This window comes from Lineus longissimus, chromosome 5, assembly GCF_910592395.1.
Source record: "Lineus longissimus chromosome 5, tnLinLong1.2, whole genome shotgun sequence".
Taxonomy (NCBI): Eukaryota; Metazoa; Nemertea; class Pilidiophora; order Heteronemertea; family Lineidae; genus Lineus; species Lineus longissimus.
This window is the reverse complement of record NC_088312.1, coordinates 5,258,445-5,490,653: the sequence shown is the minus strand read 5'-3', so window position 1 is coordinate 5,490,653 and position 232,209 is coordinate 5,258,445. Positions and strand designations below refer to the sequence as shown.

Sequence of the window (232,209 nt, the reverse complement as noted above, 5' to 3'; positions counted from 1 at the left end):
AGTTGAGAAAGACAAGGGGACCAAGTTGTGAAAGACATGGGACTATTCCTCCTGCGCTAGCCACAAATTATTAGAGACAGGGGACTATTTCTCCAGTTACACCAGCCACATGTTCTAAAAGACAATGGACTGTATCCCTCGCTCTACCAGCGACAAGTTGGGAAAGTCAGGGGCCTATTCCTCCAAATTCACCACCCACAGGTTCTAAAATACAATGGACTGTTTCTCCCGCTACACCAGCGAAAGGTTGTGAGACAGACAGGGGATCAAGATATTAAAGACAGGGGCTAATTCCTCCTGCTACACCAGTCACAAGCATGAGAGACAGGGGACAAAGTTGAGAAAGACAGATGCGCATTCTCCAGCTCAAACAGTTACAGGTTGTGAGAGAGTCAGGGGATGAAGATTTTAAAGACAGGAGGCTAATTCCTCCTGCTACATGAGAGACATGGGACAAAGTCTTGAAAGACAGAGGCGTATTCCTCCAATTCCAATAGCTACAGGTTGTGAGAGAGACGGGGAATCAAGATATTAAAGACAGGGGGCTAATTCCTCCTGATACACCAGTCACAAGCATGAGAGACAGGGGACAAGGTTGAGAAAGACAGATGCGTATTCTCCAGCTCAAACAGTTACAGGTTGTGAGAGAGTCAGGGGATGAAGATTTTAAAGACAGGAGGCTAATTCCTCCTGCTACATGAGAGACATGGGACAAAGTCGAGAAAGACAGAGATGTATCTCCAACTCCAACAGCTACAGGTTGTGAGAGAGACAGGGGATCAAGACGTTAAAGACAGGAGGCCAATTCCTCCTGCTACACCAGTCACAAGCATGAGAGACAGGGGACAAAGTTGAGAAAGACAGATGCGCATTCTCCAGCTCAAACAGTTACAGGTTGTGAGAGAGTCAGGGGATGAAGATGTTGAAGACAGGAGGCTAATTCCTCCTGCTACACCAGTCACAAGCATGAGAGACATGGGACCAAGTTGAGAAAGACAGAGGCGTATTCTCCAAATCCAATAGCTACAGGTTGTGAGAGACGGGACTACTCTTCCAGCTTATACACCAGTCACGGAAGTGAGGGACAGGGCACCAATTTGTGAAAGACATCAGACTCTTCCTTCTGCTGCACCAGCCACAAGCTATTCAAAGACAGGTGACCATGATATCTCCTGCTTCACCAGGGGCAGGACCTGAGAGACTGGGGACCAAGTTGTGATAAAACAAAGGGCTCATCTTGCAACAGGGGCAAATTGAGATAACAGGGGACTATTTCTCCTGCTACACCAGCCACCTGGAACTATTCCTCATGCTAGCCTACACCAGCCACAAGCAAGGCACTATTCCAGTGCTATACACCAGCCGCAGATTGTGAAAGTTAGGGCTCCCAGAGAGCAAGAATGGCCCACTGGCGGAAAATAAGGGGCAGACTCGGTGGACCACTGCCGGCACCCACCTGACCAGCAGACCAACGGTGGTCATGGTCCCCGTTAGCAGTTCGCTGCCGCTGGCTTCGATCATTTGCCACCAGATGGCCCACCAAGTACAGATCGCAGGCAACTGATGTGACTGGCGGTTATAGCGCCCCGGTCAATCGGGATGGTGGGCTGGTGGGACTTAATGTGAGAAATACAATGTATATAAAACCACAAAACAGATGAACCAGTGTTTCATTGTACATAAAAACCAGTTTAATCGGAGAAGCTGATCCAAAAGTTCTAGGACATCAATGTTTGGAGTTGATGAGAGCATGCAGCCATGGCATTAAAACGCAATTAGAAGTCAATTCCTGCAACTATATATTGTGGTTGTTCTTATCTTAGAGTTGATAAACTCGTGTTTAAAAGATGTTCTCACGGGCTCTTTCAAATACAACTGCTAGTTACATCTATGAAAAGGTTTAGGTAAGTATCCGTCCGGAAAGGAAGTCGAAGATAGTTCTTCAAAAATGAATTGTCGGCCGTGTGTCTGCTCTGGATGTGACTTAATTAATACCCACTGTCCTTAACAGCCTTGACGGCTTGTCCTTCCCCAAGCTCCCTCAGGAAACATTCCCACATCATTAATATTCATCATCTTCTTCTTCTTCTTCGTCAGCACAGTCCATGCCTACTTCCTCGTAGTCTTTCTCTAGGGCTGCCATATCCTCGCGAGCCTCGGAGAACTCGCCCTCCTCCATACCTTCACCGACATACCAGTGGACAAAGGCGCGCTTGGCGTACATAAGATCGAACTTGTGATCAAGGCGAGCCCAAGCCTCTGCGATGGCGGTGGTGTTGCTCAACATGCAGACAGCACGCTGCACCTTGGCCAAGTCACCTCCCGGTACGGCCGTTGCAGGCTGGTAGTTTATTCCGACCTTGAAGCCTGTCGGACACCAATCGACGAACTGGATAGTCCTCTTGCTTTTGATGGCGGCTATCGCTGCGTTCACGTCTTTGGGGACGATGTCACCTCGGTAGAGCAAGCAACACGCCATGTATTTGCCATGACGCGGGTCACATTTGACCAATTGGTTTTGTGGTTCGAAGCAAGAGTTGGTGATGTCTGCCGTAGTGATCTGCTCATGGTAAGCCTTTTCAGTTGAGATGATTGGCGCATAGGTTGCCATTGGGAAGTGGATACGAGGATAGGGTACCAAGTTCGTCTGGAACTCGGTCAAGTCAACGTTAAGAGAACCATCAAATCGCAGAGAAGCAGTAATGGAACTGACGACCTGGCTTATTATCCTGTTCAGGTTCGTGTAGGTTGGTCTATCAATATCAAGATTACGGCGGCAGATATCGTAGATGGCTTCATTGTCGACCATGAAGGCGCAGTCCGAGTGCTCTAGGGTGGTGTGGGTCGTCAAAATGGAGTTGTACGGCTCAACGACAGCGGTGGAGACCTGGGGCGCCGGATAAATGGCGAATTCTAACTTGGACTTCTTTCCGTAGTCCCTTGAGAGATATTCCAAGAGAAGAGAAGTGAAGCCGGACCCGGTACCACCACCGAATGAGTGGAATACAAGAAAACCTTGAAGACCAGTGCACTGGTCAGCAAGCTTACGGATCCTGTCCAGGCATTGGTCAATGTACTCCTTCCCAACCGTGTAGTGACCACGGGCGTAGTTGTTGGCGGCATCTTCCTTACCACTGATGAGCTGCTCAGGGTGGAAGAGCTGGCGATAGGTTCCACTTCGGACCTCATCTAAAAACGAAACAGGTAATTTTGAAGATGTTGCAAATTCACGTGGTGTTTCTTGAACTTCTCTGAGCGGAGCATGCATGTGACAGAGCGGGAACGTAAATATGTGACGTGCCAAAAATAACTACCTGTGACACTACATTTTGTAAAAGAACAAAAATAAATCAGGGTAAAAAATAATGGTCGCTCCCTCATTTCACTTAGTCACTTACTAATTTTTACTACTATACCACCCCTCTAAAATTTGTTTGAGAAAAAGGGGAGGGAGGAGAGGCGGAAGGCGGAGGGGTAAGCATTGCCTGTAGCTTTCACAATGCATTCTAACCGGAGGCTTACCGATCACTGATGGTTCCAAATCGATCATGATAGCTCTTGGGACGTGTTTGCCAGCACCAGTCTCACTAAAGAAGGTGTTGAAGGAGTCGTCGCCACCTCCGATAGTCAAGTCACTGGGCATCTGGCCATCAGGCTGGATACCGTGCTCCAAGCAATACAACTCCCAGCAGGCATTGCCGATCTGACAACCAGCTTGGCCGACATGGATGGATATAACTTCGCGCTGAAAAAGAGGCAACGACGGTAGGCTCATTATATACTATACTTAAAAAATGAGGAAATGATGTCAGTCTGAGGAAGAGAAAGATTTTAAGGAGTTTTTACCAAAAGTGGAAACGACGGTAAGGACTGATGGGTAGCCTATTGGCCTACTTGAAGGTCAAAAAGGAAACTATGTCTGAGGAAGCGAAAGGTTTGTTTTAGGTGTTGTTATTGACCAGGGATTTCCAACTTCTTCACAACTCGAACCGTTTCCTGAATAAACCGTCAGCCATATCCATAACCCCCGACTTCCCCAGGATGCATGCTCATCCGACTTCGCAGCCGAGATCAGTCTTTACAAAGTAACGCAATATTCTCCAAACCCTCCAAAAATACCCCTAAGGCAATAAATGACTTACCATTTTGAAGATTTGAGTCGAAGCAGGCGAATTCAGGTATTAATAGTGAAGTTCGTGTGATGTCGGTCCACCTTCAACTCTGATGAACGCCTACAGTGGAAATGAAGCACATAAGGGATGGCATCATATAATTATGACACTGCGAGTGCTCACCGCAGGTGGCGGTTATGTCCCTGCTGGCAGGCCTAGGCCTAATGGAGGTTTAAATCTTAGTTATGCCCGATAGAACAAAGCCAATAGATTCCATAGATCATCATGGACCATCAACCCAGTTAAGTGTAATGACACCTAATTGTCTTAGGCTTTGGTTGAAGAGTGATCATCATGAGTGACCTCCCATTCCCAAGTGCATGGTGTCACCCATCATTAAACAATAGGCATGCTTTGCAAACCTTACGAATGAACGACGATGAACGAAGTTGTGTTTTATCGAGAATAAAACGTCTCCGATTCCTTATCCCACTATATGAAAATGATTGAAATGCGAGAGTCACGTAAATGATCTGACTGACACCGCAGACTATGCCTGTAATAATACACTGTATGTATATAATGTATATTTTATATACTTGTATGTATAATTTCGTAATTGACCATCAAATGACACTGGTTTCGCTCTGTGATGAACCAGATAATTACGTGCGATTGCTTAAATGTAGGCCTACACAATGTGTGTACAATTGGAGTGAAAAAGCCTGAATCTAAGGATGATGATCCGGATGATGTTTCGGATGACTATCGGACAGCCTGTGGACATTTACCAGCAGAAGTTAATTCTTGGACCAGCTGTTTCATCATGTTCATGGTTGATTAGGTGGACATTATGTTCGGCTTGATCTCATGACAAAATTTGCATGACCCTTCCAGTGCCCACATGGTGTTATTATCGGATTACCTAATTCATGTAAAAAACGTATTTTTGTATGACAGTCAAACCGTGGGTATTAATTTCCCTGGGATCGTTCGGAAGAGTTGGACACCCATTGCAGTTGAAGGTGGAAACGACCGAAGCCCAAACCCACATCAGACTTCGGTCCTCGGATGACCCTTGGCTCCTTGCCATCCCACGTTCAAATGGGGTCTTCGGGGATCGATCTCTGTGTGTCCGGGCCGCGGGGCTGTGGAACGCCCTTCCAAGCTGGTTACGTGATGTCACTGTGCTAAACACTTTTAAGAGTAAACTCAAAACTCATCTTTTTATCCTAACATATTCAGAGTAGGCCATACATGTTTTAAATATTGATATTTTCCGGATGTTTTTAAACTGTTTTTTATCCTCATGAAATCACCACTTTTAATGTACTCATTTAATATTATGTACAGTGCTTAGAAAATGTATGCACTATTATTTTAGCACTTTAAATCAAATAAATTATTATTATTATTATTATTATTATCAATCAAATCTTAAAATACTACAGAGACCAGCTTCATATCATAATAATGGTCAGTATATCCGTGGTGTATACTGTGAAGACGCCATCACTCCCCTATGTATCTCGTTAGCGTAATCTCTTGAACTGGCTTGAACTACCTTTTCATGATATCGTTCTTTACCCAATATTTCATCTTTAAGGCGAGGTGATCAACATATTCCTTGGCCAAGCCGGTTGCCAGCTTGGATCAAATGTTTGGGAGTTGTACTGTGCGGAGCACGGTATTCAACCCGATGGTCAAGTCGACCCGAATCATGAGCAGGAACCCGGTGATCAATGGGGATCTTTCTTCCAAGAAATGGAATAGGGGAAAAGAGTCCCAAGGGCCATATTTGCGGACTTGGAACCCACAGTAATAGGTACAGTTGAGGTCAGAAGTTTACATACACCTGGGTCGAAAACATTCAACTCAAATTTTCAAAAGGTTTCATTGTACTTACAAAAACGATTTTGATGTGATAATATACCTCATAGGTCTACTTTATTTTCTTACTGCATTCGTTTATTTCTGTTTCTTTATTTCAGAATTATTTGACATAGTTTGATATCTCTATTAAAGCCAGTGGGTCAAAAGTTTACATACACCAAGTGAAACTCTAAAAACACAACCTTGAATCATCAAGAAATTGACATCTAGGGCCTCACAGATGATTTCACAGGCCATTGGCCACTACAGAAATTATGTAATAACCCAAGCATTCTTTAGGGGCTATATAAAAAGGCGTTTCTATAGTGTATAGCCCATTCCAGTGTTCACAAGCATTAAGACAAGATGGGTAAATCCAAAGAGCACAGCCAAGACCTTAGAAGACGTGTGGTTGATCTTCACAAGGCAGGGTCCTCACTAGGCCACATTGCTAGGCAGTTGAATCTACCCAGGTCTTCCGTTCAGACCATCGTCAAGAAGTACAGGGACCTCGGGACCACATTAACCAAGCCAAGGAGCGGAAGAAAACGGAAACTGACCCCCAAAGATGAACAGACCGTGGTGCGCAAGGTGAAGATCAACCCCAGGTCAACAAAAAAGCAAATTTGCAAACATCTGCAGGATGCAGGAGTGAGTGTCTCAGGATCCACAGTGAAGCGCATTCTTCATCGAGCTGGACTGAAGGGATATCGCCCCAGGAAGAAGCCACTGCTTAAAGATCGGCACCGAAAAGCAAGACAGGAGTTTGCAAAGAAACATCAATACAAACCGACAGCATTTTGGAGGAATGTTATGTGGTCTGATGAGACGAAAATGGAGCTGTTTGGTCATAATGACCAGCGGTACATATGGCGTGAACAGGGTGAAGCCTTCAACCCTAAAAACACCGTCCCAACCGTAAAGCATGGTGGTGGCAGCATCATGCTTTGGGGTTGCTTTGCTGCATCAGGAATGGGAAGACTCCAGAAAATAGATGGTATCATGAAAAAAGAACACTACATCCAGATTCTTGATGACAATGTCAAGGCCTCTGCCCAAATGTTGAAGCTTGGTCGGGGTTGGAGTTTTCAGCAAGACAATGATCCCAAGCATACGGCGAAAGTAGTCACCAAATGGTTTAAGGACAACAAGGTGAAGGTTTTAGAGTGGCCTTCACAAAGCCCAGATTTAAATCCAATCGAAAATCTTTGGACTGAACTTAAGAAGCGGGTCAGAGCAAGGAAGCCAACAAATGTGACTGAATTACATAACTTCTGCCAGGAGGAATGGCCCAAAATTCCCCAAGAGTATTGTAAGAAACTTGTAGATGGCTATCCCAAACGTCTGAGTCAGGTGATTGCTGTAAAAGGCAATGCTACCAAGTATTGAAGTATTACTGTATGTAAACTTTTGACCCACTGGCTTTAATAGAGATATCAAACTATGTCAAATAATTCTGAAATAAAGAAACAGAAATAAACGAATGCAGTAAGAAAATAAAGTAGACCTTTGAGGTATATTATCACATCAAAATCGTTTTTGTAAGTACAATGAAACCTTTTGAAAATTTGAGTTGAATGTTTTCGACCCAGGTGTATGTAAACTTCTGACCTCAACTGTACGTGCACAGCACCCTAGCGAAAAATGTAATGTGATGGCTGATTGTCTATGAGCAGAGATGCGTTCTCCTTGTAACTGCGTTCTCACCTGTGTCAGGCTGCCATCTTTGCATAAGGCCCGGTTATTTCTTTTTTTTATTCCTCGAAAAAACGTTGGGGTTGGATCTTTGTGCAGCAGAAAAACTTAGAAGCTCAAAAACCTCCGGTTTGATTTTTAAGAATGCACACCATAGAAAGATTAGATTTCTTCTTGATAAAACAAATAATTTTAACCAAATCCGTCTCTTCAGTTAAATGAATTATGTCCGAGGCCGAGCGTGCATTTGTTTCGTCTGGGCATCCAAACTTTACTGAGTCCAGCCTCAGAGCCATGATTACATTCTCACTTTCACAGATGCTATTTGCACGGGCCCGTTCAAGGTTCCACGCCGAGCAGTCCATCAGCGGTAGGGGCGAGGACAGCGCAAACAATTTCGCTCGCGGCTACTATACACTCGGGAGAGCCATGACGGACGACACAACACCCTCTTGACGCAGTATTTCAGCACAGGCCATATACAGCTTGTGCAATCTTGTTTGATAACGAAGCATTGTATGACATCTGCCGAACGAGCTTGGATATTGAGCTGCCTGGTTACCCCCACATCAACCGGCTCGTGAGCCAGGTCATAAGCTCCATCACATCCTCCATCTGTCCATAAGCTTCGATTCGAAGGAGATGTGAACGCCGACTTGAACGAGTTCCTGACAAACCTGGTTCCTCACCCAAGAATCAACTACCCTTTGGCATCCTTTTCCCCGATTGTCTCCGCCGACATGGCGCGTCTTTCAGACACCCAAGAGATTACGAATGAGTGCTTCGAGCCGTGCAGTCAGATGGTGAAGTGTGATATTGCAAGTGGCAAGTATCTATCTTCCTCCCTGCAGTACCGCGGAGACGTCAAGCCAAGAGACGTCAGCGCTGCAATCGCGAAGATTAAAAGTCAGCATAACATGGCAGTTCGTAGATTGGTGTCCCGCCGGTTTTAAAGCCGGCATCAGCAACCATCGATGCCACCTCCTGCCTGGAAGTGACCTTGGCGAGATGAAACGCAGCCTGTTACATCTTGCCAATAACACTGCCATGGGGTCAGTATGGGCTCGTCTTGGCCACAAGTTTGACCTGATGTACCGGAAACATGCCTTCGTACACTGATACACAAGGGAGGGTATGGAAGAAGGTGAATTCAATGAAGCCCGTGAGGGTCTGGCTGGTTTGCAGAGGGAATAAGAACAGGCGACTGGAGGAGAAAGAAGTGGGATCGGTGATGAGGACGGGGATGAGTATTAAAGGGGGACTATAGGCAGGAGGAGAGGGGCTAATTTAAAAAACAATACCCGGCCAAATTTTGTTGATGATGGTTATGAAAATTTACTTGCATCTATGTAGTACCGTAGTTATAGCAGTGTTTAAAACGCGGCGGGTGGTTAATGTTTTATACATGTTTGTACCAGCGCCATGAGCGTTATCAAGATGAAAATGTGTATATTGTACCGGTATTATTGTATGGTATACGTATGCAAATGTATATACCTTCCTACAACTTTGGTTGCAGAATGACCCAATGTTAAATGTTACTAAGAATTACCATACGTCAAAATATCATCTGCAACTTGGCATTAATATCAGACTGCTTCTTATTTTCTGTTGTAAAACGCCTCCGGACCGGCCTTTACTTGGCTCGGTATCAAGGGTCGAAATTACTGTGGAGGACAATGATGCCAACAGAATCATTGCAGGTCAATGATTTTATAAGAATCCTGCTTGGATGAGTCACAGTTCTTCTGGAAGCCATTTCTGTTTATGAAAAACAACATATCCAATGCCCAAGTTGTCCTTTTAACAAAGGTCGCATTTCTGGCCAAAACGTAAGTTTATAGATTACCGAGGAAGACAATAATGCCCACAGGCCGGCAGAGCAGTCATCTCCCACATCACAGGCAGGAAGACAATGGTGCACCATGTCCATATGTCGTATATATCCTTGTCACAGCTGACATATCGCTTAAGAATCATGATATCCGTTTGGCCACAGCTACAGTAGAGATCACTGGGAGGAAACAATGCTGCCCACTGTGTCCGAGCTGATATCTGCCCCTTCACATGCAGTCAGTGTGACTTCACAGTCGGTGTGAAATGATATCAGTATGACCACAAATTAGTAGCGACACGTATATAGAGATCATTCAGGAATAACATTATGTCCCCATTCTTGTCGGAGCTGCTCATGTTGTCACATCCCCATGTGGCGAATATCCGTCGACAGCTCGTGTTTGCCGACTTTGCGGTGCTATTCCTTACCGGCTATCGTAGCCGCTGTCCAGGCCACCGTAGTTAAACCATTACCTAACTTATTGTATAACCACTGACCCATTTCTATTCAATATGGTGATCCATATCGACGTGAAACATGTTTTTAAATATCCGATCGAATCTGTGGCGCACGCCCATCTTAATAAGGTAGGTGACAATATCGAACCTTGAACACAGGGCCCACGTTTTGATCAGAGGAAACACAAGCCCGGTAACAGGCCGCTTTGAAAAGCTCTGATAAGTCTGTGTGCTGACCTGCCTGTACATAAAAGTGTAGCTGGCGGTAAAACAGGTAGGTCTACACATGGAGGTATAAATATCATTTATTTATACTGTACCTCCATGGTCTACACGAACAAAACCGCTGAGAAAACAAAACCGTTCCTGGCCCCCTTGGAATACATGCCCGTGAAAATATGCATGCAGACATTGATACAAAGCGGGCCGAAAACCGCAAACAAAGGCCGTCCGGCGTGGTGAATTTTTCATGCTGGTATTCCTGTAGTCCGGCGCTGCTTACACTCCGGACGCGTGGTGGACAGGCCTCGCCCTGTCGCCGATGACGCAATGGACTGCCCCGGGTGTCCAGCGCTGGCCCGCCCTACTCACACAAGTACAGCGTAGCGGATCGAAGCCTATTCTAATGGACCTATCTTAATGGGCTAGTAGCTTGCTCGATCAACAGACATTTTAAATGTTTGGTTTTTTAAACGCAATTTGATTAGATCATAACATTTTTATTTGCAGTACATCATCGCAAAAGATAATTTCGTTGAAAGAATCGACACTCATGAGAAGAAAGTTGGTAAGATTATATCAGTTATACATATACGGGGTCACAAGGTGATTAAAAAGAGACTGCACAACCCTACAAATGTACATGATGCAGCACGTATTAGAATTACAACTCACAAACACAAATTCAGCACCTCTGGAATTTAACGCCCATCTGACGCACATTGGGACGTCCTGTTCACAGTGGATTCGAGTATTTATAGACATCGACATTAAAGCGTTTATTCAATAAGAGCTCTATTTCAAAATAGATTGGTCTTTTATTCATTGCTACAGATGGACTGGCGGGACTGGTGTATAGACGGCGGATAGCAACCTGCACGAATGTTGTGCCTTATCTGCTAAGGAAGGTGAGGCCCCTTAACCCCACGTTAGCCACATTGTCAAAAATTGCCAATCTCTGTTAGTCTCAATTTCCAACTTATCTATACATTTACATGTACCAAAATTCTTATCAAAGAATGTACATATTATGTAAAATATATATACAAAGCATTTCTGGCACCCGGTCCCTTATCAGTAATGGGGCGAGGATAGAACAATGCATTGACCCTTGTAGGCGAGGATGCCGAATGAAAAATCTTCGTCAAAATACTAATATAACATTGAGATATACGTCATAGTTAAAAACCCCCAGAGAGGAACGTTAAGAGTAACCAAAACGATCAATGTACATGTATTATGACGTTGATATTTCAGCTCAATCTTTTAAATGAACCAAACATCCATCTAGAGGAAGAATCCTGGTTCTATCACAGGCGGCGGAGGCTGGAGCTGAAGAGCAGGAGCCTCACCTGGTCTCACTATGCACTTCTGTCAGAGGAATCGACGTTTGAACCGTGTGAGACTAATACTAAATGGTAAGGCTTTCTGCTTAGTTGACTAATTGCTAACATTCCCGTTGAAGCTAATGTAGTGATCATCAGTGAGATATGCTCGTCATATCAGTTAGTACATGAGTCCTCTTTTAAACACTTGACCCGACCAATTTAGTTGATACATGACTCTTCCTTGGAACACTTGACCAGATCATTTCAGTTGGTACATTAATCCTCCTTGAAATACTTAACCCGACCGCACAATTCAGTTGGTGCATGAATCCTTCTTGAAATACTTCACCCGACCGCAATTCAGTCCGTACATGACTCCTCCTTTGAAATACTTCACCATACTTCAATTCAGTTGGTACATGACTCCTCCTTTGAAATACTTCACCATACCGCAATTCAGTTGGTACATGAATCCTCATTGAAATGCAATGTACATATTCAACCCGACCGCCGCTCTGTTGGTTCATGAATCCTCGTCGCCCATCTTAATGTCACATTTTTTCGTCTTTCAGGACAGTCCTCAGACAGCACGGTATGATCAACATCCATGGTATCGGACCACTAGGCCGACTGATCGAGATGTTTGCTGAGGGGTTTCTCCACCAGGGGGTGAAGCGGGTATGTAGGTGCATTTTCAGTTATCGAAAGGGCAGAAAAATAACCTTTTCAAGCCACGATTTAGGATCATTTATGAGGGCCACTAAGATTCGCAAGTACGTATGCGTATACTTGAAACGTATATGTACATGTACATGTATATATTCTGATCGATTACTTGTGCACCTGAATCTCAATCATTGGCGAAGTATTCAACATCCCTAAGATATCAACCATAGTTTTGAAAAGTCTGTGAATTACAAGACTAAACGAAAAGTTGATGGGAACAATACGTCATTTCCCACCCTGTTTCGAATGACATAACGCGGGGACACACTGTATCAGTGACAACCTTACCGTTAAAATGGTGGCACAGATGTGGCTAGGATATTGGCTCGGATTTCCTACCAGCTGATGTTTCTTTCCTTTGCCGTTTCAGGGTCTGAACAACATGGAACAGTTACTTCATGATCATCATGGTGTCCCTGACTCCAATGTTCCTTCAGTGAATAAAGAAGACGGTGAAACTCATACAACGACAAATTTTCATTCTTCTGGAACTTGATGTATTTACTCGAAGGGATCCTTCGTAGTTTTTCATCCGCAATTTCGCTAGCGTACAAACTTTTCGAGGAGGGTCGGGTGGTGGTGATGGGGGCAGGGGTCAAGGACCGGCGTACGTTGTTTTGAATAATAACAGATAATGAAGACTGGCCAATTGCATTTTTTAATGCATTTCTATTCGATTCAGTTGAAAGTACAATAAATCATAGCAAATTGAGGTAAATAAGTATTGCTCACTGATTGAAACGACATGTCCATCGACAGGTATACCTGAACGGTTCCTGATTGGTGCGCGAACTGCTATCCGATAAAAGTTTTGAATAGCGTCAATTTCATAGGCGGCCGCAACTTTTTTGTGTAAAGTTGCGTTTTTAATGGATATGAAGTACATGTATACACGGTGATTTATACTGCGTTAAAGGATGTATATATGAACTGGAACCCACTTCCGACTTCATTATGTACCTGTCGTACGCTACCAGTCTACGCGCATTTAAACGATGGTAACTAGTGTTTGTATTTTCTACAGGATGCCATGTTTATCAAAATAAATAAATAAAAAAAAAATTAATTTGCATTAATTGGTTTCATCGCACTGGGTCCGAAGACAGCCAAACCCACCATATGCATATGGACCCATCATCTACATGTATAAGCATAGATTAGGGGCAAGGGCGTGATCGGACTGCCGCTATCTTCTGTAAAGTAAATGGAAGGGGTGACGGGTGATTACACAACAAGCTGCCATTCCTTCTATTTCCATGAACAACTGCAAAAGTGCAACCCGATACTCTGTTAAAACTCGACATTAGTCGCAAATATTTATTTTTGGCTCATATTTGCCTTTCACCACAGGCAATTTGTCCGAAGAGTACTGTGTCAACTGCATTGCAAGCTAATGCCCAAAAGTAAATTGATACAAATGAAAGCCTATATAAATAAAGTACTAAAGTATGCATTACACGTTAGAGCATTTTTCACTCGGTGACAGAAATATTGAGATTTAAAGCCTTTTCAAACCAGATCGAAGGATTTAAGAAATTATCAAGGCCCAGCCTACAATTCAGTCTTAGCATCACGAGTCTCAAGTACTTCTGGTTCTGCATCTGAAGTAAAATGTGGCTTCTCAAAGGGACACGCCTGTATCGCAGGGATGACGTCATGCCAAAAGCTCATGTGTCTATTCCTGAAGAAGGAACTGATTCTGAGATCGAGTTGTTTGTTCTGGATGTCGAACTCAATGAACTCTTCCTCACCCATCTTGTACTGTGGCCACTGGCGGGGGACTGGTGCAGGCTCATTGGGATTCCTGGAAGGAAGAAACAAGTCCAGTGAGTTGAATCAAATACTTGAAATTATTTCGCCAGTTTTTTCATCCACTGCCGACCAATCAAAAATTGAACTGGATCAGTGATGCTTGGGACGGAACGGCATTTGTAATGCCCCTCTGGAACGGCAAACACCTCCTCACGTAACTGATAGCATACTGGTCATATTTCTGACTGACTGCTGATTGTGTGTCGTGGCCAGTCATCACGATCATTTGGTGGCGGTGGCGGCTTCTGCCTCTCGAACGGTTATGAAAACTAACAGTGTACATGTACTTAGGATGAAACAACATACCCAGTCTTGGCGAAGTTTGTCCAATAGGTGATCAATGCGGCGGACAGCTCGACTTCACCTCCTTCCATCTTCTCCTCATTCTCTATGATGGTACCTTTGCCAAAAAGGAAGCCCAATTCGTCCCCGTGGATGGCGCCATCAATCCATGGTTCTGTCTCAAAGAGATCGCGAAGACCCCCAACGGCCTTGCTCGGCATCGGAAGGAAGCTGTAGAGGAAAGTCGTACCTGTAGTTTCTGTAGTTTCCGCAGCGTGACGCTTAACAAACTTGATAGTGCCGTCATAAAACGCAGAGTCCCCCATGAACTCCAGAAGATCCCGTGCTTGCATCATGTCCGATTGTTTACCATTTACTGATGACCCGTATAGGTACCAGAGAGCCTGTGCCACGTCCTCGTCTGCTCTTTCATTCGCAACACCCCACATCTCAACATTCTCATGGAAGGCTTTCCTTGGTACTCCATCGTAAAGACTCTCATTTGTCGTGGCTTGATACATGGGTTCCATGAAGATAGCTATAAAAGGTGACCCTTCATATTTGTTAACACCGATGAGGAAGTCCACAGATCGGAAGACGGGAAGGTCCTCCATTCTTTCTGTTGGTTTTCTAGATAAGGGCGAGTAAGGGATAAAGTCTCCATCGACACGTGGTCCAACTGGGGTCTTGAACTTTAAGGCTTCTGCATGTGGATAACCGGAGGCGGTACTCGCAAAGGCATCCGTTGGGAGACCTCGCAAACATGTCATGACCTGACTCGAATCTGCCTTTGCACATCCGAGTTTTTCGATTAATATGTCCTTGTATAGCATAGCAATCTCTGGCTTTGGCATCGCCCAATCGGCAAGAGCAGTCCCACTTTCACCAATGACCCGATTGAAAAGTCCTTTGTTACTAGGTGCAAGCATAAGCCATGTGACCGAGGCAGATCCTGCAGATTCGCCAAAGATTGTTACACCATCCTTGTCGCCACCAAAAGCCCCAATGTTCTGCTGCACCCACTTCAGAGCCAACTGCTGATCAAGGAGACCATAATTACCTGCCGCAATTTCATCCCCCGTCGAAAAGAAACCGAGCAGGCCCAGACGATAGTTAATAGTCACGACAATGACGTCACCGAGGGCGGCCATCTTGGAGCCATCATACTGCATCCCTGCGCCACCACTGAATCCTCCGCCGTGGATCCACACCATTACAGGTTTTTTCTCCTCACCTCCAACGGGAACGTATATGTTCAAGCTTAGACAGTCCTCACTCATTTCAAAATTCTGGCTCTCAGGGCTGAATACCAATTTCTCTAACCATTCTGACTGCTGGGGGCAAGGGGAGCCAAATTTGTTCGCTGGAAATGGCTCCAGAAATGGCGCCCTGGGAACCGGTGGGCTGAATCTGAGATCTCCAATAGGCGCTTGCGCGAAAGGTATTCCATGGAACTTCTGCAGGGTCTTGTCTCCCCAAATGGCATCGAAACCGATGATGTCTCCAACACTGGTTGTGACGGTAACACTGTGCACTCCAGTGAGCGCACATGATATTAGAAGCAAAAGGCACGACAGCCGTGCAAACCCCATGATGACTTGATTTGAAATGGCGTGACTAAGAGCGCAACTCTTTGATTGCCAAACACTAATATAGCTCCGTCTTAAACTGATATACCCATGTGTCGACGGGCTAATATTTGTCTTGGATTTGGTAAAGTCAGCCTAGATAACGACCCCTGATTGCATATACATGTATATCAGAACAGGGCATCGGCCTTACCACTGTGAAAATGTGTCAAGCTATGGTTGGAATTATAATAATAAATTATAAACATAGCCGTGATTAGATATAACTCAGCCGTAATTATCACCAGATTGAACAGCTGAGGCGAAGAGTTAGTGTCGCTAACACGGTGTTAAGGATGAAGCAGTCACAACTTTGGCTTGGTAGCTTGACCACGGACACAGAGATGAGATCGCCACAACCCGGCCATATCGGGCCTGGCTACTCCACATGCAGTGTCACCATAATTGCATGAGAGACGAGACAGCCACAATCCGACCACATTTTCATGTTCAATCCACAGCGTCGCTAAAACTGGGTGAGAGATGAGACAGTCACAACTAGACAGAATCGAACCATGCAGCTTCACAGTAGCACCATTACGGTGACAGAGATGAGATAGCCACAACCCGACAGAAGGGAGACTGGCAGCTCAACAATGTCACCAACACGGTATAAGGGGTGAGGCAGTCACAACGTGGCCAAATTTGGTCTGTTAGCTCCACTACGGTGAGAGGGATAAGATAGCCACAACCAGGCCGAATTGGGTCTGATCGCTCTGCAGTGTCGCCAATAAGGTGAGAAAGATGAGACAGTCACAACCCGACCAAGTCGGTGCTTGCGAAACACGTTCGACAGTCCTGACCTGAACAACCAATCACAACGACACCAAATTGGACTTGAGAGCTTGACCACGATGACGGAAATGGAACTGCCACAACCGGGCAGATATCGACACTGGTAGCTCCATAGTGTCGCCAACACGGTGTGAGGGACGAGACAGTCACAGCTAGGCCGAATCTGACCTGTCAGCTCCACAATAGCGCAATCACAGTGACAGCAATGAGACAGCCACAACCCGACAGAATCCAGCCTGGCAGCTCCATAGTGTTGCCAACACGGTGTGAGGGACGAGACAGTCACAACTAGGCCGAATCTGACCTGTCAGCTCCACAATAGCGCCAGTACAGTGACAGCAATGAGACAACCACAACCCGACAGAATCCAGTCTGGCAGCTCTAGAGTGTCGCTAACACGGTGTGAGGGATGAGGCAGTCACAACTTTGGCTTCGTAGCTTGACCACGGACGACACAGAGATGAGACCTGGCTACTCCACATGCAGTGTCACCATAATTGCATGAGAGACGAGACAGCCACAATCCGACCACATTTTCATGTCCAATCCACAGCGTCGCTAAAACTGGGTGAGAGATGAGACAGTCACAACTAGACAGAATCGAACCATGCAGCTCCACAGTAGCGCCATTACGGTGACAGAGATGAGATAGCCACAACCCGACAGAAGTGAGAATGGCAGCTCAACAATGTCACCAACACGGTATAAGGGGTGAGGCAGTCACAACGCGGCCAAATTTGGTATGTTAGCTCCACTACGGTGAGAGGGATAAGACAGCCACAACCAGGCCGAATTCGGTCTGGTCGCTCTGCAGTGTCGCCAATACGGTGAGAAAGATGAGACAGTCACAACCAGACCAAGTCGGGTCTGGCGAAACACGTTTGACAGTCCTGACCTGACCAACCAATCACAACGACACCAAATTGGACTTGATAGCTTGACCAAGGTGACGGAGATGGAACTGCCACAACCTGGCGGATATCGACACTGGTAGCTCCATAGTGTCGCCAACACGGTGTGAGGGACGAGACAGTCACAACTAGGCAGAATCTGACCTGTCAGCTCCACAATAGTGCCATCACAGTGACAGCAATGAGACAACCACAACCCGACAGAATCCAGTCTGGCAGCTCTAGAGTGTCGCTAACACGGTGTGAGGGATGAGGCAGTCACAACTTTGGCTTCGTAGCTTGACCACGGACACAGATGAGACCTGGCTACTCCACATGCAGTGTCACCATAATTGCATGAGAGACGAGACAGCCACAATCCGACCACATTTTCATGTTCAATCCACAGCGTCGCTAAAACTGGGTGAGAGATGAGACAGTCACAACTAGACAGAATCGAACCATGCAGCTTCACAGTAGCACCATTACGGTGACAGAGATGAGATAGCCACAACCCGACAGAAGGGAGACTGGCAGCTCAACAATGTCACCAACACGGTATAAGGGGTGAGGCAGTCACAACGTGGCCAAATTTGGTCTGATAGCTCCACTACGGTGAGAGCCACAACCAGGCCGAATTGAGTCTGGTCGCTCTGCACTGTCGCCAATAAGGTGAGAAAGATGAGACAGTCACAACCAGACCAAGTCGGTGCTGGCGAAACACGTTCGACAGTCCTGACCTGACCAACCAATCACAACGACACCAAATTGGACTTGATAGCTTGACCAAGGTGACGGAGATGGAACTGCCACAACCTGGCGGATATCGACACTGGTAGCTCCATAGTGTCGCCAACACGGTGTGAGGGATGAGGCAGTCACATCCCGACCAAACTTTATGTGGCAGCTCCACCGCGGTGTGTGTGATGAAACAGCCCAACCAGACAGAATCAGGCCTTGTCGCTATTACGGTGTGCGAGATGAGACAGTCACAACTAGACCGAGTCAGATCTTGCGAAAGACGTAAGACAGCTCTAACCTGACCAACCTGTCACGGCATGTCACAACGAGACCGAATCGGGCTATGCGGATGAGATGAGACTGCCACAACTAGACTGAATCGGTACTGGCAGCTCGATCAGCAGTGGCGCAAGATGAGACTGTCGACGACCTGATATAATTCGGCCTGGCAGCTCCGTATTGATACCAAAACGCTGTCAGTTGGTCCAAATCAGGCCTTGCTGCTCCACAGCTGCACGGTGAAAGAAATGAGTCAGCCACAACCCCGACCGCATCGGATTTGACAGCTCCACCGAATCGGCACGCGGCGTGAGAGATGAGACAGTTACAAACAAACCAAATTGAGCATGATAGCTCCATCACTTTGAGAGAGATGGGACATTTACAACCGAATCAGTTACCTTGAACTTGGTGTCGGGTGCTGCTGCTCCCAATCAGTTACCTTAGATTTACTTGGTGTTTCGGGTGCTCTGCAAAATGGTGTGTCGAGTGCCGCGGCTGGTTGTCACGTTCCGACTGCAATCTGGTCCCCACTATTGTCGGGATGGAGTCGGAAGAACCGAGTGACAATTTCTTGGGAACATGTCCGTATCATTTTCATCGCCGAAGCTGCCGTAATATTGTTCAGTTGTACCCCATACCCGCTACCCGCCCTTGTCCGCAAAGTCGCCAGCACGAGACAGTCACAACCAGGCCGAAGCGGGTCTCGCAGCTCCACGTTGTCGCCAGTATGGTGTGTGAGATGAGACTGTCATCACCTGCCGGATTTGATGACACTCCGGAGTTGCCAGGTCGAATTTGGTCAGGCCGTGTGGTTGTCTCGTATCTTCTGCCTGACACGATTCGTTCCAGTGGTAACAGTCTCATATTTCAAACCGTGTTGGTAACATTGTGGATCGACCACACCCGATTTGATCTGGTTGTGGCTATCTCATTGGTTGTAGCTATCTCATTTCTTCCGCAAAGCCCGATTCGGTCTCGTAACATGCCGTGACAGGTTGGTCAGGTTAGAGCTGTCTTACGTCTTTCGCAAGACCTTACTCGGTCTGGTTGTGACTGTCTCATCACGCACACCGGAATAGCGACAAGGCCTGATTCTGTCTGGTCGGGCAGTCTCATCACACTCACCACGTGTTGGCGGATACGCTTGTCCACAATGTCGCCAATATGGTGTGCAAGATGAGATGGTCATATCGAGGCCGAATAGGGTCTCGCAGCTCCATATTGTCGCCAGTGCGATGTTTGAGATACTGTCACCACCATATCGATGTGGTGACACTGCGAATTTGAATTTGGTCAGGCTGTGTGCCTGTCTCATATCTTCTGCCAGACACGATTCGGTCTAGTTGTAACTGTCTCATACCTCAAACCGTGTTGGCAACACTGTGGCGCGGCCGGACCCGATTCGGTCTGGTTGTGGCTGTCTCATATCCCTCACCGTGGTTGAGCTACCAGAGCAAATTTGATCGGGTTGTGACTGTCACATCCCTCACACCGTTTTGGCCACCACTGTAGAGCTGCCTGGTCGTATTCGGTCTAGTTATAACAGTCTAATCTGATATCTTATCTTTCACACCGTGACGGCGAAATTGCGAAGTTTCCCGTCCTGATTCGGTCTGGTTGTGGCAGTCTCATCTCTCTCACCGTGGTGGATCTGCTAGGCCAGCTTTGTTAGGTTGTGACTGTCTCATCTATACCGCCACACACGATTCGGTCTTTCTGTGACTGTCTCATCTCGTACGCCGTTTTGGTCGTTTCATGCAGTTATTGTGACAATGTGGTGCTGCCAGGCCGGATTCCGTTAGGCCGTAATGTTGATGTTTCATCTCTCTCAACGTGTTGTCGACATTGCGGAGCTACCAGTCTCTATTTGTCTAGGTGTGGCGTCTTGTCACTCTCACCGTGGTGGAGCTGCCATGCCAGTGCAGTTTCGCGGTGAACGAGACAAGCAGCCACAACACGACCGAATTATCGGGCCTGGTAACCCCACACTGTCGCCAACGCGGTTTGATGGATATTTCGAAAGGCTGCCAGGATGGATATGGATAGCTCTCTTTGGGTTAGCCCGACGTATGAGGCTAAATTACCCTCTCTTTCACTTGTCGTTTGTTTTCTCTACACTTCATTTGTTTTATCGTGTGTCAGCGTCGATCGTGAGCGAATGGAGAGAGCGGCCATTGCCAAGTGGCTGATCAGGAGCATACTTATTGGATAGCAAGATATAAACAATTAAAACAACAAGACATATTTTGGAATCATAATTCCTTGGTGTATTTAACTTGGATTCAGTTTCTTTGAACACATGAAATGCTATTAAATGCAGTTCCAGTTGATTACGCGAGACGACATCCACATACTTTGAATGGACAATTTCAGAACGTATTGCTGCACCATGGGTTATTCAAATACACATATCCCTGAGCAAAAGCACCTGATCGATTTGTCTATGACCAACGCTCCAGCAATGATGTACTGAAAACCCAATTAGTTCGTCAAAACGAATAGCTTCAGTTGGTCGATCTATCACCAAGTTGAGCGACGTCTTCATCAATTTGACAAATCCAAGTTTGTTACTATGGCATTTTGACGAACCCGGTTTGTCACGCGTACAGTGGCACTTTTGACAAATTTTTACTTGTGAAAGTGAAAAATCGTCACTTACATAGCGTGACAAACCAGGAATCGTACAATTTGTCGAAGTAAGTGATAAGGTCCGTCGATGACTTTCACAAAATGACTGTATTTGTGGCACAACTCTAGTTTTTATAGCGATGAGGGATATCGGATGTGACGAAATTATTATAATCAATTTGGTGATACAATGCCAAATCTATGCAAATGTTCGTCGTTTTGACGAAATAAATGTTTTCAGTGTGTGGTACACAATGAACTAAGTCGGGCTATGATGTAAGTGGACAGTGCTTTTGTTAACTCTCGCGAGATTGTGTGGTATTTGCGATGTCATCACGACCACCAAGTGGTTGCGCCTAGCGTCTTAACATGGAACGAATTCCATATATATCCTTCACAGCGACATGTGCAGTATACTACCCCGTGTATTATTCGACCTCCTTTAGCTTCAGCTTCAGACTCACGATGTGGATTTTTTAAATATTGATACTCCTAAGTAAGACAGTACGGGACACCTTTAAGTTCTCATAAACATTTGAAAACTTCTACAGCACATTAAGTAAATATGAACAACAATGTTAATACTTTCACCTTGCACTAAATATTCCTAAAATAGGATCAACAATGATTAAGACAAATTGAAATAGAGACTTGAAAATCAGTTTTGGATTTTAGACTCGATAGACTTTGGTAGTAATTTTAGAAGGAAATATTTGATTACTAGTAAACCCAGAACAAAAAGAGATTATTATCATGATGTACAAGTACACGCTCCGAGTGTTTTATTCGCCTGCAGGCGTTTGTGTACAGTTACTACTCCTTCAGTACAATGAGTAATACTGGGTTCAGTTTTGCTCACTGCAGCCGCCAGGCGACAGCACACGCATCGGAAGCGCCGCCTGTAGGTCGACAGTGAATTCTGACTCGTTGAGTATTATGGTGGCGCCAAAAATTGAACATTGCTACATTGCTAAACACCTACAAACACAAGTCCTACCAAAAGGGCTACAAGTTTATCAAAAATATAAAATTTCACTGCGGTTACAAAATGCGCGTACCCTGTAATTAGGTAGCCTATTATAGGATATGAACTCAAAACAATTACACCACGTGACGTTGCAGTGACGTCACGCGCTCCTAAACAACAATTGACATTCATACTACTAGAATGACGCAACACAACTGAGCGAAAGAACCACACGTAACATATCATACAATTTACAGAAATTTACAAACGAAGAGAAAACGACATAATCAGAAAGTTCCGAATAAATATAAACTTTCTTGTACATTTGGTAGTTTTGATTTGAGAACAAGGATTTATCGTATATGAATTGGATGCAAACAGAGACCTTACTAAGTCATCTTTCTGCAAACTGAACAATGTTCATTGGGAACTAAACATCTCTCTGCAGATTACAAAAGTGTCAATGCTTGCGCCACTTGGGCGTAGTCAACTGCAATAACCCCCCCCCCCCCTCTTCCCCAGTTGGCTAATGTTCCTTTGACCCACAATTTTAGTATTGAGAGTGGCGTCGCCACACACATCTATTGGCACTGGGTTATGAACAATGTTGCAGCGCGAGGGTGCATGGGTAGGGTAACTGAATACCAGATCACCTGAGCCCAGTCTGCCGGCAGGGATATTCTCTTGCCCAACAGATGAAAAAAATCCCTTCAGCTGCCAAAATGTTCAGGTTATATATGAGGTAGGTAAAATGCTATGAAACCTGGATGTAGCAAAAACATCTGATAATCCCGTTATCAATAAGAGCCCCCCCCCGAAAAAGCACATTTTCCTAATTTTACTGCCAACGGCCAAAACACACTTCTTTCAATTTCAGTATGTAAATGAAACAAGTAATTTACAGTTATAAGAACATACAATGTTTTACAATAACAATATTTTAAACACCGAAGCGAACAAAGAGAATACGTTTAGTCTAATATGTTTCCGATACAGCCATTTTAACATACAGGGCAAAAACAGAAGTAAGGCGAAAAGCAATGCATGTTTAGAGGGGATTCGGTTAAGGCTTCATGATGTATTTAGAATGGCATAATACTTGCCAAAGATATCGGTTCCAATCCCGGGTTCCGATTTACCTAACACATATCAAACAAAACAAGTGAAGCCTGAATTACATAAGGAGGCAAGCCCTTTGTACATCAAATTACAACCATATATATAAAGTAACAGCTAGTAGCCGCCGAAAGGGAAGTACCCAAGAATTACCCTGATGAGGAGTAGGGCCTACTGCCACTGGTCGTTTTTTGCTGAACAATATTGCAGAGCTGAGCACTAAAAGGCTCCATTGATGGGAGTGGTTTACCTGCAACCGGTCTGCCGCAGTGGCACGTGTGGCCCTGAACACCTTGAAGTTCGACAGCCGATTTGGCAATACGTTGCTTTTGTCTATTTTCACACAATTGCAAATCACAGAAAAGATCTGAAAGCTATAAGCTTAATTCTATAGCGAGCAGAAAAAAACCCATGACGTATTTTAGGTGCAAAGTTTGACAAATACGGTACTCTAAATGTGCACGCACACGTCCGTGTCAACCAATGCAACCCGTCCGGACTGGCTGCGATTATGTGTAGATTGTCTCATAGAGCGCAGTCAACAGCAACAATGCAGTATACTGCAATGTACAACAGATTTCAGCCAAATGGAGTTGAGAACGAAGACCGAGGTGATTGCACACACATATATCACGTGTCTGACATTTCCATTCTTTCCCATGATGCTTTTGCTACTTCCCGTTTTGGTGTCGTTTATATGCATGCTGGAACGTTAAACCTTAATTAATGCACAGAGAATTACGCGGGTATGTCAAGCCGTTCGAATGTCATGAACATTCCACATACATGTACGCGCAGTGCATGCCAATCACTCTGTCGGTCATGTGCATGTGCTTTGACAGGCACTGCAACAGTGCGCGTTTATGTATCGAACCACTGTTCATCCTCCTGTACATTCGATCAGCTTTATATACTCCTGTGCACAGAAGTGATATTTTTACCATCCTAAACTATCAACAGTTTAGTGGTAGTGGTATAATGAGCTCGACGATTGGTCAAGATGAGGGCCTATGAACATGAATCTAGTTGCATACAGTTACATTAGATTCATGGTTTAACCGTGGATTAAAAATATAACTATTCTTATCATTACAATACAAAATAGTCGAGTAAATACAATACACTGTTTAATTTAGTAGGCGAACACCAGTAAATAAGTTTGGGTATGGTATGTTACAACACCATTTGAATTAATTGTTCTTGTTAGTTGTTAATTGTTCAGAAAAGGACAGCTGTGCGTAGAGGGTTCATGCTCTAAGTCTCCGAGTCCGACAGTTTTATCATTGGTGAAATATAGATATGGTAGACTACCCATGTCTGTCTTCACAGAACCCTTTCAAAAATCTTTGGAATCATCCATTTTCAAGATACCGTAAATTACTATTTAAAATTATACTTAACGATCGACATGCCGCCGTATATGTACATTATGGTGTGCATACGGGAACACCATTACATGTACATTACATGGTGTACATTACGGATTGTAAACTAATTAGCCTAAAGCTGACTTCCTACATACTCATTCCTTTACGTCTGGGTACCAATCACTGACCATTTAGTTCTTTTTTGCAACACATTCAAAGGCCCTCTCTCATGATTTTAAAACATTTTATGTTCATAAGGCAAACTTGAACATTAAACAAAAGAACATTTATTGATATGCTTCATAAGCATATTGTGCTTTTCAAGCATGAATATAAAAATGATGTTGTATGGAGGGGCGTCACTTCCGGTACGATTATCTTGTTGGTTCTCAAAGCTAAGGAGAACATCGACATTGGCCCCCATTCTGAATCTGGCAGCGGCTGCTTTACTAACATTTGTTTTCCTAGTCCGTCAAAATGGCGGCCAATAACAACGCTCTCCTTTGCGATAGCTTCCTGAACTATAGTATCTGACAAGATGTTTCATGGAGTTGATGTATGGCCATGAATGCTGCATTTACACCAGGAGTAGTAAAAAGAGGCAGGTTCTAAATCCTCTTGTAGAAGTAATGAAACTACGATTGGAATTCAGGAGGGTCTTTAAGATATCAAAGCAATGGATGTCACACCTTAAAGTATCAAACCTTAAGACAAAACTAGAGAAGGCTCCATTTATAATGGTGGCTAATTATGTTTTATTGTAGAGACACCAGACTCGAGCAAGTTCATCTTAAGATTGATATGTCATGGTAGGAGACTATGGTGTTGTTTGAAGGATTACGAAACATACCTTCTTTATGATGTTTAGTGTAAATTGCACACCCTCTTTGCATCAGACTGTCGCATTCTTTCTGTATAACAAGCTCGATAAGATTATATACCTTTCAGGTGAAATGATTATCAAAACATTATCTAGACTATGATTATATGTATAGATTTCAATTAACAAACAAAGTAAAACATGTACCATATTAATGTCAGTGGAATATAAAACTGTATCAAAACCTAATTCACCAAACATGGGAGATAGTGTTTGTTAAACAGAGAAAGAGCTTTGTGCGACTTGTGAAGAGCTTACCCCAGCTAAATCGTAAAAATATCAAAGATTACTTGACAGCATGTCCAAAAAATGCTTCACCCATTTATGGAAGACTGGAATCCCTTTTCAATTCTGCCACTTGCTTTGTACTGGATCGGCATTATGAATACATGTCATCTATAATGCAATCCATAACAAAGGCATCGAGTGATAACGATTTATTTTCGTTGATCAGTCTTGACGAATGGATGACACATGACATGCTGTACTTGTATATTTTTTTTGCTCAGAATAAAATCCTATTTTTTCTAATTTTTTTTCAAACCAGTGGATATTGTGGTGCACTTTCAACAAGGAGCCTCTCCGAGCTCGAATTGTTATTTAATATTGAGATCATTTGCTAACATGTGATGACTCCTTTTCACTGTTTCTCCAGACTAATCCATGTGTGAACTCCAATTTGTACAATACATATGTTGAATTATCAGACGCTTGTTTACTTTACTAAGCGATTTGATATAAACTAGGATAAAACTACAATAAGTTTCACTTCCGAAAGGGAATTGACACAAGTTTGGACGCTAGTGATGTCATTGCGATTCTAAAAGCTTTGCCTCAGTCAATGATTTTATAGAAATTTCAAAATGCCCTATTCTGGTTTTAGCGGTTATGATATTGCAACCAATGGTCACCTGGGTTGACCGAGAAGTAGACCCCAAAGTCGAAAACAAATTTGGCAAGCTTAACCTTTGAGGGATCGAGAGTATAACATTCAGTAATTTTATGTTAAAAGTGAAAATCCAATCAACGTAAGAGGAATGGCATTATGGAATAATGCTTCCGGTATTATGACAACAGAATGGTGTTATCAAAATTTATATACTCAGTAATATGAGATGTAATCAATCATGCAATTTAGCTTCAAGAACCCATGGATAGAAACTTGTCTGAACAGAGCAGCACACATGAAAAGTTGGAGAAACTTAGTTTTCGCCATACCATGCCAGGCGTGTGCAGACCTTCCGATGTATCACGCCAGTCGCCACCAAATATTGGCAACAACTTTTGTCAAGCACCAGAAAACCTGCAGAGAATAATACCGCCACTGCCATGGATGTTATGTACATTTTGAGACAGCAAATTCAAAAGCACCAAATTTGCCCGCGTTATTTTTGAAAAGACGCAAAAAGCTAAGATGATAAGGCTGAGGTGAACTCTCCTCAATTTCTATTTACATACTAGTAACATTCTTTGGAAGAGTCGTTTGGAATTTTTCCTCCCAAATGACTAGCTCCAGGAAGGATCAAGATCCGACAGAGTTGATATTTTCTTTGTAAAGATGCCAAAATATTCAAATTATTGATTCAAGGTGTATATTAAAAACACTCAACATGCAGATCGTGTCAAATAGGGAGCCGTGCTATTTCCCTCAATGGTCATATGACACCATACCACATCCACATAAGAAGCTTCCTTTGGGGTGGACAACACTTGACCTTCAGTCCATGCTTTCAGGCAGAACAACCAAAGTTCAATGGAGAAGATTCAATTTGCCGTTGAGATTCAATTTTCCATTTCCACACGCCTAGCAGGAATGAGGAATGATTACGATGATGGAAACATAAGATGTTGTAAGAAAATTTGTTGTAAGGTTTAACTCTAGATTTTTTCCCATCGGAGAAATTGGCTAAACAAAGGTCAATCAACACCCTGACGAAATCACGACAGTTCCTGGGTGACATATTTGCACCAAGACCACAATAGAAACGCCTAAATAATGAACTATTCCAGTTGAATGAAATATTTGCCCCTAATTACAAGCATAAAGCTACTCCAAACGTAGGCTGCCGACTCCAAAAGGTTTACTTTAAGATAATGCAGCTGACGAGATGAAGGTGACGTCAGATTAACGAAACGGAGCATGACCATAGTGCCGCCTTTCAATCATGCACTTCCTGGTTTTCACTGCAGCGAATGCAACATTTAACCACCCCGAAGTGGAGTTAGGAAGTCACGGATGAATGACCCATCCAGTGATGACACTTTCGGATTTGCAGTGGAAACCAGACAAAAAATTCTTGCCATCAAGTTTCGTGACGGAGTAGGTTACCAATTTTACACCTTAGAGTATCCAACGTAAAGGGTTACTCTTAGTTTACACAAAGGCAGATCAGCATTGCACCATAACATGCAAGTATGGCGAGAGACGCAGCGGACAACATCAAATCTTATAGCTTGGTTCCTTCACCTACAGATGGCGCGATGAAATAGCAGGTCAAACGAGCCACCGCCATTTTTTCAAAAGGAAAATTGTTGAATATGAATCTGAAATAATAAATTCTTCCCAGGAAGTGTTAAACCTGATGAGGCATTCTCGCATTGCTGCATGGGCTCCCATTACGGAACCTTACCACGGTGCACAGGCGCATCATAAGCAGCTACAATCCATACCGACAGAGAGAACATTCCAATGGCCAAATCTTTTGTTGTATAGGGCGGACAGGTGCACCTTTTAATGCCAGTGGTGTATAGCCGATTGCATAACGTGCCCGAATTTCTTAAGACTACCCTGCATAACAAAAGTGTATGGCAAATGGACTCTGCTTCCAGGAGGTATACATATTGCACTGGTCGTTTGTACACAAGTGGTTTCCAGGACGAAATCCCGGGGTCCCAAATTAAAAATGGCGACGGATGACTGAACAACTATTCAAAACCGCAAAATGTCGGCCAGAGAAACAACCTACACATTTTTACTTTTTGAGGTAGATCGTGTACAGTTGGTGGCAGATCTAGAGGAAGATATACAACATACATGTGCACATCACATGCAATGCACTCATCTCTGTGGGTGGAGTGGTATCTTACAGAGAAGCTGAAGGGTTGCTGTCATCCTTCTACTTTACACCGTGACTCCAACAATATCCAAATACATGCAGGAGACGAAAACGTAAACCTAATTTTCCCCCCAACCAATAGATAAATTTGCAATCGACTGACCCCCACAATCTCCAAAATGTGTTCTAAACCGCCAACTCCCGGTTTTACATTAAGCACCCCTCAATTAAAGCTCTACTACTATCTAAGCAACTACTAAACGCATTTAACTTAACCATTTTCTTGAGTCAGCAACCCTCCCACCTCTCTTCTCCGTGACTTGCTGTCCTAAGTCACATTGAGGCATGAGCAATCCGTCCATAAATCCGGCATAAATCTATCGTTACTCTACTGTGACTGAGCAAATGTCTTGTGCTATTTTCCTTCATCTTCGTATGAATATCATGTAGTATAAGGTCAATGTCACAACCAAAACTCGAACTGTATAATCAAGGGGGCCACCATACCCTGTTGGAGACCACGAGACCTTTATTGGCAATTAATGCCGAGTAGTCCGTAGGGCGAAAAACGGTCGTCATGCTCCACAACAAAGTGTTTGGCCAAATAAAACGTGACACAAATACGTGTGACGAAACGTCAACAAAACACATGATAGCGGGCCGCCATAAATAACAAGACTATGATTTGAAATACTTGTAACCCAAGGAAAAGGTTCTGTTAGTGATATTTGCACCAAGAACATGACGTACAGTCCCAAAACGTTCCTGAAGGCAGCAAGGGGTGCTTGATTGTTCCAACGCCAGACGTCCCGCACCAACATGCACCAAAGGAATACTAGTAACTCCAGGGCACAGTTGCGGGAGGCCAAACATGCTTTCAAGATTGTGGACCCTTTGTCTTGAGATCTATCATTAGGAGTCGGTCAGTTGACAATCATGTGAGCGCTCACATGAACGAGTCGTGTCCGAAACACTTGAGAGGCCCACGTGTTGTCCCGCACGTGATTAAGTAACTATGTCGTTAAATCCAGCCATGATGTTGTTGTCATTGCGCGAATCTCGTGCCTTTGGTTGCTATGTTCCCTGTTCCCCGTTGCTTCTTCCGGCGTTCCCTGAGCTCGACGAGTGCGGGTCAGAACCATCACCGTTACCTTTGTCTTTACCCGTAATTTTTTGCTCTCGTTTAGGACAGTCTTTTATGAGATGGTCAGACCCATGGCATTGGTAGCAGCTCTTTGGCAACGGGCCCTTGGGACATTTGGCTGCTAAATGATTACTGTACTCCCCGCAGTTGTAACACCTGAAAGATAGATGGTAAGAATCGTAAAGAATGATGTCAAATGTTTAACGAAGGAAGCCTGCTTGATTGAGAGGGGTACACATGGAAACCTCACTTGGGAAGGCTGGATGTTGGCTGTATAGTGTTCCCACACCAAGTGATCTACACCAGTCCTGTAAAAAAATCCACAGAGAATGGGAGGAGGGGATACTTTTGGTTCGGATACTGACTGAGTACTGGAGGTTCAGTTCAAACAGGCTGGCAGAGGTGACGAGCTAGCCATTTATGGCGTCCTGAAGAAATTAAAGTTTGGAAGGATCGACAGGCATTTGTTGCCTTTCGGGCATCTCAAAAACTGGGCAGCATGGTTAGTGGAAGAAAGTATAAACGGGCAATAATAATGACACAATCACTTAGGCAATGCAAAGAACCTGAACCTGGCTTCGTATACCCACAAAACATTACGATGCAGCATACTCTTCAAGTTGCATGATTCGTTAAGAACCTGAACAACAAGCATGTATAAAGAACTGTTGAGACGTGCATTTCAAGCACATCGTACTTAATGAGGGTCGTTGATGAAGCATGCAAGGACAGCCGAGAAATCAAGCCGCTTGCCATACAATCAGGGTCATAACGACCACATTTATTGCAGGATTTATAGAAATGGTGAAGTACATGTACGATCTTTACAGGATATATAGAGAAACCATGGTTACAGACGGGTACTTTTCCCATCAAGGCACATGCGCAATACAGTATCTAAAGTACTATGACTTCCGGGTCGCAATATTTCAAAATGATTATCTCTTCTAGCGTCGGTAATGGGTGATTCTTGCACTTATATCGTACCATTGCACCGGGAATGATTAACTGTGATCCGGGTGCATCTGCGGGGGAGGATGAGCATTAGTCAAGGTCACACAGTTCGCTGTACTGATATCAGCTGGTATAGAGCAGTAGCCCGGACAAGATTTTTCGGATAGTAACTATTTTGTGGCCTACTCTAGAGCATGCAAGTGTCTTGGCCAGAAGGGGGAGGGCAACAAAAGTATTTTCCCTTTTACAAAATTCCTCCTCATATTCTGCTCAAACTCATTATTACTGATGTCGAGGAGAGAACAAGCTCCCAGGGGAGGACAAGACAGCAATAATCTGATAACCTTGTGTGCATTAGTCACAACCTTGGCTTGGTGCCTCAGGGGAAACCACGGAAACCATCCCTGTTTACATTTCATTTTTCTATACTCGTCTCCAACCCTACAAGAGGGCTTTTATTGTCGACTGTTGCTAGGGAACGCTGGAAGACATAATATCTCCAAGAGGCAACCAGTATTGTCTGTAAGGGTAAGCAATGCCTATAGATTACACGTGGCAAGTCAAGAGATGCCTTCTTGAAGGGAGCATCGAAAAAGAGAAGTACATGTATATGAATCAAGAGTGCAGAATCTTAGTAATTGCCGGCCTTGGCCAAGTGTGATAGTCTGGACTTCTCAAGGGTGACTGCTTAAGTGCAATAGCTTGGTCTCAGTTTCCCTTGAAAAGACCAAACAGGTTCCCTTAAAAAGATCAAGCCATCGCACTTATCCAGTTTCCCCTTAAACGACCACGGAGACCAAGAGATTACCTAGGTTTTCAAAAGACACTGCATGGCCAATTGCGAAATTTAGGTCTTTTCAAGGGAGACTGAGACCAATTAAAAAGTCTCCTTTGAAAAGACCAAACTTTCAAGCTATCTCACCTCACCATGCCGTTTCCCTGAAAAAAGACCAAGCGTTCGCACTTAACCAGTTTCCGTTGAAAAGCCCGCACGAGCAAAGGAAGAAGGGCAACGCTATCGCAGGGTTAACGGGGAGTGTTGATCACATTCTGTTATTAAACCTGAGATCGTATTAAATGAGTCATTAGGGCGCATGTTGGCATGGAATGAGTTAAAAGGGAGTGGTGCCCGATGTGATTGGTGATGACACAGCATGCCTCTCCCTTGTCCTCATGCAGTTTCTGAGGACACGAGGAGATCGATATTAACCTTGTGTTAACCACAAACAAGGTCAACAATGGCAACAGTTGCTTTTCAGGGGAAATGAAGGAAAATTTGGATATGTTTTACCTGTTAGGGTATCAGCAAATGAATCTTAAAGAGAGTGGTGTCCAGAGTGATTGGTGATGACATGTAACATGCCTCATCCTCGTCTTCATGCAGCTCATGAGGACACGGAAAGATCAATATTAACATTGTCTTAACAAAATACAATATCATCAGTTGCTTTTCAGGAGGACAGAAGAAACATCTGGATGTGTTGTGCTATTTATATTAGGCACAGAATCATTCGTTGTGCTATACGCGAAGGTGTGGCCGTGCTCCTAACTTCAGCAGCCTCACTTGTAACCTGTTTGTCAGAGGGTTTATGCCAGCAGTTTGCAAGAGGGTTCTGCAGCCTTACTTGGTACTTTGGACAAGCAGTTTGCTAGAGGGTACCTTGAAGATCCACTGCATACAATCCAAGCGCAATAGCATGGTCAATTTCAGATATGTTTGAAACAAATCGTATCGTTCTTCCTTTTGGGACCTAAGGTGATATGACAAAGTAAACTGAAAAAATACCAACATGCTCGCGATTTGTAATAGATAAGAACAGAATTCCGAGTATTGAATATCTTCAGAAGTATTTTTTAAGAGACAATAGATTTCATTCCTTAGATTACATATATTTATTGTGCCGATACTAACCGAACGTCATCATCACTGTGACTTGATGACGGAAGACTCTCGTAAGCGCTTCCAAGAATACTGTTCCTATCACTGGTAGAGGTGGAATTGATATCAATTGCATACATTTATTACATACTTTAGCCTCCAAGTGGACTCGACCTTTATAGGCAGATATAAAGACAGCAATGAACACTGCATGGAGGGTGTCAAAAGGGTGGGGAAGACTGCTGAAGCCGAGCAATTAACTTCCTTTCCTGCAGGGCCGCACAAATTTGATGTCATTTAGAGGATGATAGATACATCTTAGTACATTCACCAAGGGTGCAAAGCACTCAATCATGTGTCCAAGGCCACATATCCGCAGGGGCATCGTTAATTCCCAGACAAACAGATGTTTATATCAATGTGGTATCGGTGAATGATGTCAGTAATGGCACTACGTTAATTTCAAGAAACATGTGGCTGATTTCTGTAATTACCTCAACTCGAGGCCATAATGTATCCGTAAAAACAATAGGAGATATACATGTACTAACTTACCAGGCACGTCGTGATTCTCGCAGGTACAATGGCAGCAAGGAGATATACTCAGTGTGAAAGATTTTGCAGGATTTAATATTGAACCTCAAAGGTGTGGATATCAATGTGATATCGGTTGAATATGTCAGTGATAAAATTATAAATTGATGTCAATTTCATGCAGGAAATGGCTTTGTCTTGTAATTTTCCTATTTCTGTATTTTCAACTAGAGCTCATGGTGGATCCACATGGAGATTTTCTTATGGTATTGAAACTACTATGTTACAATGTGATACGATGAAATACCAGGAGTGGAACAATTCCAAGACTATTGATCAAACGTGTCTATAATCAAAGGGAAAATTTGGTGGAGATTTGAATTATCTTGATCACATTTTGATATCCTTGTATAATTCTCTTCAGAGCACTTTCGGTAACGCTGAATGTATGGGTATTGTGATAATCGATTTTTTCCCCGCGAGGCAGAACCGACCAAGGCGCCAGAAGGGCTGTGATCACGGTATATACGACTATCAGAACTCCATCAGTATGAGCAACATGTACCGCTGAGGACTCGCACTCGATGACCTGGACGGTAAACCGTCGCGGTGGTTGTATTGTCAACAACAATTTCACATATAAACACGACGGTGACGGAAGAGATATGTATGATTGGGTTGTTGGTTTGATTGGTTTGACCTTGGCAAAGGGATGAACGAACACCTGACACGAAAATGCTGTACATGTACCTGCAAAGCTCATAGCGCATGATGATAGATGAGGACGTCACACATAGCCATTGAAGACGATCCACTTTCAATACAAAGGCGTTAGAGTCATACTAAGGTAAAGTACATGGAGATGAAGGACGTTAAACATAAAGGCGTTAGAGTCATGCTGAAGTACAGGTAGATTATGGTCTTTCAACGCAAAGGCGATGGGATCATACTGACGTAGATGATGGACTTTCAACACAAAGGCGTAGTAATCATGCTGAAGTACACGTAGATTATGGACTTTCAACACAAAGGCGATGGAATCATACTTAAAGTAGATGATGGACTTTCAACACCAAGGCGTTGGAGTCGTGAATAGGCTTTGTGTGTGGATTGGGTAGACCATGGCGAACACTAGCCAATATGTGTAATAGGGTCGTGGTACGCACATGCACTCTAAAACTATTTGGTATCCTATTACATATACCTCAATGGGAAGATTTAATTTGGTGACCGATAGGATGGAGACTCATCAACATGAGTATACCTGACATCGTCATGAGGTGTGCGACAGTGACCAAATTCGTGCTCTTCAAATTGTGACTCACCGTTGTAATGCAAACAATGGCTCATTGAATCAGCTAAAAAGTAATTTTGGTTCAAGGGAGCAGAGAAGAGCGACTTTCTTAGTCACAAACTGACCCTGTCATCCCCATTTTGACTCATAGACAATACGTTAATTACGCATTCGCCGAAATTTTGTAAGCTTGTCTGCACCGGAAGTGTTGAAACCGAGGTGCATTGTGGTATAGCTCGGACAGAGAGGCCTGGATGATAATGACGTATACTGTTGTTTGAGATTAAAAAAAATACTCACAATATGTGCGTTTCGAATTCAATTTCAATCAGTCAGAGGTACCAGCACAACAGATAATGAAATATTGCTATATCAGGATATCCCCAATTTAACCAGTGGCTTTGTGGTGAATGTGTCCAGTTAGTCGGAACTACATTGTGATATGCGCTGATTACATCGGAAGATACATTGTCTGATGGTTCACTAACTGTAAACTACCGCAGATGTATACGTGTGAAAAAAAATCACCGAAAGGATCCTAGCTCGCCCATCCATGTTCAGAATGGAATATTGCATTTTGCCTGAAAGGGACAACTGCACATACGTTTCCTGTCGAACCAAGGTGAGAAGCCCGAATAATCAAGTTTGTTCTCATTCGTATTGGATATACCATCACAATCATGTCTGTGGCCTTCAAACCCAATTTTTAGTAGCCTATCTACAAATACTACACATATCAAGGATAGCTTAGACATGCCAACGCCTGAAAATAGCCTCCAATTGCCGACGACGATGAAGGTTGCCGAGGAGTAATTGCGCTTAGCGGCTGGACACTCCGAAAGGATCAATGAAAGGCTGCTTCGCCATTCCGATGTTATCATAATGTTGAGTGGGGATGTCTGCATGGTCTCGTTTCTACGCTTGAAAGGAAAACTGTCTTTGGCAAGGTTGGACCCAACGCCCGCTTGCAAAAAAGGACGCTTTCAAATAGTCGCGTCATTGTTACGCCAAGCCTGTTAAATCAAACAGAAATGCCTGAGCCAACTTGCTCTGAACAGGCCGAAAGGTAGTAGATTTCTACTCAAATTGTCATCAATTGGCTTAGGTTCGATGCACTTTCACATTATTAGGGGCGAGGCAAAATAAAATAATGAGCAGGTATGAACCAATTCAAAGACAATTCTGAATGGAATGTTCCAGAAAAGCTGGGATCACCCATCTCCATCAATGGTTTCTAAAATCCCAAGTCTATAACCAAGCATGTACATCAGTTTAATAAAACTGACAGAAAAGCGGAGAGAAAAATATGGTTTCAGCGGGGTTTCGTGGTTATCAACAATATATGGTCGGTTTGAAAGCGTCAAGAACCGGTATATATGAAAATGTTAAGTTTGACATCGGTCGAGATACTGGTAGGCAAGCGATTTCCCCCGTTTACATTCTCAATTTCACTTGAAATCCTTGCTTACACTATTAATCCCTATGCAAAGAGAGGTTTTTATTGCTACATACCCGGTGGGTTGACCTTCACTGTCCTGGTAGAAATTTAAAGCAGTTTCAAAGGGCGCAAATCATCAAACTCGTCGAAGTGTGACCATGTCACTTTCACAAATTCACTATCAGGAGAACAGTGCTACATCGGGTAAGTACCATTTAAGATATCCGTCTTGAAGATGTTTTTATCCGAAATATTAAGAAAAATCACGAGTCAGTGTCCAGAAAAGATGAAATTTCGACCAAATTCAGTAAATTTACAGAAATCTTCAGACCAGACAACAAGATGGCGCATAGACAGACAGACGAGGAATCGTTACGAAGGGTATTATGTAAATTTGCTCCGTATGTCCAAATATGGTCATGGAGGATGTGAAAGCAACCAATGGGGAAATTCAGGTCAGAATTAGAAATGTTCGAACAAGATGTTTTTAGTCATATATTAGGACATCAATACCATTTTTGATTCAATGGGATCTTCGGTTTGATTTAGCATAATTTAGTCAGTGAATTGCAACGAGTACAGTGGAGCCAAGGATTGACTAAAACCTTTTGAGATTCAGCAAATTTAATCCAACAACAAGAATAAATTACTTATTATTCATTACTTGTCAAATCAAAAAAACAATTTAACACATTTTGGTCTAATATTAAGAAACCCACTAAAAAGTATGCATGTTGTCAGTTTGTCGCTAAGGAATGAACGCTACACCCGAACAGAAAATGCAGTAGCCAACATTTAACGGACATCCTTAAAAGAGATGCTATTGATAATGAATGTGTTTATACCATGACCATAAACAAGGGACTCGTCAGTACGCTGGTGATCCTTTCGACTAATGAAGAAATAAATCGCCAAGGCTGGACAGTATCAGGATCGTTAAGCCAACAGAACCTTCCTGGTTTGCCAACATTGGATATTAGATTGTATTACTTACGGTGGATATCAAGTTCTAAAACTTTAAAAGATCGAAAGAGTCCTTATTGACTAGAACAGAAATTCCACGCTCTAATATTTTTCACATTTCTTGTCACCGGCAATGCCATTGCCCCATTGGCAGATATATCGCCTTATGACCGTTGTTCAGTACGTACAGTGTACTTTACATGTGTACACCGTAACGAAGTTCTATGCAAAAGAGATAACACCAGTGTTGGCTCGCCGCCGTCAGAAATGGCATACGCTGAACCAATCCTCAATATCAAAATAGAAATTATTGAAATTTATAATTCTTGGTAAAACGATCCTGCTTCATCTGTTTCACGGAATTGTTGAAATATGGCCAACTGTCTGTTCAGCTATTACCAAGAAAGTGCTTTGGGCTATCAACGCACAGTAATCCGGGACTGCAATCGCCTTTGTTCAATTTTGAGTGACAGCGATACAAATTAATATACCTAAACAACATAGAATGTTGATGTTTGATGTCCAGGTGGATGCATGTCAGTTATCTGATAGATAAGGGTCAAATGCTCTCAAAATAAAAATTGACCTATCCTTACTCTCTGGACAGAAGTACTGCGGCAAAAGGCACTTATTTCTTTTCATATCGTAAAATTATAAAACCCAAGGGACAAGTTGTAAGACCGACTTGTGTAGTATTGAGAAGATATCTTTAATTTAGTAGAATGAAATCAGTACAGAATGAAAGTAGTACAGAAAAATAAAGTTGCCTTGACTGGGATTCGAACCACAGATCTTTGGATTACCGGTCCACTGCTCTACCGGCAATCCGGCAAAGATCTGTGGTTCGAATCCCAGTCAAGGCATTTTCTTTTTTCTGTACTAATTTCATTCTTTCCATACATAAACCAAGATTAGCAAGCTGTATCATTTTCATTAAATACTACACGTTTGAAAGCGGTGTTTCGATACTGACAGTGTTAGGTCAAGATGCATGACGAAGCTTTCCAATCATGGGGATAAAGTTCCAATTGCACAGTCATTGCTTGAGGTTAAAGAGTTTTGTAATACAATATGTCTTGATATTTATGAATTTACTACAAGATACGTTTTCGTGGTCTCCATTATGACACACGGGGGTCGCTAGATTGGTGGATAAGGAGAAAATAATCACACAAAATTGCCACTTAAACATTTTTGTCGGACCTATGGGACCAAATATACTTTATGGGGCCGGCTACCGGACAGAGCCAAGGACGAAGCCATTTGTCTTCGGCGCAGATCGTGCGAGCGGCAGTATAGATGGAAATCGGCAAGTTTCCGAGACTTTAAAATGTTCCAAACATTAAAAGCAAACAGACTGCTTTCTAAAAGTACTATTCTGGAAATTGCTGGGTTATCTAGAATGGGTAACTTTTCCTCACTTTTAACAGCTACGGTTTATGAAAAGTATGATTAAAACTCCCCCAGTAAAAATCACTTGAAAGCAATTGCATTGGTGGTATATAACTCAGGTTCAAGGCTCCATCAACGTTCATTGCGTGGCATTCTCAATCACGGCAAAAGACCTAAAAGCTTCTCTGTCACCAATTAATTTGTCCGATAAAATAAAAGCTGGAGAGCGAAATTGTTTATATTGCTTTAGACAAATTAAAATTCATTTTTAGTACCACTTTTGTGGCGTCATCCAACAGAACTTTCGCGATGGATGAAACAGGAAAAGCAACCATTCAAAATTTTGGCCATGTCTGATATTTTGCTGCTTTTCATCGCTCTTGCCAACTAAAGAATGTCGAGAATGCTCAATTTCAACTGGGCGACAAAATCCAAGTTTTAAGAGTTTGATACTTACTAGAATCTGGATTCTTCCGACTAGAATTTTTTTATAGTGCATGCAGCGCAACTGGGCATGATTTAATGGTTCTCGTGATGAACACAGTACGAACGTACGAAAAGAAAACATACGAAGTACGGCAACAATTCCTGAGCTGAAATCTACGCCCCTTCATAGTTCCTTACGACAGCGTAAAGGGTGTTGGCCCTGTCGCCTGATACCTCTCCCTAATCACAGCCTTGATGTCCGCGAACATCGTATCCACCAGCGGAATGGATTGAGGTACATGTATCCTGATGAAATTTGTTATATGAGAGGTTCATTCCTAAACTAGACTGAACAGAACCATCTTAACGAATGGTTTAAGAGTCTGGCAATTTGGGCAGCTGAATCCGCGCATGCGCAGCAGGTCAGACATAATCGACGGACGGATCTGAATCTGAATTAATGAATCATGTATATACATGAGCCATCCAGAGGGACCTCATCTAAATCTATTACCTTCTCTCATGGCCAAAGCAAGGTTTCAGGAGCCAATTAGCCGTGCGAGGCCCGACTCCCCATCAATCTGTCAGAATCAGACCAAACAAAGTGCTAGCACGTTTCTCGTCAGCGCTGGCTTTCACTAGTATTAGCGTAAACCTGTCCAGGTTCATATTTTTGTACAGTTGATCGTCAGATTCCTTTTAATTCAGAATGACATAACACCATGTAATGCCAGTAACCTAAACAGCGGACTTTGACAATGAGGAACACTACCGACTGGGAATGAAGTTGGGGACATTCTCGCCAGTCTTCATGATCATTGTAGAGCAGCGTTTTACCCCAACATGTTTTCCACTTAAAAAACATATCAACCCCTCAGTTTCAAGTTTGCCCCAGTAAGGTACATCAGTATGAAAAGGTTCATTTTCCGAATCCGTCGCCGCATTCCAACCACAATATTGTTATGTTGTGACTTTGTCATGACTGCGTCGCAGTTCGCACCGAAAAATACCCTACGATCTTGCTTGCTGTTAACAGAGTCTTTCAATATTTTATAGAAAGACTCGTCTGTTAGCTTCTATAGATAAGTTTATGGCAGCTTCAGAGGCTGATACTGAAGACACAACAGGTATTGCACAACAAGCGACAAGAAACTGATGATATTTGGCCTTGCTGGCTTCATCGTATGGTCTTGTTTGCTGTTAGCCTCTAGATATGACACTGATGGGCCCTTTATGGCAGCTTTGGAAGGACTCATGATGAATATTAATGATGCTGATGACAGGAGTGATTTATATACCCAGACTGATATATAGCAACGTGTCACGATGGCGAGAATATGAATTTCAACGAATGACACTGTGGCTTTAAAATGGCAACAAACGGACTAAAGTGGAAAGTTCGTTCGAGAGTGCAGGTACGCCGTCTTTACCCTGCACCGAGCTCAATCAAGGTCACAGTGACGCCTAATTCGTGAGAGAAGCCCTGCTCGGTTTGCGTTCTTTATTGGTTGCTGTAACAGGTACATTAAAATCCGTCTAGACTAAAATATTGATCGGGAAATACTACTCATACAGCTCATTCGAGGTCACAGTGACGCCTAATACGTGAGAGAGTTGCTGAAGTCTGTCCGCTAGGTAAAGGAGCATCGACTAACTTGAGAGCGGCGAACCAGGCCTTCTCTGAACTCGGTGCTAGTTCCTCCCCTCCGAGAAGAGCACCCCTTCAGCTAATTCGAATCCAGCATATCCAACCAGGATATAATAAATGCAGCATCCCCCCATTTCATCTCATGACTGACACAATTTTTTCGATTACTTGAGCAAATAGAGCTAATCACAGCTCAGGCGGGCGTCAGTGAATGCTTTATGAAAAACCAAGTGGTAAAAAATACTTAAATGAACCAATCGCGCGCAGCCATTGAAGAGTCAGCCCCGTGCCGCCCATACACTAGAGGTAAAAAACTATATCTGTGCCGTGTAAAAGAACAGAATGGGGATGGACGTGAACTGATTCAATGGAGCAGATAGTGATGTCGTCACGGAGATAGACAGGTCATGCCATTTCAATGATGAAGTGATTGTGAATGGATCAGAAGTGTGTGAGAAGATTCTTTAAACAGAGCTACTGCGAGGCTTGTTAGAAGGAGCGTTGAGGATCATGACGTGGAGTGTAGATTTCGAGGTTAAAGTAGACGATTAACTGCCATATGGAAAGATCCGCAGTTTAATCGACCATTCAAATTCAATTCAACATATATAAATTTATTACTGGAGTCGATACCGTTTCCATGGCAACTGAGCATCTTAAGCTACCATGCGGTGTATATGAATAGACGAAAAGATACTAGTATGAGTCTCTGAGAAGACCACGATGTATATCTAGGCCGTTCGCAAGTGGGAGCCATCGCGTACTCAGCCGTTTGCACCTCTATTCGACAATTAAGCAAATCTTAGCGACCTTACAAGTGGCAGTATCTCTTGCTTGACAAAAGCGAAGAGCTTATTGTATGAATGATAAAGGGATGCGTAGGTGGCGATATCAGTATAGCGAAAGCTGAGATTGATGATAATCACGATAGTATATAAACTCGGCATGTCCAACGGGTAAACAGTCGATACTTTGCAGTATTATTTTGAGACAATATACCCGATTGTAAAAGAAATATCTCATTGTACGTGTGACAAAACTTACATCACCGATGGAAATAATGACTAGTAAATGTTTTCACAAAAAACTTCAAGTACATTTACACAATCTTTCTGTACATTACTGAAGTTAAAGTATTTACTAGGCTAGTCTTAGCTAATAACACCAAATGGCGTGATATCATGTCCATTCTCATGTGAAATGCACATACACTGAATACGACTCTTCAGTTCTTCGATTTATTAGAAGATGGCGTGGCGATCGAATTCCTTTCAGCTTGCGTTCTTACGTAATAGCTAGCGCATGAAAGCAACACAAATGAAGCATTGTCCTTGTCATAATGCACTCGTCGATAGAAGATAAGTAAGATATCCTTCCCTAAGCAATGATGTGATGGAGTATATTGGAGGGCAACAGAATAGTATTCTGACCTAATACTTCACCAACACATGACTTACTGTTTGCATAGACAACGGAGTCCAATGCGATGAGTTAAATTTCATCACAAATGGCATGGCATCCATCGAGATGTCTAGATTACGTAAGGCTACAAAGGGTCAAAGGGTTTGTATTCGGAATATTGAGAGGACATCTGTATATTGGTGCACTTTCTGTTTGGATAGCGAGGCGTGTGAGGACTCGGACAACGACAGATGCCACAGCACTCAATAAATCTTCAACTATTCGTTCGAAAGATTTAAAAATTAACTTCAACAGCGCTGTTTTGTAGACTGACATACAGTGCTTCTGAATTGGTATCCTCACAATCAACGGAAGTGAGAAGTTCTGAAGTATAGTTTGCGTTTTGGGAACAAATTCTTCTTCATCTCCTCACATTCAACAGAAGTGAGAAGTTCTGAAGTATACATTGTAGTTTGCTTTTTGGGAACATTTCTTTCTTCATCTCCTCACATTCAACAGAAGTGAGAAGTTCTGAAGTATAGTTTGCGTTTTGGGAACAATTCTTTCTTCATCTCCTCACATTCAACAGAAGTGAGAAGTTCTCAAGTATACATGTAGTTTGCTTTTTGGGAATATTTTCTCTCTCATCACACTACGATCAAATTACGAGTAGAATTAAGAGTACAATGTAGTAAAACAGTTTTCAGATTTTTTTGGACCTGGGAGTGTAGGCGTAACGCGGGGCTTGGACAGGATGATCCCTGTATTTCGGTAGAACCGAAAGACAGATGGCACACCAATGCCAGATGGTTGATGATACAGCCAAACAGTCAACAGATAAACATCATCATATTTGAGATTGCATGCCAACACAATCACTCAAATTAGTGAAACACAACTCGGGACAGGTTTCAGCGCGGCGGTTTAGGACCACTTCACGGAGAGATGGCTTAAATTATTACGTGGATTGCCAAAGTTTGGTACTTAAATCCTGCACTGAACCAGTTATCTTCCCTTTTTCTTATCCTTATGTTTAGTGTCTTTTCATTGGCAGAAATGCAAGGTTCCGTGACCGTCAGTTCATGTCGGGGACACGGAGCATGAGGTGAGGATTTTGCGATCCTATCTATTTGAGACATCTGCTCCGGTACAGGAAAGGCTCACTTCTGTCGTGAGGGTTGCAAAGCATATTTCAAAGCACCTCCCAATCGTGTACTAGGAATTTATTTAATGTTCAACACGACCCAATCCCCTAACTATTCGTAGTGACCTGAAGATGAGAGATTAGATACCCTAGCTTCAGCTATAATTTCCTTTTAAAAACTTCTGGCAATGCACCAACAAATCAAGAGAGCCGAAAGCCTACCTTCCCTCGAGCTATCCTTGTAAACATTGGTGATCAATCAGAAACCACATTGACGTGACGCAAATATCAATAAATCTGGCAGATCCATCAGGGGTGTCAAGCCCTTGTCTCTCAGCCAGCGTAATTGTACAGCCACCGATTCGAAGAAATATTTACAAAGAATCTGTGCACCCTTTCCCAAATATGGTAATGTCGTCGGTTCACCGACAAGGCAATGTTTACGCGACTGAAAAGCCGTGCTTGCAACTTGTTGGTTCCAAGACACTGATTACTGGAGATGGCGATTGCCAATCGGGATGAGATGGATAATCACATTGGGGAAAGAAGTGGCGGCAATGCAATATTAGTGAGACAGCTTGAGGGATCTTGGGAAGCAATCTCATTGGTCCAAGCTGTATCCAGGGTCCTGCATTTGCGTCACATATTGACGTAATTTCCGGTTAGATGGGCGGTGCGCTTCCGTGCATAATTTTTCGAGATCTTGCCCATTTTCTTTTATTTTTCGATAAATTATGATTCATTACTCTATAGCTGACAGTTGCAGCGGCAAACGTGCCAGCAATGACGAGGCAGTTGAATTGCAGCGAATTAAAGGAAAATAGGGAAAATGAATTTGTATCCAGAAGTAAGTTTTCCATCTGATTGCAGGTGAGCATGCACGAATTGTGGAACCCGGAACCCATGTGTTTTAAATAAAAGAAAGTGAACAAAACAGACATGTTCCTTGGGGTACCACTTCAGAATCTTCGAGCAGAAAGTTTGATTTTTCTATTGAAGTTAAATGCAGTACATCATGTTTCAAACGGTCTACTGAATCATTACAACTTCACCAGTTTGAAAGATGTCGATAGCCCCAACTTTCTGACCATATCAAACAGATGGTAAGGTCAGTATGACGGCCAGTTTTATCATACCCATTAATGCACGACTGATTACAATTGATTTACTAAAGGCCTTTGTCGTCCTTTAAAGCTTCTGATTTTTAAGGTCGCCAACTATGAATCATTACGACTTGACCATCTAATCTGAGAAGTGTGAAAATTGACCAATGTTCTCAGCACTAGACAGATGGTATAAGGGGTCACACCGTCGGTCATCTTGACCATCACCAGCCTGTCAGAGGAGTAATTGTACAGCTCATCACTGTCATTGTCTCCGACACCAGTGACATTAAGATGACGAAAATCGCTTCGCTAATTACAACTGCGAGCAAGTTTTCGGGTGAAGTAACACTGGATCAATGAGGAGACGTCAGGAGTTACGTAACAAGGAATGCACTTTTCAACCCGGGTAATGAAATGGACGGGGGTCTACGTATGAAAATTGGTAAGGTAGATTTGATTCCTTAGATTTGATTAAATCAGAGTCCTTCAAATAAATGTTATATTTCTCGCCTTATATCGAATCAAGAGGAAAGGGCTTGAACATTTTAATTTGCTTCTTAACTTTCCAATTTTTAATTCTCTTTCAAATCATCCCCTTACTGGCCCGCAGGAGCTCATCATGCCTTGAGAAAATGGTGCTTGAAGGAATAGAAAACACAGCTTCACTTACTTGAATTTTCTCTGCCTGGGCGGCCGTCCCTTGCAGTCTAGTCCGCCGGGACCGCTGACATGGGTAGCTTCGATACCTTTATCCGAAATGCGGCACTCGAACTCCACCTCTTCGCCGTCTGCTAGGCTGCGGAACCCGGCACGCTGAATCACAGACTGAAACGAGAAGGAAAGAAAGGTATTAACCTAGGTAGGTTTCATCATTCTAGTCTAAGCATAACTCAGAGGACATATCCAGTTAACCATTTTGTGGGACTTACAGACGACTAATATCCACTAGAACCAAAACCGTATGTCTTTCTCAAAGGGCAGATGTGAAGGGGAAGATGACCAAAATAAGCTGATTACTTGCACAAACCCTCTGCATCTGGAGTATTAAGAAGTCCACAGACATAAAAGGGCCAGAAAAGGGTCCACAGCTGACCAAACCCTCTCCAGGGGTTAAAATTATCAACTTAATTATAAGGTCGCATGTCTGTGTACAGTGAATTAAGATCTCGTTTCAAGAAAAAACTGGTTATTGTTCACGAGTGACCATTCCTTCACGCTCGGCATGACTAGATAACAAGTTGATTAAACTTTGAACGCCCAATGACCTCTCTCGCTAACCAAAGGTTAAACACTAGGGGAAGGACACTACGATGCGGATTTTGACAAAAGGAGGGCTGAAAAGACCCCGAGAAACAACAGACCGGGCTTGAATGTTTTGTAGCCCGATCCAATGCCCATGCAGCCGCTGCCAACAATCACAGATTTGAAGAGGCTGACCGATTAGAAGAATCCCTGACTATATTGACAGAACAGAGGACAGCACAATAACCGGACTTAATTTGACGGTTTGAACTTCTTTCCAACCAATCCCATTGACCCAAATGGTTGAGAAGCATTGAAAAAAAACATGTTGAACGACAAACTGCATAATGATGATAATTCAAATTACACATACATGCTTTACTGCAATCACGGCAAGGCTATCATGAGAAAAGAGACGTCAATCACTGAGTCACCATTCATACCATTGCTGTGCTCGCGTCAAGAACACGTGCTGGTCTCGCGAGAATAAAGCCCGGGCACGTGCGGCTACCAGCATGCACCAGTGATATCGGTCATGGATCCATTGTGACAGACTGTTTTGATTTTGTGTTTGAATCAAGGGCGTCGACTTAGAATATCATCGGGAAGATGGCTTCAACTTCTCGAGATATTTTTTCAGTCCCAATAAACCTTTCCAAAATCGGAAGCGCGTTTCTCAGTCTCATAGTTAGTTCACTTTCATGGTTTGTTCGATCACGTTTGACAGCACCGAGAAAATCTACTTTAAAAGATGTGTCCTTGTTTCCCCCAGTCCAACCTGAGGATTGTCGTCAGCTCCTTGACATGTTGACTAAATCTATGCCCTTGACAATACACGCAATTGAAAACATTCGGCTCACGCACCCAATTCAATACATGTACATTGCACTGATATTTTTTTATTGATTATATCATTCAAATCTATTTTAGACATACGATACAAAGACAGACACTCATAAAAACAAAAATCATTCAAATTAAATCAGTGATAAAGCTGACATGACACGACATGATCATTTCCACCGATACCACACCCCGATATTTTTCATCATTATCAAAATCCTAATCCATGATCCTTCACGGTGAGCTCTTCGCACCCTTTTAGGCTTTTAAGTTCATTGACGGGTCATCACCGATGGCAGGCTTCCGCCAGCATCCACAAGGCGGAAATGGAATGCTTCCCTCCCATGAAATCGATTATAAAATGATGCCAACCTACTCCACCGGGATTGAAAGTAGTAATATCCAACCACTCAACAGACAAAAATAGACTGGCATATTAAAATTGATCAAATTCACTTAAAGGGGTATGTTATTGACATGCTCGCTGTCCCCAGGTTCTATATTTAATTAGTGGAAGTTGGAAAGCCCAGGCAGCGGAGACTGGACATGGCCTGCAGCTAGAGCAAACTCAAGGTGATGTTTTCAATCTGTCTAGTCAAAATATGTATGTTTTCGTCCTGACGTTTTCTTCTCAAGGTTGATAGTACCAACAAGATATCGACAAGCTTATTCATTCAGTTGGTAGTTAACAGAGTGTACTTATCTGATTTTATCACTTATTTACTTATTCACAAACCCTGATCAGAAAGTTACAGTGAAACAGGACTTCGTCAGTTTTACCACGGACCGAAGTAAGGTCCATAGTATCAGTATTACCACGGACAACTATCATAAGTAACTCATTGTTATCAAGCAACGAGGTGTTTACTGACCAAGGCGTTTTTTCAACATTTTCTCGTTAATCATCATCGTCCGTATTCGCAGCACAGCGGCCATGATTCTCAATAACCTATACATTAAGGTAAAATGCAGAGATATTTAGCATCGGAAACGCTACCCGAACGATCGACCAAAGGATATCATGATGATAACATGAAAATTCCCTGCCCCTTCCTTAATAAGCAGTTAGCGGTTTGGTTGGACACTGATGTGACAACGTGTCATATACGGGCCGTGGGACATAGAGCAAGATCTCACGACCTGACCATGGGAACTGGCTCCCCGTACACGTGACCCTCCGTCAAGGTGGCTTCGGGAATAGCGGCAATACGTCCGGAGGCCCTAGCGCATCGAGTGCTATCACCTTTCTCTTTGCAGTATCATGAAAAATTACGACCACCGTAGTGTTAGTTCGACGTCGTAATTACTCACGTCCTATGAAGATACTTGTAACTGGACATTGTGAGTGGTTCAAAAGGTTTTTCAGAAGTCCAGAAATCAAAATTAAAGAAACGTTTTCGAAATGTAGGCAGTGGCAAAAGTGACTGTTCCACAAACTGTTTTGGGAACAACATCTTAAATTCAATTGCGAGGTTGAAAGGTTGAGGCCCCTTTCCGTGGACCAAGGAAACACAACGGTAATTTAAAAAGGAGGTACATGTAGATGAAGCTTTTGACCTTTAAACCACGTCAACACAATCAACTCTCCGGGAGGCAACTTTCTTCACACGAACCGAGCTCTTTTCTTTGAAGGTAGTGCTGAGACAATGGGCATCCCTGAAGACCCACTGTACGCCTGCAAGGTGACCGAGCTTCCGACATGGATAAATAGGGAACCTGGCCATTCCTTCCGGTGTCAAATAAACCCCTCCCGACTGAGCATATCTAATCAGAAAGGCTTTACTTTTCCCAGGAGAGAGCCAATTGTCCGTCAACAGCGACATCGCTAAACTTTGACAGATCTCGGAGATATTTTTTTCCACGTCCGACACGCGGCACGCTTGGGATGGTCATTCAACAATACCATGGCCGCGTCTACTCATTGTTCCCAGTCAGTTCTTTCTCAGGAGATTAATATCACAACCATCTTCCATTTCACATAAATCAGCATCAGGCCCCAGCTTCATAATAATAATCATTATCAATCAGATGCAGGGATATCCAATCCTCCTTGAAAGGGAAATGCAAATTTCGTCCTTTGACTTGTGGTTAGAAGTGGGCTGTAATTACTTTCACTGGCACTAAACGAAATGACAACTCGTAGAAAATGGCCATTATTCGAAAGGGTTGATTTATTTAAATTAAGATTTGCCGTTTCTCAGTTTCAGAAGGAGGTATCACCATAGTGCGACTACTACGACGTACATGGGAGACAAGGACCTTTACCATTTTTTTTCTCGTCGATTTCCCTTGTTCGTCGATTCTTTCCATCAGAAGTGGTTTCATCATTTTGACTGATTTAGAACCATGAACCAGGTGAACCATGTAGCTAACATAAAAGGACTTGAAGTTCGTTAAGGAGTTCGGCACTTTCTGTAAGCCAGCTCATCATTTTTGGAATGTGTCTTTGAGACGAATCTGCGTATACATGTAGATAAATCAATCGGAAACGGTTCGAACAAGATAATCCAGACAGCACTCCTCGTGTGTTCGTCTTGTCCTCCTTTCATGACCATGCATGCATGATGACGGCTGCATGTCGATGTAAGTCTAATGACAGTGCTAACGATGTATGTATGATTAATACTTAACGGTTCATCAACAATTCCATGCGTATTAATACGATAATTACCATGAACGTGATACAAACGCTCGATGATAGCCTAGTATATATATTTATATATAACAAAATGACCAACAATGGCCTGGAGTTGATCCTAATGACCTATCACCACCTCATGCCAGGCATGCCCGATAAAAATGATAAATGATATAGGAGTCCATCCTTTGTGACAGCTTGGTTTATTTCCTACTAATATAAATCATTTCAAAACATATATGGGCGTTGTTTACTACCACCAGACAAAAGATACAAATAAATTGACAAAACCATGAAAACGACTGATACAGCATTGACATTTTATTGTTTAGATTCCAAATGGCTATTTAGATTTGGTCAATGGATTGATTCGTTAACTTCAAACAATGGTCTTAACTGTTTTCTTTATGGTCACGAAAATGTCAGACAACATCCGAGTCATATACGTTTCATGAAAAAGCCAAATGTTTATTATTTGCTAGCGACATGCCCAAGAATGAGACTGATTAATTCTATCCGGTAATATGGACGTGAGAGAAAATAACGAACGAGGTTATACACCATCGACAATGATGTACCGGTGATGTTGATGGCCACACCGCGTTAATCAAATATTTGAATTGTCTCAGGTGAAAATATGAATTTTCAGTGTTGAATGGCTACCCTGAACCATGAAGGTCTGGAATCGAGCTTTTGTTTAGGATGATGTTCTAAGATATCAAAATTACCAGCAGATCAAACTAAAGATATTCCTTGCCTCTCATAAAATCATGTATAGAATAATCCTGTCTTTTTCATAAATAGAAACTGGTACTTCCGGAGAACGGCTATATCTGTGTCATTCCCACGGAAGCTGACCGCAACCACCGTGTGAACAACCTTTCGTCCAAAATGTCCAACACCGATTACGAAACAGCTAACAATGCAATACAATGTATCCCATGTTATAGACAAGAATACTAGCAAAGTGTCCCCTGACCACAAATAACCAGAGATATTTGACCGTTTCTTTTCAAGCTGGTTTTAGCCAGGACATCCGGTAGCACATACAAAACTATTTCATTCGGACAAGGTGGCTATATTTAGCCGGAAGTCATGGTGAGGACAGCATCCAACTGCACATGCGTGAAAAGCCTTCTCAAGGAATTTTGCTCCTGGCGTAAGATAAGGTGTAACATTTCAATATTTTCTCAATGAATTAACATTCCTTGGTTAACGACATTGTGGTCAAACGCGCATTTAGTGAGTGCAATACATTTATCTGAGCCAGCAGGTCGTAGAAACTACTCTGTATCAAAGCAAATATTTCAACGAGAAGAGAAATCTGAATAATATTTTGATTAACTTTGTACGTACAACTACTACATCACGAGGGTGGATGAGCTCGTACATGTTGACATACTCTTTCACCGATTTGAGACCGCGCTTCTGGATTTCAATTTGATCCAGGTATCTGCACAATTCTTTCGAAGCCGTTCAATATGTTCAGTTTCGAAAGACCTATGCTATGGCGATACCAAGTTGTCCGATATTGCATCCCCGTCCCTTTGGTTCGATTTCCTTGTAATATATCAACCCAAAAGCGATCAAAGTCATGTATTTTGCAATCATTCCATGTATAATGTTATAATTTCGTAAGGAAGAACGACCATGACCATAAAAGTCAATACAGGGCTGCCAAGAAAAGAGATTCTCGTATTTTTTTAATGAATCCAGTGAACTTTGCTTGACACGAAAAAGGGAAGATGAAAATATTTTGATCGCGAATGAAAATAGAACATTTTGCCACTTAAGAAAGCAAGGGATGGGTCAAGCGGCCATTACGTGTGTGGCATGGGTGGTTGGTATGTCCTTACGAGATAGATGGGTCCATCCGTCACTCCTGACTGCCAGTGTTCGGCTGGAGTTCAGGCCGGTGCAATGGTCACTATCAAAACGACTTAAGTGTCAATTAATGACAATAAACGACCGCGTCAGGAGAGCGAAGATGCACATTTATCACGCTAATATCAAAACATACGGTAACAGAAGTAGCTTGGCCCATTGAACTAACGACATTCCGTACTTTTTCGAATGTTGGATATCACCAAACGAATGCAATAATGGAATGCCGACCTTTGCTCAACATTGCCTCATAAAACTAGAGACGAATTGAATGAGAATACTACAGAAAATGCCCTTGTCCGTTGCAAGAAATATTTCAGACCCCAATAAGGAATATCATCTCAGAATCGGACCACAGTCCAACTCGTCAGTGAACAATCATCTATTAAGGCAAATAGACATATTACAAATATTAATCAATGAAGGTATTGCTCTTTTGCCGCCAAATGGAACAGGACGCCGGAGATCGATTTTGAGAAGAAAGGCAAAGGTGAATTGAAACCTGAATCCTGTGTGGCTACTCTGAACGCGAACATGGCAAGGGTTACTCAAAATCTTTCGAAAGGCTGAGAAAAAGTAAAGTCCTCATTAGACAATTGATGAATCCCCCAGAACGTAAAATCGTCTCCACCCAAAGAGACTGAAACATCTATGCAATGCGGAGTGCTCAGTGTTCAGATGTACAAGGGTTCGAAATAAAGGGCGAGGCAGAGTATTTCTTTAGGTTGCTCATTATCAGCACATTGAGCTCCCTTTCCCTGCTGAGCGTTGATAATGACCAGGGAGCCACGGTCATCGTGTCTAGCAGCCGAGTGGACATCAATGGTCATTCAGCCGTCAAGTGAAGGCTTGGTCAATGGTGTTTCACCTACGTTTAGCCATCTGCTCATCAACCATGAAGGCCATTAGCAGATCGAATGTTGCATTTGTAGTATCAAAGGGTTGATTTGGACATTCCTAACATATATTTTATATGCACATATAAAAAAAAGCATGGAGAACGGAGGACGTGCAGTAACGGATCAGGCCGTGGTTTTCGACATCCAACGGAGCCTGGGAGCAACGTTTCAGTGCGGATTGTTTAAATTATCTGAGAAGTTCTGATGTACATGCATTGTATGGTAAATCAAGTTTCATGTTACCCTAATTCATTTGCTGATTGGCAGTCAAATCAGTCACCCTATCATATATCATCCACCAGAGAACCCCATGGTTATCGTAAAGAGCTACGGACACACTAACCGAATGACCTGATAACTCGGATACTAGCTGTTGAATAATTATGAGACTCAACCGCCCAGACCCAATCTAAAGTACTGGTAGCCTTAAGAGGGGTACCCCGTTCTGCAATGTACATATATGCATCACCCTGACCCTCAGATTATGGACAATTCTGCAAGCATATGTAGGCAGTCACAGCGTTTCCATGGAAACCTTACTATTTGGCTTGTAGAAATATAGCTGGCAATTTCACATGCCTTCAGGGGAGTGAAACCCCTCTCTCTATGATGCAACGTAAGTAGAGGTAACAAATATGTATGACTTGGGAGAAGCAATCGAAATGACGGCAAAGTTTGATGTGAGCGTTGCCAGGCTGAGCATAATATTGGTAATCATAACCACGGACGTCTCTACAATAGGTTCCATAGTTCCATGTTATAACTGTGGCTTGCTTCTCGGTTTTGGCTCCGTGGCCATTCGAAGTTTGAATTTGAGGCATTAGATTATGTCTCATGCTCTATTTGTTTGGTCAAGAAGGGTAAAGGGCTTCAGGTCATACCAAAGCAAAACATCCAGCAGTGGAAATTTACACCAAAGATAACGCTTCCCTAGGCTCTGAAGATCTAGTCGTTGACCAGTATTCTAAGAACACCTAGATCTAATTTGACTTCACTCCGGTATAAGGTTACCTTCAACGTTAATGGATTTATTGATCAGAAACATTTTGAAAACCAGGCCTCTTTAGCTCATTAGGAATTAGCACATTCAAAATCCATTATACATCAGCCATATAGGTTCTCTCAGATTTTACTAAGTATTTATCTTAAGAAGAGCAAATCAGGATAAATTCGTTGAGCTTGCCGAAGGAAATTTACTACGTGTAGCCAATCAGAGAGCGGTTAGCAATAGCTTAGCGAATTTGATCAGTTTAGGAAGGCAATGATGTTGAGTTAGACTTAGTCCAATGCTAGAATGCTCAAGGCTCAGTTCTGAATTAACCGCGACACAGGATTTACCCACAGTGGTGTCATTCGCAGAGAGATACCAAGTGTTCGTTACCGGAAGGAGTGTAACTTCATGACAATATCCTTCTGAACTATTTGTGAACAAACGTCTGCGCGAGACTCCACCCATCACCATGCTCACCTGAAGTCCCCTAATTAAAATATCGCGAGAGACGCATAATCACGTCTGATATCACGTGGCATTTGGCACAGCCCCCTCTGCGCCTGACACTCATCCCAGTTATCTTTTTTGTTACTCAAGGCGCAAGGCGCGCATAATGGCTTTGTCCATGTTGAACATGGCTGTCACTAGTTGGGTCGATATAAGTCATATCTGAAGTAGTGTAAGGAATTAAGAGGCTTCTAACCTTAAGGCAGGACTGCAATAAGACATAACTAATGAGGCGGCTGGAACCGTTTCTCGCCATCGGCAAAATTAAAATATTGGCTCAGTTACTTTGATATTAAGCTAAACTGAATAAGCTGTCGTGCGTCACCCAATAAATAAAAATATATCCACGAAACATTGGCCAATAAGGCGAAGAAGTTGGTTATCCATAGCTGAAAAAACGACCCATAAAAAGAAGCAAGACTTAACAACTGATTTTGGAATCTTATAAACAATTGTCTATTTCTTTGGATGTCCAACCTAGTAACGAGATCATTCATCAGCTTTAAACATCACGGGCCAAACCTCTGCTCTTTTCAGAACCAAGTCTTTATGTTGTAGAGTAATTTATATCCCTACCCTCTGCAAGACGGGTCTGCAAATCATCGTAGTCCTGATCAAAGGACTTCGAAATGACCAGTGACCTCACGCTGCTGTTTCAAACACAGAACTGATTGACCACTATCAATCGACTATCATGACTGATTGAATAGCCCGGCATATCTGACGCATTCAAGGCCCAGAAGTGTTGCTCACTGGTAAATGAAGATCAAATATCACGAATGAAAAATCATCTGTCTAGTTATATTGCATGTGATGTATCGACAGCATAGACAATCAAGACTTGGCCGGGGTCCATTGGCGGCAATCCACTTGAGTTGGATCAGATCACTGGCCAAGCTACTATGTGATCGGTCAGCTTGGACCATGGCCAAGTGTCCGTCAACACAACCAACGTTCTTCCATAATTGGTTGCCAAAAGGTTTGCATGGAACATAGCATAGGTCGGCAACTGGAAAACCTCCATAGCTACATAATTGTGTTACCGAAAATGTTTTTTTGAAGGCTTCCCAAAAGCTAAAAAAGTTTATTTCTATTACAGTAAAGCTGCAAAATGTCCTGATATCATGAAACGGAAATCCTGAATATTCAAAAGAGTGCTCTGTCACCCGTAAAATGAATTTGAGCCTCGAAGAAGACCCTAGCTCCTCAACACCACACAGGAGATCACGTCCGAAGCGGACCAAGCGAATACTTTTAGTAAATGAACGCACCCATAGTGGACAATAGGAAACAATCAGTTTGACTATGGAAGAGTTAGCAATCTCGCTGCCTCCTGCTTACTCCCATCACCGTCACAGCGTGCTTGATCCTCATCAGGGGTTTAGGGAAGACCCTGCGACGCTGATGGACCGTAATCCACATGGAAATCACCATTAGGGGATGACAGAGCATCATGCCTATTGGAGAGATGATAATTACAATGGAGAGGGGAGGCTGGATTGGACAATGGGGATTTATGACGATTGTCATCGGCGAAGGACGTAGTGGATGCATGCTATATCAACGGTTAACTTCAAAACAAAACTCTCTGATGAAACGGTGGTTGGGAAATGGTTTCTTAGTTATTTTCCCAATCGCTTTCGTTGGAAATCAGTTCTCCGAAATGGTCGACCCTAATTTTCTGAAAGGGGAAATCGATCCGGCCAATATTTCCAGTTCGGTATCAATTCCTTGCGCAAAACTGAGATACAGTACTGAGAATTCGCCTTTCCGATCCCCACCACAAACATTGACGTCATCGCTACCACAGCATTAATCAATTTTCTTTTCATACCAAGAATTGATAGCAGAACCAATGGGAATCGGCAGAGAAGGTCCTTGTCAGGAACAGCAGTGTGAAGGCGACATCGTGAGGGTTTCTGGCCCCAATCTCAACCTTTCTGGCCCAATCTCACCAAGCACCTCGACCAGTCCAAGAGAGGGAAGATGATAAAATGGAAATGAAGGTATATCATTCAAATGAAATTGGTAGTGACTTCACCACATACTAGAAGGTTCGCCTTCAACTTAACGGAAATAGTCTTCGCGCATGCAACGACCCCCTCCAATTCTCTGAGATGGATCAAAACTTTGACGGATATGAAATGCACATCACTGACGACTTGTCACACTAATTGGATAAATGCTGATCACACGTAGTCTTGTAGGTCACGCTTGGTCTGAAAAGATGCGGCATGAGAGGTTATTTTGAGCATGTAGAGAATGTAATCAACCCAGAAAAGGCGGAACTGAAGAAGGAAATGATGGTGTATATCAGGTACTGGCACGTTTTGCTACAAGATATAATTCTGAAATCGTATTCGACGTAATAGTAACGCTAGATCTTAGTTACTCCAAATAGATCAACTTGCAAACTTAACCAATAATTAAGTAATAATATAGTACCTCATGGCTGGATATTGAAATTTCACGGATTGGTATATGCCAGAAACCAAAAGGTGTACGCGTTCAACATAGATGCGAACCCGTATGTTACATGTACCTGCATTAGACACCGCTCCCATGGTAACCCATCGTTTAAAGATAAGACAGTATTTAAATGTTGATTTCAAAACGTAGACAAAATAGATCCGCTTAAATCCACTAACTTAAAATTGCAGCTTTTCAAAATGATTGCGATTTTAACTCTAAATGACTTCGGGAAAGACAGCTGCGGATGAAATTGACAGAAAGTGTAACGAACAACAGAAAATTTGTTTCCGGCTAAAGGGCATCATTCTGATCGCATTTCGATAATTTTGGATTTATTTTACGGATGAAATATAATTAGAATATGTACCAAAATGAGTCACTACAAACTTTCTTTTTTTCCGCCAATGCCAATTTCAATTTCGAGTCATATCATATTATCATATTATCATATTATTTTTACTTTCATTTTAATTTACTACTTTTATCTGGTGTTGCCTGTCAAAAATAACAGTTGAGGTTTGGTGCGTAGTCCAGGATAATTTTCTCCACGCCACTTGGCGAGTACAGCAGGTTGCTGTATTGAAATATTCGAACCCTGAAGTATCTGTTTCCAATTTTACACCACCCCGGAGTTGAAATCGTGGTTGCTGAAGAGAGACATTCTAATGCTCTTCACCGAAGGCTATCAAAACACTACGGCAGTTTGGTGAATAGGCGAACACGCGACTTTGTTTGATTCCGTCATAATACGATTCAATAAGGCATCAGTTTCAAAAGAATAAGCTTTTGCAACATAATAGCAACTTATTCATGGAGGCTGGCGGAGCATAAAAGTTCACTTAAAAAGAGATCAAGTTGACTCTAAAAGCATTAAAAATCATATGCCATGGCAGTTATTTGGAGAGATTCGGAGCATACTTCAATGGACTGGGGCAAGAATTCCGGGATAAAATCGCAAAATACGTTCTCACCACCAGAAGTATCAAAACTATAATTGCTTTAAAAAAATCATATATATTCTAACGAAACAATGCTACTCGCTGACACACATAATAGCGATACAATAGCTCTATTACAACACTAAATGGACAGGGGTAGGGAAACCTCAAAGTTCATCATAAAGCACGAAGCAGTCAAAAGACATTCAAAAGATCAGCAACCATCTCTAATAATAGGCACATGGTAATGGCAGAGTACTGATGGACAATAGCTACACGCTTCTGATAGGCTTTGTACAATGTAATAGAAAGAAAGTATGAATAGTATCGCTCTTCAAATACTTACCACGAACTACATCAGAAAGATGACTTTCATGACTATTGTTGTTGGTTACAATGCTGTGATAGCTTTCTTAAGATACCATGTCATCCTTTAGGGCTCAAGCAAAACTATCCTAAGATCAGATTTGCCATATAATGGCGGTTACAATACCGTCTCGTAAACAGGAAAGACTGTAGCAGTAGTTTGAAGCGTAACAGAAAATCAGTTACTTGTTGTAACTTTTAGTGAACAATCCTGAAAACCCACTTTTTAATTAATTAAAAAAAATAAATTTTCTTTAAATTTTACTCCTGTGTGACCAAGTATAGGATATACTTGTATATCTTAGATAATACACGTTTAGCTTCGAAAAAAGACACCCTTATCGGGAACATCTTATGCCAACGTTCCATTAATCTGGTTGTGGCCTGGTAGCTCGTTCCATTTGACAACAACTTCTGCCAACTAATATTCATCAGAAATGCAGTGTAAACGTGGAGTTCTTTCATTAAAGGAAGCTTATTTGACCAAAGCTGAGAGAAGCTTGTTTCTTTCAAAAATGATTCTCAAGTTGTTTTGAGGGCCATTGAAAAAACTGGTAATAAAAGAACTGGTCTTAAGAGAAACAGCAGGACTGACCACCCCCTTTCGGATCCCCATCGTAAGAAAAATCGGAAAAGACAACTGATAGGATAGATTTTGCCCGTGTTAACGACCCGAAATATTTGACTAATTTCATTGTTTCACAGTTGCTGGAAAAACGAAAGTTAATAAAGTGGTGTTTAAGTTGATTGCTCTGACAGTTATCAATAAATATTATGGAGCAGTGTTCGAAAAGACATCACAATTACTCATCTTTGGCATATCAGTATCCTATGATTAAGATCAATGCCCATAAATATGATAAATTGGACACTCAACACATTTATAATACTCTTGTGCATTAATAACAGAGTCACAGCGGAGACTGTGTACATATCAATTGAAAACTGTACATACAACATTATCAACAAAAACTATCAGCATGGCTATTTATTTAAATTTACTCCTTTTTTCTGATGGTGGAGGTCGTTAACACATTTTACCGTTTCTGATAATCAAATAAATGAAAACTTATTCAAATGAAAGTACTGACCAATCGTTACAGAATATGTTCACGTACCAACTGAATTTGGGGGAAAAACCATTAACGGCAGTATACAATGTACATGTAGTACACCAACCGCTATCTCTGCATTCTTGCTCATTCAGTGTAAATGCACTATGGAGGCGTAGCATATGCTGCTGGGCCGACAGTCATATTGAGTGATTTTGCACTTTGGCAAAATAGATAAACGTTATAACAAGGCGTGTAAAGAAATTCACAAACCGTTTCACTCGTGCGTGAAATTTCAAAACGCAAGCTGAAAGATACCTTCAAACCGGTTTTATCGTCGGTGAAGAAAGGTTTACTGAGATAATAATGGTGGCGTTTAAGTGGACGACAATACAGATGACTTCCTGTTTGTTCTTGTGATACTTTCTGGTATAGCACTACAATACTACCGCAGAAGCATTGATAACTACCTCGCCGGTAAAAAAAGGAAGAGCTTGACTAAAATCTGAAATCCGAAAAAAACCACCACGGCCAACTTGTAATAACGAACTTAAACATGACACAGTTGCAACAACAGAGGATTGTGAAAAATCTGTTACCTGATGTACAAACACATCTTGGCCGTTGTCTTCGGGGGTGATAAAGCCGTATTTCTTTACCACGTTAAACCACTTGCACTTTCCTCTTCTCCGGCCTCCAGGACCCCCTAAAACGATAGCAGAAAACAGGGTAAGACGAGGAAGGAAGAAAGCAGTAACTGACTTAGGAACTGAGGTAAGAGGTCTAGTAATTTTGTGGTGTTCTTGTCTGAATTAAAATAATAGGCGTCAAAGATTGCGTCACAGCCGTCCTTGAATGAAAAAAATACTTCCAGCTAAAATACCCTCTACTTTTCCGAATATCTGGAACAGGAAAAGAACTGCCAGTTAAAGTATTTTTTCGAAAATTGTGTTTTTTATGGTACTTACGGTCAAACATTAATCCTGAAGAGGGAATTTTAAAGACTGACGTAATATCAAATCGATACACGAAGTCCTTTCTGAACGGAAAAATCAATGGATTTCCAATAAAAGACGGAATAACTTTTACATATACACATGCACCCTAATATTCCTATAAAAAAATTGCTTGGCACCGAAAGTGTCGCGCGCGACAAAAAATTGAAGGAGGAAAAACCGCAGAGCAACGATAAAGCAACGATTAGAACTGAAATTAAAAATACGCCAATGCAATATACGGTCAAATCGGCACAGAAATTAACAGATTGAAACTACCTTGAGCTAAGCTTGGATCCTGAACCATGTTGTACCTCTTCCAACAAAAAATACACTAATTACAAAGAAAGACACTATTGAATTTGACGAGAATGGCTGCCTGATGATACACCGGGATGACGGAGCAACTCATCATTTCCAACTGTCAATCACGCCCGTGTTCCTGCATAGAAAGCACCACATTATTCAAATGGCAAGGCGACGTATTATTTTTGATAAGTTGCAGGGTCCTTGCGCAATCACTCTGTACACGGAGAATTTATAATATCAGAAACTGCAAACTCAGTTTTAAAGGAATGAGGGGTTGATTTCAAATATTGTCAAGGAAAAAAAACTTAGGGTGTTGTAATTAGAATGATACCCGGAATGACGATCAGAATTTTTTTCGGGATGCAGCAAAAAGTCAAAATAACCACAAAAGCTGTTTGGAGAGAGCACATCAACCAACAGATAGAATCAAATATCACCATTCAATGTCGACTCCTATTAGAAAAGGAAGTATGTGTAATTGTCAAAATAATTTTCCCAAAAAATGATACGCCATGCTTTTGATGTAGGGCATTCTAACTGTCACTGATTGGGAAACAGAGGGAGAAGGCCCACGCTGGCCCTACATTCTTGACAAGACAACATTCTAAAGTTTCTAAATTACCTATGATTCTGTGTAATGCGTTCTCAGAGGGGGAAAACTCGGTATTTTGGTGCCGCATCCTTCGCCCGTCAAAATGATTAATGTCACCGATATAGTACAAGGAGGAGGGGCGTGCGGATACTCACAGCATAGAAATAGTAGGCGCGATAATGCAAAAAACCGGAAAAAAACCGTAAAACTTAAACCGAAAGTGGAAAAATCGTATGATCAAAACAGGGAAATTGACAAACCTGAATCCATTGTTTGAGTGCACCACTTGTTTGGAAAGAAACACAAGAAAATATCTCCAGGCTCCCCTTCGGGAGAGTCCGGAATCATTCGGGATATTTCGCAATCCAGGTACCGAATTGCGTGTTGATGTTTGATGATTGATTCAAAAGGTTGTATTTGGTGGTCAACTTAATACATGTGTAACTATTTGATGTTTTTCTGTCGTACATGTATATCACGAAATATTGGCTTTAAAATTAGTTTATCTTACATCGCGAGCCAACAAGGTAAGCGACTGTTTGCATCAATTTACAGGCTTTTTATTTGCGATTGTTGCATATTAATGATATCAATAGGTCGAAGTGGTCGTGATACGGAAGCTGGAATTGTGAACAGTTGCATCGATTTGGTAATGTGGTAGTTGGGGTTGATTACAACAGGTCTCTTGTTGAAGGAGAGTCAGTGACTAAAAGTCAATGAATGCAAATGCCAAGGCAACCTATAAAACGATGCTGTCAGGTATTTTGCTGCTCACTTCAAAAGAAGTAATATACACAGAGTGAAATTACCCCACCAACATCGTTACCAAAGTAAGTGGAAGTGTTTCCATCAGATTGATTAAAGGAACCAGTCCCCTCCCTCCAGAAAACAACACCCAACAACCATGGTCGTCGTTAGCACAGGGGTTCATGCCGATGAGATTTTCCACTGGTATGATAACTGACCACTGTCTTTCCAAAAAAAGTCTAGTGCTTGCACGCTCTGCAAAATAACAAACTTTAGAAGTTCCATAACCGAGTCTTAACGTTAGACGGAATCGAAAATAATCCAAATTAGCACTAATAAGTATGAAGTCGATGCCGAACTCCCAACTCAGCAAACTTTTTTTCAGAAAACCTATATTTCGACCATCCTGGTGATTCTTACCGTCGTTGTGCATATTGTTATTCCATATATCCATCTTCATCTTAAAGCTAGTTTGTCCTCGTCCTGCTCAATGTTCTCCCAACTCAGATTATGAACCAGCAGTCTCCACCGCCCAATGTCACAACCAATAGTCCGTACTCCGCCAAACCTACAACGCCTCTGGACATTCACAGGGTTCTGCAGCTCGTAGTAAGAGCCACTCGTGCATGGTCTAGCTATTCATGCCCACAACATATCACCGGTCGAGCTACTGATGTGCCATTGTCAATGGTCATTGTCTTCTTCAATTCTCATTCATGCAAGTCTGATTTCTCGGTCCACAGTCGTGACAATCAAAGTCTAACGTAAGGAGGTGCCGACGACCAAATTAGCCATTACTGGTCGATTTCTTATAAAGATCTGAATATCATCAGGGCATAAACTGGACATAAAACTCATATGAAATGGGTGTAAAGTTTGTAAGAGGAATCAAAGTCTCTTATTTGGGTTATAAAGGCGTCGTAAAAGAGGTTACATGCATACCGTCAGTGTCAAGAGTGATCACAGAGATAGTCATGAAGCGCTTTGATATTTCCAATACATCGTCTGATGTAATATGCAGGACCTCGCTATCGTGGACCATTTTTTCACCCAAAAATGCATCATGACAAAATTACACCAAGGCAAATCTTGCTTCTGATTAGATTTGTCATGGGTAAGCAACTGTACATCGGGTTTTGTTGCAAATCATCGTTACAGGTAACTTATTCGACCAGACTCACTGTTCTTTAATTAAAATATCTCTGTTGACCGTTTACTAGAAACCTCAAAGAACGATTCCAGCAGTTTTTACAAAGATTATGTAAGGCAGATCAGATATTTTTTTTGGACAAGATTTGCAGCGTTGACCCCGACCACTGGTCATCTCAACAAAGCAGTGAAAATAACTCTGATCCTCCTCCACGATTGTGTAATGTTAAATGAGACGTTTTTAGATATCCGCTCCTCGGAATAGAACTGGTCAAGATAACCATAAATAATCTGCAGGAGGAGAGAGTTCAACTATTTTTGTTGGTAAAAAGAGAATTGGACATTGGTTAAGAAAGGTAGGAATGTTTCCCTTGGGTTAACCATTTAGAAGTATGGAAATGAAGGAATGACGGATGTGAAGTCAGGTGTGTGGTTTACTGCAGATTCGGAGACTGGTAAGGAAATATACTGATTAGAAATAAACTGGACTGATGCATGGTTGCTGCTGCAGGCGTCAGTCAGATAACACGAAAAATGCAATTTCCGAATCACTGTTTTGAATCAGATGCATTGCCAACTACTTTTTGAAAAACGTAACGCCAAAGAAGCAAAGGTGCAGATAAATTGATCTTGAAGTTCGATTCTTAAACACTTCAGTAAAACTGATCGCTAAGTCCGTAAAAAATGTTTCAACCGAAATAAAATTTTACTAAAATTTCTCCAGGCAGATGGTCATGTTGTCTTAACATGTATCTTCTGTAGGATAATCCTTTCCTCATTGCATCACAGGGGCTGCCCTGACATTGACATCCCATCCAGCCAGAGGGCACAGACAGATAGAAAGAAGTAATTAGACCAAGACATTTAGGGACAAAGAACCAAGGAAAGAAAAACCATTCTTAAATCGAATCACCAGTTTTCTAAACAGAATCACTATCTTGTCTTGAATCTTAGAATATCCCTAGGGTCCAAAAAGGGCACGACCCTTTCTGTCAAAAGGGGCTGAAACAAAAGGAACGAAACACTTTTCAAATTCATTGTTAGTTAGACGCTTTTGCACCAGTTTTTGACTGTTTGTGCAGACGTGAATCGACAATAGAAAGTAATGACCAATACTGCAGACAACTTGGTAACTGGACAGTATAGGGGTGCCGTAGAGGTTCTCAAGAAAGCAGGTGCAAACAACAAATGAACATCTTCATATAAACTAGGAACAACTGTTTGTTGTCCATTCTCTGGTTTTTGCAAATGAAAATGGCAACTTGTATACTACATGGTACATGCATATGCCAATACCTTTCGTTCTCTCTGTTATCTGAATTCCTTCAATTTGATGTAGACTGTATGATAAGATGCCATTTGGTCCACGTTACACCCTTAGAAATAAAAGAGAGCTTTTGAAAAACCTTTATTTTGTAAGAATGTACCGATACATTAGGTTTCATTACTATCATCAATAACTTGAGACTTTAAAAGAAAATGACCATGAAATACCAGCCGTCCTTTCTCACGCGAAGAAAATTCAAACATATGAAATTCTATACTCCGTAACACATCAATCAGGTCTGATCTGCCAAAATTTGAATTTAAATAACCAACGGTCAATTAAAAAGAAGTAAATGATTAAACGGTTCAATTGTGATGAAAATTATTGTGGAATCTTAATCAACAAAATCTGTTGAAATATAAGAATAGGCTGATGGGAGTGATGGGGTACAGACGTGAGGCCGATTCAGACCTGCTGGAAGCCCTCTGGACAATATCAGGGCATCACCTGACCCACGTGTCGAGAAAAAGGGTCTTAAGGGTTCACAAAATGATATTTGCTAACAATGTTAGGTTTGTCAGATATTATAATACAACAACTCAGACACAGGGCTGAAGATGGACAAAGAGGGTTTTGGCCACGTGCTGATGAAAGGGCCCAAATCGTAATCTGTGGACCCTTGTGACGAGATCACACCCACTGCTTGCATGGTGGGAAACCAAGCAGACATAAAAGGGATTAATTATCTTCGGGGTGGATTTCGGTGATTTGGGATTGGGAGCAAGGCCGATTTTCTCGTGGGAGAGGTCTGGCGTCGTGAAAAATACTTTTAAATGCCACTCTCGAAGGTTTTTTAAAGAAGGAACAAAGATCACAAGTTACACGCTTGCCAATCACCAACTGAAAAAACCTGTACATAATATGTTTCCAAGATACCATCATCGCATATGATATTCTGAACATTTCGCAGTCCAATTCAAAGAGAAAATTCTTCTCGTAATGGGATTCCTAATGCGTCTCGCAGTTCGTTGATATTTCCTAACCTTTATTCCTGTATGAATGCTAGCCGGGTATGCGAAGCCCCCATCCCCCATCCCTATACTAAATCTGTTGACCAGAAACATTAGGTTACTCAAGTTGAAGAAGCTTTATATATATCAGGTCAACTTCATATTTGGGATGAATGATATTTTTCTCGCTCAATATCTCTGCCAGTAAAAAAATGTTCCTTTTTCATACCACGAAATAATCAGTTATGAGAACCAAAATTCGAATGACACCGAATACCACATATACGATCCCTAAAAGGGTAATAATTATACTACGAAGAGCCCAAGGAGAAAATCATATCCACTGGACAAAAATAGGGGTCCAGCTGTCCAGATCAGAGACGAGTTGGTCGAGAGGGCCACAAAGCAAGGGGTAAAAATATCTCTTCAAACGATAGAAGGAGGTGTATTAAGCCCACAAATACCCTCCTGGCTTCTAAATTTGAGACTATTTAGTTTTCGAGTTGATCAGTCGCGACAGGGGTTGGTCAACAAAGGGGGGCAAAGCAGGGTCGATTGATAAAGGGAGCATTCTGTGGTATCGTTCTTAGAGGAGTTTAACCCCTCTGAAGTCTTAGAGGTTGGTCTCGTTTTGCTTAGAAGAGTTTCTTACTCCTTTAAACCATAAAAGGCGTGGTTCGGTGAACATTAATCATGTCTGTCTCACAGGTAGAAATGAACTTGGCGAGAGCCGGGTTACAGTAACCAGATATGCCAAAGTATGACAATTGACAGATAGGACAGTAGGTACTGTACATCCGTGTACTCTATACCAATCAGATGCACTATGTCAATTCCTCTCCAAAAATATAACACAACAGCAATGATTTCTTTTTTTTTACTATTTTACGTTTTTGTTTCCACGTTTATACTCGATGCTTATTATTATAATATCGAAAAATCTCGAATTCAATATCAAATTAATTTGTTTGAATGATCCTGGTTTTAAAGGACGCCTAAAATAATCCCATGCTGAGGAATATAGGCCACACGGAATCAGGCCCGTGCAGATAATTTGGATTCTCAGAAACTCTGTCATTGTCCCGAGTCCATAATAAAAATGTTAAAAAATTCAAGACACGCAATGAGTGTTATGAACAATATTGAAAGGTAATGCATTGGATTCACAAGTGGAACTGGCAAGGACTCAACAGACACGTCCACACCATTTAATTTGTTGATGTTATTCCTTCAGCTCTAAGAGAATTCAAAGCTCCTGTAACTTCAATTATTCTGATATAGCATTTTAAGAACACTCTTACAGATGTCAAAGACACGATTCTTCCAATACATAGAATATAAGAGGCTGCAGTGCGCAGAAGGCATCCTGAGGAGAATGCCGCCATCGAATACGCGCCGCGCAGCGAACAATGGACAGCTGACTCACAATGATGTTTTTTGTTCAGTATGTTAATGCCGTCGACGACTAGCATCGTAAAATACAACATCATACCTCAATAAATCTGATAACTGCAAACAAGACGATTCATATTATTTAATTGTTCGTTAGAGATATATGATGACGTGATAATTATTCTATTTCATTTTTGATATTTAGTTTGATTTGGGAGATATTTGCGAAATATTGAAAAATTTCCCAACTTGTTCTTTGTCCAATCGTGACAAAGGAGGAGTGACGTAATGTGAAAAATACGAAGATGCAGCATATTTAATGCGCTGCTGAGAGCAGTGGAGGGAATAATGGATTGTGGTAGTTTTATACAGAAGTTAGTGCTCACCTTTGAAGTGGCAATATACACGAGGAAATTGTCTACTCCAAATATACGATGTACGTGTGTGCATGCTCTCCAAACAGATTCTTTGCCAAGAAAACTACATTATTAATTTTAAGTGACCCTTATAAAAAGATGGGAAGGAGCGATAGGATTTTTATTTTGAATGTTATACGTTATTATAATGAATATTGCAGGTCAACCCATAGAATAGTCAAAATTATATGTTGGGTAAAAATATTAGTTCACGAGGCTTCTTTCCCACTACGCGTGACCGAGCATCTCGGCTACTGTCGGCGTGATGCTCTGCCCTGATGTTATTCCTTAAGTCAAAGGTTTGGTACCGGTCAAAAATAATCAGGATGTAGCACCAATTGATCAACTAAAATCTCGGGTTCTACTACACATGTACAAGTGTAGGTTTCACGATTGATGTGTGCAGTTCGAAGTGACCTACTTAGGCCGATAAAAGACACGAAGTGCCGGTTGTTGACGTGTTCCGATATGATGCCAACGGGTACTATTAAAGGTTTTTTAGCTTTTGTCAAGATTTTAGTTTTTTCAGCCGAAACAAATATGAACCCCAGGAGGTTTTCAGGGATGAAAAACCCTTTGAGGTTTTTCAAAAGCTCAAAATCCATAGGTTTTTAAAAATTTTCACTGAAAAACCTTTGGGGATGCCTAATACAACTTAACTATTTTGGCTAATTTCTGTCGGAACAAAGTCTTTTACGATAACAAGATATGAGTAACAAATAGGAAGACTAACGACAGAACAAGACTGCTTGTGATGCAGGCGCCCCCTTTAAAAAAAAGAATTCTGGGTAAACTTAAGCAGCGATACTCTGGAGTGATGGAATGAAATAACATTTAGTACGTAGTTCAGCAAAATATCGACAGACGTCGTCGTCAAATAAAGTTGGGCGGAGTCTGGACTGTAGCCTATTGAATAAGGTAATCTCCCAGAGGCTGACATGTGCGAGTTGACTCATTCAGATTGGCTGTCAGCAAGTGAAGGACGTGGTAACGCCACTCGGCGCTGAGAGGATAGTGTTTTTTTTAGCATTATTCACTTTTGACGAATCGGACACTGACGATGCGGAAATTGTCATAAATTATTCGTTCGCGACTGGAATTCTGTCGAGAGGCCAATAACGAGGAGGGAAGACACTGATTTAATGCTATTTAAGACCAAACTTCCCCCAAAATATATTGAGACCGAACTTTGGTGAACTAGAAGGTTCCCAGCTTTTTCGAGTTGTCAGAGATTCTGTTCGACTGAAAAATGCAACCAAATGCGGTAGGACGTTTTTGTTATTCTAAAAGCAACCAATTTACAAGTCACTGGAATGCATCTTCATTTTGCTGACCAAAAATACTCGCATCATGACCAACGAACTCACTTAAAAAATCTTATGCCTGAATGATTTTTTTTTTTCAATCTTGAATAAATGAATGTGTCCAGTGTACCAGACGATATTAAAATGACCGAAGAGAACCATATCCTGAGCGGAGTATATCGTAACACACGTACAGGACTCTAAATTTGCAAGCTAATGGTTTAAATATAAATGGCTCTCTCCAATTTAGTATTGCACTGGCAGCCAAAGCTACACATTTTAAAAAAACCACACCAAAATGTGTCGATAAGTCAAACTTCCATTTAAGGGCAAAGATCACCTTTAATTCCAAAGTAGAATATGAAAAATTAAGTCTTGTTAGACACTGAATAAGATTTCTTTGGGGAATACAATTTTGAAAATACATCAGTGCCTAGTCATAAATGGATCTGAAGGATGTAAATTAGATTAAGCAAATTCTTCGGAGACTTGGCGAATAAGGCCCAACTCCTGCGTCAAGCCTCCTTAAGTTTCTTGATTGGGAAAGAGGTGAGAAAGTGATTTTTCATCAGTTGTAGCGTCTTAGGGGAAACCAATTACTCTGTGTACATAATTAGTTAAATTTGCAACAACGTGAAGAAAATCGTCCTTTGAAGAAAAGTGTGGATAGAAGAGAAGAATCAGAGATCGGAATACTCTGATTCAAGCCTTTTGTTGTTGAAGATTTGGAAAGTCGTGAAATCAGAAAAAGATAACATTTTTATAAGCGAATCTACACAATCGCGCATATATTGATAGACTAAGTTCAGTTGTTAAAAAGTCATTATTTATTTACATCCTGCTACAGACAATGGCACGGACTAATCCATTTTCAGATTTCGACAATTTCCGAGAATAAAAAACTTCTCATGCCAACAAGAGAATAGCCAGGCGATCAATTGTTCAACCCGAAGGTTCAAAATTTCCTGAGGACATCCCCCAGGTGTATACCAACTGTTCTAACGGTGATAATGATTATATATTATGGGCGTGTACATGAAGATGATTCAAGGAGAAGATAAGACGCATGACGTTCCTTAGATACCAGAGACACCATGCTTCTGGCTTGTACAGCATTTTCATCTTGGATCACGGCGTTGTATCATGTTGGTGACACACACCAGCGGCTAGTGATAGGGGACGGAGATACTGAGAGATACACAAGGCAAATACATAGGAAAATCAGACACAACCCTGAGAAAAAAATTAGGAAACGAAAGGAAAAAGAAATGCGATTGGGTGGCTCAATGATATGTATTTTTCTGCCTCAGCTTGTCATCAAGATTTTTTCTTACGATTCGACAGAATATTCTCATGACTGATGGTAATTAGGTTTGGCCAGATTACTAAGACATGTCACATAAACATGATGTCCCCCTCGGCCACTGGTGGACTTTTTCCACTCTTTCTTCTTAACATATTTTTTCCCCTCTTTTCTCGGATTCAGGTGGTATATTCCACTTGCTCAGATATTTCCCAATGGCCTGTCGTTGATGGTAAACTTATGATCGATTTATACTTTACGTAAAAATAAATGGAGAGGATAATGTGAAATTTACGTAGAAATAAATGGAGAGGATGCAGTGAAATTTCAGTCCAGAAAACCTCTTCATGTGCTCCTTGAGTTCCCAGCCATATTGATGGTATCTGAATAAGATATACCGGACGACACGTTCGAGGGTGGTACCAGCTAGCAAACAATCACCCTTTACAGCACCAAAATCACTTACACTGATAGAAGCCCCACTTAGCGTCCTATAACATCGTAGTTGGTGACGCATAATGTTTGAGAAAGCGATGAAAATCAATAGAAAGTCAATGGAATTTACTTAACACGGACGCTGGCGATTGGTTACTCTTCAGAAAACGTGCCAGATCAGCTTTCAGCGTATTCTTCCTTAATTTATTGAAATCGATAGCGAAATGGCAATCAAGCACGAAGGCGTCATGCGAAGTGATGTATGAATCTATAAATAGTGGAATTTGCTGGTATGCTCGGATTCAATTTTAATAATTTCGCCGGTGATATTTTTCAATAATCAATTCTAGAAATTGTTCGATTAGTTACGCTGCGTTATTCAATATCCAAATTTAAGGCTGTTGGTTTTGTGGCCGCGTGATTTGCCAACCAGTCACGTTATTTCAATAAAACGTAGCCGATAAATTGAATAGGAAACGTCCATTTGTTAGAGACGTTGAGGCGTAAGAAATAATTTCCCTGATTTTGATACACATGACCAAAAGAGACCGGTGTAATTTTTTTATTGTTCTCATATTTCATGGTTTCAATAAAATAGTGAGCCAGAGACCTTTCCATACTCCTTGAGGACTTTGAAGAATAGTATACCTTGCTTACGGCTTGGTTATCATAGTTTCTTTAGGTTATCATGTTATAACTCAAAGTGTATGCCATTCACTCCTATTTTCAAATAATCTGAAATGTTATCGAAACCACTGATCCACCGAACATGGTGTCATAAATGGAATCATGCGGTATTACAGATGTTTCAATCTTATAGAATATCAGGTAACCCAGATTAAATTCTCGTCTGTATCTCTAGAGCCAAAGGGTTTTAATTGGAGAAATCGGATTCTTGGCAAATTGTAATACTTAGATGCTACGTGCAGTTGAAGGACTTCAAAATAAAGCGCAACTGTCTGGAGCATAACGGCGAAGCTCATCGAATTCTTTTGTCGACACGTATCACATACATGTACAAACCTGCTACGATAGCTTACCGACAGGGAATACATAACGATTGGGCCCTTTCCCTAATCACCTAAGCACGCTACATCACTCAGGGGCTGACCTCCCCGCATTTGAGACCCTCGATCGCCTCTACTGGCAGATAAACACTATCTCATTCCGTCCTCTCGTCACGTTCCCGGCCTGCTCCCTATCAGCAATGAACCCTTCCGAGCTCCCTGCGAAGGTGTGCAGCAATACACCGTGATGCACGGTGAAGACATAGAGGAAGAGGAAGCAAATCAACCTGAACATTGTAAATATCGATTTAAAGGGAAAGAGGTGCGATGTTCTCCGTGTATCCACATTTTTTTACTCTCTTCTTTTACTGTTTTTATTCATTCATGTACATATACAGTATTTGTGTTCATATAAAACAATTGATTTGCAAGTGAATGTAGTGTTTACTCTAGCTACAGCGGTTTGACCAGATTATCCAGAAAAAAATGCCACTTGCAATACGACCATCCTCAACATTTTTCATATAGTATAAATGAGAAACCATTACCAGCAATTGTCAGTAGTTTTTTTCCCTGAGAAACTACGTATGTTAAGCTTTAAGTTGACAACAGCAGACAACCTTCGTTCATGGGGAACATGGAAAGAAGATTTGATTAAGCATGAGCGGCGGAAAAGTATCTTCTTTATCCGAGCTATCATTATCATCAGGGAAGTCTAGAATAACCAATGGCACGGAATCCTCCATGAATCCCCCTGTCAATATTGGTTGTTTTGCGCACAAAGATATGAAACTATCGGTTGCAGCCCCGAGGCACCGTGAGGCTTTGATATGCTGATGGCTATCCAATCTGTCACGGATCGCACCGGCCTCGGATGGAAAAATATCGTGATGTTTCCAAAGAAGCTAAGATTATGCTCGAATGATTGGTTATGTTAAATAGTACAATGTGCGTGTGGCTCGCGGAAAAAAGCGTTTGTCAATAGATCTTGATACTACAAGGCGATGACTGGATTCGTTTTGTCAATGAGGAAAAAATCCCGGCGGACGACATCTCTGACTCATCGTGATAATTGAAATCAGGAAAAAATACGGTAATGTAAAGAAAGGTGGGACGGTCTCTTGCTTGATTAAGGATTTCATGTTATTTAGAAGAAGGATGCAGGCTTTTGCTAAGGGGATGGCAAATAATGGATGTATTTTTTATTTTTTATGTTTTTCTCTCTCCTAGTGAGTGTATTATTGGTAAGGGTGCTTGTGATCATACGGTGGCTGGGAAAGGACATCATGCAATTTTATTTTTTAAAAATAATCTCGGAATTCCGACTTTTTACGACGTCCTTCACGTCTTCTTTTATTTTTTCAAAATAATCTCGGAAATCTGACTTTTTTTCTCGGAATTCCGACTTTTTATCTCATCGTGCAATTGTATTTTTTCAAAATAATCTCGGAATTTTGACTTTCTACGATGAAGAAAGTTTCAACAACTTATACAATCAACTTCCTCATCAACCAGTCAACTCACAAACATTCTCTTGACCATTCAATCGGAACATTTTTATCCACCACAGATCAGCAATCCCTATTTCTCCGCTCGACGGCATCGTAGCACGTGAACCTTTATCAGAGTCACGGTACAAAACCCAGGGTAAACGCACCGGAGATATGATACATTCTATTGATCTCTGAACCGATGAAATGAATTTTATTCCGAAACAGGGTGGATATATGTGATTATGCGAGTTCTGATCAAACCGAATATTAGATATTAGATATCTCGTAAGCAGTGTCGATGTGGTGCTGACATGCTTTGTCAGCCTTGACGTGTGTTGTTTTATCACAGGGCTGTTGGCAGAAGAGGTATTCAACCTTGATGATGATAGCGCAGGAACAAAGTATATAAGTTTGTATAAAAATTCTCTTAACGCCGATTTCATACGAAGAAAATGCCAAAGATAATTAATCATTGGATTTTTTTAGTCTACGATGATTACGTTTTATGCTAGCCATTTGTTAAGTTTTCTTCAATCATATTTTTTTCATTGTCATTACATGTACATAAATGTATTTGGATAGATGTTATTTCAATGAACTTTGATGTAACAATTCACAAACCTTCTTTATATTATCTACCGCATGTTATCATATTTTTGTTAGATTTTATGCATTTGTAAGTAGCGATGTTCGTTGGTATTGCATATCACATAGAATCTTTTTTAAAGGAGAAACCAACATGGATATTAAGGTTCGTCGATAAGGGACAATCGTATTTATTTCAAGAGGGATTAAAGGTCACCTCCCTGTCATAAGGGAAGAAAGTGATGCCACAGAGGTGAAGGAATTGGACCAGATACATTCGGGTCTTGTCTTCGCACTGGCGCGTTGTTGCTATTACTCGAAACGCTGAGCCCCGTTAAGACTGGAACCATATTACGAGCTTTCCCAATATCGAATTACCTTCTCGACGAATAAGGATACTTCTCCCAGGCAGTCTCTCCAATCAATTACCATGCTCGTGCTTAGTCATCGCTCAGCATAACCAATCAATTTTAAATAGCTCATTAAGGGAAAAAATACAAAATTTCTCTCTAAAACGACATTTTGAATTAGCTTTGCGAGTGGGATATTGAGAAAAGCGGTGAACTTTTCTGACGGCATGGTACGTATATGACACGTACAAGAAACTGATATTTCTTATCTAGCATGTTCACCCTATCATCTATTTTCATTAAAGAATGAAATTAATTCACCAAGGAGTTGGGTGTCAATATCATCGCAATGATGGTCGCCACGCAATGATGGGCTCAAAATTCATCAAAATATATTTTGTAAGAATTAAAAGGCAAATAGGCTTGTGACTAAAAGTGGCGTTTCGAAAAGTGGAAAATTAAAACAACAGCAGCAATAATTTTCAGCCTCTTCTATTAATATAGTATTTTTGATTTTTAATCGAGCCAATTTTACTCCAGAATAAATTTCCCCAATGATGACTTAAAGATAATGTGACGAGAATCATCAATGTAAAACCATGGTTTGATCTGTGACATTTATATCATTCTAAGTATTCACGTCAGCAAACCGAGACTTGCCAAAAACAATTATGGTAGCGTCTCTGTTCTCCTTATTTATGTATGACAACAGTATGGTAAGAGATATTGGAGATATTATGCTCATTTAGCGTTGAACAAACATAATTTCATGGCAATCAAAGGAACTTATTTGATGACTACAAGGCAATACTGTCGCGTTATGAAAGAGACGAAAGGCTGATCGAAAGCCAAGGTTACGAGAGAACAGGTGATGTCGACCTAGCAGCTCGAGGGGGACAAGCCTTTCCCATTGTCAAAGCGAACCCGTGCGTGGAAATTGCATCACCGACACCGAGGAGGCGGTTCAATTAAACTGATTTGGGTTTCCCTTCTTGAAAGCGAAATGGATATTAAGGGAAGGCATTCCACGTGCACCTGTAGACGGTTGGAGGGGTTTCTTTGAGTTGGAAAGGGGTTTAATCAAGGAAGGGTTCACACAGGGTCGAGAATGAACAAAGACCCTTGAGTAATTGGGAAAGGTAGTTCAGGGGGAGATAAAGCTACCGCCGTAATGCCTTAATTCGAATCTTTCGTTTTAATCGTAATTTAATGATTAAAATTTACAAATGGTTGGTGCTTCAAGGATTGGATTTTGAATGGTTGAGTATCTTCTCAAGGGGTGGAAAATAGCGTGTTAGTCTGTTTTCATCATTACTTAATGTTTTTGAACTCTTTTGATATGAAGTATTTAGTTGGCGTGGCACGCAGGAGTCGTCTGCTTACAAGAAAATGGTGGAGGTTTGATCACGCGATTCATCCTGTTTCGCTGGATTGGGGTTCAGGAAAGCAAATTCGACAGTTTTAATAGTTATAGATGCATCATTTTTCATTATTCCAATCTGAAGCAAATGGATGATAAGGAGTTGACAGCCAAATTAAGTCCAATATGTTCGTTGATGCAATAAACAGAACCATGATTGTTGCCAAGATACAGACACGTCCAACTTCAATCTAAACTACGGAATTCAAAACGTTCATCAAAATCATCCTCCCTGATAGCTCGTTATATGAAATTGATCGGTGAAAGTTATTAACATATGAAAGTATATGAAATTCACATCACACAACTCAGCGAAAATATCTGAAAACAGAATTTAGTCAATTTCTTCTGCCTTCGGCGACGGAGCGTAAACATCGGTGAATAACGTCATGCAAAGCTAAAGAAAAGGTATAATTTGTGAAGGCAAGCAAGCAAGGAGTTCGGCGCGTGAAATTTAAATTGCAAATTCGACCACGCGTCCTTGTCAAAGTGAAAGGGACATGGATTCAATTTTATAAGAGGTATGAGGTATCGAAGGAGGCAAGCAAATTCGGTGCAGAGAGTCAATGTTACTGGGGTTATGTTACAAAGAAATTGACATTCAGTTTGAATGAAACTTGTATTTCGGGTGGAGCCATCAGAGTAAAGCCAATAAAATGAACATTTTAATAAATTTCCCTTTTGTTGTCTTATAATTCAAACGGTCAGAAGGTATTACTCAAATCCTAACGTTTATGTTGTTGAGGCTTACGTGACGTTTATTGATAATGAAAAAGTATTCGCGTTCAATGAAATACTTAGCCGTCTACATCTTGAAAGAAGGGTTTTGAGTTCAAATGTGGATGAGTTCAAATGCATCTTGATTGCTAAGAGGAGTTCAGTAAGTTTTTGAAGTTGACGACAATAGTCAAAGAAGCTAAGGAAAAGGCGAATGGGTGGGAATAAATAACGTTCCAAGAAGGACAAGCAATTCGTTGAAGGAATGCAAATTTATAAGGAAAATAGTTCTTTAAAGAAAAGCAGATATTTGTGGATCACACACACCTCTTTAAAAAATGTAGTTATTAAAGGAAAGCAGAGAAGAAGCAATTGTTTTAAGGAAAGCAATGTTTTTAGGGAAAGCTTTTTTTCAAAAGAAAGCAGTTCTTCGAATATCTTTAAGGGAACGCTTTTCTTTTAAGCCAAGCAATTCTTTAAAGGAAAGCAATTTGTTAAGGAAAGCAACTAAAATGGCAAGAAATTCTATAAAGAAAAACAATTATCATGAAGGGTAGCGACCTTTTTTCCATTCACCTAAAGAAAGCATTCATTACGAAAGGAAGAATACGACAATAATAGAGATAACTTGCAAAATAAAAAAAAACATATCACTTAGTGGCCAACCGGGCCTGGCCTGCTCCTGACCATGTTGGCATAGCTTGGGGTGCTGGGTGCTGGTCATTAATCAGATCAGCAACTATGGTCATTTTGGGCCCTCTACGAATAGAATCAGAAACAGTAAAAGGGGGAATGAATCCTTCGATTCCTGTAAATCCACTTACCTGCTTCTTGAGAATATACGGTAGCTTATTTCGAACTGGTTGTCAACCAAAGAGTGAAGAATCTAGGGAAACATACTTAAACACATGGTCGGTATAGTCAGTTATTCGTCTCATCTTATCATGACAGGGATTTGTTGTAGCATTTTAGCGAAAATGACTTATTTCTCTTATAGCTTTTCAATCGTCACTGCAGTTTACTGAATGATGAAGTATTGAGATATTTATAATGCGCATTTTATTTGTTGCAGTATACTCACCACCCCTTCGTCGTACAACTTTCACAGTCAACCGCGGTTTAAAAGTACACTTACCTAAAATGAGAAGAAAATTGGAGAATTTTAGTGATATGCACACATATATTATAACTATCGCCATTTTTGAGCTCATTCAGTCACACTATTCACTTCTGCCCTTCCCGAGTCCCTTTTATCCCATGCCCAGAAAAAAGAGAAACCCAACTACATCGTGCACAATCGAGACGCCCAGCGCCCGCACAAAATACACGAAGGGCGGAGGGTCTCAAGTTTGTTGGCAAAGGGTTTCAAACCCCGCTGCTAGGATACGTCGTGTATAAAGAAGGGATATACACATGGTTGCATTAGCCTTGAGTGCTGCCCGAGGCTGAGGGATGACAGCCCTTATTCTGACAGTAAGACCCTCGGGATTTTCTTCCCTATCGATCATGATTTGCATCCTATGTAATACGTCAGGAATGAAGGATGGTTATATAATTGAAAACGTGTGACTTAAGGGTGTATATCTGCAGTAAGATCGTATCATGGTTAAGGAGAGAAGGGGAAGGGTTCATTACAGGGAGGTTCAGGGAAACAAAGACTGCATGTTTGCTTCGGAGCTGAAACATAAATGTGTTTCATATCCTACATGTAAGACACCCTATCATTCTTTCAACATACACACGTCAAATAACGAGTCAAATCCATTTCAAAGGATTGTTAAACGATCAAATAAATAACTTTCACAGAATCCTGCTTAAGGTCCGTTCGATCTTCATCAAGTGAATTGGCGATGTCACGGAAAAGCCATTGTAATGATTGAAATCTCTCCACAGCCATTGCGTTTTAGATGACATCACCTGATGTGGCTTCGAAAATTGAACTACAACCGTCGTTAATGACACCGTCGTTAAATTAAACACTTCCTGATGAGGAACTTGTGTGTTCATGAGCTTGGGTACCGAGGGAGGATTGGTGACATACGTTAGAGAAGGGCTGAAGATGTGAACTGTGCGACATGTACTAATATCATGTGTTAGGGAAAGGATTCATACAATGCGATTTAGGAAAAGTTTCACAAATCAGACGAAATAGTCATTGTATCATCACTAGTAAAGATGCGATAAGAGAGATAAAACAAGGAGTTATCTATACAATGGAATTTAGTTACGTTTACTTATACATGAAGCATCATCCATAATACAATGTTTTTCTGTTGGGCACCTTGGGTTTAATGGTCAAGGGGGCATGTTTTACATTTCAAATATTTCATATGTAAATGAAAAATAATATTTAAGTACCGTATTGGGAGTTACATACGATACAAAAGAAACAAGACTAGTGCATTCAACTTCTTTCTTTGAGTATCAAGGCAAAGGCTTTCGTCAGGTTTAAAGCAGGATCATCCCTCTAAAGGATGGTTTTTCGAACAAGGAAGCGGCAAAATTTAAACTAATCATACGAAGGATGTGTGACGTTCTTCTAAACTTTTAGGATATTGTCATAGCCACTCCGCGTTTGTCCTTTACAATGATGATAACGTCCATTTATTGACATGAGAACTTTCGAAAGGATTTAGTTATCCGATCGGAAGTCTCGCTGTACCTTTTCAAAACAATTTCAAAACATGGTGTTGGTGATGTTCAGCCAAAAATGAATAGCAGTATAGAGTCGCTCACTAGTACCACCGAGTATTTTAAAATGAATATGATACCGAGTGAGTGATCGTGAATGTTTTTTTTTATAGAATTTAGAAAAGGTATGCAATACATCGTACCACTTCCCCTGCCCTTTAGAAGCTTCTGAACACCGACTTATATACACATCTTTTTTTACACGATCCCAGCTTTCAAGGAAACTCGTACTTTCTCTGAACTTTGTCTCCCAATACGTTCAGTCCCTTTCCCTATTAACGATGCCGCACAATACATGAACATTTTTGAAAAGAAAATGATTCCTTGGTGATAGCATAACATAAATTTTAAAGATTCACATAACCCAACAAAGATACTATAACGTGTACATTACACGATTCTGTATACACGTATAAGAAACTCATGAAAGTAATGCACTGGCACCACACATATCTATTTCCCCGCGACATCATCCTATCGACCCCCACTTTCACCAAAGTGAACAAGTTTAAAACGAGAAAAGAAACTTGATAATGGCCTTCCGAAAAACCTGAGTCACGGCGGCCATATTGGACTCCTTCTTCTCGCACAACAATGGCACTAGTGGACCCTTACACAGGATCAGGATAGTATAAGAGGATGTGAAGTTAAATTGGGGATGCGTCTTTTGTTGTAAGCTTTGATGAAATTTGCTGTTGGAAATCTAAGACGGTCATTTTGAAATTATCTTAGAAGATAGATTGCCGAAAATTAAAAGGCAAGGTAGGCTCCTCACAGATGAAATTCCATATCGATTTTCAGCAAAATAAAATCATGACTTTTAAGAGACAATATTATTATATTTTTAAAAACGTTCAGAAGAAAGCAGTTTTTGAAACTAGAAAACGATTCATCTTAGTGTATCTTCGCACAAAACATCTCATCGCTATTGAATGGCAACATTTCTGTATGGAAGAATCAGAGTTTGCAGAACGATATTTCATCTAGTATGCACATCCTATTACCTCAAAAAAACCCCAGAATTTCAAACCATCTTTCTGATTAATAAATCAATGACCAACTGCTTCCCCAAAGGTAGAATGAGTCACTACAAATTCCTAGACGAGAGTACAAAAAAGTAACAAAGACAAAGATGATACGAATTTTAAAAAAATAACAAAAAGAAAGAAAGAAAGAAAAAACATAAAAAAATAATAACAAGGCTCAGTGTTGTATCCAAAAGATGCTTTCATCATCTGCTCCAGACATCAATAAATTAACGGAAAACACATCCACGCATTATTTGTCCGCGAAAAGGTGCTAAGACAATTCAACGAACCTGGGGTAAAACGTTAAAAATAATGTTCACAGAATTCATTAACAATGGGCAATGACTTTGCACAATGTGTTAATGTTATCAAAAAATCGAAAATTGTCTTTCAAGATTGTTTTAGAATCATTTTCTTCATGACACCATACATTAGCCATTATTATTATAATGAGAAAAAACAACGTGTGTTTGCTGTCTTGCGAGAGTCTGCACAACGAAATTTCAAAGATACGCAGCAGGAAAAGCCCCAATTTTTCGTTGACAGTTTTATAGTATATGGGTCTATCTATTGCCACGTGGCAATATAAAAGGACCAAACTAAGAAGGGTTTTAAAGTGTATCATATAATCAGATTGATGCATTTCCTTACATATTTCTCGTGTCATTTTGTCACAAAGAACACTTCGAGTGGGGATTAAAAGAACGAAAGGCGTGTGAGGGTGCACACGACCCTCTGTAAATCCCTTGCTTGTATACATCTCTTACACCCTGACTCATACACGGGGTCATTTTATCCCTGCATAGAAAAGGGTCTCGCTGCAAGAATGCTGGAGGGATAACAAGGGAAATCCCTGGCAACCGATTCATGATCATGATCGAGGAAACAGAGGATAAACGTCACAAAATAAAGTACAATGCTTTCATATGCCGCATACTGCTGAGAAGGGAGTCGTATCATTGGAACGAAATTCTGAAGACCCTTCGGGGAAAAAGGGACTTGATTCGTGGCGTTTTCATTTATAGTCTAATCCACCCGATTTGATACCAGAGTGTTACAAGGGGCCCCATGATGTCTGTGAAACATAACTTTTGATGCAATCGCTAAAACTAATTTCAAAAATTTCAATAGCGAATGCGAAAAGGCAAGACAGCATGACCCTGTCGACGCGTGCAATTTATTTTTCTCATTTAAACCCTTTTGTCATTTGAACCCTTGGGGTGTAAAGCACAATTACGTAAGGAGACAATGTCAAATTTTCGTCATCTGGAGTCAGGCAGTTGAATCAAGGAATTAATGAACTACACAATAATTTGATAACCTAAGAAAACAGAAGTATCGCCCATGGAATTGACGTTTTCACTAGATTTCACTTTGCCTTGGGTGAAGGGTTTCTTGAAGCAAGGAAAGTACGAGTCATTCTCTGAGAGATACGGAAGCTCATGGGAATCTAAATCAATCTAGTACATAGGTCATATTTCTAACAAATTTCTTCCATTTTGTTCAACAAAAATATCTCACCACACGTTCGTCAATTTTGATATAGCTGATCAACCCAGCCAAGGAAATGATTTTTTTTGCTGTGACACAATAGACCTTTTCTCGTCTTCCCTGAAGGTCAGATGTCAAGTATGCACCAATGCTTCCTGGCAGATAATTCAGTGTCTACTGCATTCGTTTGGACGCTCCCCATGCCAATACCAGTAGCTGACCACCGTTCTCCAATGTTGCTTACAGTAGTCTATTATAGTGCCAATTCATTGGTCAGAAATGTACGCTAACGGATAGGCGAAGTATATACTTCAAATATTTCCCAAGTTGAGATTGTTAGAGTGTGGCTAAAAGGCCCAATTGCCATCGCTTTTGGGCTGATCGACTAATGGGTATAATTTTTTTTCTGGGGGGACCGACATGTAAAGTCGGGGGGGGGGGGGACGACGACGCAGCTGCTGGACCAGAATAGATGTTTTTGAAATTTGAACAGAAACCGGTTCTCAAACCAGTTAACGGGTTTACGATGACGTAATGTTTGAAGCATTCTAAATAGCTTTCCAATCTGTCGTTTTTGGAGATGCTGTATTCAACAAGCTCCAGTTCCTCCTGCCTCAATATTGACACGACCAATTGTGATTACGTGGAAAAATGTCCTGAATAGGCTGAATAATGGTTTGATTATGAATGTGTTCGGAAGACGTAAGAGCTTCTTCGAAGATAATACGGCTTGTGCGAGGTTGCAGCTGCTGAGGAGAACACCGACCAACCCTAGATGGATATGTAAGGTTGACGCGGCAGCAGCTGGTGTTTGTGAAGGCCGGGGTAGATATTTATTTCTTAAGTCGTAAAAACGTCCAAAATATGTGCTGCTGTGAAATTATACTCAAACAATATGCACTGGGAGGTCTATGTACACAATACATGTGTGATATACGATTCCACCTCTCCAGTTTTATATTTTTGATCTACGATGCTTGACCAAATCTACATGTATAGGCTACCGTGAACGATTTTCCCGAGCGAGACGTTTTCACAAGCTTGCACTTGCAGAACTTATCACATACTTCCTGAGCAAATCACGGTCCAAAAAAAACTCCTATTAACTGCACGTTTCCAACACTTAAGCTAGAAACTTTTGGAATAAGCTTTTCAATTTCACGCAATCAAACGTATTTCAAAATCCAATATTCAATCTTGTCATGGTACTGAAATCTGATGGAGAATTACAGTAATTTAAAATGTCTTCAAGCCCCTGAAGCAACGTGATGTCGCATTATGCCGCTCCGATTACCCTCCCCTTTCTCTTGGTGATGCAATTTACCCATTCAACGGATGACTAATTATGTCAACGTGTCAGCCGAGTATTATTCAAATTTTAACAAATATCGAGTAATGTATCCGAAATACGACGCCGGGTGTCAATTTACAGTTCAACACCAACGAGTTTTATGTGACAAATAAAGAGAAATGCGAAACAACATCAACAAAACACATGGTATTGTGAAAGTGTATTGGTAATGGGCAATTCGCGAGAAATAACTCAATTCTTTGCCATTGTGGCGGCCCATGGGACCACGCCTTCATCCCTGATGCCCAAATGTTCAAAAGACCGACCAGGGATGGGGACTTTCAATGCTTTTGACAAATATTTGCGGGGTAACACAACCACCGAAACATAAACGGAAGTTATTGCGAACAATGGCGCCTTACACAAACCGAGGTCTCGGCCCCAGACTCATTGTCGCTTGATCCTAGTGTAAGGAAATGTATCACCCATCCTAATCCTATATATCCCTGGGATAGTGGAGGCAAACAAAGTATTTCTACGCATTAGGACATCAAAGAGAGAGCATCCCTGTCGGAATGACCATCCCAACCCTTTCATTATGACACAAGACCACCTGCAACATCACGAAAGGCAACATTGCTTCAGGACCAAATGACTGTTTTCGTGTTTAAATTCCAAACATGTCAAAAGTTTACATTATCAAAAAGACCAAGAACTGAACCTTTCTTCCTTTTGACATTGTTTTTTTAATCAATTGATACTTTTCTGAGAATGACAATCGTCGGAGCATGGATAGCCAAACATATATGTCTCTTCCTCCGAAAAAAACGTAGCTAGTCCTTTACAGGAGAAGGGCTTATCTTAAGACGTAGGACCTCAACCGTGCAACTGCGATTGCAGTGTACTGATTAATCTCAAAATCAAATCCGAACATTTAAACAATTCAAACTTGTCCAACTAAAGACAAGAGCCCATGTAACACATGTAACATGAACTCTCGTGAGACGTGGGACTTCAAACGGAATGCAACTATACAGTTCCGATATAACGATAAACCTCAAAATCAAATTAAAACACTGGATCAAATCAGACCTAAAGATTGACACTTGTTAACTACAAAGATCTGGCTGCTTCCGCCGCAATGGACAAGCATGATCGACAACTTGCCCCAACAATGGACACGAAACCATCGCTTGTCTTCTGACATTGATTGATAAATTGCTCGCGTATCCGATACCACTCGAGGTTTCGATTGGTTTGTTTGAATATATTGACAAACGGCCAATCACTTGTTTGATTATGATAACTCTGAACTTACGACAATGGGTGGCAGTTGGATCGAGTTATCGAAACGGAGTACAATTTGATGACTTCGCCATGAATACTTCGTATCAAATCCTGAGAAACTTTTCCAGTATGGAATCTTCATGTATTTCCCTGTATCATGTACATGTATTTCAATCAGCCACTTCAATAGTCAGAAACCAACTCTACACATCAGTTCAAAGTTCAAGCTTTTAAACCGGTGATGACATTAGCTCGGTGTGTTCGATTCTTACTCCAGGGGTCATGGGTACGAACCCCGGTCTTGTCGCCCCTTTTTCCTTCATAAGTTGAACTCATGATGCGCAAAAATGACGACTGTCACCGATATCATGGAGTGTTTTCCTAAAGTGACTCGTTGAAGAGGCTAGGTACAGTCCCCAGAAAGCACAAAAAAATCGCACCCCCTTGTCATCAGAAGGAAAAGAATGAAAGAAAAATATATAAATTATCCACAAAGACAAGGAACTTTGTCGTCACGATCAAGCAGTAACCGAAGAACCTAATCTTGAAAGGCACACATCAAATTTAAAACAAATAGCATTTTAATGGCTGAGGTTGGATTTGATAATAAATGGCTTTATAATTAACCAAGAAATAATAATTAGGCTGCATCAGTCCTGATTACATATTAAGAGGTCATTAAAGTTGGGGCCTTGCGTATTTGAATGATCCGAAAGAAAGGGGCAGGTGATAACTGATTATAAAGAGATGAAAATAACAGTAATGTTGGGAAGATGAGGTATTGTTAAGGGTTTGTTGAAGAATGGTGAAAGGGTCAGTGGCCTTTGAGTGATGTAAGTGGATATTTATCGAGGTACTATGAGAATCGTAATTTTTATCCCGAACAAAGTTGATTGGTCTTGTGCATCACTGGATGTACAACCCAGCCAGATCCCTCTTACGAAATGATAAAGTCTCTAACGGGTAGGTCGAGTCTCAGATTAAATACCAAGAGAATAACTCTCTTCCTTCCCCACATATCTAATAGCATTTCAAGTTTTTGAATTTGGACAAAATAAGGCCAGCATCCATCCAGAAAGTGGATTATTTTAATCATTATTCATTTGCCAATTCCTAGGCAGATAATGTCATGAAAATGGTACCACATCATGATTTACATAAGAAAAACCAATTCAAATACAACCTGCTTGCAATGTCGTTTCCCCCGGAAATAACCGAAATAAGGGTTAAGATGTTTTTACCTAAGGCAAGCTACCCAGGAAATAATGGTGACCTTTTTTTCCCCTTAAAGAGATGATTTGCGCTGGCAATGATTCACCAAAGACAAAGGGTCCTTCCAGTTTTTCTACATTACCCCCGTCTCCTAGATAACATACGTAACCATGGCAACTGAATACGCATTTTTGTAGAAATTGGCATAATGTGCTGGTATCAAACAGCGAAGAAAGGGGGTCTCATGGGAGCGGTTACAGAGACCGCATTTTGACACTTAGAATAAAGGAAGGGTTCCCTTACAAATACATCTATAGTATTCATGACGGTTATAGTATGATATGTTTGATGCTGTTGCTTTGATGGCCGCCACTGTCACAACAGTAAATAAGAAGCTGCCTCCTGCACTGATTTCAGGGGCTTATTGAACCTTTGGTGAAAAGGGGCGCAGTTATTGTGATGCTGCGCTCAGAAAGGCCCAGAAGGGGCCCAGATCAGTCACAGGGCGACTGGGGTCATTGTGCCTCCTATTGAAATCACACCTGGTGTGGTGAGGGTCGTTAAGGGCCCACTTATCTGACACAGTGGACCTTTCTTGTTTTTGCACCCAACATTCTATATTGTGACTGGTCCTAACTATAATCGTCCATCAGTTTGCAATATGATACAAAAGTACGTTTGCCTCTTCTCTAAGTTTGTTTTTCAACAAGGGTCGTATCGGATTGCAAGGAAATCCATAGACTGCGCACTGAAGGCATTTTGACCTTACGAAGGGTTCAAATGGAACAATGAACTGTCCATCGAACAAGGGACGGGAAATACCTGTGTCCATACGATAACGCTGAAAGTCGGTATAGGTTTCTACGATGGTTCCATGACGTGTAAAGCACTGTGTGTAAGATTTTAGACACCAAGACGATGTACAGGAATTTTTAGAAGGTTATGGTATAAGTTAATAAATGTTATTTCAAGTAGGCCTGTTCCATCTCGTTTTATCAAGAGCTTCTTCAGTCATAGAATATGGCTAAGTGAACGGAGATGATATCAACCATGATATTCATTCCCTGCGAAGTTAGATATGTCTTCACTGACGACCCAATGATCGCTTAGTATCATTATTTACCATAACTATACTTCGCGTATTCGTTATAGCAGCAAACAGTAAGACCTTGATTTCATGTTAGGCTATCTGCTTACGTACACATTGTACAAGTAAGCAAACCCCTTCTACCCCAGCGGCCTGCTTCATACCAGGGAAATTAAAAATCTCATCGGCAACGAATAGAGAATAAATTTGTTCAGACATGTCAGATGAAAGCATTGGTAAATGATGGACGCATCTGATTGTTTGAAGCAACACTATCATATTGGTATAAGGTGCTGTCATCACGAGCTGAAAGTACCGTTTGTTTGCTCGTTTATCTTGGAAACTCTGCCTTTACCCGCAGCTTACAGGTTTTGTTACGAGAGTGGAGCAATGTTGGTACGGATAGTTTGATATGTCCAAGGCCTCTCGCAAAATAGCTTTAAGAAAGTTATAATCTAATAATTCTAGTGCTTCTTATGTTAAAGGATTTCTGCAACCAGAGGAGCAAATGTAAAGCCTTCACTGTGCTTGCTTCTCTTGATAACACTTTAGCGCGAGAGCTTTGCATCTTCAGTGGCCACGTAATTAAGACCAAAAAAACCTTTGATGTCATAAACAGCTATAATTGTACTGAAACATCGTATAGGTCGAAATATAATTGTACTGAAACATCGTATAGGTCGAAATGGAGTTTCAAGTAAAAACATCGCAACCAACTTGAAAGAAATTCAAATAATATTTCTACATGCAGTACAAGATGCAACTCTATAGACATCAACTTATCAATCATGAATGCTAGTATGCTTATGTTAAACCAAAAGAAAGAAAGTTCTTCATGGCAAGCAACTTATGGTGGCGTTATCCTCAACGGTGAATGTTGATTGTATCAACATGCTTCTCTTACAGCTCATTACAAAGCCTTACATCTCCTTCGATTAAGGTAAGAAAAGCGCAATATCGTCCAACATCACATTCCAAAAGCGAGAAGGAATGAGATTACCAATCTACTGACTGAGAAAGATATATTACATGTTTAGAATGACATTAGACTGTTAGCATACCCTTGGGCTCTTTTCTTGATCACCTGCCTCGTGAGCATTCATTAGGAATGAAAAATTTAGTAACAGGTACGAAAACTCATTTTGGGAAAGGTGTTACCATTCTGTGACAACAGTGCAAAGCATTGCACGACACCTAGTTTGAGAATGATCACCCCTGTTCGATGATACGACTATCATTCAACATAATGAACTACTGGCATGACTGGTATAGTTCGACTCAAACCCTCGAAAAGAATGTGGAATAATGTTGGCTTTACGACTGTCTGCTATCGTCCTTTGAGAAAGTAACAAATCAGAAAATTTCTAATAGGAGATCATAGTAAGAACTTTTTTCTATCATTTTACTTAGAATTCTACGATAATGGTCCTGAAATGTCACTAACAGGGCTGTTGGGCTTAAGTTTAAATACAGCATCACACCACGTCAATTTCACCATTACATCACTGGCCTTCAAAAGATCCTTCAGCTTCCATCTCAAATTATTAGACGGAGCCACCATCCATCCATCAAGAAGGCTAAGCTCTACGATCGACACCCGGAAGCAATTATGACTAAAAAGCGTTGACATGGGCAACTATTGTCGCCAACGCTGGGTCCATTGTCCGGCACAACATCATCAGTGTCATCATTGACATTATACACGAGCCGGGGTTTTAATCTGCTGAAGAGTAACGGAATTAAGGAAACTGTTTTCATGATGAAGCTCAGAAGCGGCTTCCGTTATTTTTGTCTTCGATAGATGTTATACAAGACGTCCGAGGTTAGCTTAGCAGGTCGAACTGCGCCATCATCCTCACTATTGCCATCATTCACGAGATGAGGTTTTACCCGATGAAGAGTAAAGGAACTGTTTTCTGGGTGTAACTCGGAAGTAGCTCCCTTTACATTTAACTCATCGTTACCTTTGTTACGGTGACAGCATTACTATTTCATTACGCAAGAATTTGAAATTCATCAGCCCCTCTCAAAAATCAGAACTTAGAATTTTAGCATTTCTGTTCACTCTGTTCATTCTGTTCATTCTTTTTTTGCTTTGAGGTGTACGCGATCATGCCCCTATAAACAGCTATACTAATACTCCGACCAACTGATGGAATATCCAAATCATCGGAAATAGAGGTAGCAAGCCCATCATTATCATCCAAGCAGCACCCTCCATTATCCCCAGCCCATATTACATCACCTACAACTCTTTCTCATATTTTCCATTTTTTCTTCTCGGCTGAACACATATTTCAGCCCCTTTGATTCAGCAGGTGTAATAGGAGATCAAAGAAACACATCCCACTCCGTTGGGAATATTTCAAAGTAATGTATCAGTAATAATGTCGTCTAAGACACAGCAAAAGGAGTCTACCTTATCAAAGCCTGCTTATGATAAACCTGGTTAATATAAATCATGTTTGCTTTTTTATGTGTATTGAGCGAATGCGAGGATGAAATGGGAATGGATTCTGCCAGCTAGGGTGAAGAGACATTGGAAGTGCATTCAAGACTATGTTTTGACTGAGTAAAAGTGCCGTAAAATGATAAGATAATATAAAGCGCAAGATAAGACGAAGGGGTGGTTCAGCGCATCTAACAAAAGTTCTTGTATAGGTAAAAAGTGACTGCCCATAGTTTTGACCATCAACATTTTAACCATGTTTCACAGCCATCAAGCTTGAAAGATTCCGGATAAAGGGAATCAATGGGTAGCCGACAACCATCAGCATAAGAGGGTTTTTACCTGAAAACGTGTAGGGAATACGTGAGTTTCTTCTCCGTCAGGCATTACCTCCTCCGAGCACAACCATGCCGAGGAGACAGGGGGCGTTGCTCTCAAACACCAACCACCATTGCTTAAAAAATTATATTATTGAACTAAAAAACTGCCTATTTCGGTTGTTATTAGAAACCAAGGGGTGGGATCAGAGCCATAACTCTCTTAATGTGGTATGTCGTTACCATAAAGTGGACCTGGTCACTTCTATCAAACCTAAGGCAAATATCAAATGGGTTAAGTGATGAACCTTTTTGAATGCGCAGCGGATGATCGAGTGGCCATCCCCGAGTGAAAATCCCTGGTGGCATGAGAAAAAATCCTTTCACGTCTCTGATAAACATGCTAGAGTTCCGACAGCCATTTGCAAGGTTAAAAGCGCAACCCTATTCCGTCATTGGGGTAGGTTGACTCGGAAAAAAAGCTCCGACCGCTATTATATTACGGGTCTTTTCAAAACATTGCTTCCTGTCGGGTTTCAAAAGCTGTATTTTGCCCCTTCAAGCGTTCGCCTACGTGATCTAAAAATTGTAAATTCATCTCGGAGGTGGTGAATAGCATATGTTTTGAAAGGATGATACAAGAAAGGCAAAAAGCAAAAAAAAAACACATCACGGGACTGACTGGAATCTCATTTGATGGTTACTAAGTAAAAAAATGGAAAAGGGAAACAACGTGACAAAAGAGAGATTTTTTAGGCCGAGAAGGAGTGATAGATGAGGACTGGTAAAACTCACAGTTAGAACAAACTACTTCAGTTCTAACTTATCAGCTCTCCCCCAAATCTTCAGAAGATCCTTTAAACAACATAACACGTCCCGAAAATTCAATAACCCTGTGGGATAAAAAAAGCTCCACACAACTGTCTTTTATCGAATCCCTACAGCTTTCGCCTTTATCCTTCTCTTGCAGAGGGTCCACAAATAAAACCAAATGTCTGCGAAAAAAACATTCTGCCGGAAGCAGTGAAGACTACACAATCCCTTCGCCTATCCTGCATAATGCGGACCCTTGGGTACAGTCCTTGACATTCTAGACGTTGGGATACAGGAATGATAATGACCGGTCCCTTGTGAGGTATCCCTGCCATGCGGGGAGCATCCCATGCAATACAGGCAGTTTAGAGTTTCAAATGAAATTCTATGGCTATTGTAACCGCCCAGGGAAAAAAAGGAGCAATACATACGTCACTTTTTGTAATAGTGTTACATTGTCCAGAAACACTTCGACCGACCTAGGCAATGGACGCATGCCATGGAACTCAGCTGATTTCTAAAGGTATCTGAATTCCTGCGAATTCAAGTCAAGATTTACAGCCTCTGGAAGGGTATCGACTGATGGTTTTATCCCACTTTATTAGAACCAACAGCCCGCATCCAGCGCGCAGAGTTACGTGGTAGCAGAGCGCGCGGCCTTACATGGTAGCAGAGCGCGTGGCGTTACATGGTAGCAGAGCGCGTGGCGTTACATGGTAGCAGAGCGCGTGGCGTTACATGGTAGCAGAGCGCATGGCGTTACATGGTAGCAGAGCGCGCAGCGTTACATGGTAGCAGAGAATCACCGGGCAAACCTAACGTTAAACTGGGTATCGGCTGATGGTTTTATCCGACTTTATTAGAACCAACAGCCGGTAACCAGCGCGCGGCATTACAATAGTATAATGTGGGCTATGTTATTTTTTTTTTGCAAAGCAAAGCCTACGGCGCAACATAAGGGATGGAAAAAGATTAGCAAAATTTCTACCATTTGAGGAAGGATTCTTGTTTTCCCTGGAACTTTTATATGAAGAGGCTTAACAACTTTTTCTCGGGCCTGGGCCAGGACCAACAGTGAAAAAAGACATCCTGACCCCAAGAACTATACGCTGACAGCGAGTTAATTGTATCATGCTAAACAAACAATTGACAAGAATAATTTTCTTGCTTTTGTTTCAGCTGATAGTGGGAATAGACAAAAGACGCGTTATTCATATATTAATCGTTACCCCTGAGGTTATAAGCAATTTTTATGATAACATAGCACCAACAATATGACCATGACTTTCCATTGTGAGCAAACTCCCTAAAGTAATAATCGAAAACTCCATTGTGATCAAGCCAGTACAAAAAATGATGATACAAACCACAATGGATTAACCACATCCCTTTTATAATCAACATTAAGGTATTTATTACATCTCGAGTAACATTGAAAATGACTGATTTGAGTAAAATTATAGCAGAGTTTTGATTGAAATGATAATCCAATTAGAGGTTGTAAGACAATATGGTCATAATCAAATTCAACATGATTAGAGCCGCGCGAGTGGTCGGCTGGAGCTGTGGACGAAAGTAATAGAGATGACTGTCACGAGCATGCAAATGATATCATTCTGAAGTTTCAGAGCCTGACGTCAAGCGTTAAAACCGAACAAATTCCGAATAGCCTTTATTCTTTCTTGCTCAAATACATTAGGCCATTTCGTTTTTGGGATAATCGGATGAATTTCTCGTTGTACGACCTTGCATTGCCGAGTGGTCAAAAAGAACCTTGAGACAAGGTTGATCCTCCCTAGGAACATTACTTAGATGGCTTCACCGATGGTTTCACGACGACCCTGACATATGCCTAGTAGGTATTAAAACATTGGGAAGACACACAGCAGATGTGTACACAAGAGCCACCTTGCCAGAGATAACCGATGGTCCCTGGCAAAGGGCTCTGGCCTTCAGAAAAGGATACTCAGTGTATATTAATAGCTAATGACTCCCTGTCACTGGCAATATGCAGGAATGGGGGGTCAATAGTCGTGAAATTGTATATATTAGTATCTCTTTGAAGACAACCAATAATCCATGCCGACAAAGCCTTCATGTTGTTTGACATTATTAGCATGTTACTGCCAGGGTTGAGGATATTTATGATGCCCCCATGAAGGGGGGAGGTAAAGCCGTAACAGTAAAGATGCTCACGAAATCCGTACGATTAAGATGCAATCGACCCAGGTCACTTGGCTGTAACGAAAGCATTTATACTACGCTGAGCTTGTTTAAACAAGTATTAATAATCAATATAAATCACGTATGATCGGAAAAACTCATCGAAAACAATCCATTCAGAATTGAATGGGATTATTTTGAGGAAATTGATATTTTCCTATGAATCTTGCATATTTCTTTAAGAATAGATGGGAACAAAAGAAAACAAGGAAATAGGCCTACTGGGAGTTGGAACGAATACGTACAACGATTAGTATTTATTCGTTCTTGGTGCAATGTACGGAGAATGATGTTTGGGTCTTATGGTCATTATCCAACAAAATAAATTGTCGAATTACAGACTTACGTATGGCATAATTTGATACAACAGACACTAGAGCATAATCAAATGATGAAAAGGTATGAAAAGTGGACAAAATGTGAAAATAATCTGACTATCAAAAAGCTTTACTTGGACCATATCATAATTTGGCACGAAACCACGTACTCCGGTCGCCGTTGCCACGATCTTCAAACCTGATAGGTATATATCTGAAGTTCACAACACTACCTGATTGCTGCAGAAGACAACAACTGACTAAAAGTATAAACTGTCATCCGAAAGCCCGCAGACCCTAAGGATCCAAGTCATCCAACGTCTTGACGACGAAATGACAAGACGAACTCAAAACATTGAAATAACTAAATTGAGAAATGCTTGGAGCGGAGACATCTGGGAAAACAATGATAAGTTCACTTCAATCAATACTGTTGTCATTTTCATTATTTCGGGCTGGCGTTTTGTATCCCAGAAGCGTCCTAGGGGCAATGGTTTGATATACATGTACAGAAGCTTGCAAACTACAGTAATTCAAAACTACATACGGAGTCTCATTTTCAAAAGGCTTATTTTATTATCTCCATCCAGCTGAGAAAATCGATGTGTTTCATTATTTCGGAATTGCAAAGCAAGGGATGTCAAAATGACATCCATACTGGGATGAGAAAAGATCCTGCGTCAAAGACATACATTACCGCATAATGCGGAGCTAAAAGCAGCCTTTGTTGAGCCGAAGCCGGAAAAAATCCACCAGCATCATGGATTTCTTAACGAGGATAAAAAATGTGTTCATCATTAAAAGGGAACTTGCCGGATAAAGGGAGATGGCATGTCAAAGGATAAACTCTGACTAATATCATGCTGTGGGGGCAGGCCTAAGATTTTTTTTCGAAAAAGAAAGGAAATGAAGAAAAATGTTAACCAGCAACGCACGGTGAATGAAACTGCTGCGGGTAGATTCTTAAAAACATATCCCAATAAACTTTTTATTAACTAAGAAGTAGAAAACGGGGTTACAGTAGGCCTAAATATTTTAAGTTTCAGAGACAAAATTTGTTTCTGAGGAGTCTCTAAGTAAACTACTAGATTCCAATGTATCCATGTTTTAAAAAAATCACCACATCGGGTTCGCTCGATAGGCCTTTCTTCAACCATGGCCTACATTTTCAGTTCAGAGATCCCTTTTCCATTATTTTCCCAAGGAGACCACCAGTATTATTACGTTTATAACTAAATTATGTATTTTTTCCCTTAACAACCCACCACATCCGATTCGCTTTAAAGGGCTATCAAGACAAAGAAAGAGGTCAAAGTTATTGTATGTTTTCCAAAATAACAATCTATCAACCCAAATCTCTTATTGCTATTCCTATTCAACGATGGAATTTTGATTGGCATAAATATTCACTAATAGGTCTTTAACATGATAATGTGATATTACATGCATGATTACTGTCCGAAGGAACACGTGAAACACTGTCAGATAATGTCACCAGATCTGATATAGGTTAACCAATTTTTAAATTACATAACAGTCCAATGTATTCCTATCCTGATAAGCAAAGTTCACTGACCCACTAACCCAACCCACATGATACATTCTGATACTTCATACGTGACCCAGTGCCCCGTAATTATGTAATAACCCTTGACCTAATTGCAACACCGATTGGTTCCGGAATATTGAATTGCCCCAATAGGCAGACCAAAATACCTGTACCAGAAATAGTTAAATGTCAAAGGATTATATAACACACCTGAAATTACATTGTACGGAACTCTATGGACCGGGGACAAAGAAGGATGATTGAATCAACTGCTGTTCTCGACAAGGGGATATGTATTTGGGTGATTACCATGGAATTTTATTAGAGAGTAATAAAGGGGAGATGGTCCCAGGGGTATAAGCTGTAGATTGCACTCGACGGAGGACGACTAGCCCCGTTGGCCTCACGTTGTTCGGAGGTGATGCAGAAGGAGAGGTCAAGGGCATTGACCGAGGGATGGTTGAGGAGAGGTTGAAGGAAGAAGGGTCGATGAGGGATGCGATTACAGTTAGAGTGTGCATCCATCACTGGCGTTTATTAGGAATTACTCCTTTTTGGGTCACATAATTAAATAGTGGTCCCATCAAGCATTTTAGGGTAGTCAAAATTATCTTGTAGTTCGAAAAACGAACACGCTTCGTCTCTCCTTGACTATAACCCTTCCTCTTTGGAAAGACGAACACGACATTACAGTAGTAGCTTCATCGTAGCTTTAGCTATAAAAGCATATGCTCACTGTAAAATATTAGAGCATTCCTTACTCCGAGGAAAGACCCATTTTAATAATCAGGATTGGTAAATTCGTTTGTTGATAGTCACAGTGTATCAGTGCCATGAATAGGTACAAGAATCCCGTACTAGTAAGGGTGCGGATGAGAATTATTTAAAGGATCCTCTAACGGACATACGATACAAATGAATTGGTCCTTGGGGGGAACTATTTACAACATTCCAAGCTAAAAGCCATTTGCACGATCTGGCAGAACTTGAAATGAAAGAAGAGGAATTCTTGTGATTGACAAAGAGATATCTTGGTGGATTAGTCAAGATGAGGGCAGGGGATTTAGGGATAGGAACCATCCCATCAATCACGAGGCGTTGATAACTGTATTCTCAAAGAAATGGCATCGGGGGTTGCCTGTCGGGTTGGCTGCAACTACTTTATGTTGGACAGAAATGCCGGCAAGATCACGAGGCCCAAACCATTCAGTGAACGAAATAAAGTTGCAGTTCCAGTCCAGCAGTGATTGCAATTCACCCCGCCAGGGGGCAGCATTCTTTGTAAAGAGACGACGACAGGACACGTGCTGTCTTTGTTATAGGGTATCAATTTCCATGGTAACCCTCAAACAATTCCTGCGTCGAAAATAACAACAGCTTTTGGACGACGTTGACCGATACAACTTCATGTCATAAAAAACATTATAAGAATGACAATAAATGGCCTTTCATTGAATATCATATATAAACGGAGACAGAACAGATCATAAATATTAAAACTCCATTGATTGGCAATGTTCTCAGTAACCCCATCAAGCTAGCAGATGACAATTGAATGACAATACTTTACAAGCTTTCAAGGCCTGTTTACTTTATATCAGCTGTATCATTCAACCCATAGAGAGATTGACAGTAAGATGATCACGTTTATAGCATTTTGTGAACCATGTGACGAAGAATGTTGCCGATGCTTTGATTGACGCAAATACTAGGAAATAAAGACATTGCACTTACCCCTACGTTCATTTTGTATATTGTCATATTTTGACAGGATCATGAAACACAGTACATGTACTATATTTTAAAATTTGATATTGCACAGTGTCTTATAGACCTTGTTTCAAGCCAGACCCCCCCCCCCCCCCAGCATTATCTTAATGATCGGCTCCTTCCGTACAAGCCGATGTATCAGGAGTCCGGATAGAGAGCGAGACAATGCCATAGGTGGAAGTTCCATCCTTGAATTGCGTAGTCAAGGATCCGGAAGTTATCTTTAGCCAGTGCATCGCACCAGGATGTATTTTTTGACGTTATCCCTTGAAAAAGGAAAACACATGATGGCTGTTGAGGACCGTTACAGATATCAGGCCTATCACTGAGCCCTCCCAAATTCAAACGACACAACCACGGGAAGTGCAGAGTGGCGAGAACACAGATCGAACTCACTCCCAGAGTACTACCCACACGACCTCATAAGCTGCAATCCCCCGTGTTACACAGTCACCATAATGGCATATCTTTCGATCCATCTATACATCATCTACTCGAAAAACGAAATGAAGCCGCTTTTCTCCGAATGTTAATTGAGCCATTAGAATGACAGATCCACACAAGTGACAGATTTGGTAAACATACCGTACAGATGTCATTTGCTTTATCCCTAAAAGGGCCAGCCCTTAACTGAACTGACGACATTGGTAATCTGTTTATCTTAAAAAGTGTCGTCGGTGGACCGGTGCGATACCCTTTAAGGGGACAGGGTAAGGTAATTTAAGATACCACTTTTGACATTTGGGAGAAATTTGCCTCTGAAAACATGTCTCGAGTCCATATTAGGTAATCGCACGCGATGTTGAATCGAGCCAGGTGATAAGGAGTATAGAGTTCATGGGGTCACCGGTGAATGATCAATCAAAACACAGAAATGACAAATACAAATAGGAATTAAAATAACTGGTGTATATTCATAGGGATTTTCTTAAAACCTTTTGAGATGAGAACGAAATATTTGCAGTGATATCCATAAATCACGAGACAATGAGATAATTAGACGAAATATTTTTTATTGATTTAAAAAAGTCACATCTATCATATTAATGTGTAAAGAGAATACATGTATGTTTATAACATTCACGTGGTAAAAGAAAATATTTTTGTGAACGAACACAGATTCGATATTGACATATCGACCATACGAAGTGACCGTTAGTTTTTTTTAATAGGGAATTACAAAAAAGAAGAAGTTTTTAGATTCGATATTGACACATCGACCATACGAAGTGACCGTTAGTTTTTTTAATAGGGAATTACAAAAAAGAAGAAGTTTTTTAGCATTCAAAAACTAAGCTAACCTCTACATATTCGATATCAAAACATTTCCGTTAACATTAACACAAGCAAAACAGTATAGGCATGTAACTGAAGAATGGAGATTTTTTTGGTACTTTTTTCATGAAAATGTGAAGTTAGAATAAGAGACCATTGATTCATATCCTGGATGACAATCACTTTACCCCACAGAACAAAACCCCTATAAAACCATCCTCAAAAATAGAACATCGAGAGGACGGTGTTATATAGTAAAGGTAAAAATAGTCTGCTAACAACATTATCACGGCATCGAAAAAAATAGAATCGAACTCGTTCGTTTGATATACTAAAATCTCTACGTAGGTTGGCCAATATGAAGGTTGCGAAGTACCCGAGTGAAGTAATATTCAGAAAGGTTTTCATAGGCATATAATATTAGCAGACATCAGGGCCTAGTTCTGTACCACCATCTCCAGATCAAGCGAATCGAAATAGTTCGGGACTTCGAAACTATGTTTCGGGCTCTGAACAATGTACATTACATGTACAAGCATAGGGCATTTACTGTTTTGATTCTCAAACATCGGAATGAGTTTATATAGACGCCAAACGAACGAACAAGTACAACACACACACGAGGAAATGTTATGTAATCGCAATCTAAATATAGTAACGGAAGTACGTTGTCATCTACAGTACACAGACTTCCTTAACTAACATGTGACCTTGGGCCTACCTTCCTCTTCCATCATCTCAACCTGCTGATTAAGCCTCATCCCGATTATACGTTCCTCCTCCAAGTCCAAGAAAGTGACCAAACTCAATAGGAGGATGACCTGCTACAGGGCAATACTCCAAGTCCGTTCCAAAGGGGCCTCTCCTGTCAGTGTAGAACTGTCACACTAACCACGGCACTTGCACACCACGCATCATATACTGGATAACTGATAGTAGATTGACCCAGTTCTTGTAGCCACTCCCATGCACGAAAATAGCACGCTGGAGTTGTATCTAACCTAACGTTGACCCTGTGTGAGGAATTTCAAGAGCGGTTATGTAATTTGGGTAAAATAGCTTCCTCATGTTCCATGGTGATCTGTAGTGAGATAGGACGTGTGAGAGGATGTGGCCTGTTTGGAAACTCGAGGGAATTGTACCCCATCACCTTGTTATGAATTGGAGATGGCTGGTGTCACTGTTACAATCCCTGACCTAAATACCTTCACTTATTGGTGCGATCACACCCAACAATGACCACTTCTGGACCTGGACGTACAAAGCGATCCCCTTGAGTCCAGTTGTAGTAGACACTGGCCGACACACCTCAGGATTCAGGATGATACTCCGACATGTGACCGGCACCGGATGTCCCATGACAGTCAGTTGGAAAGAACGTGAATTGTGAAGAGATTTCGTGAAGAACATTTTTGGAGACAAGTTCTAGAAGTAAGTGGAATATCGTATTTGTTTTGCTAGATTTTGGGCAGGTGGGCTTAGGTTAGCAGATGGTTCCGTCACTAACTTTTCGAATGAATGTCAAAAGTTATTGTAGATTCGACGGGTCTGTCATTTACTACTAGGGATTGATACACTTCCCTAAAAATATATTTGACTTGTTTGACCCCCTCACATGAAGACTCCAAAGTTTGCTATGTTGACGATTTCACCGTACAGGCGCATTCTGTATAGATTTTTATCTGGTTATTGCGTCGTCTAGCGTCATCGCATATTTTATTCATTTTTTAAATCTCGATCAAGAGGCACAGTTTGAGTAAACTGAGTAAAACCACATATTTCCACTTGGGATGGGGCCAAAATGTCTAAATCCTTTACAGTTACTCACCAACACTGACTACACGTCTGCGGGCAAACACCTTGTATATTTGTACACGTAATGTGTAACACAGACGTAAGAATGACACGAGAAAAATAATGGCCGCAAAAAACTAACCATCCAACTCACAAGATTTCTCAAACGAAAGCTACCCACAAAAACGTCACAAGAATGAATGATAAAAAATAACTTTACCCATATCGACGATTTCTCCTAGGCTTGGAATTTTGACGCCGTTAGAAATAGTGGTTTGGGAAAGGTGTTTAGCTGTGCGCCCTTCTTGCTGTGCTCCTCTTCGCCAAGTTGCAAGTGAATGCAATAGGCGGCCCAGCCAGCACTAGGTATCTGATCGATACGAACAGGTTCAGAAAAACACAAAACTGAGACCCGTAGAAAATTAACAAACTACGAGGGGGAATTCTGACAAATGATAATGCATGGCACCATAGATTTCAATTTACAGACAGACGGAAAGAGGAAATTTACCATTCTGTCTCTTTTGTTTTCATTAGTTTTTTAAGACCCTTGGCCTTTGTTATTTCATTCATTTGACCTGTCATTGTCTGTTGTATTTTTTAGAGAGTCTGACATTTAACTCGGTTGAGTATACAGTGATGGACATTTTGGCTCTGTACCTACTAATCATCTGCTTTCATCCGAAGCAGTTCCCTGTAATTTATTACCCATATGTCATCAGCTAAGCCTCAAATATCTACAGATCAATGATACACTATCGATTTCATCGATTTTTGAGAAATAAAAATAACTTGCTGACGGAAAAATTCCAGTAGATCGGGGGAAGTGAAAATAGTAAAAGCTCAGATATATGAAGAGGAAAATATTTGGCGATAAGGGATGCAGGGTCTTCAGATATGCTAATCCGCCATTTTGCGCGAAAGGACACGGGGTTACGGCAGGGCCGCGGGATCATCCCGCGTCTAACAAAGGGACCCTGATGCATATGAAGAGGGTCGCTCTGTGAACCCCATTCGGAGTGACTGCTGCAAGGGGCGCAGGCTGTATAGCACAATTACGTTCTGTTACCCAATTATATGCCCAAATGTTGCATCCCCTTGCCAGTTTGTATGAGGATACTGCTTAAGTAAGACGTCTCATCGCAGCCATCTTGGGGAAGGTGAAGCAGGCAGTGATAATAAGGGACAGGTATGCAAGGTAGGTAAAATTTTGCCATCAGTAGCATGTAAACGGGCCTCCTTTCCCCCCTTATTCTAGATATCGTGACAAAAAGTCAATATTTCACCTTTTCGTTTCGCTTTCTGTGCTTTTGGGTACGACGTTCTGTATTCTGTCCAGAACCAACCGACAACTTATAGTTTTTACACACACATATACATTCATATTCAACATGTAGAAAGGCTACTCACACATGCTCATGTTCCTGAATAGGTATCTCCTGAATCTTGAAAAATATTCAAGACGAAAATGTCTCCTGCTTCAAACTTAACCTTCTTCGTGCTATCTTCCTTACCAACGCAACGAACAGAGGTAACTATTTCTGCGACCCCACCTACTGCAATCTGCAGCGACTGTTTGAAAAATTCAGACGGGCAAATTACATCATGCGTTGGGAAGTGGTAAAAAAATGAAGGTAAATTTATTCACTGCATCTTATTTGCCGGTAAAAAACTAAGGTGGGCTGATGCGGTAGTCTTTCTTCTTTGGATAGAAAGTGTATCAGACAAATCTGTAGCATGATTTCATTTCGATATTTAGGCCTGTTTAATACTCGGTGAAAATGAATTTGTTGATCTGAAAGGCGCTGGGCGTGCTACCTTGTTAAGGTGTCGACTTTTAATGACCTATTTAGTGACGGGTACAATAGGTGATATCAGAATGGATAAAGACTTCTCTTCTGGTCAGCTTCACCAATGAATAGGACTTTTACAAAGTGGACACGATATAATGTCTGGTAATTGTCAGATAAGATGAAAACATCTTAGATGTTCAGCAGAGTGTGTAAAGGACAAAATAGTATCGTGTCAGCATCAACGCCACGGCCTGCAGGCCTGCACCACCCCTTCGGTCGGCCCGGCTACTCCTCAAAACACCTTGCATTCAGCCACAATAAAAAAAGAAACTATTTGAACGCCAAATTATCAAAGAAAGCTAAACTCCATGAAAAGCGCCGTGCACTATCCTAACAAGCCCGAAGGCTTAAAAAACGTGTTTTTTATTCGTGTTTATTTGCTGAATCTGTTGTGAATTATCCTCATAAAGCAAACTGGTCATCCGTACAAAAAAAAATCCTGCAGCAAAATTCGTAGCATATGTTTTGAAAAATTCCTATGGAACGATTAAAGAATATTTCTATTGACTGGTTTTGTCCATTTTTTAAAGCTAAAAATGGAAATAGCGTGTGCAGGTCTGGCTATTTCTAAATGATATCATGAAGTTCTCCAATAAATTAAGATTACTGGCATTGGGGCTGATCAGTTTGGTCCGTTGATAATATGTTCCTTAGCAGTTTATACCACTAACACTAAATACATGATCAAAGGTTAGAAAACTCAACTCTTCCATCTTTTCGTTTACCGAATAGTCACCTATAGCAAACTTTATTTCTTAAAGAGTTTCAAATGGCTCCTCGTATAATCGGCTGATAGTTAAAAATACCTTCTTTGCCACGTTCGGAACTAATTATAAATTAGACTTGAATTCAGTACTCTTCGCCCCTTTTCCTCATCGTAAAACTCTCATTTTATTCTACCCAAGAGGTACCCTGACATGTCTCATCGTTCTTAATTTTAAATTTCGTCCCTAAACACAGTTTCTTAGCCCCTTAATGAAAAATGATGGCAATTTCCCTAGGACTCGCTCAGCAGAAGGCGGGAGGCATCTGTACAGCTAATGTACCTTAGTCATCCAGGGGACAATGGCGGCGATCTTCACAAAGAAAAAGGGTCATACCCTTCGTGAACTTTTCCCGAACCAGCTGAGGTGAAGCCCTGCTACATTGGCCGTTGCTATAAGCATTGGGCTCTTAATTCTGAATATGATAATTTGTCGTGTTTGTTTTTGTTGTTGGAGACCACTAGTTCTGAAATAAGAAACGAAACGAAATATTTTTTTGTCAGTCACCTTCTTCAATTAATACCCAACAAAAAAAGGTAAGGTTGTATTAAAGTTATTAATTTTCTTCCATTTTATGATTCGTCGGCAAAATTATTTCGAAAAGGAAAATATCTTTTGAGTTCAGAATGCGTATGGAGTAGGTTTTTACCAGTCGAAACGAAAACATGTGGTTTTCGATGTTTTTCCCATTACTATTTTCATCGTAAAATAAGAAAATGTCACGAGTTTCCATTCGAGCCATTTCCTATAAATAATATATTTTTTCGACATTTCCAACATTATTTCGACATTTCAAAAGATCATTTTTTGTGTGAATCAATATGAAAAGTGCGAGCTTTTGTTTCATAATTGAACATGTTTGTGAGAAATGAAAATAACTTGGGCCGAAAACGCTAAAGGTAAACTATAACACTTACTGCAAGCTGCAAGTTAACATTTAGTTAAGTTATTTCGTGCGACTCTGAGACATGATCAAAATAACGTTTTCGTTTGATTTCATGTTCTTACAATGAAACTGCCATTATAAAGCTAATTAACTACAGCACAGCTTATTAAAAATTTGTTAGCAAACATGCCACACGAATACCTTTGAAAAGGATGGCACTTTACCCACGAATATTTTCCAACGCCAAACACTTTTCAGCTTGATGTCACGTAAAACAGATTCATGGACGATTGTGCAAAACTGATGGATCTTTTAAACGAAAAAAAGCTTTTAAAAAGCGACCTTGAAAGTTGGTGATGAATCAGGCGTTCAAGGGGAGGAATATTGTTTCACAAAAACCCGGATTAAGTTCAGTTTACGTCAAAAGCGAGAAAGAGAACTTTAAGAGATGTCAAAATAAACAGGAATCGCTTTCATTCTTATTACTAATCCCCACTGATCTGTTGTGAAACTTTTTCTCATCACAGTTGAAAATATCGTAATCTGAATTTAAATTCTCTTAATCTGTATTCAAATTCTTTAAGCTGTTTTTCATTTTCCTCTATACCGATTCTTTTCGCCTGCCATATTCAACACTTTGGGACGTCCCCCGTTTGCATCAAGAAACACTTGAGTTGCATTATTTAGGACAATGGGTTTTATTCGTCCATGAAATGGCCATGTGGCCGACAGTGACAGAAATCTGTCCACAAAACTTTCATTTATTTCTTGATCTCTCAAAATTTGCAATTTCAGGAATGGCCTCATAACAAAATTCCTTCTCCGGACAAGGGAAATCCTCACATTTTCTATTTCTTTGCACAATTATAACCAGTAATTTAATAGATGCTATAAATGCCGTATCATCTTGATTTCACCCAAACAATTTTTGGATACAGCGGCTTATTTCAAAACGATTATGAACAATTATCGTTCTGTCAAGAATATCACCTCGCGAATTTCGTTGACAATTCGGCCACTGCTATTGTTGGGATGCCCACTGCATTGTGCACGAGTCTGAATAACCTGCCGTACAAGTGGACTGCCATTGTCGAGAAAGCAAGACCAAGTACTCTCATAATAGGGATAATAGTTTCTCATGACGGTACAATTATCAACAAGATAATTTCACAATATTGTAAAGTGGTCGTTGCACCTGCACAGTGACTGGTTTTACAAATGGTAATCAGAAATAAAACAACAACGGTGAATTTACCTGGATACCATTCCTGCTAAAAAACGAAGATAATTTGATGCGCAGGAAAAGCCACATAAATTACCGGCTAATGTAACCCAATATTGGAACTGTCTAGTGTCGCCTTACCTTACCGCGAAGAAAATGGCTGAACATAGAAGTGATGGTTTACATGTTTTGGAAGTAATTTTGTTGTTGTTAATGCTTAATAATTTGATAGAGGAAAGAAAAAATATGCATCACGCCACTGGTCTGTAACAGATTTACGCGGAATGTTGAAATCATATGATGTTGCAAATTACACAAATTAGTGCGGGGCCTTACCTCACTTCCTACTCTTACCTCTTCCACGTAAAACAAATCGTTGACGAATTGAAATGATATTTGTCACCGAATATGAAATTTAGATGTTTGTTCATTAAGATAACCAGTACGTTATCAAAACTGAGTATGCACTCCATTTAGTGATATCACAAAAATTAAATAAGATTGATACCATATTCGTGTACCGTGATGATCCGAAGGATCTGCAGTTCTAACACCTAACAACGCATCTCCACCTCATGTCCTGGCACTTTCTACAAGGAACAAAGTCATTTTACCCCATTTTGTCTTGGAAGAAATACTTTTACATTTCATATCGCCACTTTGACTCTGAGCTTTGTGTCCATTTCGTGTCCTTCTTTCAAACTACATGCGACAGATGTACATTCTTCCTTTAATGTCCTTGTTTACCTTGTTCCTCTTTCCCTATCTAATTAGAATATTCATCTGAACATCCACGTAGAAGGACAAGACAGGACGAGACAAATAAACCTAATAAGTCGGAATACGTTGTGGTAAATTAGAGCCAAGGGCAAATGGGTTTCTTTTACTTGGATGGTTTCTTGAGAGCTAGAGTAGCCCTGGGTAGCGAAAAAATTGCACAAAGTCACAGGCAGGGGTATCCACATGCCCGAAATAAATGTCTCATCCAATGGAAAAAATCACGGTTGGGTGTGGACTGTGGTTGTGTCATTGTTTTTTCGGGTATGAAACCTGTCATGAACAGTCAGATAATGATGTGATTGTGAAATTATTTCCTTGTGTTGGATATTGAAGACGTCGAGTCTTTCTCTTTCTAAGAGAGGCTTGAGGAAAAGAACCCAGTCAAAAACCTTCATTTAAATTATTTCAATCTATAGATCAACGAAACCTTGTTCTTGGATGGCAACTAAAAGTTTTTTTTTGTTTAATTAGCAAAATGCTGTTTATCTTTTTTTCTTCAAAATTAGCTCCAAATGATTCAAGTGATTTGCAACCATACTATGTATCATCTATTTCAATATTCGGCATTACTAATTGCTCTTTCTCAGAAAATTAATCATGACGACGTACTAACAACAACATAATATCCGAGTCCGGAATGTCAAGGTCCATGTGACGGCCATTGGCATCAATATTGGTACAAATCAATAAATGAATATGTATAGTGACTGTACTCTAAGAGGATAGTGCACCATTTACACCATGATGGTCTACATTGACTCATTACCATTGCTGATACGATGAGAAATTGGCAAGCTTTCAGTTGGCAAGTTCACAGTATGGCTTGGATATTGGCCAACTGAGACCAGTGATTCTATTTACCAAATGTCATGGTCCATTAGGTTCAATGGCCTGCCTTACTATGATGTATGGAGTGTGTATGTAGTGCCAGGGATGTGGTGGAATCGTTATCAATCAAGAGATAGTATTATAGGCTGCAAGTGTATTGGAATGACTAGAATAGAATTCTTCAATTGGTTAACTTTGAAAAGTAGATAGTTTTGAAAATCAAATATTTATTTTTTAGATGTGCGTTGTACTGATGGTTTGAAATGTACATTAATTATATCACGCACAAATGTAGATCAGGAAAAACCCTGCACATTATAGTTTACAAAAGTGTTGTTTGACGGTTACTAAAGATTATCATGATAAGGGATAGAATCTGAATAATTCAAAATATAAGTTATTGCAATTTTCTTTGAAAGGTACTGACAATATGAAAGGTGTAATCGCAATATTTATTTTACCTGTATCGCAATTTTTATTTTATTTTTGGTTGACTGCCAAAGACTGTCCAAATCTTCTCTCAGAAGCGTACGAAGTAAGATGTCATCCCCCTGCAATTTCCTAATAATTGTGTAGTTCATGACATCAACGAAATGTTCAATAATTTTTGAAAGAAAATGTTTCTCAATATTCTCCCACGTGGCCACAATAGGCAAATGTCGAGATTGGCATTTGATAAAGCTATGTCTATTCAGTTCACACGACTCACACGAGACAATGTTTAAGAAACATTTTCTCTGAAGTCTGGAATCATTGAAATGCTTTTATATTCTGACCTCCCAGATTCAGCATCTACCCATAGTTACATGCCTGTTTAAAGGTAACATTATGATGAACTCTAAGGAGCATTTGTCTCTCAGTCAAAAAGTATTCGTTGACGTTCCCTGGCATTGTCCTCAGAAGCAGTGATTTCGAAAGCCAAACCTTTTGAGGAAATAAATTATGTTATTCTGATGTTTGACAAAGTTGTTGATGCCCGTTGACAGATATTATACCATTAGAACACGAAAAGGGACATTTCTATAAAAGGAGTGTTGAGAACAACGGGCTTGAGCGTGAGGGGTAGTAGGTGGGGTGAAGCGAATTTAATACAACATTCAGTAAGAAAAATCACGCCATTTTTACCATTGTATTCATGTGGAAAAGTCATGAAAATGGTAATGCGAGTCGCTTGCTGGGTTTTTCTACCTCTGTGAAGCCATCTGGTTTACTTGTTTCGTTCCTGAGGTATCTAAGCCTTGAATCGAAAGGTCAAATGGCTGAAACAATAGCAGCAGTTGTTCATTTAGCCTTGAAAGCAATTGTGTGTTAAATGTTCCTCTTGACAACTCGAGTTGTCAAATTTCAGGGCAGGGATTGGGCGTGATTTGCTAAACATCGTAGGTGTGCAACATATATCAAAGAACGTGGCAAACGAATGGTGAAACCCGTTAGGAGCCTTTGATTGAAAATAGCGAGCACGCTCTTTGTGAACAACTTGAGCAAATCAAGACATGAATTTAAGTCGGCATCAGAGTTAATTGTGGAAAGCAAAGATCTTTTAAAAGATAAAGATATGCTGTGTCAACGAAGATAAAATCAACTTTCTCTGTTTCTTCCCATATGTGAGGAATGATATTGGCAAAATTTCGGATGGAGGATTTTTAATTCTGTCATTCAATCGAAATGTTGAAATTCAAGAACTTCTTTTTATTCAAATGATTTGTATATTTTTGGCACCATGCTTTTCTCATGCTCATCGTATTAGTTGGTAAATATATCAGTAATAATCTTCTGCCAGTGGCATTGCTTGCCAATTATGTTTACCTTAACAAAATTCAGGAAAGCTTGTATCTTCTGAAACGTTTAGACAGTGATTATTCAGAATCCATCCCTCCTTTGATATAAGCAACCCTGAGGTTTAGTTCTTTGCAAATATTTGTCAACAATTGATTGATATAGTATAACAAGAACAGTATAAGCCGGTGGGTTATATAGTGAGTTGTAGCCTATAATCGAAGTTGTATTTCACAAAAACTATCTAAAATGTTCAGTGTTTTATCATGTACTTACTATATTTATTTTAAATAAAATACAAAGCCAAAAATATTGAATTATATTTGTGATGCGGAAACATGCATTTTGCAAGCATATCTGTTAAATCCAAGGAATACTATTTTTTTGCACAATCGAATGTGCTAATTCGAATGTGTTATAGTCACATGAAAATTCATGGTAACACGTACCATGCAACGTACGGTACAGATATCACATGGAAAAACGAAATAATTCTTTTGATTCAAAGATGAAAATAATAAACCTATCAGCACGATATGTAAGAATATTTTCAATATAAAATGTTCAAGATCCCAACTCCATTTTCTCATTTAACCAGATTGAAAGAAGTAGACATAAAACACACATTATTTGAAGAGATGTTATTTCCGCGTACATTTACATTATATCAACATCCAGGCAGGCGGGTTTCGATAATTTACACATTAGAATCAAACGAAAAAGCAAATTTGGGAGGTGGGTAAAAAGTTAGCGAGTGTGTAGAGTAAGCAGTGAAGCGTGGTCGAGGGGAGGTCATAGTTAAGTTTACCTCAGCCCTCGGGCAGCTCGCTTTCAAATGAAGAAAGACAATTGTGAGAAATTCGTGATGCACTATATTCATATCGAAGATCCATTGTGTAACGTTGAGTTTATTTTATTCTTCGGTTTCATTGTGGATGATAGCAAAATGGGTGCTACGAGTGGAATGATGAATTAGTTGGTGGACTAAAGGTATTCTCTAAGTCTACTTCCTTTCAAATAGGTGTGAATTCGTGCACTGAAAATTGATGAAAGGCTGAACATTTGATAGGCCATTTTCATGAACAAAAATCCAGTTCGACAATTCTCTATTTCCGGTCAGATGAATTACGCAACAATGACTAGTTGTGCAAAAGATTGGTAAAACATTTTGTCACAACATATTTGGGGTGAAAGACTTCTCTGTTAATTCAAGGAAGCTGTATAGGTAATTCGATGAGCACTTATAAAAAAATTCTGTCCTCACCAAAAACATATCCATTATACACGAGCGCTGTTATCCCGATTCTAATAAATTAGATTGACGCCCAAGTGTCTTCTGGGCCGTGCTATGAACTAAAAAGATTTCAGAAAACCCTTTTAGATGGAACGAATTCTCAAGACGCCGAAAAATTGCTTGTTATGTTGTTGAATAGGAGATAACAAGATTGTCCTGTAAAAATTGGAAATCCTGTTTAAGATTGATGAGTTCCCTTGGAAGGAATATTTGCGAGAATTGCTTAAAAGTGGATTATTATTCTCATGGCCACACCTGTGGTGCACTTGATAAAATTCATGAATATACAATGTTCAATCAATCATGCCATTGCTTCCATTCCGAGACAGAGATGGCGAACATAAGAGGATTATTGTTGACAACATATACAAGGTATGTGTAATGAGGACAACAGGGGAATTCGCTAGGGGAGAATGATATTCTCTAGGTATAAGAGTAATTCAGAGTCAATGTATGTTTTTATTGATAATTGATAAACGAGTTACTTGGCATGACAAAACTGGCGTATAGATACAGTATATTTGGGTTGGTGTTTACAAGTAACTGGTGATTATGGAATGATGAATAAATATTCAGGGTTGGTATTTGCAGGTATTGATGACCAAGTTACTCTTAATATAAATGGGGTCTTATCGAATAGGCCTTTCAGTCGAGCATTAAAATAGATCAAATACATAATGCTTGTATATATAAAAAATATTGTATTATAAAAAGGTTTAAGATCAGTAATTCAACCAAGCCCTGTCATGCAAGTACACTTCTTAAAATTCGATTAAGGGACATCTTCAACAGCAATGCCAGGAATTGTCATCTTGAAATACAAAAAGGTAAATAATTCAGTTCATCTTCACCGTGTAGGAGTACAAAATTATGACGTTTCAATGTGAGCTCATGACGTGAATTGTGGGATTCTGTGATACTAAGTTTGCTGATGAAAAGCATTCCAGAGATAGCATCACACATCACCTATTCCTATTTTAGATTTGAATAATAACAGCCAGAAATGCCTCAAGCACCGAGGGTTTAAAATAGCTCGACCTTAAATAGATTGTTCGCACTGAAATCTACCTTATACTAGGAATTCACCAGAAAACTCTTTATCAACGATGGTTCTTTCTTAAACACTAATTTCATTCAAGCTCTTCAAAACTAACCATAACTAGTTCTGAAAGATTTGTTAAAGACGACGCTTAAATCGTGTTAGGTTTGCTTCCGAGTCATTTTAATACATCGTCCGCATCATTCAGATGACTACATGTCACGTGACCTTCAGATTATTGATCCGCCATCTTTAGAGTACGCTATTATCACGAGATGGCGCGCAGTGTTAATCCACGAGATCTAAGGAGCAGTGAAGGAAATCTTCCATTCGCGTTGGCATATTATATACTGCAAGATGAGGTCAGGCCTTTATCGCTCACTTTAACCCTTTCTAGGAAATTCAACTCTCTGTGGTCTGATAAGATATTCTGAAATCACTGATTCAACCGCAGATTTGCACTTTACTGAAAATGACATTATTTTTTCTTCTGTCTAAAATCATTAATGGCTTCGTTATCATATTTCAATGCTAATTTTACTAGCATCAAATTCAACACCATAAGTAAACACCTGCAATGGCTTTTTAAAACACCGACTCTTTAATTAGCTTTCCACTTCATTTGGCAACCCAAGGCCAAACCTAGTCAGGTTCATGAGTCGATGGTCACGTGATATGACTCGCAGCGCGAAGGATGAGCGAGATGAGTCAATGAGAAATGAAATCAAAGGGATAGCAAAACATAAACTGCTCCCTGGTGACAGCACAGGGATAGAATGTCGCTGAGAACTCTGGAAAAAAATGGCGGAACTAATTCGAAAGAAACGTTTGAATGTGATGACATCATTGGGTATTGCACTGAGACGATACATGAAAAAGTACACGGGGCACGAGGGGTAGAGTACTTTTATACTTGATTTGCTGTTCATCATCTCTGCAATCATCATGGCAAGCTAGGTCCCCTTTATAAACATATTGATGCAAAAGCAACCCGGGAACATCCAGCCCGACTGTCTTTTTCCAGGCCTTTTGTGTCACCACTTAACCTCCAACATATCTAATAGCAGGAGGCTAATTGACCCAATCATGTTAACAACCTGCCAATCAATACAACCCACCAATCACGCAGGTCACATGGCTGCAAATCAATCAGTCAATTAGGGAAACCAATCGAACGGCTGTGGTTTATTGTGGCGAAACAAAGCACGTGTATTGAGTTGCTTAATCGGGTTATGATCAATTGGTGCTTTGATTGGACATGGAGTACGCTGGTATGTCTTCATATGTTGATATTCTGATAACGATTGGGTGCCAATTAATTGGGTAACAATCAATGATACTTGTCGGATCAATGATAGCCTGTTGCTTTCATTAGTCGTGATTGGAGGTGGTGGTGATTGGGGTGATTTGGAGGCGTCCGGAAAAAGCATTTATGTTACAATACAGGAATGGAATGAAAAAAACGAAGATGAACAGTCAATAACAAATAACATTCAAAAATGACCAGTGATGTCGTACCTGAAATAAAGATGGAATATCTAAGGCGTAACAATGTCCGTCAAATGACAGAAAAATGCAAGCTTTAATCAAACTATTGCTTTTCGAAAGTATTCAATTACGATATTTTGTTCCGTCATTCCGTGGTTCACATCTACATTGGTAGGGGGCGCAGATAGTCACAGTTCTGCAGGGTTCCAACTCACGTCTCCAGGGCAACAATGCCATAGCTCATGGAACATCACTTTTTAGTAATTAGTACATTTTAATTACTAAGAAATTTATGTAATGTAATGAATGTCAAACCTTTCCACAATCTATTCATCGTCTTCCTTGAAGTAGCATCAGGACATCCTGCCGAATCTCAAAAGACTGTCCTCATCAGGCCTCTTGATTGTGAATCAATGACTAGATCTTCTATCTAGAAACGATGTGCAAATATCATCTACTTACTGGCAAGCATTTATGTTTAGTTATCGATACTTTACGATATTTTACTCTTTATTTACGAGAAATTAATACATATGATTGTTGATACTTAATATATTTCAGCCGGTTGTGAACTATAAAACATGATGGAGATGAATACATGTATGATACATATTAAGAAGGCAGAGATATGTTTTTGGACTTTAACCAAAAAAATGATAAAAAAATCGCTGAACTTTTGGTAGGTTCATTCTTCTGTTCGTCGATGACCTACACATGTACAGTGATATAAGTATACTGTTTCGGATGAGGCTGGAACTAAAAATGCGAGTTGTTTATTGTATTGGACGTCATGGGAGGGGGTATTCGCTGACTGAAGTACTACTTTGATTAACATCTATACGTGTATACATATATATATATATATACATGTATATCAAAACCGTTTCCAGCAACATGCCGGCAAAAAATACTTCCACTGTCTCGTGTGTAGCCCTAACTTGGTCCTTGTATTGTGTAGTTTCACATTGTTCAGGGAGAGGGCGATAGTGGTATAAAAAAGCCTCGGGAAGTTGACAGTTTCTGTATCGCATATATGACTGTGAGAAACTTCAGGGCCTCGTCATCAAATAGGCCGAAATCGGGAAATCGAACTTACCATACCAAATACGTCGTACGTCGATGTTTTTCTATCGAGTTCGTGACACTTACCTAAAAAAAGAGAAAAAAGGGATCAAATTTAATAGCTGATATATTTTACAGGACAGCAGGCCGGTGATGGAGGCGTAATCGCTGGAAAAATGTAAATGTTATTAACCTTAAAAAGTACCTATAGAAACAAATCATATTTCCGTTGCCAACTCTTTGTTGGTGTATACCCAAACTATCACCTGGTCATCGAAAAATATTTTCTACTTTTTACACCTGGACACGTTTTAGGTGTTCATCTTGATGACTTAGGTTGGCCCTGCACAGTTCATTTGAAACAAACTGTCATAAGTACAGAGCAAGAGTTCATAGTGTTTTGCTTCGAAAGATGCTACTAACAGTAAACCCTTGCTGCAAGACTTGTTTAATGAATACACAAAAGGTGGCAACCCCAGTTCGCCTGCCACTGCGCATCCACTGTGCAGTTTTTTCAAAACCTCATTATGTCAGCAGTTGACGTCAGTAGCTTTCACGGTGTATTACATGAAATATAAACGTTGGTTTACTAACAAAGATATTTTAACGTTCCGTGTCGAACATCAATCGGGTTGAATGAAACAATAATTTTCTTTGGGATCGTTTCACAAAAAAAAAGAAAAATATCGTAAAGTGTCAGAAAACAGCAGATCAACCAACAGGTTTGATTTGTTTAAAATTGCGACGCACACGACGGTAGTATGATGGCGTTTTCATTAGTTCCTAGCTTAGACAGATCCCTGTATAATATCAAGACATGGCCTTGTAAGAAAATCCTTAATTCAACAGCAACTTTCGCTTTCTCATTGTACTTCTGTGTCGGAAATGTATCTCATTGTACTTCTGTGTCGCAAATGTTTTTAAACATTTCCGACACAGAAGTACAATGCTAGTACAAGTAATATCATTTAAAAATGATATTACTAACATCATAGTACATCATACAAATCTCATGTCTTACAATACGCTTCGAATGTGAATGAATCTTTACATCTCAGATGTTGAATTCGATGAAATATTCTATTGAATCCGATTTCAACACGAAATTCCTGAGATCTTGAATGGGGTATTCAACGTTTATATAAAGGGGTGCAGGATGCCATCACGATACGATTTGAACAATTGTAACAAAAGGTTTGCACTGTAAGAAAAGATGTTGAATTAGAGAAATGCAAACCACAGGATATTTTGACAATCGGTTACCATTTCGTCGACATGGTGAGGAGGGTTTTAAATCTAGTTCTTTGATGCCCATTGCTTGGTTGTTGACTGTAAATGTGGGCGCAGACGGTGGATGCAAATATAGTGTTATACCGAGTGAACGAAACAGCCCCAGTAGCTGGCTATTCTCGTTTAGGTTGGACATGTTGAAGGGGTAAAAAAAAGGTAGCTAAGGCAGTTCAACTTATCCGCAAGGCATTTTAGGACGATCAAGGCCTACCATCGTCGTATCGCAAAATGAAAAATTTCGCAAATGCCTGGGTGAAAAAAAGTTTTGATTTGTTGTTCGGCCTGGGCCTAAGGTCGTGGATTAGTCAAGTAACTAAGGCAGCGTAAGACAAGTTAAGAAGAGATACCATTGTCGTATTGTGGTGAAATCATTATGTTAAAGCTACATGAATAAATGTTGTGATGTGTAACCGTTGATTCTCCAGTTGGGTCGACAGTTTATGAAGAAAATCAGTTGACATTATTTCATCCAAGATATTGACTCAAATTCATGTATAACATGTCAAAGAAATTGAATGTTACCTGCTTTTAATGATGATTAGAATGAAGAGGCAATTTCCGATATTACACTATGTTGAAGATATCTGATTATCTCGTATTTCTGCAATTGCTAAACCCGTATATCATAACAATCTGCGATTTATGTAGAACTGGATAGCATAATTGGTTAAATTAGGACCAATGACAGACCAGAGTTTGGTGGATCCAAATGTACCATTAAAGCTTGTTCCTGGGGGTAAATCCTTTCTTTTCGAATCCCTAAACAATTGGTTCAAGTTTTCCCATATTAATTTCACTGCGTCAGGGGTTAGGAAATAGAATTTTGGTTCGCTAAAACAGGTGAGATAAAAGGAACGTGTGCCAAGGCCCCTTCTGTCTCTAATTGGCAAATCAAATTAAATTAATTATGAAATCAATTTGAAAGCTAAGGACCCATCTTCTCAAGTTATTACCAGAAATATCGAGTTCATTGCAGATGACATCGGTGCGTACCCTTTAATCTATGACGTAGCATTCTCACTCTCACTGAAAACCCACTGATGCATTTGAGTAATTTGTAGAAATTCTGATTTCAAAGAGGATTATTTTCACTTTGAAGGCTAAGAGTGAAAAGATCGCCTTCAAGATGAAAGGATGATCCATTTCAAGGCCACCATAATTCAAACCTTCAATTCGAACTGCACATTTGGTTTCAGGGATTTTTGATATTGCACTCATTAAGAAATGAAAGTTTTCTGTAATCGTCATAATTTCGTTTGAAGTTTTGCCGTGACCAGTTGGTACTTTGGAAATATAGAATTAGACATCCTATCACGGTTTCAAACTTTCAATTCGAACTGGCACTTGAGAGACAAAACGAAGCTCTAAGCTTCATGTTTGGTTCCAAATCATCATTTTAAAAATGATGAACCAAACTCCATCTGTTGAATGCAATCTGCTTTTTATTTTATTTGAACAATTCTGAATTATACAATTAAAATGGTCATAATTATTCATGCTGTCGAGTTTGGACTAATCTGTCGTTAATGCTATCAATGTGTGTGTGCATATTTATCAAACGCTACAAATCAAGCAACTGTTGTCCATGTCCTCAGGATAAATTGAATGAAAACGCAGTGTTCGATTTCAGACCAGATTCGTTTCTCGATACTGCCACTTTCATTTCTACAGACGTTAATATTTTCGTTCAACTTCGACACAGAATAGATTGGTTTCATACGTAGACAGCAGTATATCCAATTAGCTTTTTTTCTTTGCATGTGTTTGCGTCACTACAGATAACATGAAATAAGACGCAGTATCACAATCACTAATGACGATTGCATTCGAATGCTGTATGTACTGGAGTATCCATGTAATCAATTTTTCCAGTTTTCCCAACGAATATTATTAGAATCATGATGAAGGCATTAATCTTTGTCCTTAATCTGTATTTTACGAGTATAATCCTCCTCAGGTCTGCTTACAAACATGACCAAAAGGATACAACGCATATTCATTTATTCAGGGCAAATCTCTACCCATATTCAAAAATCCGGTAATAACTCCATAATATGCAAGCCACACCTTACTTCGATAAGCATGCACAAAACCCCGATTTCAAATTCTACAGGTTATTAGAACTGACTTTATTACATACATTACATCATTTCCTAACTCAGATTCTGTGTTAGGCGGATTTACATTCAATGTATTTTGTACACCAATATATTGCCAATGAGATAGGCATTTTTACAGAAGGTGTATCACGTGGTTGGGAGTTGAGATAGGCAGATATCTAACTTTCTTCAAAAAGTGAGTTAGGCAATTTGTTTAGGAGCAGGACGATATAGTTCTAAAAAAAATTACATTTCATATTGATTTCCTCTACTACTACTATCACCAGCATTCGAAACACAACTTGTAATCATGTTTTTTTTAAAACAAGTTGGGTATAGACATATTGCTTATATTTGACTCAACATTTTTTAATACAAAGCTGATTATAACATACAGCTATCTGCACAAGCAATATTAAACTCTCGTCATCAAGCTTTTATACAGAACAGGAGGGAATATATCTCGATCTGTCTCTTCATGATTTAGCATCGTGAGGCTTCATTTACAAGTTCAAGGTTATTATGACAGAGGGAATGCCCTGAAATGCACTGCCATATAATTAAGAGACGAATGTATATGATTTCATGGGCTAAGCCATCAGGTTTCGTCCAATCTGGAAAAAATGGGAATCATTTTTTTTGTCTAGAGAATAGAGAATCTCTGATACTAGAATGATGACAACAAGGACTGGCCAAACTCCTTGTCACGCGTGTCTTTCAGAACAAAAGAAACTATGCGATTCTTATCTCGTCTTGTGAAGATGAGACATTGGTTATATACATAGAGCAAAATGACCCTAACTGAGCAAACACATGACTTAGCAAATATCATTCAACAAAGACTAGGCTTTTACATGAGACTTCCGTCTCCGATACCCTTCAGTGTAAGTGACAAAACCATCGCATGCAGTTGTCATAATTAAAATCAAACAGAATAATTCAATGTCCTGTCGAGTCAGCTGCTGGAAAATTGTTAAAAATTTGCTAAGTGACGTCAATGCATCAGCCGCCGACTCGCCTCTGATCGGATGCTGAGAAAAAACGAAACCGACTTCATGATTCGTTTATGCTCGTGCTATTCATTAATCATCATGTATTTTATCCACGTTTTTCCTGAAGTGAAATCATCAATAAAAAAAAGCGCTGACAATAGTGACGACCACACCCACACTGGTAACGAATAAGGCTGGTCCCGGATTGCCGCTGGCTATCACTACCATTACTTTCCCGAGGCATGCTTCAACCATGCAAAAAGTTCCTTCTTGTCATTTCTTTGACCATTTGCTTTATTTGAGTAGTTCTTACAAATCTGTGTTTCTGCATGTTAACATTTCTTGTTCATCTTTTCCCTTGGTGCTTTTAGGAGGAAGTGACGACTGTAATGAACATTTCGTTGAGTAAGCTATTGTCCTGGGTATGTGAGTAATCGAGATTCTTCCCAAATGTCAGATATGGCGTTATTGTATTTTCACCTCTGCCATCTTTATTTGAAGGTTCTGTCAGTGAACCAAATGTGACCCCGTAACCAAAAAATGATGTGACTGAAGATGCATCCTTACCTTTGACTGTTTTACTGCCCCTGGCCATTACAACCATGAATTTTCCCCGGCATGATTAAATCAGGCGGAAACTCCACCGTGACCATCTCGCCTGATGCAATACTCTTTCAAATTAAGTATGTCTACTCTTACATATACGAAGTTTTCATGTGTAGGTTTCTTTTAAACATGTTATCTATCTGGCTGAATAATTCCAATACAGAACCGTGAAATTGTTCTCTGGTGGATATGAAACAATTTTTTCCTCTTAGTCGTTACACTGCATCATTATCGTTACTTCAGGCCCAGCAAGCTTTTCGGTCAAACTTCGTTTCTGATTTTCCATTTATTCATACATAAATGTATCGTATTCCTTTTACATCTTTGATAAAATATAGCAATATATCCCTTTACCGTTTCAGAAGATATAATCTTACTTAGAGCCTGGAAACATATCTTACATTTACATTTTCTTCAAAGAAGCGAGTCATTAACAACAGACTATCAACTGACTTGCTAAAAGAGCTGGGGAAGCGAATTCTTTGATTAAGAACGCCTTTAAAAAACAGATGTCTAATTTGAGACAGTCCCGTAATTAGCCTAGAACTTTTTTTTCAGTAAAAGTTGGTTAAGGGAACATTGTCTTGGCAATTTTTTTACTGAAAAAGACGGTTTTTCGCAGCAATAATAATTTCAATTTATTTCTGATTAATAAAACAGGTAAATATGCTTTAAACCTGATTTGAGTTAGACTTTGAATGGAAAAAAGGTCCTCCCAAAGAATGATTGACAGAACTGACTCAGCAAACAGTGACTCAATCAGAACTCGAACTCAAATTCAAAAAGAACGATAGATGCATATAGGTCTGTCATCAGTGCCTTGAGCAAAAAAGAGATTTCGTTACATAACCCCTGAAAATATTCTTTTGGAAATTTCAAACCCTGCTCAGTCATGAGTCATGAATATTCGTTAGTATTCTTGAAGTCTCCTCTGACATTGTTATATACGTCTCTATGTCTGCAACTGATAATTGTTGGCTTTGGAGTCAAAAGGAGTTGTAAATCAGTTGAATTGCCTTTGGGTAGTTATATACTCGTTAATGATAAGAAGTGATGTGTGATTAGTATGATACAATCTTCCAAATTGGTTTCCCCCTCCACCCAGGACTGACAACCAGCTACACTCACTTGACAGCAATGCATCTCTATATGTATCATTATCTCCAGTGCACTCAGCATTCTCTTTACGATATCCTTCCCTGGCTATCAAAAGGTTCTCCAGGCTGACATACTAAGTATTAAAAGCAATCTTTTTGATAAGCTCTTTCTTGTAAGCAGTAGTTGTTCTTTCTTATAGAAGACATAAAAAATGAACGTTTTCGGCGACCGAATTATTATTCTACAGAATGTACCCTCGGTTTTTTTTCATAATCTCATTCGAAGTTTATAATGAGCAACACATTCGGCACTAATGATTATTTTCAAGACTTCACTATACAAGTCATGACCATCGTTTCCTTGACGTTAACCTCCTTGAAAAGCGCCGAGGATTTCAAGCCAAGCCTTTATTGGCTAATGGACTAACTGTTCAAGAGCAATTTGGAAAATTAAGACGTTTAGGCAAATAATATGGATAAGCCCCATTTGCGGTGGCAAGTGGTAAAATGTACCATTAGTTTTAATGTAAGTGCCATGAACAAGCGATTTCACATGTTACAGGGGATTACTACAGGTTATTGCCGCTCAGAAAATGAATAAATCAGTCTGTCACTTTAAAAGATAAATCATCGACTTAACTTATTTGCTGACCTGTCGATAATGGCACAAAATCAAAAACAATTCCTACCCAAGTTGCTTACATTGGATGTATATACGACCAGTGCATGATGTGTACTGTAATCTACATGTAATGTACTGACAATAACGCTAAAACGGTTGAAACCACCGTAGGTCTTACGTAATTACAATAAGTGTCGTGGTGAACCTTTCAAAATTAATGACCGCATGATGATGTATTGATAATTCTTCTCGACCTGACATACTGATGCACCCAGTGCGGTGCGCTCAAGGTTATCACAACGTTATTACCAGACAACGATAATCGTTATCCGCTATCGAAAAAAAGCAAGGCCGTTCGTGAGTCAATCATACATGTAGCTGGGCATAGTGTTATTTTGGCCAGGAGTTAACAATATCTCATAACCAGCATTTTTGTCAATGATAACTATTTTTGCACTATATCATCATTTATTTTAGAACTATATGGAGTCCAGTTATCTTTGTTAATTTCCATCTCGCGTCTGCACTTGGGTTTTGGACCAAGAAGATAATAGTGATACGCAGAAAAAAAGAGTGATAAGCTAATTCAATCGATATCAGAAAAAATACTGCAGTCAATGCCTTATTGATCAATGTGAGAAAAGGCTCGCTGTGATCGATTTCGTCTAATATCATTCGATTAGACTGGGATCGGGAGATACTTAATGGTCAATGGATGTTCAAGTTGCTGTAGCGTTTCGACTGTTCATCTGTGAAAGTAAAACTAAAAAAACGAGAAGTTTTAAATTTTTATACTATTAGGCCTGTGTCTGACAGTCAAGTAAATCTCGAGATACAGAACAAAAAGATTTCGGGCTTTTGGCCTGCTCTTTGCCAACCTCAACAGTATAGAGCAACATGTCATCATGATGTTTGGAGCCAACATGCTTTCTCAATCAGCTCCAAGTGGCTGCACTGGCTGCAGAAAGTACTTTTAGTATAATTTAAGAACTTTCTTAGAGAAAGAAAGGCTATAAAAGGATGCGTCAATGGCAATGATTTTCAACAACCTGTTGCAATATCATGTTTGCAAGCCAATTTTCCATCCCAAAAACATGAAATAATATGGACTTGATTCAGCCCCAGGTCATGCCTTGACGAACATGATGTGTTTTTAACAAACCTGCCTTACCAGAGACTTTCAGTGTTAACCTTTTTTATTCAATTATACACATATCATTTTATTATTGTTAAATTGTTGATTGATATCATATAAGTTATTCAATATACTCAAAGGAAATACGAAACAAAAGGCATGGACCTGGATTTCAAAAGACTCATAAGTTTACCTTAAATCTATCTACAAGTTATATGCTCAAGGCTCGGTACATCTCTTTTTTTCTTTATTGATGGACCCTACCTGGGTTATCGAACGACCAAAGATAACCTATGGGAGACACCCTCCTCTAATAAGAAGCAATTTTTTTCCAATAAGATAAATATGTACATAAGAGTGTATAATCGAAGTATGTGCAGTCTGGTAATGGCATTGCTATTGATTCGTGTATTCTCCAATAGGGGTTGAGCAATTACAGGGGATGATGGGTCATTCAAGTAATGGCAAACGCCAAGACAGATAACGTTTTTTTGCCCGCTTCCATGGCTTCTGAGCAGAGAAACATAAGAAATGTATTGTCATGTCATTTTCAATGTTACGTTCAAGGAAGTTCAGGACTACCATGACCTACTTTGCCTAGAAAGTATTAACTGTGGCGCCACATGTTGGCATACCAGCCAAATAATGCATAGTCACCAGTGACTGCTCATAACATAGTGTAGTTGTGCATGATACTAACACCCTAAATTAGTTATGTGTTGCAGCCCCGAATACGTAAATAATACGGAGTGCTTAGCCTCCGTGCAGAATAGCCTAGGCTAGGAAAAAACGACATGAAAAGAAGGGAGAAGGGAGAAAAACTTGCCAAAAAAGAGCCCGCATCGGAAATCAGTATTCGAGACCATTCGGGCTGTGGTGACTCTGTTGCATTATGACAACAGTGTACATTGCTGCTACCACATGGATGCCTTAAAAGTGTAACTACACTTCTTTCGTTCCATCACTACGACTTTCTGTAGGGTGATGGGGTAATTTAGTCGAACAACATGTAATTTGAGACATCGAGTTGATACATTAAACTGTTTGAACCTGAGTTGACCCACTGCATTTGACTAATGCACCGATTCATTGATGGTGACAGTGCATTGTAATTGACTGTATTGCACAAGTACAGGGCAACAGCGAGATAAAAGTGACTAAGTGGGACTAACTTAGTTGTAGTACGAGTATTGTTTCAGATTGTTCTGGCATATATGTAAAGTATATTTGTAAGGTATGTGAGTTATACACAATGGACCACCAGTGTCCATACACCAACGCGACCGGCACAAGACCCAACGCGATTTGTGTCCAAAGTCAATGATAACAAACAGATTCCTTAGAATACCTCATAAAAAGCGATACAAATCACAACACCACACCCGCGGTGACCTATTATAAATGGAACATTAAATAAACTTTCATTCTGTATCAATTGTGACATAAATCATCATTTATGAAGAGATGAATGCCTATCTTCTTGATATCTTGTCATAGCATTCTTTGGTAAAGAAAAGTGCGGCCACACCATGATAAAATACACCATCATTGACAATAAAGTGAGGCACTGATATCTTAAAGTACATTTCAAAGGCCACATAATGAGGACGACTGCAGTGCATTGGCGTCCATTCATTGCGTATGGACGCCACATGTAAGATGCCGAGTGTAGCAGGCGTAATATATCAGGACGAGTCGAACCTCTGGAAACGGAACGCAAGCCTCTTCTGTCCTATAAAAGAAGGGATTCCTCAGTAAACATGTTAAGTTCCAGGGCAGTCATCATCAGCTTGAGGTTCTTGGAGGATGATGCTGCTTCTTATCTCCATGAAAGAAGGGGTTTAACACGTAAGCTTGGAGATGCAGGGAAAAAACAAGGATAATCTTTTTATCAGGCTGGTAACTGCTGATGCTGACCGAATGTGCTGACAGAAAGAACTATTGGGCACATTAGAACAGTTCACCAGTTCAATGTTGTCTAGCAAGTTGTTTCAGTGGCATTATTTTGAGGGGGTTCTTTATTGATCTTTTCAACTAATATGAATTTCACATTGTATCTTTCAGTTTGTCCGGCCCCAGACATGACTGAAGACGCAGGGCATGAAGCAGACTTGTAAGGTAACTATGCCTGGGATGAACCCGACATGTGCGTTCAAGGGTCCATCCCAAACTATAAAACCACACCAGTCGTAAGCTTATGTGGAACAGTTGTCGAGATGTTTGATGGACAATGACTTCATCCACATCTTATGGGGGTATAGGGCGTGTGTTGGTGTAAGGGGGACAAAGTGATCCATGTTCCATATGCCCCGCAATTTATCTAGTTACACAAATAAACCGAAACTAAACAGGGTACAGGACTATCCGTGCAGAAATGAAAATATTTCTTTGGCAAAGCCCTGTGATCATTTTGGTGTCACCAGGATAGGCCGTATTTCGTCTCTGGGCATTTCCTATTCATTCCTGGCACAAGATCAGATTGACACACAAAATAGTTATGACCTGAAGATTTCAACCCGATTGGTCGAAAAATAAACCGTACAGGACGGAAAATGTCTATATTCAATGCACTAGGGCACAACGGCGAAACAACGATGATTCTTCCATGAGTCGAACCCATATCATGAGCCTGTCCCACTGATTTCCCTACTCCTGCGTGATTTGTAATGGCATTCCTCATTCCCCTAATTTGGATGACCCTACGTTGACCTACTGAGGAAGCCCCTTCCTGACAACAAAGACCGCCATCATTCAGTGTCGCTCCGTGGCTATTTTTGGATACTTTGCATATCCGGTGACCTTAAAGGGTCAGAAAAGAGAGAAACTTGAATGTCGTTGCCATTCCAGTTGGGTTTACTGTGTACTATTGTGCACATGGGAGATTCAAGTTCTTTTCACAAAGCTTAGAAATATTTCTAGGAAAGCCTTTTAAAGACCTTGAGCTAGAAAATCCGCTTAGTAGTTAAAAAGATGAGGCCCAACGGTGTTCATAAAATGTACTACTACAAAGTAGATTGTTGTGCTTTCCATCATTTTGCAACCCTATACATTCCATCATGTCCATAGATTTTGCGAAGTATTCTCTTTGGGTCCACGCATGAGCATCCCTGGACATCACAATCGTTCATGTAGCCCTTTGATACCTCGAAACCTTCAACTCTCTATACCAGCGATGACTGGGTAGTGTAGGTAGAAGGGTTTTGCACGTCTTGTCAAACTCAGTGGCGGGTGCATGGTCAGCGACCGATTTTTGCAAATCCTCTTACGCAGTGATTCTGAGCGATTGGCGACGGATATGAGACTGTTGCACACCTCTACAAACTCTTCAATGTTGGCTGAAGTTCTCAGGGCTAGCTACGCAGGCATAAAATAAGGGTGTTACTGGACTTTGCGTTACAATCTGTTGTTACAAGTAGTTACTAGTGATGCAGTATAATATATCCTCAATGGTGGCTACTAGCTCAGTCTCCAGTTGTATTTTTTTCCGATATGACATACATCATGACCTCAAAGGTAGTTCCTTAGTCCCTTAGGGGGTAATGAACGTCTTGTGGTACAACAACTTGGCTATGGGGGTTATGGCTGTGCTAGCCAGGTCCCAATATTAGTTGTCTTGTAGCATGTAGTGTAAGATGTAAACTGTTTACAACAATTCGAGATACCTCAAATGGTTGCTTGTCAGTCTCCTAAGGTTGTTACTCATCTTGCAAAATAGTTACTCCTCCGGGGAGGCTCCGCACTGCCTGCTTGAAAGGTGTCACACATCTTGTTGTTAATCTTGATGAAACCTTTATCGAATACTTTGCTAAAATACTCGTTTCCTCTCCTCTACATATATGGAATCGATCAACAATTATTATCATTTTCCCAGGAAGGACTGATGAAGGAAAGGAAACAAAATAATCAGTAAACGTCAGTTTGTTGCTAGTGGATTGAAACAAGATAGAGAAATACTTTGATATTCAACGTTGTTTTTGAACGTTTCTGGAGTGAATATGGAACCATAGTATCGAATTTTAAACAATGTTGATGAATACAAAGAACTGGATTGTTCTCAAACGTTTTTGTCTTCAGCAATCACTTTGTTGACCTTTTGATCAGGCGCTCTGACCACACTCTGTGTGTCCATTATTAAAAAACAATGTTTTTAGTGGTGGCTATCAGTTTCACATTCAAACTCAGTGGGGAAGAAGGGGTATATAAAGTTGAATGGTCCCTGTGACCTGCCTGAAGCGGCTTTGCATTCATGATATTGAACATTCTGTCTAAAGATAAAGGAAAACCAGACCAGTGACCAAGAGATAACAAAATGAGAATTTCAGCAGTCTTAGTTTTGAATGTTAATAAGAAGGCTTAATGGAATTCAAACAATGGTTGTGGGTCCAGTGACCTTAGATGGGAGGTGGACATTATGTTGTGGGTATTTTTTTAGAGATTCTATGTCGAGATGACCATGGCCTAGACCAGAACGAGGAAGTGATTTGACCCTCCATGGTTTGATTGAGATGCAGTAAGTTTGCAAAACTAGTATCACCGAATAACACGTAGAAGAGACTTTCTTAGATCTGAAAAGTACACTTTGCTACTGAAAAATAGTGACCTTCTGTACTCTGTTCTTTTTCTTACCTTTCCTCACATTAGTCTAGTTACTCTAAGTGATACAGATTCTGATCGGAATACATCATCTGTTTTAATATCAGTAGTCCAGGACAGTAATTGAGCTGGTACAGAGCTCCTAAGGGTCGTGTTTGACAGCTTGAGCAGCACTGTTAAAACTCAATGACATTATTGAAAATAATGGCGACAGTTTGGAAAAGTTCATTCATTGTGTGACATGCACCCATGACAAAGTTGTGTTGCAGTAAGGTTTACATTCTTCAGTCAGGCTCGAAAGTACTCAATGTTTTGCAGAAAAAACAAATATGCATTTCTTGTGACAAAATATTCCAAATACATGTTCCCGTCGATTCGAACAGTGTCTTTCGTGGTAAGGCTATTGAAATTGGCATCATACTTTCCACAAGCTTAGTACATGAATTGCATTTTAAATATAAACAATGTGATGAATTGATATAAGTCTGTAAGGGATGCAGTGAATTAGCTGACTGACCTTCAACAGCCATGTCTAATAAGTCTTTCATGAAACAGCATTCCATAGTAAAATTGTCCAAAGTTTTCTTGTGATAAGGTATTTTTTCATTTCTCGGTGTGAAAAGAGGGTATTTGTCGCGAAGAGCGATTCTAATGAGGTAACTAGCTGCCAGTCTATCAGTTCATTGTCTCTGCTTAAACTTACGATAAGACAGCCTTGAATGTGCAATGCAGTGAAATACACTAGCTTGCATGTAGTTGGTAGCGAAGCTACGGTATTTCGCAAAATAAATAGGATGTTTTATAGGATCCTTGCATTTTGCTCGATCTGAATTATGAATTGCACAAATTTTAAATATGCAGATTCATGCCACAACCAACAAAAACATGCATTTATCATTCAACATGCTTTTAAATCAACATGAACTAGGGATTTAGCTGTATGTCGAAATATGCTTCAACGATAAAGGACTTTAGATAACAAAACACTTTTAAAAAGCTGTCTTGACGATACGACGTGAAAGCTTTTTTTACGCACATTTAGAATAATAGATAATATGATTTGATTGATAAATTGATAAATACAAATATGTTGTAATCATGTATCTTACAGACTTTCTCGTCAAGAACTAGCAGCTTAATAATACACAATTACCACAAAGATACCGCTGTCAACTAACAATATTGGCCTCAAAATCTTATCGATATATATGCCGATATTCCATTTAATGCCAAATATTCAATTATTACATAATTTCTTTTTTAAATTGTGGTTTTTCTTCTGGCTTTTCAACGAAAGCCATTTCTCTCATGTCATAGCGAACTAGAGCCACGAAACCTGAAGCAAAAACCAATAAAGTCACATATCAGTGAACTGAATAGAACCAACACTTCAATTTCAACTCCTGCATTATTTGCTACACTGCATCTCAGGGGTAACTATGCAAAGGGTATAGATTGTACAGGGGGCTAATGTACATGGTACTGCAGCAGAGCTGCCAATAGTGGCTCATGCATCAAACGGCAGGCAGATGGTACACCTCCAGCTGTATGGGGAGCCTTCCCATGACCACAGTTTGACCTCGATATCCTGATCGTCTGCTTACGAGCCCAAAATGGCGTCCTAATCACTGATCATTGAGTTTGACCGGATGTGTTGCTATTTTTACCATTGAGAACACGAAATGTGAAGGTTAGAATGGTGGAATGGTTGATTGTGAAGGGAGGTGTGGGGGTTTGTTCAATGTCAGTCCCAGAATGGCAGATATTTTCGATGATGCCACTCAAAAAATATTTTAAAAAACCTGAAGAATTATCAGTTGATGACATAGGGAAAATGTTGTTTATTTTAATTGATTGCGATTTGTTTGTTTTCACTATAACCCTTTTATTCAAATGGGGTTAATAGGTATAAATCATTGGTTAACAGCACGAGAAAATGCTGTATATCAAGAATTTAAGAATTTACTGAAATATTTATCGTTAAGCTTGGGTGAGCAGGCCAGACTTGCATAACATGGTAGCCTCATTGAGCCCTGTCATGTTTGAAGCAAACAGCATTTCATCATAAATCAATAGCGTGATGAAGAAACCTACGAATTTGTTTTAAGAAAATTCTCTCACCATTGAATATTTTGAATCATTGAAACAATGACAAACTGATATTTGTATGCAATATATTGCAATTAAAGGCATACAGATATTCAGCCCCAGGTGAATATTCCTCCTTGTGTGCATGATTGGTAGTCTCTATAATCTAATACGCCAATAATGCAATAATCAAAGAGATCATCAATCATGTATATCATTATAACCTTGCAAGACAACGTACTGTTATAGAACAATGACTGTATGCAGAGACATAGAAAACGACTCTGGTGTCCCTCAATTGGTTTGTAATTTAAAGAATGCTGAAGCTGGTATCAAAAAGCATATATGTCTGTTTGTAAAGATGTTGTTGATGACTGCTTCTCCAAAAGCCATCTACCTGTTGAGCAAGCAATAGGGCGTGTGCAACTATCAGTGATATTTCCTCCAGAAAGATACTTAAACGAATGTACACAGATATAATCCTTTTGTTGCTTTTATACAGCGTTAGTAACTTCAACTTAGCCTTCGTTCATTACTTATTGTTGTGGTGTTGATTTATCTTAGAAACAGCTTCTTTTGCATGGCATCAGATAACTTGAAGGTGGGCTTATGACCATCGCAAGTTGAAGAAACTCAAAAACAAAGCCAAGTTGAATGCAACTCATATCAATGAAATCTCTGTCAATTTCACAATCTGCCTGCTGCATTTAGTGGGATATAGAGGGCTGGGGTATGTGGGAAAGGTAGATGGGGACGGGATTCTTGTTTTTAACAGCAAAAACAACATTCTTGGATACATTCTTGGATACAAGGAGCATGAACAGCAAGACCAGATTGAATGTGGGTATAAGTTGATACTTCTTTATTCCCTCGAGACATAACAGTAGTTACTTGTAACAGGCGATCCCTCACTATGAAATTAGTACTTCAATATGCTCTTATTTTTCTGCTTATATGTACACTTATCTTTATGCACTGCATGCCCCGTATTCCATATTTTTTATGAGTATCATCACATATTTTCTATAAATACGACCAAAGGAGTAGGGGGTATGGACATTCATACATGTCAACTACCTCCCTGTGAGTATGTGTGCACTATAGACGATGACAGTGTACGCTATGAACTTTGCGAGATAAGTGCCGACGTTGGGGGTTTGTAGCCGGGTGTCGGGACAATGTGCCTCCTCTATTCTGTTGAAAAAATGTCATGGTGCAATAAAACTGGAGTAAATTGATGGGACGTTTATGAAGTACTATGGCGCTACACTGACAGCTGTGGCCCACTTGTGCACATGGTGGTACAGACAGGACATTGCCAACATTTGCTGGACGTTTTAAGGATACTGCGGACACTTGATACATATATTCGAATGGAGGTTCAGAGGGACAATATAACACCAACATAGACCCTGATCCCTGTGTAAGCCTGACGTGACCCAGTGTCAAGGCCATCTGCGCACATGCCAATACCATGCTTGGACGCCATTATGTAATACAAGATGGAACATCTAAGCTGAAATGGACCTACATGGACACAGACATAGACAAAATGACAGAACGCCCAATATTTTAACCTTTTAACCCCAAATGCGCGAGATTCCGGTCGTGATACCGCTATCCATCATCAACAGTGTGCAATGACTACATCAATGTACATAGAGAAAGCGTACAACGCAAGAGACGTAAGCACGTGCACCAAAATCAGCTGACATTAACTGCCATTTGCAAATGGAGCAAGACACCCCTAAATTGAGAAATATCCAAGGACGTTACCAGAATATGCCATCTCCAGTTGAGAAACATGGATACTGGTCGTGTACTCCGAATGCCTTGACAGCGCTAGCATTTGAGCCGCTGCTGCTTCGATTCGTTTCAAGGTCACGTCTTATGCTAGATTTGTATGTGGAGCGGAGGTTTTCATTGCTGTAACGTGCTGCTTGACTCCTGTCAAAAGGGTCATGGCCATGGGATTCCCCAATAAGGTACGGTGACAGTACCAGATCAGCTGGTCTGTACATACATACAGTTCGTGTACAACGATACAGCGCAGAAGCACAGCCATTTTTGTTCATGCGCAAACGTCTCGCATACTGTAAGCAGTAGATAAGCAGTGACAATAATGTTGACATTAGAAAGCTGCTAATGGTTTTGCACCTGTAGACGAGAGGATGCTCTTTGGGTGACCCCTCTGAACACCCCTTGTCCAAGGGACCAAAGATGTAAAGAACAGCACTAACCACCTGAGGCCATCCTACGGTAGCCGTGTTGCGGGCCGACCTCCGAGCCTCTGTTCCCTCCTCCAGCTCGGTATCAGCTGTACTCCAGTTCTCCTGATGTAGTAACTCACCAAAATCTCACACTTTCAACTATCACTAAGGGCGATTTGCCTTTCCAGTCACATGACACCGAATTACATGGTCCTTTGTGCTAATTACAGAAACCAGTTCATTGATTACGGCAGTTCGACCAATAAGAATCCAAGAAAGGCTGTCAGTCTCCCCGAATATCTTGCTCAATGGGCTCCCCGTTTACTACTCGCGTCATTATAGTGGCATTTGAATGATGCTGAACGTGGTATTCCCCATTTATATCCACATTACCCTCATAGCTGATCTTAACTGCTCTCGTGCCTCTCAACAAGGTAGGTCCACTTTGCTATGTATAAACCACTGGGTCACTTGGCATTGCTACATTTATTCATCAAAGGATGTATTTGGATATGTCCTATTTAGTACCCATGTCATCATTGTCAACTATACATCGGGTTAAAGGTCATTCAGAACAAGGTACTTTTAACAGTATTATATGTCAATATTTGTAATGTATATGTACTTAATGCCAACATCATTCATGAGAGCGGAAGTTGCTTAACCCCTAGTATCACAAGGTGGAATGTCATGGGAGATGTTAGTCGGGTATGTGAGGTATTATATTTATAGCAACTACCATGCTATTTAGGCTTGTACCATTATCATTTCCTGCACCCTGTCAATATCAGAAGTATGTTAATAGTTTTCATGTGAGTCAAATTACCTCGAATGTATCCGCAAATAAGAATTCAATTTTCAAAACTGACCGTTTAAGTATAACTATAAGTTGACGATGAGTGCCGTTGCACGTTTTCATATTCAAATCATGTATGTTTACGATTGTTTGTGTTGATTTCTTTAAATTCTCATCAATAAAATTAAATCAACCATATTTGGAAATTAATTTCTTCAGAAAGAGCTATTTCTAATTCGATCAGACGTCCCAATAGGTTATCTCTTGATCTGTCTAATTCACTATGATATTTATTAATGAAAACATTTACACTCAATATGCGTACAATACTAAAAAAATCTGAAGATATACAAGCACCTATATTGCCAAGTTTTATTTTCAACGTTTTACCTCCCTCGTGGTCATGTCAAATGATATTTTAATTGTAGAATTCTACCATGATTTTTATTATTTCTATTAATTTATCCCCAAACCGCTAAAAGTTTCAACGTTATTGGACAAACTTAAATCCCCTTTAAATACATACAAAACTTTTAAATCCGGTTTACATTTTGGGAAAAAAATTAAACGAGAGCTGTTTTTTTCCTTTGTTTTAGACTTCTCCACGTAGACTCTGTACAATGGACAAACCATGTGACACGGAAACCGTTATACAAAGATAACAACTTGCTTTTGGCAAGGTTACGGCTGATGGTTGTAACAATGCCTTACTAACACAGGTCTGTGTTGTCTCTGGGTAGGCTACATGCATCATGGTCACACCATGCATGCACTACGATAGCAGCCGAAATACACATGAAGGAGTGTACTGTGAGAGGCCGGGGTCAAGGAGGGGTACACCAGAGCCACAAGAACAGGACAGAGCCATCCAGTTGACAGGGGGCTGGTAGATCCACACTAACTTCCGGTGTTGAATGAAATTAGAATTGTACTTTCATCCTTGAGTTTAATCCAACATCTCATTGAAGGGGACGGATGCACCTTTAACCATGTAGGTCGAATACGATATTCGCTGAAACAAATTGGCCTTTAGTTTAGCTATATATAAGTATATTAGAATATGAATGACTCGTCAATGAATCATCTTTTAAATGCTCTCGCATCTGTAACAAGAATGTCACATGCCATTGCAGCAAACTGGGTCGAATAGGACGATCGCCCTGTTTAACACAATCCGTGAATTATTTGCCAAGGTCAGTCATAAGTGTATCAGGTCCAGGAATCTAGGTTTCTCTGCCGATGTGGGGGAGTGAGGAAAACAGAGCGGAACACGTCATCACCGTGACCTCACACTTACTGTGTTCTGACGTGTGGATACATCAACACATCAATCATGACTATTCATGATCAAAGCGGTATTTGTCGAAAGAGATTACACCACCCATTTGATATGTCAATTTTAGAGGGACATCTTTAGAATACTCTTGCACAGGATTGTGGATAAAATGTGAAATCAAACAACTTGACAAATCTATCAGGTTTTTATGTAGGCACTTTAAGAATTAAAAAAAGGAATCATGTTTTCTTCTGTAATAATGTTTTTTTTCTGTTTTGCAATAAAATGGATGTTCAATTAATAACGAAATAGGTAATACCAAGTAAGTACATGGTATACCAAGTAATCCATACTTGGTAATACCAAGTAAGTACATGGTATACCAAGTAATCCATTCTTGGTAATACCAAGTAAGTACATGGTATACCAAGTAATCCATACTTGGTAATACCAATAATGGATCGGCAAGTTCTGGTATATATTTGGTAATAACTAGTTACAAAGCGTACATTACCTCCTTGTCGTCTGTACATCTTTTAGACCTGCTGATTAAAATTAGGTTATCGAATAGACAAAAGACATTCTTTCTCGCTGATGTATGTGTTGTGTCACACAGATAACGGTATGGAATGTCTAAACAGAAACAATTTTTGTACTCCTGTTTATTGAGCACTAAAGATTCGTCTATAATGTGATATTAATGCATCATTAATTGAGTTTGAGCGTATCAAATTGATGCTGACCTAGTCTTGCACATTGTCACCGTCTATTTCCGGTCAGTACATCGCTGTAAAGCGACTTGGCTGCCATTGTTCGCCCCGCACGCGTAACGATTCCTCATTACTAAGCCATCAAATCTCTTATTACACAAATCTTGTGACAAATTCACTGATGAGTATATTTCATCATTGTTAATCTAAAAGGAGTATGTTACACTTTAAAGCAGGCAAACCGGTCGAAAAATTTTCACTGTATCGTAGCCAGCTATTATTCAATACCATGTACGCTCATGCGCGCAATCAGTATTGCATTGTGCTTTTAAGCTCGATTGAACAATGCATCGACCTTCACCTTGATGAAAAAGGAGGGGCACGTCGACGTTCCAGCTGAGACCAATTTGAAATGTCCTTCCCTGTCTGATAAAGGGGGTAGCATGACCTTAATACCAGTATAAGCCAATGTATTGCTGAGAGCGAATGTTGCGTATGGCTTTGTGCCAATATGGAATATGTACGTGTGTGCTACATGTACTAGCATCATTACCAGCTGTTTCTCTGACGTGTCCTTGAACGACGGAAATTTAATAAAGCCATGTCCTCGGGCACAGTGTTACAGCACTGACATAAAATTCCTTCTTGTATTGCTGAAACCTGCTTTGTAAAGATGCATATGGTTCTCCTGGCTCCGAAATAAGGGTTGCTTCGAATGACTCAGTTTTAGTTATAATCGTCGATGGCAAGAACGAATGCGCTGATGCCACTCGTAGTAAGACCACGCAACATGTATGTCATTGGTAAGCCTCCACGGACGACCTTTGCAATGAATCTGCTGATGTTGGCAAAGGGCCTATGAAATGTGATGAGATAATTTTTGAAGAAGGTAAACATATATAGTTAGTTGATCAGCAGCTTGGAACCTGGGTCACTGATGAGAGTCAATAACAGTTAACGTCTGAATGATTTTCACATACAGGCGTTGTGATGGAGAACATTTGAAGCTGGGGCCACGGTAGATCCTACCAAGTGAAGACTCGCCCAGGTAGCTTTCTAACGCTTAGTGGAATAATGCATTACCTAATGCACTAGGAGAACCTGTGTACTTGGTGTCGAAGAAATGAACGACAGGTGATTTGTGTACAGTCTCTGGTTATACTAGAGGCCCAGGTTTAATGTGCAATTACAGCAACAGTCAGAAAGTAGATGTGTAAACTGGGGGAATCTTCTACATGCGATGATTAAATAAACTCTCAATAAGAACTGTTATTTTTATGTTTGTCGAATGATATTATTGAAAGTTTGGTAGAATAAATAATAATCAGTACTCAAGTGCTGTAGGTTGGCCATATCAAGGCATTCGGCGACCTGATGAGTGATGCATATCGGTACCAAAAACGCACCCATAACACCGAGTTGTAGAATGACATAGACTATGTACATGTAAATAAACATTCGCCTTCCCTTGAAGCGTTGATACAGCAACACTTCCATCTCACGCAGTCTATTGTTGGCAGATTCCCAAAATGAAGGTTTGGTATTAAACAGTTGACGTGTGATACTATCCTACTTAGAATTGATTCCTTGCCAGTTGGCTCTCACTTTTACCAGAGTAAACAGGTGAATGACCTCCGGGTGTATTGAACGAATTGTAAATTTGTTTAACTGATATTGTTTTCTACGAGATGAGACTTACCTTTCGACGGGTTCAGTGATTAATATGAAATCGAGGTCAAAGTAGTAAGTTACACGGCATCAATCATACAACCATAGTACTGATAATGCAAATTCTAAATGTAAAAGCAACAAGTTATCTGTTTTAGTTATATTCGTACTGGTTGTGTTTTGCTCGAAGAACTAGTAGGCCTACATCTAAACTATATCTGTTTCAACCTGTGCTTTGCTCAAAAACTGGTACATCAACATGTCATCTGTTTAAATCACATATTCCCAGTTCTGCTTTGCTCACAAAACTCTTACACTTGTATGATGTCTTTAATAACTGCATACTACATCACTAATCCTAAATCATCTTTAGAATGCGTGTTGTTTAAAATCGCAGGATTTACACCAAAGTCACCGTTAAAGCATAGTCATTAATATAAACGACACTAATGACAATTATAGCACTTTTAAGATGATAATGGTGGTTTTACAGATTGCGCCCTTGACAAAATTTACAGCAATTATGAAGAAAAACAATTACGGGTTGCCATTAAGAGTAAAAGTGATGGATAGACTGAGCTTTATGCTAAATTTGGTTCTATTATTTCCGATTTTGTATTTTAGTTGATAACCCCCATCAATATCTCTCTTAGACATGTTGATTATGGTAAAATGTTAATTCGACATAATACTAAAGCTTCACTTGATGGCTTAATATCTGTGGTACTACTTGGCTGGGAAAGGACATCATGCAATCTTATTTTTTTTAAATAATCTCGGAATTCCGAGTTTTTATCTCGGAGTTCCGACTTTTTATCTCATAATGCAATTTCATTTTTTCCAAATAAAAGTAGGAATTCAGTGATAAAAAGTCGGAATTCCGAGATTATTTAAAAAAATAAAATTGCGTGATGTCCTTTCCCAGCCACCGTAGTACTTACCATGGTTTAATTGGCGCGAAATGTGAAAAGGGAAGTTGAATGAAAATGTGTGTGTTGACGGCGTAGCCACAGACAAGACGTGCAGGACGTCGTAAAAAGTCGGAATTCCGAGATTATTTTGAAAAAATAAAATTGCATGATGTCCTTTCCCAGCCGCCGTATATAGTAGCTCTGCCCCTGCTGTATCAGTAAGGTCAACAGAGGTAATACAACGAAACTTTTTTCTTTAAAATTTTTTTCTCATGCGAATTATAAGGCTGCCATTCTTCCAACATAGAAATAATCACGCATCGCCCAAAATTCTATTAGCAATTTCTTTCGATGACTTCTTTTCCTCTCAGTACCAGCACCAGATACCCCTGAAGACATACAACCATCCCTTCCATTACCTCGCCACAAAAAGGAGAAGAACAAACACCGAATCATCTACACCGGAAAATTGCATTTTTTACAATTCACACTTCCTACGCACCATACTGGAAGAAGATTAAAAAAATATGTCAAGATACCACCGGAAATACTGCGCAGAATCTTAATACGTGGATATAAAATCTCACTTTTTAAACACACAAAGGCGTATCTGTATACTTCTTAGAGTTCCTTTCACAGATATTAAATTTGATATGGCAAATACGTCATTTTTAGCTGATTTGGAATGCGGAAGGCATTGCTTTGCGCTTCTGGCGACGCAATGTACGAAAATTAACATAAAGCAACCCGAAGCGGAGGATGCATTGTTTTTTTGATTTTGCTGTATGTCCTGTGCATGCTTTGATGTTGGTCAGAGTGACAGCATCTGATAGGAGAATGTGCGGAGGACTGAGGTAGCACCATGGGAATACCGGCATGGTGTGGCTTAATGTAGTCAATAAAAACCACAGATTTGCTAGCAAAGTAGCAAATACGACTTTCAGGGGATTTGTTAGATTTTAGCATTAAGAGTAAAGCGAATGCACCATTGTATACGCGCGGAACGTTTCAAAGAAAAATACCGTGCATATATATCAACGAAGTTGATAACTTTGTAAATTAAGTCTGTGCCCTGGAGCTCGATGGTATGTGGGATTTAAAACTAAAAGGATATTATCTAACCTCGACAAAGTTAACCAGAGCGAAATCCGAGTTGAAAGTAAAATTGCAGAAAGATCGATACTTCGGAAACCTTTAGTGGTTTTGTATCAAAAGTGTAACATAACCAAAGGCTTTAAATCTCAAAAAGTTCATATACTCTTCCATTTGTACTTTTAGTTTTTTTTACAACACTAACTTTATTCAGTCAGGGATGGTTTCAGTGTCCCTGTGCGATCATTGCTTGGTTAGGACGATTTCATAATTCATACCCTCAAATAGGTATCGCTTCTTTTAGGATTGACCTTTTGAGTCACACCTGAGTTCAATGTATTGGTTACTCTCATTAAAAAGAAGGAATTAATCAAAAGGAAGGCTAAACATTCCGACCACTTTGACCCTGGGAAAGAATAATTTTCATATGGACCAATCAGCCTTTTCCATAACATGATAATGCTTCTTCATCGAGCAAAAACGACATTATTATGTTCAGGGTATTATCCAACACAATACCTGAAATGCTGACGAGAAACGGAAGTTTCAAAGGGAACACATTTTTTATAATAATCGCACGTTACAGCATAACAAAGGGCAAGATTTGGAGTCGGTGATGAAGATAAGGTGAACCTCTATATAAAAAATGTAATATTATACCTCATATAGAAGGCCTATTGCGTCTAAAGAGCCAAAGAAAAAATCTCAAGACGACAAATTCTGCAATAATTGTCTCCGCATAACCATGGTAACCTATGAAGAGTTGATGATTGTCTTATCAAAGCATAGAGAGAGGGTAAGAAGAAGCCACTTACATGTGACCTTGTATGCTGTCCATGTAACCATGTCAACCAATAGAAACACAGCCCGCATAACAAACAGAAGTTAGCAATATTGGCAACAAGGGTTTGCAATCAAACGAAAGCTGCGCTTAAATAGCTCAACAAAAGATCAAACATTTTGTTACTTTCTATGGGTTATTTTATGATCTGACAAATAACTATTTGCATTCCACCAAGGACCAATATTTGTAAGTTCAATTATTAGAATATGAATATGAATTTTGATATCATACTGAATTTAATACTGAAATCAAAATAACTTACCATGGAAAATCTCCATGAAGATGTTCGTTGCTTTTTCTAGTGTATTGGAACTAATTGCACTATTGTTCTTCAAAATCTGTCTACAATAGTCGGTTACAACAGTTAAGACTTCCAGTTAGAACTAAGAGGGATGCACGGGCATCTTGAAAAAAGTTTAATGTGCAAATTACTAGCATTTTGGATTTGTCTAGAAAGTATTACTTCCACATGCACAGATTATCGTCATAACTATAACTTTATTAATTTGTATAATCTTGTTTCGTTATGTTTTAAAATTAAGATTAACAGAGGCCATGATGTTGCTTTTAATATGAAATAAAACACTTGATACTTCTATTTGGCTGTAATACGTCTCACTTAAGTTGACATTTAAATGATAGTGAGTAGAACTTGGCATGATTAATCACAAGTCCACTTTCCCTTGACATCAAACTAACCAAATTAAATCGAGATGGATTTCAATCTTGTTTAGATATATACATAATAAATGACTCACATATGGTTCGTTTGGCCATCTTTCCAATTTGCCGGATTATGATTAATTATTTTGATACCAGAGGTTCATTTTGTGATTTCCATCTCTACTACCCTTTTAACTAAGATAACCTGGTACAACAAGGAATGATGAACCCTGTTGATCTGACAAACAATCCCTGGTGAGATGCTGCTTCTCGTAGTCATGGAAACTGCACACTTCTACTTTATGGTGACCCCGGGAAATATCGTCATAAAAATTATAAAATTACGGCTGTATTAGAAACGAAATTGCTGGACCCCATTTTAGAGCCATTGTCAAAAAATTACCAGCAATTCATCAGAGTCTATTACTAGTGGGTGTATTGTATATCTAACTGAGAACGCCTCAGGTTATGAAAAACTGTGTGATTATTGCTATGGTTGAGTTATTACTGAACACACAATTGTATATTGATATTACAGCCATTACTTTCAATTTTGTTTAAGTAGCTATATGAAATAAACGGATGCTATATGCCTTGTTTGAAATCCGAAACATTCATTTTGTGGTGGAGATGATTGCTGAGCATATGTAAAATGGACAATAAAAGTATCATATGATCATTTGTCTGTGACATTGAAATGATTTTCCGTGCTGAATTGCTTAACAGTTATTGCAAGATGTGGTCTTTCATACTGAAATGGTTCGTTTTCAATAGTTTGTTGTATTGGGCAGTTTTGAAATAATAAATTTTCTATTAAACAGTTTTTCACACTGAAATGTTCCCTTTTTCTATACAAGCTGTTAATTTTATTGTGAATGATTCTTTTTAAAGATCAGAATGTAGTTTTCATGCTGTGGTATCCTTGTTTCAATCCCAAATCACCAAAGCAATATTATTACCTTCACTCGTCTTAGTAAGAAGAAGGGACCATATCAATTTCTTTGTTATTTGACTGATCTGAACGAACCTCACACCATGGACAACATTGCGAAAAAACAGTATTTTTCTATTGTTTTTGTACAATGATGCTATTTTCTGATGACATGCCTCGACATTACATAAACCATGGCAACGGTTGTCCATACCTTTTTATACTTTTTGTTACATAGTATGTCATACTGTGATCAGCCACTGTTATAGCCAGTCGTTTGTAACATTATAAAACGTAGGCCTACTAATATCGATAGAAAAAGACTATTTCTCATCAAATAATTGTCTGAAACATATTCTTGTTATGTCAGTGATAGCAACTGGAACATTTTGCTTCTTTCAATAACGACATCGATGCAAAAGAAATATGATAAGATATGTAATAAAGGTTCAATGGAAGTTGAAAGCCCTATAACATATATCACAAAACAAAACTTTCACGTTCGTTAACTCGAAACTTTTCTTTGAAAAATTAACTACATGCGAAAAGGAATATTCTCTATTCGTTTTGCTTGAAGGCAGCGACCAACCATGTTGTGTAATGGAATACCCTTCCATGCCTTCTGAATTATTCCAAACATCAATTTCACTTTAAAATCGCAGAAACATCATTTAGCCATGGGCGTTTTTTAAATTTTTCATGACGCAATCTCAAAAGTGTCTTAGTCAATCAAGGAATGTTACAAATGGGGATTCGCCGTTGACTCTTATAATTCAAACAACTGATACGACATGTAAAGTATTTAAATATGATTCAAACTACATGTACCATTACCAGTGTTTTTACATTCAAAATAAAAATAAGCCTCGTATGTTTTGTGACTTTCAATTTCTACATTCAAAACGTTACTTAATAAGTTACGAAACAAAACTTAGAAAAAACTAGTGGAACTACATTTTCAACTCAGAGAGCCTTCAGCGAAGAGCATGAAATCATTTCAGCATTATATTTTGTTATTCAAAAGAAACCTTCGAGTATTGTTTAAAAGAAAGAGGTACATACACGTGTGATTTTGTGTAGAGTAGAAAATCTTATCTGTCAATTTAAACAGAATAATATAGATACACGAATTAAACAAGTTGATAATAAACGCTGGATATTCATCATTTTGAAATCATGCCTTCTTCCATTATTCTATACCTAAAGATTTTGGCTTTGTAACACCACCTCCTCGGAAATTTCGTTTGTACACGATGTGTACATGACTGTGCAGAACCCCTATGCATTAGATCCTAAGGATGGTCTACATTGAGGGCCCCAATGCATCTAATATGATCCCGATACTCTATGAGCACTGCACACCAAATGCACGCCAAGCGCACCAACTTAGAATGGACTTCCTAATTCATTCCTCTTGCAAATGATGCCATTGAATCAGAATAATAGGAAATTTTAATATGCGAGTTATGATTAGGTTTCTCATTGTGCTGGAGTATGCTTCAGCTGGTGGGAGGAAGTATCACAAGGATTTACCTTGTTGGTTTGGTTTTCATCGTGTTCTTCATTAGGTGACAACAGCAAGGCTTTGAGGGTAGCAGAAAGAATAAGATAATCCGCCATCAAATGGCACATTGGCAGTGGTATCAGATTCACCAGGCTCGAATTTACTGTAAAGACTTTTGTGAAATAAAAATGAAACAAAAATCTAATCCGTGACTTTGTTCGCTTCTTTTACTTCGTTGTTTTTTTATTGCTTTTAGTGTTGTATGGTGTCTGTGTTTGGATTAGCTGCATTAGAACAGTAGCCTTTGTTATAACTCTCTCGGAGTATACGAAGAACGAAATGTACTGAACAGTTTATCAAGTTGAAAATGTCGATATTTTGTTTGAAAATATCAAGTTTTCTATTCCTTTTTTTTTACTTGACTTCTACTAGTTTCATCCTAGCTTGATCGTTAACGGGTTGATTTTTAAGACAAATATAAACTTCACTATTTTATGAGATTCTGAAATATTTCATTTATCATGCAACAGTTATTAATCAACGCATTCCAAACATTCTTTCTTGATTAAAAGTTCTTTCTAAAGTCAAGTTATTTTCTTCAGAAAGTCTTTGGTGACCAGTTAATAAAATAGCAAATGTATTCTCTGTTGGATATTCAAATCAATGAGAAATCAAGAGCTGTATATTTGTCCGATTGCAGTTGAAGTAGTCATAAATGTATTTTTCAAGTACCATTAGTACATAATTTCGTTACATCTTGATTCTTGAGCTATTTCAAAGTATACGGATAACGTAATCATGATCTAGAATGCGAATCAGGATTCTGAGACGAAGTAACGGCTTCGAACGAAAATGGATGACTGTGATTGGAAAAGATGCATCACGAGGACACGGTTTGGAGGGCACAAACCGGTTGCATGATATTTGAGTCCAACGAGTTTTCTGGAGGATATCTTTGAGTTTGCTACTGGTACCCAACAAATTGGGAAATTCGATGGCAAATGTTAGTTCAGCAATAACAAAACGCAACCTTTTCATCACAGAAAAACATTTATGCGCAGGTCCGTCGAAAGGTTAGTATATGTGGGCTCGTTCTTCAGAGCAGGTTAAGTCACTAAACTTAAACTCTTCGTTATCTCCTGCAGTAGACCTAACACCAAGTTTAAGTTAACGCCAAGTTAGTGACCACAGTTAACTTGTTTTGAACAACAGGATCCACGCCTTGCAGTGGCAAAATTTCCAAACGGAGGTCAATATTTCAGGGTGATTCGATTGAAAAACACATGCCCATTTAGCAGGAAATATGTGTTTTGTACCTTGGAAACAAGTCTCGGCTCATGTTTTAAGGTTTAAGATAGATGTTTCAGTAGTGTATGGATTATCCTTTTAATTTGATTACTCAATTCATCTTCCTCGAGACTAGTATCTTCGTCTGACATGTACACAATTAAATGATCACCAGCATCAGCAACCTGCTTGCCATGTTTGCTGATAAACATTTTAATTAAAATGTTGCTGTACATTTTCATTCCACCAATACAGTTGAGCCTTTACGCCGAGGTCGTTTTTAACTACATTACCCCGCAGCTATGCAGTTGGAGGTAGGAAGGGGATTCTGGTTAATCGAATTAAACCAGTTTCAAGGTCGTCGAAGTTGAGTTCTTAACGCGCGCAGCACATCTCAAATCGACATGGCTGCTTCTTCTTTCAGCAAGCACACCCTACCGTAGAGAAGATTTAACGAATTTGCAACGTACCCTGCAGCTAAACTTTCAATGGCAAAAACTACAGACGGAGGTTATGAGGTCTGCCCGGGGGCTGGTTTCATGTCAACTAGGAATCAACCTACGGAAGCCCTGACAGGCCTACCATACACGATCCATAACATTGCCAATGCATGCTTGGTTGTTAACTAACAGCCGCAGTCAATTTGGGGGAAAATCAATCAATATCAACAGGAATGGGAAGGAAATGATATTTTATATAACATTCACAGGTGAATCTTCTCCAATCTTAACGCCACACACCAAACCCTCTCAAGCGTTAACGGAATACTGAAATATGTTGCATTTGCTGCTGATGTAATCCGCTCTGAGATTCAATGGGCATCAGAGTGGTTCACTAACTCTCTATGGGGATGGGGTGACTTCTGTCACCCAGCCGCGAATGATATTTGGATGTTCATCTTTTCAAGGAATATAATTATAACTTGTTCTTTTTTGTATTTCCCAAGTCTTGCCTCTGGAAGGTGGGGATAAATTAAGAACGTTATTATCGAACAGTTGCGTGTACTGCTTGGTAATCGGAGGGAAATCATGCCCACAGATAACAATTAATTCAGAGGATTGGTACTTTTGCTTTTGAGTGCAATACCTACTTGGTAATGTACTAGACTAAATATTTTGTTGTTGTTGTCAGTTTCTATAGATTCAGAGGCTTTGACAATGTCAATACATTTTCTCAGAGATGACAATTTTTTTTCTGTCTGTGAAATTACTTTTCAGCTCAGATCAGGGAATAATCAGTATAACTAACTTGCAGATAATCAGTACTAATCAGTAATAATTACATACAAATAGTCAGTGTAGCCGACTTTACACATAGTGTAGCTAAGACACACTTTGTCTTATTTGACATGAATCGCAATGACCTTTTTTCATTATACCATCTCTTGGCCAGGTCTGTATGCTGCTAATTAAGAGCTAGCTGCTTATGCGACTGAACAATTTGAGGATGCCTCCAGATACCACATTTGTCATCGTCAGAACGTGATTCAAACTCGGATCACCTAACGCTGGTAGGGTTAACTGCACATACTCAATCCTACGTTTTCTGAAGATTTTTCCGATGACTCGGCGCTTGCACGTAAGCTGTTCTGAAGAGGTAAAACAGATGAAAAAGTCCATCTCACAAGGCGCATCACGCAGAGAAGTAAACGGTACGCTAACCTAATTAGCCGTTTCGCAAACCAACAAAAAGAATCTTCGTTACGTCATTTAAAGGAAATCATCGGGAAAAACCACATCTACTACTAAAAACATTCTCGAAAGAAGCATCTTCTAAAAACATGATAGATGGAACATTCTAATAAAAAAGTACAAAATTTCCAGAAACGTGGAGAGTGGAATGTCTTGTCTTGGTAAAAAATCAAGAGAGTTTTTACGTTCTGTTTGGTGAAGGGTATTTCGAGATTATGATACGGCAGGGATTAGTCTATTTTTAGAATCAGATGCTTCTTACTGACCGTCAGAAGTTATGGAGAGGTCAGCTGAAAAACTATTGAATCGATATAATTTGTTTTTGGCTCATTTGGTACTCTCATCACTGTAACGTGCTCCATCGAGTGGAAAGAATGTGACGATTTTCTCCTGCGATATTATTGGTGGTTCTGTTGTAATGGATTAACGAATATATTTCCCTAAGTAATGAAACAAGTACGATTTACTCGTAACAAAGTTCAATTTACCAAATTTATTGCCGCGGCTATGGTAAGTATTATTTATCTCGCCAAAAATGACGATAGCAAATTTCTTGAAATAAACATGTAACTACGAGGACTATGACTCCATACATTCACGACAAATATCACTCCTTAACATGTCAAGCTGGTCTGACTTTACTTTAGTTTTTGATTTGATACAAAACTATACAATTTAAAGCAGAAACTAAAGGTGATACCTTGAAGATGTTACATGTAGTAGCATTTCATACATAAAAAGATCGCCTCTCAGTGAATACAATGTACACCACACATTCATCCATTTGACAATGACCACTTGTATCATATGATAAATATGATGAATGGGATTCATAGCAGAAAGATGTACAAAAGAACATCAAGTGACTTTATCACAATACTTGCCAATTTGGACAAACGTCCAACACAACTAGGGCTGTTCGGTTGACACCCCCCCCCCCCCCCCCCCCCCAACCTACAGTATAATCAACAAAGTGTGTCGAAACGTATTTTGGATCGGTAGATGTACATGCACAAAAGGAATTATTTTCGACATAATTCAAAAATTGAAAACAGAACAAACATACTCGATATTTTGAGAACGTTTCCGAGTAATTTATTGAAAGGGTTAACGAGATTACCGTTAGTGAACCGACCAGCCGTACATCTCAATCACATCCTTCATAAGGGTTATAGGTTCAAACGAAATATTGATCGAAATTATTGTACGAAGTTTAAATAGAGACAGTTGGAAGGGGATGAAATACAATTTTTTAGAAAATAAGAGAATTTTCGATGTACCGGTAGGTATCATCCCAGAGCCAAATCAATTAAAAAGGGAATGTAATGAGTGATTTTTGTGAAATCGAACGAAAACACCCATCAATGTAATTTCGCCGTCTTTGAAAGACCTACAGAGGATTTTCAAATTAACTGAGAGGCCTCAAAACATTATGGTACTGGTAACTCGACATGTTCTTCGAGAAAGGTACTTCTCAGACCCCCCAATAATTACGAAATCTCTATCGAAAAATTACACCGGTTCCCCCGTTCCTGTAAAGTTCTGTTTTCAAATGAAAGGGTTAAAGGAACTCTACACACAGATTTCACCCGTACAACCTGACCCCACCCCTCTACCCACGGGGTGACATATTTGCCTAATGAATGCATACGCGTGTGTATAACCTGAGACGTGATGGTAATTAAGCAAGAGGGATCGGTAGTTTTTTCGGCTTTGTCGCTTTTACGTATCGGAGTTGCACAGTTCCCAACATTTCGATATTTTTTTCCTAAAAACGGAAGGGTTAAAATAATCTTCCCCCAGGAGACCGACATCACAAGTTCCCGGATGTTGTTCTACAACAATATGAAACCTTGGATACGGCAAGTGACCTTGGTGGAATTGGCTTAAGGATACAATTGTGGCAGAAGGGGGAGGGATTGTCCATGGTAAGTGTCTGGTAAGGGTAGGGGCTCCGCAGTCTTAACCAACAAACACACCAAAAGCAACGAAAACTATCTCCACGTACCTGAATATAAGTAGATCTGCATCTTCGAGTCGTGTCCTGCCTCCGTGACGTAATGTTAGCTCTGACGATTCGCGGCGAATCCAGTTTTTTAACCTTCCATCCTAATTATTCCTTATCTCATTCGGAATGGCAGTGCACAGCGAACGCGTTCGTTAACGCCATACATCAAATTTTATGATATGAACGTTTTAAAAATTGAGGTATGACTGATGCGACGCTATTGATGCAGCTTTCGTATTATCGTTCGCGAATAAATTAGCTGTTAGTTTTTTCAAAATCTGTACGATTTTCTACTGGCTAAACGCCTTTCTTGACTACTTTGTGTGAGTGATTTTGTACCGTTTGTCATTTTGGCTTAGCAAAGTCATCAAGTTTAATACACGGAGCATCTAAATTTTAGATTTGGGGTTAGCATTTCATTAAATATCTCTACCTTTTCAATTATTATTTAAGTGGTTAAATGCATAATTTGAAAGAGATTTATTTTTCATTTATATACGTTATAAAACATTCAAATAATTGTATCCCTCTTTATTTGTAAAAATTCGTTCTCAATCTTAACTAGAATATTTGAACGAATTCAAAGATCTTTGAACGAACACGTCTGAATTAAAATATTCAAACATTAAATTGCCAAAGGGGATTATGTGAGCATTTGTATAGTTCTCAACCTTCATCGGATGTTGTATTGATACCCTGCATTGCTACTGTGTTGTACAAGGTCATTGGACATGGCTGTAATGTACAGCAAGGACGGGAGCTACTCTGTTATGCTATGGTTAACTGTTTCAGGGAGAATTCTCTTTTGTCGGTGGAGATTTGTCGATTCGGCATACGAAGAAAAACTAGGCAACAAGGTAACAGTTGGCCACCTTGATATATTATAATTTAAATATCTTGTAAATTTAAATTTGACTCCTATTCTTTTGTTTTGAATGACGAGAACAAAAGAGTTTAAATGGAAATATTTCTAAATTCAACCGAAATAAAAGTTGTAAGACTACCGAAATACCTATATTATACTCTAGAACTTAGGAAAAGATCTAAGACCAGGCCATAGGCCATGAATAAAACTTTGGTATCGCCAACGCTTTGTCCATCGAATTTGAACGTTGTTGAATGGCACCAAACGATCATGTACATGATATACTGTATGAATTAAGTACGAATTCTCAGAAACGGTCTCCGATCGTTGAAATTAGACTATGGTCATTACTAAACATAACTGATTATCGTCCTCAGAGCACCTTTCTAAGAAAGGCTACTTCGATATTGCAATTAAGCAAAAGTGTACAGGATTATTAAATTTTCCTTTTCTAAAAGTAGGTTTTCAGCTACAAAACAAACTTTTAGACTAATTGGCTGATGAGAAAAACCGAAGGAAAAGTTAAAATGTTTCTAGCGATGGCATCTAGTTCCTGTATTAGTAATCAACTTTTCAGAAAAAAATAAGATAAAATAATTTCTTCCTGGCGTCTAAAATGTGTACAAGGAAAGTAAAAATAGCAATTTTCTTTTGGCCTTTGAAAAAGAAGTGATATAAATGGTAAATTAATGGTGTGACCCTTCAGGAAATTCAACTTAAGTTAACAACAGCTAATTTGCTCCTTGAGTTAATGTTAGGATGCGTGACCAATGGACCAAACCTCCATTATACTCGTCCCATTTCCCATACATACCAAACCGGAACTGAACATTCATACTTCAATGCCACGATCTCTTTTTAGTTTGATTCGTCAATTAGGAAAAAAACCTGCCGTGCCCGGAGGAATGTAAAGGTACTTAAAACGAACGGCTTGGATTTTGATTAAAATTTACAATGCTGTAAGCTATATTCATAGAACATTATCCAACTTCTATTGATACCAACTGAACTCGTCTGTACATCTCCATCTGTTTTCTTCAATTATGAATTGAATATCTTAAACATGGAGCTTCTTTGTGACAATGTTGGACACATTTGACACGGAAAGTGACCCAGGGCAAATAGAACTGAATGAAAAAATCCTAAATTCTATTAAAACGGTTGATCTCGGAAAAAGGATTACGCAAGATGGTTCGATCGCCCCAGAGAACTCGTGGAGTTCAGTTTGATATGCGAGCCGATAGCCGAACTAATCAATTTTCGGATTTTATTATTAGCCGGTGTGTTACAGATATATTTCTGTATCAAGCACGGGTGAAATATTACTCGGCACGATCTAAAAATGTTTAGGAAAAAAATCAACAGTGACATAATTGAAAAGGGAAAAAGTCAAAATGATAAATAAAGAAGTCAAAGTGATAAATAAAGAAGAAAAAGAAAAGTTCTATCATATTTCACCTTTAGGGATACCCAGTATGTGATGATTTCCTTTCAATCACATATGCAAATGTACCCTAAATAAGAGACAAACATCAACAGAATTCATCATGCAAGTAAGTATTAGAATGATACCCCGATAACGTAATTGAGTGGGACGTTGCTGTTAACTTTGGTGTCTTATGAATACGTCACCGTCATCACCGTCATCAACCGTAAGGGGTTAACTTACCAAATTGATATTTTGTTGTACCCGCTACTAAAACTTCATGAACAGATACAGTGCATTCCTAATAATGAGTTGATTGATATCCTAATTAGCAAAATTTTAAGGATTTCAAATTCAACGAAAATTTAAATAGTCAAGATAAGATTCAGGTGCACCTCGGTTTTGTGAGAATACGTTATTCCCAAAATAATTTTCAAAACCACATTGATAGCATTTCCCCCACTCATTCAAAATCTTTATATCGCTGAAATTTTAATATTCAAGAAGCCAGCTTCATATTTCTTCTGATTAGCATAAGATGTGATTCAGTTTTTAGAAATGGCGAATGAGTAATCCACAAGAAAGTGCATCCACGATGACAAAAGCCGTGTTTTCTGTCAAAAACTAGACGCGAAGGAACAAAACGGGGAACAAAACATATCCCTGCCCTTCTTAACAACACCAAACCATCCCTTCTTTCCCCACCAGGTGATCAATCGGGTCACGAGGTCACAATCATCCCTTCCAGTGATTATTCCGTCACCATGGTGATTGCATAATTTGACCCGTGACCTCCGGCCTCGCTTACGCAACGAGGGAGTGGCCTGGTGAATCAGCGCATGGCGCCGTTGTCATTTCATGCAGAAGGATGCGCGTGGTGAGAGGACCTTCTCGAGGCATAGCTGAGGTGAGGATGCGCTGAGCAGGGCCAGGCGGTGTCAGCTTATGCAGGGTCGATACTTTTCCGAGGTGCTGTCGATAGCAGTTCAATAACAGGCGGGTATGGAGTCAGACGCGGAAAGATAAGGAGGGCTAATGTTTTTCTTGTGTTGTTAGAAGAATTGCCGGAAGAAGTATTGGACGCATGTGCTGCTCTACAGAGACCTACGTTATACGTTTATTCAAGGCACTGGTCTATAGCAGTTAACCCCTTCAGAACATCGTCACGAAAGTATGGATATCAGTCTTTTGGCAATTAGTAGATATTTCATGCTGTGTATTTTCTCACAGGTATCATTATTTCCTATGTACTTACTTTGATTTTTACATGAGGTAATTTATGAAAGAATATTCATTTTAACTGGTAATTTTGAAAATGAGCTGCTGATCCGAACTGACTTTAAATATACAAAATGATTTGGGGGTATCAAGGTTCCTTAAACAAAAGGCGTCACAATTACTTAAGGAGGTTTGGCTTTCTTAGTCGATCGTTGCAGAAATTATTCGTGTTTATGCGACTGAAATGGACACTCTAAATTTCGTTTCCAAAGAAAAAATATATGGGGAAATGGACCAACCTCGTTCAAACTTATTGAATTGTAAGGGAAGGTTCGATGGACCCGTGCTTGTACATAAAAATCCAAATCAGTCGGAGTCCGACAATAGGAAATAGCTCATTAGCATAAATCCAAAATGACGGCCAATTGCAACTTTGAGGCTCTGCAAGGAACTCTGGTTCGAACCTGCTTCTATGTCGTGGAATTGAAGACGCATTCGTCATAGATTTTGTGACACAGGAGGCCTCCTCTCAAATGACCGATAGGGCGATGTTGAGACCTTGTATTGAAATCAACCACAATGCCACAATCATTGAATCTACCCATATCGTCCATCTGAAATCTGTTCAATTTCCGCATTTAGAATGTGTTCAGTTTCGTGGACAATAGTTGAGATTATGAGAAATGGTGGATGTTGCCTTTTCATCTGATGCAGGAAGGGTCACAAGAAGAAGAATAACGAGGATGAATGGATACAAGGTCAGACAGATGGGCACTGTGGATGGAACGAATCATAGACGGCAAATCAAATTCCTGAACAATGAAATTCTAACAATTTCTTATTGAAACGTTCCGAATCGAGTACTTTTTCACAAGCGATATAGTTTATTGCTCATTACCGAAAACAAACTAGTAAAACATGAAATGTAACTTATTTTGGTAATTTCAAAGACGGAGACAGGGCAATACTTGAACAAAGTGGGTGCTTTCGACCAACTTTTGGTTTCATATGTTGAAAATATGGACGATAATTCAAACAGAATTAACATCCAAATTCTCAGTTCACCCTTTGTTCACCGGGCTTCGTTAACAAAGTTTTCGTCATATCATTTATTGTTACAAACATTTGGAAAAGAGGCAATGGCGATATATACCGTTCGTTTAGTGAGAAAAATGGGTACTATAACTGAACTGAGTCTTATTTGAAGTGAGTCATTGGAGATTTCGGGCCTATGCTTGCTCTCTTCATCCACGCCCGAGGACTAAAACAGATGACTACAAATGATCAGTCGAGCAAGAGAAAAAGTCAGGGGAATAGTGTATGACTCATCCCCCTTATGGTGTATTATCTTACACTACTTTTTCCCTTTCATTGAACTGCTGCCGTCCGAACGCGTCAGATAAGGATTGAAAGCGGCCATGAAGCGAAGAGATGATGATCAATGAAGTTGAACAGCAACTCTTCAACCGACTTCAGATCAGTTCCTTAGAGTATTGCGGCTTTAACTGCGCCTTCTTCAACAATTTCTTGAATTGCGATCTGCTTTTTCAAAAGAATACGACTGGAATGATACTTACAAGAGGTACTACTATAATGGAAAAGGATGAACAATTTGCTCTGTACAGTACCATCACTGAAATGTTCAATCTCGCAGTAGGCTATTGTACGAATTGTAAAATGAATGATTAATGTGGTAAATGCTTTTACAGCAGCGATGTCTAGAAGGCCGGACAATGTGTTAATGTACATGAAGTTTTAAGTAAGAGAAGCCTATTAGCCTTTACTCATCGCCCGCTGAAACGAAAATCGACATTCCGTTATCTCTACGTTTAACTTAACTAAACAATACTCATCGGCATGAAGGCCACAAATGACGTTTCTCTGTACAAAATATTTGATTCCGTATCATGAATTCGTAATTTTCAACTGTAATCAATCGTATGAATGATCCCTTCGGTGAAAAAAATGCAGGGACTTGACAAAAACGACCACACGTTGACTGTCATAACACCGACCACTCCCCAGTAATTGTCATGGCATCATAGCAAAAAAACACAGGATCCTCTGAATAATAGGATGCCTCGACACCCTGGTGTTTCCATACCCATGGCACCGGAATAAACCGCCAATTTCTGAGAATGGACGCACGCCCTTAGCGGTGGTAAATGTCGATTTAGAAAATAGAAAATGCTAATATTTCTTAGAAAAAAGTGAACTTGTCAAATATGAGCTTACAGGCGTGTGTTCTGCCTATTGTTCGCAACAGATAGCAATTATGCAAAGTAGGTTACATTGTTCGGTTGATTTGAATGCAAGAGGAATCACTTGCATACATTATCTGCTGCACCATATTCAAGTAGATTAGCCTAGTTTTGAGATCGATTGGTGAGACCTCTTCAGGATAAAATTAGAACCAAAATCACCATGCAACCCAGACTTGATCCGTGAGCTAGGTTGTCGTCAGTAGAAAGGGTTCTCTTTCAGTTGGAGTCGGGATGAAAGGAGCATAGAGCGAAGGATGTGAGTAAATTGCTAGTGCCATAGCGACGTGTTCCTCAAATCAGAAGAAAGAAAAAGCTTGCTGATGTGATGATCAAGATCGCTTCCGGCGTGATGTTTGGGCCACATAGGCCTATTTGCTAGTGGAATTTAGCAACATGAGGTGGGGTACTTCCATCGTAGCATAGGACAAACGCCAAAGGGATGCAAGTTAGCCTCCATTTAGCTAATTAGAACCGGCGTGCATTCTGGCTGATGTCGGAACACTGGGTATCCTCGTGGGTAAAAGGAGGGCCTTTTGAAAGAAGTCGGGTGGGCGGTGGACAAGAGGCCTCTGCTTCAATTGGCCAACTATCCAACCTCCGATTCTACGGATCCAAGAACAATGATATTTGTGGGCTATGAAGGGAAGATTTGGACGAATAGACAGAGAGACTTCTTGAGCCCGGGGCTGGACACTACCCCGAGGCACTGACAGGTTACGAAGCCCTATCCCGACCACAGGATGGTCATCCCAAGGTCGTCACGGACGTTCCAATGCCATTATCCATTGTCTCTCTTAAACGATTTAAGGTTTAATTGCAGGTTAGACGCGGACCGCTTGATTTTCAATAGTTTTTGGATCATATGGGATAATTAGCTCCCTACATGTTTCAGCTGGGAAGGGATATCACAATGAAATTCTTGATTTGAAAACGAGGAAAGGATTTGGGACACCTTCTGTTCAAATAAGAGACGAAGAACAGATGCTATAACAAACCTTGCATGACAGAAAGTTTTGACTCCTTGACCTTGCGAGCAGGCGGTTCTGACAGCCCAGGACAGCAACCAAGCCTTCCACGGTGGGTCGCCAAAAAGCATTCAAATACATGTAACGGTCTAATTGACTTTTTATCCCGATCTCAATGCACATTAAAATGAATTTCGCCAGCAATTTTGCAGATTTTCCGGACTAATTAGATAGTGGAAATGCGGTTAACGAGGGTATATTTCCCAATTAAAAAAATCAGTGTTTTTATCAACAACAAATATCCAGAGTATCTGCGCAATTATTTTTCATCCCATGTCATGTTTTTGTTTCTGTAACACTAGTTTTGAACTTCTCCACGTCCTTGATCTCAACATGAGCATAACACGCGAAATAACATTCTTATAATATGTATGAATACAACATGCAGATCACATTGCATCATCTGAACCACACCAACACGCTTAGAAATAAAATCTTTTTTCAGAAATTAAAAACCTTTATCAAACATGTACCTATCAAACCAAAACCAATATTTACTGAAAAGTAACACTGCATCGTAACTATGTTCTGTGCGAAGATACAGTCAGGCTGTATTCGGCCAAGGACCAACACCACAGCATGTTGTTGCACCCTAATATTCTCTTGACGGCAGGGGTTCGAGTCTACCATATTGTAACACATGACCTGAACCTGTGGGGTTAATCAAGCAAAAGTGGTCGTCGTAACGCAGTCACATTAAGGGTCATAATTATGCCATGACCACACCCGGCATATCAACACAAGGGTCAAGTGAGCTCCCTGGACTCATTCGCCACACGTTCGGGGGTGGGACTCCTGCCACGTTCAGCGACACTCGAAGCTGATAACAGGTTGTGCACACGTGCCATGAGTATGCGTGACCAGAATTCAGGAGCAAGGGCTGCCTGAGCTATCGGTTTGCAAGGTGGGGTCGCCAAGTTTCAGTGGGGAGCAATTTATGGCAGGACCCCTGTGAATACTACCCCGCTGTGTTATTTCTGTGACTTGAGCCTGGAAAAGGATAATGGTGGTGACCCTGGACCGCCCATTGACACCTAAATGTCATGGTGTAAGGTTGGGTTGACCCCTAAGGATGACACTGGGGTGGAAGGTACCCTTCTGCTTTCACCCATTGTGCAACACGAGGCCCAAAAGCTGAGGTCTCTGCAAGGGATCTAAGTGCTGCACCTCAAGCACTTCAATTTGGCTCACAATCATCTCAGAAATCTTCAATTCCGAAGATCAATCTAAGAGCACTGTCACACGTACATGCTGCTATCTTATAGAATCTCACAATAAACCATACCAAAGAGCACTCCAACATACTCAATATGTCATTGAGATTCACCAAAACATATGTTCAATATATCACTAAGAGTCACTAGCACAAAATTCGGAAATTCGGAAATTCATGTATCTGACAACTGTAAGCCTACGACGTATATATTAGGAGCGACCACACAAAACATGTATTCACATTGCTCTCCAGCCATGGACTGACAATGTATACATGCATTACAATACATTGTACGTTACGTCATCACCTTGGGTGACTTTAGTGAAGTCAAACAAAAGACTTGCAAAGGCGCGCTCGATGATTTGAAGTCTATTGTACTCAGTTAAGGTAAGTATGTATAAAGGGTTCTTTTGTGTGCTCTTATGTCCTTTGTATTGGCAAAAACCGCTGAACAATACGAATTTTATAAGTCGTTAGAATACTATTGGGTATCAAAAACATTCTACTTTTTTGATTTTAAATAACTCGCATACTGTCAATCATAAATTTACCAAACTATATCAAAATGATTAATGTAAGACACTTGAATGAGTGACGTTACAACCAATCAATACAAGCCGGTTTCCTCAGAACTGCACTGCTAATAAGAACGTTTTGATCAATGATCAATCCCTGTGACTTCGAATGGAAAGTGAGAGGAATGACGACACGTGAAATGCGGTTTTTAGGAATCAAATACTTGGTGGGGTTATCATTGACATAAGGAAAAGACGGGTCTTTCTATCATCGTTCAAGGTTTATCACGGGCCAACCATCAAACACCCTCACAAAAAAACATCCCTGCATCGAACCATGCTAAAACCTTACTGCAACTGCATGGAAATCAAATAAATTCAAGGTCGTCTCGCTACCGATGGCGTCGCCACCGTGTCTGATGCGTGTGGACCCAGGAGCCATGGAGTTTGTTTGACAACAGCAGGAGGATGCACGTCCACGGACTCGCGTTCCATATGGTTTACAATATCAAACTGCTCTAGGGTTGTATTTCAAAGAAAACATCAATTTTGAAGTCGTCAAAATTTTTCAGTGCGCGTGCGGCACGTGGTGAGAGTGTTTAATGGATTTGAATTCGAGTAAATCTGGAAATATGTTGACCAAGAGCTGAGAATTCTGGAGTAGAGTCGATATGCCAAAATGATTCTATATTGCTAGCCAAATGAAAAAAATAGTATGAATGGTACTAGAGTCGGACATGTTGTCTTTTCATTCTTGTTATTTTGTCTGTATCTTTGAGCAGAGTAGAGGGCCCACGCTCTGGAAACACGAAATTGGAACAGCGAAAGAGCATGGCTTATCAGAGCAAATACGATCAAGGGAGCAGCATGTCCATAAATGAAAGGAAAAATATATCCTCGTAGCGACATTTCAATTTCAGCTATGCTATCTGACTGGTGAATGGCGTAACATTTTTAATGTTCCATACCATAGATTACAATGAGACGAACTTCCGTTCTGTTTTCTAGTGATCCCTAAACATGAAGAGAAACAATCAGGAACAGAAGCTCTCAAAAACATCCCCTCTTCAGTGAAGATGCAATACAAAGGTCGATGCATGGAAGTTAAGGCTCGCCACTAACGGGCAACTAACATATGGATACTCCAACATTCCGTACAATTCTTTTACCAATCCCTGCACATTTGCACTGCGTGCCATCCTTTGATCTGGACCGAAACTGCGGTAAAATCGGGTATAAAACATGCCCTTAGATGACCAGCGTTAATAGTTCAACCCACCTCTGATAGCCATGTTTCAATGCAACACTAGTATAGTGATTGATAACCCCACACAGCCATGGAAAACGCATAAGTGCAGTTATTTGGTCGGTGCCTTCAAAGAGAAAAAACAAGGATGTGTGGTACACTTATGAATCCATGTTCTACTTCGGAATTCGGGGTTATCAAGTACAAGTGTGTGTCAATAATGGACCAAAATGCATTGTGTACATTGCAACGGACAATGCGTACAATCTTTGACCGAAAACAAATACAGGCAGCATACCAGGGCAAGAGGCAGATACATGTAGACATTGTTATTTACGTAAACATATATTAAGATATTATGATTGACCAGGATAGTGAAGAAGGGTGAAATGTTATCATTCCTCTGTGAGTGTATTCGCTCTCTTTCAATTTTCTGGACGTTCACTCAATTAGATTATTTTTCCGCGGTTGTTTTTTATTTTATGATATTCAGTTTGTACCACCACGAACAAACACGTGCAACGCACCATACAAACTCTGCACGTACTTAACGTAAATCATGTACATACATTCATTTGTAAAGGAAAATACGGATCATAAAATTTGGTGTACATATTCCATACACGTACATGTGTATCATGATGTTTCTAATAATTCACAATGAAAATATATAGGCCCCTAGTGCCAAAAATAAAGATAAAGATGCAAAAAAATATACATAATATTACCTAAGCAGTGGCAAAAATACAAACACACGTAAACAATAATGAGATGTACCATCTTAACAGTAGGTCGTTATAGAAATAATGGGATGAACGTACTATAACATACATAACGTAAAACTGATAATTAGTTCATTAAGCTACAGGTCGAATAACATTATTTTTCTAGTACAGGCATTTTTTCTTGCCTTCCCTCACTTCGTGTCCAGGTGTACCGGGTCACAGATGGTAAGTTCAAATCTTTCTGAATTTCTGCCCATTTTTTCATCTCGATTTCTAATCTCTTTTTCTGCCGATTCTCTTCAAGTACTTTTTTGACTTGGGTATTTCATGTTCATGCACTGTAAATTTTAACTGTAACTGTATTGTATAATATTCATTTCGCCGAGTGAATATATATGTTGTTGAAAATAAAGCTGTGGTCAAGAAAACTGCGTCATTCTTGTCGATTTTTTACACTCAGCTGCCATCAGGTCATGAAAAATGAATTAAATTCCAAACTCCGCCACAGTTTTTCAAAACCCTGAAGAATTGTGTGAAACACAAAATCAGCCACAGCTGTTTTACTGGTCGGACTTGATGAGTGAATTGAAACACAAAATCAGCTATAGCATTGGATCAGATCACGAAGAATGATTTGAACCTCAAAATGAGTACATTTGTTGTACTCGGCTTGATAAACCAACTGAACCACAAAATCAGCAAATAGTATTGAATAGGATCATGACCAATGAATTAAACTCCAAAATCAGCGACAGTTGTACTGGACCCTGAAGAATGAATGAACACAAAATCAGCTACAGCATTGGATCAGATCACGAAGAATGAATTGAACCACAAAATCAGTACATTTGTTGTACTGGGCTTGATAAACCAACTGAACCACAAAATCAGCAAATAGTATTGAATAGGGTCATGAACAATTAATTAATCTCCAAAATCAGCGACAGTTGTACTGGAACTTGAAGAATGAATGAAACACAAAATAAGCCACAGTTGTATTCGACCGTGAAGAATGAATTGAACCACAAAATCAGTACATTTGTTGTACTGGGCTTGATAAACCAACTGAACCACAAAATCAGCAAACAGTATTGAATAGGATCATGAACAATTAATTAAACTCCAAAATCAGCGACAGTTGTACTGGAACTTGAAGAATGAATGAAACACAAAATAAGCCACAATTGTATTCGACCGTGAAGAATAAATTGAACCACAAAATCAGTACATTTGTTGTACTGGGCTTGATAAACCAACTGAACCACAAAATCAGCAAACAGTATTGAATAGGATCATGAACAATTAATTAAACTCCAAAATCAGCGACAGTTGTACTGGAACTTGAAGAATGAATGAAACACAAAATAAGCCACAGTTGTTGTATTCGACCGTGAAGAATGATTTGAACCACAAAATCAGTACATTTGTTGTACTGGGCTTGATAAACCAACTGAACCACAAAATCAGCAAACAGTATTGAATAGGATCATGAACAATTAATTAAACTCCAAAATCAGCGACAGTTGTACTGGAACTTGAAGAATGAATTGAACCACAAAAACCAGTCACAGTTGTTAATGTATTAGATTGAACTTCAAACCCAACCGCACTTGCACTGGACATTGTTCGAGGAATGTAATGAAACTCAAAATCAAAAATAGTTGTCATGGGCAATGACGAACGTATTGGACATGAAAATAAAATCAGTCATAGTTTTTCTAGGGGCTTACGTATGAAAATGAACCACTGATCAGCTATCTGGCACTGAACTATTAAACTCATCTTTTAATATTGGTACCAAACCAACATTAGAGGATTGAAAGATTTAAGGACCGCGGTTTGGTGTAGAGGGATGCAGGAAAAAAGAGGCTTTGAATATCGATGCTGGAAGGAATTGGTCAAAATGGCGATATAGACGGAGATGGACAAAATGGTAAAATACAAACTATATCCAAGAAGAACATGCATAGATAAAGAGGGTTTATATGCAAAAAGATCGATTCAATTTTTTAAACAAGCACGTTATCATAACTTGTAAACTATTGACCAAATCCAGCACGCACCGTCACATTCATATGACATTACATGAGAGGTGACGAAGGTAGCCTAACGTTGGCCCGGGTCACTCGCCGAGTCTGTATCAAGACCTCTAACCACTGACAGTCATGAATGCTTTTTTTAAACCCGGAAGCTTTGGCATGCCAAAATCGAATGATAACTCAAGAGTATCTGATTCATAGACATATCCTCGCAAATTTAACCCCTCGACTCTTGAGTCTGAACCATCTTAGTGAAAACGTGATGGCCAAGGCAAAGGAGTGAGAGAACGATGAAGTAAGATTCATCTGTTATACATATTGAGTCAGTGTCTGAAACACAAATATACCGCTGACGGGCAACAGTTGGTTTTTAGGGTCACACATAATAACCCGAATTGATTACACCCTAAGCGACCTCATTTGGAAACTAGGTCAAGTCGTCGGGCTTTTACCAGTCATGACGCGAACTTCGTCATCATGTCGAGACAGGACGACGATTTTACCCAGCTAAGGTCAAGGCCATTTCTTTATAGAACATACATACACCATCAATGGCGATTACGTTGCGAACCCTCACGAGGATGGACCTTAAAGGGTCCACAATGCCTTCTTCAGATGGTATGGACGGCTCTACGGTACTACCGCTACACAGCACGTTACGAAACGACCGAGTCTGGCGCTAGACATTCGGACAGGATGACTGGGACGGTTTCGCTTTCGGTGCGCAGACAAGGCTAAGTATATACTATTTTGGCATTTTTTGACAAACATGGCCTCCTCTTTGTAGAGTAGTAAACGAAATAACTCGATATATACGAACCGTGCTGCTGTTTCGGCCAAGTGGGCTGCTTTCTCCGTCCGTACAACTGGCGTAATCCTTGCATTTGGCCACCATTATAATCAGACCAGACAGAAGAGTTAGTACTTCCTCTTTCAGTCTAGGGCAGTTCAGACGAATTGATTCCTTGCACCACGGAGACTCATAAATTCTCAAACTTGCATCCAACTTTACGTCTAAGAATTTCCCGGGTTTCCAAGAGACTACACCCTTAGTTACACGGTCAGGCGAACGCCACCAAAGATATTCTTGGGATACGACTGAACTAACCGTATGCACAAAGTGCCGTTAGTTGGAATCAACTTTGTCTTTGTGATTCTGAGTTCTTCGTCGTGCAAGCTTCGCTCCCTTCAGGGAGTCCCGGACCTTGAACAGGCGGGACACGGATTACCACAACCTCGCGGCCAGCTCGCTTTGACCTTGAAAGAATGACAGCAGTCATTTGGGGTACGCCTTTTTCTTTTTTCTAATTGACCCTGACGAACTATCCAACAATGTGGGCTCAAAATCAGGATACTGTCGCTCTCAACAATCTCCGATTTCAATCAACCGATTTCAGGATGGTTCAGAGAAACAAAAAAGGCATTATTTGATGCTTAGCTCGCATCGTCGTCGTTTTTCGCAAAAATGACACTTTCATTGCATACTGTCATCAATTTCTTTTGGACCGATGCTGAGAAGGATAGAGGATTGAGGATTAGCTTGTGCCGAGTTATTTAGCAGCAGGGCAACGTTGTCCCAAAGTACAAGGTCAAGGTTATCATGGTTGCAACGATTTCCAGCAGGTCTACCGCAAAGCGTTACTGCGCAGTACATGTATTCGAATCGTTCTTTTGACTCGATGCGGACACACGGTTTGATACATTACTTAGTCTTTATAGGCTAGGGTCAGATGACCGAAGCAATAGAGTCGGGTAAGTATTAAGCAATCGCCTGTTATAAAACACACTCTCTTGTTTACTGTGATGCCCACAGTTTAAGGTAAGTGGCAAACGTTTGAACCTGTTTGTACCCTGCATGGTTAGCAAACGATTTTATCTCTCTGTTTCACACGACGCAAGCTCTCGATGTCGTTATAACTGTGCGAAGGCCTTTATTAACGAAAGGGCAAACAGTTGATGCACAACACGGCCGATGGTTGCTATGTCACCTAATTAGATTCTTCGCGTGGCTTTATCCAGGAGGCTACTTGAGACCCTACTAAGTAGAAATTCTCCCGCTCTCCAACGTTGTCCAACAGTGCATCCACCGGAGTCCTAGATAGTTCCCGGGGTAGTTGCTGCCATCAAGGCCATAGTCTGATAAGGTGTAAACTATTGTCAGATATAAGCAGGGGACTGGCCCATCCATACCATAGTTTAAACCCATTGTCAGCTGCGAGCGGTAGACTAACCCATGCCATCTAGGTCATAGTTTGACAACGTATGAACTATTGTCAGCTGAGACAGAGAGCAGAAAGGACTGGCCCATCCAGGGCACAGTTGGAGGGGCGTATTGTTTGCTTCGAGATGTGGACTGGCTCACCCAGGCCCCAGTTTCAAAAGACATAAACTAGTGTCAGCAACGAGCAGAGGACTGGTTCATGAAGGCTATACCTTAATAAGATGTAAGCTATTGTTAGCTGCGAGCAGATGACTTGGTCATCCAGGTCACTGTTTGAAAAGGCTCGAACTGTTGTCAGCAGCGAGCAGAGGACTGGTTCATCCAGGCAATAGCTTTATAAGGTATAAGCTATAGTTAGCTGCGAGCAGAGGGAACTGGCTCATCCAAGCCACAGTTTCAAAGGGCATGAACTAGTGTCAGCAGCGAGCAGAAGATTGGCTGGTCCACGCCATAGTTTGGTAAGCATAAACCAGTGCAGTGTCAAGGTGCATCCAGGCCAATAGTTTCATACTCTTCCTCCAACTTTGAATTCGACATGGCAGTCCGTAAAACCAATTGGGCGAATTTAAAACCATTTTGACCATCTCATCGACTTAATGTCGACTTACACCTGTTTTACCTTGCACCGTTTCACCATTGCTTCATCTCTTTTCTCACCACAACACACCTTCTCAAACATACGTCAACGATATAGATTAGAATAAGACATGACGAATGAACTTTCAAGACAAAGGTCTCCACTCATATTCCTCGTCGATCCTCACGAAACATCGCGCTATGCTGTCCCCAAGCTCTGACGTAATCATCAAGAGTATTCAAAATACCAGCCTTCACAAAGAACCCAATCTGGTGGGCCCATTCTTTAAACGATCTCACCCTCTCCATCATCAAACTATTATTACGCCCTCCATGTGGAGTTCTCTCTTTATGTATTCCATACTGCAATCTGAATCTAATATGCGATCGAACCTTTAGGCAACAAGGCTATGATATATATGCCCATACCGACAAGGTTATCGAACCCAAAATCAAGTCATCTACCGATCAATCAGTCATTCATCATCCCCAAGACGTGCGTTACGGCTGTTATTTTCTAATACTTTGAACATATACTGGCTACATACTCAATGCTAATGTGCAATACCTTCTTACAGTTCCATCAATTTAAGAATGTAACACCAGAACCCCAACCTTCCCCTAACCTCCATTCACCATCCTCCATTACAGCCCAGCTGATACGACGAGCTGCCGCTCCATCCCGGCTAATAACGCTATCGAGCGAGGCACCCCACCCCCGCAATTCATCCTCCATTCATAATTTCCATCAGCTGAGCGGCCGAGAGGCTGAACTACTATGCTACAACACTTGACGAACTCGCAAGATGTGAAGTATTTAATTAGTATTAGGGCTGCAGTTTCCAATAATGCTGCACTCTCATAACTTCTGATACGAGAAAGAGTTAAACTAACAATATGTTCTGTCCGAAGAGTTTGTTGATTAAACCAGTGAACGAAAAGGAACAACATTACCATGAAAAAAAAAGAAGATATGCAATAGCAATGCCGTTATAAAAGCTTACCGCACTTGGCAAGGCGTGCCTTGAAATTGTATTCCACCATGAAGATATACTCCAGGCTAATGACCACACCTTATCCTTACAAAAGAAAGGTTATGACCCCTTGCTTGCCAACAACAAACGGAATGCACTTGTTGTTATCAATTAAATGGTGTATTCCTTACGCTTAGCTATTCCTACCTGAATGCCTCCCTGAGAAATGCATCATATTGACCATGAATCCTGTTTATTGTCTTGTCCTCCTCCTCATGAAAAAATGTCCTGATTCCTTTTCGGAACTAGTTCAGCACCAGTGCAACACTCCTCAGTCGCTCCTTCCAGTACCATCAGCTGTAGCTTCGTGTCAAAACCTCGGGAAAGATGCATCTTCAGAAAAATACCGCAGCATGCTGCAGAGCCATGAATGAAACTCGCGAGCGTTATACAGAATTTTCGAACCAATGTCGAATCATTCACCTCTCTCTCTTCCCAGTCATGATCGGATACATGAATGTATTGCGTGCGTGCGTACTGGAAATAAAAATCAATGCGGCATGTTCAAATCCTTCCCGTTTCATTCATAAACGCAGCTGGGAAAATTGCGCCCACGCACTATCTACTCCTAGCTGTAGTAAATTACTACGCGAACGCGCGAGAGGAAAACGTGAGCACGGACATTGGAAGAGCGATGTTTCATTGGACGAGTAGCGGAGGGGAGAGCAACCCTTGGTTTAGGGATTGGTTAACGGGGTCGTGCGCACATGGAAAAGTGTATGTCATTCGTTCTTGCATTGATTGTCAAGTGCAGAATATATTAGCATCAAATTCATGAATGAAAGTGATACAGTCATGGGTGTCATCAATGACATCCAGCTGAAAGCCACCATCACTAAACGATGTTTAGAAATTGAGGAGTAGCTTGGTACTGCAGGAAAAGCTGTCCTTGCACTTCGGATGTCCTCAGAATGTTGATAATGCAGGACGGGTTGCTTTGCCGATGACTTCAGCATCGAGAAACCCTTTAGACAATCTAATAAGTTACCAATTGGGGTGTGTACCGGTTGGGCCAAGCAACGATATTACCCATGCCCCATATAAAGCCACAAGTAAACGACACTGATTCGGACTGAATTTGCTTTTCTGGCATTTACTGCTGCTCCTGCCAAACCTGCGCGACTGCTTATACATTCTGTGCAATGCACCGGCGGTGTTTTCATAAAGGTGGCCCTGTCTTCTCAATATTAGTATGCATTGAGCAAAGGCTTTTCTCTAGTTACAAGCTGCAGCTTTTAGGGTCCAGCTCATTTCGTAGGGGGTAAGAGAATTCAAGCAACGTTATGATAGGAATGTTTGCTTGTGTCAAGCTGGGTGCGCAAGTATGAGTTGCTTCCACACAGCTTCACCAGTCTGTAACTTGACCATTTGAGATGATTCGATGAGGGGATCGAACAGTCAGTGGTGGTTGAGCCCTTCCGTCATTGTTGCTTTCACCCGCAAACGTCATCGACATAAAAACGACACCCAGCTAATTCAGCAGTTCAGGAAATATACAACTATCACTGGTATCGCTGTTTCTGTGATGAGTACAGTGTTAATCTTCAAAGGGTCGAGTTGACAGAGTGTGCAACACTCATGTCAATTGTTGAAAATAGGGATTGGCGTTTATGCAGTGTATGGTGTCATCGTTGATGATGACGGGAAATGGTTGCTTGCAATGCAAATGGAACGAAGTGCTCAATATTCCAAACAGATAATCGGTGGAATGGCGACTGGCTGATGACATAATCGCTTCAGGTTTGGCAATATTGGTCTGACTTATGTCTAAACTACAACGTAAGGCACATGGCAGGATCGTGTCGATTTGTTAAGGATGCTAGTGAAGCAATGATAACACTTGTCAAACTGTCATGATTATTGGCCGTATACCGGTTATAGCAGTAAGTGTAGCAAAACTATATATCATATCTTCTATTCTCTTTGCATGTAAGAGGTATCCTAAATGCAAGAAGCGACATTTGTTGTTGCTCAGATTCAGCAGCGGAGGCATACGGTTTGCATTCTTGAAGCACTGTAAGCGGTAAGATGACCAATGTTTATCAAAAGGTTCCATATCATAGTACCCAGTTGATCCTGATTCATAGAAGAATGTTCAGTTCTTGTTCTTGGTGCACCAAGTGCAAGCTCTCTACCATTACAAGGTGATCAAGGTAAACATCATCCTTGCCCGAGTAATGTTGTAGTTGTGCATTTGCATTTTGCCAGCGACTGGGTAATTTGCCACATTCCTCAAGAAGTAACTTGGGCCACCTGGTCATGGGTGGCCGATCAGAAGACATCTACATGCAACATGCTTGTTCGGCGCGAGAAGCATCCCTGTAATCGATAAGAGGGCTTTTTATTGGCGAAAAGTCCATTGCACTCTTAAGAAACGATGTTTTATACTTTAAAAAACCCTTTAAGGTTTTTTTAGCGAAACCAATTATGCACCCACGAGAGGTCAGCGAAAATGGTCAGCAAAATGAAAAACCCTGAAGAGGTTTTTCGGAAGATTGGTATGTCGTTATTCCACCGTTATATTAACGACAGCACTTCTATGATAACGAAGAAGAGTCATCCTACGAGACTCTATTACAACCACGACGTCGGTTTACCGCGCTCATACTCGTCGTGGGTAAGGACACTTGAATTAAGAGCCTTCAAGCTTTTACTGAATGAAACCAGCAACGTAGTGTTGTCAGCTGATCACTCTCGTGCTGCAGTGCACGTCATTGATGATTTCATAGTGATGGCCGCACCTTCTATGATCCGATCAAACCGAGTAAATTAAAGACCTATGGATTGCTGGTAGAGTCAGATGTGGGAAGGTTGGAATGTGGGTTTAGGAGCATCCAATTGAACTGATTTTGCTAAGGAGTTAATTGTAGGTCAAGCATTGTCCATGGGCCTTGGAATGTAGATTGCTGTTTATTTTACTGAAAGAGCTAAGCTGAGAAAGAGATATAGAGTAGATGCTTTTTGCAGTGCATGGTGTAAGATAACTGTACGTCAGGTGGTTTTATCGTGAAAACTGAAGGGAAGAACTGCTTTCTGCAAATGACTTGTGTCGCAGTATTGCTTAAAACATATGACTGTGATGGTTGAAATGAGATTACATAATACATTCTGCAGATGAATTGTGTGAGATCTTTTATGATATGCCAACAGTGTTACTATCACTACGTAATGCCAACAAGCTTAGGGAAACTGCCAGTCCATACCATTAGGTGCAAAGAATGGTCAAACACTCACTTCCAGCCATTTCCCGAAACAAGCCAAATGGCCTACTAAAGAACTCATTGGCGTTAAGAGATGGAAAATGGCACAAGATAGCCAAAACATGACTCTGTTTAAATGAACGAGAATGGTGCCAAGAGCCCTTCGCATTTGGCGGTCGTAAATAAAAATGTCCCTGTCTTCTATTATCTCAATATTGCCATTCGGTTCATCAATATCAGCGTGTGGGCTTGGCCGAATCAAACACGACAAGCCTCTGATAGATACAAATTACTCCTTAGAGTTATTGGTGATAGTCAATATTGGCAGGATCAATGATAGCTGTATGTTACATAGGGGATTTAACTATAAAGCAAGGGGTTATATCAAAACTGAAGCCACAGTATGATAACATGCTAAGTCGTCTTCCTCAACACCCTTTCTCTCTTATAAGACAATTGGCATAATAGCAAGTTCAGTTTGACAGTTGATCTGTAATTTACAAAAACTGATACATTCTGTCTGAAGGTGACTAGCCAATGGATACCTGAAAGATGAAAAGGAAAAAGAACATCACGGCATTTAATATTGAAGAAATGGAGAAGGCCGTGTGATATGTGGTCTTGGCATAGGATTCTTTATCTCACACGAAAAACCCACATATTAACAGGCTAAACAACATCTCGAACCTCCTCCCCAATGTTTAGTTTTTTTGGCATCTTCCAACTTTGAGATTTTGACAGATCAACAAACGACTGAAGTCACGCTTCAGGCAATACTTCCTTCTCTTCATGAACATCCCTGGCCAATTGGGACCGTTAGTCTTACCACACCCTGACCAACAGGTACATTAGTATTGAGATGGTATACGACCCTGGAGGCAGAGACTGTCTTACTAATGTTCAAAGCAGAACCAACGATGAGAGCGACTACAATGCCAAGTCCCATTCCATTGGATCAAGGATTGGCTTGAAGAGTGCGTTTATTGCGCGTTTCATTATCAACCATCCTCAATAGAATAGTAATATGCTTTCTGGAGCCCTTAATATGCCGATGGCGGTTAATTCGATTAAATACGCGCATGCAACGGGCTGTATAATGTAGGATATGCGTGCAAGTGAAGTACATCTGTCCTTCAGGATGGGCTTCCCTGCATCTGGGATCAAGGCAACGCAATTCTTACTCCACTAGGTCTGAAACACGAGGCTTTCCCAACCTTAACACCCGTTCAACAGTTTGATAATAACTAGGAATAGGCTCCGGTCTAATGAGGTCTAATAAGACAGGAATGATTAGATAAAGTCGCTTTGTGCGCAAAACAAACATGAATCAGGGCATGAAGGGGTAGTGTTATCGAAATGTTGTCTTCACATATTAAGTCCTCGAAAACGTACATAAGCATACTTGTTGAAGAGTACCTGTTTATGTCAAAGGCATCTAAAATGGCTTGCTCAAATAGTTCGAACTCGATCGAAGGATTTCGCTTCAACAGAACTAGGTCATATATATCAGTACAGAAAGGCAGTAACATTGCATATTATATTATGTTTCCACCTACACCAGTGACTGATCTGCCCTATATTTGCCCTGAGATAAAGGACAAGTCAATTAATAGAAACCCAGCCTTGAGGCAAGTACGATCGACGAAGTGATTGATTTTTTGTATAATGGAGTATTTTAGTCATATTGATTAGCAAATATTGTTTTTTCAACCAAAAAATACAATGAACGTTCTGTAACATAAAATCGAAAAGATTTACCTGCACTTGTTAGCCATTTTACCGACTAACATGATAGAAAAAGCACTCAATGCGGAACGATAGCAAACTATATGGCAATGGATGTACATGTATGACTATCACAATCTTTATGTTTGGGATGGATATGGTTACATATTTTGAGTAGAGTTCTCGCATTCCCGTTTATGGACAGTATGATTTAGCGTGAGACCTGGGCTTATGATAACTAGAAAAAACTCATGATCAGCGTACGAGAGGATCGATCGTTTAGATGTCCTCTTGGTGAGAGGCTCCTGTATATTCCTGATACTTGTTTATGTTTAAACTATTTTATTTTTCCAGTTAATAAAGAGTATACACCCACTCACCCCTACATCAACAATTGTAATCAAACATGTCACAGAGAGTTCAATACTGGAAATCGATAACAAACCCCCGGGTATGTCATCTCCTTGAAAACAAACACACTCCTACACCACCCGTACCTTTGACAATAACATGTTTTTCAACCCAGCTCCAATGTCAAGGCATAAACGACCATCCCCATTCGCAATCCAAAAAAAGATACAAGAAATTTAAGGCAATTAGCCACATATCGAATACCTCAATAACTTGGCAGCAAATGTCGCCGCTGTTGTTGCGAAGATGCGCCGACCAGTGTATTGTAATATAGTATGTGCTGTCATGTCAAAGAATTATGAATGGATATGATTCGAGAAGTTACCGAGAGGGTGACGATAGAGAGGAGGAAAAAAAAGTAAGAGAATACTCAAAGCAAAGTCAAGTTCAGTTAGCCAAGGATAGAAAATACACTTTGATATTGTGTCTCCGTTGCCAGTCAATAGCCAGGTGCAATCGTATTAGACATGTTGGAGTCGCTCGCTAGTCGATGTTGTCATTCGCGAAATCATGTTTTGTTGGGGTCTTATCTAACACATTTTTCTCACTCTGCTCACAGTAAAGCTATTTCGCGAAGAGGACTGGCCTCCAATAGTGTCTGATTTTAGCCAGCGTGTTAGTGATATCCTTAAATCTAAAGACGTTATATACATGTATGGTACAGAATAGTCGGAATGCACCGTTAAGCGTTTGAAGACTCGGGAAGCCAATAGACCACCATGTTGTGGATTCAGGAGCACCTGTTATGGTCTTCACAAACTTACTAATTGAGCACCAGGTAATGATGCAATTAAATCTTCTGGTTTAAGTTTACAGATCATTTACATCACGTTAACGCTTGCAGGTGCAGAAAACGCACATAACATTCATCCTAAAGGGCGGTACTAAAGTGAATTTAAGGCAACAACAACATCGATGAAAAGAAACACTGAGTAAAATAAATCCCAAGCACTTGTGTATGGACTGACTGATCATAAATATTGCATACCGAGGTATCAGATATATTGGCCTCAGAAGGGATTGCAACATCGCGATTTTTCTGGTTTGGTGCTGTAATGTACTTGGCGGGAACCGCCCCCAGTCGTCACTGTCTGAGAGGGAAAATATCCACGGCCTCCCAGAGGTCTGATGTTCGATCGACTGTCCCCAGAGATCCTTCCCCTACTTGAAGTTAGTAGTAAGATCGTCAATAACACAAAAGAGGGTAACTACGCTCTGCTACCATGTAACGTACTGGGCGGGAACCGCCCCCAGTCGTCACTGTTGGACGGGAAAAATATCCATGGTCTCCCAGAGGTCTGATGTTCGATCGACTGTCCCCAGAGATCCTTCCCCTACTTGAAGTAAGTAGTAAGATCGTCAATAACACAAAAGAGGGTAACTACGCTCTGCTACCATGTAACGTACTGGGCGGGAACCGCCCCCAGTCGTCACTGTTGGACGGGAAAAATATCCATGGTCTCCCAGAGGTCTGATGTTCGATCGACTGTCCCTTGAGATCCTTCCCCTACTTGAAGTTAGCGATAAGATCGTCAAAATCACAAAAGATGGTAACTACGCTCTGCTACCATGTAACGTACTGGGCGGGAACCCAGCGGATTTGGGGGACTCGTGGCAGGAAGCCCGGACTCCACGATCAACTCACTAGGTTAACAATAGTTACCCTGGGAAGCTATAAGGGAACCAGTACAATACCCGTTCTACTCACTAGGAGGCAGGATGAAATAAGCAAATCTTCCTGCACGCTGATTGGTCGAGAGAAGTTAAAATGGTGGATGTCGGAGATCTACTCATTTCGTCCCACCATTCAGTGATCGGGTTTGTGTACCAATTCTTAAACAACAGCATCACGTGACCTTGCAGTACCACCATTTATGATGCAGATATTGACGTTGGCGTTGTTTAGTGTTGTTGTAGTTGTCAGCCAGGCGCCAGGGTACCTGTTCAAGCCGTGGAATGAGCATTTTCATAGTACAGCGAACCTTTTGCTCGCTCTTTATCGTAGCTTTACAACTTTCATTTGAACGTCATACGCTCTGCTTGAAGATACCTGTAAACTTGGGGAAGCTTTCCAGAAAACCTTAAAGGATTTGGTCTTACGACATTTAGGCACATAGTTTGCTTGTTTGGGAGTCGGCTTACGGTTGATGACCGATATGATATGTAACACTGTGGTCTGGGGCAATTCCTACGACTCTTTCGGTAAAGATCTCGGGTTCCAAAATGATTTTGCGGAGCGATCCGCGTAGCAGGCCAAATTGCGTTTAAGAAAACTTTACGGGAAATGCTGGCTTCTGAAAGTTTCAGCGATCATGTGTGGCCTTGTCTAAAAATAAAAATACTACAGCAGTACAAGGTTTGCCGAGGTATTATTAGCTTAAGTTAGCATATTTGTAGTCCATGTTTGAGAACTGATTCTCTTGTACTTAATTCCTGAGGTTAAAGCAACATAGGCCTCATGTTTTGAACAGAATTGGCCATCTTTCAGCAAACTAATGGAGCTCTACAGCATGGAATGCACCAAAGGTGCTTCCTGAATGAAAATCGCGGTCATTCATTTGCGAAGTAGGTTATAAATCGAACTCTATCTTGGTAGATCACCAACCGCTGGCACTGAGACTTCGTAGCCCTCCTGAAGAGTTCAGAACGACGAAATACATTGAATTGGCAAATGTTCTTTATTGATGATGGTCATTGAAGAATTTGGGAGAAATCTGTCGGTAACAACTTACCGCGATGAATTTTACAAAAGTCCACATAAATATATATATGCTGGTAAAATCATGCCGAGTTACCATGTCTCTTTCTTCGGAGACATGTCCAAAATCAAACCGTTTCCCGGAAATCGTCAACCATTCAAACTGAGGGAACTTCTTGGCTCATAACGCAAATCAAAAACTGTGGTTTTGAGGTGGATGTTTCAGTACGATAAAATACGTCTATCTACCATGATAATTACGCCGTTCTATGGTTCTACTACACGTTCTGTATGTTTTTTTCCTCACCAAAGAAACCAATGTCAATCGACTCTCAAAGCAATCCTACCCCCTAACGCGCAACCACTTCCCACAGGGACGTCTGGTTACCCCGAACATGAAGATCAAGAACATAAAATGTAAACATGAAACTTCTCGGGGTTCAAAATAACGCTTTTTCTGACCTCGAAGGTACAAAAATTAGCACAGTCTTCTTCAAATTAACCATATTCAATAGCGTGGAAATTAGCTGACTTTCTGAAATAACGAGTTGTTTACCAGAGCACATTCTAGACGAAAGTGTCAATTTATTTTTATCTATGTCAATCCTTGATGGCGAACCTGCAATGTGGCAGAACTTGGGTCGATTCGCGTTCGGTGAAATCGGTTCGATTTTTTTTCAGTAAGTCTAAACGCCCCGCAAACCCTTCGTCGATTGGTTGCCCGTCGACTCAATCGACCTGTTTCATAAATCTTTTTAACTACCGAACAGCTTCACATGCGAAGTACTGAGGGTCATTTTGACCCGATCCTTTATTGTAAACGCGACTGTCGAAACATTTTGATTTTAAGACAACGCGTTAAACTATCGGATGCACCCTGTATATTGGAATGCCTATTACAATCAAGCGCAAGCTGCACATTCTGTGCTCGCCCGCGCATGCGTGCAGTAGGACAGGCAGCTTCCGGGTCCCGGGGATCGCTACGACTCATCCACGCCGTGTGATACAGCGTGCACTGGATCCGTAATGAGATGTGGAGAGCCCGCTACAAATCGATTTCTAGAGACGCGGTAACGGTGCTTTCCTTGGCGATGCATGAAGGATTGTAGCAAAGGAATCCGTTTTTCTTGCCGAAAATTGCAAAGGACTGCCTCTTGAATGGACAAACTTGGCCCGGGCACTGGTGCAATGTGTTCATGATTCAAATTTCTGTATTTTACGGATGCAATCGGTTTATAGTCAGTGTTGCTTCAGACTGTCTGGTTTTCCCAGACAGAAAAAACTCTTCATTGGTTCCCAGGCTTGGATTCCCAGGGATGCGTGTGCTAACTCGGTCTGCAGGATTCCTCAGTGTTAGGAAATGGTTTTCCAACTTTAGTTTCTAACAAGTAGTCCCGTTTATCATTTTGCAATGCTTGTGTTGTCTATATAAGGCATGCATGTTTGTTCGACTACCCTGGATTCGCGAAACTTATGAATATATTTATTTCGGTGACTTAACATAATTAATGACAGTTTGGTTGTCCCGATATTAGAACATGTGTAATCTCTTTGCACCCTCTGTCAGTTCAATAAGTTGATTTCATTTTGCCTTGATTCTATCTTGGGCGGCAGAGTAATCAAAATTGAGGTTTAGGGGATATTTGTTGGGCATCCCTGGAACATTAACATATCCTGTCTGATAGAACGACCATGATACATGGTTTACTTACATATTTGGAACCTGGGAAGCATAATCTGCATACAACGTTTCCTTGTCTGGCAGTCTCGTTGAAAAAGGGGCGGTGCTTCACTTTTTTGGACCTTGTGCTCAAGGAATGGCATTTTAGCCCCTCTGTTTCACATTGTTGGGACTTCCTCTTTAGTTTAATCGTTTCTGTGAATCGTCAGTTTTAAATTGCGCTGTCTGGGATGCGTTTCCGTGGCTTCGTGCAAAGCCAGACTGCGTTGTGTCTAGACGTATCGACAGGGTCCTTGTAGATTTCTTTACGTGAGTACCAAGAGCAGAGTATCATCTGCGCAGTTTCGGTGTTTCAGAAACAAACAGGCCTTCTAACTGTCATGTCATTTTTTCGTTATTGTTTCCAAATTCCTTTGTCCAAGGCACGGTGTCTGACTAATCCTCACAAATTGCAGACTATATCCATCCGAAATACTTAATCACACAGAAACGTCACACAGGCCCTCCGTATCCTGAATTGCGGTTCAAAATTATCACAAAAACACTTTTGCAGTAATTTATCCTCAAGGTATAAAGATTATGAATTAATCACAGAAAGTTCGAGAGAGGTAGATTGCGGTTGCTTTCAACCATGATGTGGCATCACTTGGCGTGATTCATGTCTGCATACTCCAACCGGTGTCGCGTCTCCCCAACTTGTCTGAACAGTTTTTTATTAGTAATAAGGGGTATTGCACAATCTGGAGATCACCACTGGCCGAACCGATAGAATCATCGTAAGTTTCGGTCAAATGAGAAACCTACGCTGTGCAATTAGTTGAATGATATTCGAAATTGTCATCAGCAGAACAAAAGGGAAAGTAGTAGGAGTTTCAGTAGGAGTTTCGTTTTGTTCAATTTCAATGATGCTTGCAATGGGGTCTTTCCCAAAACACAAACTACAAGACACATTGACCGGAAATCCAACCGTTTTGCCCAATGCATGATTTTGACTTCGCTTGCAGTACATAGTATAAATCATCGAAATATTAAGTACCAAGGCTATATGTGCATCAAACCTTTTCCTTTAAGGACCTGAATATTTGCCAGTACAAATTTTATAAAAATACGATATGAATGTAATGACTTTTGAAACTTGCCTTGCTTCTGGAGGAAAGGACAAGTATAGGCTTTGTTCTCGACATGTTGGTTATGGCGACAGTTGAAATTATATCAAAGCTTTTCCAAAATTGCAGTAAGTAATGCGTTATCAATATGAGTAAGGGTCTGTTGCAAATAAGCATCCTGAATATTCTCATTAACTTACCCAGCAAAAGAACCCGATACTAATTACTGTAGTCGTAACCAGCCGACTAATCATCGGGTAGGTCGGAACATTAAGGTTTTGCGCGAGTCTGTTGATTACCATTGTCAGCATCAACCACTGACAGCAGACACTGATTGTGTGAAGTCACATGGTATGTGATGCCAAAAAACCTAAAAGAAATTATCACTTTTTACAAAAATCTATTCAATACCCCCAAACCATCGTATTCAATAGAGTGATTGGCGTGGCGTTGTCAGTCACGTAAAAAAGGAGAAATGAAATCCGGATGTACCACGTGTTTGGGAAAGACACTCGATCTCCCCACCACGCGTATGAATTTTATTGTATTTGAATTGCATCGTACGGGTACAGTCAAATCTTGATTTAGGCTGACAATGTACAACTAATGCAGCCAATGTTTACAGTGTTGAACGTTACGTGTTATGTAATCAGCGATAAAGTCAAGAACTTAAGTAGTCAGTACAGTCAATAATATTGACTTCAAAAAAATATTTTTATGTTGTAAATACAGTTGAAATTCAGACTGCTAAAGAACGATTTTTTAGTAGTGAATACATACGCAATTATCAATCAAAGAATAATTTTCATTTGGGAACACTTTTGAAATTGCAATTGAGAGTCGAAAATTATTTTTAGTAGTGAATATAGTTGCAGTTAACTCTACGAGAAAGATTTTCATTAGCGAATTAAATAACGAATAATGAATTACCGTTGTTAATCAGTATTTATGTTAAAAGTGGCAAAAAAGAGTGATTTTCCGTAGTGAATACAGTTGAAATGGACAACCAAAGAATTATTAAATAGTGAATAATACAGATGAAACTAACACCGAAATAATGATTTATTGAAGTTAATGCAGTTTATGAATACCAAATAGTGACTTTCAGTAGTGAGTACACTAGTTGATACAGACAACCAAAGAATAATTTTCAGAAGTGAATACAGTCGAAATTGACTACCCAAGATGATCTTTAGAGTGAACTGAATACAATTGGAATTGACATCCAAATCATGGTATTCAGTAGTGAATATATCCAAAGTTGACAACCTTAGAATGATTTTTCAGTAGTGAGCACAGTTGCAATTGACAACCAAAGAATAATTCCTAGAAGTGATTACAGTTGACATCCAAATAATGGATTTCAGGGATTTCGTAATACTGAAATAGACAACCGATTGGTGACGAGTTCTGTGTTCCATGACATTTTTTACCAAAAGCACTGCGCATCAATGCTGGTATACTGTATCTCTCTCCATTAATTCTATCATCAGTAATAAACGACCACGATGATGAAGCTAATTAAAAGCAATATCACTTGCGAAATTCGAGTGGATGACACTTGCAACAGTACATCCACCATCACACATACGTGCATGGTAAAGCGCTTTGTACTTGGGTTCTGTTTCTGATATGTAAAATGCTTCCCTTTCGAGTGGTGTTGGAGAGTGCAGAATCGCGGCAGCAAAACTTGGCAACTTTTTAATAATGATTTTTGCAGATGAAACAGCCTCTACTTCATCATATGAAATAATTTTCACTCTATAAAATAATCACCTTCCGTGAAGAGGACCGGTGATAGGTTTGCAATTCCTGTTAGCACTGTCAAACCTAGTTGATGATAAATTTGGTCAAAGGTTTGTCATGTTTTATTGATTCACGTACGACCGTACCAAAGGTTGTTTAACGAATTTCTTCCTCGACACATCATTTTCTTCCGATATACATAGGGTATATAGGGTATATGTTTCTGTTATAACAAAACGTACTAACTCTAGAATCAAGTTACAAATGATGGAAGTCATTTGCCATGTATTTTGATTTGATGAGTGATGAAGATTTGCCTGTCAGAAGATGTTTGTGCCTCGGCTGATTTTAGAGGCAAATTTGTAAACCTTTTATCCATTTTTACATAATAACATCAGTGAGTGACGAAATAATATGAAAACGAGTTGCACAACGCACTTCGTCTGCAACCAAACCAGGCACCTGACCTAAGCCAGCATGTTTCAAAAACATGAACCTCATTCCGAAGACACTAACCACCTCTTGCTGGATGAACGCTGTCCTTGGTGATCGCACACCAGTAATCCGATAATATACTGGAGGCCTGTCAAGGCTACCATGATGCATGATGGTGACTTCTTGCTAGCACGGCGTTCGCTATTTGCTGCTTTACGCGCCTTGCAATCTACCAGTTCTGATTAACAGGCGATGTCAGCGACGAGTAATGCATGCTACATTTCACTCGACAGTATCAAACATACATTTTGTGCAATGCTAGCTGTCCTTTCACGTTCATCTAAGAGCATTTGCTTTAATCTTGTTTTTGATGTCACAAAAAAGGACATTGAACTATGTTATGCTGCAACCCCCGAATCACTAGTACTCGCAATGTCGGCTATTCTTGGCAAGACCATAATTCATAGATAGTATCAAGCTATCATAGATAGTAACAAGGCTACACTTGATACCCAGCAAAGACAAATATAATCAGTGCGAAGAGGAACAGCATACTGCCATGCTATGTTTCGGTTGGAATTGGGACATCAGGCAGTGTTTTGTGTGCTCATCATTGGCAGTGAATGCACCTTCAACAAGTTTCCGTTGCAAACCGATAGCTTTATTGTGAGATTTTTGGTTGCTGGATGAATACTGACGTTATCAATAGTGTCCTGCAGGCTTTGTTCTGTTAGGACCTAGCAAGGAGATTGCTGAATTACCAAGGCGAATACCCGATGTCACAAACAGCATCATTCGGTACTAATTATACCTCTTGCACTAACTTTATATGCAGAAAGTTGGTACATGTAGGTTCGAACGTTGACGATAACTATCAAGGCTCAGTCTCGGTCGCCATTGTCAGGTTCAAATGGTGTCTCCTTCCTTCAAGGTACCTAAGAAGTCATCATAAGTGAGTGACGATGTCATTACAAATTCAAATGACAAAGATCAAGCCAACTTTTTTTCAATAGGAGCTGTGTCCATTCTAACTATCAACGCCTTTCATTTTGAAGTTCTTTGACGAGTCATCTCCAAAAAACCGATGCGCTGCCTGAACCACAAGCAACCGTCAGTTACGAAAAGAACTTAAGTATTCAAACATAGAAGCCATCTTGATGGTGATGTCGATTAACTACAAATTCCTTCCTTCCTCATTTCTAAGCAATTCCATAACAAGCTGTTCAATTCAGTAGGCCCAAAAAAAGATGTCTTGTAATTAACAATTGCATCTCAGTACTAGATACACCATTGGGATTTGGGCCAACCCTTCCCCTTATGCATATCCGTTTTGAAATTTCCTGCAACCATCCTTTAAACATTCCATATTCTAGAGAACCAATGCTGCAAAAACACTTCGATCTTCCGCTGCCCTGTATCGTTTGGAATCCAAGCACAATCCCTCCTTAGCAACGGGTTCAAGGTCATCAGAGGCTTTGCGGTAACTGCAGCTGTAATGAACTCGCAGCCTTGATGCATGTTCGTTCTCAGCAATCAAGGGAATACTTCTGCGTATTTAAAGGGAAACTTCTCTGGTGGGAATGATTCTTCGTAAAGGGGAAATTCATATTAGAAAGCTTGAGCTTGAGCTGGCTAGTAATTGACTTTCATTGACTTTCATGGGTAAAGCTTCTGCTTCTTTTAAGCCGATGTTCTCGAGCAATGCTTTGGCTTCATCGAAGGAGAGCATCAAAAACAGTGCATTTACTTGCCAATTTCAATGACCGAATGGTGTCATAACAAAAAATGGCTTATTTCAAAGAGATATGTCTGCATCGTGCCTTCATGACGTTTAGTGACTCGATTATGCATCGTCCAAATTGACTCTTGTTGATTGGAACATCTTTCAAGATTTGAGAGTCCCGCCTAGCTCAAGGAAACAGGGAATCTTTTTCCTCATCTCTTCGATTGCATGAATGCCCGTAGAATAGCAAGTGCATTAAGTTGCTTTAATGTTCGAAGGTTCGACCTCATCATCCCCATCGAAGGCTTAGAAAGCAACACGTGTAAAACCACTCCCGACCTGCATTAATGACCAGTATATAAATTGCTCTCATATTACTCTCAGCTACAGCCCCTCTAAAAGTAGAAAACCGCGGCCATTGTAAATGGGCACACCCTGCCGGATACATTATCTTTACGAGGTATTCCAATGCTATAAAATAACGCAACACTCTCTTCTCCACCACCTTCACATAGGACATCTCAAGGACACCAATGATTATTTATCACCCAATCGATAGCGCCATTGATTTTGTGTAAACAGATAGTCACTGCACAGAAGCATTAAACCCAGCTCATCTAATCATTTGTACTTTTGTGAATGGAGCTTCTTCTAAAGTGTTCCTGACCTCGTGTTCATAGATGGTTTATGGTTTCTTAGTTACCCTGCATACCAACTGCCACTGCATGCAGGCAAGGTTGCAATACGCATGCCTTTCACACCTATCTCAATGGTATCGGCAGCCTTGATGGAGTAGCATTACAAGACCACAGCATCCTTCACCATGCGTGGGTGGAGATGTTCCATTCTTCGAAGGGGGGATGGGTATCCTTTTATGCTGCAGCAAAAGCAATGGAGAAAGAGGCAAGTACTGTGCTGTGAAGGTTCTGTGTGTACTTGGGATGACAACATGCGCTGGCAATGACAACATACAAAATCGATGCGGTGCCTTCTCGGCATAAATTATTGTTTAAGACTTTGACGCCAGTTGAGTACAGCGCATGTGCATGCTACGTATTAGAAACATGCAAGGAGCATGCATCTAGCTGCATCCATTGGTAACAGGGAGTGGCCGGGCTATGGTTATGCATCCATGAAGAGGGTTATTAAACATTGCGTGGGAGTGAGGCACGGTTGCCAAGTAAATAAACCGCCATTCGCGGCGTCTTGTTAGTGGTTTGAACTCTTATCGAAGGCTAGTGCTTGCCTTGTTGAAATTGACGTTAATATTCGAGGTGTAGTATTGCCATGCATAACATGTAGGAAATTAAGTCCTTGTTGATGATTGTTAGTTATCTATTCCTGATAGCTGTGGTGCACAAGTGTCCATTGAGAAAAGGGATGGGGAATCTCTCACATCTGGCTTAACGATATTGAGGACAATAACTACAATTGCATTTGGTGTCTGTTGATAGTCACCTTGGCAGTAAGTGCCTCGGTAGAAAAGTTGATGCTTTCCAAAGTAAGTTAAAGAAATCGTAGAATAGGCAGAGTAGGGACGGTACTCGGTTCTTTCCTTTTGTCATTGGAATGAGATGTGACTAAGAGGTTCATGGCTATGATTGATAGTCCACATGGCATACAATACGAGGAACCTGTAGAAAGCAGCTTGTCCGAGTGGTCTACAAGGCAATGTTTTAGGCACTAGCTCGAAAGGGCGTGCGTTCGAGTCCCACGGCTGCCAAAATATCATTCTGTTGCTTCTTTTTGCTGTCATTCGGCAGTTTTGCAATGTTTTTTTAAAGTCTGGGCGGAATAGTCTAGTTCCTTGGTTCTGTCTGCTTTTTTCCGAAGCAAGCGTATACGGTGTGTAGTTGCCCTTATGGTATCAACGGAGCCGTAATAGCCATGAATGCTGCAGTTATTTTGCAGACAAGTTGAAAGTTGCTCTGACCAAACGAGGTTTTTATCAAACACCCCCTAGGCTTCAGGATTATTGCAAATTGAACCATTTTCAATTAAAACATATTTCTGATGTACATGTATTCTATATAGAATTCAATAAATGTATTTTAAATATTTGTATTTCTCGTTCCTAAGTATTGCTTTGCAAAGATACCACCGTTTCAACACCGGTCTTCTTCTGAAGAAGGAATGGTATGAAAGCAAGTTGGCAATGTGCCATACATCAGGTCACAAATAAACCCAGTCCGTTTGTACCTTGACGTGTCATCACCATTCTTGCCTATTTGACTCCATGCACTGTCCTACCAACCCGGGGAAGCTGATGCGGCAAGCAGCAGCAGTAACGCGCGATGACAACACGAAGGAATGTCATCTTCCTTTGATGACGAAGCCACTGCATGCTACCGTGGAGCGTTCATGCAGCATCGATCTGATCGGCCAAGGCCACCGAGGAATGGAAACAGGAAGCATTCAGTACATTTATCGCGCGAATGCGATGCCAGTTGATGCGCCAAGGCAAAGCGTTTTTTATCATCGCTCCGATCAATTATTGCATGTGGATAGCATTGCTAAACATGGGCAGTTCTGCTTGAAAGAAAGGGTCCATGGCTTTCTTCATTGCTGTAGGGAGAGCAGTGATGTGGCGAATAGGTAAACAAATACCGCCATCTCGTCACGTAATCTTCCATGCTTCCGTCATGATGCATGCATGTGTCCTTGGACAAGTCATTAACTCCACACTTTCAGCAGATGTTTGGTCAGGAAAGGAAATGATGCTGAAAGAACGTGGTACCTTTGTCACAGTAAAATTTGAGAATAGGGCCATATTTGCACTAAGGTATCGCCAACCAAAGGAAACCTACGGGAGGAATGTGTTTAAATACACTACTGGCGGACGGAAATAGTCAGCAGGGGCTACCTAGATTAAAATCACGACATCATGTTTTATTGCCTTGGAAGTGCCAATTCTCTGCGTGGCTAATAGTGGAGTATGACAGGCTGCTAACCTTCCCAATCAACGCATTGTTGTTGAATGACGTCGACCAAGAATTCTATGAAGTTACCAAACATTCTCCAATGGGAAAAGGATGGCCTTGAAAAAGTTAGTCGATGGCGCAAGGGTCGTCAATAGAAATGCATGATGCGTTGTCGTGCTTGAGGGATGACACTTATGGCCTATCACATCGGCTGATCGGGAGCTTTGACAGCTGGTCGCCGGGAAGGAGTGGTGATCGACTCCGTCCCTGGGATTAACCGAGGGAAGAGTACGAAGGGTTAGTAAAGTATCGGAAAGGATCGGAATGGTGCGTGGATAAAATATACAATGTCATAGCATGGCAAGGTAAACTTTAAGATGCTAAACGATAATGGTAATGCAGTTAGCTTTTAATCGACCATGCGAATCCCCTCTCTGTCCATTGTATCACTGATGACCGTAAGAGAATTGAATCAGCAGAATGCTAGGTCGTGTAGAGGAAGAGGATCAGTTGCCACCAAGTCTATTGCTACCCTCCCCTCCATTCCCCAGCCTTCATATAAAACCCCCAACAGAATATGCCACGTGAAATGTGATAATAATTTTTTGCCTTCATTCATAAATGTCATTTTAAGGAATGGCTGACAGAATTTCCTGGGGCCTCTAGCATGATATGACTGTTTGTGGGAGTGGATGTGCCTGTAGCTACCACTGATTGCAAAAAAAGGAATCGAGGCATGACGACACCAGGACCTCACCCCGTGACTGAATGATGAGTAGTCGCGAGGGATTAACACATTGAATAACGAAGTTGCAGCTGCATTGCGCGTTCATGCAAACCAATTGTAATCGAGGGACTGTTTCGAGTGCTTCGAAAAAGGGTATTTCGTAAAAGAGTATTGGCTGAAAACGTGTGAGCCCTTTTCGCAAATGATGTGTAATGTTTTGAAGTAACCGTTTCCGACACTATCACCAAGAGTATTCAACACAACAAAATCTAGCTGAACAGCGCAAAAACCCTTTTCGCGCTTGGTCTAGGTCAACACGATTAAAGGACGGATATTTTACTCCATATTTTCAATACCCCCAATCACTATACTAAACAGTGATCATCCTTCTGACGATCTAGTGCAGGAATTCGGCGTGCACTTGTTCTTGCTATTGGCACTATTTGCTCCCTTCGATGTGGTCCTTGAGCTCACGTCCGGCTGCAGGTCACTCCTTTGTCCATCCTGTCCTTGTAATATGATCAACGCACTCGTTTTCCAGTAGGCGTGAAGCACCTGAGCTTTATGTCAACGGGGTTCATCCACTCTAAACATTCAACCGGTGCGAACACTGTGGTAGGTTCGGACATTCTTGGTATCGCTGATGTCCCACTCCGCCCTGGAGTGTTTAGATGAGGAAGGTCCGTGAAGATGATCCTGACGATAACCCTGACAATTCAGGTTCTATTGAAAAGACCATCAAAGAACTACTGATTCAGGGGTTAGTAGACATTCGCCCGGCAGAGTCTGTGTAAACAAACGTCTCCCCGCCCCAACTTGTGATAGCGCTCATGACAACTCTGACAGCACTATGATCTCGACTCTTCAAATTCAAGAAGTGGTGTAACTGAAATTGATCAGCAACCTTGGAGACAATCCTGCCAACTCAAGGATTCTACCACAACCAATGGTAGTCCTCATCAGATAATGAAAGGAAAGGGTGCTTCATCTACAGAAATTTGGCAAAGCCTATTTGACAAAATCACGAACTGATTGCAAGAATCAAGGCAATCGACGTGACATGATCAGAACGATCGTCAACGAAACTGAAAGTCGATATATATCTGATGAGCATGCACTATTTATCTAAACATTAGAATACTGTCAACGCAGATGAATCTAAACTCCACTTAAAGTTTTGACGGTAGGACTAAACCGCATAGCTTAGAGCCAGCTCCACACGAAAAACTAAACCGGAGGAAAAACAACTGAAATTGCTGATAATCGGAATAATTGCCGACTCATGGAAAGCAGTTCTTTCGAGAAATTACCATTGAGTTGTCCTCCGTTCGGTTACTTGTGTACGGCGGGTTACTGGGTAAGACGAGATCATATCAAAATGGTTACATCAATGTGCTTGAGGAAAACATCCCCGAACAACAGCCTGAGCCTGACCCATAAGCGGTTTGTATCATGTCACCCACCCAGGCCACCGACAAGCTACGGACACCGCTGCTTAATTTCGGTGATGGGGACATCCGCACAAGCCGCAAGACTACAAAGGCTTCCCCAAATAGCCTTGCCTGTTACGGATGTAAAATACACATTTGAGCTGAAGGAGTATAACCAAGTGAGAATGTTAGAATATTCTGATGTGCTGCATCGAGGAGAGAGGAACCTACCTGTTCCTTTGACGCCCTTTATTGCACTTGACTTCTCGATGGAATCTGAAAAGAAGGAGGTGATGGTAATAAAATTGTTAAGGTTGTGATGCGGGCATCGGACTTACACCCCTGTGTTGCCTGTACAGCATCAGTACACAATTTATATGAACAGGATGGCCTCATGATCTCCGAAGCCAATCAAGATGTAGCCTATGCACCTTTAAGCACATTTCACTTTTGCTAGCAAGAACGCGGCGAGACGTCACTGTACATTGGGTACAACGTCACGACTACGCTTGAAATGTACAGCAACTTGTAGAGCATGATGAAGCGCGACAGGTCGCGGGATGTCGTGGCAGTACATTGTACGCAGTGTATCCGCTAACTGCAGAAGCATAGTCACTGCGCCCATACGTGGGGATTCTCAGCTCTACTGGTAGGCCTAAACGAGGTCGGAGTCGGGAATAAGAGCAGGGAATTGCAATGATAGATTAACCTAAGCCGCAAGATGATCAACGACGCCTTCTTCCTACGACACTGCTGCTCTGGTATTTTTTTGCTCTGTTGGTTGGGAGTTTGCAGAGAGTTGGATGAAGTATAATAAGCAAGCATGGTAAGTAAGTCTAACTCTTGGAAAACATGAAAAGCTGGCACTACGGAAGTATTGGCTGACCAAAACAGGCTATATTCAATATTGGCTTCAAATAATTATGAGTTTCGCAACAAATAAATCAGTTAGTGTCATAACAAATTTATCAGCACTGGAAAGAATATCACAAAATGAGCAAAAGATATAATGCTCACTGATTTGACAGGCTATTAGAATAGAAAAAATTAGCAGGCGATAAAAAGTTTAACGTCTACCTTGATATGATGGATACATAACCATTTGGACTTCATCAAAGTATCCAAGCTACCAGAGAATGATACATGTACATGTATCCAATTAGAAGCGGGGAAATATGAACAATACGGGACTGGCTATTGCGTAGTTACTTTTAAAATGTTTTGTAGGTGGTGACCTAAGTTAATAGGAGTACGATAGGCTAAGGATTGGACGATATGCACTTTGTCTCACAATCTGGAATCAATCTCAAGCTAACATTGCGAGTTTCACTAATGCATGCATGCACGTCGGGCACATCGAATGTACAGGTGGGTAATGCTGAATGAAATTGAAAGCAAATCTCATGTAAATATATTATTGTACTGAGGTATAACCCACGTGCTCGCGGGACTCCCGGATGCGGTCTACAACCTACTGAGAAGACTTGGAAAAAGGCCAGGCAGTAGTGATATCGTTCTCGTGTCTATTGTATCATGCTTTTTATTTCCAAGAACGCTTTTCTGCCGGTAGTTATTTGACGATGTTTGGAGGAGTTTGATATTAACCCATTTGTTACGTTATGTTTAATTGAAAACTAATATCGCAGTATTATAAACATTTACTTCTCCCCGTGGAATGTGGCAAGTTCAGTTTGGCTATCCCGAGTCGGCTATGGATACACAACTACAACGGTTGTGGCAACAACCACTTAAACTCATGCAGTCTTTGCTGACGCAGCAATATGCGTGTTGGGTGTAACACACTGTTTATTTCTACTTAGAAAAATCAAAGGATGTCCTCGGCTGAATATTCTTTAAATCAATGAAGCTTGAAAAGGGTTGCAAAAAATAGAATTAACATTCTTGGTGTGGATGTTCCGCGGTCTGATTATTCACCGCAGTACTGTCGAGGCAGCTCCAACACTAAGATGGCCCTGAATCATCGCGATAATACGGGGGATTGGTCGAGGACATTCCCGGATTCGCACACACCCATGATCGGAGGGGTAAATCTCACTGAAATTGACACTGACGATGGGATGCACGGATGGGTGATGGTTGTGTCTTCTCGGGTGGAGAAATTGTCCTTAGATTGATGCGCATGATTGCTGGACTAACAACGGATCAGTGATTACTGTACTTAATTCAAGGTTGGCGAGGTCACGGGACTTTAAGATGCGCTGGAAGCTTTCTATTGGTGGTTAAGCGTTGTTGTTCCCCGGCGTTGGTGGAAATAAGTTCTGCGTTTTGTCACACAACATGGCTTCTTCAGAAGCATTGGATGGGATAGGGTTCCAAGATAATGTTACATATGAATATTTCTGCTCCATGCGATGTTGTTATTTTCATTACCTTATGTAATTGGCTATGATGGTTAATCGTGAACCACATGCATCCGTGAAAGGTAGAAACAGACCCAAAGCCATATGTGCATAATGAAGATAAAGGACAACCACGAACCCAGCGAACCTTGAAATTACACCTCTTAGTTTTTCACCATTTCAATAATGCCGCGATATGTTGCAGCAAATCCTACAGATAGAGCAGTCACACCCTCTATATCACAATGCAGTGCTGCAGTCGCAACAGGCAAGACAGGGACAGTGTCACCCGTCTCCTCTGCCCTCTCACACCACAAACATACAAACTGCAGTCTTGAATTCTTACTTTTTTTCTCTCATCGCTTAAACGCAATTGCAGTGATAGCCCTCAGCAAGAAGGCACTCCCTCTTTTAATCGATCTAGCTCCAGTGAGCATCAGCCGTTTCTTGCTCGGTGGAGCCACGTGTTAGCACAATTTAACACTCACAGCTAAGGGACTATCACGATAACTGCACCAATCAAAATACAGCATACTTCAAAGATGTAATTTTGCCCAGGGATTCAATGTTACGAAAAAAACTAGTGAGTGGGTACAATCTCTCTCTGATGAATTACCTACCGAGAATGGCTGTAACAAGGACCACCAACATCTGCACCTCATGACCGCGAATTCTTGCTCCAATTTCATTTATCGACCAATCAGCATGAGGTGTAGATGTGGTTGACTCTTCCTAAAATACCTAATCTAAGTGATATCGCTTCTCGTGCTAGACCTCATTCAACCTGAGTAACCACAAACGTGCAACGTTAAGAGTGCAAGGCAGATTGGTGTGTGACATTTTCAGGTCGTTTGAACTATCAACAATACAACCCATCAACCAAGAAGAACACCGACCTATCTAGGCCCGGGCCTAGATAGTCACAGGTGACATATTGATGAAATGGCCTGTTCTGAACGAATATCTGTGTTATTTGTAGAGAAGGACTGAAACCTAACTGGAGTCACACCCATTCCTTCTCTGAAGCTGTATCGATGACAGGGGCACCATATTATTCACCCCTGACCAGGCACGTTCCTGTCTCATCAGTGAAATAAGAAAGCAGAGCGATTATAGACTGCCCCTTGATATAATGTCATAAACCTATATCTAGCTAGACTTACCCCCAGAGACAGTACGCTGCACCAGCCACCCATCTTGAGGACCCATCTCAGAACGCTATGCGAAAAGTTGAGAATGAAAGACATGGCTAGTGGGCCTCGTTCATCAAAATGCTGCAAAAGGGTTGAAGTGGACTCGAGAACCGCCAGTGTTAAACTTACAAAAATGTTAAGGGGATTTTATGAAGGTTACACCCATGTCCTATTAAAGAAGGGTCACTGAGCACCTTCTTTTTAATTTAGGGTGGTCAATTCCACTGAGCCAGGGAACTGACCACCCTAAATCTCAACAACATTAGGAAGTGCACTTTGCGTTACAAATAACATCGGCCTGGTCAATGGGTTTTTCCTGGAATCGCACAAAACAAATGTATCGACGAGGATTTTGAAGCTTTTCGCGATTCCGCCAGTGACTTAGCGTGACGCCGATTTTTAATACTCGTGTCGCGTTGCAAATGACTTGATGACACAACAATTCGGACTTGGTCGTTTGTAAGGAGCCGCTGTACTAACCAAAATGTCCCGATATAGCAAACTAACGATCCTACTACAGTCAGACAAACGCACGCTTGGTACTTAAGGTACGCAGGAAGACCAAGACTATTGATATCATACGACGACACAATCTATGATACTCAGTTTTAGGTAGACAAAGAATGCCATTGATATGATTTTTAATACGCTCGCCCTTGAAACAGATGTGATCGCGTTGCCCTCTCGTGACGAGAGGCAGTACAGCTTCCGCCGTTGCACAACTGAATTTGTCTACTTTCGGAAGCAAATTTCTACAAACACGCCATCTTCCAAATGGAAACCAATGCAGGAGGTGTTTCTCATAGTCAGCTTTTTCAATCGTTGGTGATGGTTGCGAGGTCCTTGGGTGAAGCAAAGGTACACCGACTCCATCTTTTGGGTCGAGGCAGAACACCTGCCGGAAGGAGCAAATTCTTAGCAACGCAACTCCGATGTCATTTTAGGAACATAAAGAGCCTAAATAAGGAGGCAGAACACAGGTTTTCGTCTCATAAAATTCTTATCGTCATAAACAAAGATAAACGTGTGTCCAAATAAACGCATGTAAAATCATCACTGAGGAAAAAGGGAAGCACGTGACTAAATTATCATTGAAATATTGATTCTTGAGCTCCCGTCGATTCGACAGTCCAGCCTCCCAATATCACTGCAACAACGCCATCTTTCACATGGAAGGTGAATCGATATTTTCTTTCTCCCCTTCGGCGTGCGGAAGAGGCCGGTGTGGACATAAGTTTGCTCTTGCTGGCTTGGGCCTAAATACCCCCACGAAACGTGTTTCACGGGGATCGGTGCCCTAAAGACCCTTGGGATTAGCCGCATTCAGTTAGTGTATCGACATTTTAAAAAGGTACTATGACATTCTGCTTCGTTGCTTTTGGGAACTAATGATGTATGTGATTGTTTGGCCATAGGTGCGGTCACGGAAAAGTTAAACAAAGGTATAAAAACAACCATTTTCATATTTTTTTAATCTGATATATAGCGATATGGTACTTTCTTTGAATTCAGCAAATAAAGCCTGAGGTTAACGAGATATTTTTCTTAAATAGTTTGTTCGTTTAACACTGGAATTTCTGAGGACGCGACCTTGGAATGGAAAGCAATATTTTAAATACTCGTATACCAACATAAAAAAACGGAAGCGACCAACGAAAATAAATAGACTTTGTATTTTTTTCTGAGGGTAATGCGCGACGGGAATTTTAGGACATGAATAAGCAAAGTTTGCACTTCATATTTGAATCTATACATGAAAAACATTTTAATGTAAGGCCCTGTCTTCTATTGTGTATATTCGATACCCTTGGGCGTGTTCCAGTGTCTCCTCACCATAAAAGGTGATTGTCGACTCCGACTCAACCAGTTATTGGCAAGACACGGGATAATTTTTTTTTCAACAACACGACAAAATATGGATGAGATGAATTGGACAACATACAAAAAGCCATCATGGTGAGTTTCTGACATTATAATTCTAAAAACATTCTCCCAACTTGATACAACCTTTCTTCATCGTTGTGCCGACAACCTTTTTTTGAAGGTAAACTGATATCAGGCGTGGCTTGAAGTCATGATGGATTTTGGTTTTTGGCAGATTGATGGTCAGTTTCTTAACTGTCGACACTCTTTTTGTGATCTGTTGATTCCTCGACTGCAATGATAGGATTCGCTCTTAAATATTCCAATATAATATTTAATATATACCAAGTATAATATATCAATCCATACTCGGTTTTACCGATCTACATATACGTGCCAAGACAACTTTAATAATTAGGCCAAGCCGGAACAGTTACGTTTTGACCATCGGGCAACTTTATGTTGCCAACCCATTGTCTCTCCAAACTGAAGATGTTAAACACGATCGAATATACAGTGTAATTTGCATTATGTGCATTCCCATGATTTCACTCGATTTTTTTATATTCAAAAACGGTTTCAGATCGGTAAAATTAGTAAATGCGAGCATACTGCAAGTAGGTTATTTTGACATTTTGCATTACATTTACCGCAAGTCCAGCTTAAACCTATGTAGATCGTATCGAGTCAGTCTCGAAAGTGTGAATGCATCATCCACGTACATACACGTATGCATGCAGTTTGTTGAACACAAGACAATCGTGCCAAAAACACTTTCTGAAATTAGCCATAAGACCGGCTAAACTCACGATTGTCGCTGGAGTTGGGCGTTGTCTTAACATATCGGGTTCCCAGTGACCCGATGTAACTTTATCTAGGGTCAAAAGCAGGCGAAATAGGTAGATTAGTGACACGGTACACCATCGTTAACGCTACATCTTGCCGAATCGACGATCAAAGAACCAACTCTTGATTCTTACATCATTTAGCAATAGCCGGAGTGTTATATCTTTCACGCCGATGAAGTTCATGTTTAGGGTTGGGGAAAGGAAAACACGTACAATATAACGCAGTCGATTTTCAAATTTCGATAAAAAACAGGTCTATTGTAACTTGTTTAGACACTCTTTTTGGGGCGTTTAAGATATTGCTTAGAGCGGGAGATGGGATAGATGAAACTCCAATGCTGACCTTGCACAAGTGAAATGACTGTCCCTGCAGTCTAATTAATGGTTACATTTGTGAAAAGTTCAAATTACCCTCTTTGAGATCGCAACCCCTCCGACCATATATACACTCTCATATAACCAGTCAGGCATAGACGTATGGACTTTCATAGGCAAGATGCATATAACTGGAAATGTTGTGAAGCAGTCTTCGGACAAGGCAGCACACCTTGAACGGACATAGCATATATACAAATTTCACTATGCTGTGTGGTCATATTCTTTTCTAATCATAACGGCAAAAAACCGTTCGTGTGCTTTGAATTAACAGTGTTGTAATAGTAAAAAAGCAGCATGTGGCCATGGGACACAAGGTGCAGGATATTATTACGATCCCGGATTTCCTTCGCGCGAATCGGGAGAGTTTCAATAGAATTTTTCATCCGGATGACCCTCTTGATAAGAATCGTTGACATTGCTATGGTTCGTTCGACACTGGGTCACTCACTGCGCAGTATTTTGGAAAAGAAATCGCATCATCCCAATCCGTTTAAAAATTGAGAAAAAGGAATGTTGATAATCGGAGTGCGTTTGATTCGATAGAGTTGGATGGAATTATGTGTTGTCGCTGTTTTCCGATTTAAGTAACTCCGCTGTGGCCCATGTTTTTGTTGTATGACTGTCCAATATGAGATGAGGATGTACATGTTATTTACGATGGGAGGTAATGTTGTGAATTTCGGTTTTCAGATGATGGCATGATTGCCATGTAGGCATGTATATAGGTGCCCAATTATAACCCAGTTCATTGTGCTTCAGAGCTGTGTGTTTCTGAAAATATGTCGACAGTGGTACAGCAATATTTTTCAACGAAATCAACATTTGCACCAACTGTTCTTTCGACATTCCTGACACCCACCAGGATCCTGTTTCATTCATCTCTAGAAGACATCCTGTGTGCACCTCTTAGTCACTTGGCGGTCTGAGTACCACGGAGGTTTTTAAATGGTTTGGGGGTCGGGAGACAACATTACACTAATACCTGCCCCCATCTTTCTACGGATGACGGATTAACTGCAGGTATGTTTGAGACCTTACGGCACTTTAAAACAAGGTGAAGCACGACCCTGGAGAACTGATATGTTGAAGTGATTTTATTGAACACTTTATTATCATATTCTGTATGCATATGTATCAAATTTCGGAAATCATGGCCACACAAGCTGAGGTCCTAATATTTGCTGTATGTTGTTGTATGTATGCAGTATGTATATTTAGTCAACTAAAGTTACATAATAATCCAATGCCAATTACATGTACAAGTATTAGACATTCCATCTTTTGAGTTTGAATTTTTAAGTCGATATAGGTTATTTTCGGTGAATCTTGCTCAATAGTTTGAAAGTGCAGCTTGAAAATGGTTGTGACCTACATTCTGAAGAAATTGTCATTATATACATGTACATAGAATGATACAGCGCTATCATACTCACTCAGCCCAGCTTCAAATTACATAAGCCCACTTCTGGTAGGATTGGCACGGCATAGCCAATGAATAGAAAAATCCTATCGTGGGCTCAAGGCTTATATTTCATAAATATTACTTTTTAAGAGTATGACCAATAGAATATTGAGTCATTAATTTTTCTCTTTGTGCACACGGTGTTGGTGTATTTTAGCAACGGAATCTTTGCCATATGACCCAATCAGGCGTGTTAAAAATTTGGTCAGGAGTCAAGATATTTTGTCGTACGTTTAAACAGAAGGTAGGCAGGCAAAACTTTAAAAAAATTATTTGTGATATCACATGTAACTTTAATCTGTACCTTGTGGCTTATTGATTTTTAAAATGCATGTACCGTATATTAGTACTTGCATTTGAAATCACAGATTAGTAGTTTTGTCGGCGGATCGGTGACACGCCTTTGGGCACAATCGCTAGAAAACAGGAAAAGGTGTGCACATGCACACACATCTTTCGTCTGACGGAAAATTAATATAGTTCGGATGTTAATATTTATGATTTACTCTGAAATGGCACGATAATTTAGGGCTTTCGTTATGTTTATTCAAATTTATATCTTTCTGGAGTACCATTTTCTGACAGCACTCTCCTGCATGCACAGGCATAGTACTAGCAAAATGAAACAAAAACATAATGAGCAGAAATGAATGAGGAAGTGTTGTGATTTTGGACGTGATTTAAACTCAATATGTCTCTGCTTGCCAGATTCAGTGTACTCCGGAACCACTTGTACAAAGCTGCAGGTAAAGAAACTGTTTTAAAGATCACTAGATAATGCAAATGCCCTCGAAACTTTGATTTAGTTTTAATATTTTCCTAAATGAAACATTATCCCCCCGAAAATTATGATATTTCTTTTGGGTGAACTTGTGCGAAAATGCCTGCACCTACCTTGGTCAACGTTCATCCAAATGAACCTAGGTTCACTAGTCTGTGTGTCGTCTGTCACGATCAACATGATGGACGCTGGCTCTAGTGTCGTAAATCAATTGTTTAATGTATACCGGTGATGTCACCACTGCTCCTCCATGTGATTACCGAGACGCAGTCTCTGAACAGGAGTAACTAGCGGACGCTTTTGCGCAGAAACTTGTTCTAGATCTCCGACCAATCGTTATTGCGGTGTCGCGTAGCCGCCTTATTGGCTAGAGTATAGGTTAGCATTGGCTAGTAGTCAATTCCATTAAATTTACTAAATATATGAATCAGACTGACTCCAAACATGACTTCATGACCATCCGATAAATTGGTGTCGCCAACCCGTTTTCTATCAAAATTTGATATGATAAAAATGACATCGAACGACCATTTCCTTTTGGGACCGTGATTTGAATATTATTCAGATATTGATATACACAATAATTAGCAGTACTTCTTTAGCGTTTAACGTTTAAATTTTTAAACAAAACCTTTTATGGACACTTTTTAAGAATATCAATGTTTAAAAAAAATGTATTGACGCTGTTTTCCGGTTGAGGCGCATCTTTTACATCTGAGGTATATTACACGTAAGGTAGGCATTATGTACAGGCACCCCTCCCGGCGATCACAACCGACTCAAATCGCGTCGACACAGTATATACAATGTATGCATTTACCCCGCGACTTCAAAGTAGCGCATGCGTATCACAAACGTCGATCTGCTGTCAATCATCATGCAATTGCAACCAACGTCAATTATGTACCCTATATCAAATGGTTATAATTCAATTAAAAGCGTTATCGCTTTGTCATCAATCAAATGCATGACGCGAATTGTGTTATCATCATATTGTAACAAATCTAAATGACAAAAAATTGACGCCATTCGTCAGCAGTAACATCTGCTTATATGCTCCTTATAGAGTAGTTTCTACTGGGAGAGTAATTTTGTTAGCATACCTTGGATCGAGTACATATTCAAAGTTTAGTGTGTCAGTTTTCGCAGTAGGCTATAGGTAGAAAACACTGTTAATAATAAAATATCGAACTGTTCATACACATAATACAATGTAGTTAACGATATAGTACACGTGTGATGGTTTAAAAAAAGATACCTGGTAAATATGTTGCGTTAATGCCAGGCGTATGTCTATGGTTTTACACCAGGTAACGGCGAACAGTCACAACGGTTCCATGGTGTAATGGTTAGCACTCAGGACTCTGAATCCTGCGATCCGAGTTCAAATCTCGGTGGGACCTACCTCTTACCGTTCGCTGTATCGGCTTTCTGTTAACTTTTATTGATAATGTATTTTTTGGGTAAATCATTGGTTGCATGATTGATATAATAGGCCTGACATCTCGTATTTGAAATAAACGTCGGTGCAAAGCGAAAGTGAGTTTTTTTTCGGTTGGTACGGCTGCACGCGAACATTACACTAGTACGCTAATTTCGCCTTGAGATTCGAGAATCTCAGATTCGAATATACCGCCACTCTCTGTTGCTAAATGAAACCTGAGCCAAAGTCAGAAACTAGTGAAAGCGAACGAAAGAAGGCTCGGGACTAAAAGGTGGTAATCATCACCGACCTCCGGCCATTAATGGCAATCAAGTAAGAATGACCAAAGCTCTGTCAAAGAGGATCGGGAAACTGGTGTTTTGCATAGAATTTAACTGGATACTCTAACTGTTGTGCGTGGTGTCTTTTTAAATGGTCGAGTCAGGTTTTGTCTCTGCAGCATTTTGGTCTTATGTTTTAAGGCGACGTGGCTTCCAGGCAGTAAGATTCGCTACCCGTGCTTGCCATCCGCCAACCTAATTTCTTACAATCAGAAAGACTACGTAATTAAACGTTACGCGAAGACCACTTTCGATGGGAGTCCGTTTACGTCCTCTGAGACCAAATGCAAGATGGCTGGGGCAGAAAAAAAGCATATTGTTAACAACGGCCTCTGTATACTCGGCCGTCGGTAAACGAGAATTGGCTGTGATTGTGCATGCTTTGAGACTTTTTTTCAAACTTTGAGAAGTCTTAGGTAATTAGGGAAAGAGCTGAAACATGTGTTGCCAAGATTTGTGGGCGTCCAGAAGCGGATTCATATTACTTCTTTATTGGACTTAATGCCGTATATTGGGTCGTCTACTCCTCTTTTCCGCGGATAAAGGGTGTTTGTCAGTCGTGTTAAAAAAATGGATGTTGCATCTTTGAGTTAGTCATACACATGAGGTCTTTGCATTTTTGAAATTGCCATATAACACCCACAAAATTTGACACCATGTTGTTTTTCTCAAAGGACAGCGTTGAATTCAACACTTTATGAACAAAAGAATCGACTTTCAAAGATCACGTCCCTAAGGAGCAGCAGAATGGCCCAGTGGAAGTGTACTGGGCCAATAACCTAGAGGTCCGTAGATCGAAACTACGCTCTGCTGTTTATTTTGTTCTTGTTTTTAGCAATCTATGTTTCATTTCGATTGGTTCGAATTGAATCGGCCACCGTCACTGCATCGGCTATTGATTAGTTTTTGCAAAATTGCATAAGTTTGGCATGTCCCATCACGGGTTAGCTTAAGAGGTACATATACTACTTACCCCCAACCATTGCTGATATCAGGCAGGAATGGATACGGAGATACAAATGTCTGCTTATCCAAGATTGTTTCGTAATTTCCACCTCTCACTTCATTGTGTGATATTTACGATTTGGTACCAGCAATAAGGAGGTCAGGAAACCAAGAGAATAAAACGGATTTTTTTTCTGTCAGATTTTCATGAATGAAATGCTTGAGTGAATGGTGAGGAGAACACTGAGTACCGCTCCCTCCCATTGCCTCCTATTGTAGCAGGAGTACTTAGGACACGAGCTACAGATACCATAACCTAAATTCTATTCAACAACGAGCGGTGGACAGAAAATATTATTAATACATGTCTTAATTCGGGTTTGCTCGTCCCCTGCAGCACGCATTATTTGCATTGACAATCTGTTCGCGGGAGGCCAACCATTGTGTGCAGGAGACCCCCTGACAAAATACTTTTTTTTGCTGACATCAACAGTGATGCCCGCCCCCGCCAAGAAGGCGACTTTACAATCAAACTTGCTTTTCAAACACGCGAAATACATCACTATTTTTTTTACTAAATTGACAGTGGTAGAGGAATTTGTTGATGAAAGGTGAGCCGTTGCTCTGGAATATCTCTCAAATGAACTCGGACAAGGAAAAATAAATTGTGAGCAGTACTTTTTTTTACCGGGCATCACTAAATTTAACATGGCTTCTCTTCAGCGTGCATAAAAGGGTTTTCTCAAACGAATATTTTCGTGGCATATCTGGTAATCAAATTTGCCCATTGAGCCAAGGACGGCATCCAGCAAGGATCCTGCGCTTCCAGGGTCAAACTAGCCTCTACAAAACGCCATCAACAGCATCAAAAGCTAACAATTAAAACATTTTAGACGTCTTGTTCCGAGTGTTTGGTGAATGTAGCCAATGACCCAGAGGAAATGGAGGTGTGCCAGGCGCTGGTCAACGAAGTGGGTGATCTCCTGGCAAGATTTCTACCAATGCGACATGAGTAATGCTATTGTGGGGTCAGGAGACGGACATGCGAGTAACGGTATATTTGGAGTGTAATTCTTCAACTACTCTGTGAAAAAAAGGGGTCACGATGAAGTACATTAAATTTTTTAATGATTTGCATCCGCATTTAAATGGCATTTTGTTGTTGGAAGCCGCGAGGATGATAAGATGATGTCGCAGACACGCGCCATGGCTTCGGGCGCATCTGTCACAACTGATAGATTCTTTTTCGAATGATTCCATTTCAATATTGACTCGTTTCCAAGAAAACCCCGCCCTGCACGCGGTGGCCCGTGGCTTGAAAAGCAAAGAGCCTTAGTGACCAACTATTTATAAACTAACCATAGAGAAACAATGGTTTTCTGGTCACAATTAGATATTTGGCCAGGGGTGTTAAAGATATCTTTTGTCTCGTCTGTTGATCGATGCATTGTGATGGCGCCAAAATGAGTATTTGAAACCGGCAGGCGCCATCTTTGATGACAAGTATGTCCACTCATGCGTTTATTGCAGTAACGTGATATACATTACCGTGTGTTCAATACATTGCTTGAAAGGACTACTCATGAAATATTCTAACGATTTGTGCGGAATATGCGAATGAAGATCCGTCAAAATGCGGGTGCTCCGTACACGTATATTACAACGAAACGTGCAAAGTCTATCATACCGCTGAACCCACTGAACACATCAGAGTCAAATAAAACATGTATGTACTCGCTCCTAAAAAGGAATATATTAACCAGAATTACGTCTCTTTTTATCATGCTGATTAAAGCTTCCATTGAAATATTCGATTGTATTATTCTTTATCATTCATGTGCTGTACCAATAACTTATGAAAAGACCTGAACATTATTAAGATTTTACAAAATTTTCAAATTAAAAAAAAATAAGCGGCTGTTATGAAGCAGGAGTGCCAAAAGATGTTGATCAAGCACTTAAATTAAAAAAATTGAAGTTCATCCACAGCTCCAGGTGACGGCCCACACACTTCCTGCAACCCCTCAGCCTTTTTGCCTCTTGAATTTTACTTCTCCTGTACTTTACTCGCACTTAAATGTCAAGGGGTTTCTAACCAAATAGACCACGCGACAATAAGGCCCCTCGCCCACACTTCTGTGGACATTCCTTGAAGCAAATATCAGCAATTAGACTTCAAGTTTGTGATCAGAAGCATATCCAAATGTCTGCTGAACGCCATTGAAATCGGAAATTGTCTGTAGGTTCTTTTACCTCGTTATTAGATACGGTCAATGGGTTATTTAGACATTTTTTTACCTCCAAATGAATTTAACATCCCTGACGATGTACTTATGGATGAACAATTATTAGCCAGCATTACTGTTACCTACGACTGTAGTCTCCTTTCGAGCGATTCTGCTATGATCATCAAAGAAGAGCAATTTTTCTTTGTGTATCGTTGAGGAATTAAGTTGACGCCAAATATATAATTAGTTACCTTTTCTCCTTCGCCCCATCTTCAGTCAGCCGGTACAATTCGTGCCCTCTTTCCACCGCTGATGTAACTAGAATTTCGGGATAAAATTGATGCTGAACGTAGAATATGGATCCTAATTGTTCTACTTGGCTTAATAAGTCCGTAAGAAGTGGTTGCGCGTTACCGTTATAACCCATAAATCACGGAATACCCGGCTCTCCTTAAAAATATGACTGGTCAAAATTACCCTCGACCTTGTCCTTGAGAGGACAAAGAAAAAGGAACATCTATATTTAGGTCTTCGTCCATTAGGGGAATAGCCAATGAAATGATTGCCTCCCTGTGACAAGACCATGTGATTAAGTGTTAATGTTTTCTAAGAAACCAAGAAGATGGTCAAATTGATTTAAATTGTGAGCGGTTTTAATAATTGCGTGAAATGAGACATTGCCAGTGTCGTTATCGAATGTAGGTGGTGGCACAATAAAAATGTCACCCGATTCAAAGATGCACAATGCACAGTGCGTGAGTTAAATCGAATTTATATCAAGAGATATATGTTTTTAATGAAACAGCTATGGCCTTTGTAAAAGGGTTCAATCGGGTTGGGGGAATTTATGGATATTTAATCCATATTTTTTATCCATAGCCGAAATCAGAGCATCGTTTTTCCTGGTGCGATCGAGTAGGTGAGGATGCAAGGAAAATAGTAAAAAGACAATACAAATCGCCATTGTAATCATATTGAAGAAATGAAGTCTTCTTGAAGGCAAAGAGTACGATCCGGAGCATGCATGCAGGTAATCTAACTCTGAGTAACACGCAGTGTATGTTTCAGACACGAAAGTTTGTGGTTTAGATTATTGACTTGAGTAGATAATAGGTTATGGAATCGTCGTGCAAATCACGGTTTCCTTGGATATACACATACACGAGTTCTATATTTGCAGACTCATTTCTGATGTGCCACAGCAATTATTGTAATATAAGTACTATAATATTTATACATCACAAATTTCTTGAAATATAGTTATTACAAAATTCTGTGCTTCGATTACCACTGTGGCCACATCTTACTGGCATTCGAATTACGCTAATCGTCACTAGGATACCAACTAGGAACACAAAGAAAAATACGCTATTTTTTTCTGTAGTCCTACACACACTTTACACCGACTCTGAATGTATACACTTGTACAAAATTTTATAAGATATCAATTTACACTTCAGCTTCTTAAGTACCTTGTACTGTAACTTCTGAACAAGTCCTGAGAGGCACTTTACTATAATTTTGATACCGCCCTACCAGAGAGAGCCCAGTTAATCTTACCAGTACCACGGACTCAATCGTGATTTTACTCAGTTCGCATGCCATCCTATGTCCCTATGTCCATTGAGAACTCTCGGCATCACCAAAACGAAACACTCTTGGGTAAGCATCAATTTTAGTCTAGCTGTTTCTTACTGTTCGTTACTGTTCGACAGAAACAACTGACCTCTCACGTCATCAGAATTTTTTTTCTATAAAATCATGCTTCAGAAAATCCTATTGTCGTGACTGTAAAAGCAAGCCTAGAGGAATCTATTGCCCGATATCTTGATAGATTTCCTCAGATACTCGTGTTGGTTTCGGCAGAGTTGTTGGAGCATCGCTGTCCCCATGTTCCGATTTCCTCATGGGCTTCGGTAGTGCCTTGGGCTTTGGTAATGTTCTTGGTCTTGGTAGGGACCTCGGCCTTCGGTTGTAACCAGTGACATCGGCCGGAGTGTATAGATCATTGTCTTTCATGTAGCCATCCCCGTTGAAATCGGTCGGTTGGTATAAGTCATTTTCTTTCATATGGAAGAGGTCGTCATCGTTATGCAAAACACCACTGCCGACATCCGCTGACTGGTACAAGTCATTTTCCTTCATATGAGATGTTTCACCGGTGGAAACGTTTGGCTGTCCCCCACCATTGTTACCTGTAAACTCAGTAGGTTGATACAAGTCATTTTCTTTCATGTGCGAATTCCCGGCGTCGCCTTTCAAGTCTGCGTACGCGTACACATTACTGCCTCTCTTATATCGCCCACAAACGTCTTTATCCTTCAGGTGAAACCCTGCGACCTGGTAGGCGTGGCTCTCTCTGTTACCGGGAACATCCTCGCCGGAGCCGTACAGATCATTTACCTTCATCACACCTAACTCCGTCTGCGCGACTTTCACTCCGCCGTTTTGCTTAGGTCCCTGGTGCTCGGGCCCGTACAGGTTCAGCATCATCTTGTCGCGGACATGGTCACCTTTACTGCTACCATGACTGCCGACCCCAACTTCTGCAGCTTTGATTACCTGCCGTCTCTTCCTCCTTGAAAAATAGAGAAAGATACTGAGAGAATGACAGATACAAAGTACAATCATTTATTTGACTAGATGCTGCGCGCAGATGGAAATAAAACATTTTTGAGCTTTTGAAAAACCATAGGGCTTAGGCTCTAGGCTCAAGGGATTATTTGAGATTTAGCTCTATTTCGTGATATCGGTCAAATGAGTTTTAATAATAATGATCCTTACCTGTATATGAGAGCAGCTGGGATGAGGATACACAAAGTACCGACGATACAGCCCACAAAAATCATGGCTATGGTTAAACCTAAAAGTAACGAAGTATATTACTACATGTACAATATTGCACGTGATACCATATTTTGATAATTGGGAGTCAGAGCCAAAACGGCCTACAATTTGATGCAGCGTCATTTCCAGAACGACCGATTTGGCGCATAGGTGTGTATGCCGTTTTGGCTCGGACCCCTTGCCCAACAGTATTCCAGTATAATGCATTGTCAGGACGTATAATACTGGAAGATCGAAACGATTCCCCAAAGTTCCATCTAACTTCTTTATCAGGTCGTTGGTAGACATAGATCATACATATTGAAGAAACTACAGCACTTGCCATTTCTATATCACATTCTAATGCCTGTCCTCATCTACAAAATATAGCAGCTGGAGAATCAGCTAGAAAGGAGAACTGATCAAGCACAATCAATCCGTGCGATGGGAACATGGTATCAACATAAAAATTGTGAAGAGTGTTTTTATCTTTGATGATAGCGTTCGTATGATGTATTATAATAATGAGTACTGCTGTCCTTACCTCTAGCACCAGCATTGGTCGTACTTCCACCGCCTAAATGAGAATAGAAGCAGAAGCGAAGTAAGCCTACAACTAGTCTAGACAGTACTTGAGTTCTAGTTTCGCTATGTGGTATGCTAGAGTTCTGTGACATGTGCCTGCACACGAGTTTCTTTGTTGATGTGCCCTGGTGTCCAACGGACATCCACAGCAATGAGGCCATACCAAGCATTGTACTTCTTCCTACAACTTAGTATGAGGGATGATTTGAGAAGGTCGCGTAAATATAATTAGTACTTCAGGATTTGGTGACAGCACAGACTTCCTTACTTCTTATGGTTGCAAAACCTTACTAATCATGCTCTACGAATGCTACACTGAGTGAGTAACTACATGTTCGTCTCTTACAATCTCGAGCCGTTGCCAGTTCCACTTACCGACTTGCATTGCTTTCACATCCCTACATGTTAATGTGATGTCCTCGTTCACTGAAAAAAAGAACCAATTTGTCTATGAGTCAGTTATGGAGGTGGAATGAACTCCTCACCAGCAGAAACAACCTGCCACCCTCGTAAACGTGTTATCATTTTCCACAAGAACATTTTTGTCTCCCGCGGCATGATACATGCATTTTGTGATGAATATGACTCTTTTCAGCAGGCGTGTATCTCACTGTACCTCTTTCTAAGTGGTTTGACATCATGTGTAATGCGAACGTAAGATGGCTGCACAGTACCGATTACGCATACAGATATGTAGCATTAATTGATTAATGCACAAGATATAATTGTCGTTGATATTATCAGAAGGAAAAAGGTACAATGTACATGATTGTGCACTATGATTTATTAATTAGGTCAGTAACTCGTGAGGGGAAGGTCCAAAAAAGACCTGCCCTGGGTCGGTGATCTGGATTGTTTCTGTACACATGCAGTGCACTTTGGTAATTATGGTGATGCACCGGTAGTTGACATTGACCTATAGCACTTAATTAAAAGATATCACCAGACATTATACAGGAAACAGGCAAACTAAAACAGGGTCAGTAAAGAAAGTAAAGTAAGGTTTTCAGTAAAGAAGGTTATCATCCCTGGTCTTCATTGTATCCTCAAATATTTTACTATAGAAGTGAAATCTTTCAATAACACCTCTAGGGACCTCTTGAGCGCCAGCTGAGACTCCAAGCGGTCGAAGTACATTTCAGTCGCCATATATTAATCGGTGGAATCTATATACGATGAGGCGGCAGCGCATCCCATTTTTATATAAACCGTATTTGATCAGACGTGGTATTTCATATGTCAGTTGTCACTACCAATAAGAAATCGTAATTTGAGTTACAAATTTTAGTTAACATTTCCTATTTAGCGGTTTGCCATGACATGTCCTTTCTCAAAGTAAACTCACCCAATATCTTCATCCAAAGCCGGTGGTCTGTATTATCTTTATTGTTTGTGTAAACCACTTTGAATTCTTCTTTAGGAATGGGCAGATTGGTGACGCCTAATGGACCCCTGACGAAATTATCCAACTTTATTTCCAGTTCTGGAGACTGAAATCGTCCGTGATGAATTGTCACGCTAAAGTTAGTTGGTTTCTTCAACTCTGTGGAGCATTCGCAGTGTCTATTGTTGGACAGATCCTTGGGGTATCCAGGGCTAAAGAGGTAAAAGGCATTCTTCTTGATCTCTGCATTGGTACAGATGTTGTACATGGGAATTTGTTGAAGCGGCACTGCAATAAAAAGAAGATGATGACCGGCGACACTGTTTTGCTCCTGAACTTGGTGTAACGTTTTGTTCCGTTTCTTAGTGTTTCCTCTCATTGTTTGGGAACGCTGAAATACAGATTGCGGAATGAGAACACGTTTGTTTCTCAAAATCAGTGCATGAACAAAATATAATGCTCTCCAGCGGTTTTGATCGGAACACAGCTGGAACTATAGACATTATATCAGTACAAAGGAAGTAAAACAACCCTTGAAAGAATGGTACATATAACTTACCACATTCGTAATCCAAATCTAAACGATACCACGTCACCTTGAGGTCACAGACGTCACGTAGATTACATAGGTCCCAGAGTAAATTCACATCGGAGCTTTCATGCCGGCTTCCGACGCACTTCGTGCCTTCACACTTCTTGCAAGAATATGCATCTTTGATCCAGATTACTTCATTCCTGGGACAGCTGAATTCAACTACTTTATCCATACACTTGCTGACGCGTTCGCAATCTGAAAGAGGAAAGTGACATGTTGTATAGACTATAGTGCCTTTAATGCTGAATTATCACAATACTCTCCTCCTTCAACCCATTAGCCGTATTTATTTTGTTCTATTTTTTTGTGTTATGATGAACTGAATAGAGTGATAAACAACTTCATCATGGGTATCAATTATGAATTGAACAACATAACTTCGTCACCAATAAGAGTCAAGGCGATATACAACCATGTTTAGTTCTATTACCGCTGCTAGGAAGGGCTTGGAAAGCACGAGTTATTTTTCTTAAATAAGATGCCGATAGCATTTGCCGACAACTTCGTAAGGGCTCGTTCGGTATGACAGCCAAAGAGAAACCAGGATAGTTCAAGATGTGAAGGAAACGCTTGCATTAAATGGCAAGAAAAATCGACATCTGCTTGCATCAGGTCAGACGTTTAAGAAAGTACCCTTCTTTGGGTTTCCCTCAGCTGAAGAGGAAGGATAAATATATGAGTAATATCGCACCTACCCGAGTGTCTTGTCGACTGTAATAAAGCTAGTAACAGAAACGCTAGTCCTTTGGATGTACCCATCGTGGCTCGATATACACTGAGCTTCTGAGATTCTCCTTACACAATCCGTTCATCAAATACCCATATGAAGTTGATCAGCGACAAGGTCTACACCGTATTAAATGTAGCGGATGCATTCTGTTACGCATCCACAAGCGTCATTCCCCGTGTCCTGAATTACTCTGCTGCATGCGTACACGTATCTATCCACCAGCGGGAAATAATTAGGCCAGAGGAATTTCACTGCAGCATTGTTTATTAATGAGACTACTAGTAAGAAGTATTGCATATAAATTAGTGCAGCCATAACTCAGTGCTAAAATAAAACTGTTTGTAATCAAGTAAAACAATGTAGAAACAATTAATAGTCTTATTTTTTACAAGTATTAGTTAAAAACATACATTGATGAAATGTTTCTGTAAATATGTTCTGAATATTAAGTGGTTCACAATGATAAACATACTTCCACTGGCATAACTCATTACCTGATGTTAAAATTATAGTAGCAGTCGGACCAATAGTTCAAGAAGGAAAGGGGACACGAGTACTACCATAGGATGACGACTCCCCTGACCCATCCTGGGATTCAGGCTTTTTTCACTCCTTCCTCATTACAAAAAAGTTTTAAAGTATATTGAAACCCACCGGTTATTCCAGGATGCCCCTGCCCCTGTTCATGTTTCCCTTCTATCTTTGTAAAGGTCAGTGCCACATTTGATCAATACGAGGACTACTTGAGGCTGATATACATTGTACACACATGGTTTCAGCTTTTCCTACCGACGAAATAGGGTAAATGTTTCGATCATTTCAAACGCAATTGATCAGGACAAAGACTAAGAGTTTAATTTGGTGTTAATAGTCTGATATCAACAAGAGATTGTTATCCGACTACACTTACCCCGGTCTATCATGAAACCTTAAAGAATAATTCAGACGAGCTAAAGCATTTTCTAATTTAAAATGGTTTGATTTCTTTAACGGGCCAAAGTCCCCAACAACAAATTTGTCCAGTGTATCAATAAATAGGTCAACAATTACTGTGTAACTGACTCTGCCAACAAATACTCTGATTTATTTTTGATAATTATTGTGACAGAATCATTGGTACGGCCTTGATGTTGATTTTGGAAATTGTCATAGTCTCCCTTGCGCGATATTGCTAGTTGTTTTTTCACCATTGTGGTCCAGAGTTGAGCAGATACATACATGTATACCGCGACGACGCTATTTACAGAGCCGGTTGAGGGGCGCAAAAATCCTATCTTACATGTACATGTATACGTGTAATAGACCGATGTGAAACACACGCGCCCAAACCGGCAAAATAGCGTCGGCACAATAATTATGTTGCAGTTTAAAAAACCACCTAGATTCAGAATTAGAACTAAGCACTAGTCTGTCTGACCAGTAGCAGGTTGCGGGTTTAATCTCATACTAATACTAATATCAAACAGGTGGAGGCTAATATAGCCAACAGAAACGTATAAGGCTGAGGAACAAAACTTGATATACATAGTTAAATAGTTAATCGTGATTATACTTATTTTAAAGTCGTAGGCCTCACTGGTTCGTGTTACAACGCAGAATCACGTCTTGTTTACTGAGGTCAGCAGATTTGAACATATAAACAATATTGGAGGTCAACTGTCGACCTAAATTTGTTTTCATCATCAACGAATTATGAAACTGCGGCAGCAATTGAGCCACACATCAGATTAATTTCTAACAATTGATTGCTAATTGCATGCAATACAAAAATCATATCAGAAAATTAATTTGCGTCGTTGGTTTATGGAATATGATTAACCCAGGTTTTTGGTCCATCTAAGGTATAAACATGGAATGCTGATTTTAACCCTTCACTCTTGGAACATCTAACTATCTAATGATAGGTTGTGTGCTTGAGATTTCATTCATCAGTGGGTTTTTTTTAAAGAATAGCAAACTAATTGTTGATAAAAACTTGGTATTAAGATCGTCTATTCTATTGCGAATTATTTCCTCCGCGATTTTATTTCGTAACTTAAGGGAGTAATAGGCCTACGTGTCTGACAAACTACGAATAAATTCAATCACCGTCGTCTTCTATGTCATCGCCATTGCTGTCGTCCTCCGCCTCATCATCATCTCAGTATCAACAACGTGGTATTATACAATTGGGAGAATACTTAGTGGATTCATGGTACACAGATCAGACGAAGTCCGCATGAGCCATGACCGCTATAATGTCGTAGCAGGGCGTACTGAACACTTAATGCACATTTTCTCATTATCATCCTCAGCAGGATTTTGTCGTGGCACGATGTTTCCGCGGAATGAACTTATGAATTCTGTAAGGTAGCCCACATTCGCAGGAAAAATGTTAGTTCCCCAAAGCTTCCACTTGCCGAGTCGAAAGAAAAGCTGTCATGAGAAGTAACTTTCATGAATATTTACAAACTAAACGATACACAAGTCATGTTAATAGGAGGTTTTCTTATTCTAGCTCCAATTACAAAGAAAAACATGCCATTATAAATCTTCTTCATCTAGCAGGCACCCTTTGTGATCTTTATGTCATCCAAGTTTATGGCTCCAAACGTCCCGCCTGGATATTGCGCAATAATCTTGACCTGGAAAGCAGAATTAGCAACGGTGTTACAAAATAGCGCCGTTCTCGAAAGTCGTATTAATTGTTTTTGTTGAAATGTAACGAGGTTTATAAGTTATCTTACTGTTTATAAGACCAGGTAACTTGGTCCGGGATGAGCCCAGTGTCCTTTGAAAATTGACTGGGGAAGGACTGGGTGATTTACTTAACGGTGTCAATAAATATTTATTCTATCATTATGAGAATGTGAGTTGTAGACCAACTTTGCAAAACGAAGCTTTCTAACAAATAATGCTACTCCGCAATCGTGGTCAGCGCCGCAGTCATCCTGAGATACAGGTTCTGGATTCTCCTAATCGAGAGGCGGAGTATATTGAAAATCACTGGTTATGTCAGGATGCGCCGCAGTGCACCGTGACCGTTCTGAGCAAAACAACACCATGATTCTGTGCGGCGCCACATCGCATAGTCGTGTCGATCACTCAACGCTATATAAGTACAACAGATGCAGAAAAAAATTAAGGGCAGTCAACGTAATTACACTACTCGTTACAAATTCTGAGAGGTTAACTTCAGCGGCGTTAAAATCACAAACTACTGCTTGGAACTCGCTTACTGGTTGCCCTGCAGCTACAGCATTCATGGTGAATTTTCCCTCCTTCCAGTCCTTGCCCTGGTGTCCGTTGGCTATCTGCTCCCTCTTGGGCCCCCCTGTCACCGTGATCCTTCCCTGGCTTTCTCCATCCATCTGGTACCAAAAGGACAGGCAGTAGTCGCTCTTCTCCTCCGTCCTGTAGACTGTCAACAGGGAGTAGCGGTCAAAATCCGCTATCTCTGCTACGGCAACGAAGAATCGGGCGTAGACACCTAAAAAGATGTGTTTGGGAAAAGTTACATCCGAACTTTACTGAAATATTATATCCCGATGTACAAACATTGTATATATCGCTCGTATATTGACTACCGGTAGTCACTGAGTGAATATCAATATACTACAGTAATCAAACATAGAATAACCGTCCGGCACATTATGCCTGTCGAAGTCGCCATCCGTTTCCATTATAGATTCACTGTTCTCCCATCTCGAGACATACTTGAGTCAAACTCTTGATCGTGTGCATTGGTTTATTGGAATACTACTCTGGGCATAGATGGGAAGACCGGTTACCTTTGGTCACTCAGAGACAAGCTGGTTGTGGTCAGTTAGGTGTGATGTGGTTGACACCAAATTATAGTTTTCGCCAGTTCGCATTTCTGTGCATTTCATGTAAATACGATGCTACATGCAGCATTGAAATGTGTTGTCACATTTTCAAACGGGCGCTCATGTCGAATTTATTGTGGTTTGCATTGGCCTCCTAATCTCTCCTCGTTTCTGGAAGTGTGATCAAACTCAGCTACTCGAAACGATCTCAGTCGTTCTGCTTACCTACCTGACCCACTTGTGTGGTCACCGCTGGGAGATGGGGAGGAACCAGAGGCATCTAAACTCCATCTGTGTTCCGAACCATCGCGCTCCATGCTGCACCATGTGTTATCATCAAAAGTGCACAGTTTGACTAAAGCAGAAGAACAACCAATACATTATTTGAGTTTCCAAAACACATTGATGAAACATAGCCTCTGAGCGATATAGGCCTACATCAGCGCACAGAACATTTTCAAAGCGCTCATAAGACATCGCTTAATCAAAGGGCTGCACACCTCTTTGCTAAGTATGCAACTATCATTCCCGCATAGTCACCGCGAATGTCATCAAAATTTGCTTCGCAAATCTGTTTTGTATTAAAGTAGAGCCATACACAAGTAGGCCCTTGAGAGAAATGCTCAGTCTGAATCGTTGATAAAAACAAAGAGTCCTACCTGGCTGGTCCCCGTCACCACCACCTCCTAGTTGGCCATCTCCTGCGCCACCGCCACCGCCACCGTCTCCACCTTCGACTGGGGGCAGAACAACGCCATTGCCTCCACCTTCGATTGGGGGCAGAACAACGCCATTGCCTCCACCTTCGATTGGGGGCAGAACACCGCCATTGCCTCCACCTTCGACTGGGGGCAGAACACCGCCATTGCCTCCACCTTCGATTGGGGGCAGAACACCGCCATTGCCTCCACCTTCAAGTGGGGGCAGAACACCGCCATTATCTAGATTAGAATTAGAATGATGTCTTTCACTCGAAGTTTTTCGCTCGGCCTACCTGGCGATGAGTGGATCCGTCTATACATGGAATTGATTTAAAAGTTCTTGATTTCGTTGACAAGTACAAACTACCCGAAATGAAAGTCAGCGCGAGGTAGCGGGAGGATTATCTGGTGTACACGTAGGTACTGCCCGAGCATTGATTCATAACGGAAAGCCTTTGCTTGATAACTTGATCAGATATAGGGTTTTTAATCCAAGATCATGATGATGATTGATTGTCAGGTATTAGACCTTCATCAGTTGAACAATGTTACATGTATGTAATCTTAAAGTAATCTGCATATAAAAAAAACTACTTACCTATTATAGCGCCCAGCTTTGGCTACAAATGAAAAGTATAGTCCTACGGGAAAACGAATTGTACAATGTCCGGTTTTCCTATTTCACACAAACTCCCAAACTACAATCTCCAACGTGGTAACATCTGCTTAGGAGAATAGTATGATAGTACGGGTCTGACAAGGCATCGTGCGTATCTGTGCATGCCTTTAATATGTTTAAAGATTCAACGCGTTGAAAATCTACATAATGCTGGTGTAGGTCAGAGTGCTTCGCCGTTTTCCGTTTTTTCGATCAGTTGAGATAAGTCCCAAAAGATGCACATACATGAACGAGGCAGTGTCAATGCGCGCGTCATCCGAGACATATATAACTACGCGCGCTCTGGTACCATGTTACGCCGCGCGCTCTGCTACCATGTAACACCGCGCGCTCTGCTACCATGTAACGCCACGCGCTCTGCTACCATGTAACGCCGCGCGCTCTGCTACCATGTAACGCCACGCGCTCTGCTACCATGTAACGCCGCGCGCACTGATACCATGTAACGCAGCGCGCTGGATACGGGATGTTTCGAATAAAGTGGGATAAAACCGTCAGCCGATACCCAGTTTAACGTTAGGTTTGCCCCTCCAGAGGCTGTAAATCTTGACCTGGCAGTTTATAAGAATAGTGACTACCGGTCGTCAACAGAGAGATCCGAAATAACCAACTCAACAACTTAATATCTATTTCATACTTATCATTAGGTAATTTACAACAATAGGATAAGATGGATAGAGTGAAGAGTTCCGACTTAGGCCTAGGACAAGTTAGAAGAGGAGACGGGAGATGACCTACCTTTGCCATGGAGTTATGCCAGGGACAGGCACAATTTTTTTTTCAGTGTTTCTGGACACTGTAACACATGCATAGATACAGTACTGGTAATCAAATGGGTTTGCCGCTAGAAGCAAATATCATTGATAAGACGACAGTTTTACTTACGGCATCTTCTGAAAAGACACTGCCAAGCAACAATGTGCAGGTAGTTAACCAGAGGAACGTCATGATTTTGAAGTTGTGATGAAACTCACTGTTCTTGGCCTCTTTTATATCTGGCAGGAAGGGCCGTTTTAATCGATACCAATAATCAATTTTACGTCATCTTGATCAAATTTGTCTTCACTGGACCGACCGGCCCCGTAACTAATTTTCATTATTGGGAATTGTTTTCACACGTCCGCCAAGGCCTCGAGTACACAAATTAGAGAACAGAAATTTTTCCTACGTGACACACGGATTGATTGGTCGATTCAATAACAACACATGGCATGTCGTATCACATTTTCAAACCTAAGTCAGTTAACGATCTTGTTCGTGATATATGACAAGCGAAACATGATCCATTGCAGATGGCAATTATCGGGAATCCTTCACAAGCCAGGCCTTAATGATCGTCTAAGCTGACAGCAGATGGAGTCGAAGAATGTGACGGCATCAATAATGGCAATGAGTGCCTATCTCACGTTTCATTTACTCAGCTGCTGGTAATGAACTTCAAACAATACAACATCTACTTATCCTTTTCATTAAATCTATTTCTTGTCTCAATTTTTTGACATATTCAATTATTTTTTAAATTGCATTTTGACATACGTGTACAAAAATGTACCCCATTTTGTAAAATCATAAATTCCTTCTTTTACACAGTTGTGTAGTTGTAGCAAACTTTCCAAATTGCTGACAGGACAGATTGGCAATTTCATTTTCTGAATCAGTATCAGTAAAGTAAATCTCGATCCATACCCAAGTTAATTAGCAGTAATCAAAGATATCCGCAGAAAATAGATTATAGATCCCCGAAAATGAACGAAATGAGAGTCAAAGCCAACACAGTCAGAAAGAGGTTCCTCTGAACCTGCGTGCCTCCGGCGATGAGGCGAACTTGGTCCGATTCCCTTGCCGTCTCCTCCGCACCTAAAAAGCAAAATAAGCAAATAATAAACATTGTTTGTTTTTTTTGTTTAGTTTTCGATATCGCCAAGTCTAAGTCTTGCGTTACGGTTAAAAACTGTTGTTGTAAATACTCGATCCTTTTTTGATACGCATAGTAGCTTTTGCTTCTATTGATTATTCAATATGTCTTTCTAGACCATGTGGCCTGGTGTTTCTTCCCAACACTTCAATCCAATTTGTCAATTTCTATAACTTCTTATCCAACTTTTAGTGAAATTGGTATTACAGTTATATAATTTTTTTTGGTATAAACCGGCCAATCTGGCTAGTTCTGACACTTTGCCTCCCCTCGCGTCGTGTCTGTACCGGGTCACTAAGGTAAATTCACTTCCTTCCGAATTTCTGCTCATTTTCCTCTGGGTGATATCTAGTCTGACGGATTTTTAGCCGATTCCCTTGGGGTATTTTTAAGGGTATTTTATCCTTGACGTTCTGTAAATTTTAACAATGTCGTGAATTATCCTTCAGTTTATCGAGTGAATATATGTGTTGATTGAAATAAAGCTGCCGTTATGAGAACTGAGTCATCCCCGTCGGTTTTTGGACACTCACATGCACAGTTTGCCAATTCAATCCAGTATGATAACGAGCGTACGATTTGCTGAGAAGAAACATGTATCGGGGAGTAGGGTAAAAAGAAGAGAACGTGTTTGGAGAAAAACACATCTTTACAGCGATAAAGAAAGAATGAAGTTCGCCGTTAGCAATGTCCATTCACATTGTTGCATGGAGCATGATGTCACCAAAAAAAAGGTGAACCATTTAATGTCGCAATAGTTTCGGTGGTTTTTCTATAATGTCTGCCCAAATGGGGCCCGGGGATAAGGCCCCTGCGTAGTTTGAGTGACCATTATATTTTGGTCTGGACATCTGTTGTTGATCAAATTTGGTCTGGCGTCGTACAGTGTTGTAATCGACGCGTTCTCTATTGAACTGTTCTTGCTTGAGACAACAGGAAAAATAATTGCATTCAGCTAGGAGAGAGAGAAAGATATGGAAATAATGTGACACCATCCCCCACGGTCCTGATGTCAAAGATATCAAAGATGGCGTTACTGTTCAGTTAGGTCACTTACCCCGACATGCTGTGTATGGCATCGACCAGCAACCGTTCTCATCACACTGTGCTTCCATCACGGACAACGATTCATCAGGCCAGTGATACCCCTCGACACACCGATAGCGAATGGTACCATTCCGGCGTTTAAGGCGGATCTCATCGAGTATGAATGCGTTAGGGAGTTCAGGGGGGTCGTAACACAGATCTGGATCTGACAGACAGGACGAAACCGTGTTACATTCACAATAAATTCGGCTTTTTAGAAAACGTCTAAATTAAATACCAAAACTTACCGGTGTCATTCCCTTCAACTACTCAACGACCACAGGACAACGATCATGCCGTAGGAAGATCGAAAACGGTCTGTTCCTGGTCATATTGTGATTCTCATCTGAACCACACGCAGGGCGGGATTCACAATTTTTCCAACAGCATGGCTTTATATATATTGATATTATCTTCTCTATAAGGCGGCCTTACGTGGTATACAACAACCAAGGCGCCAAATGGAAGTATCCGTGAAATTAGTAACGCAGTAGGTGATATTTATTGCACTGTATTAAACAAAATGCACTTACCGTCACATTGTGGTAGCAGCTGGCTCCAGACTCCATCCGGCAGACATCTTGGCGTCTTCTTTGCTTCCCCATCTCTGAACTTGCCACCTGGTGAGTGACATATGCACTCAAGTCCAGTGTTCACGAAGCTCTCATTGCTGCCATGGACCTCTTGCTTGACTGTAACGCAGGACACGTTGACAGGTTTTGGGATGGGATCGCACTGCACCGCTAGAGGAAGAAAGTGGGTTTTGCAAAACGAGAGAGTAGTGCATGCTAATCGTCCTAAAGGAACGAAAGATCTGTCGCCTACATTTTTCCAAATTCCTTCCGATTGTCTGATTTAGGTGACAACTAGTGGCAGAGGAGATAGATTAGTGAACTTACATCTCCAAAACTGCCAGTTGCATCTACCAGCATAAGGAGTAACACCAAGTTGCCACCTTAGAACTTTTACTGTTAAAGTTCTAACTGCGCGAATCCACAATTTGCTATGTGTACTAGCTGATTGGCACACAATGTAAACGACGCGTCCATATACATGATGACAAAAGACCACACCTATGATAACATGTTGATGATTAAGAACATCTCCAAGGGTATTGCCAATTTTCACATGGAGAAAAACGCAGATCTCTCACACCAACCTAGCTAGGGTGACTTAATGGTAACTTTATAGGCGGCGATGGCAGATTAGGGAGAAGAAGAAGTACTTACGATAACAGCCTTCCTCTTCCTCTCTATTCCACTTCCCATCGGGCTGACACTCCACGTGCTTTATCCTCGTCCCTTCACGGAACCTGTGACCGTCGAGGCACGTATGTACTGCTACCTGTCTAATAGGGTAAGGTCCTTTGGCCGGGCTTAGTGTGCTATTTGCAACAGTGGGGATGTTCTTACAGTAGGTAATTGCTGAAGAAACAACAAACGACTGCAGTGACTTACATGTCACTTACATGTCACTGCTCTACATTATCAGGGATTCACCATAGCCACTCCTTTTTTCTAAACACTACTCGGTAAATCATGGAACAGCAAATGATGCTATCAAAAAAGTTGATATGCAAGAGACAGCGAACCAAACGCCAAACCGACAACAATTCATACCTTTACATTCCGGCAGTGAGCTCACTGTCATTTTGCCCTCTTTATCACACGTCGACAACACGAATGGTTTCTCATTCTCAAACAAGTATCCATCCTTACATGCATACACAGCCGTGCATCCAATGTACATCGGGCCTGGGTTAAGCCAACGAGCGTTGCGGGTCAGAGCCAGCTTCTCACATTTCTTTAGGTCCACCTTAGTCCCCTCGGAGTTGAAAAGTGGTTCAGGATACAGCGCTGCTTCTATGAAGAGCATTGCAGACTGCTCAACCATGTAATCAGCATCATCAAACTCTGCTTCAGGATTGAGATAGTCGTATTGATCGATTCTTAAATATTGAGGCACGGGACCTGTATCAGTGAGCCGCGCTGTTTCGGTGTCTCCATTAGAAAGTAGCTCTTTTAGTTTCGGCCGTTTCGATTTCGAAGGCATGGTCGGCGAGGCGACAGGTGATGTTTCCTTCGCTTGAGGAGAAGTCGGAATAGTAGACGATTTGGGAACTGGAGCTGACGGGTCTGCCGTTGGGGTAGGTTTAATTGCGTCCACATCTGATTCTGGCGTCTTCCTCGCGATAGTTCTGAACCCTCCACGATCAATATCGTCAACCCGAGGCGCATCATTTTCATGACGAGTTTCTGGACCGGATGAAACAGTTGTTGAACTAGGAGCTCTCAGCGTTTTCTTCACCTCCGAAGCTGTTTCTGATGCAGGCTTTCTTGTTGTCAGAGTTGGTGCCTCTGACGTAGTTCGAGCTGACGATGTCACTTTTGGAGGTGGTGGTTTCTGTTTCTGCTGTGGAGAAGTGCTGATTTGAGTTGGTGACGGCACATTGCTCGCATGTTGTCTCGGTTTTTGTGCAGTACCCGCCATTAATGTAATCGTGTTTTGCAGTTCGCCTACCGTCATAGCTGCAAATAAAGTTAAGGGTCTTAGGTCGAAATAGGGCTGTTATTTTATTCCTTCATGTAAAACGGTGTTCATGACTGTCGTCTTGTTTAATATGTTTACACAACTTTATCCAATGTCGATATCAAAACCTTTAAGTTGATTTTGAGAAAAATCGGGGTCCGATACATGTACGTGTACATTTACATGGGCAACTTACCCCTACAAATCTTTCCATATTCTGATATATTCAGACTCCACTCTCCTCCCTTCAGACACGTGAAACATCCCTCAGGCGTCTTGAAGAAGTCGGTTAGGGTAAAGTTGACTGGACATTTTAGCTTGATATGGGTGATTGGCGTGTAGGAATCATTCAGACCGGGCAGGACTGTCTTCCAGAGGGGGTCGATATGGCACTCGCGAACTGCAAAGAAATGGAAATTGAGAGAGCGTTATATGTTTATTCTCGGAAAGAACATGCGGAGAGAAAAGTGAAGTGGCCATTATAAAGCGTTCGATCATAACTTCCACGCTGGACCACATACAACTACTAGTCCAACTAATAATTGTCAGTCCGGCACACATCGGTGCCGCCGTAAAAACCTTTATGGCTTCCCAGCTATGTTGTAGAGATGGGCAAGACTATCATTTATGAAATTCAGGTAATTCGAGGGAATATCGCCGCTGGAATAGTAGTTGACCAGTAGTAACACATCATTTTGACGGCCAACTCACGTTTGCATATTTTCCCCGGTCCTAATCGGCTGTTGATGTCTATTGGTGTTTCAGTATCATCCTCCATCCACTGGCCATTGTGACATGTGACTGATTCTGGCACGCCCTCTGCCAGCCGATGGCTCTTACCACACATGAAAGAGAAGTTAATTTTGCGGCCATGTCTAGGGCTGATTTCGCGGAAGGTCCGCAGCCTGTTGATGCGACAACATGGTTTCCCTTCTGAAGAAAATACATGAGTAATATCAAGGAAGACGTTGCAGAAAACAATATGCTATAATGGTGTTGGTTCATGGCGCAACCGCTGAATTCAGTGCACTGCTATATAGATGCATGGATATTCACGAATCTATGTTGCCATATTGTGGTATTTACGGTACCCCTCATACATTTGTAGCATCGCGGGAACATTAGACCAAATCTACACGAGGTCAATGATGGGTTCTCGTCCCTGGAATAAAACCAGCGATCCGGACTAGGTTACCATTTTCATCAAAAGCAGCAGCAGCAGCAGCAGTCGAGTGTCTCGTGAGCTTAGAGAGATCGGCCTAATTTTCCGATTCCGTATGTCGGGGAGATCTCAGGTACGATAGTCGGTGCACAGCCGAGGAACGCAACTTACCCGATTCCGAGTGAGAAGCCTCCGCTTCGACAGGCAGATAAAGCAGGACCAGAGCCAGCAAAGAAATCTGAAATTGTCACGAGAACATTTTCATCAAAGATCGATTACACACGTGAGATGACACAAACGGGATACATGTTGCATCAACATATGACGTCTTTACACTGCCAAATTTACACGGGTGTAGTGATGTGAATTTTTGGTCCCGATTCGCGAAAATGAAAATTGCGAGTGTATTTGTCGATGGAAATAAAAAGAAACAAAAAAAATCGTAAGATGCCAAATAAAAATACACTGCTTCGAACTCTTTTTTTCGCGATTCGCCGAAATTATGAAAAGGCACGACAATTTACAGTTTTATTCGTAGTTTTACAGCATAACGCCTTCTTCTAAATAATTTCACGTGTTATCGAACACACATTAGTAAATTCAATCACGGGTAACAAAATATAATAAACATTGCTGAGTTTGCAAACTGTTTCCAGTAGTTTACTTCATAACATATCAATAACGTATGCATCTTTTTAACAGTTTGGTTACTTTTCCCATCGCCTTGTTTAACGCCCAGGGGTGCTCAGCAGATCGATGTTAAGTTAATGTTTATCGGTTGCCTTAGGGACAAACGAGTCTGTGAGAATATCTAGAAGTTTTTGTGCCACATGAAATGGGATTGTTGAGGCCTAGGATGAGTTTTGTTGAGATAAGGAAATAATGGATCCAAGGGTTCAACACATTGAATAATAGACTTGATCACAAAACCGGGTGGGCATGTTTTACCAGCCTTATTAAATCTTTGTCGAGTTATTCGGATGGGGATTCGAAATCGAAAACGCATCAGAAAGTCATTAAATCCGATTGATCATTTCAAGTTACCAGATTCGTTGGATCCGAAAACGTCATTAGCTCGATCACAAAATGGTTTCTTCATGTCAAGACTGACTTCAATTAAAATAATCGACTAACATACCACGTAGGTTCATAAGATGCTAAACAGAATGACTTGTATACCATTTACAACAAGCTTGGTTTAACTGCGACGGATCTGCCAGAAATTTTGTTTTTGATGTACAGTGTTTCAGAGATTCTCATGAGGACCACTGGTTCTTGACGAAAACTCTTATATCTAGAGTCCGTTACTTAAAGGGATAGACCTACCACATGACAACGAACGCGAAAAGAAGGAAGGACTTCATACGTACCGATGTCATTGACATCCGATTAAGCCACGATAAGAACATTATTCCAAATATCCGTGCATCTCAAAACTTCAAATATCTTGCTGCAATTTCTAGGTTATTCGACAAATGCGAAAAGACAAAATATGAAACTCCTCCGCGCCAATGATATTTATCAATACTAAGAGTATTGAAATTCCTCCCGATATGTGATCTGATTGAAAATTGAGTTGCCATAGCTACAGCAGGCCCTATATCAAGCAAGAAAACAAAGGCTATGTATTGCCTTGAGGCGAAAAGAACAACGCGAAATCGGAGAGAAAATTGGCATTGTTATTCGATGAAATATTAAGTGGTGTTGCGCAAACCAAAAGTACCAAAATAGGTGAAAGGGTAAGCAGCGTTTAGGTGAGATCTTCCCTCCAAGCAACTATAAAGTGTTCGAATTGTTCAACTGTTTCTTTTAGTGGGCTGTAAAAATGAAATATGTCATGTAACGCAGGATCACACTAAACCCGGTTCTATCCTGAAACTTGTCGGCAGAACTCAGTTAGCGCCAGAACCTGACCATTTTCAACCGGGACCCATTTATACACCTGGCTAAGACAAGTTGGACAGAGCAACCTGTCTGAGGTCTCACGCCTACAGTGGGGTTCGAACCAGGGACCTCTTGACCGGCAGCCGTGAGTCCGAGTCACTAACTTGACCAACAGAACTAAGGACGTATTCCTTTTCCATACACGCAGCCCTTCCGTTGCTCATTCGTTCAATAACTTTTTGGCATCTTTAGTACATACGTGTATGGTTGCTTTTCCACGAATTTTAAAAATCTCTAAAGCGGTCTGTCCATGTTACGTGCTGACTTGATCACATCACTGTGAGCTGGAAGCATTATGTAGTTTACAGACCCAAACAATATTCTAATACATCACTGCACCGAGCTCGCATACACAGGAATTTCCAGATGGCGCTTCAATTGTGTTCATTTACTTATCGTCCTCAGAGATGTCGTGATAGTAAATTTAGATAAATTGTGGATGTGAGAATCAATGGGCCGAGTTTTTCAAAACCACGTTAGCCTTAACTTATCTCGAACTTTTTAAATGGGGTTAACTGGAACGGATAACGTCTTCACGGATATTTAACGTAATCTTTAGGAAAAACGCGAATTCTGTGCTTTCAAAAACCGGGTCCTAGTGTATAGGCACCACAACCATTATGAAACATAGAACTTTACAACAATTTAAATACTGTACTGTGCATTACTGCATTTGTGTACGTTACTGTAATAGCTGTAATGAAAATAAAAATGCCGAAAATTACCTATTTAATACCGTATAAATATCAAATGAGCGTCACTACTGTCTGAATCATCCACACACTGATAACCTATTTAAAATGTAATGTATATTGCTGTTTTTCGTGCGCATAATGTTATCCATTCGTTGCCAAGACAACCACCAGTTATTCTGAGTCTGCGAGTATTGATTTTTGCCGGGAAAACGCTGGCATCGATGGCTGCTGTTTGCTTTATCTCGAACCACAGTTACCAGTGTGCAGTCAGATGTACATGTAGGGATGCAAAGCAGTATAGCATGGCAATTGTAATTCACCAAAATGAAACTGAGCAGATAGCATTGTTATGTCAACTGGATTTCTGGTCATATGGTAGCTTCCAGCTTTTTTCTGGAACTTTTTATTTTTACTTTGTGATACGCACCATTCCTCAGTCTCCAAAGGTATATACTTCGACTTTAATAATGAAGTACTAATAAAAAAACACATAGGTATGTTACTTTCTTTTAAATCACAATTCAAATGCTTGTTATATTATGGTATTGGCCAAATATATAAGTGATGACCGCTTTTGGGGATGACCCCGCCGCCAACATTCTACTTTCTTACTGAGACATTAAACGTTCAATGAAAAGCAGACTGTTTGAACTGCATGTACCTTATTGTACCTCGGGTAGGGGATGTTAATTTAAGATGTTGCAGGCGTGCTTTCACTTCGGAATGCCAGCAGAATCCGGAGTAAACTAATCCATCAGCTGCTCTTCACAGGAGCTAGCTTCATAGCTTACCCCGGCTGAAAGAAACCTGGCGGAAGATGAGCACAGCAATGGCGCGCGGAGGAAGAGCCTCGGATGTACGAGGTTGGGGGTACTCTATATTGTGTCCATATAGGTCCCTGATTGAGTGGTCCGCGGCACTTTTCATTTCACTATAAACGTTTTAAAATTAGCATACACCTGGCAGTGCTAAATTAGCCTTTGTGGTCTCGTCATGTCACGGATTTTACCGATGATCGAAAAAGTGATAACTGCGCGCGTCGTCTGCTTTAGGCGCAAAATCAATATGGCAGCTTGCTGAATGCGGCAGAGGTTTCTTCTGAGGAGCAGACGAATCGATGCAACCGAAGGCCTCATTAACCGCTTAACCAGTGTTGATGTGTTGATATATTCACAATGGCTGCCACTGAGAGTGTTGTAAGACCAGTCAATGAAGGTCAGTATATTTTTCTATTCGTTAGCACTACCAATTCAATTACTCCTGCCTGACGGTAACAAGAATAGAAGTATGTTGATGTGTAAAGCAAGTATCAAAGTGATGTACCATAGTAACGCACTGCAAGAATTGGTGTTAAAACCAAGCACCACATATAGCGTCCTTTAAATCTAATTGTTCTTTCAGTTAATTTTCATGACAATGACCCTGATGGATTCCTGAGAGTATGCGTCTACATCCCACCCGGGCCTGGGGGTCTGTCGAGCTGCTGTATCAACTCACCATGTGTCTTCAAAAGCTCAAGGAAAAGAAACAGTGACCCTATCATCAATATCGAAGAGAGGTAATGAACCCTTTATTTACCATACTTCTATCTTTGCCCTTGTTCACGCATCCTGAGCTTCAGGGCTGGCACTTCATACCGAGCTCATGATGTGATGTGTGATGTGAGTGTGTGAACTGACCCTGGTATTTGTTGACGTTTCATACACCATGGGAACTATCTGTGCGTATAGGAGGGAAATACTTATCAGGTTCGCCGAGAGTTGATTCCACCACTAATTGTCCAAATCAGAGACTAAGATCATCACGTGGAACCTTATTTAATGACAAAAAATAAGCCACGATGATTTGTTTTTTCCAGAGCCTTTTCTGTCACAGTAGATGCCGTTGATCGCAGTAATAATGTGGTGACTTATAAAACAGAATACGAACTACTAGAACCTCTGGCCGTGATACGTGAGAAATCAAAACATGAGGTAGGGGTTTAGACAGTAGAAACGTCAGTCACATTAAACAAGTATGATAAAGTACTGTTCTTGAGTCTTTACCAGGCATATGAGCTTAAAGGGAATTATTGCTATTATATATCGTGCAGGCCTATTATATCTTACTGTCCGTTTTTTTCCTGAATATAGATGTACAGTAAAATGATTTATCTTCATGTTTCAGATTCGAATAAATTGCAGAAATCGAATGATCATCACGTTACTTCTCAAGAAACCGGACAGTAAATCATGGGAGCCGCATTTAAGCTGCGTCAAGAAAAGGTTTTAGAACGATGCAGAACTCTACATGTGCATGTACCTCTTATTCATTCTATGCGTAGTTGTAAATAAACTATGTGAGCTGTTTGCTCTTTCCATTTTGTTTTATATACATGTATGTGTTGTTAAAATAACGCGTTTTCTCACTTTTTCGCACGGAAAGGAAGGATCACATGAAGGTCGCGAAAGTTGTGTATTATATACATGTACTTTTTTGTAATAAAGTACTAAGACTACATGTGCGCTTTGTTGGCATTGATCGTCACCGGCGTAAAAGAAAAATTCGGAAGCCGGTAGAGGAAGTCCCAGCACCTATAATGATTTTGCGTTAAGATTTGATAAAATGCTATTTGCCTCTACAGTATGCAAATCATCAAACAATGTTCCTATGATTTCTCCTCCAGGAGGACGAATGACTGGCCTCTCTTGAACCATATAGAATAGTCCGTTAGAATACAATTGGGTCGGACACTTTTTCAAGGGGACAGTTTCTACTACTACACCGGCAGTACATGTATATCCGTTATGGGATATTGCTAAATTGCCAATGCTACCCCATGATGCACCAGCACGATTCATCAAGGACGCATAATTCGTGCTTTTATGACTGTGTTCCTTGCTGTTTTACCTCAACCGATGGTAAAGGTGTCTCAGTCAATGTAACATCACCAACCCCTTGGCTAAATTTACAAATCCCCTTGAACCCAGTCCTGACCTCGTCCCCCACAATCTGAAACTGCTCCTCATTCAACACTTTCCTGTCAATAGCATCAGTCACAACCTCAACTATATTCAAATCACTCCAAGAAATCTTATTCGTTGTGACATTCTTAAATACAACACGGACAGTTCCTTTAATAGTTGACTTAATCTCGAAATGGATGTCGTATTGTTTCTCACTGATTGTGAGTTTGGCGGTGGTACGATGTTTTGGGGGTACCCGGATTTGACTCTCCACCTCCCAAGTTAACTGTTCATCCTCCAGGCGGCGCTCGTTCTCCATAAGTGAAAGCTCATGGCGAATACTGCTATTCAACTCCAAAACGTTACCAGGCACTTTTAACTTCACCCCAATATCCTGACCAAGCTTATACCCCTCGCTGTACGACTTCTGACAAGTCGAATGCGTCCTCCGTGACGTCTTGTACGAATACAACTGCTCCGTACACGTATTATTCGTAAACGTTGAGGTATGTAAAACCCGGCATGTCGGTTCGGTATCCGAATTCTTTTGCGCGATATCTTTAGGTAGTTTGGGGAGACTAGCCTCCTCCGGATCAAAGGTCACGTCGTCCCAAAGGATTTTCACCTCCAGTGCTTCCTTCGGGATTTGTTTCAGCTTCATTTTAATGTCTTCGCCTATGTTGGGGCCATTGACGTACTGCTTTACGAGTTCATCTAGGCTGACAACGTCTTTGTCCCCGAGCATTTTGAATACCTAGAAAATATAAAGAGAGACACTTTGTTGCAGAGATGTCAAAGAGGATCATGTTTATACCACTTTTGAACACGCTACCACTTTTGGGACATCTATGTCGTCATCTCTAGGAAATTGTTAGAATACGCATTTTGTTTTTTTAATAACACCGGTGCCTGAGAAAAGTTAATGGGTGCTGCTGGTAGTCATGCGATATTTCCATCATGGGCTGGGGGTTAAAACGAGTAACAATACGGTATAAAATCAGTCGAGTTTCGATAAACCTCCATGATACGATCCTAGCGCCGCATTAAGGTTGGGAATAGAATATTGGTAAATCACATCTCCATCTATTGAGATGCTGCGAAACTCAGAACTCCTTACCATGAATAAAACCGAGATTCTGCCTTCATATATATTCTAAGAAACACTAGAACTCATCCTATATCCACAAAATGGAAAAAGGTGATAATACTCGGTGCACATTGTCAAATCAGTCTGCATGGCCTCCGAACAAGATTTTGTCCGATTTGTTGTTTGAAAGAGTTCTGGTGTTCCTTAGATTGGCCAAATGGAGTCGCTATAGTTTCACCTAAATTAGCATTACTCTTTACTAGGGAACACGGTGGCCATAACAAATGCCAATGTCCTTGAAAGGAACTAAGCATTCTCAACGGCAGGAAAACCACTTGAATCTCAACAGAGACGAGGTGCTGGATAATACGGGCCACTATATCCTCGAATCACGTGTACATGAAACCAACACGTGGCAGTATCCCTCGTCTAGGTCAAAGCTATCATTACGTTTCTTTGCTCCTTAAGTGTAATCCTATTAAAAAAAGAATTCAGACCGTGTCCAATACACGGTTTATTGTCTCTAAACAAAGCCCATTCGCACCTAGGCCTAAATTACCGGTCTAGGTCAAAGCTATCATTACGTGTCTTTGCTCCTTACGTGTAATCCTATTAAAAAAAGAATTCAGGCCATGCCCAATACACGGTATATTGTCTTCAAACAAAGCCCATTTGCACCTGGGCCTAAATTCCCGGTCTAGTTCAAAGCTATCATTACGTGTCTTTGCTCCTTACGTGTAATCCTATTAAAAATGAATTCAGGCTGTGCCCAATACACGGTCTATTGTCTTTAAACAAAGCCCATTCACACCCAGGCCTCAATTCCCATTGTCCTACAGTCTTATCAAAGGGCTATTCAGGGCAAATCTTAATAACATCGATCCCACGAAACACCTTTCAGGGTGGTCAATAGGCCAAAACGGGCCAGGGCTAATAACCGTAATGATGTAAATGACGAAGTGATGTCCGACAGGTTTTACCAAAAGGTCACCAGAGAGAAATGTATCGCTTTTTTCACAGCCACACCTTTGCAGATTTGTTTCCTATATCCCGTCACTATGTAGATTCCAAATCGGTTATCAACTAACGAATGTAAATGTTGTAAAGACTTCGTCAGCTTACAAAACCGCGACGAAAAACTGGCGGTTTGCTGATCAGTTTTGCAAGGTTCCTTGCCTTGAAATGCACTTAATTTGAGAGGCGAAAGAGGCAAAATGTACACCTGAATCATTGAACTCCTTCATGTGAGATACCAGTAGCTGGGCTTGAATATCTAGAAAGTGAGAAACTACCGCTACATGTGTTCCTTATCTTGATTTGATAAGACCATGAAGGCACCTTTATGGGAAACCGCATCGAGAGAAAATCGTATTCATCAGTATATTTTCTTCATCACCTGAGTGCAAACCTACAAATTAGAAAAGCAGCAGCGCCATGGGTAAGACGCTCTTCGAATTCGGGTAAGAATTTCTAAAAACGGATATGAGACGTCAAGCTAACATTTTATTCCACTTGGTTTTAACTTTAAGGTGGTTTCACATCGCATTAAATCAGACAAGCTTGTTACATTCACACAAAATGGCGGCTGTGGTTAAACTGGCAGAGCTGCCTTTTCAGCATGTCCTTTGCAGAAAATAAAAGAGTTTTATTTTACCACCTTTTTCTTCTATCAGAATAAGATGAATATGCTATATGATTGCTGGAGAAGATTTGCTGCAAATACACTAGGTTTTTTTTTCAGACATAAATTATGGAGAATTCGCTTCGATTCGATGGAGGCCACCTACTGTTGTATTCTTTGATAAAGTCGGGCATAATCTTGTGGCCCATTTTCCCCGAATTTACCCAAATAAAAAAAGGCGATATCCCAAAAAGCATTTCCTAGAGGTTGTAGAAACATTTTCAACCTAGACTAAAGTAACAGGACTCACAATTTGCTTTAAAGCATTCTCAAGGGTCTGGCCTCGTCGTCGAACTGATATTGTATCGCCTTGTACTCAAATATTTCAGACGTTTTACTCATATTCTTCCTATAAATGGACATAATCTCAAACACAACATTGATATGACAAGTACATACCGTTCCCAGAAGTTTGTAATCCAATTTAAAGAAGGGTTCACACCCCTTTTTAGTGAAAGAGTGTTCTTTGCCTGTCACAGTCCTGGACTGAACATGTCCTCTTTGTTTTGTTCATCTAGTGAGACCAGGAGGTGAACAGTGACGTCAGTTTTATTGGTGACGTGATAAAAGTAGCCAGATTGCTAAACCCATCGCCTGGGACAGCATTTTAAATGAGTGAGTTGGGTTTTCTTTTGCCCTCACTTTTCGTTCTGGGTCGTTCTGTTTTCCTCTTTTGGCTCTTCTTCATTATAGCGATAATCATGCAATATAACTTCACACCAGGTGCTGACCAACTATTTGAAACACATAGAAACAATAGCAGAATAAAGAGGATTTCAAGTGGCAAAACACCACGAAGTTGAATCCAAGATGGCGGAAGCGGCAGCCATCTTGAAACGCGGATAGAACTTTTACTTTTGTTCTTGGTCAGGTACGATGTCTGCATGTTCTAAACGTTGTAGCTAGGAGCCCGTGCACCAGTTTTGTTTCATTACCTCAGCAATGGGACGAACATGTAGACAAGATCTTTGTTCAAACATACATGAGTAGACTTTCATCATGCGTCTTCAAAACAAAGTATGCTAAAACAACGAAGGAAAACATTTAGATGAATGACGAAGTACGGGTAACGGAGGTATGTCATCTCAAAGTATTGTGCTACGCGACAAAATGGCTACATTTGTGGCCATCTTGGTTGATGGCGCGCAGTGTTAGAATATCTTTATTTAAGATGTTTTGTGGTTTCTTTTTGCTCCATTCAGCACTTTTTAACATTACAGAATTTTTCTCCGAAATTTCGCTATTGCATGCTGTAAAAATAGAAGTATAAAGTTCAATAAACAAATACGATCGAAAATTGAAAGGACATAGAAAAATGAACTAGCGAAAAAAGGTTCTTTATGGTTTGCCCAGGCGGTGCGTTTCAAACTTCCTGGCCACACTGCCTACGTCATTAATGTGACGTCACTGTATATCAACCCCTGCACCAACCCAGAAAGGATAGTTATTTTGCCAAACAAAGAGGACTTGGATTTGGTTCTGAACATTGAGGCTAACAGGACTTCATATCTTTTCTAAATAGCTGTAACATATTTGAAACCTTGGATCATACATTTCTTGTGCAGGTAGGTTCTTTTTTTCATCAGCAATCATTAAATAAAAGCGGGATATTGAAGGAAAAACTGCCTCGACCGAACTACTTGTCGTTTTGTCACAGCAGCTGTAGTATACCGGCGGCGGCAATCACTATTTGGGTGAAATAAAACGCTATTGGGGTTAAAAAAGGGTTTTTTCTATCATATATTTTTGAAGTAAAGGCTGTAAATAAAATGTACACCATGATATTGCAGATTAATAAGTAATTGTTAGCATAACCATTGGTCACAATTCTCTGCTTCTGGAACAAATGGCGTCGATAATTTATGCTGCTCGGGTTCAGGAAAGAATATTATTTTTTCTTAAGGTCTACTTGTTGTATGAGATGACCCTTTTACTTTCTTGCACCTCAAAAATAGCGAAGTTTGCCTTAAATACCTCAATGTATGAGTCGTTTTCTTTTGTAAGGGGTGGCGTCTTTAGTCGAAGTTCAACTTCGGCCATTTTGTGATACATGTAATATCGATTTACTGATGAAATAATGGGAAGATAAGATTATGGAAAAGGAAAATATATGAAAACAGGGACATTTGTTTTTCTCCCGATACATTCAATCAGAATTTTGAATGTGAATCAATTGTGAAAGTAACAATAGCTGCGAATGAAATCTCTCTTAGATGAGGAGATGCCCATACGTGCATGCATGTAGCATTGTGTACAGGCATAACGTGTAATTGCAAACGTTTAACTTGATGATGAAGCATATTGTGAAGTTGTGTTATGAATATATACATGACCTTCCCACTGCAGTTTTGTCATTCTCTCAGATATTTCAAATTCTTGTTTTGTGGGCGATTATAAAATGTTACACGTATAGGGCCCGCATGTACTTAGTCACTCTGTAAGTCAGTCAGCTGTTTCATCAAGAGTGTATCTCAACCATAAGAATTTTCAAGTCCTTTTATCATACAGCGTATTCATATTATCCTGTGATCTGTATTTTCCACCAAAAAGATGGTTCATCATGTTTGACCCATCAGCCGCAGACTGCGGAGGCTCATTTATTTCACGATAAGTGAGGTCCATCGGGCGATTTCTTACTCATGGTATGCCCCTCAATATCTTCTGCTCCCGGCCTCACTTGGTCTCAAAATGCCTTTCTGCTGCTATTTTCCAGAATGTCCGGAGGAGACGATTTGGTCAAATTGGACGACCTGGTGAAGAAGTACGTCACGAGTGGCGAAATGCCCGACATCAAGGAGAAACTTAAGCGCATACCAAAGGATTCACTGGATATCAAAATCAACTGGGATCGGGTGACATTTGAATCAAAGGAGGCAAAATTCCCTAAATTGCCGGATGATATTGAGAGTTTTGCAGATTGTAGGATCTTACATACCCAGGACTTTGTTAACAATACTTGTACGGAGCAGGTTTACACTTATAAAACTTCCAGAAGGAGACTTTCAGCCTGTGAGAAAACGTATGAAGAAGGGTATACGATTGGTAAGAATGTTGGCGTGCAGATCAAGGTGCCTGGGTCAGTCCTGGAGGCGAATGCTGGTCTAAGCAAGGAGCTGTCGTTAATGGAAACTGAGAGATTTCAAGAGGAGGACGACATAAGCTGGGAAGTGGAGAGCCAGATTCGAGTGTCGCCAAAGAATCGCACAATTGCGGAACTCACTATCAGTGAACGACACTACTCTGTCCATTTTGAAGTAGACTCGACCTTAAAGGGTCGAGTGATGGTGGATTACAAGAACTTATCAAATGGCCAAGTTTTCAGCAGCGGTAGTACGCAGATTGCTGCGATTATTAACTATGCAATTGAGAAGGAACTATTAAAGAAGGACCAGTTCGTCATTGAAGAGGATTTAGTTAATACTCAGTTCAAGGGGATTTGTAAGTTTAGCAAGGGGAAGACTGACATTAAACTAACTGAAAGACCATTGACGGCTAATGAGCTCCAACAGGAATGATGACTGTGTGAAGTATTAAAATGTATATGAACTCGGTAGGAGAAGATAGATGGCATCACCTGTAAATGATCTAAACTGTGGTAGCATCTTTCATATAAGAACCGTACACCACAGCGACTTAAAAGTTTGACGTTTAGATTCTCCAAGGACAGCACTACCTGTAGCTTTATTGTGATCATTACGTGGTACATAGTTCTTCAAATCTAAGTGTCTGTTCTCAAAATCGGCACTCAGGTTTAAAGCATTCAATGACTCGACTTCGTCGTTGGTTAACAGGTTATATCATCTCAATTCAGCATCACCTGAAGTTTGCGAAACAGTAATGCGTTAGACCGATACTTTGACATGGTCATGCGGTGATCAGACCCAACTAGGATTTGTTGTTTCAGAATGGGACTTGTTGTTCCTGTCCACTTTGCGGCATCTTAATGAGAACAAACGACGAATTTAAGTCAAATTTGTTTTTATTAGAAAACGTACCATGCTCTTTATGATAAGTTAAAAGCATATTTACAGAAGCTCATTCAGCATGTCTTTTCCTCACTTCAAAACCGATTGACGAGTCTGACAGTTCAATACATGTATTTCGAGGTCATGACATCATGGGCATTGCCTCTCCTTGGCCCCGAAACACCTGACGACATGTTCGTTCTTCATATCATTATACTGCCATGAACACTCCGAAATATCCAGTCGTCCATCGCAAGGCATTATGCATGATGTAACATTCTTTAGTATCCCCAGGAGTCTATGTCCTATCCTATTGTTCCACGGTAGGACAGCCACTTCACTTACTTTTACGGATACATTTCCAGGGGACATACAGCATACGTGTACGTCCCATGAATCGTTCAAAACTTTTCCATGCAATTCTTTGAATTCATGGGCTCGTTACTCTTGACAAATACTGTTACCATTACTCTGTTTCGGCTGATTGTTCTCACCTGAAACGAGGATTCTTTGTTAGTCTGGGACGAAATCCCTATACCCACAGATTAAATCTTTACGAGAGACTGTTCATCATATACTAGTATATGTTCACCATTCCCGGCAGAGGAACTCCAATATATATGACCCAATGAATCCGGTAGCTGCGTCAGTCTTGCTTAACTTCGTTACGTGTAACTACTTACCACATCTTTCGCCTGGTCATGCTCGATGGTGATTGGTTCCTGTAGTTCGAACTCTGCCTTATATGTCGCTAAGTTGTTCCGCCGATCAGTGGCATCAACCATCACAGAAAAGCCTCTGCAAAACCGACAATGAAACATTACAAATTGGTTCTCCCCGTGCAAAGATATGACGGAGAAGAGAACTGTTGGCGGTTGTACTGAGAATTATGACTCCAAGTTGATTGGGTTCTATTTGAGAAAACAGTTTAAGTCACGCACCATACGTTAACTCTTACTTAACGTTATACTTTAGTTTGGCCAGGGAACTGCATGAAGACGACGCGCAAATCTGCGGACCAAAACTTTTTAATGTCGGTGACAATCAGTGGTTAAAAGGTTCTTGTTCTATCTTCACTCCCGGGTGTGCGTTGTGACGGAGGGATATTCTCACTTCCTTAGCATGTTTTGATAGTCAGGTGGCTGCATGACGATTGTTCGGGCCCGATAACCTGGCCAACCTACCTCTCCTGAATGTCAACCTTAGGTTCCGGATCTTCATTGCTCTCTGTCCTGCCAAAGGCACATTGTGAGCTGATGCAGCAGTTGGTTCCTGGACCTGGCGGCACGATCAACACAACCTTCGTGAAGCCAGGAAGGTCGTTAAAGTGAATATTAACTGGAAAGAAAATTATTGAATATTTCGTGTAAACTGCGTTTTATCATTTTACAAGAAGTCAATTTGGTGCTTCGTTTACATTGCTAAATGCGAATATCGGCAAACCATTTCAATACCGGAAGGCTAGACTTTCTAGCTGTCTCACTCCTGACGTCTTGAAACAAGACGAGAGAACGCAACGTCCATTCAACGCCCATCTCAACACTATCCAGAAGTCCTATCCTAAAGTAGGGAATTTTGTTGACTTGTTCGGTAAGATGCTCTCTTAGCTGAATTGGAAGACAACCTCGAGGACAGTTTTTAAAAATAGATCGATATTTTTACACCACGTATTTTTATACCAAACAAAAAGAAGACACTGACAAGACTGGTGAGCAGACAAAGAGATTACAAATCTTTTAAAATAGCCGGTGAACTCCTATAACCATGCCAACTACCAATGATCGGGTACAATACGATAAAAACCACTATCAGCCATGAAGACAAATATGGAGGTTGGATTCATCGCCATGGGTGTTAAAGCTGCGAAATGATTGCATTATTGTGCAATTGGTGCAAACCCCAACCCATACCCTGAAACTTCGTCCGTGACACTGACTGTGGCCCTTTCCTAGAATAGGGGATAAAAGGTGTGCTACAGAGACAGCCATCTCTCATTGCTACGTCAATGGTACGATTGTACATCATAGTTAACGTGCCTGATACAGAAGCTAGTGTTTCCAGGCTAAGAAGTTTCCTGCAATACAGCCATCGGAGTGCAATATTTCGTGAGAGAAGTAAATACCTCCTGTAAACCCCCTTCCTTCTGGCTTGATTGTTAACGAAAAAGCCGCCAAAATTATATATGTGCAAAGATATTATACATGATACCTCGAGAAATGTACTTACCGGTCTCGAATTCCTTTGACTGAACTCGTTCGGTACCCGCCATTATCTCTACAGCAGAAGAACCTTCCTTTTCATTCTGCCATACCAGCTACTGTAACAACCATTGTGGAGCCACCTCAACCTATAACATCCGGAATGTATCGATTAATGCAAGCGCTGCGAACCTCTGTTGTTGTAAGAAGGCCGCCATTTTCATTTCCATTCCGCAGTCAAAAGAAATATACGTTATTTCCATTCTTGTGAGCCTATTGATAAAAAAACTAAGTTTGTACATCGCCTGTGACCAATGCAAGACTACTATGATAATAAACTAAGTTTGTGGAGACCAATGGCAATGCAAGATCAATATCAATGATAATAAACTAAGTTTGTACATCGCCTGTGTGTAGACCAATGCAAGACTACTATGATACTATGATAATAAACTAAGTACATTATACATGATAAACTAAGTTTGTACTACATCTGTGTTTTCTGTTTCCCTTTTACTACAGTAGGCATGTCAATCTACACACATGGCAGGAACTCCTTTCATCAAGCAGCATGTGTAAAGCCATCTGTCAGTTCACGCATCGATCCAGCTTGTACTAACTTTCCTGGCAGAATCGATATGCCCAGACGACTCCCACTACCGTGGTTGCCCTGGCAACACATGATAATGAGGTGCTGTAATACAATGCCGCTGTCATAGATTAACCGAACGAACATCAGCGACGAAGGGATTGCTGATATGTATGACCGAAACGCATTCGGAATATTTCGGGTAAAGTCGGTTGTTTCCGTGAAGTAAATGATGTCGCATCCTTGTAGTTCGAGGTTTGCCTCTATAAGTGCCTAGTTTTACGGACCTGGTAATTATTACTGTATAGAATTTTGGCTGCTGATTGAATCCTTTATTTGACAGGAACCATGAGTGAATTACATCATTGCCATATTATTAGGCGACCCAACTCATCTAGAGAAAAAAAAAAGTGTGACGCCTCCACTTGGACTGATTACACATGAGTGTTTTCCCATTTTCACTACTTCATCCCCACGGCAAAGATACACTTGCTACCAGCGGTTATTTGTAATCAAAAGGTACCCACTCGAGCAGTTTGTCTTGAACAAATATAATGTAGGAGCTACCATCGCGAACGTCGCAAGGACCCGCCTGATGAAACGGCACTGAAGCCTTCACCGTCACTGTCACAACCTGCACACTACCCAGTTCAGACACATCTCAGGACATCATCATCAACAACATCATCGCCATCTTCCGGCCGGGAGACCAGTTCAAAGCCAGAAAACACACCCAGTCGACCATTTTGTCGCTCGCGAACGCCCGTCACATGCAACCAGTGCCTTTTTAGATTTCTTTTTTTGAACCATAAAAATTAATGCAAACCTTCATATAGTAACAAATAGAAGGTTTCAAACGAAAAAAAGGACGCGTATTTTATTAATACCAGAATAAAATGGTATACCATTCTGTCCCATTCGGAGAAGGCAGCGACCCGGGCGGTAAGACGGAAGCAGGTTAAATTAGTTTAAGAATGCTTATGACATAGTTTCAACTTAAGCTCATAGTATCATATCAAACATGTATGAAGGAATAGCAATTAAGCAAATAAATCTACATGTACCTCGTTTAATGCAAGGATTCACCACTTTGGCAGTAGGAAAATTCCAATATGGCTACCGGCGGCGCGGCCATCTTTGATTCGAGTTGACCCACCGATCGGAGTTCATCTTTCTTATTTTCCTGTGCATTAAGAAGTAAACTTCTCCTTTAAGTCAGGTTCATAATGAAGATAGGCGTAAGTATCAGCAAAACTGAAGAAACTACATCACTTTACTTCCAATAACGACGAACATAATAACTTTTCCTCCGTTTGATATGTCCCAGCTGGTGCGTTCGAAGTTTTCTCCAACATTTCACACGTCATCATCATTTAATGACGTCACTGTATGCCATCCCCTGCGCAGACTTTTTCGTCAAACAAAGAGGACATGTATTCGGTCCCGGATTGTGACTAGGAAAGGACTCATTTTCGCACTAAAGTCGAGATTGTGACAAATTCTATAATTTGGATTAGATAGTTCTTAGACAGGTACGTCGAATTTTCTTATTATGAAATGCATATCTGCTAGAAAATAGACAGAATGCTAACAAGGATGCAGTAATTGCAGATTTTTATAGCTTTTGGTGGATACCACCAATTGCGTTGTGTCACTCCATGGAATGATTATAAAACATGAAACTCTACGATAAAAATGAAAAAATTAGAGTTTGCTTGACGAAATGGAATTTCGTTCCAGTTAAGTTTCTGGTGGAAATTCGCAGAAAATAAAATTTAATACAACCATGTTGGGGCTGTCTCAGGCTGCCGGTGTCCTTTTGATCAAATGGCGCCTAATGTATGCGATGGGCAGGGCAAATTGTCATGATAGCAGTGTCTCTTCGAATGTTACTAGTGCATCTTTAAGAAATTAGAGTGAGTGAGGAAAAATGCGACCTTCGATATTGAAATATCATGGTTGGCTCGTCGTCTGGGTGTCAAATTGTTAAGATACAGAAAAGAAAACATCTTCTAACTGTAACATGACGGACGCCATTTTATTTGATTCAAAATGTGGCTGAGCTGTGAGGGGCACACTGACCTTAAGGCCGATAGATTCAACCACATCTCAGGGCTAATCTGCGAAGCAATGTGAAAACGTCCTGACTGAAAACTATTACACTAATGCATACTATCATGAACATCGAGTAGGCCTTTATTCTAGTATTCATGTAGAATCAGGAAACGAGAGAAATTATGCGCCAATTACTACGTGATAATAGTTTGACCTAGTAGCAGTCATGTAGGCCTATATCATTGCTGCTTTTTGGCCCTGCACGTTGAACGTACTAAAGACTGTCATTTCCATCCTTTATTCAAACTTCCCATTTGCTATGAATTAATTCAAACAGCAACCAGTATGACAACGGCTACATGCGGTCTTTTAGGCCTGATATCGCTTGTATACAAGTATTGTACATGTAGTATCAAAATACCATTATCCTGAAAAATTTCGTAAGTATGAGTGTAACGTCACACTGAGCAATAACTTGTACATGTAGGCCTGCATGTGTTATATCAAAAACAGTTTTCTGCCCGGTTTTCTGCAGTGGGACCATTTGAAACACTTCTCAACAATGAATTGCCAGTTTCAATATCATGGTTTTGAGCCGGTGTAGAAGTAGAAAGTGTCACCCTGGAAAAAGTGGCCGGCCCCATTGTATTCTGACGGATAGTGGTATATGGCCATGACATGACCTTCAATAGCTCAGAGATTAAAGCGCATGATAGAATCCGCGGTTCCCCTGACATTCTATCCTAGGACATTTCAGACTTCTACACTGGTTGGGATATTTTCCTGACTGAATCCATAAGCTTACATCAGAAAAAAATCATAGATTCATTTTATCATTGATATATTGGATAAGCGTCAATGATAGAGAATTGTTGGGTATATAGACACCAGTTGTTTTTAACAGTTTTCTCCATTTTTTTGCTATTTTCTCTCCATAACACAAGCGCCTTCTTTGCCAAAGCAGTTATATATATTTTTGAAAAAAATTGTTTTGTTAAAGAACAACAATATCGGTCCATGAACATTGCTTTACATGCAGTTGGACCTTTTGATTAGGACATAGCGAACAAGAACGACATGTTGAGCGGCCATTCGATAGATGGCGCTGTCATTATTTCTAAGGCAACAGGTTCCTCGTTTCTCCGTCTGGCAGGATGTTTTACTATTCAGTAACACCCAAACGATATACTTACTCGCTCTCAAAGTCTCAATCCTTCATGTTTTTCAGGTCGTACTCACGATGCCCGGTGGTGACAAGGAGTCCGACAGTAACTTGGTCAGTCTTGACGACATCGTGAAGAAATTCGTCAAAAGCGACGAAATGGAAGACATGGATAAGAAACTAAAAACCATTCAGAAAAAAAATCTTGACGTAAAGGTTCTTTGGGATGAAGTGACATGTGATTCCGAGGACGCGGGCTTTCCTAAACTGGAGGATGATATCAAAAGTTCTGCCAACCGGCGGATGTTACACACGCAGACATTCACGAATAACACGAGTACAAACCAGGTTTACTCATATAAAACTTCCAGCAGGAAGATGTCTTCTTGTGAGAGATCATACCAAGAAGGCTGTACGATGGGTAAAGGTATTGGCGTCACCCTGAAAGTTCCTTCGGAGGTGTTAGAGGTGAATATGGACCTCCGCCAGGAGTTGTCGCTCATGGAGACTGAGAGTTTCAATAAGGAGGACGAGATAAGCTGGGAAGTTGAAAGCCAGATCACGGTGCCGTCCAAGCATCTCACTATCGCCGAATTAACCGTCAGTGAAAAACAATACTGTGTTCATTTCGTAATTGAATCAATTCTAAAAGGTGATGTGATTGTCGACTATAAGAATCTGGCAACTGGCGAGGTTTTTAGTAGCAGTTATATCAACATTGCTACTATTGTTAAATATGCTTTAGGGAAGAAGCTGTTGAAGGCGGAACAGTTCCAGGTGGTTGGGGAAGAGGATGCGGTCAGGACTCGCTTTAAGGGGACGTGTACTTTTAGTAAAGGGGTCGGTGATATTAAACTGACGGAGAAATCTTTAGTGAGTGATGGACAACAGGTATCCGCAGCATCAAGTAACAATTCGTCACAACCATCATAATCATGGCCGTCAGATCTTGAACTATCAACAGTTGCTTGTGGTCATTTCGTCCCTTGATATGTCCGGACTAATTAGTATACCAGCCGAACGGTGACCTTCATAAGATGGGTCTCTTGCCTCTTGGCCGAGTTTCATAGATCGTGACACGAAGGGGATCGGCTTTGATAGTGGAAACTGTGATCTGGCAGTCGTTTGCTCGATAACTACATGTACACCTGTTTGCGTCTAAGCATTCTATAGCGTCAGGACAGTGAACCATGCATGTTATCTTTATGCACTGTCCTAAAGTACAGACTGGCTACGGAAACTTGAATCTTACCCAAAAAGCAAGTAAAGCAAGATACATTTAATGTTTTATTACAAAATTTTACAATGCGTTATTAAATAGGCACCAGATTATATATCCAGATTACATATCTTCAATGATCAATCTCATATGCCTGTGGTGATTACTTTCTTCACAAAGGTAACTCAACACATGCAAATGTAATGACTTATTAATTGAAACATATCAAATGAAGTTGCTGTACTTAAACGACGATAGAAGAGTGGTGAATTATCCATTATCCATTACAAGTTCACAAAAGGGATCATTTTCAAATAGTGTTGTACATAATCATAGTTTCAAGTCATTGCCAGAATTGTCAACTGAGATGTCGGTAGTCACTGAAGATAGGTTATCAAGATTAACCACATACATGTATATCCAATCGGCATACATGTATATCCAATCGGCGTTCTGTCAAAACTTTTTCTTTACACAACTCCTCCAGTTTAGGCCCATAGGTTCGCTGCTTTTCAGAAATAATGTGATCACAGTTCTGTTCCAACGGTCTTGTTTGACCTAAAATGAAAAATTGAAGAATGTAAAAAGCTTGATACATTCACATTAAGTGATCTGACCATTGGCCTGTCTATCTCAGTCTTACCAGAATGTTTAATTAAATGGAGTGTCATCGGTTTTACCAAACAAACTTTTAAATGCAAGGTATATCGACATGCTTTAAGCATCCAATGCACAAACACACCGATTTGACGTGTTAGATAATCCTCATACCAGTGATTTTCAATAGTCCGCTCTCGATATGACGTATATGAATGAAAAACCCTTGAATCTCAGGATGCTGATAGATTAAAAAGATGGTAAAGGAGTCAGTCCATGAGATATAATAGGGAGGTTCTGCAACTGTACGTACTACGAAGTACATTGTGTAGGGGAACAACCAAATCCGAGATTTCAAAGCAGTCACGTTTAAATATAAATATCTGACGTCATAAGAACATGCTGTAGTGCGTACATGTACAGCGTTATATAAAGCAGTTGCTTAACCTCTCTAATAAACATTTATATCACTCCCCACCTCATATGTCGACTTCTTAGGTTGTAAGGCAAGAGGTTCTTGTAGTTCGAACACTGTTTTATATGTTACCATGTTGTTACTACGGTCCAGGGCATCTACCATCACAGAAAAGGTTCTGAAATGTAGATTGCACAGAAAAACTATGAGTATTATCGATATCACCGATTGGTATGTATATCTTTTGTAAAATGCGACAATGATCGTGTATGGAAAGCAACAGAGGGGCCATGCATATTCTCACAGTAGCGGGTCTGATTTCAGTAACCATATCATGATGACATCTTGTTGGTCTTGCGCACAGATTTGCCGCGCGAGAGGCAGGCTTCAAGACCGTCAACGGCCCGGAGTAGATGCGCACCAAAGAACTTTCTCTTATCGTATATTTACCTTTCCTGAATCTCAATTTTTGGTTCTTCATCACTCTTCTTCCTGTTAGTACAACAGTTCGCGCTGGGTCCTTGTGGCACGTACAGCACAACCTTCAGATCGATCCCTGGAGAGTCTTCTTTATGCAGGTTAACTGAAATGAAAGAGCAGCTACTATCAAAACGTCTGCACATGTAGTGGTGGCATCATTCCAATTAACCGAACCTGGAAGAAATTTCCCTTTCGTACAATCTGTACATGAGAGTGATGGCCATGCAAACCGAAGATATTGAGCCGCACCGTTATGTAGTTCGATCTACAGATCAGAAGAGCCACAAGCAGTGTTGGCAATGCTGCTATTTTGACAACCTCCCCGAGATCACCCAAAATAGGCCGACAATGTTGCTCCCGGATGAGACATAAAAGCAAATCTATTTGCATCAGCGGCGGACAATTTAGAATAAAATTGCATTCAACAATATATTGCTTGTGTCTTCTGTGCAGTGAAAATAAAATGAGCCCGCGATCATAGACCCTTGGATAACTGCAACAGCTTCTCAGTACGCGCATTTATAAGGCAAGCACGTGCGTACAACGATAATGTCTCTAAAGAGAGAACAAAGTTAACTGGCGCATAGTAATACCATTATTACCTACATGCATACCAATCTGTAGCATTTGCTACCCATTATTACATTACTTCAGCATGAAAATATTGAACATGAGTCTGTACTAACCTATGTTAAATTTCCTCACAACCCGTTCACTGCAAGCCATCGTCAAAAAGGAATGTCCACATACGATCACATAACAACTACTGTGAGTCCGTGCTGTGTTCAAAATTTGAGCATCAGTCCCTTTACCCTTCAGACAGTAGTGCGGTACTGTTATACTAGAATATATTGATCTTGGCACAAATGGTGACTATGTGGAGGAACTCTGCTGTTTGCCCGCAGACGCCATGTTGTGCCCGCCAACAAAACGATAATTTGATCCCTCAATGGAAAAAAAAACAGTTCAATCCAAATCGAAACAAGTCGTGCGGTTGCTACTTTTACAGATGTTACGATCCAAGAGAATGTCGCATCTTCAACATAAGTGATTTAAATGAAGGAACTATTCAGATGCGCACGGTTATCCGGACGTAAGAAATTAAACAATACTAAAAAGTAGTTATCACGTATCCTTCCGCATTGCAC

At 40.6% G+C, this 232,209-nt stretch overlaps 14 protein-coding genes and 1 non-coding gene across 27 annotated transcripts; 6 read left to right on the top strand and 9 right to left on the bottom strand.

Moving 5' to 3' along the window:
- Nucleotides 1–1,685: 1,685 nt before the first annotated feature.
- On the bottom strand, nucleotides 1,686–4,327 carry LOC135488476 (tubulin alpha chain-like). The gene is made up of 3 exons (XM_064773103.1): nucleotides 4,143–4,327; nucleotides 3,523–3,745; nucleotides 1,686–3,189 (listed from the first exon to the last, which is right to left on the bottom strand). The coding sequence occupies exons 1-3, from the start codon at nucleotides 4,143–4,145 to the stop codon at nucleotides 2,063–2,065; spliced, it is 1,353 nt and encodes a 450-aa protein (XP_064629173.1). The 5' UTR covers nucleotides 4,146–4,327; the 3' UTR covers nucleotides 1,686–2,062.
- A 3,785-nt stretch (nucleotides 4,328–8,112) lies between these two features.
- On the top strand, nucleotides 8,113–8,883 carry LOC135487734 (uncharacterized; the record flags this gene model as incomplete). Its single annotated transcript, XM_064771803.1, is given in 3 exon segments — nucleotides 8,113–8,304; nucleotides 8,306–8,599; nucleotides 8,601–8,883. Coding segments are annotated over 3 exon segments (684 nt in total), but the record flags the coding sequence as incomplete, so codon positions are not given.
- A 1,105-nt stretch (nucleotides 8,884–9,988) lies between these two features.
- On the top strand, nucleotides 9,989–12,753 carry LOC135488025 (PRELI domain-containing protein 2-like). Of its 2 annotated transcripts, XM_064772393.1 has the most exons (6): nucleotides 9,993–10,103; nucleotides 10,704–10,761; nucleotides 11,028–11,101; nucleotides 11,451–11,611; nucleotides 12,094–12,199; nucleotides 12,618–12,753. In XM_064772393.1, exons 1-6 carry the CDS (start codon nucleotides 10,029–10,031, stop codon nucleotides 12,741–12,743), a joined length of 600 nt encoding a protein of 199 aa, XP_064628463.1. In that variant the 5' UTR covers nucleotides 9,993–10,028; the 3' UTR covers nucleotides 12,744–12,753. The 2 variants fall into 2 exon arrangements, with proteins under 2 accessions (XP_064628464.1, XP_064628463.1); XM_064772394.1 differs by lacking the exon at nucleotides 11,028–11,101 and having other exon boundaries at nucleotides 9,989–10,103.
- A 1,045-nt stretch (nucleotides 12,754–13,798) lies between these two features.
- On the bottom strand, nucleotides 13,799–15,933 carry LOC135488024 (fatty acyl-CoA hydrolase precursor, medium chain-like). The gene is made up of 2 exons (XM_064772392.1): nucleotides 14,366–15,933; nucleotides 13,799–14,051 (listed from the first exon to the last, which is right to left on the bottom strand). Exons 1-2 carry the CDS (start codon nucleotides 15,931–15,933, stop codon nucleotides 13,799–13,801), a joined length of 1,821 nt encoding a protein of 606 aa, XP_064628462.1.
- Nucleotides 15,934–20,921: 4,988 nt separating this feature from the next.
- On the bottom strand, nucleotides 20,922–189,897 carry LOC135487618 (protein lin-28 homolog). Of its 9 annotated transcripts, none has more exons than XM_064771582.1 (5): nucleotides 189,832–189,897; nucleotides 178,441–178,485; nucleotides 58,446–58,552; nucleotides 44,685–44,839; nucleotides 20,922–29,991 (listed from the first exon to the last, which is right to left on the bottom strand). In XM_064771582.1, exons 1-5 carry the CDS (start codon nucleotides 189,839–189,841, stop codon nucleotides 29,766–29,768), a joined length of 543 nt encoding a protein of 180 aa, XP_064627652.1. In that variant the 5' UTR covers nucleotides 189,842–189,897; the 3' UTR covers nucleotides 20,922–29,765. The 9 variants fall into 9 exon arrangements, with proteins under 9 accessions (XP_064627652.1, XP_064627651.1, XP_064627659.1 ...); XM_064771581.1 differs by lacking the exon at nucleotides 189,832–189,897 and adding an exon at nucleotides 179,287–179,425; XM_064771589.1 differs by lacking the exons at nucleotides 178,441–178,485; nucleotides 189,832–189,897 and adding exons at nucleotides 58,815–58,885; nucleotides 59,121–59,208.
- Nucleotides 188,426–188,497, top strand: Trnaq-cug (transfer RNA glutamine (anticodon CUG)). The gene has a single exon. It is a non-coding gene; the product is annotated as a tRNA-Gln (tRNA).
- Nucleotides 189,898–192,984: 3,087 nt separating the features above from the next.
- Nucleotides 192,985–200,546, bottom strand: LOC135487561 (uncharacterized). 2 transcript variants are annotated; one of them, XM_064771368.1, is made up of 7 exons: nucleotides 198,117–200,546; nucleotides 197,386–197,616; nucleotides 196,788–197,114; nucleotides 195,818–195,868; nucleotides 195,402–195,434; nucleotides 194,816–194,894; nucleotides 192,985–194,609 (listed from the first exon to the last, which is right to left on the bottom strand). In XM_064771368.1, the coding sequence occupies exons 1-7, from the start codon at nucleotides 198,178–198,180 to the stop codon at nucleotides 193,844–193,846; spliced, it is 1,551 nt and encodes a 516-aa protein (XP_064627438.1). In that variant the 5' UTR covers nucleotides 198,181–200,546; the 3' UTR covers nucleotides 192,985–193,843. The 2 variants fall into 2 exon arrangements, with proteins under 2 accessions (XP_064627438.1, XP_064627439.1); XM_064771369.1 differs by lacking the exon at nucleotides 195,402–195,434.
- Nucleotides 200,547–200,618: 72 nt separating this feature from the next.
- LOC135487564 (ATP-dependent RNA helicase A-like) lies at nucleotides 200,619–204,381 on the bottom strand. The gene is made up of 6 exons (XM_064771373.1): nucleotides 204,223–204,381; nucleotides 203,257–203,278; nucleotides 202,617–202,898; nucleotides 202,187–202,312; nucleotides 201,370–201,620; nucleotides 200,619–200,775 (listed from the first exon to the last, which is right to left on the bottom strand). The coding sequence occupies exons 1-6, from the start codon at nucleotides 204,283–204,285 to the stop codon at nucleotides 200,692–200,694; spliced, it is 828 nt and encodes a 275-aa protein (XP_064627443.1). The 5' UTR covers nucleotides 204,286–204,381; the 3' UTR covers nucleotides 200,619–200,691.
- Nucleotides 204,382–204,531: 150 nt separating this feature from the next.
- On the bottom strand, nucleotides 204,532–211,534 carry LOC135487560 (uncharacterized). Its single transcript, XM_064771367.1, has 9 exons — nucleotides 211,400–211,534; nucleotides 210,201–210,267; nucleotides 209,579–209,800; nucleotides 209,064–209,267; nucleotides 207,958–208,866; nucleotides 207,568–207,762; nucleotides 206,872–207,081; nucleotides 206,310–206,504; nucleotides 204,532–205,194 (listed from the first exon to the last, which is right to left on the bottom strand). The coding sequence occupies exons 1-9, from the start codon at nucleotides 211,436–211,438 to the stop codon at nucleotides 205,067–205,069; spliced, it is 2,169 nt and encodes a 722-aa protein (XP_064627437.1). The 5' UTR covers nucleotides 211,439–211,534; the 3' UTR covers nucleotides 204,532–205,066.
- Nucleotides 211,535–213,076: 1,542 nt separating this feature from the next.
- LOC135487565 (uncharacterized) lies at nucleotides 213,077–215,165 on the top strand. Its single transcript, XM_064771374.1, has 5 exons — nucleotides 213,077–213,162; nucleotides 213,721–213,883; nucleotides 214,070–214,226; nucleotides 214,527–214,641; nucleotides 214,835–215,165. Exons 2-5 carry the CDS (start codon nucleotides 213,844–213,846, stop codon nucleotides 214,937–214,939), a joined length of 417 nt encoding a protein of 138 aa, XP_064627444.1. The 5' UTR covers nucleotides 213,077–213,162; nucleotides 213,721–213,843; the 3' UTR covers nucleotides 214,940–215,165.
- A 91-nt stretch (nucleotides 215,166–215,256) lies between these two features.
- On the bottom strand, nucleotides 215,257–218,895 carry LOC135487562 (uncharacterized). Of its 3 annotated transcripts, none has more exons than XM_064771371.1 (2): nucleotides 218,781–218,895; nucleotides 215,257–216,367 (listed from the first exon to the last, which is right to left on the bottom strand). In XM_064771371.1, the coding sequence occupies exon 2, from the start codon at nucleotides 216,356–216,358 to the stop codon at nucleotides 215,531–215,533; it is 828 nt and encodes a 275-aa protein (XP_064627441.1). In that variant the 5' UTR covers nucleotides 216,359–216,367; nucleotides 218,781–218,895; the 3' UTR covers nucleotides 215,257–215,530. The 3 variants fall into 3 exon arrangements, with proteins under 3 accessions (XP_064627441.1, XP_064627442.1, XP_064627440.1); XM_064771372.1 differs by lacking the exon at nucleotides 218,781–218,895 and adding an exon at nucleotides 217,727–217,930; XM_064771370.1 differs by lacking the exon at nucleotides 218,781–218,895 and adding an exon at nucleotides 216,731–216,920.
- A 956-nt stretch (nucleotides 218,896–219,851) lies between these two features.
- On the top strand, nucleotides 219,852–222,365 carry LOC135488176 (uncharacterized). Its single transcript, XM_064772661.1, has 2 exons — nucleotides 219,852–219,946; nucleotides 221,095–222,365. The coding sequence occupies exon 2, from the start codon at nucleotides 221,096–221,098 to the stop codon at nucleotides 221,894–221,896; it is 801 nt and encodes a 266-aa protein (XP_064628731.1). The 5' UTR covers nucleotides 219,852–219,946; nucleotide 221,095; the 3' UTR covers nucleotides 221,897–222,365.
- A 336-nt stretch (nucleotides 222,366–222,701) lies between these two features.
- LOC135488177 (uncharacterized) lies at nucleotides 222,702–224,966 on the bottom strand. The gene is made up of 4 exons (XM_064772663.1): nucleotides 224,573–224,966; nucleotides 223,531–223,684; nucleotides 223,030–223,144; nucleotides 222,702–222,840 (listed from the first exon to the last, which is right to left on the bottom strand). The coding sequence occupies exons 1-4, from the start codon at nucleotides 224,613–224,615 to the stop codon at nucleotides 222,748–222,750; spliced, it is 405 nt and encodes a 134-aa protein (XP_064628733.1). The 5' UTR covers nucleotides 224,616–224,966; the 3' UTR covers nucleotides 222,702–222,747.
- A 1,573-nt stretch (nucleotides 224,967–226,539) lies between these two features.
- On the top strand, nucleotides 226,540–231,489 carry LOC135488686 (uncharacterized). Its single transcript, XM_064773362.1, has 2 exons — nucleotides 226,540–226,665; nucleotides 228,417–231,489. Exon 2 carries the CDS (start codon nucleotides 228,429–228,431, stop codon nucleotides 229,281–229,283), a length of 855 nt encoding a protein of 284 aa, XP_064629432.1. The 5' UTR covers nucleotides 226,540–226,665; nucleotides 228,417–228,428; the 3' UTR covers nucleotides 229,284–231,489.
- Nucleotides 229,692–231,956, bottom strand: LOC135488687 (uncharacterized). The gene is made up of 4 exons (XM_064773363.1): nucleotides 231,748–231,956; nucleotides 231,032–231,164; nucleotides 230,645–230,759; nucleotides 229,692–230,127 (listed from the first exon to the last, which is right to left on the bottom strand). The coding sequence occupies exons 1-4, from the start codon at nucleotides 231,785–231,787 to the stop codon at nucleotides 230,026–230,028; spliced, it is 390 nt and encodes a 129-aa protein (XP_064629433.1). The 5' UTR covers nucleotides 231,788–231,956; the 3' UTR covers nucleotides 229,692–230,025.
- Nucleotides 231,957–232,209: the final 253 nt, after the last annotated feature.

Bases quoted from the DNA above. Each gene is read 5' to 3' on its own strand.
- LOC135488476 (XM_064773103.1), bottom strand. The intron at 3,190-3,522 runs GTAAGCCTCCGG...TTTCGTTTTTAG, and splicing joins TTTGGAACCATCAGTGATCG to ATGAGGTCCGAAGTGGAACC.
- LOC135488025 (XM_064772393.1), top strand. From the start codon at position 10,029: ATGGTGATCCATATCGACGTGAAACATGTTTTTAAATATCCGATCGAA. The intron at 11,102-11,450 runs GTGAGGCCCCTT...TTGATATTTCAG, and splicing joins TGCCTTATCTGCTAAGGAAG to CTCAATCTTTTAAATGAACC. The intron at 12,200-12,617 runs GTATGTAGGTGC...TTGCCGTTTCAG, and splicing joins TCCACCAGGGGGTGAAGCGG to GGTCTGAACAACATGGAACA.
- LOC135488024 (XM_064772392.1), bottom strand. From the start codon at position 15,933: ATGGGGTTTGCACGGCTGTCGTGCCTTTTGCTTCTAATATCATGTGCG. The intron at 14,052-14,365 runs GTATGTTGTTTC...TCTTCCTTCCAG, and splicing joins ACAAACTTCGCCAAGACTGG to GAATCCCAATGAGCCTGCAC.
- LOC135487618 (XM_064771581.1), bottom strand. From the start codon at position 179,311: ATGGTTATGTATCCATCATATCAAG. The intron at 58,553-178,440 runs GTAGGTTCCTCT...CTATCGTTTTAG, and splicing joins AAAGGGCGTCAAAGGAACAG to GGGGTCCTGGAGGCCGGAGA. The intron at 44,840-58,445 runs GTAACAGATTTT...TTCTCGTTTCAG, and splicing joins AAGATGTGTTTGTACATCAG to TCTGTGATTCAGCGTGCCGG.
- LOC135487561 (XM_064771368.1), bottom strand. From the start codon at position 198,180: ATGGGTACATCCAAAGGACTAGCGTTTCTGTTACTAGCTTTATTACAG. The intron at 195,869-196,787 runs GTGAGTTTACTT...TCTTTTTTTCAG, and splicing joins GCTTTGGATGAAGATATTGG to TGAACGAGGACATCACATTA. The intron at 195,435-195,817 runs GTAAGTGGAACT...ATTCTCATTTAG, and splicing joins TGTGAAAGCAATGCAAGTCG to GCGGTGGAAGTACGACCAAT.
- LOC135487564 (XM_064771373.1), bottom strand. From the start codon at position 204,285: ATGACGTTCCTCTGGTTAACTACCTGCACATTGTTGCTTGGCAGTGTC. The intron at 202,899-203,256 runs GTAAGTAGTTTT...ATTCTAATCTAG, and splicing joins AAAGCTGGGCGCTATAATAG to ATAATGGCGGTGTTCTGCCC. The intron at 202,313-202,616 runs GTAGGACTCTTT...CTTCTGCTTTAG, and splicing joins TGGTGACGGGGACCAGCCAG to TCAAACTGTGCACTTTTGAT.
- LOC135487560 (XM_064771367.1), bottom strand. From the start codon at position 211,438: ATGTTCTTATCGTGGCTTAATCGGATGTCAATGACATCG. The intron at 209,268-209,578 runs GTGAGTTGGCCG...ATTTCTTTGCAG, and splicing joins ACCGGGGAAAATATGCAAAC to TTCGCGAGTGCCATATCGAC. The intron at 207,763-207,957 runs GTATGAATTGTT...TTGTTTCTTCAG, and splicing joins CTCACTGCCGGAATGTAAAG to CAATTACCTACTGTAAGAAC.
- LOC135487565 (XM_064771374.1), top strand. From the start codon at position 213,844: ATGGCTGCCACTGAGAGTGTTGTAAGACCAGTCAATGAAG. The intron at 214,227-214,526 runs GTAATGAACCCT...TGTTTTTTCCAG, and splicing joins ATCATCAATATCGAAGAGAG to AGCCTTTTCTGTCACAGTAG. The intron at 214,642-214,834 runs GTAGGGGTTTAG...TTCATGTTTCAG, and splicing joins GTGAGAAATCAAAACATGAG to ATTCGAATAAATTGCAGAAA.
- LOC135488176 (XM_064772661.1), top strand. From the start codon at position 221,096: ATGTCCGGAGGAGACGATTTGGTCAAATTGGACGACCTGGTGAAGAAG.
- LOC135488177 (XM_064772663.1), bottom strand. From the start codon at position 224,615: ATGGCGGGTACCGAACGAGTTCAGTCAAAGGAATTCGAGACCG. The intron at 223,685-224,572 runs GTAAGTACATTT...TTTTCTTTCCAG, and splicing joins GTCAAAGGAATTCGAGACCG to TTAATATTCACTTTAACGAC. The intron at 222,841-223,029 runs GTAAGTAGTTAC...TCCTCGTTTCAG, and splicing joins ATGACCAGGCGAAAGATGTG to GTGAGAACAATCAGCCGAAA.
- LOC135488686 (XM_064773362.1), top strand. From the start codon at position 228,429: ATGCCCGGTGGTGACAAGGAGTCCGACAGTAACTTGGTCAGTCTTGAC.
- LOC135488687 (XM_064773363.1), bottom strand. From the start codon at position 231,787: ATGGCTTGCAGTGAACGGGTTGTGAGGAAATTTAACATAG. The intron at 230,760-231,031 runs GTAAATATACGA...TCTACATTTCAG, and splicing joins AAAATTGAGATTCAGGAAAG to AACCTTTTCTGTGATGGTAG. The intron at 230,128-230,644 runs GTGGGGAGTGAT...TTTTCATTTTAG, and splicing joins CTAAGAAGTCGACATATGAG to GTCAAACAAGACCGTTGGAA.